Source organism: Globicephala melas, chromosome 1 (genome assembly GCF_963455315.2).
Source record: "Globicephala melas chromosome 1, mGloMel1.2, whole genome shotgun sequence".
Lineage (NCBI taxonomy): Eukaryota > Metazoa > Chordata > Mammalia > Artiodactyla > Delphinidae > Globicephala > Globicephala melas.
Window position 1 is genome coordinate 148,546,903 of NC_083314.1, and position 285,940 is coordinate 148,832,842.

Sequence of the window (285,940 nt, forward strand, 5' to 3'; positions counted from 1 at the left end):
AAGAGAATGGCCTATTCTTATTTGATTAATTTATTCCTCTGAAAAGTTTGATCAAAGCAATTACATCATAAAAGGTCTGTGAGCACATATAGCCTTTAATGAAACTACTACTACATAAATATGTGGATAAAAACCAGCCCCAGGCTTCCCTGGTGGCGCAGTGGTTGAGAGTCTGCCTGTCCATGCAGGGGACACAGGTTCGTGCCCCGGTCCGGAAAGATCCCACATGCCGCGGAGCAGCTGGACCCATGAGCCATGGCCACTGAGCCTGCGCATCTGGACCCTGTGCTCCGCAACGGACGAGGCCACAACAGTGAGAGGCCCGCATACTGCAAAAACAGAAAAACAGCCCCAAATTGATGTTTCAAATAGGATCCAGGTAGTTTAAATAAGAACTATCCCAGGACACCCAGCAGGTGGTAAATGTGGGTCTCCAGGAGCCCATCTTTGTATCTCCAAGAAGCCAAACGCTTTCCCTTCTGCAAAGCCGAAGTCAATTCCCCCTCGTCCAGGGACCTGCCCCCTGCCCCCCACTCTAACCCTCCCCTCCTGGAGAGGTTGCTCCCACCCCCCTCACTTCCCTGACACTGTCTCTTTAATGGCCTGTTTCAAAGTCAAATTTGGGCCTGCCCATCCCCAGCCCCACACCAGTTCTGAGGACCCCACCAGGGCCCAGGCTCAGTGAATGAATGAATGAGTGAATGACCATCGGACAGAGACGGGCTAGAATCAATCTCTTGCTCCCTGGATCCCGCAAGTATCTTTCTCACGTCCTTCAGCGTACTCAGTGATTACAGGTCTCCCTTTCTGCCTCCCGAGAAGTGGTAAGCATACCCAGGGCAGGGACTCGGTCTGCCTTGCCTCTTTATCCTCAGTACTGAGGATACAGCATCGGGGAACGGTGCCGAGAGACGCTTATTGAAAGAATGAATAATCAAGAGAACAAAGAACTTGCATCTAAACAAATTGCCTCAGAAATGTTCCTTTCTTGGCAGAGAGAGGGTTAACCTATAGGTGTGAGCCTACCCCTCCCTAGTCCAGCCCCTCTCCCCAGAAACCTAAATCAAATTAGAAGGGGGCCTAGGCCAGAGGGTAGAGCTGAGGCAGGGCCAAGCTGGGAGTCCCGGCAGGGCAGCGGGGACAGGACCAAATGACCAATGTGACTTAGGATGGATGCTGTGGTGGTGGTGGGGGGGGTGTCCCCAGCTCCGCCACCTGCTCCACAGCTCACAGCTCACCTTGGTGTGCTAGGTTCCTCCGAGGTCCGTATGGCCTGGCTGTGAAGGTCAGTATGGTAGGGAGGAAAACACACACAGAGAAGCCCTGGTTCCTTCCCTGATGTTGCTGTCCCCTCCCCATGCCCCCACCCCACGAAATAAGGCAATAATGATAAGGATGGCAGCTCTGGGGCGGTTGACATATGGAGCACAACGGTCAATGGGATGGGCAATGGGAATCGCCATGGGTGCTGCCGGGTGGCGCCTTGCCCATAATGGCTTCCATAAAGCCAGAAGGAGGTGTTGGATGTGGAGAGGAAAACAACCAAACTGTGCTCTCCTGCCCTCACCACCTGGCTTTCTTCCCCCCCCTGCAGTTGATGGAAGCAGCCCAGTGCAGCCAAAGAGAAGAGGCTCTCACCATTAACAGGGACCAGGTGATACTTCCCGAGACTCGCCCCCCACCAGGCCCTGAGCTGGTAGACACGTGCACACGCATTACTTCACCGATTTTCACAGCCAATCTTCAGAGACGGGATTAACTCCATGGAAAAGATGGGAAAATTGAGACCAGGGAGACACAAAGACGTAAAGCCATGTGCAACCAGTTGGTCTCAAATTTCAAGGCTGAGCAGACTTGAAACCTGGGACTTACCGACTCCACGCTCTCAAGCTGCCTCCCCCAAAGCACGGACATCCATTCCGGCTCCATCTCGGCCATGCACTTGTCCTGTTTCGTCGGGCAAGAGCTTCCTGCTGTGCCTGCTGCAGCACTACCCACCCTGCACGTGCCCCCTCTCTCTAAGACCACCCTGAACTGTGACGATATTTCTGCTACAGTTGAAATCAGGATAGCAGCATGGATTGAAATCTGCCTTCTGCTGGAAAGGGTTGCATGGGCCTGGGCCTCTCCTCCCGGACTGGGATCTTTGGGGAAACAGAGCCTGTATTCTACTCAGCAATATGCTCCTCTACACCACCCAGACACACAGCCTAGTTCAGAGTCTTGTGTGAAAGAGGGATGCAGAAAAGACGTATCTAGTAAAGTGTCACTTCTCCAGACCAGTTTCCTCACCAGATGATGGATAAGATGGACTAAATCAATATTTCAAAAAGGCCAGGGTATACGCCCAACACAACCCACCTGCCCCCATCATCTCTCTGACCTCATCTACATTCCAGCAACACTGACTTCGTTGTTCTTCCTTTAAGACAAGTCAGCCCTGCCTCACAGCCTTTGCACCTGCTGTTTGCTCCACCCGGAGGGGTCTTTCTCCAGATTTTCCCACGGCTTCCTCCTTCAGGTCTTCTCTTTAAAACACTATTTAAGGTTGTGCCACCTTCCTCCCTCAGCATTCTCTGACCCCCTTTTCTGCTTTCTTTTCCTCCATTGCGCTTAGCAGCATCTTACACTTTTAAGAAACGCTAGGCGGCTCAGCTAGCTACCTTAGAACTAGCAGGCCAGCTAAGTCTGGATCTCAAGTGTGTGGACCATTTGTATTGTATAAAATCTCTCTAGGTGTTTCTGATGCACAGGCAGAGTTAGGAACAGCTGTTTAAAAAAATAAAACACATACTGGAGCAAACTAAGGTCCTCCCCTCCCCAGCTGGGGCATGGTTTGAGTTGACCAAGCCTCAGCCTTAATTCTGGCCTTTATTCCACCCCTACCCTCCATTGAGCATCCATTCTCCCTCAGGCTACATGGAATTCTGCTGGTCTCTGATCACAGCATCCCTTTGGTATTTCTGTTCAGCTTTGCTCATGCTCTCTCCCCTCCTCTAACTCTCCCCTCCAGGGCTTTGAACTTACTCTTCAAGCTGCTGCTGATGCCACCTTCTCTTGGGCAGTCTGTCTGCCCCCTCCACCACCCCCACCCCTGCGAAGTCAGAGTCCCTAACGCCTTCCTCTGCGTTCAGAGGAGTGTGGACATATCTTTGGTAAAGGACTCATCACACTATCTTGTCATCAATTTTTCCGATGCGTGTCCTTCCCTGTAGACTGTGACTTTGAAGAAGGCAGCAGTGGAGCCCGATTCGTCGGCATTCCCAGTGCCCAGCACAGCACCCAGCGCATGGTGGGCGCTTCCTAAACACTGAGCGTGTGAGTAGATGCACTAGTGACTGCATGGCTGGTTAAGCGCATGTGTGCTTGGCAAAATCACAGGTTGTAGAGTTGTTATAATTTGTCTTCAAACCTGACCCACCGTTTTCCAGCTTCATCTCGGCACAGCTGACCGCAGATTGCTTCCAGCTCAAGTCTGCTCTTAAGACAGATCCTGACAGCAACCTCCCACCCTCCTGTCGGTGAGCCACCCAGCTTAGCTGGGAAGCCCTCCCTTCCTAGAGGGCCTTGCTCTGTTTCTAGGTGTATCCAAGCCTTCTGCCACAAAGGTTCCGGACATAGAAAGCCCTTGGGACATCTTGCGTTCATGGGAAGGAATTTCTCTTACCTCCCCCGAGTCAGGTGAAAGCACTCAGCCCTCCGCTCCACAGGATATAATGAGATTTATCCCTGGTGGTGCTCCAAGCAGAAAGGAAAGATGTCACACACACACACACACACACACACACACACACACACACACACACACACAAGCAACAGGACCGCTCTACACTTCGGCATGAACTATCAGAGATCGTTGGGTACAACCTCTTAACTTCAGATGGATGGAGACACCAGAGGGTTCAGGACACTTGCTAAGGTCACTGGGCCCTTGTGGACTCAACCCCTTTTAGTGGGAGGTTCTCATCCTACCAGCCTTCTGACCTCTCACCCCTTGCCTGCCAGGGAACGGCTGGACTTCCTCTCAACGAGAGGCCTGATTTACGTCCGCTGGGTCCAATTAGTGCCAAGCTCTCTCGGGCCGCCAAGTGCCCTGCCGGCCAGCAGCTGAAGCTGTCTGGCAGGACATATTTGGATGATGAAGTCGCGCTGTGTGCTACACTCAGCGCAGGAAAGAGCAGCTCGACTGGGATGACCACAAAAGGCTGCCAGGCTTGGGTCCTGCCCACAAGTTGGGCAACAAGTCTGTCTGGCAGGGGATGAGGGCAGTGCTTCCCAGGCAAGAGGGGCAAAGCTGGCCAAGGAGGGCGCATGCCAGGGCGGGATGCCCTCCCTGGGGCTTGGTGGGACCCAGCAAGTGTGGGTGGTGAGAGACCCTTGAGCTGGGAGCCTGGAGACCTGGACTCAGACTCAGCTCCTCCAGCAACCCCTTACTGGGTGACCCGGGCGCACTGTATCATCCTCTCCGCGCCTCAGCTCCTCCCTTACAAAGTGGGAAGAATTTCTTCACCTGCCTCAGGGAACACGTGAGGAACATAGAAGTTTCCTCATCCATAAAATGGGATAAGCATGGTACCTCCCTCCCAGAGCTGGAGTGAGGACTACTACATAGTGCCTGGCATGGATGTGGGCTAACTCGGCCAGGACCTACCCCCTCATATGATTAGTGTTACACTGGGGCCGCCGTTCCACCTCTCTGATACTTATTTTTCTAATATGCGTTCTTCGCCTGGGTTGGTGCCAAGATCATATTCAGAAACTGAGGCTCAGAAAATGGCCTGTGTCAGCTGGTACAACTAAGCATTGGTAGATTTGGGTCCTGAATTTCAATCTGTCGGACTGTGAGTCCACATTCCATCTCTAGTACCAATATCCACTCACCGCTCGCTGGCTTTCAGACCGTTTTGGTGGTGGGTGTGCAGCTCAGAGTGGGCCCGGAGAGGTGAGACATCCCAACAGACACAGCCCTGGGTGCCTCTGCCCCTGCCACCAGATCAGCCCTGCTGTGTCGAGGGGAGCACATCTGAAAAGCCCAACCTCCTAGGAGAAGAGACTAAGACAGAAAGCAAGGCAGGACCGGCCTGAGCCACCCGTGAGTGACATGCAGGCCCTGGCACAGTGATCGCGGGCTCCGGGCTCTGTCCTGGACCGCCCACACTGGGCCACTCTTGTGACAGCCTCCTTCTTCGGCTGTCCTAAGTCCTCCCTGCAGTACGCAGTGGAAGCTCAGACTGGGGGAAAGACACGTGAATTTTACTCTCAGTTCTGCCAGGGACTTTTATAAGACTTTGGGTAAGTGCTTTTAAATTTGGGGGTCTGAGCACCTTTCTGAAAAATGGCAGTACCACGCAAACCGATGGGCCTGTGGGTGCCTTTCTCACAATAGGATTTTTTGCTCTTGTAAACTTTTGGGTGGTGGGACGACTGAGTCCTTTGGGCTTTGCACTTCATTCTGTTTCTCCAACATCTCTTCTTTAAAAAAAAGCAAACGATCTCCCCTTCATCTATTAACGTCTCTGGGATATTCAGCTGGGGGATAAAGAATGCAAGGAAGATGGCTGTGGAGCCCAGAGAAGTCTGCAGCTCTTCATCTCCACTTGGAGGAGGACAGGCCAAGGCCCTCGCCAAGCCCTGTGAACACGAGAGCCGGAGACTCCCAGAGAAGTAAACACACTTAAGGGCAAGAGGGGAGCCAACGGAAGTCAATAAGCTCAGAGACACTAAAGAGGTTTCTGGATCTCTAGGCAGCGTATTAATTCATTTGGGGGAAATTATGGGTTGCTAGATCCCAATCTGGTCTAGATAAATTACAAGCTGCCCAAGAAATGCCTTCAATTTCTGTCCCAAACCTGTCGCCATCCCCGGCTATCCTCCTTCCTTCTGAGGAGCTCCAGGTCTCTTGATTTACGCTAATTCCACATCCCCACAGCCCGCACCCCAGTACTGAGCATGCAGAAGATGCTCAGTAGAAGCTCCACCCACGATCCTCAGCGCTTGCTGATCGGGGCTCTAAGAGGACTCGGCTAAGATGTGATGCCCAGGGGTCATTTCTGTTCCGAGTAGGTGGCAGGTGTCCACTTTGGCTAAACTCACATCCGTTGCAGCCCATGGATTCCAGGAAGGATGGTCAGCTCAGCTGTGATTCATCCCAGCCACAGAGCCTCTGGGTGTGACCTTAGATAAGTGATGGAATGTATGAACGTTTAGAGCACGGACTTCAAGACACCCTGATCCAATCAGCTTATAAACGAATACATGTCTGTTTATTAAGCAGCAGATGGTGTCTTTCTGATCTCCCAACTGCTGGGTGTGGGGAGCGCAGAAGAGCTGAGACAGAAGGAAAAGATATGTGAGAATAGAACGAACACTAGTTTACAAAAACGTTAACCACTGGATGGGGAAAAAAAGGTCAAAGACAGAAAGCAAATTTAACCCTTGGTGTTATCACAGAGAATGGTTACACTAATATTTCCTAATTCTATAGACATTTCCTCCTCTCCTGGACTCAAATTTCACATTCACCACAGCCTCATCAAACAGGCCTTGTCATGCCCATTTTTTAGATGAGGAAACTGAGGCAATGAGCAATGAGGTGGCTTGCTCCAACATCGTGTTAACAAAATCATTAGAAGTAAGTGCTATACTTTCGAATCATAGAAGGCCATCAGTTTGACCAGTTTTATTCCAGAGTGAGGATGATGTAAAAAGGATTCTAAAAGATTGATTATGAATGATCAAACTTCCTTCCAAAGTGTCTTCATAGGAGATTAAAAACCTTTGTCTTATAAAAGTAAAGCTATGGCAATTTTCCTCTGAAAGACCTTTCCTCTCTCTAATTTTACTTTCAATGCCTCAGTCCTTGGTTTCTATTCTTAATCCTCCTCTTTTCTTATTTTATACACTCTCTAAGCGGCCTTACTCGCATAACGACTTTCAGTGTATCTCTCAAGTGTCCATCTCTAGCATGGACTCTACTCCTAAGAGCCACGCCTGCATGTTCTACTGTGGGCATTTGGTCTGAGCATATCAACGGAACTCAAAACTAGACAGTTTTAAGAAAATTAAGCAGTTTCTCTTCCCAAGGTAATACTATTCTTCCCTTCATACTCAATCATGGAAGAAAGAAGGAAAGAAAGAAGGAAAGATGGGGGGTGGGGAGGGAAAAAGAGAAGGAAAGAGAGAGAAAGAACAAGAGAGGGAGAGGAGGAAGAAACAAAAGAAGATGTATAGAGCTGGAAGAGTCCTAAAAGGTTGTGTAGTGCAACTCTTCGTTCTAAAGATGAACAAACTGGCTAGACAGAATCAGATCTGGAGCTGGAAATCCTGCTTTCCTGACATCTAGCTGGGATCTTTGTAAGAGCAGTGACACAGAGCACTGAGAAATGACACTGGGAAGGCAGAGGGCCAGGGTGGAAAGCTGGGCCTTTGCTTCAGCTCTTCACAATGTGTGGCCATATATTTGTCTGTTTACACGTGTGATGTCTGTTTTTGTAGTGTCATCTCCATGAGACCAGAGACAAGGTCATGTTCACTACTGTATCCGTAGCATCCAAAACAGGGCCTGCACATAGGAGGCACTCACTAAATATTTGCACCATTCGTTGTAGCAGCAACACAGGAAGTACCAGGAATTAATTTAACCAAGAATACAATGGACCACTACGTAAAAGAGTATAACACTAACATAGGACATAGAAGATTATCTGTACAAGCAGAGACACATTACTGCTCTTAGACAGGCTGACTTAATATTAAAAACATATCTCTTCTCTGAAATCAATATAAACATTTAATACAAGGCCAATCAAAATTCCAGTTGATTTTTTGAGAACTCAATCTACTTACTCTAAAATGTACATGGAGGAATACAAATACATTTAACCTAGAAGCTTTAAATATTGAAAAAAGAAAAATGAAGAGAGAAGAACTCACCTTTCCAGGTACTGACATGATACAAAATCATGGTATTAATGCTTCACAGTACTGGCATAAGAACAGATGAACAGATACGCCATTGGTATAGAATAGAGAACTCAGAGGCACATCCCCTCACACACGCACATGTGTTGTGCTGGTTTGCCCTTCCAGATCCTTTTCCCACCTTTCTCTACTCTACTCTTGCTCTGAGAGGCTGGCTTCCCTGCATTGCATCAACGATACTCCCTTGCCCTGTGATTCCCAGATGAGTTTCGCCATTGAGAGGGGATATCATCACAGATCCATACGATCATTTCAATTGATATAGAAAATGCAATGTTATGGGAAATAGGAACAATATACAAAATAGAATTGTATTTTATACACTTGGAAAGTGCAGTCATAAACTGAAAAATTTTAAAGGCTATTTATAAGAGAATCAAAAATTATGAAGTACTTAGGGGAAAAGTTTACAAAAGATATGCAGGTTGTATACACTGAAAACCTCAAAAGCTTGCTGAGGGGAAGTTAAAGAAACACTAAAGAGAGATTAGCCATGCTTGTGGATCATAAGACAGTATTATTAAGGTGTGAATCTAGAGAATCATTGCAATCTCAGTCCAAATCTCAGCGAGCTTTTGTGCAAACATTGACAACCTGATTCTGAAGTTTGTATGAAAACACAAATGACTTAAGGTAGCCAAACAAACATGAATATGAAGAACAAAGACTGACACTGCCCAGTTTCATGACTAATTATAAATCTATAGTAATAAAGACAGTATGGCATTCCTATAAATATAGATATCTATATCAACAGAACAGAACAGAGTCCAAATATAGGCCCATGCATAAATAAACAATGATTTTTGATAAAGGTGCCAAGGCAATTCAATATAGAAAGGATGATGTTTTCAACAAGTGGTGCTGGAACAGTGGATATCCATTTCTAAAAAGAAGGAAAAAAAAAGAAAAAGAAGCCCTTGATCCTCACCTCACACTTCAAAAAAATTCAACTAAGTATGGATCACTGACCTAAGTGTAAAACCTAAAACTATAAAACTTCTAGAAGAAAACAAAGGAGAGAAAATCTTAATGACCATGGGTTAGGCCAAGATTTCTTAAATAAGACACTAAAAGCACAAAGTATAAAACAAAAAAATTGATAACTTGAATTTCTTCAAAATTTGCTCTTCAAAAGACACTATTAAGAAAACGAAAATACAAGCCATGTACTGAGAGAAAATATTTGCAAAACTGTTTCACAAAAGACTGGAAAGCAGAATATTTAAAGAACTAACACATCTCAGTAAAAAGCCAAACAGCCTGGTATAAATGAGCAAAACATTTCAACAAATGATTCACTAAAGAAGGTATAAGAATGTCAAATAAGCACAGGAAAAGATGCTTAACATCATTCGTCATTAAAGAGATGCAAATTGAAACCGCAGTGAGATACCACTTCATACCCACTAGCATGACTATAATTACCAAAATGGACAAGACCAAGTGTTCATGAGGAGGTAGAACAACTGGAACTCTCCTAACTCTACACGTGGCTAAGTGCCTGGCACAGAGAAAGTGCTCCAGTGTCATCAGTTAGTCACAGCAGCTAGTAGGACCAGCTATCATGAATATGAGCAATGCACAATGTTAAATGAAAACCACTTCCATTGGTCTCCATCCTCATGAAGCTTCTGTCTAAACCTACCCTTTCCCTGTATATGTGATATTCCTTGTAATTGACCCTCTTAAGAACTTGGCATTGTTTCATTCTTTTTTATGGCTGAGTAATATTCCACTGTATATATGTACCACATCTTCTTTATCCATCCGATAATGGACACTTAGGCTTCTTCCATTAGACACAGGAATTTTATAAATGAAGATCAGGAGAGTGGAAAGAAGCAAAACCTTTTCTAGAAGGAATGGAAGAGAGAAAATAAGACACAGGGTAACTTAGTCCCTGTCAATCTATAAATCGCTGTTATTAAGAAAATGGAGAAGACGTTCTGTGTGATCCCAAGTGTGGGTACCAGCAACTAGTGAGTAAAAGATGCAGGTAGGCAGGTGCAGGCTCAATACATAGAAGTTTCTAAATGTTAAGAGATGCTTAAAGGTAGAGTTGGCTATTTCAGAAGGCAGTCAGCTTCTTGTCACGAAATGTCACAAGCAATATCGAAATAAGATTAATGGAAAGGCTTTCAAACATAAAATGTGAGAAGTAGAGATTCCAGCCCAAATTCTGAATTGAGAAGAATGGAGGTTTGAATTTGGATGTGATGAGCTTGAGAGAAAAACAGGGCACTCAAGTAGAGGAGGGACCCTCTGTATCTGGAGATACAGATTGGAAAGTCATCATGAAAATGTCAGTAGCTGAAGGCAGAAAGTCAGCTGATTCCCCATCACTGAATTTGGTACGTTAAGGCCAAGCAAGCCGAAATAGTTTAGGAAGTGTTCAGGTGGGTGTCATCAGAGCCACTCCCAGCCTGTACCGTGCCTTGTGGAATCAAACAGAGATGCAGCCCCTTGCCCCTGGATTTCACTGCCCACTTACCTCCTCAGGAGAGTGCCCTTGTGCAAGGCACGACCTGCCCGAATGCTCGGTGCAGTGGCCCTGGGTGCCACCACGCCCTGGACGCTCATGACCTCTTGCATAAGGCATCCGTGTTGCAGATGACTTGTGCTCTTTCATAACTTCTTAGAAGAGCGTGAAAATGCTTATCGAGGGAGAGGAGATATGTTTGAGGCTTCTTTTTATCAATGTCATTAATAACGATCATAAAAGTAATATTCACGCCCTTTGCAGCACACAAAGTGCTTTCACATCCACCGTCTTGTGAGTTGAGCATTACTACTGCTCTTACCTCACAAATGAGGAAACTGAGGTCTGAGGGATTCGGCTAAGAGTTGTGAAGCTTTTTCTTATACAGCATATATCTTAAGGTTCTAAACTCTTAATTACCATATAAATGTATAAATCTAATTGCACAAATGACATTGGTCCTACAAGGACCCATATAAAAGGCAAAACCTGCAAAAGCACCCAGCATTCCCGGATTTAGTTGAACCACCGATAACCCCACTTAACCCACTTACACTTCACTCTGCTGAGTCCTTGTTGACAGTCTCAGTATTTCTCCATCCTATATCAGTCTGGGCCTCTCATTCTGATGAAGCCCAAATTTTGACCCATTCTGATGGCCTCTTGGCTCTCCTCCCATTAAGACACTCCCCACAAATGGTTCTACTGTTAACAACCGTCTCCTCTCACAGGTCCTGGGGACTCCCCTTCTGGATACTGTCTTGAAGGCAGCCCTCATCTTTTGATCTGTCCTGGTGCTGCAGAACTTTGCTTCAGGTTGCCTTTTCAGCTGTTAAGATGGGTTACATTGAGTCATCCATGGTCATTCCCAAGGTCTCCCTTATGAACAAAGGGAGATGGTCGTGTGGAATAGATATCCAGTCTATGGGCCAGAGCTCCGTCTGGACTGGTGGTCAGGGCTGGGGCTGGCCAGTGGCCCAGGTCAGGGCGCTGGTGCTTCTCTCTGAGAAAGTAGAAATAAGTATTTCAGAGCAGCTTTCTCAACTATTTACAACATTCACATACCTGCTGCCCGAGCTCCTGTAACAACAGATTGAACTGTCCTAACAAGGATGACCCCCCGCATCGTCTCTAGATCGCAAGCCTCTTGCTTTCTCTAGTACTTCTCAAGGGCGTCTCCACAGAGCTCCTCTCGCTCTGGGATCATAAACTCCTTTCTCTCTGCCGGATCCTTCACATCGGCATACAGACACTGTATGACCGTAATATTAAGTCTCTCCACTGACCCGTGTTCTCACACCACTCTATTTCTTTCCCACAGTAACCCGAGAAAGAGTTGCCTGAACTGGCCATGTCCACCTCCTCTCCTCCCTCTCTGTCCTCCGCCCAAATCTGCTCACTTTCCTCCAGTTTCACTACAAGCACCCCGGATGGAGTCACCGCCATCCTCACCCCGATTACTGCCCTAGTGCCCTTACTGGGCTCCTCGAAATCCTCACTTTCCAGCTCGCCAACCTCCACACCAAAGTCTGCACCAGCTTTTAAAAATGTAAATCAACTTGTGTTACTTTTCTTTAAAACCCTCCTATGGCTTCTCAGTAAAGCTGGAAGTCCATTCCTCACTTTGACCTTCAAACCCTTACTTCACCTGGCCCCTCCCATCTCCCCAATGCAATCTCTTAGAATTTCCCCCCTGTGCCCTAAGAGGCAGACTTTGCTGGAATTTTCTCTTGTTTCCTGAACACACCAAGGTGGTCCCTCCCTCCAGGCTTTGCCGAGGCTAGCCCCTCTGCTGGGAATGCTCTTCCCCCAGATCCTCTCCTGGCAGACTCTTTAGCATCCACCAGACCCTCTCTACCACTGGTCTGGGTTACCTCTTTATTATTTTTCTTCATGAACTAGAAAGTAAGGCCTGTGTGGACAGATCCCTGCCTATTTGTTCACCAATTCTTTAGCATCAATTCGACTCTCAAAACATATGTGCCACATTAACAAATGAGCGAGTCCTCTCACCCACTTTACCATCACTGCCACATGCCAGGCACTGAAGCAGTCACATGAGTTCTGTTCAGCTTGTGACACCCTCTGGGTTCAGACCTGGCTCCACCACTGACTGGCTGGGGGACTTTGGGCAAGTTTGGGGCCTCAGTTTCCTGATCTGTAAAGTGAGGTTAACGATAGTACCTCCCTCATCGATTTACTATGAACAGGTAAGAGGCAGCACATTTAAATAAAGTGATAGAACAGTGCTGAGCACACAGTAAATGCTCAATAAAAGTTAGTAATGGTTATAGCCTCGAAACAGCAACTCTGTAGGACAGGATTTCTCAATCTCAGTACGACTGGTATTTTAGGTACGACCATTCTTTGTTGTAGGAACCGTTCTGTGCGTCATAACAGCATCCCGGCCTCTGCCCACTGGGCCCTTAGGTGTTATGCCAGTAGCACATTCCCAATTATGATAACCAAAAATGTCTTGCCAAATGTTCCTGTGGGGGCGGGAAGGGCCAAGCCATTGGTTATAAGGCATATACTTTTACTCCTATTGACAGATATGAAATTGAAAGTTCAGAGTTTTAATAAGTTGCCCAAGATCTTAGGGCTACCAAGTGGGGAGCAAGGATTCAAACTCCCATCTTCCTGGCCCAACAGCACATGCTCTTCCCTCCAGCTCACTGTGCTAGAGGTCCGAGCCCCCCTTCCCTCAGCCTGCTCGGCTCACACACTCACAGATCCGTGCTAATTACACAGCCATGAAAAACGTTATATGTGGTTTGTTATTTTATATCCAGGAACATGGTCCACAGCCTTCATTACATAAAGCAGCTGTGTGTATACTTGGGGTCTAAATGTTATTTAGTGGTCAGCTCGATGGGGTATTTTGTTTCAAGCATCACATTTCTTTTTTCCCTTTCTGTACTTCTACTAACGCCTAAATGGAGGAACAGAGCCTCACACAGCTTGCGCTAAAGTGAAAGGCAAAAGTTCCCTAAATGACAAATGTCCCACTGTCCTAATTAGACTGGGAGAGACAGCCCAGGATGCGCCATGTGTGGTGTGAACGTGTCCCCCAGTGGTTGCGCGTGTGTGTTCCCAGGACGCACCCAGTCTGGCCCATACAACCTGCGCCACCTTCCCACTGGTGTCTTAAAGGAACCAAGTGGTTTAGTAGGAAGAACTAGACAACCCAGGCCTTCTAAGTATCAGCTGTGTAGTTTGAGTGTGCCGTGTGTCCCCTCTGAGACTCAGTTGCCTCATTTTTAAAATGGGGGTAAAGGGACTTCCCTGGTGGCGCAGTGGAGAAGACTCCGGGCTCCCAATGTAGGGGGCCCGGGTTTGATCCCTGGTCAGGGAACTAGATCCCACGTGCATGCCGCAACTAAGGAGCCTGCGAGCCGCAACTAAGGGGTCCGCCTGCTGCAACTAAGACTGGGCACAACCAACCAAACAAACAAATAAATAAAATGGGGGTAAAAATATATGTCCCACAGTGTTGCTGAGATCCTTTAGCTGAAGGGTCTGGCACCGAATTGGTCTAAGATAATCCCCAGTTCCCATTCCTCCTTCACTTGCCAACACCTGGCCCGTGCCACCTCGCCTCACTCCAGCCCATTCTTAATATCACCCCTCTTCTTCAGTCAGAATTTCCTAGGTCCTGACCCACCTCTACCCCTTGGCTTTCATCATTCCCCTTCACTGGATTGCAAGCAAGTCTCTTTCCACCTATTTAAATCCTACTTTCCCGCACAGCCAAATTCAAATCCCACTCCTCCCGGATTAATGCCCTTGTCCAGCTCTCACTGGCTTCTCCAGGACTTTTATGATACTGCATGACTCACCTGGCACTGAAATGCATTTTAACTAGTCACCTGAATATGGTTCAATAACTGCAAGTAGGCAGAGGTCAGGACTGTATTCCTTCAGGCCTAGACACTACAATACACATGGGGCCCCATAAGTATTTGTGAGTTGGCAGAGTCAATGCATGTCACTGTTCTATCACTGATGGCTGCACACATCAGGCTGTGAACACGCCTCATCTGGAAACGGATATGCCAGCCACCCTCCATTGGCACCATTTATGGAGAGCAAGCTAAGACGATTATATCCTCTGAAGGGCAAGATGAAGGGCTTTCTAAGGGTCATGCATGGCCCTTCTCGGTGCAGTCTTATTTCTGATCTTCCCCAATCGCTCTCATGTTCTAGCTCCCCCATCATTGTTTACAGAGCTCCCAGTAGGCCAAACACAACTCCCTGCCTTTGCACACACTGTTCCCACTGTCTGAAGCAACCTTCCTTTCCTCACACTCCCTGTCCAAGTCCTGCTCATCCCTAGAGACCAACTCAAACGTCACCTTCTTGGCAAAGACCTTTGCTGACCTTCTCTCTCCTAAGCCCCACTTTCTTCTCTCCTAAGGTTGCTGCTCTCCCCCACCCCCCATCTGTTTCCCAAAGCACCCTGTTTGTGGGTACCTCTGTCTCAGTCTCTGGGTGGCAAGCTCCCTGAGGACAGACTCCTGGGCTGATTCCTCTGTGTCCTCCTCTCCCATTGGGCTGGATCTAGTAGAACTTTCTGTTTTTAACAAATACCATCTTGTATGGCAAGCCTAATCCTCTGTTGTACTTCTATGATGGCGTGTGTGTTTCCCCACTCTTGTAAGGGAATGTCCTTTTAGGAATCATCTCAGCAGATGCCTTTTTTTCTGGTTCTCTCCATCACTCTAGACTGTGTTAAGCACTACTAACTTCTGCATGGTCCTAGAATCCTCTTCCCTTCTTTCCCACCCCCCAAGGACATCATGACCTTCAACCATCAAGGATTAACTTCTAACCCACTAAGACCGGGAGAGCGGCGGTGGGAGACAGAGCCTGGGCGCGGGTGGGAGGTCGGCACATCTGGGACAGGAGTGGAAGCTGGGAGTCAGGCCAGGCCAGGTCCACTGGAAAATACCAGTGTGGCCCACAGCCCAGGCTATGGCCGGTCGAGAAGGCAGCCTTCAGGCCCAGAACAAAGCTTCTCCTTTGGGGAGCCCCTCATCTCCCTGCCTGAGAGATGCCCTTCGGCAGAACCAGGGCTCCTGGATCTGCCCAAGAGGCAGACTTTGTTGGTTTAGTTCCACAACAAGGCTTCTGTTCCTGTCCCGGCTGTTACGGCCTACAGATTCCTGGTACCCGTCTGATTGAACAACTTAATTAAAATGCAGTAAAAGGAAAGTGGGCCGGATGTGATCCGGGAGAGAAGACAGGCATCTGAGTCCACCGCCTGCCTCCTGAGCCCTGTGCCCCTTCCCATCCTGCCTACAGGCCCCTGGGCAGGTGGAGGCCATGGAACTCTGGACTGTAGTGTTGAGGGCAGAAGACCTTAAGGGTATCTGCTCCCTGAGCTGTTCATCTGAAGACAGGGCAACTGAGGTCCAGCCAGGACAGCTGAACTACCAGAAGCCGCTCAGAAGCTGTTAGCAGCAGCACGGGGAATCTCTAGGACTTTAAGACTGCTCGTCAGGGGCTGCTCTCGATATAATACTAGGTGGGAGAAAAAATTCTTTGAAAACACGGAAACCCTTGTTCTTGGGGAGCACCCTCTCCAGGGGCCTCAAACATGTTTGTTCTTTTTTTGGGGTAACAACTTTATGGAAATATAATTCACATACCATACAATTCATCCATTTAAACTATACAATTTAATGTTTTTTTTAGTATAGTCACAGAGTTGTGCAACCATCACCACAATCAATTTTAGACTATTTTCATTATTACCCAAAAAAATGCAATCGCCTTTAGCCACGGTCCCCAATCTCTCCATGCCTCCTGGCCCTAAGCAACCACTGACCGCCTGTCTGCCTCTATACGTTTGCCTATTCTTGACGTTTCCTATAAATGGAATCATATTATATATGTCCTTTTGTAACTGGCTTCTTTTATTTAGCATAATCTTTTCAAGACTGAGCCATATTGTGGCATGTATCAGCACTTCATTATTTTTTATGGCCAAATAGTATTCCATCGTATGAATATACCACATTTTATATATCCATTCATCAGTTGCTGGACATTTGGGTTGGCTCTCCCCTTTAGCTATTCTGAATAGTGCTTCTATCAACATCTGTGTACAAGTTTTTGTGTGGATGGATGCTTTCAGTTCTCTTGGGTATTATGTACCCACGAGTGGAAAAACCTGTTTGTTCTTGCATCTCATTAACAATATCAGTAACCATACCGGTGGAGATTCTAAAGGATTATTGCACACGTTGACTCAGAAAAGTGGTGAGGACAGGAAGCTGGATGAAGCAAGAGAGGCACAGAGAGGTTAACTGTTTGGACACTGGTCACACAGCCATAGGAAAGGACCGTGGAGGAGGAAGTCATAGCTGGCACTTGTGAAAGTTAGTCGATGAAACATTTATAACTTCAGGAACAAAGGCCTGGAACATTTTAAAAATCATACACATAGTCACGTGCACCATCACTTTAATTATATGGATTCGTTTTTAATTTGATCAGGTCCTTTCTTACCCGCTGTCTCCCTTATGTTCTAGTTCCCCGTGAAGACCATTACACTCCCTCTCAGTGGAGTTAAATTCTCCTCCCACCTCCCAAGCTTTTCACCTCGTCCTCATCATGGGGAGTGGTGGCTCTGTAGGGAGTTTTGGAGCCTTGAGGAGTGGAGGCTCTTTAAAGGACTTCTCTTTGGTCACAGCTGCAGTTCTCAGAGCGCTGTGTGTTGGAAGCACGGAGCCGCACTGTCCTCTTGCACCATCTGGGCCCACTGGCCTGATCTGCATCTGTCACCAGAAGTGTGCATAGCAAAGAGTCGAGGTGGCGCGGACACCCAGCAGGTGGAACCAGATGAAACTGCGCACAGTCATTATTTCTGACCTGCAGAAATGGCAATCTCAGGGTCAGCCTGAAAGTCTCTGGTATCCTCTCCTTTCCTTCCGTGTTCCCCTCAAAGACCCAGGTTGCAGGCTCTGGAAGCCTTTCAGCCCCTGCAGCCCAGCTGGTCATCCTTGCCCAGCTTCTCCAGTGGCCATTCTCCAGTTGCTCCATCTGCTGCCTGAAGACTTGAATGGGAGGGTTGGGAGACCTGGGAGTCCGGGACCTCTCCACTGACCGCCCATCTCCCCACTGGTCTCTGCTTCCAGCTTGCCCCCTCCAATCCAGGGCTCCTAAAAGGCTCCAGCCACCCTCTACTTCAAATCTTGCAACGATTCCCCATCACCTAGTACCTATAAAGTACAAACACTCCAGCCAGTCTAGAAGACACAACTTCAGCTCCTGCTGCTGGGTTTCTGCTCCAGCCATGCCTACCTGCTAGCAGAACCCTGCAGGCACCCGCACCCTCTCACCTCTCCGCCCGGGCAGCTGCTCCTTTCCTCAGCTGCCCTGACTTATCCTTCAGGGTCACCCCTGGGAGTCTTCCCTGGGCCCCAGGGCTGTGTGAGGAGACTTCCCTCTCTGTTCCCATTTCTCTGTGCTTCCGTCTCTCCTGGCACTCATCGTCTATATTTGAATCACCTCTTTGCATGTCTGTCCCCGTCTACCTGCCTCTGTGGGCTGTGGGCTCTAACAATCCTACCTCGTTCATCCTTCAGTCTCTATCATCAGTATAGGAAGAGTCAGTGAACTCTTCGCAACACAAGTAAGCGGTGGTGCCCATGACTCAGTTTCCCCATTGGCTGGAAACGGTCCAGAAGCTTGGATCTTGCCTCTTGGTCTTCTGTAAGTTTCATTTGCCTCTCCAGAACAGAAGGAAGCTGGTTTTAAGGGCTCTTTCAATTCTTATGGTCTAAGGAACTGGGATATGAATCCTTGCCCTTCCAGGACCCCTCACCAGGATCCTGTGTGGTCCAAAGAAATAGATTATTTAAATGGTAAGTCTCAAGGAATTCTGAGGAAGATTATTTTGTTGTTTTGTTTCAACGCACCTAGTGTCTGCAGAACACCTACTAAACCGCATGCCGGCGTTGGGAACAGGGACTTGATAAAAATTTGTAAATGCCAGCTTCCCTGGGTTTCTTTTGAGTGCTGCCTTCCAGCCAGTCTGGGAGCGCTTGTCCACGCCTGCCTTTCTCCTCTCTCGCTGTTCACTCCTCCAGGACCTGTCTGGTCCATCTCCCCACATTTGTCGCTGCCGGGCCAGTCCGCATCCAACGCGCAGCCGGATTAAAGTTGGCCCTTCGGGCCTCGGCCCGGTCGCCCTCTGGCGGCCGCGCGCTGAAGCTGCGGCCCGCGGGGAGCTGGAGAGGGGAAGGGGAAGGTGAAGGGGGAGGAGGAGGCACGGGCAGGGGAGGAGAGGAAAAAGTTGCGCTGGGAAGTTTGGAAAGTTGGGAAGTGGCTGCTGCGGGCTTCGCCTCCCTCCGCCCGCGTGTGAGGGAGCGAGCTAGGGAGCAGGAGAGGAGCGAGCGAGCGCCTGCCATGCCCATCAGACCCCGCCTCGCCGCGCCCGGGCGCGGAGCTCTCCCCGACTCCCTGCGGCCCGGCCCGGCGCGGCCTCGGCCCCCCGCCCCCCGCCCCCCGCGCCGGGTCCTCCCCTCCCCCCGCCCCGGCGGCCCCAGCCCCCCGCTCGGCCCGGCTCCGCGCCGCTCTCCCGCCCTCCTCTCTCCCTCCTTCCCGGCCGCGGAGCAGCATGGCGGAGCCCGGGCAACGGCCGCGCGGCCGCCCGCCGCCCCTCTGAGCCCCGCTCGGGGGCCACCGGGCGCCCCAGACCCGACCCCCGACCCCGCCGCGCCCGCCGCCGCACTTGTCCCCCCGCGCGCCCCCTGGAGCGCCGCGCACCCCTGGGACCGTTGCGCGCCCCGGGTCCCCAGCATAACCCCGCGACCCCGCGCGACCGCCGTCCCGGTACTACCCCGAGAACCCCGCGCGCCCCTGGACCGCGACGCAGCTCCGGGACCTCCGCGCGCCTCGGCAACCCCGCGCGCTCTCACAACCCTGGGGCTCGGCCAACTCGGCTGCGCGTCCCGACCAAAGGGCCCCGCCCCAGAGGATCCCCCTCTTGCAACAGACGGAGCCCCGCCCCAGAGGGACCCCCCAGGTCCGGCAGGGACATCCAGCCACGCCCCAGAGGGCTCCCGGCATCCCGTGTCTGGAGCCCCGCGCTCCAGAGGAACCTCCGTGCCCAGCCGGGGGCTGCCCGCCCAGCTGAGGGGCGCCGCCCAGAAGGGTCCCCCGCGCCCCGCGGGCCCCGGCAGGATGCACGCCGCCCTGGCGGGGCCGTTGCTCGCCGCCCTCCTCGCCACCGCCCGCGCCCGCCCGCAGCCCCCGGACGCAGGACAGTGCCGGCCGCCCGGATCGGTGAGCGAGCGCCCGCCCGGCCACTCTCCCGGCCGGCCACTACAGCCCTGCGGGGACGATGGTTTGGGGGGTCCTACCTTCCGCACCCACCTCGGCCCACCCGCTCCACCTCCGCCCGCCGGGCGCAGCCTCGGGCGCCCTTCCCTGGCTTCTGCCGCCGGGGCTCCAGCTGCGTCCGGGGAGGCGAGTTGGGGCGCTCCTTCTCCAGCTCTTTCTCCAAACGCTGACGCTCTCGGGCTCTCCTCGACTTTCGGTCCTGCTTGGACCTTTCCTCTCTGTGCCCTTTTTGACTCCCCTCTTTCTTACTTTTAGCCTGTCCTTACCCTCTGGTTCCTCTCTTCTCATTTCTGACTGTTTCTACCATTCCTTGCCCTTCTCTTCTCTCCCCTTTCCTCTCGTTCTTACACGCTCAGACCCCTTGCAGGCTTCCCTCTCCCCCCTGGTCCCCACCCTTGACCTAAGGCAAACTTTCTCCCTCTCCAGCCCAGGCCCCAGCACCCACTCTCCCAAGTGCCCCGATTTCACAAAAAGGAGGAAGATTCCAGAGGAGAGGAAGGGAAGTGCCAGGACATGCTGGCCTAATGTTTCCTTGGGGGGTTGAGTAATTACTAATTCTCCTCATTTTTCTTCCAAACTCAGGAATCCCTTGATTGCCCTCAGTCTCTCTCCCTCAAAGTGTAAATTAACGCATGGAAAATAACTCTGAATTGGAGGCCAGGGACCAGGAAAAGTTTGTGTAGGGTCCTCACTGGCTGCGCTCTTAGTTGACCTTGGGCAAGGTGCACCTCCAGTGTCGTGACTTGCTCAGAAACAGGGAGCTCCGCGACAGGCAGGGTGCTCAGAGCTCGTCTCTCTCCAGTATGCTGGGATTTACAATTTTGGGTTGTCAGTAAAGTAAGGTACTGTTCCCTTTGCCCTCCCTGACAGATACTTCTCATTTGTGCTAGAATCAGGCAGAAGAATTTTATGAGTTGACCGAAAGCTTGCAGACGGTGGATGGCAGTGGACAGTCCAGGGGGTATTCTGGATTGAAAATGCCTGAGAGAAACGATAGTCCCTTTCTCATGCCCCTTAACCCCTGGACCTAAACTGGATCTGGAGAAATGAGCCATGTCCTCCTGCCCCTCCTTCACCTCTACACAGACACACACATCCCTCTTCAGAGCTTAGGTGATGGCAGAGAATTGGACTTGGAGACCAGGTACACCTTTGGAGGGGAGGAGCCCAGAAAGCATGTACATTTCTTGGGACTAATTCTGTGAAATCTTTCCCTCCCAAATCAGGGCCTTGAGACTTTATTTAGCCTGCAGGTTTTAAAGCACTTTCTCATCTGTGGTTTCAGCTGGTGGAGGAGAGTAGCTGACACCCCAGACCTGCCCTCCAAAAAGAAAATTGTATCCGCCCTGCTGAATGGGAAGTAGCTGTTTCAATAGGTGTGCTATTTTTAATAGGTGTTCTGCTTTCAGAGTGCTCTTGGCATGTATCTTCTAATGGTTGGATTTAAAAGTTATATGACTTCCTCCTTTCTTGCCAGAGCAGGACTCTTGGTCCCCCTCTTGCCACCCTCCCCATGAAACACCACCGGTGAAGGTTTGGCTTGGCCAAGCACGAATATTCTCAGGTGATGTGGCGGTCCTTGGCACTCACAGTGAGAGCCAGTCATAATGAGAGCTTCCTTCACTGCCTCCTCCCTCTGTGCCTGGCACTGTTCTTCGGGCTTATTTACGTAGATTGTGTCTTTTCATTCTCCCAACAATCCCTGGGGTGGCTGCTTTCAGCTCCCATTTTACAGATGGGGAAACTGAGTCTGTGGGAAGTGAAACAGTGTGCTTAAGATCGTACAGCTAAGATATGGGTCTTTCAGCTTCCAAAGCCCTTGCTTCTTCCCGTGGCCCCATGTAGCCCTCTGCCTTCCATCCCCAGCTCCACCTGCCCCCTCTGTTCTAACCTTGGCTTAATTCTGCTGCCTTCAGCCTCACTGCCTTCCTTTACCTGTCCCCCTGCAGCAGAGGGACCTGAACTCCTTCCTGTGGACTATTCGGCGCGACCCGCCGGCCTACCTGTTTGGCACCATCCACGTCCCCTACACCCGCGTCTGGGACTTCATCCCGGACAACTCCAAGGCGGCCTTCCAGGCCAGCGCCCGCGTCTACTTTGAGCTGGACTTGACAGACCCCTACACCATCTCGGCGCTGGCCAGCTGCCAGCTGCTGCCGCACGGGGAGAACCTGCAGGACGTGCTGCCCCGTGAGCTCTACTGGCGCCTGAAGCGCCACCTGGACTACGTGAAGCTGATGATGCCGTCGTGGATGACGCCCGCGCAGCGGGGCAAGGGGCTCTACGCTGACTATCTATTCAACGCCATCGCGGGCAACTGGGAGCGCAAGAGGCCGGTGTGGGTGATGCTCATGGTGAACTCGCTCACGGAGACCGACGTGCGCTCCCGGGGCGTGCCTGTGCTTGACCTCTACCTGGCCCAGCGGGCCGAGAAGATGAAGAAGAGCACCGGGGCCGTGGAGCGCGTGGAGGAGCAGTGTCATCCGCTCAATGGGCTCAACTTCTCCCAGGTAAGCGCGCAGCGCCCGCCCCAGAGCCCGGCAGCCCCCGTGCGCCTTGGTCCTCTTCTCTGATGGTGTTCCCTCGGCAGGCAGAACCCTGCCCTTCCCCGAAAGGGAGAGGGTCTTCGGGGCTGTGGGGCAGCTCTTGAGCTGCCTTTGTGGTGGTATGAGGGCAAACTGGCATGTGCTGGAATTGGGGGTAAGAGTTTGTGTGTTTTCTTCTATCTCAGTGGTGCTACCTGTTGGGGATACGCACTCCCCACGTGCTGTGCTCCCCCGAGCAGAAAGCATTTCCCTCGGAGCATCACAGTGATGAAAAACAAAAAGAAGGAGTTTCCAGTTTGGGCCTGACTTTCCCTGAGACCCTGGGGTCTCGAGAGCAGGAGGCTGTCTTGAGGCTGTTGTATGGGTGCATCCAGGCGGCTGTGTGTATGTACGGAGGACGAATAGAGGGAGACGGGCTCCTTGGGGTGGGGTTGGGGGCGGGGGGCAGGAGAAGTGCGACGGGCCTGGTCTCTAGTGACCCTGGCTTGCTGTTAAGCGCTGCCAGATTTCCCGGGGCCTCTGCAAAGCTCCAGGTGACCCTCGGACTGCCTCCCCTAGGCTGGGAGAAAGTCAGCAAGGATAGTTCTGGGGTTAATAATTTCAGAGAAATGTGTTCACTTCAAGGTTGACAGTTCTGATTTCTGAACCTCAGGTGTAGGGGCAGGGAGAAGGGCGGAGCTTAGGAGGTTTAAAGTCTCTGGCTGCCAGAGACCTGATCCAGCAAAATGTCATGAAAAGCCCCGTCTCCGTGGTCAGAGGTCACTCACAACTCACTGGCCCCAAACTCAACTCTGAGGGCCAGGGAACAATGGGTTCACATCTGCGCCTTGAGAACGGGCTGTCAGTCCCCGAGTCAGGGCTGGTGGCGCCTGCAGGGAGGCCGGGCCCATGCCCCAAGCGTGGTGTGGTCCCCAAGACATACTCCTCCCGTAAGGAGACAGCCCCGTACATTGGCCAGACTAGAAACTCTACCACTGGAACCAGACCTGCTTGGCTGCCCCTGAGATGTTGCCAGCTCTTCACCAGGGAAACAGGGGCAGAAACTGATCCCCCTTCGGAGATCTCTGGCTTTTGTTTTTCCAGGGGAAATGCAATATTGTCCCCGGGGAGGTAAGAAGCCAGATTGATTTGCCGGCCAAATGAAAGGCGGGTTTGTCGCTTCTCCTGCTGGCTCTCCCATAATTGTGGAGCCCTTACCCAGAGGGCCCCGGTGGCAGGAATATTGGGGCAGTTAGTCACGCCCCGCAGGGTTCTGACTACGCCTGACTCCTTCTCTGCGGGGAAAAATCCTGTGCATTCTCTGGCCCAGTGCTGATTCCTCTGAACGTACCGGCTTTCTCCCTCTGAAGTGACTTTTCCCTTGCCAGCCTCGGGAGCTGATATTATCTGCGTTGGGCTCCCCAGCGCTCGCCGCCCATCTCATTTTGGAGGCAGGTTTGTAGGAGGCCTCTCTGTTCAGAGCCCTCACGTCTGGCCTTGATATCTTTTTTAGGCTGGGGAGGTGGGGGGATCCACCGTCACTCTCAACACCCTCTTTGTACCAACCACAGAGGAATCCGACCAGAGGCGAAGGGAGCACACAGACCCTCTGGTTAAACAGCCCCTGGCTTTAATCTGTCTCTCTTAAAACAACAAAACTATCTTTCTTCGAGGTCTGGAAACACTGCTGTTCAACCAAAGGACGGCTTTGGTAGGTTGAAAACATTTGCAGGAAAGTGCGTGAGGTTATGTTTTAGGAAAAGTTCCTGAGAGCCATTCATCGGCCAGCGAGGAGCCCGCTGACAGTCTCCAAAGCCCACATTTGAAGATCAAACAGACTCAAACCTCTGGTTTCAAAAACGCACCCACCCATCACCAGCCCGGGCCCGCTCTTAAAATTGTTCTTGGGTCCAGCTCCTCGAGAGGGCTGTAGGAAGCAAGTCCTGAACAAAAGAAAACAGGACTCCTCTCGGTTCCCTAATCTGCACACCCTTCACCACCTGCCAGAGTGCCTGACCCCGCCAATTTGTCCTGTTATCATTTTGGAGCGAGGTGATGAAATCTCTCCTCCATCCCCGTGGGCAGCCGTGGGCTAACTGTGAAGGGAGGGATTCCAGAGCCTGGGCAGTTGGGGTTGTTAGGGATCCCCAACCCCAAAGTCAGAAATGCAACAGCCTTCTCAGTAAAATTGTATGCACGCATGCACAGTTTGATATGAACATCTGTGATGCATTATTGTACTGAAATATCTGTTAAGTGCATCAGATTTTTATTTTTTCTTTCCTCCCAGCATTACTGTTATTGCAAAATATTTGGGGAGGGGGGAGCAATGAGAGAGGAAGGACGGAAAGAAAGCCTTAAAAGAGAGCGCCTGTTTGTTAAGACTGGAATTTTAGTGTGTGTGTGTTTTTTTTTAATAAATTTATTTATTTTATTTATTTATTTTTGGCTGCGTTGGGTCTTTGTTGCTGTGCGCGGGCTTCCTCTAGTTGCGGCGAGCGGGGGCTACTCTTCGTTGCGGAGCACGGGCTTCTCATTGCGGTGGCTTCTCTTGTTGCAGAGCGTGGGCTCTAGGCGCGCAGGCTTCAGTAGTTGTGGCACACGGGCTCAGTAGTTGCAGCTCGCGGGCTCTAGAGCGCAGGCTCAGTAGTTGTGGCGCACGGGGCTAGTTGCTCCGTGGCATGTGGGATCCTCCCGGACCAGGGCTCGAACCCGTGTACCCTGCACTGGCAGGCAGACTCTGTAACCGCTGTGCCACCAGGGAAGCCCGATCTTAGTTTTAACTTTAGTATTTCTCAAAATTTTATATTTTCTTCTGGTCAGAAATACCACATTTTGCCTTGCTAAATGGAGAAAGAAAGCTACCTGGGCTAGAGGAATGACTGAAAAAGTTTCTTCCATCATCGCACGCTTGAAAGATCCAGCGTCTTGGCCGTGGTCTCTGATTTTAATATAAACTGAGGGTACTAGACCCAACATCACCATGAGTTTGCTCTGTGTCCTTGAGCAAGTCACGTCACATCTCTGGACCTTGTTTTTCCCACCTGTGAAATGAGACATCAGGATTAGGTCATCATTGAAGCCACTCCAGCCCTGACCTTCCATGGGACGATTATAATCAACGCAATGTGCCAGGCACCTTGCAGGAGGCTCCGCACGCTTTTTCATCTTGTTGGAGTCTCACAACCCTGGAACTTTCTAAGGTGGGCACTCAGAAAGGCTGGATGACTTGCCCAAGGTCACGTGGCTAGTATGGAACAGAGCCGGTCTGCCTGACAAGGAAGGATGCACTCCTCCTGCTGCCCCATGCGCATTCTCTAGACTTCCTCCATGTAGGTAGTTCGTGTCCTGCAATTCTTCCTTCAGTCCTTTCTTCTGTTTTCTTCTTTCCTTTAGAGCTTAAAGGCTTAAAATTTTTACTTCTTGGAGAATTTATACTTCTAGAGAAATTATTTCCTTTGGCTATGTGGCTGGAGCAGGGATGGTAAAGGCAGGTCTTCTGAAGATTTCCGTGATGTGTTATAGACAGCTCAGCATAGTGGGCTGAGAGATGGGAGACTAACTTCTAGGTTTCAGCCCCAGCTCTGGCTCTAAAACCGATGACTTGTATGTAACTCTGGTATTCTTAACTAGCAATCGAATTGGGCAGTAGTGACCAGCCTTTCACAGCTGAGCTGGTTTTGTGAGGACGTGAGAAGCTGCTACCTGTGGGAGGTTGTCTAGAGGGTAAAATGACTACCTAGGTATAAGGCTTGTGCTTGGGAAAGAGTCCGGGCGGCTTCAGGACAAGGAAAGGAGAAGGCTGCTTGGGAAGCGTCAGCTCTGCCCTGTTGGCACCTTCTGCCAGCAGCCCTGTCCACTGCCCATGCTTTGCTGAACAAAGTAAAGCTGGAGTAATAGGGCGTGGTGGCAGCCCCTGCCCTCGGGGGCCTGGGGATGCCTGAGCTTTGAGTCCAGATCTTGTGACAATCTCGGGACCTGCAGATTTCAGTCTGCTCTGCGGGCTGCCTCTGGGGACTGGTACCAGCTGCCACGAACACACTGGGCTGATTCGGAGACCTCCTTCTCCCTCTAGGGGGCCTCAGTCCCCCCCACTCAGTACCGTGGAGGCACTAGATGAGGAGACCTCTAAGTTATGTGGTTCTCTGAGGCAAAATAAGAAAACGGGACACTGCCATTCTGTACTTGGCTGGGATTTAGCTAACATGCCGATGCCATCCGTCCAATGTGCGTAGAGCCTGAACATTTGGGCGTGGCTGCCAAGGGCATCCGAAATGTTTGTAAAATTCTACAGCCCCCTCTCTAGGGAGTTAGAAACCCCAAAGTCATCGTTTATTGAGCTGTATCTCTGTACAGGGTGCCACATTAGACCTCGTAAGTACATCATCTCTAATCCTCACAGAGATACGACAAGGCAGAGTGTCATATCTCTTTTACAGACAATAAACTAAGGCTTAAAAAGGTTAAGTCATTTGGTTGTGATTATACAGCCAGGTGAGGCGGGCTCAGGATTCAAACTCAAGTGTCTGATGCCGGAGTGCATGTTTTTCAAGATTCCGAGAGCTGACGTAATTCTGTTTTTAAGAGTCAGATGGCATTATCTGGTGACGTGTGTGTGTATTGGAGTGGAGGGAGATCACCATATCTTTCTAAAAAATAAAATAAAATATTAAAAATGTATAGAAAGAGATCATTGAAAAGTGCTGGAACTGATTTTCTCCCTGGCTTAGAAATTGAATCTTATTCTAAACTAGGAGTTCCCAAAGGCATGCCCAGCTTTCCAAGGGACCGTTGTGAAGACGGCGCCCCTAACACAGGCTAGGCAGCACAGTTGAATAAATGGTGTCCTTGGTTATAGTCAGAGGTCCTATATCTATACCGCATATTATTGGGTGCTCAGTTAGTATTTAGAGAGAGAATGAATGAATGAATGGTCAGAAGCCATGATATGACGATCCCTGCTTCCCTTCCTTCCTTCCTTCATCCAGCACTATTGAATGAATGAATGAATGAATGAATGAATGAATGAGGAAAGATGACACAAGCCACAGTGAAGAGCCTCCTCCTTGAACGTTAATGGGTCCACACCATCCTACAAGGACACAAAATGTGGAAATCATGAAGTGGGTAGCTGGATACAAAGTAGGCTCTAGCCCTACCCCATCCCTACGTTGGCTGTGACTCTGGGCTTGTCCTGTCCCTCTCTGGGCCTAGGTTGCCCCTCTGTCCCACGATTTCCAGGCCTGACCCAGTTCTGACTTCTGCGGTTTTCATCTTCGGTCCTTGTATCTTGGAGGCCCCGGGCCACCCTGAGATCTCGAGCCTGAGTTCTCCACCGTTGGGAGGGGCTGGCAGGCTTGTCTGTGGTGGGCTGCTGCCGATACCTACTCATCCGGAAGCCTGCTGGTTCCGGTGGGTGACCTGCTGCCTCTTGTTGCCAGCTTGCAGGGCAGACAGAGCCCCAGCCCATCATGGCACAGTCTGGTGGATAGCTGCCCAGCCTTGGAGCCTGCCCGTCATCAGGACCCCTCTCCCTCACTGGCTCCCTCACTCTTTCAGCCAGAGTGCCTTAGTGTCACCCAGGACAATGCTGGGAGCAGAGACTGGGAAACAGCCTAGGGTTTTCCCCTGGAGAGTTCACTGCCAAGTCAGGGAGAGTGAGCATCATTAGTCCTTTCTTACAGCCGTGGAAACTGAGGCAGGGAGCGCCTGTGCATTAGTCTCCCCTGTGTCCTGTCTCCACATGTCACGCGGAGAGCCTGTTCTTACTTTCTCTTGCTGTTGTACATCTCCATCTTACAGAACCCACTCTCACTTCCCATCCTCCAAGAATGGCTATTGCTGGGTCCTACACCCCACCTGAGCCTCCATGGCAGCTACAGCAGCACCGACCTTTGGTCCCTCAAGTCCTCAGTACTCGTCCCTACTTCTGGCTTCCCATCAGATCTATGTGCCTTCCCCAGAGTGAAGGGGCCAGACACCTCCCCTAAGACCGTTGGGCACCCCTAAGGATGTCCAACCATGCTGAGCCCTCTTCTCCCCAGAAGACAGCCACAGAGCGAGAGCCCCTGGGTCAGTATTGGCTCCAAGCACAGGCTGGCCTAGTCTGCACGTGTAACTCCAGATCCTGGCCTGGGAGCAAGCTGCTTCTGGCCCCGCCTTCACGCTGCGCTTCTGGAAGCCTGCCACACCCACCGTGGCTCCCGCACCGAGCCCTGTGGTTAGGAGCTGTTCAGCAAATGTCTGTCACACGGTGTGGAAGTCACTTGGGGGACCCCTAGCACTGACCCCTAGGCGTGTGTACTCTCAGACTCTTCGTGTGCCCGGAGAGCTGTTTGCAAAGAGCTCCTGCCAGCACAGCAGGCTCTGTCCTTTTTTTTTTTTCTCCCCCTGACTTGGTTAACTCAGACTTTAGCATTTAATATATTATCCCAACATGGGGTGGGGGTGGGGGAACAAACTCAGGAGCAGACGCACAGGATGGCTTAGGTACCTCCATCAAAGGAGAGTGAGGCCATAAAGCCGGAGGTGACCAAGATGTCATGAAATATTCTAGTCTCAGAATCAGAAGGTCACACAGCATGACGTCTTCCTGATTTACAGAATCTCCGAATCCTGAGCCGGGACTTGGAGGCTCAGGGAATCTAAGAATGGGGAAATCTTAGAACATCAGGCTCAGAGGCATTTTTGGACTCGAAGAATCTTCACATCGTGAAATCCTAGCCCCTTAGCTTTGAAGACATTTTTTCAGCTCATACACACAGACTTCTAAAATCTTAGAGTTGGAAGGGACCAGTTCTCAAGAATTCCAAGAAGTCCCATCCACAAACACAGTGATCTGCGTCCCGCAGCAGCTCACCCACCAGCCGATCCCAGGCCAAAGAGAAAAGCCTGAGCGGCAAAGCCCTTTGAGACGGAGATAAAAATGGGAGCGTGCCCGTGCCTTTGTTAATAGTTCCCATTTGGACATCTCTCAAAGCCAGGAAGAGGTCGCCTGGTAATACAGCTTTCCGAGGGAGGAAACTGAAGAATGGGACAAGCCTGCTGCCTGCCAGCCGGGCTGCCGCGTTCTCTCCCCCTCGAGTTTGCTTCTAAATATTATCCACTTCACTCCCTTTTATCTCCCATCACTGGCTCTCTGTCCGCCCACTTAATCCACAGGCAGCCGGTGGCCCAGCCTTCAGTTCTGCTCAGGGGCTGCCAAGCCGTCTGGCTGAGCAGCTCCTCCAGCATCCGCAGGCTTTTCAATCTGCGCAGAATATCCGCTGGAACACAAAACGTTGCCCCAAGCCTGGAAATGCTGTTGCTTGTGCTGGGCCCTCTCCCTCTGCAGGAATTTCCTCCTTCCCTCTTCTACTCCTGATTCCTATGAGATATCCAAGGTTCAGCTCAATGCTGTACCTCCTCCAGGAAGTCTTCCCAGAATGCTCCTAAATCTCATCGGCTTGGGAAGACTTTGTGCAAGTCCCAGCCACATCTATGCTTTCCCTCCATGGAATTTTTTAGGGCATTTTATAATATTCTTTCGGCACTTACATATTTTACATTCTGTTATAATTATTACTGAGACAGTCTTTTCTTTCCTAATCAACCTGGCTTCAAAACCTAGCTCAAAATATGCTCACAATTGATTACAAAATGAGACTGGATGTGTTCCAGTTCTGAAGTTGGGGCCCTGTGGTGTATCCTGTGGTTGAGGCGTTGTCAGCTCTGGATGCTAACAGGGGGCTGCGTCTCGGCCTCTGTATCCACAGAAAGCCTCAGCCTGCCCACCTGAGACACGGAGACAGTTCAGTGCTGTCGCTGGTCCCTTTGGTGAGGACTTTGTAACATCCACAGGTCACTGTTGGATTTCTCCCTCTCCTTCCTGGAACACTTTGTTGTTTTCTCTTCCTCGTCTGTTCCTTGCAGACAAAGCCTTCTTTTGTTCTCCTCTTCTCTACCCAGAGTTCATGTGAGCTTCTCCAGGTTCACTCCATCCCCCACTTAATTTTCATTGAAAAATGTTTAATTTTATCCATTACCTGCTACTTTGCTTGGGGCTGCAGTGCTGCTGACCTGTTCTACTTCTCTCTCCCTTCCTCTCTCTGTCACACAATCCATGGTCAGGCCTCCAAGCATTTGCCTGTGCTGTTCCCTCTACCTGAGAGCCCTTCCCGGTTTTTATTGTCTGGCTATAAAGGTTCCTGAGGGCAGTCATTTGAAAAGCCTGGACTCTTCAAGCAAATGATCCTTGAAAGTCTGATCCAGACTTTCATCCATGGTCACCAGATTGGACTGAACCCTCTGGGCTGATACCACCTGATCATACGTAACTCAGCAGTTTGAGTTTAGGTGCAGTGATGTGACTGGTTTTGAGCATTGTGGGTTTTTTCCTTTTCTTTTCTGATTTTTTTGTTGAGGCTTAATTGACATCACATTATATTAGTGAGAGATTGAGAGAGAGCCAGCTCTGGTGAGGGGCACTAATCCTATCATGAGACCCCACCTTTATGACCTCTTATAAACCTAATTCCCTTGTCAAGTTTCCAACTCCAAATACTATCGTAATGGAGTTTGGGGCTTCAACATATGGATAGAGTGGCACAAACATTCAGTCCCTAACAGTGGGTGAGTTGTACCGGGGTCACTCTGAATGCTTGGCTACCTTGAAAAGAGCCAGAAGGTCGTCAGATTTGGCCCACACACGTCAGGGCCCTGGGGCCATTTCTGGGTAATGGCCTAGGTCCTGTGCAGTCTCTCTTCAGTGGCACCTGCTGCTAGCCTGTGTTCCTCCCTGACTAGGCAAAGGTAGTTTCCCTGGGGGAACCTATAGGCTTTAAGATTGGTCCCTGACCACCATCCACCTCCCCCGTCGTCGGCAGTGCATCTATTCCCCGGCCCTGGGTGCTGAGACCCTTTTATATCATCTTTTATTCTTGGGGTTCTCCCTTTTCTCCCCAGTGGGTCGGGAAGAGCAGGGGAAAGCACTCAGTTTTACTTCTCTTACCTTGTGAACCTATTTCTCTGCATAAAGCTTCCTCCTTCCCTCCCTCATTCAGAGGGACATCCTGGTCTGATTTAACCTTCAGAACCAAGAATTAGTCTATATTCACATAGCATAGCACAAGACTCAGCTCAGAAGTCCCTTAGGACTCGGGGCACTGGCCCAGGACGGGCCGGTGCTCCTTCAGGGCCCAGAATCATTGCACTCATTGGGAGTGCAGGTCACCTGAGGCTAGTTGGGGTAACCTTCCTGCACCTTAGTTTCCTGTCTATAAATTTCATCTGCTTGCTGTGAGGATTAACTGATTAAAAGTGCCAGACACACATAGTTATTATTGCGTCTTTAAATTAGCATCATCGTATAATTTTTCAAGAAATGCTTTTTAGCTCCCACTGTGTGCCAGGTGCGGGCATTTGTGCTGGAGATACGAAAGTGACCAAGAACCATGATGCTCTTCCCTGTGCTCCCTTCCAGGGTGGGGAGGGGAAGGAACAGAAGTGCCTCTACACTGTGGGGCGGGCGGTGGGGGGGAGGGGGTGTGTGGCCGTGGCAGGTAACGCGGTGTCCTGTGGGGGCACAGAAGACGCACACTTCCCAGGCCTGCCCACCTTCGCCCCAGCCCAGCTCGGAGCGCCGCTCGGTGCAGTCGGCGTTGCTCGAGCCGCCTCAATGGACGGGATGCCGAGAGCGAAAGTGCACATTTTCTAGAAGTGCTGCACGCGGCCCCTCCTGACCCTTGGCCAGCCCTGGCGACCAAACAGGCGGCGTCAGCGCCCGCGTCCCCTGGCCAGCCCTACCCGGGGAAGCCAAAGTGCAAAGATAAAAGGCCAGGCCTTTTCCACTTCCTCTTCTGTTTAAAGGGCTTACCTGCTTCCTCCCTCTGAAGGTTCTGTAGTGTCCTGACCAGTTTTATCTCCTGGGGACTTATGGTGGTTTGCAATTTAAGCCTCAGGCCCCATTTGAAACCCCTTTTTAGAAAGGAAGATTGGGCAGAGAACGCCTTTCAGATATCTCTCTGGCTCATCTTTTAGCCCTAGTTCACACGGTTTCCCTTCCTTGAACTGCTCTGCTTTGAGTTTGAGGAGAGACAAAAGCCTAATTGGCAATGATAATTTCAACCATTTGCATCGCGGTTTGCAGTTTCCACAGTCTTTCACATGCGGTACCGCTGGATAGCTCTTCCTCCTGGCCCCCCCAGGAGGACACCTAGAGGGGAGCTGGACCAGTTTCCTGTCTACCCCCCCACCAACCTCCCCTGTTTGGACCCCAGTGGCCCCCCTCCCTTTGGCTGTAGAGTCTGCTGGATTATGGGATATTTTTGAGCTCCAGACCCTCTACTGGGGCTGAGATGCAGCTTGAAGAGCTATGGATGGGCCATGGATGGGTGAACTGAGTCACTTTGGCACCTCAGTGACAATAATGCACTGTCACTGTGCTTGACCTTGACTGGAATGTTTAGTTGACCCAGCACTACCTAACCCCCATGCCAAGGCCTGCTGGTGGTCTTGCAGGTGAGTTTTATATTATTCTGCTTCCATCAGTATAGTTTTGTGGAGAGGGTTGTGAGAAAGGAATGCAGGATTCTTGATGGAGACCTTGCAGGTTGAACAGTACTAGGGCCCGTGGAGATGGGAGTGGAAAAGGCCTTGCCGAGAGGCAGGAGACTGTTAGGCAGAAGTGCTGGGATGGGAAATGCAGAAGGTTTGCAAAGAAAAGTCTTTCTACCCCTCGCTCCATTGACTGTACCCTCTCCTTTTCCTCTCCAGCTCCCAAGACAGCCATTGTTATTTAGTGCCTGTTATGTGCTAGGCCTCAGGTTTATCATAGTAAATTCCTAAAGTAATCCTGAAAGGTAAGTATTATTTCCCCCATTTTAGGAAATTGAAGCTAAGTGCTTTGTGCAAAATGACGGAGCCAGGATTTCTACTTAGATCTTTTCGATACTTTAAGAAAAAGACTGAACTGGAAGTGGAATGCCAGCTCCACCACTCGGGCTGGATGACTGAGGGTCTGTTTCCACATCTGAAAACCCGGGGCTCATAACAGCATTCACCTCCTGGTGTGTTGTGAGGAGTGAATGAGGTAATGCGTATCAACCGCATAGCTCACTGCCTGGCACACGCTCAGAGGTAATGAATGTTAATTGCGGTGGTTTAAGTCGTGGTCATTTTAATTATTGTTATTGGCCCATTTTCACACTGTGTCTCGAGGTGAAGCCCATCCCATAGAGAAAATGGTTCTTGATCCTTTCGTCTCTCACACACCAAGCATCACCCAGAGCAGGTTTGGGGGTCGGCCTGATGGGAACTGTGCCACCCAGCCACCCGGAGCGTGGTTATTTTTTTCTGACCGTCTGGCCATACTCGTTCTAGTGCAGCTTCCCTACAATCTCCCACTGCTCCCTGGAGTGCGGACACATCGAAAAGAGGGAAAAAGAGTTTAGGCTGGAGGCCCCCTGCTTCAGGCCCAGCTCTGCCATGGGTTAGACCCATGCATGACCTGGGGCGATTCCCTCTCTGAGGGTCCTTTTCCTCTATTGCATACAAGTAGGTGGGATGTTAATAGCAGTAACTCAGAGTGATGGGGAGAAGTGGGGATAAAGCCTGGCAAGGATTTGATTAGCCCTTAAGTGTGCCGTGCTGTTTGTGGTACTCAGTATGTGACGTTTTTTCCTCTTCCCTTTCTCCCAGAGAAATACCCTGCACATACTTAGTGAATTGAATTAGTTATTATAAAACTGTTCACCCATCCATTCCTTCCTTCAGTTGTTCACTGAGCACTACTGGGAACTCCATTGTGCCAGGCTTAGTTCCAGGTCATGAATCTGGGGCTGTTGAGGAAGGGAGGGTTTGAATAGACCCCAGAGAGAGGTGCTTCACAGCAGAGTGCCCAGAATGGGTCTGAGTCTTTTATATGCACTGCCCCACTGAATCCTCACCACAGTCTCTCAGGTACATACTATTATTCAACCCCATTTTACAGGTGAGGAAACTGAGGCACAGATAGGTTATTTCATTTACCTGAGGTCACAGAGCCATTGAGGGGAAGATCTAGAATTCAAACTCGGGACGTCTGGCTGCAGAGCCTGTGCTCTCACCCTCCCTGCATCTATGAAGAGGGACTGACATCTGACAATGGGGGGTGGGGGGAGAAAGGTAGGGTACTAGCTTGTGTTCTGGGACTGGAAGTATGAAAGACTGGGAGAGCCAGGGAGTTGATAGACTTCTGATGTTCCCCACTGAGAAAGGCTGACACTTTGGGAAGGAGAGAGTGAGGTGGCCTATTGGCCAGGACCTAAGGTGAGGAGGGGGTGTGAGGAGAGAGGTACAGGTTGAGAGCAGAAGCTGACCTTGGCAGGTGAAGGAAGGGCAGGGCAGGCTGAGGACCCAATAGAAGTGGAAGCTGTGAATCTGTAACTGCACCAGTCTGGATGGCTGGGACGCTTCTTCGTGTAACTCTCTAGGGTGGGTGCAGGAGTAAGGAAGTGTGACAGAGGGCCACTCCCATCCCCAAGCCCTAGGAGTCCCTGCTGGGTTGGGTAGCAGTTCCTGCCTGCCTGTCGTGGTTGAGCACTGACCCTCAGCCCCCGCCCCATGGTGGCTGGGGCTCTGCAGGCCCTGGGGTCCTCTGGAAGCCCTACAGATGCTACCAAGATGGATGAGACTGTATCCTTGCTGTCCAGGTAGTTTTCTTTGCTGGTGAGATGCTCATTGTATACAACAGACAGACCTCCCCTCCTTATGAGTACCTGGCTGTCCTGAGTATGCATACATCTACTCGTACTATACTTGGCAGTACAATGCCACCTGAGCTCGGTATCGAAGGACACACGGGTGTTCCCGGGGTTCAGGAGGAGCGCCAGGTATGGGAGCGGGGGCTGATGGTGGTATTGATTCAGACCGAGAGACCGTACTTACTCATGGTCGTGGAGAGTGCTTGCTGGAGGAATAGGAGACCAGGGAACTGGCCAGAGAGGCTCATGGGCCACACAGTGGAGGGCTTGTAAGCCATGTTAAGAAACGTGGGCTTGGGGCTTCCCTGGTGGCGCAGTGGTTGAGAGTCTGCCTGCCGATGCAGGGGACACGGGTTCGTGCCCCGGTCCGCGAAGATCCCACATGCCGCGGAGCGGCTGGGCCCGTGAGCCATGGCCGCTGAGCCTGCACGTCTGGAGCCTGTGCTCCGCAACGGGAGAGGACACAACAGTGAGAGGCCCGCGCACCGCAAAAACAAACAAAACAGAAGCATGGGCTTGATCCTGGGTGCACTGGGGGGCATTGTTCCCCACTCCTGTGTTCTGTAATTCACTCATTCGTCAAGCTGGAGCATCTATCGCACCCAAACTTGCTTGGAAGTTTTCAAGCCCCTTGGCTTGAGGAAGGAGCTGCCGTGTGAAGGTCTTTTCCCTCATCAGATCCAGGATGTTCCCACTGCTGGGCCAGAGGAGAAGGACGCTCAACTTCTGGAACAGGAAGGCGGGTGTGTTTTCTCTTAGAAACTGGTTCGTAAAAGTAGTCTGGCGGCTCAATGAGACCAGCCGTAGTTAAAGATCAGCCTTTTGTGAGGAGCCTGAGACCCGGATCGCCATTTGTAAAACAGCTACTGTGGGATAACATGGCCTTGCATTTCGTGTGGCCCATTTGATGTGGCCGATTTGGGGATTCCACCTGTTAGAAGTGGAAGTGGTATGAGGCAGGCCGTTCCGGAATGCCCACCAAGTGGAGGTGGGGGATGGGAGGACCTGCAGTTCGTAAATGGTCCGTAGATCATGAGAGCCCTGGATCAGGAGTCCGGCAGGATGAGCCTGGGCAGGTCCCTCACTGGCTGACCCCTCTCGACAGGTGGGAGTGCTTGGTAAACCATAAACGGCACCCTGCTGCTTCAAAGCCACTGTCTCAGCTGGCTCTGACCTCATTGGAAAAGAGCATTTTTTATTTTATTGTCTTTTATGTGTTTACATGTCTGTCTCCTCCATAGACTGAAGTTCTTTGAGGGCAGGAACCTCATCTAATGACTTGAGTTTGCCCAGGGCCTGGCTCCAAGTTCACACTCAGGGATTCTGGGAGTAGCTGTAAAATTACCAGCTGTATCTACACATTATGGCCTGAGTATCCAGGTGGAAAACAGAAAGTCCCCAACTACCCCCGCTTTGTTCCCAGATTTCCAGATGTTTGGTTCCAGGAGGTCAGACATCTAGGCAGCCTTCCGTGGGTCCCACTGTGGCACCTAGGTGTTCGGCGTTGGTGACTGTGCCCACTGAGCCCCTTCTCACCCCAGATGGGGCTGTGGTTTCCCACTGATCCTTCATTCCCACAGGGGCCCTAAGGGCTTCTCCTGGGATTGGAGACATCTTCCCAGCCCTCCCTCCAACCCCCTTCCTCACACTTCTGTGTTTTTTCCAGGACACGGATCAGAGCTTCTGTTTGCTGGTCATTCAGTGATTCTCACACAATATAAATGAAAACTGCTAAAACCGATAAATTCAAACCATGTGTGGGCACTGGGGAAGTGCAGAGACGTCAGAGGGCTGCAGTGTGAGGTGGCGGCAGCTCTGACGGCACCCAAGCTGATTTGTATATGAGAAAAGTAAATATCCCAAGTGGTAAACAGCCCCGGGTCTCTCATCATCGCTGGGATTCAAAGGCGTTTAATAGGAACACACGCTCTCCATCTCTTGTAAACAAAGTGAGATTCTCTCAGCATGCTGACCTAAATTCTGCATTTTCATCTTTTGGAAAGCCAGCCAGTCAGTCACTGTAGTTGGGAGACCGCAGGCAGTCTGGCCTGTTGGGTTGCGTCGTCTTCTTCCTGGCTTGGGCGGCTGGTCTAGCACTTTGGCTTTGCGGAGGGCTACCTTTTCATCTAGGCAGCCTTCCGTGTGTCCCACTTAGAGCAAACGGGTTGGGTGGCCATTCTCATCCTTGTCTCGTTGAGGAACACAAAGCCCAGAGACGTAAATCAACTTGCCCAAGATTACACATTAGGTCCGGCTGAGCCAGGACACCTCTTCTCTCCTCCCTGAGGACCCTCTAGCTCTCCATCCTTTCTCATGAATGGTAGTTCTGTTCTCCCTCACTCAGAATCCCAGCGACATCCTCATCAACTCCTCCCTTATTTCCTCTCCCTTCCTGGAGCCAGGCCTTCCTCTGGGTCCCTGCTTCCTCTGTTTTTTTTATTTTATTTTATGTTTTAATTCAGGCCGTTCTTGTGTTTAGGAAAGTGCCCCAGGGAAGGAACCAGACAGTCATGGGTTGGAGAATTCTGGCTTCTCCACCTGTCAACTGTGTGGCTTCCAACAAGTTCCTTCTCCGAGCCTTGCAGTTGTCAGTCTTCACGTCTGTAAAATGAGGATAAGAACACCTACCCTCTTAGATGGCTGTGAGGATTAAATGCAGCTCCCATGTGTGGAAGTGCCCAGCCTGCTCCGTCCCACTTTCCTTCAACTCTGGACTCTTCAAGTGGCCTCCTAATTGTTAGAAAGGGATGGATACTTAAAATTGCATACAACTAAGTACCACGTACACATACACAAGTTAATACATGTAAAACTGGTGAAGTCTGAATCACATGAGTGGATTGTGTCAATGTCATGTTCCTGGTTTTGATATTGAATTCCCGTTATGTGAGATGTCACTGTTGGGGGAAGTTGGGTGAAGGGTATTCTTTCTCGCAATTGCATGTAAATCTGTAATTATCTCAAAATAAAAAGTTTAATGAGGAAAATGGATTAACCTTCCCATCACACTCATTCTTCTGTGCCCACTGCAGGCCAGGTACTACTCCAGGTACTAGGCATGTGTCAGTGGACACGAAAGAAGAAAAATCCTCTTTCCCACCTCCTTCAGGTCTTTGCTCAAAGGTGGTCTCCCTGACACCCTACTTAGGATTGCACATCACTCCCTTGAACTTCCTGTCCTCCTTGCCTGCCCTTTTCCTTCATACACCTGTCCTCAGTTGGCATTCTGTGTATTTTATTTACTTATTTTGTTTATTGCCCTTTATTTACTCTCTCACTAGAATGCCAGCTCCATGAGAGTATTCTGTCTGTGTCCTCTGTATCCTTGGCACCTAGAACATGCCTGGCATGTAGTAGGCACTCAGCTAAAGTTTGTTGAATGGCTGAGAGGTGACAGATAAGAAACAAGTCAGGATGGGCTAAGTACTAAAGGCAAAGAAAGCAGAGAAGGGGAGGGTGAGATGGTGGAGGAAATGTCATTTTGATCATGTATTTTTCTGCAAATCTTGCAGGCCTCCCTGTCGTGTGAGGGGTAAAGTCCTGGCTTCTTAGGTTGTGATCTACTCATTAATTCACTCTTCTTTTTATTCATTTACCAGATGTTTCTTTGAGCCGTTACTATGTGCAGGGCCCTGTAGAGCAGGCAGAGAGGAGGCAGGAAAGGATCTTGCCCCCAGGAGATGGGTAGGAGAGATGGGACAGGAATGGAAACAGCACATGGCAAGGAAGAATGAAGCTGGTGTGAGACAAGTAAGAGTGCTGGGGGAGGGGTGCTGAGGAGGGAGGGCTCACTTGTGGGCAGGGTGCTTGGGGAAGGCTTCGTGGAGGAGGTGCTGATTCCTGGTCTGAAAAGTCTGGGAGGATCTCCAGGCCTTTTCTGGTCCAGCCCCAGCTCAGCGAACCAATTTCCTCTTACATGGCTCCCCTAGGGACCCGGCAACTCTACTCCTACTGCCCCCTGTAGCTGGTTCTGGATGCCCCGGCTCTGCTGATGCTGCGACCCCTGCCCGCCTCTCTCTTTCTCTCTGTCTTTCTAAATCCTGTTTCCTCTTCCAGATCCAGCCTGGCCTTTCCTGCAGGAAGGCTTCCTTGATTGCCCTAGTTCCCACGATCTGTTGTCTTTGAACATCTGTGCCATTTGTAGTCTGTATTGCACTGTTTGACCTCTTATGAGAGGAGCGACCAGCTTCACTGTGGGTGGGACTCGACCCTCCATCTGGGGCAGGAGCTGGCTACTAAGCTGAACTTAGGCTTAGGTACACAGTAGACCCTCAGCAGTGCTTGTGGCTGGAGGGACTCGAGAGCACTGGAAAAATGTCATTCATCTTCGAAGAGGGCAGCATTTGCTATTTTTGTCATTGACCTAAACTCTCCTTGTCTAGAACCACTGGAAGTCCAGTTAGGAGAGGAATGAAGTCTGCCTTTACAGTTTCTCTGAGTGTGTTGTTAGCAAACTAGTGCTATAAACAGAGCAGCCCCAGTGCTTAACAGACGCCAGGAATTTGTCTCTTTCCCGGCATCGTACTGGAGCCTGTGCTCAGTGAATTCTTACAAAAAGACATGAAAGTATCTTTCCAGCATTTACTGCTGTACATTCATTCACCTAACGGATGTGGTTTTTCAATAAATTTTTAAATTGTAGCTAGTTTCTGATGTACAGAATTATCGAGAAGATAGTACAGACAGTTCTCTTCCCCTGTTGCTGACATCTCACATTAGCATGGTGCATTTCTCACGATGAATGCACCAATGTTGATATGTTACTATTAACTAAAGTCTGTACTTCACTCGGATTTCCTTAGTTTTCCCCTCATGTCCTCTCTCTGTTCCAGCATCCCATATTACATTTACCTGTCATCTCTCCTTCCGTGACTCTTGGCTGTGACAGTTTCTCAGACTTTCCTTGTTTTTGGTGACCTTGACATTGAGTACTGATCAGATATTTGTCCCTCCATTGGGATTTGTTTTGATGTTTTTCTTATGATTAGACTGGGGTTAAGCTTTTGGGGGAGGAAGACCAGAGATAAAGGGCCATTTTCATCACGTCGTATCAAGGACACATACTGCCAACCTGATTTACCGCTGTTGGTATTAACCTTGATCACCTGGCTGAGGCACTGTGTCAGGTTTCTCCACTAAAAGTGACTCCTTTTCCCCCATCTTTCCATACTGTCCACTTCGGCAAGAAGTCACCACGAGCGGCCCATACCTAAGGCGTGGGGAGTTGTTTCCCTTCAACCAGTGTGTTTGGAATGCTTGCTCTGTGCTGGGCACTGTTACAGATGCTGAAAATACAGCTGTGAATGAGACAGAAAAGATTCTTTTCCTACATGGCACTTTCATCCAAGTGAGGGTTTAATAATAACTAAATCGTTTTAGAGCATGATAAGTTGTATAAAGAAAAAAAGACAATGGGCCAGAGAGGGACCTGGGTGCTAGGGGGTAAAGGAGGGGGAGGGACCTCTGCTTGTTTCCTTGGGTTTTCAGGCAAAGGTGCCTTTTGAGCTGAGTCTAGAGGGGTGAGGAGGGACCAGCCATGAGCACCTGGGAAGCAAGTTCCGGGCAGAAGGAGCAGCAGATGCCAAACACCGAGGCCTGTTTAAGGAGCAGAAAGGATGTCGTGATCAGAGCCCTGTGTGTGCTGGACGGTGTCAGGAGATGGACAAAAAGGAGGTGGGGTGAGATCTCGAGAGACCTGCACATCCCAGGAAGGCATTTGGGTTTTATTCCAACCGTGGAAGCCGTCGGTTCGAAGCAGGGGATACCGGATTTGCTTTCATGTATAAACGATGGCTTTGGGTGTGCTGTGCGGAATGGGCTCTCCTGGAGCTGAGAGCGGAGGAAGCTGGGATGCCGGCGTGAATGACGGTGGCTCGGACCTGGGGGGAACAGACGGAGGTAGGTTTGCCTCCGTTTTGGAGGTGGAGCTGACAAGGCATCTGATGAGTTGCTTGTGGAGAGATCAAGAACCTGGTGCATGCTCGCATTCCTTGGTCTCTGGTGGCACCATTAACTGAAGTTAGGGGAGGCTGAGGAGAATCACGTTAAGAAGGTAAAAGTGGGGCTTCCCTGGTGGCGCAGTGGTTGAGAGTCCGCCTGCCGATGCAGGGGACACGGGTTCGCGCCCCGGTCCGGGAAGATCCCACATGCCGCGGAGCGGCTGGGCCCGTGAGCCATGGCCACTGAGCCTGCAGGTCCGGACCCTGTGCTCCGCAATGGGAGAGGCCACAACAGTGAGAGGCCCGCGTACCGCAAAAAAAAAACAAAAAAAAGAAGGTAAAAGTGCAGACACTCAGGTGCATTAGAGCAGCTCCCTCAGAATCCCACTTGTCAGCAGCGCTGTCAGTAGCCCCTTTGGGTTGCACCACATACCTGGAGGGATCGGGACGGTGTTCTGTTTGCTGATTCAGTTGCCACCTTTCTCCTTGGCAGTCCACACTATTGAGGGCTGAGTGCCAAGGGCAGATGTCCCTGGAAGGCGATCCGGATGTGAAGAGTGGACCGGTTACTGAGGGGGCTGGCTGCCTGCCACACCCTGCTGGGCATGTGCCAGGCACTGAGCAGGACGCCTTCCTGCCTCTCCCCGTGCCCAGCCCATGGGAGGTTGTTTTTTTCCATCCCAGCTGCCACTAAGTAAGCATACGTTGGTTTGTGTTGAATTATGTCCACAGTAAAGTCAGTCAACAAGTACTGATTCAACACCAATTACTGTGTGGTGCCGTGGTCCCTGCCTCAGTGGAAATTTAAGACGTAAACGCGGTAAAGGGACCGAGTGTAGGTAGCATATTTGGTGAAAAGTATACCACCATCCATGTACAGGAGAGAAAGCACACGTCTCCAGGGATGCATGGAGGTATCAGGGAAGGCTCCCTGGAGGAGATGGAAACAGAGCTATACATTGGAAGGGCATTGAGGGGAATGGGCCATGTGGCCAGAGTTTCTGTTAGGGAATTGGAGGTAGAAAGGGCTGGAGAGGTAAATTTATGGCCCATCTACCAGCATGGTGTCAGAATAGGTGCTAAAAACTAAAAACTATCTGTTGGAGGGGTGAGTGATTGGAAAGTAGGTTGATACCACTGCCTGGAGGGCCTCTGACGTGAGGATGAAGGAGTCCATTGTCTCCTATGAGCCACGGGGAACCACTGTCTAAGAAAAGTGGAAGGAACCATATCCTGAAGAAAGACTTTTGAATTTCTAGCCAGTATTTAATTTTTTATAATAATAATGATACTGCTAATAATAACAATAATTTTTCTAACTACTTAATTAGCGTTATTTTTGCCAGAAAGGAACTGTTAGTTTCGTGCTTGGCCCCGTCTGTGTGTGATTAGAGCTTATTGACTGAGAGCAGGAGGGACTTTTTTATCTCGAGGTTTTGTTGTTTTCTTTCCTCGTTGGTCTCTGCTGAGAGTCCATCTCACTGCTGGCTCTTTAATCTGGTTGTGTTCCATGAGATACCACAAAAGCACAATCTTTGACAAGGTAAATACGCCAAATCCTTATTATAACATTTAATCACTTAGGGAGGTTTCGCTGTGGGGTGGGAGTGGAGGAGCGGTGGGAATGGAAAGAGAAGTCCAGATTGCTTTGATTAACTGCATTTTTCTTTCTGGGTGAATGGGAAGGCTTTGGTGGAAATCTCAGTCTTGGAGGCTGTTTCCAGGAAAGAGTGAGAAAAGTGATTGAGGACGTTCTGGAGTCCTGGTCAGTGGAAGGGATGGAACACCGATTGTGGTGGGCCTGCTGTTATTGGGAGGCAGGAAGAAGGTACCTGTCTTCCCATCAGGAGGTAGTGTCTGTGGTGAGGGCTGGGGGTTTGGGCTAGGCAGGCCTACCTGGCACAGGGTGGACCTCAACAAATTCTCATAGATTGGGTGAGCCTTTAACCACATGGTAGTTGATTGTTTGAAGGATTCGGACTGATGGGAGATCGCTTCCAACAAGACTAGCCTGGGCATCACGGAAGAGGTGGTGTTTGCTGCAGGCCTTTCCCCACTTGTAACTGCATTCAAGCCCGGCCAGCTTCCCATAGTTTCCTCATGTATCTCAAGGTTGTTTCTTTCCACTTTGTGGGTGAAGGAGCCACACTCAGAGGGCTAAGAGCTTCGTTCATACCACCAGGAGAGCAAGGGGGGGCCTCTTTATTCACCGGTCTGGCTTAGGGTCCAGGTGGTACGCTTACACACAGGGGTATCTCAGGGTGTGTGCATTGAATTAGTGAAGTCTTCTGGGAACATCCTGTGTTGGAGGGCTTCAGAAAGTAGGATGTGTAGCCACGATACAAACTCAGGCCTCCCATTTTCAAAGCCTGATTCCTTTTACCGTACTGCCCAATTTCATTAAGGCAGAGATGGTATGTTAGATTAGTGTTCAGAAATATTCACTCCCAGCCTCCCCTTTCTGCCAGCCTCCCGTGATGCAGGGTTTGGCCACGTGCCTTGCTTTGGCGTGTTGGGCAGAGTATGCGTCCTGCCTCCTTGACGTTGGGCTCTGTCACGTGACGTGCTTTGGCCGATGAGACGTTAGCAAACTCGAAGCCAGCAGAACCTTAAGGTGCTTGCTTAGTCGGGCTCACGCTCTCAGGTGCCTGCCACCACCATGAGAAGAGATTCCCCATGTGGCTGCTGGCCTCTCGACCTGGATCCCGCCATGAACATAGGAGACCTGAACCCGCCCGACAGTGAAGAGCCGAGCCCAGATGGACACACAGCTTTCCCTCAACCCAGATCAGCCCACCTCTAGCTGACCCACAGGGAAAAGAAGGGATCGTTGCTTTCAGCCACAGAGTCCTGGGGTGGTTTGTAACACAGCGGTAGCTGACAGGTAGAGATGAGAAGGGCATCCCAGGCAGGGGCTGGCCCAAAACATATGTAACGGAGGGAAAGAGGGAGTGAGGGGCAGAGATGAGCCTGGGAGTAGAGGTTCCAGCTAAATCTCAGGTCTTGAATTTCAGGGTAAGGAATTTGATCATTTTCCAGTAGGCAGTGGGAGACGTTGAAAGTTGTTGAGCTTAGAGGGATGAGATCCAAACCAGCTATAGAAGGTAAACTGGAACGTAAGTGCAGAATCGTTAAAACGGAGAGGGGAGGAGACAAAGGCCAGAGGACCTGTTGGAAAGCTGCTACTATTTGCTGTCCACTGTATCCCAGGGCCCAGCACTGTGCCTCTTATACAGTAGGTGCTTAATAAATATTTGGTGAATGAGTAAACGTGTAACAAAATTGTCCAGGGGTTTGGTAATGAAGACTTAGGCAACAGAAGTCTCTGATAACTCACTTATTTACCCATTTATTTTTTCACCTGTGTTTGTTGAGCCCTTGAAATAGATAAAGTACTTGAATCTGGGGCAGGGCTGCTCAGAGCCTGAGGAGGGACCCTTCCCATACCTTCTTGAAAAGGCCGACCAGGAGGTAGGGCTGGAACGGGACACAGCGGGGATGAATGTCATCTCTGCTGGCTTCACCTGGGACGAGGACAGTGTCCCTTGTCCTCTCTCTGATACCCATGGCTGGTTCTACAGGGGTTACTAGGTTTGGGAATATCAATTATATTTGACTTTCTCCTTTAGACCAGGCTATCCAATCTTTTCAGGCTTTGTGTCTGCACTTTCATTCACTCATCTGCTCTGGGCCAGCCCGAGGCTGGGTGGCAAGGAGGCTTTGAAGACTAAGAGGCAGTCCCTTGCTTAGAGGAACGCAGAGTTCAGTGGTTAAATCTCTAAAGTGTGACTTTCGGCAAAGCCTGGTCCTCTCCCTGTCTGTTTCCTCATCTGTAAAATGGCCACTGAGAGGCCTGGGTTCAAATCCCAAGTCTGTACCTTACTGGCTGTGTGGCCTTAAGCAAGTCGCTACTTGACTGAGGCTCTGAAAGGTGGCCTCGCTCCTTTCCTGCAAGATGGGAGGATCCTGTGGGATGGCACATGGGAGAGAGGCCGAGGTGAACTCTCAGAGAGCAGCGGCTTTTCAAAAAGTGCCTGAGGCTGGCTGAGATGAAGATACGCCCCCAATGCAGGGCTGCATCCTGCTTGTGTGAGCACACTCACCCCAGGAACCTTTATTTGCACGTGGCCCAGGTCAGGAGACATCAACCCTCACCCATGCATCCACTAGGGAAAGAAAAACAAACAAGCAGACAGAGCCCCCAGTCTTCAGTGAGAATAGCCTGGGCCAGGAACGGTACCAGAGCCTGTTTCTTGCGTTAAAGAGGAGCTAATTGTAGTGGCCTCCTGAAGTCTTGGGTTGAGAATGATTCTGAGGCTCCGTTGGACTTACTGGGACACAGCGCTTAAGGATGCTCCCAGGAGAAACTGCAGGTGGCACGTGTGCCAAGCGCTTGTGAGGGCTGACCTCTTTCTTCAGGCTGCAGGGTCACCCATAGTTTCTCATCCGTTCGACAAATTCTTACTGAGCCCCTGCTCTATGTGGGGGAGTGTCCTGGGTGCTGAGACCGCAGCTCAGAAACAGAACAACGTGCAGGACCCTTGTGCACATTACATTCTAGAGCGGACAGGCGGGGGCAAATGATAAATATCATAAGTAAATCTAATAGTAGGCTGGAAGGTAATGTGTGCTGAGAAAATAGGAATAAGACAGAGTAAAGAGGCTCTGATGTGCCCAGCACCCCATCCCCCAGAGACAGTCTTGTTTAATACCCGCAGAGCAGCATATGACCCCTAACCGTGGCTCATACGTGCTGAGTACTTGAGGTGATTCCAAGGGGTGTTGTTGTCTTGGAGTGTGTGTGTGTGTGTGTGTGTGTGTGTGTGTGTGCGTGCGTGCATGTGCACACCTGGGTTTGATCCTGTGTTCCTGACCCCGAGATGAATGAATTCGGATTAACCATTTTGGCATTAGCTGTACTTCCTTCAGCTGCTCAGACAACTAAGAATTATTGTCCCTTTGTGGCCACTCACGCCCAAAGTCCTGGCCTTCTGGCAGCTGGTTTGGGGGCTTGGGGACTGGGGTGGTGGAGGAAGCAAAACCACAGTTATTGTCATAGGAGCAGCCTGTGGTTTACCTTCTTGGGCTTGATTTACTGAGCTAATTAAAATTTAAAATAAATATTCATGAGGAAATATGCATACGGGTCATGAGCATGCAGTTATCACAAGGCAAGAATGTTATTTGTTTTGAATCAAATATTAATATGCTAATTTCAACAGTTCTTATCTCTGTGACAGCAGGTAGTGTAAGCGGCTCTACCAGGCAGTACGTTCTTGCCTAGTTCCAGTTACCATGGGAATCAGTCAGCCAGGGTGGTTCCCAGCACGGTCCCATCACCGCACTCTGCATTATAATCATCAGTACTGTTTGTCCTTGAAAACCACATCGTGCACTGTGAGATAACACACAGTGACACCTCATTTAGGCAACATCAGTTTTGTGGGCTCTTCCACCAAAAATGAATTATCTAGATAATTAAGTTTAGACAGATAATTATCTAGATAATAAAATCATAACCCCTAGGTCATGATGTTAGCCGACATGCCCGCTTTGGATGGGAAGCTTTTAAAAGTATGTTTGTCACACACAAGAGCAGGCTCTTCCATTGGTCCACCTTTTGCTTAGGGACTCAGGGTCATCCGTGGTGGCCTAGATGACGTGTGCTGGATGACCCTCAGTTGCTGTCATTTTCTACTTTCTGGGAGTCTTGCTGACCATTTCTCTGTCTCTTCCATTAGAGTCAGGCTGAAGGTTTTGACTTGCCTCCTGGAGCCAACATCCTTTGCAACTTTTTGGTTGCTTTTAATCTTTCATGGACTAGGAAGCCAGAGAACCAGATTTGTTAAAAGTGCGTCCAAAGCTAAACTAATTTCAGATGAAGATGAAGACGCTGAGGCATTCTTCTAGGAGTCAAGTGCTCGAATGTGGTGTGGGACCAATTTTGTTGTTTGAACATGTGTTCTGGACACAGGAAGTTACTAGATATGGGACGTATAGATGCAGGAAGTATTACTCTGTGTGTGTGTGTGTGTGTGTGTGTGTGTTTATCCACATGAACCATGGGGTGGGGTGGGACGGTTAATTCAGTTTCTGAAGGGCTTTCTTTTGACACAGGGATCCAATGTGTTCTTTATGGCCCTGCTTAATGGATAAAAGCTTCTAGGGGGCTCGTTTCAGCTCAGTAAAGGAAGAATTTGCTAATAGAGAAGTTCAGTCTTGGGACGCCTGCCTTGGGGGCTGTGAGTTCCTAGTGCTGGAACTGTTCTAATGAAGGCCAGGTAACTACACATCTAAGGACACGGTTGAGGGGATTTAAACATTGTCAAGTGATGGACCTGCTTTTTAAATTAAAAATTTTTTCAACTTATTAAAGTATAATCGATGTATACTGAACTGTATACATTTGAAAGGTCGACATGGTTGATTTTTAAAATCTGTGTTTAAGACTGGACAGGGCTGTGTTATCAAAATATAAGTATACACATCATGGCATCCTGCAATTCACCTGAGTGACTGTTGTGAACTAGATGTTTGTATCCTCCCAAAATTTGTATGTTGCATCCTAAACCCCCAATGTGATGGTATTTGGAGATGGGGCATTTGGGGGGCAATTAGGTTTGGATGAGGTCATGAAGATGGAGCCCTTGTGATGGGATTAGTGTCCTTTTAAGAAGAAACACCAGAGAGCTTGCTCTCTCTCTCTCTCTCTCTACCACATGAGGACACAGCCAGAAGGTGGCCGTCTGCAAGCCAGGTAGAGAGACCTCACTGGAACTCAGCCATACTGGACCTACTGGACTTCCAGCCTCCAGAACTGTGAGGAAACATATTTCTGTTGTTTGTACTCCCTAGTCTATGGTATTTGCTTTGGCAGCCCGAGCTGACTAAGAAGGCCACCCTCGTACCATTTGTGTCTGAATTACTGAGGTTTCTGCCACGAGTTTATCAGGCAGTCTGGGAAGCACCTCCTTCTGTCATTCACATTGACAACTGAGTGGCTCCTGGCTCCCAAGGTGAGACCTTCATCTTAAGCAGCTAGAAATGGGCGACATTGCCTTTGGTGTCAGATGACAGCCGGGCAAGACAAGAGCCCAGCTGTAAGGCCATAAATACCGACAAGTGTAGGCCACTGCCTTCCAGAAGGCATGTGCAGGGCTCTGGGCTGCTCGTGTCTGCGTTGGGGAGCAGCCACCTGGGTTCCCATGGCCTGGGTGGTGCTGCCAGATGTCACATGTGCAGCCCTGCCACCTCCCTACTATTTACGGCCAAGTCACTACATGGGACTCAGAGCCTAGGACCCTGTGCTGGCATTCAAAAGGATTTAATAGGCCTCTTTGTAAACAAAGCCAAACAGTTGTTTAAGCGACACGTAGAGCTCCGCGTGGCTGCGATGCAAAGTGCAGCTCGGGCTTTATTTGTTTGGGTTCTTCCCCCCTTTATAAACAGAGAGGAGTGTCTGCCTGCAAAATTGTCTTCCTGGCAGGATGGGAAGAGCTGAGAGAGGGGAATTCTTCCTTCCCTGCTCTGTTCCTCGTGACTCGGGGGCCACTTGTTTCCAAAAGCCATTTTTGAGAACCCCAGCTCTCAGTGACCTCAAGCCCTGAGCAGTTAGAAGTGCGAGGGACTCAGGCTGACCCAAGCCAACCCCAGATCACATCGTGGCAAGAAGGAAGGTGGGATCCCATTTTCCCATGGACTGAAGTAGGAAGAGGGTGTGAGGTCACATTTAGGTATCAGGTACCTTGTCAGAAGCCCTGCTGAAACAGACTCCCCCAGAAGTCCCTTTCTTGTCCCTTTCAAGTCCCTGCCTTGTCCCTTTCACTTCACATGGTATCTCAATTAGCCCAGCTTTGGGCCTGACCCCAGTTTGCTTCCAATTGGTTGAATTCCTAACCACAGACAGGGTTAGGAGTTGGATCTGGGTTGGGGAAGGGGCAGGACCAGGGTCAGCTGGGCAGCCATGCTCAGGACGCGGGAGGGAGAGCACAGGCAGATGTCAGCTCTCACCGAGGCTCTCCCTCCCTCTGCCCCAACATCCTCCACAGGCATTCACTAGACTTTCTGGTCTCAGAGGAGGTCTTTTGCAAGGATGGGGGATGCTTAATTGCAAGTCTGGCTCTGTAACCTGGTCGTGGACCCTGCCAGATATCCCATCCATCACTTTTTTTTTCTTTTTTTTGGCTGTGTTTGCGTCTTCGTTGCTGCTCACGGGCTTTCTCTAGTTGTGGCGAGCAGGGGCTGCTCTTTGTTGCGGTGTGAGGGCTTCTCATTGTGGTGGCTTCTCTTGTTCTGGAGCATGAGCTCTAGGCTGCGGGCTTCAGTAGTTGCAGCACGCGGGCTCAGGGGTTGTGGCTCCCAGGCTTAGTTGCTCCACAGCATGTGGGATCTTCCCGGGCCAGGGATCGAACCCGTGTCCCCTGCATTGGCAGGCGGATCCTTAACCACTGTGCCGCCAGGGAAGCCCCCCCGTCACCTTGGAATGCGGAGGCATAGCCCCCAAGTTCCCAGAAAAGTCAGACTTGTGCCCTCATTGGAACCCCTTTCATCATGCCCAACCCCCATCTGTCAGGGGCACCCACCCCCCCGACCCCCCCAGGGACTTTGGGTTGAAACCACAACCTGGCCTTGATGCTTGAGTTGAACCCACTTGATCAAGTCCTGGAAGAAAAATCAAAGGCTATAGAGGAAGAATCATGTGAGGTGCTTATAGTCCTGAATACAACTCCACACAAAAAGACTTGTTCTTTGAAGACTGAGTCAGATGGCTCGGTGCCCTGCATGGAGGGAAAAGCTCTAAAGAGTTAGGTAGAGCCTGGGATGAAGAGAGATGGTGTCTGCCTGTGGTCGGGGTCAGCAGCCCCCGTCCCGGCCCGGGCAGGGCTTCTGAGGTGCCCCGCCTGTTCTGTACCTGGTGGTTGTGTTGTCTTCCTTCCCAGCACTCCCATCGCCTCATCTGCAACGTGAAACGGGATAAAGTGACCAAGCCCAGGCTGGCCCCGAGTTCCCCAGCTGTGTAGAAGGTGCTGGTTGAAATCCGAAGGCTGTTCAATATTAAACAAACAAACAAGTGAAGGAATATTTATTGGAAGCAAAACTGCAAAGATAACTCAAATGTCAAGTCTTTAACCCCCAAGTACATCAGTATCCTTGGCTCAAACTCTGTTTCCCGGTCGGAAGACTGGGCCAGCATTTTGACAAAATCATTCGGGACAGGGATGCCGTTTGTTCAACAGGGGAAATACTGCAAAACATGATGGTCAACAGGCTATGGGTGGGAAGGGAGGGTCTTTGCTCAGTAAAAAGTTTGGAAACCATGTTTCCAGCGTTTCAGAGTTGCTAATGAAGTTTGTGTCCTTCTCTCAGCAACACTGTGGGTGATCTGTGCCTGGTGAAGGGTGATCTTCCAACCCTAAACTTGAAGAGTAGCCAAGATGCAGGTCTGGAAAGTGCTAAGCCCGCTCACTGGAAGCTCCAAGGTATCTTTGGCCCCCCTGCGCTTACTCAGGTAGTAATTCTGTGTGCAATGTAACCAGAACGCTCCCTTTCCATCTCTGTTAATTTCCAAATTGGCTCGTTAAATCTATACATTCCAGAGACTTAGTCCAACATTCCAGGGAACCTTTCCATGGACAATCAGAGCAGGAGTTCTTTTCAGCAGGGTTTGTTCAAGCGGAGGGAATGTGAAAAAAACCTCCAGAACAAATTACCTTCATCTTGCAAAGGGGACCTCAGATGGCAGCCTCACGGTTACCCCGGCCGTGTCTCTCCCTGACTCTGCCTCGTCCCTTTCACTTCACACGGTACCTCAATTAGCCCAGCTTTGGGCCTGGCCCCAGTTTGCTTCCAGTCTGTTGAACTCCTAACTGCAGACAAGACATTGTTAACTAGCAGTCCTGCCGGAGAGCGAGTGCAGTAAACTCCGGGGTATTCCTTTCTGTGTTGTTGTTGTGACACAAACATGTAAGTGTGTTTGAAACCTCAGAGCACAGCTGCTAGGGGAGGTGTCTGTTTTGCTGCCAGCTGGGTACATAATGTACCACACATGTGAGCAGGGCACTGGGGAAGTTTAGCTGGAATTAACAACCGCATAAGAACTGGAAGCAAATAAATAAATAACCCGTGTGTTCAAAGGCCGTTTTATCAACTCAGTTTATCTCCACTGCTAAATGCCAACTCTTTTTCTTGACCTACCTTTTCCATTCCTCTGACCTTCAGAATTCTTGCCACATTTGGGATTAACTGAAGCTGCTCTCACGGCTCTTCATGCCCTTGTTTAAAGGACCGACCTGCTCCTTTTCTCTGAAGTGCTTGGGTGGGGCGATGACTTTCCTTTTCCCCAAAGGGCAGCTCCAGAAGTGGGGAGTCAGGAGGGATGGGTTCTAGCCCCCAGCCTTCTGGTCTCTCTGTTTATCACCTGTCACCTGGGGGCAGAGGCAGTAGAGACCATCCAAGCCTCATCCAAATGTCACCTGCTGTCTGTCCGTGTCCTTAACAAATGTGCCCTGAACGGCCAGTGAATGCGTATTGCCAGGCTCCTGTCTGCGAGGTGGCCCCTTCTCTCAGGAGCCTGTTAATCCCTGTTTGGAGAGGGTCCGTCAGGTAAACGCATACGAATGTTTCAGTCAGTCTGTGCTCACTGCCCTGAGACGGACACAGCTAGCCCTAAGCAGTGGCAGGCATATAATCAGTATTTACTGAGTGAATGAATGGATACTGGAATTACGGAAATTCATTTCTAACTCAGAGGTAGAGCAGCAACCAGGCTTACCTCGTTTCACGGCCAAGGAGCAGGCCCACCTGCATGGTGTCTTTGTGTGGCATAGATGCGGACAGCCCTTCCTCTGCATGCATGGGGCCCTTGCTGAATGCATGGCTCATCCTGGCTGGGAACTTTTGGGCAGGGCTCAGACTGCACTAGTGTGTTCGGTGGCCCTGCTGGGTGGGATGGGATATGGGGAGAAACAGAGATAAAGAACGCACACTCTGAAGCTGGCGTGCTTAGGCTCCCGTACTAACGTCACCTCTTCATCTCCTCGTCTATCAAGTGGAGGAAGAATAGTACCTACTTCAAAGGGTTGCTGTGAGGCCTAAGTGAATCAATCTATGTAAACTGTTCAGAACCAGGTCTGGCACAGAGTAAGTACTAATTAAATATTAGCTCTTTTTCATGTTATTATTATTTTGGAGAGGGGGGAGTTGTCAGGACCTATAGGACAGCTCAGTTTCTAGAGGGGTGAAGGGTGGGAGGAGAGGGGCAGCTGCAGTTGGAAGTAGGTCGTTCAGAGGGCTGTGGTCAGTTAGAGTGGGTTTCTGAATCTGTGCCTCTCTGTAGCCCTCAGGTCTTATCTGGTGGGTGGGTTTCTACAGAAGTAGAGGCAGGAGGTCATAGGTGAAATCGGATGGCCAGCAGCTTCCTCCTGGTTCTGGTTCTAAGAACCTCCCCTCCCAACACACACACACACACACACACACACACACAAACTCCTACTGAATGGGTGGGAGTTTAGGAAACAGGCAAGATCAGGTAGGGCAGTCCAGAGCCTACTAGGGTTCAGGGGTTTATCTGAGCGCCTAGTAGGGAAACTGAGGCAAAAGCCTAGTAGATACAAGTTGCCCAGAGCTCCTGGCAGCCATAACCGAAGTCAGGTCTCTCACAGCCAGGCCACAAGCCCCTGCTACTGGCATCGCTGATCAGCCGACTCCAGCCTGGCGGGGCTTGGTCTGAGGACCACAGGAGCAGAGTCATCCACATCCCGAATAGGAGGGAGGTGTAGAGGGGCTTGATGAAGGCCTTGAGTTGAGATGGAGCCTGGGAGGACGGTCAGGACTTGGGTGACCAGAGCTGAGACATTCTGGGCAGAGGGGGAGAACAGAGTGAAGATGCAGGGGGGGTTGCTCCTGATGAGATGCAGGAATCTGAGCACACGTGTGGGCCTGGAACGTAGTGGAGGCTGTGCGTGGAGGGGAGAAGCCTGGGAGGAGACTCAGGAGCCAGGGCCGGGGCAGGGGAGCCTTGGAACCGAGCTGCTGATAAAAAGCCCTGGACACTTTGTGAGCACTGTCAGTGATCCGACGCGGCTAGAGTCTCTGGATGACCACATTGTAGACAATTGGGTCATAAGGAGAGGCTCAGGAGGGGTGGCAGAAGGAGCATGAGACGGGGGGAGGAGATTGCTTAACTGGACCCTTGCGGGGAATAGCCTGGACAGTACAGAGGCCTGGGTGGACACAGCAGGAGCAGTGAGGGAAGGAGAGATGGGAGAAACACTGCAAAGCAACAAGACCTGGGGCCTAGCGTCTGATGAGACACAGAAGACGTGCGTATGGGGCCGGTCCCCGTTTTGGAGGGGAGGCCAGCTGAGGGCAGAAGTGAGTTCCATTTCCATCTCATAGGACTCAAGGTGAGTGCGAAGGGCCCCAGTGGACAGGCCATCAGGCAGGGGCCCTAGGGAGTGGGGCCTGGGCTAGAGAGGAGAATTCAGGAGGCCTCAGGGCAGAGCTGAAGCCACGGGCGGGGAAGAGGTGAAGCACAGGGAGAAAGAGAGGAGACCAGTGACAGAAGTTGGGACAACAGCCATCGTCGGGGCCAAGAGGAGGGAGAGGAGGCGCAGCACCTCAGAGGATGCGTTCGTAGTGGCCAGAAGTACCATCAGAGGCAAACAGGAGAGCACAGCTTCCCCCTGTGCCCAGCCTGGAGGGCGTCTGCAGCTCAGCCCAGGCCGGCCCCTCTGCTGCAATCCTTGTCGCCAACACACACACACACACACACACACACACACGTGCTAGTGTGCACACACACATGCAAGCGCCTCAGTGCAACCACATGCCCTTCGTCAAGTGCCGGCTCAGGTATTCTCTCCTCTGGAAAACTCTCGGCAGCTCCCTGCCTCGAGCGCCGGTTCACTTCCTCCCTCCTCTGCATCCCTGCAGCCCCTCCCCCTCCTCTGCACGCACCTCTCAGATGAGATAGCAATTACCTGCTTTGTGGAGGGTCTCCCCACCAGACGTGAGCTTTGCAGACCTGTTCCCCCGGTGGTGCCCTGGATAGCACACAGGGCCACTGAACTGGTGTCAGCTGGTTGAGGAGAATTCCCATGAGAAGGGAGTTGGGGCCGGGACAGATACCTGGTTGTTCGGCCGTGGCCTTCAAGGCTGCAGCCTGGGTGGGAGGTGGGAGGAGAGGAAGTGTGATGGAGGGGACACCCCCCATGACACCAGCTGCCAGAACCACACCCTCCTCTCCAAGCTGCCCATCACTTTCTGTCCACCCGTACCTAGGCTGCGACCCTCACCCGACCTTCCTTCTAACTTGGTTTCTGCAATCTTTTGTAGCTGTGACCTGAATGTCTCCTATAACTGGTAGGTCCCGGAAAATACCTGTTTGAATAGATTGTAGCCATCTGTAAAATGAGGACTGTTGAAAGAGGAGAAACCGATCACTGCTCAGAGCTCCTTCCAATGGAACTCAGATTGTCCAAGCCTCTGCAGTCATTTGAACACCGAAAGGGAGGCTGAGCCATTTACTGGAAAGAGCAATGAAGTCAGGGTTACAGCTCTACTCAGCCACCGACCCCAGACTAAGTAAGGGAAGAAGAAATTCAGTTTTCTAAGTGTCTTCTGAAGCCAAGCATAAGGCTTGGCTCTTTCACAAACAGCATTTTCTTTCATTAATCCACAGAGCAACCTTGGGATACTGACTCATGTACTGATTCATCAGCTTCGTTTTCTTTAATAATATCAGGCAACTCACAGAGGTGAAGTAACTAGCTCAAGCCGGTAGGTTACAGGTTGCCTGATTGTGTGTTTCTTGTATGTCAATGAGACTGATTTTCTTGTAAGGGCAGAGCTGCGTTAGATATGTGGCCATCCCACAGCCCTGGAGGCCTCTGGAACTAGAAGAGGTTTGCTTTTGTCTGAAAAGAGGCAAGAGTGAGCCTTCTAGAGTGCGAAGGAGTGTCCTGTGTCCTGTGATTATGAGAGCAAAGGACCGTGTGACTTGAATACACAGTATTAGGCCAAACTCGGTCTCAGATGCCTGGAAACATTTGACATGATGTCATGAAAAGCTATGAAAGTGTCTCTCCAAAACTCCAAGAGAGGAATTAGGCTTTTGCACATACGTATGTATTCAATTTTCAGCTGTCCTGATTTCTCTCAAAGAGCCGCTGGTTCTTCCTTGGAACTGGTCCAGGCCCCTCTGTGCTTCATCTGCACTGGGAGAAGTCCTGCGTGCCCGCCTCCTTTTGTCCCAGTTTTTCCTGGGCTCTTAGGGCTGTCCTCTGTGGCGTTTTTCAATTACGCACGGTCAGGGACTAAGAAAACTAGAGCAAAGCAAATATTGCCCCAGCCCTGCGTGATAGCAGGGGATTGCTGAGTGGCCTGTGGATGGAGCAGGAACCTGGGGAAGGGAGTGAGGACCCGACAGAGTCCCTTTGCTGTCACTGCGGAATGAGAGGACACCCAGGCTGTCCCCCTCGGAGTTAACAGCAGAAAAGGCCCAGAAGACAAAGACTGGACCTGCCCTTGGGGAGGTCACGGTGTCCCCCAGGCAGAAGACAAGTCATGTGGGAGAGCAGTTATATAAATATATGAGTAGGGTCATTCTCTCACTCATCAGGGTCTCAGCAAATCCTGAGTGAGCACAGACCAGCGCCGACTGCAGGATCCCTGGGGATGGCTCCGCCCTCCGCACTGCGCATCCCGTCCTGGAGGGGCTCACCCGGTAGTGGGAGAGACAGACATGCACATGAGTCCCGGGGTGGGTGGTGGGTGCGGAGACAGAGTGTGCTCGAGGGCCTTGGGTGCCTGGAAGGAATCCTAGAGGAGGAGGAGTTTGACTTAAGGAGTAGAGGGGAAAGTGTCTTAGATACAGGGAACAGCAGCCAATGAGTGGGCGGGACCAGAGGCCTGGAGCTGACCGATGTACTCTGGTGTGGGGCGAGTGTAGGTGTGGCTGCCCTCTGCACCCCACCTAAGGGCCGCCTCGTGTCTTTGCCCGGGGTCTAAGTGGAGCCCAGCTGTCAGGACGGGCAGCAGAGACTATAAGGAGTGCTAGGTTTGGGGAGGCGGGAGTGAGCTGGGAGGCTTCCTGGAGGCGGAGGTAAACCTGGGGCTTCAGTGACGGGAAGCGTTTAGACAAGTAGGAAGGAAAGCAGGGCGGGCACCTGATAGGAGCATAGAACCAGGGCCAGATAGGAACATAGACATGGTGGGGCCTCAGACTGGGGAGGACCTCATGGTGGCATGTGGCACAGTGTCCGGCAGCTTCCAATGAGGCTGTAGCTGACTTCTCCGAGGGGCGGTGAGTACAGGGGAGAAATCCTGGGGTCAAGAGAAGGCTCCTGTCGTGCTGAGTGTCTGAGTAGGGTGACTGCTCCATGCCGCAGTTTGACCACCTGGAAAACAAGGATGCTGGGGAGGCCTCTGGCATCCTGTGATGACCTTGCCTTATGACCTTCAGCAAGACACGTCACTTCTGGGACTCAGCTGCCTGGTTTATCAAGTGAGGGGAATGGAGCCCTGCTGCTCTGTCACCTAGCTGAGCGTCTGGGAGGATGGTGCAGACGTGCCGGTGAAATCACTCCAGAGCAAAGGGTCAGGAGATGCTGGGACCTTTTCTGACCTGGTCCCACCGGCGACTGTCCATCTGCTTTCCTGCAGCCAGGCCCCACCTCCTCCCGTGATGTGCTTCCCCACCCTCTCCACCACTGGTCCCCTCGGGTTTGAGGACAGCACAGCCCACCAGCTCCGCCTCACATGTGGAGGGACTTCCTCAGGCCGCTCCCCAGAGCCTGCCCCCTGCAGACTCGTCCACGCACCTGGCAGTGAGAACGCAGGCGGGCCCACCTGGCATGGGAGATGCTCGCCCTGGGAGGATGGCGGCCAGTCTGCTCTGGGCCCAGGGTCCTGGCTCTGGCGAGCTGAGCTCACCGAGGTTTATTTATTTATCATTTGTTTGGGGTGAAATGGAAGAGAATCAAATCCAGTGGGCTGTTTTAGCAGCAGTCGGTGGAAAGAAAGCCATGTCTGTTTCTCCCTAAAGAATCCCCCGCATTGTGACCCTGGCCCCTCGGTTGGGTTTCGGCAGACAATGCCCTCCTTTCTCCCCGTGCCCGCCCGCCTGTCTGCCCTTGGTCCAGTGGGCCTGCCGCTGCCCGCTTGACTTGGCTGCTAGGAAGGAAGGGAAGGAGACGCCTGGGGCCCTGGCTGATCAGTCCAGCCCAGCCTAGCAGGCCCCGCACGTCTTCTGGGGCTGCCATGCCCCTGTGATCCCTCAGATCTTCTGTTTGGAGCCCTTGGCCATTGGTGTGTGTTGAGGGCATGCTCTGTGCCAGGAACTGTGCCCACAGAAGTGATGCCCTCCTCCCCGCTGGACTGAGGCCCGAGGTTTAGGTCTCAGGTGAGCCCCAGCACCCCTCTCGCCACTGCCATTTCACAGATGGGGAAACGGAGCCTCTAAGCGGGTAGACAACTTGCCAAGTTCCCACATCCAAGTGTTGGTGGCTAGATTGTGGGGGGTGTCTTTCTGCCACTCTGGGTGGATCAGCAGAGGCTGAGGGTGACCAAGGCAGCCTCTGCAGCTGACCTCAGTCGCCTTCCTGCCTGTCTGCAGCCTTCTTCTCTCGCTCCTCTTGTGACCTGGTGAAGCTTCTCATCACACACAGAATAGAACCAGACCTGGCCCCTACCTGATCTGCTCCCCGTCTGCCTCTCCAGCTTCACCAGATGCTCCTCCCTTGCTTTCCCCTCTCTGTCCTCACTCCGTGTTTGCTGTTTCTTCAGCTCCCCAAACTCATTTCTGTCTCAGGGCCTTTGCACTTGCAGCTCATCTGCCCGCAGCTCTCTCCGCTGGTGTTGACGTGGCTGGTCCTTGACATGTGAGGGGGCCACTGGGTTTAAATGGTCTCCCCCACCCACACTCCTTAACCGCTTACCTTCCTGTCCCTTCCCTTGTCTCATCTGTCCCTTCCTGGAATCGCACTGTTTATGTGTTTGCTTGTTGTACTTCTGTCGCTCCCACTATGATGTAAGCCCCATGCCTGGCCCATTCCAGGAGCTTTGGTAAATATATATATATATATATATATATATATATATATATATATATATATTTTAAAGATGTTTTTGATGTGGACCATTTTGAAAGTCTTTATTGAATTTGGTACAATGTTGCTTCTATTTTTATGTTTTGGTTTTTTGGCCCTGAGGCATGTGGGATCTTAGCTCCCTGACCAGGGATCAAACCCAAACCCCCTGCATTGGAAGGGGAAGTCTTAACCACTGGACCGCCAGGGAAGTCCCCAAGTATATGTTTTTTTTGAATGAATGAATGAAATCCAAAATGTTGTGTCTTGATTCGCAGGGGCTTTTTCTCAGAATATTTTACTGTTTCCTCTAGTACATTTCTGGGACCTTGGGGACACAGATCTGAAGAACCGTGGCTTAGAAAGATATAGTCATAGGGGAGACTGCTGGGGAGAGGCAGCAGGGTTGGGCAGAGAAGTTAGGTGACCAGTCTTCAGAGTCAAACGGACTGTGGGACTGTAGGCTCTCTGCCTCAGTTTCCTCATCTGTAAAATGGGACTGATGATAGTACTGCCCTCAAGGGCTGTTTTAAGGAGTAAATGGTTTAATACATAAAAAGCACTTAGACTAATGCCTGGCATTATTCTATTATAATATATTAGTATTAGTATTATCAACTATTACTGTTGTTGCTATTATTTATTAGCTGTTTTTACTGGCAGTAGTAGTAGTCGTAGTACAGTTATTATTTGAGCTCAGCTCTGACATTTACAACTCACGTATCCTTATATTAGTCACCTAACCTCCCTAAGCCTCAGTTTTCTCACTTATAAAGTAAGGTTAATGGTAGTCTAGTAGCCTCATAGATTTGTCATGAGGATGTAATGAAAAGATGCACATCAACTGCTTAGTCAAGTCATGGGAGCTGGACACTTAATGGCCAGAAGGAGGGAGACTCAGGGTGAGAGAGAGCGGGGAGGGGACTTGGCCGGAGGTGGGATGGGGCCAACAAGAGGGAGTGATTTAGAGGCAGAGAAACGGGGGGCACAAGTAACCAAGAAGAAGGAGAACATCATGAAATTTCGAGGGAGGAATACAGAGATTAAGGCGCCAGAAAAGAGGGAAGGGAGAGAGGCCGTCTTATTCTGTCACTTTGGGGCGCTCTTGGAACCTTTTGGAGGAGTAGGAATTTTGCATTCTTCTTCCCAAAAGACCAAGTGCTAAGAATTTGGGGTGAGGTCTTTGAGCTGGGCTTCCTCTCTGTCACGCTCCTGAAAATCCAAATATGGTTCCCTTTTTCAAATCCAAGGAGTAAAGAGAGAGAGTCAGGGATGGCTACATATTTGGGTTTTAAATCTGAAGGCTGTCCTCTACACCTGACTCCTGTCCCCTTGCCCTTTGGTCAGGGACATCAGGAGGTGAAAGGGTGATGTCCTGAGAGAAGTGAATTCACCACCTGGTACTCCAGGGACTGCAGGTTGCCTGGGGCAACAGCACTGGAAGCTTAATGTTGGACTCAACTCCTTTTACCTTTCACAATGCCATTTTGCTTACCGGCCTTTAGCTGGTCTATCTGCTCCCCCTGAGGGACGTGCCTGGTAGGCCGTCACCCAGGGAAGGCTTTTAGGATAACCTTTGCCCCAAGTCCTGAGTCCTTGTCACCACTACCCCAGAGCCCTCCCCCAGTGTTCATAGTCTTTGACCCAAGACTGTAGAGCCTGTGTTATCAGGATTTCAAAACTTTTGACCTCAAGATTCCAAGGCCCATGGCCCTCAAATTCCAGAATTTTGGTTGCCTCAGTTTTTAAAGCCTATGTCACTAAAGTCCCAGAGCCTTTCAGGTGCCTATCTGACTTCACATCCATACCTTCTGGTCTGCCCGGTCCCTGCCTTCCTGCCCCAGGCAGAATCCTGGACCAGGAATCAGGTCTGGTCCCGGGACTTCTGGTCAACTGGGCATAATCACCAACAAGCTGTTCACCTGGTCGAGCCTCGGTTTCCTCACCTATGAAATTCGGGTAACAAACAACCCAGAGGGTGCTTGTGAGGACTGGGGAGATAACGTGTTGGAAAGGAAAGTGCTTCGCAGATGTGAGCTATTGCTGTTTCAGTGCCTGTCAGCCCTGCTCAGTGTCAGCATCGTGACACTGGAAAATCCAGCTACGTGCCCTGCTTGTCTTGGCTTTCGTTTGCTCCGTGGGCCATGTCCACCCTTGCTGTTTACTGAGATTTTTAACTCAATCTACTCCCTGGCTCCTCCAGCCCTCTCTCCTGGTTTCACTGTTTCCTTGCTTTCCTGTGCATTTTCCAAGAGTGCCCAAGTCAGGATTAATCCCTCCCTGCTTTCTCCCCCTCCATTCATGCCTCTATCCTGGTCCTCTCCGCAGTTGCTCTGTATGCAAGTTACACCTCTGTGTGTTAACTATGTTGTTATGCCAATTACCTCCTGTCCCCTGTCACTCGCGGGTCTTTGGTGTCTAACAGCATTGACTGACCTCCGACCAGGCTGCTGGCCTTTCTGACTCTTAATTCCTCACTGTTAACGTGGGGAAAGGAACACATGCCTCATAGAGTTGCATTGATCAGCAATGAGCAGAATACTAGGCTTAAAGCATTTAAAGTAGCTGGCGCTTAGTAGGTACTCATAAATATTAGGAGAGATGGCAAAGTAAGGTGAGGAGAACATAAACTTTGAACCTGGGTTCAAACCACAGCTGTGCCCCTTGAGTGTTGTGTGACTTCAGGCAGCCTACTTAACTCTCCCAAGCCTCTACCTTCTCATCCTTACAATCCTTCAAACTGGCATAACAGGATTGCAGCAACATCTTGTGCTAATATTAGTAAAATGCACGGAAAAGAGCAGGCGCTCAGTAAATGGTGTCTTTTATGATTGTTTCTCTTTACCTCCTTAGGGAAGAAACCTAGTCTTTTTTTTTTTTTTTTGCACCCCCTTGGGCTGTTGTCTATAGCACAATGTGACCTCTGAAGTGAATCAAATTAGCAAAACTGATAACTCAGATGGAAGAGAAGACAAAGAGGAATGAAAGGGAAAATATAAAGCTTTGAGAGGATGGAGGAGGGAACATTTCCCAACTCATTTCCTAACCTTGTGAAGCCATTATTATGCTGATACCAACACCATACAAAGACGTTACAAGAAAACTATAGAGCAGACCTTCTTGTGTCATGAATGTGGACGGATGTAAAAATTCTCAACAAAAATATCAGCCAGTCAGATCCAGCCTATATAAAAAGGATAATACGTCATGACTAAGTGAGAGGTCATCCTGGGATTACAAGGCTGGTTTAATGTTCAAAAGTTAATCAGCGTAATTTACCACATCAGCAGACTAAACCAGAAACCCTGGTATGATCGTCTCAATAGACTGAGAAAAAGCCTTTATCAAACTTCAACACTGTTCATGATAAAAACTCTCAGTAAACTGGGATTAGAAGGGAGCTTTCTTGATCTAATAAAGGACATCTACAGAAAACCTACAACTAACATCAAACATGATGGTGAAAATTGAACACTTTTCCCTAAGATCAGGAACTAGTCAAATCACATATCTGAAAAAGGACTTGTATCCAGAATACGTAAAGAACTTTCAAAGCTCAGTAATAAGAAGACAAATATAATTTAATAATGAGCAAACTATTTGGATACTTGAGATACATGGATGGCAAATAAGCACGTTAAAAAAAATGCTTAACAGCTTTAGTCATTAGGAAAATGCTAATTAAAACTGCAGTGAGGTACTAATGCATGCTGATTAGAATGGCTACGATTAAAACGGACAATACCAAGTGTTGGCGAGTTGGCGAGTTTATGGAGCGACTGCAGCTCTCATATGTTGCTGCTGGGAAAGCAAAGTGGTACAACCACTCTGTGAAACAGTTTTGCAGTTTCTTATAAAGTTAAACACTTGCCACACCCGAAAATCCCACTGCTAAGTATTTATCCAAATGAAATCAAAATCTCTCTTCACACAGAAACTGTACACAAATGTTTATAGTGGCTTTATCTGAAATAACCCCAAGGTGGAAACAACCCAAATGTCCCTAAACTGAGGAATTGATACACAAGCGATGGTATGTCCACAAGATGGAATACTGCTCAGTAATGAAAAGAAGAGAACTCCTGAGGCAGACAACACAGATGAGCTCAAATGCGTTATGCTGAGTGACAGATGTCAGACTCAAAAGGCTGCAGACTGTGTGAGGCATTTCTATGACATTCTGGAAAGGGAAAAACCGGAGGGACAGAAAACAGCAGCAGCTGTCGGGGGTAGGCGTGGGGTGGGTTACTACAAAGGATGCAGGAGAATTCTTTGGAGTGTTGGAACTGTTTTCTATCTCAATTTGGGTGGTTACGTGACTGTATGGGTCTGTCAAAACACACACACTATACACGTAAAAGGGTGTATTTTACTGTATGTAAACCGTGTCTTAATGATGAAAAAAATAAAGCCCCAAGACCAGGTGAGTAAAGCTTTAAGGTCTCTAGAGGAGGCGAATGGCATGCAGATATCGTTGGACCTGGTAAATCCTGCCTTTCTCAGGTTTTTTCCCAAACCCTTTTTCTCTCAGACTACATCCCTGTTCAATCCAAGATCTCGCTCTGGAGTTCATCATCTCCCTGGAGCAGGGCAGCAGCCTCCTGGTTGCCCTCCCTGCCTTCCCGCCTTCCACCCCTGCACATGCTGCCCCAGGATCTAAAATGGAAACGCACACACAGCACCCCTCCTTTCAAAGGCTCCCCCTGGCCTGTGCTGTGAGGTCTGAATCCATCCCATAGCCCACAGGGCCCTCCCGCATCGGCTCCCTCCACCCCCGACTCCCCCAGCCCTTCCTAAGAGCCAGAACACTGAGCTACTTTGTATTTGCTGCCCGAGTCAGACTTGGGCCCCCCTCGGTGGCTCTGGGGGGCTCTTCCCTCTTCCAGGAATTCCAGCCCCCTCTTTTCTGTCTTCTCAACCTCCAAGGCCCCCTGAGACGCTCCCTCCTGAGGAGCCCTCCTGGGACAGAGCTGCACACCTCCTCCTCGGCGTTCTGTCAGTCCACTTATGCCATCTCTGACTGTGGGGGGCCACGGCCGTGCGCCGCTCTCGGCAGCCTTCAGGGGAGGCCATGCTGCCAGGGAGCGCAGAGCCCTGACGGCCTCCAGGTCTCCAGCGGCAGCGCCTTGGGGATCTGCCCCGTGAAGCTGAGTCTGCGCCCTTGCCAGGCGGCCCCAGTCAGCAGAGCACAGCGTTTGTGCTAGGACAGAGCATCTGCCTCTGACTTGGCTTCTGTTTCCCGGAGGACTTCTTGGTTATTCTTTTTTTCTTGGCTTTACTTCTTCCTCCACTGGCTCTTAATTCATGCATTTATTCATTCATTCCGCAGATACTTCTCGAGGCCCACCATCCACAGCTCAGTGCCAGGGCTGCTCCCTCCCCTCTACATCCAGCTGCATCTTCCTTATCTGCCTTTGCCTCACACCCCTCACAGTCGCACACAGCCATTGCAAGTCCTGTGGCCCTTCATTCCCAGCACATGCGTTCCTGGGTCTTGTGCTGCCATCTCTTGCACCCTAGGTAGCTTCCTAGGTGAGAAACACCTGCCCCCGGTGACGGCTCGCGACAGTGCATAGCATATGTTAGGCTGCAGAAATTATGAGTTGAGTGAGTGACTTTCTTGTGACCTGTCAGGGTTGATTAGAAGAGGTAATGTGTGTAAAGCGACAAGCATGCGGCCTGGCAGGCAGTAGGTGCGTGGTAAATGAGCGTGGTTAATTTTCAGTAAATTCCATTTGATGACATATCTCACAAATTGGAGCTGATGTTCCCTTCTATGGTATTCTGTGACTTTTTTTCCCCTGATGCATCACACGTAGAGCTGGGAAAGAAAGAGACGGTGAAAGCTGCATTGTGTTATGTCTCTCCTGAGACTCAGGACACAGATGTGCAAGCCTCATGGGTGGTAACACATGGGTCTGGATTCAGGAGACCTAAGTGCTAGCCGGGGGCCCTGCCAATAGCTTGATAATCGATCCTGTCCTTCTCTGGTCCTCAGTTTCACCATCTGTAGTAGAGAATCAGACTCTAGTTTCCACAGCCCTTCAGAACTAAGGTTCTGCAATAAGGCCCAGAACCGATAGAAATGAACTTGTATTTGCTTTTTGTTTTGAGATTATTTTTGCGTTTTCCACTTCTCACCTCCTTTCTCCAGGAAAGCTGAGAGTTCATCAGATTGACTTGTAATAGCAGAAGGCAGGTGCTCAATAAACACCTTATAACTTGACATTAATTACATTTTACAGTTTACCTGTGAAGGAACCCAGTTATCTTTCACGCACATTTGAAATTTCTTGCCAGAAGTGGGGGAAGAAAACTAACATGTATTAATCACCGGTTGTGTGCCAGGGTCCTAGTGTAGAGATTTTGTGTGCATGTCTGCATTGAACCTTACGAACCCTATTCTGGGGTAGCCAGAGTTATCCTCATGTTTTTGACTTGGAAACCAAGACTCAAAGAGAGGAAGAAACTTTCCCGAAGGCTTGGAACAACCAAATGATTGGATATTTGAAGCCACTGCTCCCTGGCTCCAAAGCTTGTGCTCCTCTTGCTTTTAGGTTAATTGCTTTTGCCTTCAGGATTTCAAAACAGAAAACAAAAACCCAATAAAATGTCTAAAATACTTAGAAACGACAAGTCAGTGAACGCTTGGGCATAGAAAGTAAGACGCGTGAGCTCTCAAGTTGGCCGCCTAGTTTAAATCCCACCTGTGCCCCTACTAGCCTTCCCGTCTTGGGCAAGTTCCTCAACCTCCTCTGCTTCCATCTCTTCATCTGTAAAATGGTTGTAACAGTAGTAACTACCTCCCAGGCTGTTATAAGTATTAAATAAGTTAATTTGCATAGAGATCTTGTAGTAGTGCCTGCCCGGCACCTCGTAAAGATGCAATAAGCGTTGGGAATTATTATCATTATTATTATCGTTGTCAGAGTTATTTCGATCCAAGCCTGGGATCCGGTGGATTTCTGCTGGCTCTTCTGCTCTGGAGCGCACTAGGTGGGTGGCAAGGGATGTCCTCCTGGAGAGTGTCGCCATAGCTGCTAGACTGCAGTCCAACCCATGCAACTCACAGAGAGGAACGACGTTAGCGCCTGAGCCCTGCTTGGCCTGGGAGACGAGAGTTTCCAGGAGTAGTGCTTGATGGTTGCTGGAGCAGGACCCTGAAAATGTATAAACACCCCAGCTGTGGAGACACTGCCTCCCCTGCTCCGGCCCCTTCACCCCAGCCCTGGCCCTGCTCTGTCTTAAGTGCTTAAGTGCTCTGGGCTGCCTAGCCCAGGAAATGCCCTGCTTATTCTCCAGGAGAGCAGGGGGCTTTGCTCAGCCGGAGGTGGAGAGCGTGACACGTGAGTGGCATAGCAGGAGCTCTTGGCATCCCCAGTGAATCGGGGAGCCTGAGGACAAAAGGGGCCAGAAGAAGTCATTTCAGACCAGTTCTCCAGCACAGGTGGGGCTAAGTCTGGTTGCATCACCTGCTCCCCCCATAGTGTTCCTTCATTCATTGGACCAACATTTCCTGAGCTCCTGTTTTGCACCAGGCCATACAGAGTTAATAAGTATTACTTTGACAATGGTATACTATTGACTAACGTTGAACACTTGTAATATTCCAGGCGCCGTTCTAAAAACTTCCTAATTGTGAATTCATTTAATCCTCACACTAAAACCCAGTGGGTGAATTCTAGGATTATCTCTATTTTGTGGATGAGGAAAACAGAGAGGTGAAATAACTCATCCAGGGTCACACAGATGGTGCGTGGCAGAGAAGGGACTCAAATCCAGGTAGCTGGGCTTCAGAGCTGACACGCCACCGGCCTCGCAGGACATGATGCCAGGCCTGTTCATCAGCCCTTTCTCATGCCTTCTTTCGGCCTCCCGACAGCCCTGAGAGGTAGGCAAGGATCACTGGCCTAGTTTATAAATTGGGGGACCAGAGTGAAATGACCTGCCCAGGTTCACGCATCTAGTTCATGGTCAGATTAAATTGGAACTGAGGTTTCCTGGCTCTCAAGGTGGTTTATCTTCTCCTGCACCAAGCTGCCTGTGTGTGTACCTGGGTGTTTGTGTGTGATCGCAGGTGTCTGCAGGTGTGTACATGAATGTGTGTGTGTGCTTGCAGGTACACGTTTCTCTGTGTGCATGGATGTGCATGCGTGCAGGTGTGTATGTGTGTTAGGAGGGGGTGGATGGCTGATGGAAACTGTGAAGGCATCTCACCTGAAGACCTCGGCATGCATCCTGGCTCTACCACCGGGGTTCTGGGACCGTACCGGGTCCCCTCCCCTCTCCCCTCTCCCTAGCCCCAGAGTTAGGGTGAGTGATGGGCAAGGAGGGTCTCAGAGGTTTTGCCCTTCCCTGGCACTCTCTGCTGCTGAGAGGCCATGGTAAGCAGGGAGGGGGTGGGCCCAGGGAGGCTGCACTGAGGAGGTGCCCCCAGATCAAAATGTTGGGGCCGAGACAGGCAGCCGGAGCAGGGAAGTGTGGGCAGAGAGTGTCATTCATGCGCCCAACTGCTCTCCTGGGCTGGAGTCCAGGAATAGCTGTGGTGAGAACTACATTTTTAAAGTGGGTCTTAATGTTTTTCACTGCTGGAAAATATGCCATTATGGGCATTTTTCTCCTCCAAATTCCTGGACCTCCATGCCCCCCAATCTCCCCTCCCACACTGCTCACTTTACTTCTCTCTGACGAAGCCCATGTATTTTTATTCCTGAGCGCCACCTCCGTCCCTTAACTGCGCACGGAAGAGCTGGCTCAGGTCTTGTTGCTGTCTGTGTTGGGGACATGTGACTGGGGCAGTGTGACTCGGCTCACCACTGGGCAGCAGCCGAGGGAGCCAGCCTGTGGCATAAGGGGACAGGGCACAGGAGCAGGGCGCAGGAGGCTTCCAGGGCTGCCACTGCTGCTCTCCAGTTCACTAGAGGAAACGTGCAGTGACTGTCACCCTGGGAGACCGCAGTGACACAGTGGTTGGCATGTGGCCTGTGCTTCAGATAGACACAGTCAGCCCCAGCTCAGTTCTTTCCAGGTGTGCAAAGCTGGGCAGACACCTGCATCTCTCTGGGACTCCATTTTCTTATGAATGATAAGTGAGATAATAATAGTAAGGAAAATAATAATGAGAACAGGAATGAGATGTTAATGAGATAATAGTAGCTGTCCACAGTAACCCCCAACATATCCCATCAGCCTACGTGTGCGACAAGGCAACTGGGATCCTGCTGCACTAGAGTCCTGTAGGGCGCCAGGGGCTGGCAAGCACCACTCGTTCCCCCTGGGAGCCAGGGGAGCTTCTCCAAGGCTGCTCCTTGAAGAGTCAGAGTTGACAGAACAGTGAAGAGGCCTCAGGACGTTGTAAACAAAGGAGCAGAGAGCACTGGCACAGTCACCTGGGGGAGTGCATGGTGCTCGGGGCCGGGGGAAGCCACATGTTGCTGGGATAAAGGGGGCATCAGGGATAGGTGGGAGAACAGGCTGGAAAATGAGGACCAGATTGTGATGGGCCTTCAATGACAGAGTTTTTCCTGGGACATCGAAGCCCTGCCAGATTTTTAAACGTTGCTTGGGTCTTAGAAGGACCACTCTCGGTGCAGTGTAGAAGATGGAGCAGAAAGGAGAGGCTGGAGGCAGGGAGGCCAGGGAGGAGGCTGTGGAAGAGTCCAGAAGAGGGATCCTGAAGGCCTGAGCTAGGCAGAGCTTGATACAGAAGGTGCTCTGAATAGAAGTTTAGATGAACGACTTGGAAAGGAGGAGACAGACTCTGTGTGACCTTGAGTAAGTCACTCACCCTGTGGGGGCTTCAATTTTTCCATCTGAAACAAAGACACTGAAAGAGTCTCCTGATTAATATCAGAGTTAGACTCCCAGCCTGGTTTCTCACTAGGTGAGTTACTTCACCTCTCAAAGCCACCGTGATTTTTATCCACAAACGGGCTTCACAGTACTACCTGTTTCAGTGGGTTGTTGAGCAGATTAAAAGAGAGAATCCAGACAGAACACAGCTCAGCGCCTGGCAGCTAGCAAACCTACACAACCGGCTGCTCTCATCGTTGTTGCTTATTGCTAACTTGTATTATTATTATCATCATCATCGTCATTTAGAATCTTCTCCTACCATTCCATGATGATGAAATGTTTAAATAGATCTTCCCTAAGTTAGATCACAATACCCATCTTTGCACCCTTGTCCACTGCGCTCTAAGCCGCTGCTGGAGTGTCTGCTCTTCGTTGTCATACTGGCTTTTATTGGGCTCGCAAAACTTATAAAACGTCTCTGCCTGCTCTTTCTATCCCATCTTCCCAAGCCAAACCGCATTCAAAGTGGAAATGATTAATTAACAGTAATCAGAGAATCTTGGGGGGCATTAGGCGTTCAAGGCTCTCACAGTATGATCTCAGGGGTCTTCGTCCTGGTTCTCTTCCTTAATGCTGGTACCCTGGGCACCGGGGCTGGGAAGCTCTTTCCTGCCTCCCAATAGTTCCCTAAGTGGTTTTCCCCCAACACCCCATGTCCATCTGCCTGTCTCTCTCCCTCTCTCTCTCTCTCTCTCTCTTTCTCCCACATGTGCACACACAGGCACAAAGGCGCACACTGTTACTCTTCTCTCTGTGTGGGATTCTGACTCCATCAATGTCAAGCTCTTAACCTACTTCTTCCGAGAAGCCTTCTCAGATCTCTGCTTCCAGAAGGAGTGACTCTCATCCTCGGCACCCTCACAGGGCACTGTTTGTCCACTACAAGTGCTCTCTGCAGCTGTGTGCGTCGCCTCCACCCAGCACGTCCCGAGCGCTGTGTGCTTCGTGCTTGACTCGAGTTGGATCCGGCCCAACTGCATTGTCTTACAGATAGGGACACAGGGTTCCACTGAAAGGAAGGTGGGAGACCCCGCCATTCCCTTTCCCCAGTCCCGGAAAGCAGTGGTGCCGGAAAGAAGACAGCCTGAACCCTGCGTCTTCATGCACGCCACCCCCATCCCACACCCGCCTGCCATGTACGTTTACCCAGGACTCAGGACAGAAGGGACCATGGTTTTCAGGGAAACAAGGGGAAGGGGGAAAAGTTTGCAGAAGACCATGTTCCAGGGAGGGGTAGAGCTGGGACTACGGTGGCCCAGAGGTTTTGTGACTCTGCAACCCTGAGTTCTCCCTCTTGGTGTCCCCTCTGCTCTCTCCCTCACCTGCCCTGCTCCCTCCACACCTGTAGCCAGAACCCCGTCACACGCACAACACCCCAAGGAGAGGAGGATCCTGGGAGTGGACCACATGTCCCTTTCTGTTGGTTTCTGGCCTCTTCCAGGCCTGAGTTCCCTTTGGCCTCACCTAACTGCCCTCCAGCCGTGCTCTGCAGACCCGCGCCCGAGGTTTGGTGGCGACGATATGTAATTTTGGCCCCATTTGCGGCTGGCAAAACATATAATGAGTGGTAGAACCGGAGAATGATGATACTCTTGGTGACCGCTGTGTGATTGGGGTGGGAGCTGGGGGTTTTCCTGTTTCCTGTTGGAATGAGGAAGTCACGACAGATGTGTGCCCCCACCAGCAGCCCTTCACCGAGTCTGGGGCACGTGCTTCCTCTCCCTGGCATCTGGGTTTGGGATGTTGCCCTCGGCCATCAACTGAAGACGGTGAGAGCACGGCTGAAGGACAGTTGGCACCAGCAGGGTAGGAGGCAGAGAGATCGACCTTGAGAGAAGGAACCTTGGCATAAACATTGAACCAGTCTCCATGACCCCTCCTCCCTTGTCGGGGACCTCTGGGCTTCCACTTGTTACAGGAAGCTTGTTTTTAAAATTCCTGCCCTTGTTAGAAAAAAGTGTTGGGACCTGCCTCTAACCCTCTGAGTCACCCTGGACAAATCCCTTCCCTTTCTGGGCCTCAGTTTCCTCATCTGTAATGATGATGATGGTGGTAATGAGGATGGTGGTGATGATGAAGATGATCCTTGTTTATTGATCAATATATTGTAAATGGTTTTCACGTATGTATTCCTTACAACATTCCAATGTGTTGAGTACCGTTATTACCCCCATTCTACAGATGAGAAAACTGAGGCATTGCATGATTAACTTGGCAAGATCACACAGCTCATAAATGAGAGGAGCAGAATACCTTTGACAACAAGGGTAGTGCAGTGGATTTTTTAAACTTCCTTCCAAGTCTAAAATGTAATGGCAATCTAACTTTAAAATTTTCTTATCTTTTTTCATGCCTTCTCTTTTGTCTATGTGCTGTCCCTCTGTCACTGGAGACACCCTTTCATACAAGTTCCACCCATTCTTTAAGACTCAGCTCTTCCATGAGCCTCCCCTGACTTCTCCAGACCTGGTAGAGCTCCTCGTCAGCATCTGGGTCCGTCATTGTCTGCCTGTCCTTCACCCTCACACCTGCCGTGTCCTCTGTTCTCCTTTCCACTCCAGCACATGTGAGCTCTTAGCTAGGAGGGAGGCAAGATTTTGCCCGTCTCTCTCTCTCCCCCTCCGCCCTGATTAGGGCTGGTGTTAGGGTAGACTATCGTTTGACCCACACTCTTCGTGCATCTATAAATGATGAAGCATCCAATTCATGATCTCAGCCCCAGGTAAGCCAATCTTCTCTCTGTGCCCCTTGGTCCACAAGAGCATCGCACCTCTGAGTTCAGCTGAGTCTGTTGCTGAGAATGACTCTTTTCTGACCTCCTCTGAGAGAGAGCGAGAGACCTTGTAATTCCCGAGGCCCTGCTGGGTGCTTTCCCATATGTTCTCCTGTTACTGCTCCTAACAGCCCTGCAAGGCAGCAGCTCTTAGCCCCATTTTTGCGTTTGAGGCTCAGAGAAGGGAAGTACTTTGTCAAGATTGCATAGCTAATAAGTGGCAGAGTGGAATTTGAGCGTGGGTCTGCCCGCCTCTAATGTCAATGTCTTTCCTTCTGTGGCTTTATGTCCCAAACCGAAAAATTACAAGATGTGCTGGGCCCTTTGGGATGCCTCTTCTGGACGTGAGAAATCGTTTAGGAGATACAGTTTAGATCCCTAGATGTTGGGATTTCTAGGCCATTGCAGTGACATAAGCAACTCGTGGGATATGACATTTGAAATGAGAACTAACCCAGAACACTCGGGTCCTTCAGTCCCCCTTGAGATGTAGCATTTGTCTCTGCAGTCATGTTCTGCGTCTCATTAAGCAGGTCCGCTGCTTTTGGAGTCTACTTAAATGTGCCGCCAGCCATAGATACCTACCCTGATTTTATTACCTACTTTGTACAGCGGGCCTCTCTTCACGTGAAGTTCACTCAGCGGTCAATTCCTGAGCCCCACCTTGTGTGGGGTTGGACCTGTCCCCCGCCCCCAGAAGCTCTATTCCAGCAAAGAGAAAGGAACAGCTCAGTGCAGTGTGGGGATGACAGGTCTGAAAGGACACACCGTGAGTTTAAAGTTTTGAGCTGGAATCTTCTGACTTCAAGTCCAACTCCATTATTTGACAGCTGTTTGACCTTAGGCAAGTCACTTAACTTCTCTGAGCTTTTGTTCCCTCTTCTGTAAAATATGGCTAAAGCTAGCACCTGCCCCACAAGGATGGAATAAGGATTAGATGAGATAAGGTACATACTGTACTCAGCAGAGCCGCAGGCAAAGAGAAGAGCCTCAATAAATAGCAGGTGTGATGATGATGATTGTGTGCTGTGCTTAGGGGCAGAGAGTAACTAACCGCTGGGGGATGGGGTGTCTGAGGAGGCCTCTTGCGGGAGGTGACACCAGAGCTGCCTCCTGAGGGATAGGTGGGGATTTGCCAGCTGGTGATGAAGAAGGGTGTTGGTAGTGGCCCCTCTCACTATGAGCTGTGTCCTCTGCTGCTTTTGGCTCAGACTCTGCCTTCTATTCCGAGAGAAGGGCAGTGGGCTTATCTGAGCGCCACCTCGAAGGTTCTTCAGGACACAGGCGTTGCCTCGTCGGGACTCTTATTGGAATTCCAGGCCACCAGATGCCTCCTCTTGCAGCTCCACTCTGAGCCCTGTGTCTGGCCCTGATCTTCCCCCGCCCCCAGCCACCTTGGAAATGTGGCCGATGACGAAACAGAGACTTGAGTCCCGTTTGTGGAAGCAGATCATGGGAATTTTCTGAATCTGGGCCCCCAGCCAGAAGGCATTTATAATCAGACATGGAGCAATCATTAGAGCAGAAACAATAAATTAAAACAGCACCGAGAGAACTTCCCAAAGCTGCTCCCGAGAGTGGAAATCCAAGGAGCAGAATGCTGGCAGGCCCGAGGCCCGCCTGCCCCACCGCGCTCAGGCTGTGTCCTCAGACATCTGCGAGTTAGCGGGCTGCCGCGGTGCTGCCTGAGGCATGGGCGCTGCAGGGACTGTGGGAGGGGCAGCAGAGGGGAGGGGTCTTCCCGTAAAGCACCTTAAGGGCCAGGCCCTGGAGAGGTGTGGGGTCAGCCTGGAGGGTGGTGGGAAGAACCAGAGATTTGGGAATCGGAAGACCTGCTGAGGGATCACAGTGAGTCCCTCCCTCTCTCTGAGACTCAATTTTCTTGTCTGTAAAATGGGAATAATATTATTCCCCATCTCACATGATGACAATGAAGATTAACGTGTTAAAGAGAGTCAGAAGCCTGGCACATAATAAGTGCTTCGTAATGTCAGTCCTCCCCCAGCTTCTTCCTTCCACCCTCTATCTGTGCCATCCGTACAGCAGTCGTTAGCCATCTGCGACTGTTTAAATTTTATTTAAACTCAACTGAATTTGAACATTTAGTTTCTCTGTTGTACCAGCTGATTTCAAGGGAGTGGTCACTGTAGTGGGCGGCACAGGTACAGAGCATCTCCGTCATTGCAGAAAGTTCTGTTGGACAGGGCTGCCCACGATCTGCTACCTGCAAGAAGTGAGGTCCAGCAGCCACTCACTGGACCGGGTCCTGGGGTTCCAAAGACGATGGAAACTCTGCCCCGGCCCTCAAGGAGCAGAGACGGGCAGACAGTGTGAGAAATGCCAAGAGGCTGGGCCAGAGGAAGGGCACCTAAGCAGGCCTCAAGGGGGTCAGAGAAGGTTCTCCGGAGAATGCCTGAGCTCGTAGTTGAAGGACGTAAGACAGAGAGTGACATTCTGGGTAGAGCGGCACAGGGGACAGCAGCACTTCCCCCCTGTGTCTTAGTCAGAACAGCCCCAGACCCACCAAGATTCAAGGAGCGGGGACGCGGACCCACTTGTTGATGGGAGGGATGATGAAGATTTTGGGGCCGCCCTCGATTGGCTGCGTTGACATCCCAGCATGTATCACCTGTTACTCTTACCTGTCCTGTGTCAATCATCAGAAGGCAGGCTTCCTGAGGGCTGAGACTTTTCTCTTTTTATCCCCAGCACTTAAAACAGTGCCTGGCACATGGGAGGGCTCAGAACAATGGATGAGTGAATAAATGAATGAATGAATGAATGAATGAATGAATAGTTATGTGCGGAACAAGCCACTTACCTTGTGTAGGTTTTGATTCCTTATTTGAAAAAACAAATTGCCTTGCCCTCTTTTGTGGAGTCCTAGAGTGTTCTAGAGCAGGGAGAACTTCAGAGGGCCTCCAGCTCAGCCCTTCTGAAGGCCAGACCCTTCTCTTCCCCCCACCAGTGGCCGCACCCCACCTGTTTTCTCCACCCGGACAGGTGTGCTGAGAATACCCATGGGGTGCGGTCTGGAGGAGCACCTGAGTCATCAGACGTGGTATCTGGTCCCAACTGTGCTCAAAACTTGCTGTGGGACCCTGGGTTGGTTCCTTTCCCTCTCTGGGCCTCAGTGCTCCCATCTGTAAAGTGAGGAACTTGGCCCCAGATCACATTCCAATCACCTCGGGCCCTGGAGGCAAGGGCTGTCAGGCGGGAGAAGGACTTGGGTGACTTGAAGCCTCAAGATGTTTTTTCTCAGGATAAGAGATACTGGGAGGGGGGACCAGGGGACAAAGGGACATTAGCCTCCATCCGTATGCCGCCAACTTTCAAGCAAAGATTTGTGTGTATCTCCTGTCACTCCGCTAGCTGGGAGGCTCCTCTGCGGGCAGAGTTGGGAGCAGGAGGGTGGGGCAAAGCAGAGCTGGTTAACCGCCTCTGAGACCAAGGCTCCCTTCCCTCGCGCGCTTGCAAACAGCCAGGGCCCTGTTCCATCTCAGGATTTGGGGCCGGAGCCGTGCTGGAGGCAGCGGGGAGCTAAGCGCTGATCTGGAGGGATCAGGTGCAGGTACCCAGAGAAAGCCCACCCCGCCAGGAAGGGGCCGCAGACTTTGCTCCTGCCTGTGCTGATCTCAGGGGCTCAGGCTTTGTCAGAGCCGACACTTCCCTCATAAATCACCGGCCTCCTGTTCTTTCTCTTCTTTGGCGTCTTCCGTCAGACGCCAAAAGGCATTCAGGAAGTGGGACCCTCAACCTCGGCTGACCGTGGCTTAGGATCCACCTTCTGGCAGGGAGGAGGGGAAGGTCGTGGTGTGATTTCCAGGACCTGGGAGGGCCTGGGGCTCACCCAACCTACACTCCACGCCTGAGTGCCCACCTGGCTGGGTGCTGGGGAATCAGAGACAGAGGAGGATGGGTCCCACTCAACACTGCAGTCTGATAGAGGCGGTGAGTATGTGAGAGGGGTGCAGGTGGGGGGAGTAGGGAGTGAGGTCTGCACAATAACAGCCATTTTCATAGGGGAGTCAGTGCAGTGAGATGGACTTTTGGCTCGAGGGAGCTGAAGGACAAGAAGCAATTAGATGAAAAGCAGCAGAAAGAGTATACAAGTAGAGGGAATAGCGTATGCCAAAGCCCAGAGGCAAAAGAGGAGTGCCAGGGAAGGCTCCCTGGAAGAGAAGGTACCCACTCGGAGTCTGAATAGGAGGCCTGGGGAGGAGGGCATTCCAACCAGAAGGATTAAAGTAGACAAGGGCACAGGTGTGTGAAATGCCACAGGTGTGTGTGCATGTGTGTGTGTGGAGGGGAGGAACAGAAGGGGCCAGCAGTTTGGAGTCGGCAAGCCAGTGGGGAAGGCAGTCCGGCAGGAACTGGCAGAGGTGAGTGCAGAGAGGCAGGCCTCACGGAGGGCCTGGCATGCCATGCTTGAGTTCTGTTCCACAGGTATACAATGGAATATCGCTCAGCCATAAAAAAGAATGAAATAATGCCATGTGCAGCAACACGGATGGACCTAGAGAGTGTCATACTGAGTGAAGTAAGTCAGACAGAGAAAGACAAATAGCGTATGATGTCACTTATATGTGGAATCTGAAAAAGGGGTACAAATGAACTTACCTACAAAACAGAAATAGTCACAGATGTAGAAAACAAACGTATGGTCACCAGGGGATGGGGGAGAGGGATAAATTGAGAGATTGGGATTGACATATACACGCTGTTATATATAAAATAGATAACTAATAAGGACCTACTGTATAGCACAGGGAACTCCACTCAATACTCTGTAATGGGCTATATGGGGAAAGAATCTAAAAAAGAGTGGATATATGTATATGTATAACGGATTCACTTTGCTGTACACCTGAAACTAACACAACATTGTCAATCAACTATAGTCCAATAAAACTTTTTTTAAAAAGACATGGAAATTTGTTGCAAAATTTTAAGCAACAGAGAGCTACAGACAGATGTGTATTTCCAATGGGCCCCTCTGGCTGGAGAAGAGCTGGACAAGGAGAGACTGGAGGTGAGGAGATAGGTGAGGTATAGTTGGTGTCGCCCAGGCCGAGTCCAGCCCCAGCTGTTCACAGCGCCCGGAGTGCCAGCACTAGAGCATCACTCCAGTGGCGTAACCCTGTCCAGCCCACTCATGAGCACCCCCTTGAGGCAGGCCCTGTGCTGGTCCCGGACATGCAAAGGTGAGGGCCGGCCCCCCGGAGTGCATCCAGCGAGAGGAGGGCAGCTTTATGGACCAGGAGGCAAGGGGTGGTCACAGGTGCCGTGACACTGGTGTTTCAGTTCAGGAAAGGGTATGATGAGGATATAGCACAGAGCAGGGGCACGGAAATAGCCAGAGATTCAGGAAACAGTGAGGGGACTAGAGAGAGGCGAGGGGACCTGGGACTCCCAATGTAAGGAGATTCATTGTGTCAGGGTCATGCACGTGCAAAGTCAGCACCTAAGAGCCAGGGCCTCTGTAAATTTTTGTGCTCTAGGTGCCTCATTTGCCTCACCCTAGTCCTGGCCCAACAGGGGAAAATTTGTGTCTAAACTAACATATAGGCTGAGACATAAAGGTTGAGTGGGAATTCAGTGAAGAGGAGGTTTTGCGGAAAGAGCATTCCCGGTCAGGGGGAACAGCATGTGCAAAGACCCTGAGGCAAGAGGCGCCTGTGCTCAGGTACCTGCCAGTCATCTGGTCTTCTAGCCAGAGGGTCAGAGAGTGAGGCTGAGAGGCAGCCAGGGCCTCATAACTTAGGTTAAAGCAGTTAGGGTTTTCCTGGGGAGACGGTGTCACAGGGGGATCAGCATGAACTTCCTGGGGTCGATGATGTTTGGGTGAGCAGAGAACCCAGGCAGATGAGAATGGGGGAAGTGAGAATTCCTGAGCAGAGTGAGGGCCTGAGGGACCGCTCAGCCACATTCATTAAACTGACTGAGCCAGTGCTGTGTGCTGGAAGCTCTTACTAAGCAATGGGCACCTGTCTTCAGATTGGCTTTTTGCTAGATGATTTGATTGGGAACTTTTCAGAATTTAAAGGATGAGGGGATCTAAACTTTAAGAGCCTTGCTGCCCACCCCCCCACCTGTCCTTTCTCCTCTACTCAGTTCAGCAACCATGTCTGTGTTGTTGGGGGTAGAAAAGCAGTCTTTTCCCAGACGCGTGGGCCTGGTAGTCACGGGGTATGGGACTTGGAGGTAGTGGAGGGTAGGAAAGGCAAAACTGTGAATGCCAGGCGTAACACACCTGATACAGCATCTCATTTTAACCCTCACCGTATTCATTAAAGGTAGCTGTTGTTATACCCATTTTACAGCTGGAAAAACTAAAGCTCAGAGAAATTTGCTAGCTTTCACCCAGGTCATATTACGGCAGAGGCAGGATTTGAACCCAGGCTGCCCTGATTTCAGGTCCCATAAGCCTTCCTTTGCATCACACTGCTGCTGGGGCCCATGTCTACACTTAGGAACCATGTGACCTCCTGCAAGCGACTTGTTCCCACCGAGTGTCAATTTTTTCACTGGTAACCTGAAGGGGCTGGCTCCATGAACTATTTCCACAGTTCTCAAACTTTACTGTGCCCATGAATCCCTGGGAATCTTGGTAAAATGCAGATTCTAATTCAGAAGGTCTGAGGTAGGGCCCAAGAGGCAGCCTTTCTGACAAGCTCCCAGGAGATGCTGATGCTTCTGGCCCTTGGAGTACCAAGCGCTGGACCGTCGCCAAGGGTCCACCAATCCACGAAAACTGATGCCTGCCGGGGAGAGGAGAGGACGCACTTCTCAAACCAAGATCACTCTTGCAATTCCTTTTCGTTCCATTCAGCTTCCGGGCAGAGATCAGGGCAAGGAGAATGTCTCCTCCTTTATAGAAGAAGAACCAGAGGCTCAGAGAAGGCACCGGCCTTGCCTGCCCCTGGCGATGCCTGGTCAGTGCTCTGCCCCATACTCCGCAGCTCTCTTTCAGGGGGCTTCTCCCTTTGGCGGCCTTTTCTTCTAGGCCCCTCCCAACGTGGACGACCCCACATTTCCCCTAATGGGTAGGGCCCTCCCGACAAGGAAGCAGCATCCTAAGTGCCTGCTGGGTCTTCAGCCTGCTCCTCCCCTGCCGCCTGCTGGGCCTGAAAAGGGCATGGGCTCTCGGAAGGGAGGGGCTCAAGAGGAGGGGTCGGCTTCCTCCCGGGAGGCTGTTCTCATGCCAGCCGGGCACAGCCTTGCTCACGCTTCCTGCCTTGGCTTTGGGCTTGTTGACTTGGAAGGTAGAAGGCACCGGAAGAGTGGATGTTTGCGAATGGATTTTCAGGCCTCGTATTTACCCATATCGTCAGGGAAACAGGGCTGCGGGACTGAGTCACCCCGAGCGGAAGGCTGCCCTTGACACCTCTGGTGGTCTGAGCCCACCCAGCCCTCGGGACCACTGTTCACGGGCGCCAGGCCTCTGACAAGGCCAGCTCTGCCTCTGCCCCCACCAGAGCCTGTGCTGGTCCCCTTCCAGGAATGCCCTCTCACCTTCTTGCTGTTCTCAACCTTTGTCCTTCGGGGCCCTCCAGCGCCCTTCCAGGGGGCTTCCCCCCCCACCTCCATCTTTCTTTTCTGCGAGCTCAGCCTGCGTCGCACAGTCCAGCACTTGCCTGCCATTGTACCTTGCGTATATATGGGCTGCGTGGACTTGCTTGTGGTTGCATCTTGGTTTCCATCCACGGCCTGAACCTAGGAACTCGTATTCATACTGCTTCTGTGTCTCTCAGCTGAGCACACCATCAGCGCTTAGAAAAGGCTGTTAGGATGGGCGCTCTGAAGCGCAGCGGGTAGCGGGGTGGGGGTGGGGCTGAGAGGTCTGCACCAGCAGGCGGTGGTGCTGCACGTCCCCTTGGCCTGCTTCCTCTATAAGGATGTTTGGAAGCTGTGACCCACCCTTCACCCTCCCGCACTCCCCAGTACCCCTGTACACAAGGTCATGGGGTAGCAATGGCAAACCTGAAAGGGACCTGCCACCCCTCTGCGAGGGCAGCCGGCAGCTTCTTGCGCAGTGGCAGGATCCGAGGCGGTGTGTGCGGTGTGCCGGGGGCGGGGAGGTCACAGAAGGACAGGCTGGCCTCGGGCTGCAGGGACCAGCAGTCCTGCCAAGCGGGAACACCCTGGCAGATCAAGCAGGGTCCAGGCACAAGCACTCGGCACCGGGAGCCAGAGCCCCTGGGAGCCTTTGCTCTTCTCCAGAGGTGGGCACACCTCTTCCTGCTTCCTGCAGCCAACGTGCCGTGCCTTGGCCAGGGCAGGGTCGCAGAGAAGGAGAGCGCGGGCACTCTCGGCACCGGGCGGCTGGGTGGCCTCAGATGCTACTTCCCCATTGTCCTCGGGGCCTGGTGCCTTTTCCTCTGGGATATGGTGCGGTGAGCCTTCCTCTTCAGTCTGCGCCTAGGGTAATACTTGCCTCATAACTTGACCTAAGAATTCGACAAAACAATGCCAGCAGTTCAGCATGTGCTTGGCATGTAGTAAATGCTCGAAGAAACATCAAGGCCACCTCCTGCACCCCCAGAAAAGACTTGACTGCATAGAACAAACTGTGGGGCTCTGAGACTTCCTGTGCCCTCTGAGATCTAATCTAAACCAAACCAGGCCATGAGGCTCCAGCCTCGTCTGCACTGTGGACAATGGTGGTAGCTATGTCTCTGGGCTGTGTTCAGTGAGGATTCAGTGAAAGCACTCAAATAAGATAGAACTTAGGAAGCTATTAGCTCTCAGTGAACGTTAGTTGCTGCTACTGCTGTTACAGTGCAGGTATTTTCCCCATTCACTCGGAGATCGATGCTTGAATCTCATGAAGTGAAATATTGACCAGCATTATTCCCAATATAAAATACTAAAATTCTTCTTTCAAACCCCTGTACTTTCTCATTCCTTTTTCAATTTAATCCCCTGATGCTTTTTCAATACTTCTTAGTTTAAAGAGGAAAAATCCCTCTGTGAAGTGCTGATATGTCTTTGAAGTCTGTTTCAGTACTGTTCTCATGGAATGTGTGAGGAGACCAGAGGATGGGACAGCGATGTTTGGAGGGAAAGTAAGAAGGAACTGGAGGTGGGACCAATAAAAAGTGGAATCAAGAGAGGTTTCTGTTCTATTTTATGATGTAGAGAGGCTGACATTTCTGGACTGGGTTTCAAAAAAGGCTAGGTCAGTTTGCTGGAAATATGAAGGCAATGTTTCAGTTACTTTCTGGGCTGGATGACTTCTCAGGAATCAAAGGCGTCTGGGGTCACAACCTGACACTTGACCCTGGCCCCAAGTTGAGCCCGAGTCCTGCCTCTGGTCTCAGGCAGAGGCTTGCCCTTTTCACCACTGAAGGTTCTTACTCACTAAAGGACCGTGAATAACAACGGGTGGGGATCGCTCCCCGCACCCTTCCCACCGCCAGGCAGGCGAGCAGCAGTCCGCTGCCACGACTCAGAAGAAACTTCTTTCATTGAAAGCAGAACAGCGGGAGGAGGTTTTGAATTTACGTGTTCTGTACTTGGTTGCTTCCCCTCCTCTTGCTGGAAAAGTGCAGGTAAAATGACTGCTTCGAAGGCACCATTTGTCCGGGGTTGCACTAGCACCCACCCCAGCTGGGAGTCAAGGAGGAGAAGGTGGGAACCGGCCAGAGGATGGAAGGGCCGGGGGCATCTGTCCCGGTTGATGGGATCATCTTGTATCATTAGCACGGCTCCTCCTGTTCTCTGAGAAAGCTGCAGACCACGTTCCGGGGCGGGAGTCCATGTTCTGAACATGGGGTGTCAGCTGGGGTGAAGAAGCTCCTAGCTCACAAAGCACCGCTCTGTCGTCTCCTGCTTTGATACTGGATCCTGGTCACTGGGGAGCAAGTAAGCAGGGCCAGTGTCGTTGGGACCCCTTTCACCTGTGAGAACCTAGACGGAGCTCTGGTGCAGGTGAGGCCACCCATGCATTCGGTAGCACAGTGATGACTTCACCGCAGGTCCTCGGGCCACAGTCTGTGCAGCTGCCCCTCTGCGTGGGTGTCTGAGGACTGAGTAAAATTCAGGAACATTCTAGACCATAAATCCCAGGCACCGCTTGCAGTAGTCAGGGTTCTCCAGAGAAACGGAACCCTATTGGTTCCGTTTCTCTGGAGAAACACATATACAGATGTATGTCTGTAGGCAGAAAGAGAGAGAGATTTTTTTTGACGGGATTGGAGGTGCACATCCAGAATCTGCATGTGGGTCTGCAGCCTGCAGGGAAGAGCTGCAGTTTGAGTCCAGAGGCAGTCTGCTGGCAGAAATCCTTCTTCCAGGGAGGTTAGGGTTTTTCTGTTAAGGCCTTCAGCTGATTGGATGAGCAGCCCCCCCACCCCCAGCCTTATCGAGGGTAATCTGCTTCATTCAAAGTCCGCGATTTAAATGTTAATCTCATCTAAAAAGTACCTTCACAGAAATATATAAAAATAATGTTTGACCAAATATCTGAGTATCCAGCCAAAATTTAACACATAAAATTAACCGTCACACCACTTCACATCTGAAGAATCAGTGACAATGAAAAACTCCTTTCTCAGCCATCCTGTCACACCATCCTCTGACAGCCTTGTGGAATAGTCCGATGGCTGGGATTCATTGATTCATCCTGTAAACACGCTGCATTGAAGTGCGACTTTGCACCAGGCACTAGGTTAGGTACAACAAGTCACCTCTAATCCTTTCCCTCCTGAGAATCCAGTGGTGAAGACACACATTGAATATATAGTTACCCAAATCCATCATTGTTTAATTTCCAGGTGGTGAGTCCCGTAGAGGAGAAGTAGGACAGGGTGTGTGGGACAGCTGAGATAGGACCTGGCCCAGGGTCAGGACTGGAGGGGGCTCCTCTGAGGAGGGGACTTCAAGGTTCAAGCTGAGACCTGAAGGATGGGTGGGGCCCATGGTGGAGGAGAAGGTTTCAGGCCAAGGAGCCATGTGTGTGAAGCCCATGAGGTGGGAAAGTGTTTGGAACATTGGAGACCCAGAGGGAAGCTGGTGGTGTGCACAGGTTGTGCACTGTGCAAGGGAGGGAGGTCCTGTTTGAGGCTGCAGAGGAAGGCAGAGGCTGGACCTTGAGCTTCCTAGCCCCTTTCAGGATCTCCACCTTTAGCCAAAGGGCACTAGGGAGCCCCTGAAAGGCTTGAAGCAAGGGGGTCACATGAGCAGATGAGTCCTTTTGAGAAAGTGACCGTCAGTGGACTGCAGAGAAGAGACTGAAGGGAGGTCAGAGTGGATGTGGGGAGACCTCAGGAGGTGATTCTAGACTTCCAGGGGGGAGACCATAGTGACTTAAGCCAAAGAAGTACCATGTGGATGGACAGAAGAGGATGGATTTGAGGAACATCTAGGAGGTAGAATCCACGAAACGTCATGTTTGTGTGGATCTGGGAGGTGAAGAGCAGGGAGCAATCAAAGATGCCTGCAATTATCCCCACTTTATAAATAGGGGACTGAGGGTCAGGGACCAGCGATTCGCCCGAGCTTCCCGACCAGTACTGTGCGAAGCCGTACAGCCCAGGCCTGTTGCGCTCCACGCCTGGCACATTTCTGGCTGGGTTTCTTCCGTGCAGCTGCGTTCTTTCTGGTGCTAATAAAGCCAAGGCTTAGGTTCCGTTTTGTGATCCATCTTGTTCATTCCAAGTCCTTGATCACAGGCTTCAGCCCTAACCGTGGGATTAAGCCCTGGCCCCGGCCATGGACTGAGCAATTCCCACCTGGCCCCAGACCAGACCCTGACCCTGGCCACCCACTCAATCCCCGTCTTGGCCTCTGGTGGAGTCCCGCCCAAGGCCTCTTGATTCTGTCATCCTCCAGACGGATAGCAAGCAGCTGCTCTGTACCTGGAACTAGGCTGGGCACACACACCAGCCCCAGCCCTGTAGCCAGGGAGCCAGAAGAGAGAGTGTAGATGCTAATCACCTCGCTGGCTAAACAGAGAGCTGGAGACTGCAGCAGCACAGATAGCAGATAGGGCGTGGCTTTGCCCTGGGTCTGAACCCAGCTCTATTAGCTGTGTGGCTTTGGGCAGCTTACCTTACCTCTCTGAACACATTTCCTCACTGTCAACTGGGGATCCCAGGCCCTACTTTTCTAATTGAGGTGTGTATTAGAGATATTGTTTGTATAGAATCTAGCATATATTAGGTACTCAGTAAATGACAAGTCCTTTATCTTCTTTTACAGTCATTTCTTGAGCAGCTACTATGTCTATAGATATGATATCCTTTACTAGATGCTGGGGATACAGAGGTGACAGCCAGCATCTCCTGGCATTGCATCAGCATTTCCAGCACACTCCCTTGTACATAGTAGGGCTTTGCAAATGAAGGTCAGGGAACCAAAGAGCGGTTCACAGACAGTTGGCTTCACTGAGCCCCGTACTGTCAGGTTGTCAGAAGCCTCTTTGCAACATCCAACATACATCATCCAATCACTTTTAACATCAAGTGGACACATCCAACATATAACATCCAGTCAGTTTTAAAATGGAGTGAGGGACATCCATGGTGGTCCAGCGGTTAAGACTCCGCGCTCCCAATGCAGGGGTCCCAGGTTCGATCCCTGATCAGGGAACTAGACCCCACGTGCCGCAACTAAAAGATCCCGCATGCCACAGTGAACATCCCACATACCACAACTAAAGACCCAGTGCAGCCAAATGGAGCAGACACAGCACCATATGGGTGGGTGGGGAGAAAGCCCCCATCACAGAGACTCAGTCTGGGACACCAAGAGGGAGACAGTGACTCTGTTTTCTCTCTTGTGATGAATGCTGTGTGACAGGAGAGGCTAGTGTCTTAAACCTCTGGCACCTTTGACCTTAGATTTTTCTGGGGATTAGGTCTGGGGGCAGGAAATCTGGAGACCTAGGGTCGGGTTGCTGTGTGGCGCTGGGGACATTGCTTCCCCTCTGAACCTCACTGCCTTCACTGTACAAGAAAGACAGTAACACTGCCTTGCCTGCCTCCAAGGAAGGCTGAGCTCTTACTATGCCAGGTACTGGGTATGCATGACCTCACCTAGTCCTCAGGAAAACCCTATAAATACAGGAACCATGATTATTCCCATTTTACTGTAAAAATACCAGAGTCTCACACATGACTAGAAAGTAGCAGACCAGGGTCTCAAAGGTATTTGAGCTTTCTGTGAAAGGGCTGTTCAGGAGGCTGAGGCCTATCTGTTCTTAGCTCCCTTTCCATCTCCCATTACCTAAAGAAGCATTCTTCCTCCAGACATTGCTTGTGCTCTTCACCACACCCAGGAGCCTTCTTAGCACCTCTCCACCCATTTAAATTCTCCCAGTCTTCTTGGCCCAGCACTGGCACCACCTCCTCCGGGAAGCCCTCCTTGATATCCCACTTCTGTGCTCCCCCAGTTCTTGAGAGTCAGTTACACGTGGTGACACGTGCTGTGCACTAGGTGTACCATGTTGGAAGGACTGATTACAAGAGCTGACTGAAGAAGCGACCCAGCTTGGGCACAGGGGCCAACACGGAGATGTGAATGGCATCCTCCCTAGAATTTTTGCCCTGTGCAAAGGCTCTTAGGAACTGTCCAGTCCGGTCCTCTCATCTTACAGGTGGGGAATGTGAAGCCCAGAGAGAGGCACTGATTTCCCCGAGGTCACCTGGCAGGTAACAGCAGAGCCTGGCTAGCAGCTGAGCTGCTTTCCCCACTTCCCCGGAAGGGTCTTTAGGAAGCTCCTCTCTGCCTCCTGCTCCTTCCCCGAGACAGGACTACAGCCTCAGGCAGCCTCAGGAAAGACTTTGCCGTGTGGCTCGCCATAGATTGTCTATGGCAGAGAGATGTTCTGGTCTCCTTGGAGAAATTGCCATGGGGACGGCATGCCGTTCACTCGCTACCCAGGCAGCCACGTACTCCTTCAGTCACCCTTCCATCTCTCATTTATCATATTTACTTCATTTTTCACTAGTTCATTTATTCACCCACTTATTCATGGACCCACTTATTCACTCACTGACCCATTCATTCATTTAACAAGCAAACATGGAGCCGTAAATCTATGCTCACAGGGAGACTGATAATCAAATTGATATAAAAACTGTAACCAAACACAAAATGATTGTTTTAGACAGCGGGCAGCCTGGAGGTTGTGACTGGCTCAGGGAGAGGGGGCTCCGAGGAGACACCCCCCCCCCGCAGCAGAGGACATCCAGGTGGCCCCCGATTGGTGAGCAGGAGATCTGCAGGTGAGAGAGGAGGAAGGACTGTCCCTTAGCTCCTGACGAGGAGCCACTTAGATCTTGAGCTGCCCAAACCCCTCTGTCCTGGGCAGCCTGGGCACAAGGAACTCGAGCTCCTGGATCTGCTCACCTTTGGCCCCGACTCTGTGGCCGAGGTCACCGGTTTTCGCCAGGGTGTGGAGATGCAGGAGGTGGTGAGTCTGATTGGGTGTGAAGAGCTTGATCTTCTCTCTCTTCGGCCCCTCTCGGTTATGGCCCATCTTCCAGATGATTATCTGGGGTGCATACTTCCACGTGGCCTCTCCTACCACTGGAAAGGAAGAAGGAGAGAGGAAGGGGGTGTTAGTAAAGTCAACAGCGGTGTCTTCATCTGGGAGGATAGCAGTCAAAGCCGCTAAGCTTGGAATCAGACAAACCCGGATTCAAATTCTGCTCACCTACTACCTTGGATGGGTTCCTCTGAGCCCATTTCCTTCTCTGTAAATGTAATAGCATCTAACTTGCAGGACTGATGGCAGTATTTATATGCCCATTCTGAATCACCATGGGTTCTCACAATATCGTGGCTAATGTCTTATGATGCATCCACTTGCTACATAATTGTGTGTTACTTTGCCTGAAAGGTGCTGCAGATCCAGATAAAGAAAGTATTCACAGCCCAGCCATTGGGAGAGACCCCCAAACCTGTGCTTTCCATGCAGGCTGGTAGAGCCGGGGTCTGAAGTCCACAGAAGGCTCTAGAGAGAAGGTGACATGCTGACTGGGACTTGAAAGCTGAGTTAAGTAGGAGGTTTTTATGAGTCCAAGCAGCACCTCTGACTACTAGATTACTTTATTCTGACTCAGTTCTTCTAACTGCAGAATGGGAATAATAATAACTATCATGAGAACAAAGCAGGACAATGCATGTTAACAGCCTTCGTAGTGAGAAAGAGCTACTCTCCACACACACACACGCACACACACACACACATACACACACACACACATACCCACACACACACACATACACACACACACATACATACACACACATACATACACACACATACACACACGTACACACACATACACACACACACGCACACACACACAGATACACATACACACACATATGCACACATACATACACACACATACACACACATACACACACATACACACACACGCACACACACATAAACCCAAACCAAATCTACTCATCCTGACCCTAAAGTTCTTCCCCACAGCACACACGTACATGCCAACACACGTGTCACAGATCGTAACAGGAATTCAGGAGAATTTGCCTGGGAAAGGCCAGGAGGGAGGCAGTAACACTGGTTTCTCACCCATGAGGGAATGGATTCTCATTGTGGCAGGAAAGATAGACTCAGAGGAACGTCTTGGACATGCACACCTAGCATCTCGGGCTCACCGTCTGAGCTCTACGGAGTCCAGCACCAGGGCCGCTGCCTCCTGGAAGCCCTCCCTGACCTCCCCCAGCCCCTACTTGGAGATCCTAGATGAAAGCTGAGGCTCCAGCCTCCTGCCTCACCCAGGCTGCCCCGCCCTGGCTGGGCTGTTTCAGGGCCCTTGCTCCTTTCCAGTGAATGGGCTGCACCTGGGGAGCTCTTGGCCCTGGATCGTCTCCTGTGTGGCCGGTGTGCTCATCGTGGGATCAGGCCCAGGGCCTGTGCAACTCTCTCTTCTCACCTTCTTGTCCTACAGTCTTCCAGGGGAGTTTTGGGGTTGGTCCCCTGTGGGCTAGACATAGTCTGTGACACCTGAGCTGTGGCTTCTGGATGCGACCCCGACTCTGCTCTGCAGAAGCTGTGGGGTAATCTTGGTCAAACGACTTAGCCTCTTAGAGCTGGTGTCGTCATCTGTAAAACAGTTTTAGTGCAAACATTAAACTCTGTAAAGTGCTTCAGCCAGTGCCTGCGACACAGGAGGAGCTTTCAAGATGGGACTGATTGTCACTGCTGGGACGGGGCAGAGGAGAGGATTGAAGAGAGAGAATGGATAGGAGAAAAGAGAAGAAAATAGGGAAGTGGGTTTGACTAGGGGAAGAGATGGGGACAGATGGAAGGGCATTAAAGGTGGGGATAAAAAGCCCCCCAACCTGCCCCCTTTCTCCTTCTGGCCCTGAGTCCTGGCTCTTCTCCAGCCATGAGGAATTTCTTGCCGTTTGTGCAAAGTTTTCTTTCACTTCATTCCCTCAGCCGGTGCTCCTCACCCCATATGAGATGTCATTTTCCCCTGAACTTTGACCTTCCAGGCTCTCTACAGTGCCCCCTCCTCCTGAAAGCCCTCCTTGACTGACGCTGCCCCTGAGCCCCTCCACCCTGCATGCCTCTCCCAGCGCCCTGAGCTGCTTCCCTTTTCACAGCACTCATCACACGGCCGGTCTGTTTGCTTAGCTGTCCCCCCACCGGACAGACCATGCGCCCCTTGAGGCCAGGGACCTGTGACTCAGGGCTCCAAACAGTAGTGTGAAGGCTCAGTGAATGTTCCAGTGTTGAATGGCCGGTTGAGTGGACGGCTGTGAGGGGAGACAGGGGAGGCTGCTTTAAGGGCCTGGCCTCCGCGGTCTTGTCTCCCTGCCGCTCCCCCCAGGTCCGCAGCCCCTCTGCTAGGGAGGGCGGGAGCAAGCCCAGGGTTTGTGCTGGGGATGCTTTCCCCATGCTCATTTTCCTCAGGGCCGGCTGTGGCCTCCCCAGCAACCCCGGGGCCTTGCAGACCTGCAGAAACGGCTCTCCCCTCCCACCCTGCCCCCCACCAAAACAAACACGGTCATTGCCAAAGAGCCACAGGGGCTTGCAATGAAAAACAGGTGTCTCCCAGAGACCTGTCAGCCATGGCTGTGCAGCAGCTCGGGGTCACCGCCGTGAGGGCAGGGGAGGGGTGGGGGCACTGCAGGCCCCCCCCCAGAGTGTTCAGCTCCCAGGGCCCATCACGGGGCACAGCAGCCACCTCATGCCCTGGTCCCAGGAGACGGTGACTGCCAAGTCTGCCCCCTCCCAAACCAGCGGAGCCAGGGAACTCTGGTCCCGGCTAGGAGAGCCCTGAGAGACAAAGTCCTGGCCCTGGTTCCCTCCGCGCTGTCTCAATGTCAGCTCCACTCCGGGAGTGAGAGTGCAGGTGTCCTGATCACCTGGCCTGAATCCCCGCTTAGCTTCTTCCAAGCTGTGTAAGCCCAGGGACCTTATTTTTCCTCTTGGAGACTTCCTTGACTCACCTGTAAAATGGGTCTGTAACGATTCTCTCAGTGGGTCATGGAATGGGACAGGGAGAGGCGGCTTGTATGTGCGTGTGTGCAAGTGACCCAGGGCAGGGCCTGGACTGGAGTATGATACACGTTGATTAAAAGGAAGCCCTGTGCCTCTGGCTCCAAGTCCATCCCTACGGGACTGTCTGAACTTGGGAGGGGCATTTGCAACTTTCTGGGGCCTTTAAGAAGAGTCTGTAGCCTTCACGCACTTCCCTGACCTCGGGAGGCCCGGCTCTAGGGAGTCGCTCCTAGTCTCCGGCACAGGTCACCTGGCTTCTGGCACCTCCCAACTTTTGTGTGTGATGTTCCTCTGCCTGGGACACTTTCCCATGTCTCACTCCGTTCGGTCCCAAGACGTGCTTACTGAGCAGCTGCTCTGCACCGGGTGGTGTTCTGATGACTCGAGTACACGGCCGCACAGGCCCTGTCTGCCCCAGGCACCCCTGTTCTGGCCAAATCTGCCTCGTGGTTTATGTCACTGTATTGGGGGCATTGTTTGCAAGTCTGTTCTCCCCATGACTGAGCTCGTGGGGGTGGGGGCAAGGACCATGTCGAATCAGGTCTATGCCCTCAGCACGGGGCACAGCGGGCCACATCTGCCTGGCTCACCACAGACCCCCCCAGCATCCAGCCGAGGGCTTGGTAGGCTCAGGCCCAGCCAGTGCCTGGAGGTTCCCGGCAGGCTCGGCTCCCCGACGGCCCTTGCTGGAGGGGTAACTTCATCTCCATCCTCCCTCCAAGGGTCCCACTGAGTCGGCCTCCTCATCAGCACCAACACAGGAGCTCTTTCTCTCCGTGGAGGGGTTCAGGCCAGACACCCTGGCAGGTTTGGCAGTGGAAGGAGAGAGGCCGGGTAGGTGCCGGAGGGGTTGTCGATATTTGTATTGGAAGCCGGCACCGTGCATACCAGCGCTCACCCCTGATTTCAATTATCCAATTGCACACTGCTGCTAAAATTGCCCCTGGGCAAACAAGCTGGCTCCGGGCCCCTTCCTTCATTAATTCCAACCGTCCATCACACTGCGCCCAGCGCCCTCGCCGTCCCCGAGGAAGCCAGCTCCCCTCCCGCCGCCAGCTCAGCGGAGTCTGTCCAGGTCACCAGGACAAGAGCCCGAGAGAAGCAGCTGAGGGCAGGAAATGCCCTAAGAAAAACCTTTGTGATTGTGAGAGGTCTTGGATCAGATCCCTCCCCTACCCGATCCTCTGGTGTCGGCCTCACGCCTGCATTCTTGAGGCTAGTTCTGGTCTTCGGAGGCCTGGGCCAGGAGTCATTTTGCCAAGGTGACTGTGAAGGAAGGCATTTGTGATTGCTGGCCAGCCTTCAGGCACACGGGCCGGGGTCGGGGCTCACAACCTCACCTGCCAGGTGCTGGAAGTTTTCCCAAAGGTGGGTGACTTCCCCCCATTTCCGGTTATCCAAGCCCTGCTGTAGGGTGTGTTGGAAACACTGGAAATATTCGAAGAATCTAGAAGCCTGGAGACAGTCAGGAGTTCTATCACTTTCCAGAGGCAGGAGGCCACGTGGGGCTGTGGAGGTGACGCAGGATATAGAGACAGGCAGGCTGGGTTCCAGCCTGGCGCTGCCATTCACACACTCGCCGAACTTGGGCACACTGATGGACCGTGCCTCAGCTTCCTTGTCTCTAAAACGGCAGCACAGATGATGGGATGATTAAGAGAGAACATTGGCCTGTGCAGGCACACAGTAGGTTCTTTCCCCTCCTCTCCCTGTGTTCCTTTGCTTTGCTTGTGTACTGCTCTTCTCCAGATGTTTTCAACCAGAAAGGACATATGTGCTCTGCTCCTGAAGCCAGGTGATGGGGCAGTGTGATGGAGGAGAGGAAGGGGAGAGGGAAGTGGGAACTCTGTGCTGCACCACTTGCTTTGATAAGGGTTCACATCCATGGGGTGCTGGCCACCCTGTGTGTTCCTACCTGGGTCTGTGCTGGGGCCTCAAGGGACAAAAAGCAGCCCCTTTGAATTTCATCTGTTAAAGTCAGGTGGGGAAGGGGCACACCTGGTCAGAGGACGACGGGCATAGTAACGCCGGGTAAGCCACCAGCTGGATCTGCTAGAACCAAAGGGATCTCATCGGGCGTCTCTCCTACCATTAACAGTGTCACTTGGGTCACTCCCAAGCCATGGGATATTCCCATGGGATAACCACTGGAAACGTTTTTGACTTATCCCAGCCAAATCCTGTTTCCAGCCCACAGGGCAGTTTGGAGCAAAGGCTGTGCCCTCCCCAGCGCTTGTGTGTACTGAGGAGAGAGGGGGTCCGTGTCTAGAGGAGGCAGTGGGAGTGAAACGGGGGAGCCACAGGGACCCGGAAGAGCCTAGAGTCAGCACAGAGGAAAGATGCTTGGGGAAGACTAAGTTGCTTTCCCCAGATACCTGCAGGGCTGTCCTGCAGCAGAGGGGAAAGACCGGGTCACCGAAGCCGGAGCTGGGCCTGGTGGGGAGGCAGAATGGAAGCAAGGAAGAACTTCTTACGGCCAAGCTGCCCAGCCCCTCAGGGCGTTGGTCAGCAGCCTCCCACAGAGGGTGCCCTGGTGGGCATGGGTCGCCTGGCCTGTTAGGAGGGTTGGGGGTTCTGGGATTAGCAGTGCTGCCTGGTCAGCCTGTGCTTTTGGCTTTGTGGCCTCCAACGGGTCATTTCCCAGCCGTGAGCCTCCATCCTCTGCCTGCCCCATGGTGGGGGGTAACGGTCAGCGGCCTGAAGTGCGCCCTGGCCAGCCCCAGGACGTGGCAGGCCTGGGAAGAGGGAGTTCAGGGCCCAGCACCCAGAGGGGCTGCCTGGGATCCCCTACCGCCACCTGAAGTGACCAGGACAAAGCCCAGTGTCCCTTCTCCCCAGCCTTGAGCTGCCCCGTCAGCCCTCCCAGCGTATGGTAAATACCTTCCCAATGAGTTGGAACTCGACTGCTCCAGGAAATGTTGTTACAAATTGTTTTTCCACCAGAACACATACTAGATTTTCCATGCCACCTCCAGCACGTTTTCGGGAAATCCCAGGTGGTGGTGATGGGGGCTGAGACCCTCCAGAGAGGCCAAGGCCCGGGCAAACCAAAAGACGGCTGGGTTTTATTTAATCATAAGTGCATATACGTCTCAACCTTTGAATACTGGAAAGGGGAATGAAAAAAAAAAAAGAAAAGAAAAGCCCGGCAAACCAAAAAAAACACACACATCGCTTTACTTTGCAGTGTAATTACTCTGAATTCAGTTAAACCAACTTACTCTAGCTAACTAGATTAGTTTACATCTTGTGGTAGAAAAAGAAATACAAATTACTTAGATTGCAATAAACCATGTTTTTCTAACTAAGTAGATTAGTTTATATCTTGTGGCAAGAAACAAGAAGGAGAGAGGCTCAGAAATGCTGGTTGCTCCCTCCTGCCCACTCGCTCATCCAGGGAAGTGTGTTTTCTGTGTGAACTGTACCCTCAGCCCCCTCCTCCAAGAGATGTAAAGAATCGAGACTGGGGAAAAAGAGAATTCAAACCACCTCCAGCCCAACTGCCTTGACGAGGAGGCCAGAGCGCTCTGGGTTTGCACAAGCCACACAAGTTCCATTCATTTCCGTGGACAATTTGCTTGCTAACTGCCTACTCTGTGCAGGGCAGGGACTTGGGCACTGAGTGGGGCAGGCCAGCTCCACAGGCCTGAGACCCTCCCACCGCCCCCTGCTTGTTTAAATGCTCTGCTGTCACTGCTTTGAAATTCTTCATAGTTTATGAATGAGGGGCCCTACATGTTCATTTTGCACTGGACGCTGCACATTGGGCAGCCAGTCCTGGAGGAGAGACAAGGGATAGAGTAGGCGTGGGTCTGCCCTCTGGGAGCGTGTGGCCTTCTAGGGGACATACGGCACTCACAGGAAATCCTGATCTCTTCCTGGGGCAGGGTCCATGTTGGACCCAAGACCAGGGCTTTGCCCACGTGTGGCTGGTGTTTGCCCATAGAGACGTGACGGTGCATTGTCCCGTGTGACTCCAGAGGATTCTTTGTCCTTTTTTCCACCTAGGAATAAACAACGCTTGTCCGCCAGTGTCTGTATCTTTCTATCCTAAAATGGCCCGGAGATGTAAATGGTAACGGGTACATTAATTTCTGAGGAGACTTATGTCGGTGGGCGTCCCTCCCAGGCCTGTCCAGAGGGGGTCACCTGGGGTCACTCCAATGGAGAAGATTCATCTTAACCATCAGAATGCTGCCCACGGATTACACCTCACTAAGGTGTCCCTTGATGTACATTATCTCATTAAGTTGTCACGATGAGCTTATAAGGCTCCATGTTAGAAGCCATATGGAGACAACTTTAGGGTAGTGGCATTTTGTTAGACAGCTGCATCTTCTCTTGTGCAGAGCCCTAGCTGGTGGGCGCTCCACTCCAGGAAGCTGCAGAGGGCCCGGCCGCCTCTGATGCTCCGCCAGCACGAGGCACCGCCTTGAATCACGGAGGCTCAACACTCCTGCCGCCAGAGTTCCAGATCCTCTGGGCAAGGAGAAGGGCAGCGCGTGGAATTAGACCCGTCAGTGCTGTCACGTCCCATCAGCCTCAGCTAGGAACCTCAGCCACACCTCACTGCAAGGGATCCTGGGAAATGGGCGGTCATGTGCCCAGCTAAAAATTAGGAGCTGTATTACTATTGAAAAAAATGAAAGAGTAGGTATTAGGGGTGAAGGAGCAGTCTATGCCATAGGAGGTGGGTATTTTTATCTCCGTTTGATGGATGAGGTCACAGGCTCAGAGAGAGGAATGACTCTGCCCAGGTCGTGCAGCCCGCAGGCCTGGGCGTTTTCGGTGTGCCACACGACTTTCCTGCTCCCGGAGTTTGGGCTTCAGGAAGGAGGCTCCTGGGCTCGGGCGGGGAAGGTACGTCCACCCGTGTGCACTCCATGCAAGGCGGTGACTGAGGGTTCCTAACTCATCCTTGTACTCTCTGAGTGACAGGATACTCTGTGCTTCCCATGGCCATTCTAGAACAACGTTGTTCTTAATAGCTACTATGGGTTCTGCAAATACTGACCAGACAGTCCTGGACAGAGCTGGGGGCACTGAGAGTAGGAGTCCAGTCCCAGGCTGGGGAGACAGGAGAGGCCTTCTGAGGAGGTCACGCTTTTGGGGAATCAGTCTTAAGAGGATGAATTGGAGGTATGTCCTAACCCTTTAACTTGTCAACCTCAGTTTCCTCATCTGTAAAATGGGGCTGGTAAGAGTACCCACCTCACATATGAAAGTGAGGATTAGAACAAATATCCATTCCCATTTAATAGATGTCAGTTATTACTCAGCATACCCAGCAGAAGGAATGGCTGGAGCAAAGGCAGAGTGGTGACAAACGCACAGGCCCCGTCCCCTCAGGAGGCCAGACTGGAAGATGGGGCGTGGGAGGCAGCAGGAGAGGAAGCAGAGGGGTTAGGAAGACCTTCCTCACATCCAGCCCCTCTCTGCTGGCCTCGGCTGTGCCCCTGGCCTTGCACAGTAAGTTCCCTACATATGAACGAGTTCTGTTCCGAGAGCACGTTCGTAAGTCCAATTTGTTCATAAGTCCAACAAAGTTAGCCTAGGTACCCAACACAATCGGCTATGTAGTACTGTACTATAATAGGTTTATAAGACTTTTCACACAAATAATACATAAAAAATAAAGAAAACATTTTTAATCTTACAGTACAGTACCTTGAAAAGTACAGTAGTGCAGTACAACATCTGGCATACAGGGACTGGCACTGAGTGAACAGGCAAGGAGAGTTACTGACTGGAGGAGGGAGAGGAGGTGGGAGATGGCAGAGCTGAAGGATCGTCAGCGATAGGACACGGAGGGCGAGCTGCAATGTCACTCACGCCCGACGCTGATGGCACAGGTTCTGGTTCCTTGCTGGAACCAGATGCACATTCACATCTTTGAAAGTTCGAAACTTGAAGGTTTGTAGGTAGGGGACTTACTGTAAAGTGAGTCTGCTCCTCACATCCGGAAGCTGCAGTTCAGGATGAAGCCAGCCGAGGGATGACCTCCTTTCAGAGTAGGCACAGCAAAGGGCGGCAAGGGGCAGTGTTCCAGGATGCAGGGACTGCTCTGCCCAAGCCTGTCTCAGAAGGGGCAGTTGACGGCAGTTGGAGGGAAGGCCAGAGAGGCTCAGAGGAGAGAAGGCTGCAGACAGGATGAACCAGGGTGGAAGAGGTGGGAAGAAACTAGAAATGGAACACAGGGAGGGCCTAGAGCCCAAGAACAGGAGCCAGGACACTCTGAGCACCCCTTAGACCATCCTCAAGATGGAAGCAACCGACTGTGGGAGTAGGGGGTATGAGCCCCACTTACAGATGAGGAAGCTGAGGCCCAGAGAACTTTGTATCTTGCATGAGTCCACCCAATCAGTGATCTGATTCCAAAGGTTTTTTTTTTTTCTTTTTCTGCTCTAAAAAAAAAAATCATCCTAGTATGTATATATTATTACAGAGTATGTAGTGTTCATAAAAGGCATAAACAAAAAATTATAAAATTCTACCATCTGGTGGGTTAACTGCTGTTATTAACATTTGATGAGTATCCTTCCAGACTTCTCCCCATGCCCATCTACGTCTCTGTGTATGTGCATGTAGATGAATACTTATTTATAAAAATGGGATCATTACTAGACATACTGTTCAGAAACCTCTTTTATCCAGTTCATCGTATATCATGAACATCTTTCTACTCCAGTCAGAATATATCCATGAGACCGTTTTAGTGGCCACAGAACACATTTAGGTCATTCCCAAGCTTCCACAGTCACCCAGGAGAGAACACTTATCCAGGTGACTTTTCAATGAGAAAGGAAAATAAATCCAGAAAATTTGGAGTGAGAGAAGAGGCAAAAGCTCTCACCAGTCCCTTTCCTTTTCCTGCACACACCCAGCTACCTTTCACCCCGACCTGACCTGCCGGGTGTGTTCTAAGGCATGTGTCTCCAGTGAATCCTGCAATCACTTAACTTTATTGCTGGAAGGACTCCTTAAGCTCATTGCTTTCAATCAGTTATTACACAGAAGGCAAACGTGTTCAAACAAAACGTGCGTTTTTTTCCTACTAACTTGCTTTCTGTGATAAGGACTCCCTCCTCTGCTTTTCTCATGGTCTCTGGGGGCCTGGGATCCGCCTCCTTCAGGTGGATAAGGAGTGAGAACAAACACGAATGCACCGGGCACCAGCTGCTCCCGCCCTGACACGGTGTAACGGCCCAAAAGTCAGATGAACCAGGTTCAAATCCCTTCCCTCCATATTTCCAGGGCAACTTCCAGCCCTGATTCGTGTCCGGGCCTCAGTTTCCTCACCCTTCATTAAGTGGGAAGCTGAAGTGTGGTTGGTGGGCATATGGCAACAAGTAGAATGGTGCCCAACAGATAATTTTTGAAATTACGTACATGTTTCTACCAGAGAATTTTCTCTAAGAGGAGTGGGGCCACTTGTTCTTGGTTACATGTCCCCTTTATTCAGTGGCTGAGGACAGCTTAGAAATCAGAATCCGGTGACCATAGATAGATTCCCTTGTAAAAAGCTGTGTTAGTGGCCCAGCCCGACTCATGAACAAATCCCCCCTCATGAAAGAAAGTGTTTCCCCTAAGCATGAACGCGTATTTGCCAAGGCAGCCTGGGCCCTGCAGCATCAGCTGCTGGAGGTCACGGCGCCCCTGCCTGAAGAGCCACACTTTTGTGCCTGGAACATGCGTGTTATTGGAGCCAGACTCCGGCCACCTTCTCCCCACACCAGCACTGGCCGGTGCTCGAGTGGGCTACCTGTCCTGTGCAGGCTGGAGACTTGCAAGCCTGTTCCAGGGGCTGAAACGAAGCAGGCACTGTGTGTTGCGTTCCCAGGGCAGTCGTGCCTGTTGCCAGAGGGGGACCGACAGCGCAAGGGATTGGCACTGGCAGCCGCCTCGCGGCGTGCTGCAAGCTCCTGGCTGCCCTCGAGAGCCAGGTCAAGAGACGTGTTTTCTTTGCTGCATTATTAAGCTGTCTTTTGCTTTTGAGTTTCCAGGACCTGTCATAATACAGGCCGTCTTAGCCAAGGTTCTGGGCCCCTGTTCCTTTGAACTGCAAGGGCAGCTGTGGAGAAATCCCGCTTTCCCTGCAGCCAGGCTGCTACCAAGCGGGGTTGCAGCAGAGCAGGTCCAGACTTGGGGAATCGGTCCTGTCCCCACAGGGAGGTTTGATGGAGCCCTGTCACACTCAAACCCCATCAGGGGAGAGCAGAGTTGAGAGCTGGGGAAGAAGGGCAGCTCGAGACCGTGATCAGATAGGTATTAGCGCACCATGGCCAAGGGCGTGGAGCTTGGTGTTAGGTGGCCTGTGCCGAATCCAGCTCTACCACGTACTCGCTGTTGACTTTTAGCAAGTTCCTTCACCTTGCTGAGCGTAAGCTTCCTCATCTGTGAGATGGGGGAAATGATAGTATCCACCTCATAGGGTCGTTTTCAGAATGAACTGAGTTATGAGTTTCTTTGATGCAAAGCACTGAACTCAGTGCCTGGGACATGGCGAGCACCACCCAGATGTTCCTTCCATGGGATCTTAGTGTCACAGGCGGGGCCTTGGGGGTAGGAAGCATTCAGAGCTGGGAGTCAGGACCCCTGGCTTCTGATCCCAGCTCTGCTACAGTCCCTGATGTGACCTCGGGCAAGTGTGGGCCACTCTCTGAACTGTCGTCGTTAACTCTTTTCTGGCCACAGAAAATTGAGAGATGGCCGTAGTGCCATGAAGACCTCTAAGCCCGGGAGTAACTGGGAGTGCCTGGATCTAAGAGTGGCAGGTGCAGGGGGTGGGAACTGGCAGGATTCCAGGTAGGACTGGATGGCCAGTAGGTAGGCCTTCCCCAGAAATAAAGCCCTTCCTTGCACCCCTCTCTTAACCCCTGAAACTGGCTCAGTGTTGGAGCAATGGGAGGTACGCCTCCCAAACATGGCTGTCTGATGCTCTCACGCACCCATGGCAGAGAGAGCCACAGAGGCGGGGGAACCGCGTAGATGCAGGGTGCTGATTCATTTCTGCTGCCTGGGACAGGGAGGTAGGGGTAGTGGCACTACTCCCCGGAGAACTCCGACCAGAAACAGGCTCAAAGAGGCAGACTGAGCTAGGGGGATGCGCAGACATCTTCGTGTTTCAGACTTCTAGCTGACGCCCCCTCCCCTGTCCCCAGCTACCAAGGCCCTGGCCAAGCCTGCTCCTCTGGGAAGCTGGTTCTCATTGCTCCTCCCACCATCATGTTCCCCCAAGACTTGGACCCTTTGAGAAAACAAGGAGTGGAGTTTAAACTTAGCAAGGATTTACTGAGAACCTCACCCTCTCCAGGCGTGAGCTGGGCACTCCTACACACCTCGTCTCACCTAATTTGATCTTTCGAGCTCCCTTGCTCCATGCATCTCTGCCTGGCACTCACGATTTCTCTCTAGATCCACGGTTATTTGAGCCCTGTCCCCTCCCCTCCCCGTTGACTGTGAGCTGCTTGAGGACAGGCTCAGCCCCTGGTCCCCCTTGTGCCCTCCAAGCCCAAGGCTCTGGCTTCAGCATGTTGACTGATTTCTGTTGAATTAAATTATGTTGAGTTAAATCCGATTAATCTGAAAGGAGGCTTACTAAATTTAATTTATGTGATTTGCAGAGTTAAGAGTCAGCTCTGCTGGAAGAGGGGAGGGAGGAAATTAAATTTTGAAAGCACAGTGTATAATATATGGAGAGCAATGCTTACTCAAGTGGAAGATTGGCACTAACAGTGGGACTTCTGGCACGAGGCAGGAGTGATGGGGAGGGGGGGAGCATTCTGTCGGAGGGAAGAGCAAGGATGCATGTTGGGAGAGAATCGTCCACTGGGGTGTGCGTGGACATGGCTTCTGGGACCCTTCTCCCTCTGTGCCAGGCTGTCCTGGAGGAGAGAGGTGATGACACATCCTAGGCACTTGGTTGGGGGACTTTTTGTGCAGCAGCTGTTTCCTGCTCCACTGCTGTGACCACAGTAACAAGGCCTCCTGCAGGGGGTGGAGATTTGCTCCATAAGAGTTTTCCCGGAATGGGAAAGGACTCGACATAGAGGTGTCTTCACCTACAGACTGAAGTCTAAACTCCTCTGCCTCATGTCCCCAGACATGGACCCTGCCAACCACTGCACCCTCATTTCCTCCTGCCCCCTCCCCTCCCCCACACCCTGTGCTTCCCCCATCCCAGCCTTGGGTCACCTTGTTCCCATCTCTTTTAATGGCTTCTCTCACCCTGACCCATTACCACATCCATCCTCCCCATCCTTCAAGGTCAGACTCAGATACTTCCTCCTCCAGGAAGCCTTCCCTCATTTCCCCACTGCAAACATCCACCTCCCTTCAGTGCTCTGTTGCAACTTGTTCTGCGTGTCTTGTGCTGTTTTATGCTTAAATTAGGTTTAGGGGGGATTGAGCCCATCTCTCTCCTTCCCCAGAGTGAGCTCCTTGAGGGAGCTCTGATTCACGGGTTCATCACAGCAGGCCTGGCCCAGAGGGTGTGCACAGTGAGTGTGAGTGAAGGAGAGCAACCTGAGGAGGCGGGCCCACCCTGTAGCCTGGCCGCTGCAGCCTCTGGTGCAGCAGGGGTTAATTGGGGTACATGTGACCAATAAATATTTACTGGGTGTTAAGTTTTTAGCCTAATGCAGGATTTAGCAGCCATTCTCATTTATGGTAATGGGAGGCATGTACTACCATGGGGGATTTGGGGAGGGAACTCCCTCCACCTGCCTTCAGACGAGTTTCAGAGCCCCACCCTGCACCAGGCTCAACTGCGCAGATCAGGAAGCCCCAGAAACCTCCTGGAGGTGGAGCTTCGGCTTCTAGTTATTTTCTTGGGCTCTCATGTACGGACTCTACCCCAGGCAGCTCCCGGTCCCTCCCCCCCTCCCTCTTCACCAAATCCTCACTCCATCACTGTGCCTGCTTCTGTGCTGGGCCTGGGGACAAACGTGAACAGACTCAGTTCCTCCCCACCAAGCAGTCCCCTCACTTTTCATTTCTACCCTGAGAAATGATTCCCAGCCCTTTTTCTTGCCCAGCACTTCCCAGCTAGTCATCAAGGCCGTGGGGCTCAACTGGGGAGGAGGAGAGCCCATCCAGATCTCTGTGGAAGGGCAGGGCACAGGGGTGTGCAGAAGCCCCAGACGTAGGGGTGCGGAATCCCCCAGGTAATTTGATGCACACTCTCAGAGGGCAGCCTTCCGCAGACGTCACAAGGCTAGAAGCTGAGACGGACAAATAAGTAGACAACACTGCCCACGGAGGAAGTGGGTGCTGCAGGTGCTGTGACCAGAGGAAGCCCAGGGGCTGCGGGAAATTGAAGGGGCCCCTCACTCAGCCTGGGAAGGCTTCTGCAAGAAGGCGATCTTGAGCTGCATTGTGAAACCAAACAGAGAAGAGGGAACTGACATTTTAGACAGAGGGATTGATATATACCAAGGCCCAGAGACACAGAAACAAATCTGGCACGTTGAGAGACCAGGATGAATCTGTGGCTAGACTGGTGCTATCCAGTATGGTAACCACTTGCAGCACGTGGCTGTGGAAATTTAAGTTCATTAAAACTAGACAACATTAAAATTCAGTCTTTAAGTCACAACAGCTACATTTCAAGTGCTCAACAACCAGGTGTGGCTAGTGGTGCCTATGTATTAAAGAATTTCCATCATCAGGGGAAGTTGGATTGTCCAGCACTGGCCCTAGTGTAGAGTAGCCAGGGGTCCACAGCAAAGAGCCTGCAGGGTCACTGGGGTCAGACTTGAGCGAGGAGCCTCGAGTGATCTGTGAAAGACTCCGGGCTCCTTCTTAGGGGGAGGGAGGGTGTCAGCTCTTCCCTGGACCTCCGTGCACTGGAATACAGAGGCTGCTCCTTCATTCCACAACCTTTTATGAAGTCTTATTCTGTGTCCTGTATCCCTGGTTTACAAGAGTGGCATATACCTAGGAACCCGGCCTCTGGAGAAGGATCAGATGCTTCCTCAGTGATGGCAAGGCTAGGGGATCGCCAGGGCCTGTAAGAAAGCAGCAAGTTCCACACCTGTCCCTCACACCACCCCTGCCGAGAACCTCTTGGTAGAGGCCGGTCAGGGCCAACACCAGAAAATGCAGCTTGTGGGAGTCTTGGTCGAAGTTCACGGCAGTTCATGAACAACAAACACCAGGGCAGCTGTGGGGAGCTGGCCGAGTGTGAGGTGTGCTGGGGGATTGGGAGTGGGTGGAAGTGATCAGGAGCAGGAGGCCTAGCATGGGACAGTAGCTGCCTGTTCCTGGGGTGCCCTATGCCTCCTTGCCCCACAGATCATCTTCCATGCTCACCTTCAGGGTCACCTCCTCCAAGAAGCCTTCCCTGATTGGTTAAAGAGCCCCAACTGCCCCTCTCCTGGATTTGCACATTGCACTTGTCTCACAGACTGCTGACATGTCCGTCTCCTTAACTCAACCTTAGGTGCTTTTTTTTTTTTTTTTTTTGCGGTACGTGGGCCTCTCACTGTTGTGACCTCTCCCGTTGCGGAGCGCAGGCTCAGCAGCCATGGCTCACGGGCCCAGCCGCTCTGCGGCATGTGGGATCTTCCCGGACCGGGGCACGAACCCGCGTCCCCTGCATCGGCAGGTGGACTCTCAACCACTGCGCCACCAGGGAAGCCCTAACCTTGGGTGCTTTGAGGACCCAGACCTGCCTTAACTGTGCTCCTTTCCTGGCCCAGCCATGCTTCTTCCCCATGAATCTGCCCCTACTACTACTGTCTACATCAGAATTACCTGTTTGTGTCCACCATTAGACTATGAACTCCTTGAGCACCGGGCCTGTCTGTCTAGTTCAGCTCCCTAGTTGCCTGAATGAATGAGTGAAAGCAGGAGGATGGATGTGGTTCTGTGGCAGCCCTGCCCGGAGGCAGAGGACTTCTGGGCAGGCAGAACCAGGAAGGAGCCTGGGCAGGCAGGTGGAGCTGAGAGGAGGCCAGCCAGGCTCGCAGCCCCCTCTCCCTGCTGCTGAGCCCCGCTGGTCCCACCTGAGCGGCCTCCCCTGAGAGGGGGCACCCCATCTGCTTCCCGGGCTCCAGGTTTCCTCTGTGAGATGGGCCCTCTCTTCCCCTGCTGTTGGAGTGCTGCGGAGAAGATAATGGCAGATCCCTTTATTTCTTGGGCTGGCCTCTAGGTAGAAAGGCTTGTTCAAAGTGCCACTTGGTGACTCTCGCAAATTGTTCCTGACAGCCCCGTGGAAGGCCAGGCCATCTGCCTTGCCCTGTCTCAGGGCGGAAGGGGCTGGGAGGAGAGATATTAGGTTTCCACTTCAGTCAATACTTTGATGTTCAAAGCTGTTTAATATTCATTAAACCAGTCCTTCAGTTGTAATTGCAGTCATTACCCTCCCTTTTATGATTGTCTGTAAATGTTATGGGACAGACGGGCACAGCTATCCTAATGACAGAGGGTTTTGATGATGGATAAAAGGTTGAATAGAGTCCCTTCAAATCTGTCTCCTTACTCTTCAGTGCCCACTCCCACCCCTTTCTGCTTTCTTTAACTCTTAAAAGATGGTGTTTGGGATGAGAGAGCAGGAAGCTCCAGTAGAGTCACAGTTTGTTAATTTTACAGAGGCAAAAACGTTGTCCTGTGGTCTCAGACTGAACCTGAACTCCCACACACACCTGGGCTCAGCCCGAGGTCAGGCACTGAACCCTGACCAGCCACAGTCTCAGCCTTGACCCTGGCCATAGTCTGCACTCCTAGAACCAGGAGAAGAAAACTAGGTTTTCAATCCCTAGAGAGTGAACACAGACTGTTAGAACAGGTTTGGACCTTAGAGACCACAGTGATTTTGCTCTGCAAGGTGTGGAGACCACCTTTGGGGAAATACACAGGCTTTGGAATCAGACTTGCATTCAAGTGCAGGCCCTGCCGCTTTCTAGCTGCAATGATTTGCCTAGTTACTGAACTTCTCCAGGGTTCAGGTTCTTCATCTATTAAGAATAAGGAGTTATTGGGACTTCTTGGCGGTCCAGTGGTTAAGACTGAGCTCCCACTGCAGGGGACGTGGGTTCGATCCCTGGTCGGGGAACTAAGATCCCACATGCCATGAGACGCGGCCAAAAAATAATAAAAGACAAAAAGAATCAGGCGTTACAATACTTACTAGTAGAGCCATTGTGAAGATCCCATTAACTAACAGGTGTGCAGTGCCTGGCAAAGAGTACGTGCTTAGCTAGTGCCGCCAATTCACAGGGTGAGACTAGCCCCTTAACTCCCGAGAGAGCAGGCTGGCCCTCTGCTAAGAACCCTAAGCTTGCTTGGAGATGGGGGCATTATGGGCTGTCTGGGTCCCTTTTGCCTGACTCTCCAGGCTTAGGTTCCGACAGTGCCCTCATACACCCTCTTTTGAGTCCCCCAGTGTCACAGGTTGAGGTCGCCAGGAAGCAGACTCTGAGACAGTTTCGTGTGCCTAGTGTTTATTAAGGAGGCCCTTGGGATCAACCTTTGTCTAGGAAAGGGGATGGGGAGGAAGCAACTTGGGCAGAGGAGATGCAGGTCTGAATGCCTTCCCATGGGGAAGCCTGGATCTGAAATAGCAGCCTGGGTCTTCATCCACGTGCCTCGACCCATCACTGGACGTGGTGCTCCTAGAACAGCAGGACCTCGAATGAGGTGCCTCTTTGGCTGAGGCAAGCCCTGAAGGGGCTGCCAGTTGAATGCTGCAGCTGTCACAGACAGCATTGTCCAACGGCAATGCCGGCAGCTGGGCAAAAAGGCCTTCCCTGGAGTGGGGTCTGGGCGCTGCATCACCCTCGTCCTCCACGACCAGGACTGATGATTATCCCCAAGTGCTTCCCTTAGAATACTCTATCTACCCAGCACGTAGACACACACGTACACACACACAGGACCACCATCACACAAACACATCAGACTTGTCAAAATCCTTTCTGTCGGGGCTTCCCTGGTGGCACAGTGGTTGAGAGTCCGCCTGCCGATGCAGGGGACACGGGTTCGTGCCCCGGTCCGGGAAGATCCCACATGCCGCGGAGCGGCTGGGCCCGTGAGCCATGGCCGCTGAGCCTGCGCGTCCGGAGCCTGTGCTCCGCGACGGGAGGGGCCGCAACAGTGAGAGGCCCGCGTACCGCAAAAAAAAAAAAAAAAAAAAAATCCTTTCTGTCTTCAAAATGCCCTAATAGTACCTCCTCTAGAAAGCCTTCCTCGGTTTCTCTCCTTCCCCCCACCTATTGGAACAAGTTGCATCTGTCACTGCTCCTGAGGTTCATGGAGAGAATGCCAGGAAGGTGGATTTCCCTTTACCAGATAGCAGAGCATTTTGTCACTGGCCTCGTGTGTAATGGAGTGGGCCTCGGCAGTGTCCAAGTGACCTCGGCAGTACTCCCTGCCCCGCTGGTCTGTGATTCCTCCAGGTTCCGCTCTGGGTGACCTGCTTCTCCAGGCGTGCGTGAGCCTTACAGAGCAGGGCCTGAGCCTTCTCCGTTTCTGTGGGAGGTCACTTCATTTGCTGAGATCCAAGTGCGTGCCGCACTCTGGTTGGCAAAGCAGAAGAAGATTCAGCCCTGTGAGCGTAGGAACTCTGGCCTAGAGTGCAGGTCAGATGGAAACAGGACCGTAGCTCAGTGGGGCAAGTCCAACAACAGAGAGAAGAGCAAGTTGAGCCCCTTGGGGCCCATCTCAGGGGCTCACCCGCAGCTGGTTCAGCGTGTGCTTGAGTGAGTGGAGGGTCAGGACCTCTGTCTTCAGCAGCAAAGGGGTAGACGTGCATGGTGAAGACTTGCTGAATGAATGAGTGAATAAGTGAGTGAGTGAGTGAATGGACAAGCAATTCAAGAACTAAAGCAACCAAGTAGATTCCCAACCCCGTATCCAAAACCCACATTTGTTTCAAAAGTCCATAGTTTTTGGATTTTAGAGGGCATAAGAAGGTGCATATCCATCTATCAGTTAACACCCCGTTGGGGCCCGCATCAGCACCCGTGATCAAACACGTTAATAGCTGTGCAGCAAAACATGAACATTCGTGGAAAATGGGACAGGTCAAGACTCTGTAGCCTCATGTGGGTTCACGTAGCCTCATGTGGGTTCAGGCCCAGTTGCCAAAGACCTGTGGCGATTCAGAGCTTCTTGGATTCCAAAGCTGCCAATAAGGGAGTGAGGGCTGTATTACCGGCAAGGTTCTTCCCGGCTTCAGAAATGTCCTCCTGAACATGCAGGGCACCAACCTCACCGCTGCCTGCACTGCCCCATGCCTCGCTGGCTGCGCTCAGACCCTGGGCTGGGCCCCAGTTCCTTGTGTCTTTCCTCTCTCTGAGTGTTTTTCCTTCCCTACCTCCAGGGCAAATCTCTGCCATCCTGAGGGCAGAGAAATGGGAGTCTCAGACCAGGTCTAATCACATATCATGAGCACTCTAATGGCACCTGCTAAGTGGGAGGGCGGTGGCTTTTATCAGGGGGTGAGCCAGAGCAGCCTGGGCTCAGGGGTGGGGGACAGCTGTGCCTGCTTTTCCAGCCATGTCAGGGCTCAGGGCTTCAGCACTATCGTAGGCCCCAGTTGACGAATGACCTCGTCCACAGCCCTCACCAGTGGACCTGACCAGGGTAGGAGACTGCATGATTTTACACATGGATTCTTCTCTTCCTTCTTTTACTTATTTGCTTATTCAACAAAAATGTCTGAGCGTGTACTATGTGCCCACACGACTGGGTATTGCTGTGACTGTTCAGTGAATTGGGGCAGTATAGATACTGAAGGAAAACCCTTTTAGGAGAAAGGTAAATTTCAGTTATTTTTTTCTTATATCAGGTCAACATCTCACACTTTTGTTTGTATAGGATACTGTGGTTTGCAAGTGTTACTTTAATCCTTACCAACAAGCCTGTGAAGGAGGTGAGGGCAGGGTTATACTTAGGAAGCAAAGTAGCGAATGTAGCATCTGAGATGCGGTGGGCCACCTCATCTAAAAGACAAAGCGCTATTTCTTCCTCAGATGCAAATTGACATTTATGAAAACTTACGTCAAAAACCTTCCATCTCGCCAGCCTCCCTCCAGGGACTTCCACCTGTGGAAAAGTCTATTCTCTGGGCACACTTCTGAGCTTCCCTGCTTCCTGGCCCGTGAACTCCTTATCCATCAAAGGCCATTCTGCGTCCCTCTATGGGGTTGTAAGAAGCTGCACTGTGGTCCACGAGGCCCCAAATGCTCAGCTGCCCCCAGCGCTCTTTTCCTCTCTGATGGTCTCCTCTTGCGGCTGCAGGCTCTACCCGGCCTCACTGGCTTCCTTGCTGTTTCTTGAATACGTGGACTCAGTCTTGCCTTGGGGCCTTTGCTCAAAAGCACTGCCTTCAGAAAGTGGTGCGGCCAACTCCCTCATCTCGTACCTGCCTTTATTCAAATGTCATCATCTCAGTGACCACACTATGGAAAACTGTAGCCCCGGTGCTGTAACCTTGCTGTTCTTCCTCCACTTTTCCCTTTTTCTGTAGGGCTTTCTCCTTCTAACATGTTATATGATTTACTTTTGTCTTTTGTTTACCGTCTCACCCCCTGACACACAACAGACTGTAAGATCCAGGAGAACAGGGATTTGGGTCTGTTGTACATTGAATATCCCAGTACCTGGAATAGAGCTCAGTAGGGACTCAGTAAACATTTGTTGAATTACTGTATGATACCTCTTCTGATATCTCAGAAGCTTTATTTAGTGCCTTCCTTCTCTGTGTTTTTAATGCTGTGTGTGTGTGTGTGTGTGTGTGTGTGTGTGTGTCTTAAATTTTCTTTTCAATCTTGCTAACTAGCTCTAGGCTGGGAGCTCTGGGAGCAGAATTAAATATCTCAGCTTATTTAAAAATCCTGACCCGTGGGGGAGTGTAAGGAAAGAAAACCAGTATTGAGGGTCTACTGCGTGCAGTACTCTCACTGCACTCTCTTTAACCTTCACAACGAATCTTTTCAGTTAGTTGCCATGATCCCTATTTTCCAGATGAGGAAACTGATACCTAGGAAGGTTGAATTTCTTGCCCAAGAAGAGGCAGTAGCAGGACCGAAACCCAGATCAGTCTGAACCTAGAGCTGCATTCCCGGGCTGAGAGGTGGAGGCTCCTCAGAGAGCGCAAGCTCAGCCCGTGGGCAGAATGCAGACAAGCCCACCTGATTTCTGTGGACCCACAGGCTGGCCTCTGTGCCCACTCCCGCTACAGCATCTGTGGGAAGCGAGTCCTGGCATCTGAGGACTTGCTTCCATCCACCCCATCTCTCTGCCAGGGTTCCTGCTTGCATTCCTGTGGGCAGTGTAGGCAATGTAGACCGTGGCATTAGGGACCAGTCTGGAAAGGGCCGTGTCCAGGGTCACACACAGAGGGAGCCCTGGCCTGCCCATTGGCCCAGAGTGAGCTGCGCCGCCTGGCTGAACCCAGAGTTTCTTTGTTAGCCTCGAGTCCCCAGCCCTGCCTCCCCTTAACCCACCCTCCTGTCTGTAACCCCAGAGCCCCGACACCCCGTCCTCTCTTCCCTCTGGGCCCCGGGCCAAGCCTCCACCGACTTCCCTCTGCCAGCCTGTGAATGTCCCTTTGTGCGCAGCCCTGACACGAGGTCCTTCCTGGGGAGGTGTAATTTTAATATATGAAGGGCAGTCGTTTCATTTCATAAAGATAGCTTATTTGGAGGGGCCAGCAGCAGCCCGGGAGAGATCGCACTTGACAGATGCAGGGACGGCCTGCGGTTTGGGGGCTGGAGATCACGACGTGCAGCCTAGTGCCGGGCGCTGTGCCCCAAACGCCGTCTCCGGAATGAGTCCTGCCGCCTGGGGCTGAGGCACCAGGTAACTTCTCTCCCTCCACTGGTGTGGCAAGACCCAGTGATGGGGAATATGGGCAGACCCTGGAGAAAGGCAAACACAGTACGAGGGGGCAGGGCTGGAAAGTGGGGGGGGGGAGCACGGGTTCTCCTCCAGCTCCATCCTTGCCCTCTCCCCAGCCGTGGGACCTGTGGAAGTCTCTGCCCTCTGGGTCCCCATCAGCAGAGAGGATCACCCGAGGGCTTTCTGACACTGTCATTGCAAGAGACTTTGACGCCAGCCTCCCAGAGGGGAATTGTGAAAATAAATGAGGAGAGAACTCCGCCTCCTGCCAGCTTGAGCCCTGCAGGCAAGCCAGGGTGATGGCTGGGGTGACAAAGTCTGGAGAAGGTCGGTTCCAGGACAGGTCTGGTTTGCTGCCAAGCAAAACACCTGGGCCTTGGGGGAGCGAGACATGGAGGCAGCCCTACCAGCTCCTCTCCTCAAGGAGCCTTTCTCTAACTGTGGCCGAGGGGCCGGTGGGGTCCAGGGCCAGGCAGTCCCAGGGCATGCGCTGTCAGGCAGCAAGGTTGTTGAACTTGGAAGTGCGTGTGCTTCCCTCAGCTCGACAGAGCAACCGACAGCTCCCTGCAGCGCCTGCGTGGAGTGGCGGGGTACAGGTGGGGCTTTATGGTAACTCCAGTAAGAAGCAGGTGTTGGGCTGGGCCTCCAGGCTGGGGTGGGGTGAGCGGACCGCACGAGGCCATCCGCTCTCCCGGGCTCATCCTCTGTGTCCAGGTGCAGGACTCAAGCTGTGATGAGGATTATCCGTTGAAACTCAAGTCTCCCTCTTGGGAATTCCCTGGAGAGTGTCAGATCGCCAGCCTTGGCATGGGGCAGGGGCTACAGGAGCTGATTTTGTCTGAGGGCTCTCTGAGTGTCTGCCAGCCTCTTTAAGGTGCATTTTTAGATGCCTCCTAAGACAGGAAGAACCTGAACTAGACCAGGCTGCTGGAAGATTAGGCAGGAGGTCAGGAGCCTCATTCCTATACGTCCATGGACCCAGCCCTTTGCCCTGAGGTCTTCCTACCTGGTGTTCTGCTTCTTTGCGGTCATGTCTGGTCATCACCCTGAGCTTAAGAGTCTCATGTGAACCACGGCTGTGCCCTTGGCACACGTCAAAGGGTGCGGTCAAGGCAGTGCCCCCGGTTCTTTGCTGAATGAGTGACATGCTGTGCTCACTTCCACACCCACATACCTTATTCCTGTCTTATTTCTCCCACTGGCGATGTCCTCCTTCACAACCGGAACTCTCACATACCGCTGCTGGGTTCAAATTGACACAACCACTTTGAAGAACTGGCAGGATCTACCAAAGGCGAGCTAAGTGTCCCCTTCAGCCTGGGGTGTCCACTCCTCAGAACGAAAAACTTACGTATATTCACCGAAAGATCATACAGGAATGTTGTTAACACCTCTGTTCTTAATAGCTAAACCCAAATGCCCATCAGTAGTAGAGTAGATTCTCACAATGGATATGATACAGGGATGAGAGCAAATGAACCATGGTTACATGCAATAATATGAATAAATCACAAACAGAGTATTGCGGTTTTTGGGGTTTTTTTAAAGAAGCTTAGTACAAAAGAATACACGCTCTACAGTGACATTCATATAAAATTTAAAAACAGGAAAAATTAATCAATGGCTTTAGAAGTTAGGATAGTGGTTATGCTTGGGGAAACTTGCTTTTGGGGGACTAATGTTTTGTTTCTTGATCTTGGTACTGGTTTAATGTCATCATCCAGCTGTAACTTATGATTTCTGCATATTTCTTATGTATGTTCTATGTCAATACAATGTTTTAAAAGTGATAGATTTAAGAGAGAAACCACAAATAATAAACACACGGTATCTGAGTCTGCCCTTACCCTGAAACTGGGCTGGGTTCCTGACGTATGGTCGATTCCGTGCTCACTGGCCTGCAGTCTTCCATGGTGGCTTTGTGTCACTGTATTGTGTAACTTGTGTAAGCTGTACGTGCCTTGAAGACCATGGAGAAGCCCTGTCTTCACCCGTTGTACATTCTGACCTGACGTCCAACTGTTCCACCTGCGTTTCTTTGTTTGCGAGCTTTTTCTGCCACTAGAGTCTGCTTTGCTACGTGCTGCTGCAGGCTGGGGGTGCCAGGGGAAGAGGCCCCCCAGGAATGCCCTCACACAGTGACTGAGGGGGATTGGCCAGTGAGTACTCCCGCCCCCTGGCCCCAAGAGTAAGATAACTTGGGGGTTCACGTTCTCCACGGGCTCCCTGAGTACCCAGTGGGACTAAAGTGCTTCATAATGGACCCTCTATTGGCTCTTCCCTTCCGCTACCTCAATTCTTCACTTTTCTGCCAGCATTCCTGGTTTCGTGTCCCAAATTAACTCCTTGAGTCCTTCTCTCAGGGTCTGTTTTGGGGGAACCCAAAGTAAGGCAGACTCTAGACCTCCATCTATGCCATTCACATTGTCTCCTCCTAGCAGGTACCAAGGAATATCTGTTGACCAACTAGAAAGACACACTTCTGTTTCTAATTCTCTACATCTTCCCTTCCCTTCCCACATAAGCTCCTTCTGTGTGCCCATAGTGCTTCTTGTCTGCAGGGGCAGGATTGGTCACGTGTCTCGTGCAAAGCCAGCATGACACAGAACTTCAAATATTCCTAGTGCCAGGTACCCCCCCATCCCTGCCCCAGAGCCTAATTCCTAAACGAGGAGGTACCTACATCCCACAGGCACTGTGCTGTGTTGGTAGTGCCTCAGTGTCCCAGCATCTGTCCCCTGACAGAGGGAGCAGCCCCATTAGCCGCTCTTGTCAATTATGTCAGATGCTCCGCTACAATAGTAATAGCCGCTAACACGCATGCGGCGCTTCATGGCTCAGGAAGAAGCACTTCCCACTTGGTTCTCAATCTTTCCAGCAGCCCCAAGAGCCCACATTACAGATGCTAAAATTCAGACTCAGGGATAAGATGTGACCAACCCAAGAACACACAGCTAGCAGACAGTAGGGCTGGATCTGGAACTGACGTCTCTGTCCCCAGAGTCATTTTGCTCAGTAATACACATCTGGGCCAATGGCCTGTAAAGTTTGCACAAGGCTGTCACACTTGCAGCAGATATGGACAGGCAGTGTCACTGTTATCATCATTGTTTGTCAGCCCTCCATTCCTTGAGGCAGGAATTATCATTGTTCCCATTTTCCAGATGGGAACACTGAGGCCCAAAGAAGGAACGTGTCACACACAGTGGCTCACACTGAGGAAGTGGTGGAGCTGGAATTCAAACTCTAGACCCGGGAGTCCTGCCTTCTCTGCTGGAGACATGACAGAGACCCTTGTTGTCCTGCTCCTCTGAGTCCTCACCAGCCCCGGTAGTCTTAGACACCTGTCGGGTGCTCAGAAAATACCTGTCGCTGGCCACTCCCTCTGGCCGGCCCGTGTAGAAGCACTTGTCCTGTGTAAAGCCAGGAGCTGGGACGAGGAGTACAAGTTTTCTTAGGTATTTGAAACTTGTATATACAATCAACCGAATCAAATCGTGAAGCAGAAAATAATAAAGTCAATAACTTTATCCCCTCCTCTTGGTAACCCCGGGGAGATGAGACACGTCCACCAGCTGAGGAGCTGGCCAGCCAGACGCCATTCCGCATGGGCTCCGTAGGATTCTCCACCGCTGACCTCGCAGTGGCTCGTGCAAGGTGCCCAGAACCCCCGGCACCTTTTATGTGGTTCCGCAGTGAGCGTAAATCAATCCTCAGCAGCTTACCTCTTCTCCCCTTCCTATTCCTCCGGGTGGCCTCATAAACTTTTAAAAGCTTTGCGTGTCAGACAGCACTTCCCAGGGCCCTAAAGCTGGAGATGCGGCTCGTCCCTGCTGTTTCAGTGCACTGGCCTTCCAGGAGCCACCGAGACAGCCGCGTTCCCGTCACGGCTTCTATTTCCTCCAGATTATGTGATATCTCTTCCAGCTGTTACCACCTCCTGGCCATGCAGTCACACTGATAGATCCGGTGGTCATTTTTCAGCCTTTATCTTACTCAGCCTATCAGCACACCCTCCTTCCTGAAACACTTCCTTCTCTTACTTTCCAGCAAATCACCCTCTCTTAGTTCTCCTCCTTCCTCACTTTCTCATTGCCTTTGCTGCTTCTGCCTCCTCTCCCTGACCTCTGAATTTTGCTGGGTCCCAGGACCCAATCCTCAGCCCTCTTCTCTTCTATCTCTGCATGTCCCTGTTCTCATGTCGGTACAGAGAAGGTCTACCTTTATATCTTCAGCCTGAATTCTCCCTTCATCTGTACTCCCCGGACTCAGATGTCCAACTATCTGATTAAATCTCCACTTGGATGGCAAACACACATCTCAGACCCAACAGCTTTAAAACCAAACAGTGTGTTCTCCCTGTCACTACATTCCGGGCCTGATTCTCATCCAGGCTTCTCAGCTTAGCAGGGGGCAGCTCCCTTCTGCCAGGTGTTCAGGCTTAGAGTCATCCTTGAATGCTCCCTTTCTTTCACAGCCTACATCCGATCAACTGGCAGATTCTGTTGTCTCCATGTTCTAAATATGTCTGGGATCCCACTGCTTCCCACCGCCTCTCTGTCCTAGACCCACAGCCGAACCACCAAGCCCGGTTGCACATAATAAGTAGCATCCTAACTGGTCCCCTCCTGTTGCCCGTCTCCCACCCCAGAGTCTACGCTTCACACAGCAGCTGGAGCAATCCTTTGAAAACTTAAGTCTGATACATTCACACTTCTTTGTTCCGTATTCTCTGCTGGCTCCCAATTTTACTCCAAGTAAAAAGTCCAAATCCTTAGTGTGGCCTGAAAGCTTCTGCCTAATCTGGCCCCAGCTACCCCAATGACCTTATCTCCAACCCTCCTCACTCCAGCCACACTGGTCCCTGCTCTTCCTTGAACACACAAAGCATATTCCTACCTTAGGACCTTTGCACTTGTCATGGCCTCTGCCCTGAGCCCTTTCTCCCCAGGTAGTCATATGTCTTATACCCTACCCAAGCCTCTGCTCAAATGTCACGCCCTCAGAGAAGCCCTCCCTACCTACATAGTGGCCCCCATTACTTTCCATCTCTACACGCTGCTGTATTGCTCGTAGCACCTTTTACCACCTGACATATACATATGTGTGTTTATCACCTGTTCCACCACTAAACTGTAAGCTGCATGAGAGCTGGGACTTGGTTTTGCTCATTGCTCTGTGACCAGTGCCCCAGCATGGTCCCTGCCACATTTTTCCAGCTAATACTCTTACAGCATCACCATGAGCACTAAGCACTATTCTGAATACTTTACTTGTAAAAATAACTCACTTAGTCCTCACGACAATCCTGTGGACCAGGTGCGCTTATTATCTGCATTTTGCAGTTGAAGAAACTGAGGCAGAGATTAAGAGACTTGCCCAAGGTCATACAGAGCCAGGATTGGGATCCAGCGATGACTCTTAACCACTAAACCCTATGCCTCTTCACAGTAGCGGCTCCAAAAATATCTGTTGGATGAAAGAAATCCAGCCACCGAGTGTCTGCTGTGCACCAGACTCTAAGAATACCGAGGACAGCCTTGTAAGCATCCCTAATGCAGCAGCCCACTTCCCGGACCTAAGTACACCGAGATTCCTCACTAGACTGTGGTCGGTTTAAAGCTACCTACACCCACCTTGTTCTTCTCCAGGGCCCATGGTGGGGCCCCAGTGAATAATTATTAAATGAATCTGTGCGTGGAGAAGAGAACATGTAAATTTGCTTGGGGGATTCTCAAAGCTTCCTAGAGGAGGTCCCTGTGGCTGAACATTTGAGGAGGCGTTTGGCAGACCAGAGACCTGGAGCAACAGACCCTTGGACCCGTGGGCCCACCTGTTGGCGCTCAGTCACCCGTGGGCACCTGGGCTCCCCAGCAGTGGGAGCCTGAAGGAATGCTCTCTTACCACCCGGTCGCACTGTAGAGCAATGACCCTCAGGATGGGCCCCAGGGCCCCAGGCATCTCCCAGGAGAGCAGGCTGCCAGCGGCCTGGTAACAGAAAGGAAGCCAGTGTGGCTTGAGCACTGTGACCACCTCTGCCAGCAGCCTGTCACCGCAGCCACTCCTACTGGAACTGCCACCTCCATCACCTGCACCAGCCACAGCACACCCCCACCCCCACTGCTACTGACACTTCCTTCCAGGACTTTCATTGCTCCAGCCCTTGTTTATTACCCTCACTGCTGTTCTATTTGTCACAACCACTGCTGCTGGTACCACCCCGACTTCTGATGCTGTAACCCAACTCCAGTACAATTACTTCTGCCATTCTACCCCCAGCTGCTAATATTATTATCACTACTACTCATAGTTATTGTTGTTCCTAACAGCTAACGCACGTAGGATAGCGTGCAGTTCATAAACAGAGTGACATCATGTTTGCTCTGACAGTCACAGCAGGGTGGTGAGGTACGCAGTGTGTCTTGTACTGATGAGGGAAAGGAGACTCAGACAGAGACGTCGAGCAGCTCAGATGATGCCGTCCAGGTCATAAAAAAACTCAGAGAGCAAAGCGAGCGAATAACTGAATTTACGGAGGGCTTCCTCCAGATCAGATACTGTGCTAGGTACATTCACAAATTTTAACCCATCTAATCTACGTGATGACTTTAAGATGAAATTATCGTCTCCCCTATTTCTAACACAGGGAAGCTTAGGCCCAGAGAGTGTAAAGGTCATGCCCGAGGTTGCCCAGCTGGTCAGAGGCAGGGCACATGCCTCAGGGCTCAGGGAAGGTGTGTTGATGCTGAATTGCCCTGGTCCAGGATTCTGGAGACCTTGATAGCAATCCTCCCACTGAATCCTTGGTCACCGATTCTCATCAGCTGTGGACCTTTGACCTAGTAGCTCAGCCTCTTTGGGTCTTATTTTGACTGCCTCCTGATAACACCTGCCTTACCTTCTGCACTGTTTGTTATGAGAGAACTAACAGTAGACCAGGTCACCTTCAAGGTCCCATCTACCCCTGGCATTCTAAGATTCAGGTACCCGTGCTGATGTGACTTGAGTCACACATTCCTCATCCTTCATTCTTCCCAAAAGCTTGGGAGGTGAGGATATTGCCTGTTCCCAGTTAACAGATAAGGAAAACTGAGGCTTAGGGAAGTGACACGAAATGACCAAGGATACTCAGCTCCTGCGGGTGAGGGCTGGGGTTCAAACCAGGGCCCCTGGCTTCACATTCCAGGCAGCTCCCACCGATACCCCGACTCCGACACCAAAGAGTATCGTGGGTCTTGGAAGGATTACCATCACCCAATCAGTCGTCATCCTACGTGGCCTCCTGGGTTCTCGCTGTGTGCCAGGTGCTGTGTTAGGCCTGCATCTTCAGTGGTGAAGGAGAGACGTGGTCTCCACCTGGGAGAAGACACGGGTTAGTGGAAGAGACAGACATGACACAAACTCCTCCAGAGAATGAAATGGTATCAGGAGTGCTTAGCACAGCCAGGAAGCACAGGGGGCTGCACGGTGTTACCATAGGGACCAAACCTGGGCTGACACTAACCACTGTGACCATAAACCCCACATTTCAGTGGCTTCACAGCCCCAGTGTAGGTATTCGCAGTGATTCGAGGGAAAAGTCAGGGGACCCAGGTGGACAGAGGCTCTACTCTGGGTGGGGACACCCAGGCAGCATTTGTGGGAAGGGAGGATGGGATGACACAGGGGAAGGTTTTAGGGCCAGGCCTGCAAGTGGCCCACGTTCCATTGGCCAGTGCCAGCCACGTGGCCCCGCCTACCTGCAGGGGAGGCTGGAATGGCAGTCTAGCTGGTGCCCAGCAGAGAGGGCATGATATGGTGGGCAGGTGGCCAGTTGGAGGCAGTCGAGTGCAACTTCCCTAAAGAAGTGGCGTTTCAGAGGCGTCCAGGGGACCAGGCTCAGCCTCTCTCCATGAGGCAGCACCCAGCCCAGGTGGGAGAGCAGCCTGAGCCCCGCTCTCCCGCCGGCGCCCCAGGGGGCGCAGCGCCTGCAGACAAGAGCTGCGCCTTCAAGCCCAAAGCCAGGGCTTCCCTGCTAGCAGAAAGGCCCCTCACTCTATTTTCAGCCTATCTGAGGGAATCCTGTGGGGCTGTCTCTGGAGAGAACCCAGATGATCCTCTCTGAGGGTTTTAAAGCTCCTTTGCTGCTAGAAGCTGCCTTTCAGACCCGTCAGGCTAAAGATTTTAACCTGAGATTTAAAAGGACCAGAGATCAAAAGCAGATGCTCCTGGAAGACACTTCAGCCTGCCTAGCCGTCTGGGGACACGGCTACGGAGGAGAAGACGATTCATCACGGACGATGCAAGCCCCTGTTCAATAATAAACAGATGTATTATGGGGAGAAAAGAAAGGGATGGGTGTCAGCCCCTTGATTCATTTGTCTCCCTCTCAAAATCACCTCCATCCCGGGCTCCGGAGGGCAGGCGCGGGCGCTTTGAAGCGGAGACATCATGTCAGGGAAATGGAAACATTTCACGTTGTAAATCCTTGGGCTTGTCAGAGAAATCCTAATGAGAGAGGAAGCTGCCAGGGTGGGGCGGCGGGGAGCACCCTGGGCTGGTTTGGGGGGAGGAGCCTAAAGGCAGTTCTGGGAGACAGGAAGCTGGCCCCCTCCCCCTCCAGACTGACCCTTTCTGGACCGCTCTCCGGCGTCCATCTGCGGTGATAACATTCGGCACTTTGCGACCTTGGCAAGATTCACATGCTTTGCTCAGGTTAAGGCTGTTTCATTGGCTTTATCACGTAATCACCCCCTGGGGCTTTCCCACCTTTCACTTAATGGTGAAGAATCTGAAAATATTTTGACAAGTCATAGATTTAGGTATGATTACCTCCCAAGACAGGATATCTCTAGTTCTCTATTTAGGGGAAACTGAGTCATGACTCCCAAACCCCACTCCACTCAAAGCTGCAGGTAAAGCCTTTAGCCATAGTAAGTACACCCTCACAGCCTCACAGGCAGAGAGAGCTAGTAAAATGTTCAGGGTTAAGAGCTGGGGGCTCTGGCTCAGTCCTGTGTATGGAATCTCAGTTGTAGCACTTACGGCTGTGTGACCTGGGGTAAGCCACTTAACCTTTCTGAGCCTCAGTTTCTGTGTTGCAAGATGGAAATAGTAGTAATAGGAACTGCTGCTCACCCGTGATTGTTGGGAGGAGTGAGTTAATACATGTAATGTACTTGACCCGTTCAGTAAAGAGTTCCTGTGATTCCAGACCTGCCTCCAAGGTAGGTCCACACTAAGGTACAGGTTATTAGTCCACTTTACATTGGAAGAAACTGAAGCTTAGAGAGGGAAAGGCTTATCCAAGTTCACATAGGGAGCTAGAAGCCAGCCCTCCTGAGCCCTCACTCCGTGCTTTCTTCACCCTACCCTACTTCCACCTCCATGTTCTCGAAACTTTGACCAGGTATGACGATAATGGTGTGGAGATGGAGAAGGCTGGAGACAAGAGGCAGGGGACCAGTTAGAAGCCCATTAGGGATGAAGAGAACTAGACCACGGCAGTGGCCTTCGGGATGTAGAGGAGAAAAATAACTTGGATAGCTCTTTAGAAGGTGATATCCCCACTAGACCAGTTCTGGCTAATTCACCATAGTTGGCCCCCAGCCCCTAGCACATGGCCTGACAGCGAGTAAGCATATAGTACATTTTTTCTCCTGTAATCATTGAAGGAATGGAGGAATGAGTGAATGGATGAATGAATGAATGATTAAAAGCAACAGAAGGAGGACTCACAGATGACTTCCAGGTGTCTGGCTTGGCACATTCACTGAAATAGGGAGCACAAGGAAAAGAGCAAACTTCAGACAGTGATTTATAATAGAATCAGATAACTTCCTTTGCATGCAAGGTCCAGAGGCTATAAATTCAATCTGTCCAATCAAGTGGACTTTCACTAACACCAGTAGGTGTCCAGCGTGAGGAGAGGTGGAGAGGTACCGGAAGCAAACCTGCCTGCCCCGAGGGAGCCTGCAGTCCAGTGGGATGGCCAAGACTTCCCGGGTAAACTTCATCCAGGGTGCAGAACAGTGCACCTGCCTGTGTGGCTGGCAGAGAGCAAGCAGAGCTGAGAGGATGGGAGCTCTCTGGGGGATTGGCTGGTCATGGAGGGCTCTCTGGAGGAGGGGGGCTTGAACCGATAGGTTAGATGAAGAATTGGGTTTGGGAGATGATGGAAGCACCTAAGGGCAAAGGCTTGGATCTGAGTGCGAAGGAACTAGTAGTTTGCCTCCATCTAGGCATCTCCGACATCCAGTAGAGCAGTTGGCACTGGGCAGGCAACAGTGATCTTTGGAAGTTTCTTTATCTCACTTCTTATATTCTTGACCAGTAGCTACAACACAATGATTCTTTTTGGCCGTATGCGTGAAGGTTGAAGGCATTCCAGACCCATAAATATTATTTCCAAAACCAACTGATGCATGAAACTAGACTTTGATTAAATATTACAACCAGCAATTGGTAATGGAGCATGAGACTGTCATTTATCAGCAAGAAATGTGGACGTAATAATTCATTAAGCCGCTTTGAGCGCTCTCTGAGCTGAGCACTCAGGACAGAGGGGGTCTGGAGAGGTTATGCTTTGTTTTGCTGTTTTGGGGACTCATTTCTAAACTGCTCCTGAAAGCCATTACTCCCCAGGCTGCTGCCCTCCGAGTGTCTCAGCCGCTGAGCCCCTTGGAAGGCCTCTGTTTATCACATGGACTCCTTGCCTTCCCCTTCAAGCTGGTGGGGGACGGGGAGGGAGGGCCAGGGTGCACGTGGACGCTTCCCCTGCATCGTTATATGGCTGCCCGCTCCCCCAGTCAGAGGACCTGCACATGGTGGGGGACTGATCGTCCATTCGTTTAATATCGCTTGATAGTTACCAAGTGGCCAACACTGTGACAGGTGCTGGGGATACCGTGGGGAACAAAACAGACACAACCCTTGCCTTCAGCGAGTCCACAGCCCGAAATGAGGGAACTGAAAGTAAGTAGACAGTACACAGTGATCCAAACTGTAAGAGTGGAGGCACCAAGGAGGCACCTAGCCTGGCCTGGAAGTCAGGGAGGGCTTCCTGGAGGAGGCGGGAGCTAAGCTGAGGCCCAAAAGATGTGTAGGAATTGGTTAAGTGAGGACAGGAAGGAGTGCTTTAGGTGTAGGGAACAGCATATGCAAAGTTGTGGAGGGGAGAGAAAGCGTGGCACGTTTGAATCACGGAAATAACTGTGAGCTGAATGAGGCTTGGAGTATGAAGCAGGAGGCAGCAGGAGCTGAGGCTGGAGAGGTGAGCTGGAGCTACTTCCATGAAGTCCTTGAACCTTATCCTCTTTGGGGCTTTTGAGTGGCCTGGAGAGTAAGGGTGACCCTGGCTGCTGTGTGGATAATGGACGGTAGGGCTGAGAGTGGACATCATCAGAGGGACTAGGGTGAACAAGATGCCTTTCACACCATGCTTGGGGACCACCAGCAGGTGTGTGGGCTGCAGGAGGTCAGAGTCGAGATAGCTAGGTTTTGCTGCTACAACGAGCAACCCTGAAGCTCCGAGTGGCTTCACACCACAAAGGCTTCTTTCTCACCGTACTACATGACTGTCACACGTCAGCTGGGGGCCTCAGAGCAGCCGCTCTGTGGAATGTGGAGAGAGAATGAGAACAGGCAGATTTCACTTGGTTTTCAAGCTGCCATCCACAAGTGACACACACCACTTCCATTCGCATTTCATTGGCCAAAGCAATGGCCGCTTCTGTTTTCAAAGAGGGTAGGAAAGTACCACCCACTCTGGGAAGGCTGGAGGACCAGACAATTTATGGCTGGCCCTACGACCAGCACCTGAGGCTGGAGGCTCTGCGGCTTTCCCACTATATAACTGTCACAAACACTGGTCCTCTGTTTCTAGAATTTATTTCCATGTAGCTCGTCACATTTCATGCTCCCATCGGTCCTGCGAGACACGCACAGTCATCCCCTCCAAGCCCCCAGGCTCAGCTCCCTGAAATCCCCACGGAGAGAGAATTAACGGTTCAGGAACTTCAGAGCTTCTGGGACAGTTGGGGTGGGCATGGACATCCCTCATGCTTCATGCATATTTTTTACTTTCATTAAAATGAGCAATAAAAGCAACTTGCTAAATAAAGAGAAAGCCGACGGCATTTGCACATCTAAGTGAGACACTGGGGAGACTGAACAGTGGGTTTTCATTTGCATCCCTCTGTCAGAGACGTTTGAGCATTCGGCCTCCCTGTAGTTGGAACAAAATGATTGTTAAAGTGTTTTGCTTCGGTGCAGATACACATATGCCCCGGGGCATTTTATTTATTCTGGGTCTGGCTGACCAACCAGATGTCCTAATTTTGTTATACAGCCAAGGGCTTCAGGCTCCTGGTCCCTCCAGGATCTCAGAGGAGCAGCCCCAAGACACCTCCCTCTTAGGCCATGATTTCTCTCGTCTCTGTCCTCTCTCAGCCTTCCTTTGCTACTTCCTACCTGCTAGCTATGTCTCTCTTATTGCCCACAGGTCTCAGTATCGGTGGAATTAAAGTTCCCAAGGTGACTGAACACGAACATGAACAAGTCTAAAGTACTCGTATTTTGAACTAGAGAACTAAAGCAGTGTGAGAGCAGGGGCTCTAGGAGAAGCCTGGCTTGGGATTAAATCCGTTGCCTTGGATAAGAGAGTTGACATCCCTGAACCTCCATGTCCCCATCTGCAACGTGGGGGATGGAAGCAGAGAGCTCATAGGGATGCTGTGAAGGGTGAGGGAGACAAGCACAGAGAGCACCGGCTCTGTCTCAGGAAGTGAGCGCTGCTAGAGTTGGAGTCACCCTCTATACATTTGTCAGGCGCACGCACCCTTGGGGAAAGAGGCCAGGTTACTAAGCGACGTGCCCAAGGCTGTACTGTTGGCTCCTGGTGGGGCAGGACCTGCCGGGCGCTCTGAGAAGGAGAGCTTCCTCCCTGAGACTCTCCTCTCCACCCCTGGGTCCCTGACCCCCTCAAGGGACCCCTCACCCGTCTCCTTCCTGATATCCACCTCGGCTTTGGCTCCCCAGCTGCCTTTTTATTCACTCCCACCTTCCTCACTCCTCAAAAGAAAAAGTTCCCCACTACTACCCACTGACTGGTTTCCTCAAGTTTTAGAGATCTGTGCAACCCTGCTCTCCTGCCCTGCACAGTATTTCAGCGTTCACAGAGCTCGTCCTGGTGAAGCCAGCGCTGGGGCCCGGGGCCTGGGGGCTGTGGCGGGCCCCTGTCTGCTTCTCCTGGCGTAGGTGCTCTGCGTTACACACAAAGTGACTCTCATGCGTGCAGGCTCCCCACGTGCACATCAGGGTCAACAGACTGTTCCGTCTGAACCATACACCAGACGAATGTGCATGTTAAAAGCTTGGTTCCTTCTTCTGGGTTCCTCTGAGGAGGGTAGACCACCAGAAGCAGCTGGCAACAGAGACCAGCCCCCCCAGATTTTTCAGGGGTCCCGAGCCAGGGCGCAAAGACAGGGTGAGGAGGCAGACTCGGGGAGCAGAACCCCAGGAGATGCGACGGCAGAAGCGCTGAGATCCTCTTGGCAGGCACTCAGGCACACACGTGCGGTCCCCACAGCGACGTCCCCGAGCAGTGGCAGCCGCAGGGGGTGCAAGGCGGGACATGCTTCTGCCTTTGGAACCCTGTGTTTGCTGGTGTTTACACAGGGAGTGGAATTAATTGAATGCCGCAGGGCCTCCTCGGTTGCTGAAAATAAACCCAGCCAGGCCCCCAGCAGTGCGCTGCCTGCCTGCGTCTGTCAGATTTCTCCTGGCTTCGCAGGCACACACGGCGGGATTAGTACTGCTGCCACTCTCCCCACAGACACCGTGTCAGAACCAGATGTGTGCAGACGCATGGGCACATCCAGACGGCCAGAGGCACACAGAAACGAGCCAATTCACGCGAGGGAGCATCGCCCCACCGAGACGCACACGGTTAAACATACACGGACCCATGGGTGCTCACGGACACTCGGCGAAGCAAGCGCAGCCCGGCACTTACGTTCAGATGAACCTGGCACGTGTGCGCCTCCGGACCCATGGCTCATGGTCACACACCCACACTCGTGGGGACACGCACGCACATGGCTTCCGAATCAGAAAGCCTCAGTCTGCTCCTGGATCTACCTCTTGCTGGAGGCGTGACCTGAGGTTTTTGTTTTGTTTTTTTTTTTTTTGCGGTACGCGGGCGTCTCACTGCTGTGGCCTCTCCCATTGCGGAGCACAGGCTCCGGACACGCAGGCCCAGCGGCCATGGCTTATGGGCCCAGCCGCTCCGTGGCATGTGAGATCCTCCTGGACCGGGGCACGAACCCGTGTCCCCTGCATCGGCAGGCGGACTCTCAACCACTGTGCCACCAGGGAAGCCCCTGAGGTTTGTTTTTTTAACCTGTTTGTGCCTCTGTTTCCTCAGCTGTCAAGTGGGATTACAACAGTACCAATCTCATGGTGTCATTGTGAGGATAAAGATGAGAAAATAAACAGAAGCTCTTAGCAGAGCTCTTGGTGCTCACTAAGCCCACTACGAACACGAGCGGAAAGGAGTCTCTCTCAACATCCTCCCCGTCGTGGGCGCACATGGAAACGTGTGCACGTATATATTCAGACACACAAAGACACAAATGGACCAAGTGACACGTGGGAACACAGAGAGGCCACAGATGCATCCCCTGGGGATCCCAAATAAACCTACCTGGGCCTGACCCGAGCTCACACGTTCTCTCTTCCCACCGCCACCAGCCCAGCCCAAGCTGATGGCAGCACATGACCACGCCATGCAGAGCTGAGGCCAACCAAAGGCCTCCTTAGCTGAAGAGCCACATGCGGCGGGTGTGGTTTCTAGCTGCTAAAACACTGACTCTTCCGTGGCTCCCCAGGACCTTCAGGCCATGATCCAATCTCCCCTCCAGAGACTGAAATTCACGGGCATCCACGTTCTGCCTCTGCCTCTCTCCCTGCATCACACCCCCGCACTGCTCCGAGGGAGCTCCCAATAAGCGGTGCCGCTTTAAACAGCTGAGAAACAAAAGGAAATGATGGAAGACGGGGGCCAAATAGCATCTTGATGCTGGGAAAGTTCAGGTTGAAGCTCACAGCTTATTGTGAGAGGCAAAGAGGCCTCCTCACTGGGTCCCAGAATGGGGCAGAATGGGTCCCATACAGTTCCAGACAGTGCTGGAGGGGGCCAGGTGCCCCACGTGAAGGGCATGGAGAGCAGAGGACCTGTGCACAGGCTATTTCCCCGTAACCCCTCTTCCCTGTGCACCGCCCCTGCTCCGTCCCTCCCTGGCCCCAATTCTGACCTTGCATCAGTGTCCTAGGCTGTGTAACAATACACCACAGCTGAGTGACGCAACCCAGCACCGATTCCCTCACAATGTCTGTGTGAGTACAAGCGTACCTTGGAGATATTTCAGATTTGATTCCAGAACGCCCCTCACAATAAAGCAACTATTGCAATAAAGCGAGTCACACGCATTTTTTGGTTGCCCAGTGCCTTTAAAAGTCAAGTTTACACTACACTGTATTATGTGTGCAATAGCATTCTGTCTGAAAAGAAACAATGTACATACCTTAATTAAAAAAGACTTTTTTGCTAAAAATGCTAACCATCATCTGAGCCTTCAGCAAGTCGTAATCCTTTTGCTGGTGGAGGTCTTGCCTCCGTGTTGATGCTGCTGACTGATCAGGGTGGCGGTTGCTGAACGTTGGACTGGCAGTGGCAGTTTCTTAAAATAAAACAGTTATGAAGTTTGCTGCGTCGATTGAGTCTTCCTTTTTGTGAACTATTTCTCTGCAGCTTGCAATGTGTTTGACAGCATTTTACCCACAGGAGAACTTCTTTCAAAATTGGAGTCAGTCCTCTTGGAAGCTGCCACTGCTCTATTGACTAAGTTTATGTAATGTTCTAAATAATCCTTTGTTGATATTTCAATAATCTTCACCACATCTTCACCAGGAGTAGATTCCATCTCCAGAAGCCACTTTCTCTGCTCATCCCTAAGAAGCAACTCCTCATCTGTTAAAGTTTCATCACGAGATTGCAGCAATTCAGTCACATCTTCAGGCTCCACTTCCAACTCTAGTTCTCTTGCTATTTATACCACATCTGCAGTTCCTTCCTCCACTGAAGTCTTGAACCCCTCAAAGTCATCTGTGAGGATTAGAATCAACTTCTTCCAAACTCCTGTTAATGTTGGCATTTTGACCCCTTCCCATGAATCATGAATGTTCTTAATGGCATCTAGAAGAATGAATCCTTTCCAGAAGGTTTCGAATTTACTTTGCTCAGATCCATCAGAGGAATCACTATCTGTGGCAGCTACAGCCATATGAAATACATTTCTTAAAAAAATAAGACTTGAAAGTCAAAATGACTCTTTGATCCACGGCTGCAGAATGGATGTCGTGTTAGCAGACGTGAAAACAACGTTAATCTCATTGTACATCTCCATCAGAGCTCTTGGATGACCAGGTGCATTGTCAATGAGTAGTAATATTTTGAAAAGAATCTTTTTTTTTTCTGAGCAGTAGGTCTCAACAGTGGGCTTAATATATTCAGCAAACCATGTTGTAAACAGATGTGCTGTCATCCAGGCTTTGTTGTTCCATTTACAGAGCACAGGCAGAGTAGATTTAATTTTCAATTCTTGAGGACCCTAGGATTTTCAGAATGGTAAATGAGCATTGGCTTCAGCTTAAAATCACCAGCTGCATTAGCCCCTAACAAGAGAGTCAGCCTGTCCTTTGAAGCTTTGGAGCCAGGCATTGACTTCTCCTCTCTAGCTATGAAAGTCCTAGATGGCAGCTTCTTCCAATAGAAGGCTGTTTCATCTGCATTGAGAATCTGTTGTTTAGTGTAGCCACTTTCATTAATTATCTCAGCTGAGTCTTCTGGGTAACTTGCTGCAGCTTCTACCTCTACACTTGCTGCTTCCCCTTGCACTTCTATGTTATGGAGACAGCTTCCTTCCTTAAACCTCATAAACCAATCTCTGCTAGCTTCAGACTTTTCTTCTGCAGCTTCCTTACCTCTCTCAGCCTTCACAGAATTGAAGAGTTAGGGCCTTGCTCTGGATCAGGCTTTGGCTTAAGGGAATGTGGTAGGAGATTTGATCTTCAATCCAGACTACTAAAACTTTCTCCACATCAGCAATGAGGCAGTTTTGCTCTCTTATCATTTGTGTGTTCACTGGAGCAGCACTTTTAATTTCCTTCAAGAACTTTTCCTTTGCACTCACAACTTGGCTGACTGTTTGGCACAAGACACCTTGATTCTGACCTGTCTTGGCTTTTGACATACCTTCCTGGTTAAGCTTAATAATTTCTAGCTTTGGATTTAAAGTGAGAGACATGTGACTATGTCTGTCCCTTGAACATTGTTGGAGTATCAATCGGCCTAATTTCAGTGTGATGGTGTCTCAGGGAATAAGGCGGCCCGAGGAGAAGGAGATGGATGGGGGAACAACCAGTCAGTGCAGCAGTCAAAATACACACGACATGTATGGATTAAGTTCGCCGTCCTATATGGGTACAGCTGGTGGTGCCCCAAAACACTTACGAGAGTAACATCAAAGGTCACTGATCACAGATCACCATAACAAATATATTTGCAAGAATTACCAAAATGTGACACACACACACCTAATGAGCAAAGGTGTTGGGGAAATGGTGCCGGTAGATTTGCTCCACGCCAGGTTGCCACAAACCTTCAGTGTGTAAAAAAATGCAATATCTGCGAAACATAGTAAGGTGAAGTGCAGTAAAACGAGGTATGCCTGTATTATTTCCCGATTTAAAAATAAAAACAACAACTTTCACCCAAATGGAATCTCTTGAGGGATTGATGGGTGGGTTAATCTATTCATTTCTTTATTCACATCTTGAAGGAACCTTCTTTTCTCTAGAGGCTGAGGGGAGGGAAAGATGTGAGACAGTTGGACATGGAACAGACACCAGTACCTGAAATGGGAGGTTAAAAGTGCGAGAGGGGAGTCCAGCCTGGAGCTGGGGGGTGCTTCCCTGTGGCTCTCCATCTACAATATCAGCCCCACCCCATCAACCTTCTGGACTGTGGGGCTGGTCTCCCACTCCCATGCCTGGCCCTTGTTGGGCTCCCTAAGAAGTTATAGTGTTTGGATTGGCCATCTCTCTTTAAATCTAATTACAAGATATGAATTTATTATGGAAATAGAAGGGTACAGATTCTATAAAATCATTCTGAAATAATTATTACCATTTTGATGTACTGCTTTCCTATCCCTTTCCAATGGGTATATATTTATATATATGTGTGTATTTTTTAATAAGATCTCTTTTTTCAATACTTATCACAATTTGTAGCGTGTATTTGTCTCCCTTCCTCCCGACTGTAATCTTTTCAATATTTTCCCATTTTTATTGTGAAATAATTGACATACTTCACCAGATAAGGTTTTTTTCCCCAAGTTAACTTAAAAATTTTTATTGCAATATAACTGACATGCAACATTTAGTTATTAGTTTCAGGTGTACAACATAATGATTTGTTACTTGTATATTTTGGGAAATGACCATCACAGTAAATCTAATTAATACCCATTACCACCATAGTTACACCTTTTGTGGGCTCGTGCTCATGGCAGTCATGACATCACATGGTTCTGAGTTAAGGGTCATTTTATTTGCGTTTTTCCAGCAGCCCTAAGATCTCAGGGTTGTTCTCCCTGCTTGAGGCTTAGAGAGGGCGGCTGGCTTGTTCAGGGTTACACAGCTATGAAGTGTCAAAATGGGGCGTGTCTAATGCAGACTCTTCTCTTCATGACTCTTACTACAGGGTCAGTGAATGGATGAGCTCAGTTCCTGCAGCCCTGTCGGGCTGGAGAGAACGCCGCTTCCTTTGGACGCTCCATGTGTCTTGTGGGAGAGCATGTCCATCTGGCTTGGATTCGATTTGTGACCTTTCCTTTCAACATGTTATATATATATATATATATAGAGAGAGAGAGAGAGTGTTATGAGATACAGAACATGGTAGAAGGTTCGGTGGGAAACACAAACATGACTAGATGTGAAGGCATGTAGAGGCCGAGACTGTGGCCAGAGTCACTGCTAGTCTGTGACTGGGTGCACATCTCAGCCGCAGGTCGGGATCAGAACATTCAGGGGGCTTGGGACCTTGAGGAGGTATGGTGACCTCCCGAGGGACAGAATCAGTCACACTGTGCTCCTTAGCTGAAGAGAAAGCTTGGTGGCATCTAAGCTGTAAGCGTTAGGCTTCATGGGCAGTGTATTCAGGGCCCTGTATGTGTGTGTGAGTGTGTGTGTGAGTGTGTGTGCGTGTGTGTGTGTGTGTGTGACAGAGAGAGAGCGAGAGAGAGGGAGTGGTGAAGAGCGCTCACTGCCCTCATCATAGTAGGAAGATGTCGGGAGTTCCTGAACTCAGAAAGAGATCTCGGTGGAGTGCTAACAGGCTTTTAACAACTTGGAGCGGAGACTGTTTCCTATCTGGGAGGAGCTGATCTCCTTTTAACACCTAAGGCTCAGCCCACCCTAGAGACATTCCAAACCTCTCCATCTGAGCCCTGAGCCCTCAGCACTGACCTCCCCTTAGTGCAGAAAGTCACTGTGAACAACTGTGTGAGGAGCTCCCGGGGTCAGTGAGTGAGGACAAGAATAACCGCTTTCCTTTCTGGACCTCAGCCTTCTCAGCTCTGAAAGGGAAAGTGAGTAGGATTGAACTATTTTCTCTAGCTTTCTTTGCAGCTCTGGTTTTCAATTACTCCAACTAACACTTGCTGTGGATAGCAAGTGTTAAGTGTTGCAAAGATCTCCTATTATAGGGTTTATATCTATCCTTTTATTTTTTCTGCAGCGCTGTGTTTACCCTATAGGGGTTATGAGGTGTAAGGGACAGAACTTGTACTCCCATTTTATGGTTGGGAAAACTGAGGTTCTGCATTAGGCCCAGCAGCTCCTTGAACAGCAGCTGGGCTTGGTGCCCGGCCGCCTGACTGTCCTGGCCCTCTGTACTCTGCCAGGCTACCTGGGTACCCATCTCAAGCATCAAGAAGTCAAAACTCCAGCTGAGAGAATTTGTGGTTTTGTCTCAATCCAGCCGAGCATTAAGCCTATGAGGGTTCTCGTTCAAGTGCACACTGATTGGCAAATGGCCTAGTCCCCGGTCCACCTCATTATCTGCTGGTAAATTCCTTTGTCTTGTAAAGGCCAGTTCACAGGTCCTCTTCCTCTGACCTCTTTTGCCCAGTGAGTTGCTGAATTGCTCACTCATTATCCATTTTGCCCGTTGGGAACTTGCCCCCCTCCCTGCACCCCCTGCCCCACACTAGACAAGGGCTCTGTCTTGGCAAGTTTCCAGTTTCACAAGTTGTGAACTCTGTCGTGACCTCTGCTAGGCAGGCAGTCTTCTTTCTCGAAGACAAGGTCACAGCCTGTCCATAGCCTGTTCTGAGACATGTGACAGCACGTTCTCCCATCACACTTGCCCCAGCATAGCATCCTCTCATAGCCCATGTGCTTCTGTAGAAACTCAGGCTTTTATCTTAAAAAGGGAAAGACGCAAAGACAAACCTTAGCGGCAGAATGGCTCCCAAGCACAGTGCCAAGGTTCTGCCCTTTGCATCCATCCCTGCAGGGTCTGACCTAGTGAAATCGTGTGCCAGGGAACGTTCGAGTCCCAGGGCCTGGCACACAGTAGGGTTTGGTGTGGCGCTCTCAGGAGCCACTGGGCCATGGAGGCCTTGCACTGTTTAAAATGTGTTCAGATCTTCTCACAGTTTTCCACTGGGAGTGGGAAAGCAGTCTCATGGTCTAGACAGGAAAATCTGGTGGTGTAGACACATCTGGAAGACGATGCTGTGTTTTGAATCACAATGACATACCGCTTCCCTCACGGTCCCGGCCCTGTGCGCTTGCTCCTACAGCAGGGTCCCCTCTCCCCCTGGCCACGTGCCCGCTGCTTCCCCTGCTGCTTTGGGTTGTAAAGGGTGTGTGTTTGGAGCTCTTTAGACAGTGAGCCAGAAATGGAAGAGCGGCACATGAAGACTGTGTCTGGCATCAGCGTCGCAGACATTTGGGAAAGCTTCCTTCGTGGAGTTTGGACAAGCCACACGCCACCCTCTTCCCCGTCCCAGGTCCTGGGCTCAGACATGAGTAGCGTCGTGGTCTGGCAGGCATAGAAGCCCTGAGGCCCCCCGACCCTTCACACACCTCCCTTGACCTTCCTTCCTCCAGTCCTCAGGCTTCTCAAGGATTTCTGTTCCCTGAGGGAGCCAGATTCTCCCCAAGCTTCATCTTACTTTGAGGTCAGGAAAGTAACTTCTAAGAATCGGTTCACATGAGACTTCTGTGCCGTCTTCCTGGGCCCTTCAAAGCTACGCTAAAACTCCTCCACTCTTCGCTGAGCTTTTATAGCGCGGCTGCCCTTGAGCAAGTTGTCTGACCTTCCAGAGCCTCACTTTCTTCTTGTGTAAATGGCACTATGTCCTGCCCACCTCATGGAGTCATTGGGAAACCAGTGGAGGTAAGAATGCAAATGCCTGTGGTTACCCGTGACGTCGGAGAGCAGACAGAGTGGGCGACCTGGCATCTGTGCAGCCCATCCCAGCCCTGGAGAGGCACGCTGGGGACGGTCCCAGAGCCAGTGTGGCCTTCTGAGAGCAGTCCTCAAGGCTGGGGGTGGGGGGTGGGGGCCTGCTCAGCACGTGGGGACCACAGGTGTGGACTGAGAGCTTCACACTCACCCTCTCAGAGACTTGGCACTGATGCTCCTTGCTAATCATGAGAGCGAGTGCCCGTAGGGCGCAGGTGCCAGGCTCTGTCTTGGTACTTTAAAATATATCAGCATATTTAACCTCATAAAAACCCCATAAGGTAGGCAGCAATATTATCCGCAATTTACAAATGAAATGGAAACACCGAGAGAGGTCAAGTAACTTGCTAACCACCAGCTGGTATGTGAACCTCGGCAGCCTGGCCGCTGAGGCCGATACTAACACCAGGCCAAATGCTTTCCAAGAATATTCTTAGCAGACACCTCAGTCCTTCTGCGACTCTCCCCTGGCTTGTCCCGTAGCCTAGCCCCTCCTTCAGCCCCCCTTCCGTTCTCTCACCCCAGCCACACTGACCACCCCCCCCCCCCTGCTCAGCTGCCCCCGGAGCGCACACGGGGAGGAGAAGCATGTGCCTGGGCCAGGAGCCGGGACCCTTGGCTGACTTCCCCGCTCCTGGTGGGGCCTTGGACCTGCCATTGATCTCCTTATCCATCCATTCGTCCCTCCATTCCTTATTCTTTCCAAATCTCCCTAGGGTGACAGGGAGGCTGGCAGCCGGTGGGGTCTATGAGGTCAGCAGCGCGGTCGTCCGAAGCTACAGGAGCCTGAGTCATCCCAGGAGAGCAGACGCAGGCCTAGCTGGACTGGAGCCAGCTAGTACGTGGCAAAATAGACAGGAGCCAGCGGAGACAGCGTCCCCCCGAGAGGACGGGAACGGCACTGCTGTGACCCCTGTGTGCCGCTCTCTCCTCCCTGTGGTGGCCGCAGCGCCCGTGCATCACAGGTATAACATGCCCAGAACGTGGAGATGCCTTGCCTCCCAGAACCCACGGTCCAGCGGGTCTTGAGGAGACACCGGTTCCCCCAGAGGCAGACATGGTCGATTCATCTCCCAAGCATCCCTGAGGGCACAGCAGTGCACGAGGCACCGGCACCTGTCGGCCCCCTGGGTGCCCGCCCCCCCACCTCAGAGAAGCCCTGACCCCTGCAGAGGTCATTTCGCCTTTGTTTGTACCAGCATCCAGGATTGCTGGTACCGAGAGCTGACTTCCAGGGGCCAGGAGGGAATGGATGAACGAGGTAAAGAAAGAGCCTGGAATGCAGGTCCGAGGAGCAGGCCCCTGGGGCAGGCTCTACTGTGACCCCGCTCGGGCCCATGGGGGCCACCGCCTTCTCCAGGCCTCACTTTCCCCGTCTGTGAAGCAGCAGCAAGGGTGCAGCACCCGCCCCCAGTGACATGTCTTCCCACCTGCCCTGCCCACCCCGCCTCCCACTGTCGGCGCAGCTTTGACATGTCTTCCCACCTGCCCTGCCCACCCCCCCTCCCACTGTCGGAGCAGCTTGTGTGAGGCTTGCGGGAAGCAGCCCGCCTAGGGTGAGAGGACCTCACCTGGGGGCCCGCGAGTTCATCCTGGACACGAGTCATTCTGTGAGCCACGTCAGTTTCTGCGTGTGTTAGCTGGGGCACGGCGAGGGGCAGTGGGCGGGATGGCGGTTCCTTCCTTTCCTGTTAAACAACAGTGTAATTTTCTTGGAAGTGAATGTATTTCCGTGCTGACCCCAAGCCATCTTGCCTCTGATCGGATTTCAAACCTGATCCAGGTTTGGTCCTGGTTAGAGCAGGGAGAGCGAGTGGGGGTTGCAGTGGGGGGGGGAGGTCCCTCTGATCGGCAGGTGTGCAGGGGCTTCCTGGGTCCTTCAAGTTTCACCCCCACCCCATCCCCCTGCTCCTGCCCACCTCTCTAGCTTCAGCCCTGGTAACTTCGGCTCCTTACCACTGGTGAGCCCTTGGGTGAGCAACTGTGCCTCAGTTTCCTCAACTGTAAAACGGAAATAATAGTGCCTACCTCATAGAATGGTTTATGAGGATTAAAAGAGTTAACACATGCAAGGCACTTAGAATCCTGTCTGGCATGTAGAAAACAATATGCAGAATATCCGACTGTAGCTATCATTACTACCATGATTATGCTTATCGTGTGCTGTGCGCTCTAACCCCAAGGAACATCCCCCTGCTGTCCTGACACTTTGCGAACTTCACGCTGTTCTCTCTGCCTAAACGCCCTTCCTTTTCTGATCTGCCTAGAAAACCCCTACTCACCCTTCAGGATTCAGCTCAAGCTGGTCCGTCCTCTCCAACACCCTTAGTGGATCCGTTGACCATGTCCTGATTGTGCTGCCTGCTGCACCTGGATCGCACTGGGTGTATATCGTATGGGCTGGTACTTGACCTCCTCACCTGCCTGTTTCCAGAGTGATTCACCTACGTCTGTGTCTCTAACATAAGCACGGGCCCTGGGGCACGGGATGTGAGCAATGTTCGTTTCTTTCCTTAAGTGTGTGCTGGAAGACGGGAGGGGACGTGTGCACAAGTGATTCTAACGCATGGTGACGAAGGGCACAGTGAGGGACGGACAGAGCTGGGGACTCACCAGAGGGTTCATCCTGACTGAGGCTGGAGAGGGCAGAAGTGGGAAACTGAGAGGATGACCTGAGGTTGTGGTGGTCTCTCAGCTATTTACGAAAGTGCTTTAAAAGTGTAAATTCTTCTGTAGATACTAGTATAGACTTTTCATCCGTGTGCCGGTTACACCTGCTCAAATTTCTGTGTGGTTCTGTCTTAGTCAGTTCGGGCTGCTACAACAGACTACCGCAGACGGTGGGGGGCTTTTAACCAAGAGAAATGCATTTCTCACAATTCTGGAAGTTGGAAGTCCAAGATCAAGGCCCCGGCAGATTCAGTGTCTGGTGAGGACCGGCTCCCTGGTTCAGAGACTGCTGTCATCTCAGTGTGTCCTCACTTGGTGGAAGGGGTGAGGGAGCTCTCTGGGTACCAGTCCTATTCCTGAAGCCTCTGCCTAATGACCTAATCAACTCCAAAGGCCCCACCTCCAAACACCATCACACTGGGGATTAGATTTTAACATAGGAATCTGGGGGAGGGTCCTAAACATTCAGTCCATGCAGTGTCTGTCTCCGGATTGGACCCTGACTCATATGCTGGGGCCCCGTTTCTCGTTGGTCTGATGGGTCAGGCCCACACCCTGCCCCCCTTCCCTAGAACAGCCACTGACGGGGGCCCAGCCCCGGTTGCCTCCGTGGCCTCCAAGTACTCTTTGGGTTGCCTTGATTTCTCAAACCATATGTGACTGGGAGGGAGTGCGTGCCATGTGTTTCTGATTCAGCTCCCCTGTGCTCAGAGGCAGTGTGATCTGGAGAGATATCTGATGGGCTTGGAGCCTCCGAAATATGTTCTTCAAGCCTTCTTTTCCTGCTCTCTCCCTGCCTTCTCCCTTGACAAAGAGGAAGCGGCCGTGGCCAAGAATGGTTCAACTCTACAGCCCCAAGACTTGGCAAAACGGCCCCGGCTGGATCTCTGAGCCTAGGAGGCTGTGGGCATCCAGGATGGAGACCAGGGTGACACCAGGGCAGCGTCACTTTCTCTTGGAGACACGGTGAACACGCCTGTCTTGGCTGACTGTCCTGGTGGTTATGACAGGTTCACTCTCCAGAGCATGGTGGGTCTGTGGCTCAAAATCAGAAAACATTTTGATGTTTTGGGGCTTTTTTATAAATTTATTTATTTATTTATTTACTTGTGGCCGCGTTGGGTCTTCACTGCTGTGCGCGGGCTTTCTCTAGCTGTGCCCAGTCGGGGCTACTCTTCGTTGCAGTGCAAGGGCTGTTCATTGCGGTGGCTTCTCTTGTTGTGGAGCATGGGCTCTAGGCGCGCAGGTTTCAGTGGTTGCAGCACGCGGGCTCAGTAGTTGTGGCGCATGGGCTTCGTTGCTCCGCGGCATGTGGGATCTTCCCGGACCAGGGCTCGAACCCGTGTCCCCTGCATTGGCAGGCGGATTCTTAACCACTGCCCCACCAGGGAAGTCCCCTTGATGTGTTTTATGTTTGACAGATCTTGAGAGTTTTCCTTTTCTTTCTCCTGCTGATCATAGCAATATCTGCCTATTTATGTAGTAAACGTTAATTGAGAAGCAGCTAAATTCTGGGCAATGGAGATAAAACAGCTCTTGTCCTCAAGGGGGAGAAATGGATGTTTCAAGAGACAGTTCCACGATGTGGAGTTCTTTTGGGGGAGGCACAGGTAGAGGATGAACCTAGCTCATTTGGGGGTAATAGAGAAGGAAGGAAGAGGAAGGGGGACCAATCAGAAATCTTCCCAGAGGCATGGAACCTTTCCCTGACCACTGTGTGATGCTCACGGGCAGAGTCCAGAGCAAGACCCCAGAGACTGGGAAGGATTAGGACGGGTCACCTGGTTACCAGCAAATGAGAATGGGCATTTGGCTTTTTCCAAAAGTGACCGAGAACTTCTGCCAAGCTGGGGAAGGTGAAGCCCCGCAGTTCTAAATCCCCATCTCTTTCCAGGCCGACTGCAGCTGAGCAGAGTGAGGTCCCCCAGTTTGGGTCATGCTTTCGAGTTTACAAAGCAGTGTCCCACCCATGATCTCAGTGGGTTCCTCTTCCCTCTGTCCTTCATTCAGAAGCATTTCCTTAGCACCACCCCCGTGTCCAGTGCTGTTAGACTCTGGAACAGTGACGGGCAAGGTCAACACATCTTGGCTTCATAAAGCATCTAGTTCAGGAATTCACATTATTTTAAACTAAACAGTGATACTGTCCCTCTAGGTACCAAATGCCAACAGTGCCTGGGGACAGCTGAGTTTCTCCACATTGATGTTTTCTGAGAACTAGTTTCCTTTTCCCCATTTCCCATTAGGAAGGAATTTAAGAGAAAGGAGCAAGGAGATGGTGTTTTCTTGGTGAGCCAGTTCACCTCCAGTCGCCTTCTGATAAAAGCATTTCCTCTCTCTGCCTTTGAGGTACTGAAGGAAGTCAGACTCCATTTAAGGCCTCCAGAATTGGAGCCTCCCAAGCCTTTTGTCCCTAATAAAGCATCAGCTTTCAATGGTTCATCTCCAAAAGTTTTGTTATTGATTCCAGCCACGCTTTGCAACGCTCTTGTTTGCTCGTATTTAAAAACAGAACATTTCATGTTGGCTTTTTTTTTTAAGCCCAATTTCTTGTTGTTTCCCACATATTTCCAGTGAATGAGGGGATTAGAGAGTGCATTGGGGGTTTTTTTGTTTTTTTTCATGAAGCACAAAAGTTAAACATCCTGTTCTGACTGTAGAGACATTTTCAGGTTTCTGGAATCCATTAAAACCCAAAATGTTACAGGAAAGTTATTCTGGAGCCGGCAAGAGCACAATTTTACACTTCTGATATCCACTGGGCACGTTCGCCTGTCCTTGGAAGAGATTACCGTTTTCTTTCTTCACTCCCTCCATCCTTACCTCTTCCTTACAGAAAAATGGAAGGAAGCCAGTGTCTGTCATGCTAAGTGCTTTACAAACATTACCTTATTTAATCCTCCCAACAGCCCCTTCTGAGCTCAGACAAGCTGATGAACTTGACCCTGGTTGCCCAGCCAGGAAAGGCCAGACACAGCCTTCATTTTGCTGTGCCTTTATCTTGTTGCTCCCTCACTCCCACCAGTGACTGCTAGTTTTACACCCTGATGCCACACCATTTTTTTTTCCATTTTGTAGAAAAGGATGTTGGTATGAGCCAGAAAAGGACTGGCATTTTCTCCTTCCCTCTCGGCTAAAGACTACGTTTTCTCATTTGTAAGCGGATGTGCCACTGCACACGTTACAGCCAAGAATGATTTCAGAGCATCTGGGCTCACGATCCAGGGCAGCTCTGTGAACGCAGTTGTCGTTACACACTTTCCTTCCTTGAGCAGGAGACAGGCAGGTGGCTCCGAAGTCTGACTGTAGAGCCGAGTGTAGGGAAACCTCTTACCGGCTAGTGAGGGGCTGATTGGCTACGACAGGGCCTGAGAGTGAGGGTCTAGCTGGCTGCAGCCCTGCAGTCAGATCTGGGCCTTTGAAATCCACTAATAGCCCATTTCTGGACGTCGAGGCCCCTGGGGCCTTTCAGCCTGCCTTCATTTGGGCACTTGTTAGAAAGTCAGGGAATAACAGGCTTGGATGGGAAGGGTGGGGTGGAGAGGGGTCCACTGAATCGCATCACAGGCACAGCCAAGTTCTAAAGCACAGGAGGAATACAGCCAAGGGGCCTCCTCTGGCTTATCCTTCACCCTCAACCCAGCACATGCCTTGGGAATTTTCCAGGACTCTCCTGGACTAGGAAGGGTTTGGGAGGTCTGTGCTGGTGATAGTGGGATTGGCTGTCCCGTCTGGGCCGCTCACTGGTTCAGAAGTCTCATGGAAACTGAACCAGCATCCCTATCCCAGACCAGGAGCCCTCATCTCCGGGAAGCAGGCAGGATGGGCCCCCCTTTGCCTCAAAGTACCCCAGAAGGAAGTAAGGTATAGGGACACAGTCAAGACTCCCAGAGGCAAATTGTGTCTCTTGAGCCTTCTCTGCTCTCCTAGGAATTAAAGCTCCCTTTTGGGACTCACACAGAAATTCGTTCTCTTTGCTCTCGACAGTCTCAGCCAGCCCTGAGCTGAGCTTACTGGCCTGTGTCTGCCTCCCTCAGACTGACTTCAGAGGGACAAAGCACTTCAGATGCTGAAGTTAGAACTGGGTCTGCACAGTCCTGCCAGTTCCCTGATGGTTCCTGTGTCAAGGCTGATCTCCTGCCGGACTAGAAGCTCCCAAGCACGCGGGCAGGGCTCACCTTCCTGCTTGCGCGCAGGGCCCCAGTGCAGGGCCAATGTGAATGAGTTCCCTGACCTGTGATGAGGATTAACAATCATCATAGTGGTAATAACTCATGCACTGTGCCAGGCCTTTTATGTCCAGACCTCATTTGACTTTTAGTCCTTACACCGTCCTTAGCATCTGCCGTTACAGACGAGGAGACTGAAGGAGTGAAGAGACCTGCATAGGTAGCCGTCAGTAAGTGGAAAGTCGAGATTTGAGCCCCAGGCCTGGCGGCTTCCTAACCCGCTGTGTGCAGAGTAATGTCCTTCTACCTCCCAGGAGCGTCTGCCTCTCTCACTAGTTTGCGTGTTTATCTCAGAGCAGTGGTCTGGCCAGAATTATCACCACCATGCGAAGGAAGTGACAGGGGCCCAGGATGCTGGAGGGCCGTTAGAAACCAACTGGTGCAAACTCGTTCCTTTACTAGTGAGAAAATAAGGCTCAGAGCGGGGGTGGGGACCAGAGCTGGAACTGACTTCTCTTCTAAAGTTCCAGCCATGTTTCCTGAACTCTGGGACACTGCCCACGCCATAAAGTTTTATTCTTTCCCATAAAGGTGAACCATCAAACGTCCAACGAAATTCCATTTAATCATTAAACCTTCGGTGAAACTTTGTTGTGAGCGTTAGTAAATAAAGAGTCCATCGGCAGGCCGTGAGCGCCAGTGATCGAGTGGACTTCAGTCCCTATAAACCTAAACTTCGGAGAGAGAGGCCCTCAGGTTACTTCACAGAAGGAGAGGTAGTGAGCAAAGGAGGTCTGGCAGTGGTGGGAAGCCCACCAGCGAGGAGGAGGCCGGGCCTCCTTTTTCCCCCTCCTGGCTTCCTGGTCCCCACTGCAGGCCAAGGGGATGACCTCTCCGAGAGGATGCCTGGGACAGAGTGTGCTGCTGAGGGCAGGCTGGGACCCCACAGAGGAGTGTTTCTCAGGAGAGCCGCTTCTGGGGAAGGGACTGGATTGCTAGGCCTTGTGCCCAGGACGCCCTACAACCTCCTCTCCCTCAGCAGTCAGGCCTTCCTGCAGACACAGCCTGCTTCCCCCAACCCGCCCCCCACACCGTGATCTGAGAACATCCAGGCCAAGGCCAGGAGTCTGGCCCCAGGCAATATGCATGGGGCATGGGGGTGGGGTTCGGGAGTGGCTGTTGGACAGGAAAGGGGAGGCCTGGAAGCTTCTGAGGTACCTGCACCTCACTTATCTGCCCAGCTTGTGGAGAGGGAGGAGAGGGAGGCCCTCTGGGCAGACGGCATGGCCAGATGCCTCTACAGCGACACGCCCCGCTCTGGCAAAGGCCATCTGGGACAAGTCTGTGACACCCTCTGCCCAGAGTGGGCAGACTTGCCACTCTGGGGGCAAGGTACCAAGTGGGAAGGGCAGTTCCCCTTGACCCTTCAGCTCCATGTGCTGTGTCACCCCAGGCACATCTCTGTCCCTCTCTGAGCCTCAGCTTCTTTATTTGCAAAGTGGAGACAGTGCTGCCTACCTGCTAGGGCCATCACGTGGGTCCATGAGGTGACGCAGGGTGCCTGGCTCAGGACGCGGGCTCCTGCTGCTACTGCTATTGGCCAGACGATGCCAGGTCTTAGTGCCGCCTTGGCCTCCTGAGTCAAGAGCTATGTTTGATACAAAACAGAAGCATCACTTCTGATCTCTGGGAACAGTTCCTGGCTCTTCCCCTTGGTGTCGTTTCCGTAACGAACACCCGGCACAGGACTCTCGTGAGGGTCAAAGAGAATGGACGGAAGGGGGTTTTGCTACACGGTGGAGCGTGTAACTCATGGCTCATGTCCTCACTCAGGCCACTTACAGGCATTTGTCCAGCCTGCTCTGTGCCGTGTTCTCCATGGGTCCTGGACACACCCAAGGCACAGCCCGTGCCCTGGAAGACTCACCGTCTAGACCCTTCAGGACACAGAATGGTCATTGTGACGATAGTGTCTCCTGCTGGGCCTGAGGGGGGCTGTGGGCTGACAGCATCCTTGACCCTGGAGCGGATGCTGCAGGGTGAGCGGGAGCCCGACCGTGGGCAGTGGGGCGGGCACTCCGGGCAGGGGAGCTGCATGCTTACAGTGCCGGGAGACGTGAAAGGTATTTAGGGGAGTTGCCGGCACACGCAGGAGGGCGGTGTTCACATGCGTCTCAGGCTGGGCGGATGAGACCTGAAGGAGAAGGGCAGAGTCTCCCAATCGAGCAGAGCCCTTGGACTTTCTCCTGCAGGCACTGAGGGGCTGGCGAGCAGAGGCTCTTGAGCGGGGTGGGAGCTCTTCTCGGGAAAGGCGAATGGGCCTTCAGAGCGTAGCCTGACAGTGGGAGTGGGGAGGAAGGCCTGCGAGTTAATTGGGAGGGAGAGTCTAGGGCTCCCAGCCAGGGGCAGAGTGACACGGGCCTGGACAGGACAGTGGCAACAGGACAGCAGAGGAGAGACCAACCCCACACAGCACTTCTGAAAAAAATAAACCCTCAGAACCTGCTGGTGAGCTGGCTGCAGACCAGGAAGGGAGGGAAGAGGTGAAGGTGATGCCTCGGTTCCTACCTTTTTGCAAATTCTTTACTCAGTGGGAAATGTGAAAACCCAGGCAGGGCTAGAGTGGGAGTGTTGGGTGGGGTGAGGTCAGGAGATGGAGGTGCTGGAGGTCAGTGACTCACACGAACAGCTGCTCAGGGCCAGGCGCTAAGTCAGGCACCCCGCCACCCCTGCCGTGCACACACGCAGGCATCTCACTTGACCTTTAGAGTCACCCCGGGTGGCAGATGTTATCATCCCCAACCTGCAGATGAGGAAACTGAGGCTGCAAGAGGTCGAGGACTTGCTAAAGGACACACAGCTGCGCGTGGGAAAGCTAAGATTGCAGCACAGGTCCGGCTCCTCACTGCCTTCGTGAGGCGCCCCCGTCAGTGCCTCCAGTCCTGCCCCCTCTCAGCTGGCAAGTGGTCCTCGGGCAGCAGGGCCTCTCCCCACCGCTGTGTCTCGGTCTGGGTCGCCTCACCACGTCACCAGGAGATGCTGCCGTGTGGATTTTGAATGAGGCTCCTCGGAAGAAAAACAATCCAGGGAGGCACCATCTGTTCCTAAGAAATAAACAGAGACTGCTTCAGAGCACTCTGGGAAAAAGCCACAGATACAACAGGGAGAAAAGTTTGAGAAAGTCATGTCATTTCCCTTAGTGTAGACCAGGGCTTCTCAGCTTCAGCACTGCTGGGGTTTTAGGCTGAACCATTCTTTGTCGTGAGCGCTGTCCTGTGCACTGTAGGATGTTGTACGGCATCCCTGGCCTCTGCCCACCTGATGCCGGTAGCGCTCCCTCCCCCATTATGACAACCAAGGATGCCCCCAGACGTTGCTGAACGTCTCCTGGGGGTTGGAGGCAGGTTGAGAAGCTCGGCTGAAGATAATCGAAGAATTTAAACCCGGAAGGGATTACTGGGGTCACCTAGGTCAGACCAGCTGTAGCACGGGAGGGTTGAAAGAGCTACTCACCAAGGCTAGCATCCCCTACGAGACGCTCGGTTTACTAAAAAGATGCTGGGACCCAGGGGAGAGAAGGAGGGAGGGTGCCTGCTGTCACTCAGGAGTCCGGAACTCATGAGTCCTCCACGTCATTCGTCACAAGGATGCAGCGGCTGGAACCATTTCCCTCACAGACTCAAGTGCCTGACTAGTGTATCGGGCATTCTTCCAGGTGCCCAGCCCTGTGCCAGATGCCGGGAGGCGCTGGTTAAGAGACAGGAGGAGACGGGGCTGCTCCAGTAGGTTCAGCTCAGCGTGGGTCACAGGCTGGCTGCACGCAGCTGGGTGAGGCTGTGCAGCTGTGCGGGCCTGGCGGGGCCTCGGGTCGCTGTGGAAAAGAATTCTTGGAGAAAGGAGACTTAGGCTGAGCCTTTGGGAAGAGGCAGGAGGGTTCAAGGAGAGGGAAAGGGCAAGAACGAAGGAGTGGAGGCAGCAGTTTGCGTCGGCTCAGATCCCCTAGCATTTAGCTCTCCAGGAGAGTGGGAGCCGCAGGGCAGCAAGGACCAGGGCCTCGTGCAGCATCACAGCCCCGGCACCTGAGCCGGGACGTACAGGCACTCACGGGGACGCCGTCTGACCAGGTGGATTCACATCTTCATCCCAGTACCTCCCCAGCTGGGCCATGCCTCCCTGAGCTGCATTTCCACCTGTCAACAGGCGCCCCAGGGATGTGTGGGGCTGAGTGAGCTCAGGGGCCCCTGAGAGTTTGGTTAACCACGAAGAGTTGCCCGGCATGAGAAATGATCGTTATCATACCACGTAGGATGCGATCAGCCCTGAGACAGGGGTGCCAGGACTGGAAAGCGCTGAGGACTTCACCTCCCGGGGGGGCAGCTGGGAGAAACCTTGTCCCACTCGGGCAGGTGGGCATGGTGGGGAACTGATCCCTGCTTCTCCACCTACGTGGACCGCTCTTCTAGGCCTGCCTGGGCGCTGCCCGTGTGCCTGCTGGTGCACGCAGAAGCCTCCGTGACCCCAGGGCCAGGCCAGAAAGGGGCCGCTGCGGGAAGACTTCTGAATTCCATGGCCAGAGATTTACAAGTCAAAACCAAGGCAGGTAATGCCCGGGGGCCCGGGAGCCTATTCTCAGACACAGTTGTTGGGAGGAGGTACTATAAATGGAGGGTAGGGGGCAGACCGGACTGCGGGCTGATTCTGGATGCAGGGCCTGGGGCCCGACTAGAGCTCGCATGGGCCAGCTGGGCTGGATGGGCCCCTGGTCACCACATCCATGTCCCCGCCAGGTGTGGCCGGCTCTAGGTAACCACCAGAACCACAGGGCTGGCAGTCGGGGGGGGGGGGGGCATACGGAGGTGGGAGGGGCAGGCCAGATGGGGAAGAGAGGGCAGGAGGAGGAGAAAGAAAGGAAGGGTGGGAAGCAACAGGGTCAGGCCCAAAAAGCCTGGTCTGCTGGAATGATGGACTGGGCAGCCTCGTGTCTGAGAAAACGGTGAACTCCCAGCAGGAGCCCCACGGCTCGTCACCGAGCTTTGGTTGGTTGTAAAGACCACCTCCCGACAGGCTCGAGGAGCGGTGTGTGTTGGCGGTGAGGGGGACAGCACATGTATGTGGACGGAGGTCCGGGGGTGGGGTATTTGTGGCTGCATTTGGTTTGGGGAGCAGGCAGGGCCACCGCGGTCCCCATGCCCAGTCAGGAGCTCCCCGCTGTGCCCCGTCACCCCTCCAGTCCCCCCCAGGCCACCAGCCTGAGGCCCTTCTCCAGGGTATCTGCAGGCTCAGCCCCTCCAGGAAGGCAAAGGCAAGCCCTTCTTTCCTGGCAGGCTTCTGGAAGGGCTCGGCACTCACTGCCCACCAGGGCAGGATGAAGCAGAGTGAAGAGCCCAGGGGCTTCAGGGCCGGGGTTGTCCGTTTGAACCTGACTCTGCACTTCCGAGCTGTGTGAACTTCAGAAGTCGCTTCCCCCTGCTCAGGCTCACCCTCACCGACTGTCGCTGGGGAGGAGAAATCCTGATTTCCCAGCTGTTAGAGTGTTAAATGAGAACCAAAGTGCTTGGGGCGGTGCCTAACGCACAGACACCGATAGCAGCAGTTGCCTTTGACTGAACATCACCTACGGGGCAAACATGATACTGAGAGAAGGAAAGGATGTTCCCCACGGCCAGGGAGCCGACCCTCTAGAGGTGGGGACAGGATCCCAGGGAGAGTTCTCTCGTGCCCTCACCTCCTTTATGCATTCTTGGAGACCTTCTCTTTGCACAGCCTGTGCCGGACCCTGGGATGCTGACGTGGATCAGCCCTGATGCCCCAGGAGATCACCTGAGGAGACAGACAGGTGAACGATCAGGCCCCAGGCAGAGTGGTCAGGAGGGACCTGGAGGGATGCCCAGGGTAGGTACTGAGGAAGGATCTGTAGCCCTGTGCCTGGAAGGACAGGTAGGAGGGTGCCAGGCGGGTACACACAGTAGGGCGGGGCTGAAGCTACAACTGTGGTCTGGCCTCGAGCTCAGCATAAGGCCCAGGCCTGATAGAAGGAGAGCCCACTTGAGGAAAATCCTTGCCTTGCACCACGACTTAGATGCAGAAGGTGCCTTTATGACGTTCAAGTCCAAAGCACAAAGGATGCCAAAGGAAGACACGGTGGTCGTCGCCCCGCAAGTTGCTGGAACTTTGCCAGAATTGTCCAAAACTCTATTCAGGTGCCGTCTCCCAGCCTTGGAGGAGCTCTGAGTGACAGCCCCTCCTGCACATCAACAGCGAGAGCCTCCAGGACTTTTGACTTTTCCTTCTCCTTTCCAGGCTCACAGCTCCCCGCCCACCTCTGTCCCCGCCCGCAGGGCCCAGGCCTCATCATTTATCAAGATGAAATCCATCAAAGTCTCTGGGAGGGAGGAGCGTACAAAGAGTTTGTGGGGTAATAAATCTCGTTTACCGTCGGTGGTGAGCAAGGAATTCATCCCAGACCGTGCTCTTGAAAACAGAGAGTGCAGACAGGACAGTGCAGCCCGGGCATGGTGGTGGGTGTGCTGGAGCAGGGACACGGCTCAGAGCCCTGGACATCACAGCTGGGTGCCGTGCTGTGTGGGGCAGCACTGGCCATCAGTGGCAGAGCTGGGCCTAGAACCGAGGATGGAATCTCAGCTGGCTCTAACCTGCCTTCCCAAGGTCGATGAAGACAGCTGTCTAAGCCCCAAATCAAATATGAGAACTGAGGGCACTCAGCCCCTTAGTCCGTTCATCATTCACACATTCATTCATCTTTACTTCCCTCTCTTCTGCACCCGTCACTAACATTTACTGTGTACCTACTGTGTGCCAAGCACGGAGCCTGCGGCAGGGCAGCAGAGGGTGGCCCTGGGGTCCATGGGGAAGGAAAGACCTCAGCGCAGGGGCAAGGAGCATTCCTCAGTGTGTGGAGGGGGCATGAGCAGAAGGGGACAGGGGTCCTGTCCGTTCTTCTCTGTCCCCCCAGCAGACGATGCCACAGCCTGTGTTTACAGTGGAAGGAGAAACTGTGCTGCCTTGGTAACCCTCACCGACGCTGGTCAGCCTCTAAGGGAACCTTGTTTGTCTGTGTCAAGCCACACGCTCAGAAAGTGGCTTGTCCATTCTCCAGGGAAAGTGGCTTCTCTTCTCCCATCTCTCCTCCTCATGATAGTTTAGTGAAAACAGCATGGGCAGGAGTCTGGGGAGCTGTCCGTCAAGTGAATAAATAAAGCATACTCTATCCCTGTGACGGAGCAGTACGTGGCGGTTAGAATGAATGACCTACTGTGTCAACACGGGTAAATCTCACTTACATAATATCGGGTTAAAAAGGCAAATCAGAGCACAACATGTGCAGTCTCCTACCACTTATGCAAATCTAAAAACAGAACAACATTCCACATTGTTTATGCACACATATGCATGTAATAAGAGAATAAAAAGACAGACAAAAGGGATACACCCCAACCTCAGAAGTGTTTACCTCTGGCGGGGGGAAGAGAGGTGAATGGGATCAAGGAGAGGAGACCAGAATGAGGCCAGAGAGAGAAGATAGCAGTAATGAAAGCATGAAGATCTCTGCAAGCCATCTGAGAGGCTGGGCTTGTCCTGCAGACGTGGGAGCCTTTGCAGGGTTTAGGCAGGGAGAGATGTGATCGTCCTGGTGGTTCAGAAGTCCCCTCTGGGTGCACCTGGAGAAAAAATTGCAGGGAAGGAAGCAGGAAGCAGGGAGTCTAGGTAGGAGGTGGTTACAGTTACCCAAGCAGGAAGGGCTTGGACTTGGGCAGGGCCTGTGACAATTGAGAAGAAACAAACTTTCAGAGCTATTTAGAACTTAATAAATATTGGAAGGGTGGGTGGATGGATGGATGGACCAATAGATGGATGGACAGATGGTAAGGTTTGGAAGGAGAGAAGAAGAATATCTCATATTAAATAACATGGTCTGCAAGCAGGCCCTGAGCCAGGCTCCCCAAGATCCTTTTAGACTCTTCCTTGCACAACTTAGAGGTCAGACACTGTAGGAAATCCCACCAGAGTTTTCCCAACCCACAGGCTCCAAGTCTAATGCCCACCCTCCACCCTCCTGTAGGGACCTGCTGGGCCCAGAGTATGTGAAGAAGGAGATGCTGGGCAGTGGGAGGCAGGGCTATCCAAACACAGATGCTGCCGAAGGTGGGACCCAATATGTACCAGCAAATATGGATTCTGCCCCTTGCCCAAACCGGGCCACTGCCAGACAATGCCAGGGCGCATTGGTGGGTCTGGGCCCTAGGCTGCAGGCCGAGGAATGTGGACTCTGCGGGAATCTGTTTGCTCATCCCCCGGAGCTTGACATCCCCGGCTCGACCACCCCCGGTGAGCGGCCCTCGGCCCCAGCACCAAGCAAGCCCCCGTTCAAGGTATTTGCACAGGGGCCGCTCTGCTTAGCCTCTATTCATTAGAAAAGGCTTTTCTCTGTTTGGTGTGTTTCCAGGGTGTGCGGGGGGCTTTCCCACCCAGCCCCCCCCCCTTACCTGCCCCACCCGGTACTGGCTGCCTGTGCGAAGCCATGGAAGTAAAACGCTTAAACATCAAAGAGAGTGACAAGTCAGCCAGGCCCTCAGAGAGGTATCAGTCCCCTCATCCCCATTTTAAAGATGACCAATACACTTTGAGCCACTCAGCTTTGGGGCAGGTGTTGTGCTTGTTAAGAGCCTTTGAGTCCAAGACACTTGGGAAAGTGACGTTGGACAAATTACTTAACTTTAACACCATCACCTCCCATCCCATCTCCTCATCAACAGACTGGAGATAACAATAGTACCTCCTCCTGTGAGATTAAGTGAAGTAATTTATAATAACTGTCCAGAACATAGCTGGCGCTCGATAAGCAGAAAGGGATTGCTTCAGGGGAAGCTAAGGGCAGTCACAGTGTGCTTGGAGAGTTTGTTGGGCCTGCCGACAGCTTAAGTTCCCGGAGAGTCTGGCCAGACTTGTCCGGCAGTGGTGGCCCTGGTGAGCTACAGGGACAGTGCTGATTCCTAGTGCTGTGGGCCCCCAGGGGCCCCATTTCCAGCTCTCTCCAGCTCACACCATTCCGAGGGGATCGTGAAAATGAATCCCATGGTGGGTTGGGAGGTGGGGGGAGACCGCAACTCAACTCTGTTCATAGGCAGTTAGACCGCACTGGCCTGGAATTCCTGGTCTCCAGCAGCACAAAGGCGGCCTTCCAGTTCCAAGGAGTGGGGCTCGCTGGGGCAGAGAGCCCCTCAGGCCTCCTCAAGCAGCTCTGCCCTGTCCCCCGCCTCCCGTTTGACTCGGGCCACAGTCTGGGTCCAGCTGTAGTTCCAGAGCCCCCGAGGTTTCTGGGGAGCCCAGCCATGCCAGGGACCACCATCGTGGCTTGTGGGTGTTTGGATTCAGGGTTATTTTTTTGGACCGTTTCCGCCTTTCTGTTTAGCTTTCCTAGCTCAGCCCTTAGCAGAGAGCTCTGAAATGGGTCTTGACAGCTTCCCGTGCTTTGGCTTGGGCCGGCTCCGGTCTCTCCTTTGTCATTTCAAGGACCTACTGTGTTAATCACACTGATTAAGAGCACAGATTCCGGAGCCGCCTGGCCCGGCTTCCCATCCCACCTCCAGTACATATTAGCTGAGTTATCTTGGGATAGTCACTTGATCTCTCTGAGCCTCAGCTGCCTCATCAGTAAAATGGTGATAATAACAGCCCCTGCCTCGAAGGGTCAACGAGAGGAGTCGGGAAAGCAGTGCTTGTGGAGTAATTTGCTCACATCTAGTACTTAGTCAGCCAGCGTCTGTGAGATGCACACACACATGCTCCTCTCGTTTAATTCTCTCCGTGTCCCTGTGGAGTTGGAAGTATCGCTCCCATTATGGTTGAGTGTCATCACCTAAGGTCACTCACCTGGCAAGTAACAGAGAAGGACTTGACCAGAAGCCTCTGACTCTAGAAAACTGTTTGATATTTCTCCAGCGTAAGTGTCACTCAAAAGAAGACCTACATTTCTTGCTGAGCATAACGTCAAAAAGCATCTTTTCTCTCTCTCTGTCTTCCCCTCCCTGCCTGCCTCCCACCACCCCAGATCTATGACTCTAAACTCTGAGCAGACTGTGAGTGAAGGATTTGAGTACAAGTCATTTTTTTGAGATTGGACCAGGGGGTGGGGAAGTGAGCTTGTCAGAGGGAGCCTAATAGGCTGGGACACCCTGGGAATGGCATAGGACACACGTCTCACAATTATTCACCCACGATGCAGGGGAGCTGAGGTATCGCTACCTGGTTCTTGTCCATCCTGTCTGGTCCAGAGGGCAGCATTCATTCCCCTAGCACGGGCCGGCTCAGAGGGAGGGGGATCTGGTGGTCAGAGAAGGCTTCAGGCAAAGAAACACAGGGGCTCTATGTTGGAAGTTGGCCAGGAGAGTTTAAGGGTCAGGGGATGTGATGAGCCGTGGGTAGTGTCTACCATGGAAATGTCCTGGACGTCTGCCACTGCACACATGATTCTGGACTGTAGTCGTCCATTTCCCTCTCTCCCGCCAGCTCCTTAGGGCAGACTCTCATTTGTCACAGCGCAGGGCTTGGGTACTGGATGAATCTAGATTCTTGGCCTCGTACTCTCTCAAGGCAGGGCTCTCTCTCCCTTTGGGATCATTCGGCCAACCTGCCATGTGATGTTTGGTCCTTTCTTCAACTTCCAGCAGCAGCTTTCATACCACCTTGCCAGCAAACTCAGCACTGCCGGGGAAGCCTGCTCCATCGTGAGACAGCTTAGACTGCGAGAGAGTCCTTCATCACTGTCATTTGTGTCCACTGACTCTGTGTCCGGGCCTTTGTCCTTTGCCCCAGCCCAGGGGCCTGGGCCAGCCCTGGGGAGAAGCCTGCAGCATCCTCTGAGGACTTGCAATGGCAGAAGATCCCCTGAGAAGCCGCGCCTCCTTTGCCATGGCCCAATGACACAATCGAGTGTGTCCAGCTGCCTCCCTGCTGAGGGTGGGAACTAGATTTTCTTCTGTATAAACAAGTAGCTCAGAGACCCAAGGCCGGGAATTTGATCTGAAGCGAACGCCTTGGTTTTGCAATTCTCCTGTGAGTCTGTGGGCCAGCGTCGGCCGGGTCTGCAGCACTTTCTGGAAGGGACAGGCCTGTGAAACCCCACATTGTGCCAAATGTCCCATCAAGGGATTCTGCTTTCTGCTGCGGGGGCGGACACTGAGCGAGAGGGTGGTTGTGTAAGCCCGGGTGCGGACCACAACTGTAGCAAAGGCAAAAGCAACGGGCGGGGGCAAGTTTGCCTTCAGGGGCCATGCGTGCCCTGTCCTTCCTCCCTCCCCCCAGCTCCCAGGGCAGCCTCATCCATCCCCTCACCCAGCAAACCAGCCTCACGGGCTCACACATGGTTCAACAAAGCAGCAAAGACCCACAAAGCCCCCGCTGCCCGTCAGGCCTGCTGCCAGGTGTTGGAGACACCAAGGCAAAGAGGCAACGGCTGTCATCTCAGAACTCGCGTTCCAGCTACTTGGGGCGTCAGGAGGTGCCTCCTTGTCAGTAGGGAAGAATCAGAACCATGAGTCAGAAGACTTGGGTTCAGATCTCATCTTGGTAAATCTTGGGTAAACCACTCTTAGTCAGCTTGGGCTGCCCTAGCAGATATCACAGACTGCGGGCTGCCACGACAGACGTCTATTTTCCGTGATTTTCCGAGATCCCTGAGTGCTGGCCGGGCTGGCCTCCTCCGAGGCCTCTCTCCTTGGGCTGGCGGGCGGCTGCCCTGCTGCTGTCTCTGTACATGGCCGTCCCTCTGTGCATGCATGCGTGCTGCGTGCATGCATGTGTGCTGCCTCTCTGTGTGTCCTGATCTCCTCTTCTTACTAGGACACCAGTCAGATTGAATTAGGGCTCACCCGAAAGACCTCATTGTAACTTAACTACTCCTTTAAAGCCCTGTCTCCGAATACAGGCACATTCTGAGGTACTGGGATCAGAGCTTCAGCACGAAGTCGGGGGGACACAAGTCAGCCCATAACATCCACCCAGTCGCTCTGCTCCTCCAATTTCCCACCTGTAACCCAGGTCTAAAACTGCTCTAGAGCTCAGACTAGGCAACCTGTGACCACCACATACAGGTGTGAAGGTTGCTCATTGTGGACCCAAAGGGGCAAAGGCAGCTGGGGCTTTTCAGGAAGCTGTGGCCATAGGGGAGATGTTTGGGGACGTGTGATTGATTATCTGGGAAGACAGACAAACTCTCCCTTTCCTTTTGTCCCCGGGGCACAGGGTCAAGAAAAGCCAGGAGCCAGGACTGTGGGTCAGGCTGTGACTGTGCGTTTACCATCATTCTCTGCCGCAGAGGGAGTGTGGGCCGCCGGGAAACCATGCTGGGGGTGACGGGTCAGGTGGCCTGGGCTCACCCTCCCTGGCCCTGCAGGCCGCTGTGCATTCAGGGAATATTGGTGGGCCCTCCGTTTCCTCATTTGTATCATGAGCAAGGAGAGAATTTGACCTAGAAGATTTCTCAGTTGTGTAAGCCTGGGTGCTGACCACAGCTGTAACAAAGGCAAAACCACGGGCTAGGGGCCAAGTCTGCTTCCAGAGACCAGGCTTGGCTGACAGTTCTCTGATCTTACGTCTAGGACTCTATATTCTTGGATCCCCTGTGGGCCTGTGACCAGAGCGCTGTTCTGCCCCACTTGAAACAGCCTGAGTCCTGACCCTGGTCACAGCCTGGCCGTGAGGAGTGCAGATAGCGTCCCATTAATAGGAATCACACCTAAAATTGGGGGTAATATGTGGATCCCCTTCTCAGCACTCCATCTCCCATTAAGGGGCTGATTTATTTAACACTTCGAGTCGGGCCCTCATCAGAGAAAAGATAGCCCCACACCTCTGTCTCTCTCCATTGTATTTCTGTGGCCCTTGGGCTAGGGACCTAGGGCGGCGGGAGGCCGTCTTCCCCATCTTGCTTCCTGTGGGTGCAGCAGAGGCAAGGGGTGTGGTGGGAAGCACAGCCTTGAGGGATACATCGCTCACAAGAGTTTGTCCCGAGCTCCAGGGCCCTCAGGTAGCTGAAATTTATGGCATCAGCCCCGTCCTGTGTCATTAATAAAGGAAAATTAGCCCTCTCTGGGTGAGGACGTATTTCACTGGCGTCTGAGGGCTGTAATGAGGCTCTGTCAAAGCCCCAATGTACCATATGAATTTTATATGCCCTGTTTCCTACACGTTCTGAACAGCTCAGCCGATTTATAAGGTAATGATTTTTCCATCCATAATTTCTTTCGTATGATTTTTGTAATGTGGACATTTCCCCCTCCTGGCAGGGCTGTGCACAGCCTAGTTGAGCGGATTAAGGCGGGGCAAGGAGGGAGAAGTCTCTTCTGAAACCCAGATCAGTGCAGGAACTACCCAGCGCTGCAGCAAGCATGAGGGAGTCCTGAGCTCTGTCCTGCATCAGTTGCTAACTCCCGGCAGCCACCTTAGGCAGTGATTTCCCCCCTCTGGGCTTTAGTTTCCCCATCTTTCCAGCGAGAGGGCACTATTTAGGTCAGTCTCCATAATAACGTCAAGAACGAGTGCATTCCCTGCAGCCCCACACTTATTTCACACGTAACTGTCCCACGTCAGGCACTGCACTGGGCGTTGCAGACACTAGGATAAATTAAATACAGGCCTCCCTCCAAGAGGAGCTCTATGAAAGGAGTTGTATGTTTTGAGGACACGGAGTTGACTGATCCTTTCTGTGGGAACCAGGGAAGACTTCACGGGGGAGGCGTTTGCAGAGAGCAGCATGAAGGGGAAGCATTTTGCCTGGCCAGAAAGGACCCATTACAGGCGTTGTCAGTTGAGGTGATGTCCCCTTGGTAGTGGGCCCAGCTTCGCTGAGTGCAGGCCACCTCCAGGGTCCCCTGCGACACTCCAGAGAAGGGGCTGGCTCTAGGAAAAGCCCTTTTCTGTCTCCCGTCCCAAGGCCAACGCCTCCTCTCCAGATTCTCCGGTGGGGAGGGGTTTGGAGCAGAAACACCTGGGAGAAGCCCCTGCACACCCATAAATCTGCCCGTCTCCATCCTTTGATGTGGATGCTCCTATCTCCCGAGGATCACTGCCCGGGAGGTAGCTATTGAACTGACGATCAGAGGGCACCCAGCCCTCATTTTTGAGTGAGTGTGTGTGCTTTAACCTAACCTAGCCTGCATTATGTTAAGCCAGAATGTCTTACAGGATGGGACTCATTCCCGGTCTAGGTGGGTGTTACAGCCCTCTCTGATCACCCATTGTCATTGTACCAGCTCAACAGTGGTCTGAACTGTGAAAAACCCAGTGAGTTTCCCCGATGCTTAGTCTATAGGACCTAATGAGCCCCTGCAGGGAGTTTTTTCTTTCGTTCCCTGAAGTGACCAGATGTGCTGGCATCCCTGAGACCCAGCGTCCGTATTTCATGCACCTCACTCACCATCTTACTCAACCTCCCAGGCACCTCAAAGGTAGGGGCAGCTCTCAGTCCCTTCAACAGGTAAGGAAACCAAGCCCAGAACGGTTGCAGCCCCTGCTGTGGCCATGCAACAAATTGCAGAAATAGGATCAGAACGCAGGCTTTCTGATTCCCGGGTGGGCATACATCATTTCTACCAGGTTGCTCCATCTCACGGTCCAGGTGCGAGCGGAGCCCATTTCACAGATGAGCTGGACTGGACGGGTGGTTGGGTGAGCGTCAGCAAACCCAGGGGAGCACAGGATCGAAATGATGATGGAGCGGCTCTTGGCATCCATCTTTCCCGCTTCTCAGAAGTCGGTACCTTTCCCTTGGAAAAAAAGCCACTTCAACTTTCCTGTACTAAAGTTTTCTAATTAACTGGAGGGGGAGGCATGCTGAATGTATTAACCACATCTTAGCTATATATTGGGTCTTTTTTTTTTCACTCCTGAATTGAGAGGCTTAGGAGTCTTTGCACAGCAGCTGTTAAAGTATCGCCATAAAGCCAGACATGGGAGGTTCCTATGCCTGGCCATGCACCCAGACCCCCGGTGCAAATGCAGAAGGACAGATGTGCTCCCTCCACCCCGTGACATGCCGGGCATGCAGGTCAGTGCCAGAGAAAGGAAACCCACTGTGTGAGTCTGGGAGGAAGCTCCGTTCATTTGGCAAAAGCGTCTACTAGGCACCTACTGTGCGCTGGGCATTGCTCTGGGGATCTCAAGTTGACGACAGCGTGCTTATTTCCCCAAAGAGGCCCACAGTTTAATGGGGAATAAACACATTAAAAGGAAATTACTCAGATTATAAAAATATATTTCTCACTAGAAAAAAAATAACAGTTTCTCAGCAGTCACACTGCCTCGGGCCATATACTTATATGTTTATATACTTTATATCCAAACCCCCTAAAGACAGATTTCAAACACCCACTGTACCCCTGGGAAAGGATATTATTATTAATATTATTACCATTAATAGCAAGCTTTGGAGTCAGACGCCCATGGTCCATATCCCAATTCCACCATTTACTAGCTGGGTGACCATGGGCAAATTACTTTACCTCTCTGTGCCTCAGTCTCTCAATATGAAAGAAGAGAATAATAGTGCCCCTCTCACAGATTGTTTAGCAGAAATCATGCCTGTAAAGCTCTTAACCCAGTGCCAAACACTTACTTAGAGCAAAATAATTGCCCACTATTATCCTAATATTAAGGAAGAGGAGGTCAAATATATCAAGGTATTGTTAGACCAGAGACCTAGCTTCTAACCGAGGTCCTAGACCATTATCAGTTACTAGCACACTAATGGACTCAGCCCTTTCCCTGACCTGCAGCAGCCCTGGTGGGAAGGGGAGCTTCGCGTTTGGGAGGAAGGGTCAGGGCAGAGATGTTGGAACACCGTGGGATACATCTGTTCGTAAGCACGCACCTGGTCAGTGTCTGGAGATTGATGGATGGGGACAAAGATGCTGAGCGGATGCCTGTGCAGGATGGAACCCTGACCCATGTGTCTACCCATCTTGGGAGGTGTCACCTGTTGGTGACTGGTGAAAGGATCTGCTGCCCTGGGGGTAGAGATCCGACCAGGTGTGCCTCTGTCTTCCTCAAGGAGCTGAAATTCCTGCATTCTAGGGTCCCGTCAGTCTGTGACTCATGGAGCAACCTGAGAGCCTTTGATTCTGAGTGTCTGAGTCAAGGGGTCTAAGCTTGTCCCTGGGCCTTTGCTCGTGCTGCTTTCCCGCCTGCAAGTCCTTTATCCCGGAATCCTGTCTGTTGGAATCTTATTTCTGTGGGCCTTGTAGGAACAGATGTCCCAGAATCCAGCGCCCCCTCCTGGGTGCTCACGTGGTATTATGCTTTTGCCTCCACTGACTTCATTCTGCTGTCCCCTCAGAGCAGAGCTGCTGCCCATCTCTTGCGTTGGCTTGGAGGTGAGGACATACCTCGCTGGGCTCCTGGCTTCTAGGCACTTGGCACAGGGCCAGGCCGCCTCAATGTTTGTTGACCTGATACGGATTTGAGTTGGAGGGTTGAGTGGTGTCTGGGCAGTGGGAGGAACACATCACAATGACATGAGCAGAGGACACACAAGATGGACTTCTCCACCTCCTGGCTGGGCTACCAGCCAGCCCTAGGCTGGCCCCAAGTCATATGGACCTTGTCTAAGAAGGTGGCCCCCAAGAGCCCCCTTCCGGCACCACTGCTGGGCATGGACTCACACGACTCCTGTGAGCTCTGTGAGAAAGAGGCCCATTCAAGGGCGGCCTATAAGACCTCTTAGCTCGCACTCAGAGGCTTCCATCACCCTTAAAAGTGTGGTCAGCACGGTGTTATTGCACGGCGGCTGCAGGGATGTGACATGATTTACTTGCGTAATTAACCGGTTGCTGCCCCCAAACTCTAAGCAAACACTGTGCACTTGGCTAAAATTACCGGCTTCCGAGCTCCCGCTTTTCCTTGTGGGGTTCCAAGGCATTCCAGGAGTCAGGGCTCGCGTCGACCTCTATTGGGCCTTTCTTCCACGGTTATGGGCCTGGGGCCAGGAGCCCATCTAGAGGGATTCGACAACCCTGCCGTTCCATTTCCAGAAAGACCCATTCTGAGTGTGGGTCCTGGGAGGGAGGTGAATGACCTGGAGTTTGGGTCCCTCTGCTTCTCAGGTCCACACACCTCTCGTCCGTCTTCCCCTGTGAGGGTGTCTAATTGTCGGCAGCCTTGACTCTGTTGATAATTTCTTCTTTCTGAAGCAGTTTCTACTTGAATTTCAGGCTGCCCCTGTCTCCGCCTCCTGCCAGACTGGCTCTCCTTCCCAGCGGCCTGGCTTCTTCTCACGGTCTGACCTCTGCACATCGAGGGCCCTGGGTGGGGCTCATCCTCAAACCTCTTCTCCATCTACTCGATTCTGAAGTCATCTCCCCAATGTCTATCTCCGTCCTAGACGTCCCTCCTCCACCCCAGAGCCTGTGTTCAGCTGTGTCCTGATGCCTCCATCTGGCTGTTGGCAGGCGCCCCCAAATTAGCCACAACACCAAACCCACACACCCACCTGCTCCCATCTTCTCCGTCTCAGGAAATGGAGCCTCCCTTCCTTCCAGTGGGTGCTCTGGCCCAAACAACTGACGTCATCCTCAACTCCCCCTTTCCCCTCACGTCTCATGTCCAGCTGGTCAACACATTCCATTGGCTCTACCTCCATGGTGGGTGGGCCCAGAGCACCCACCGCTGGTTTTCTCCCCTCGACCTCCCTGGGGCTGAACCCACCCCAGCCCCAGCCCCATTGTGAGGTAGCCCCCCTGCCGGGCTCCCTGCTTCTGCCCTTGTCTCCTTGCGTTTTGTTCTGCACACAGCAGTCAGCCAGCTTCTAAAATACATGTCAATTCTCCCCGCCCCTGACTTAAGGCCCTCCAGGGCCTCCCCCTTGCTCTGAGGAAGGGCCAAGGTCCTCAGGATGGCCTGAGGTCCTACCTAGAATCACCCCACGTTTCCGTGCTTAGCGCACCTAACGCCTCTCCTCCCCACCTCTTTCACTGCACTTCAGCCACACTGGCCTCCTTGCTGTACCTCAGACGGGCCAGTGGTGCTCTGTCCTCATATTGGAGACTCCCTCGGTCTAGAATGTTCTTCAGATATTCCCCATGGCTGCTCTCGCACCCCCTTCAGACCTCTGCTGAACGTCCCCTTCTCAGGGAAGACTTGCATGACCACACTCACTCAAGTAGCCCCCACGCGCCCTCCGAGCCCCGCTTCCCCTGCCTCGTGCTCTCCCCGTGCTTACCACCACCCACCGTCCAAGGTATTTACTTGTTTGTTAATTCCTGCCTCTTCCACTAGAACACAATTTCAGCTGTTGGAGAGTGTTTTGTTCACTGCCATATCCCCGGGCTCTAAAACAGTTTCTGAATGGAGCAGACACCTTCCTATGAATGAATCACCTGGCTAACCATTTAGTAAGGGTTGGAGAGGAGAAAATGAAGCTCAGAGAAGTAAACTCCTTGCCCGGGTTCGAACAGCCAGCACACAGCCATGGCAGGAGCTAAATCCAGCCCTGGCTGCCCATGTCCCGTCATGGAACACACCTTCTCTTTCCTGGAGTTTGGGCTTCCACACCACGTCACCTGGAAGCTTTCTGCAGTGGCTGGTGCCGAGGGAGAGGAAGAGATGGTGTCTGTAGGACCAGTCCCCTCTGGGAGGTCCCAGCCCCCATGGGGGACCAAGCAGAGTGAGAAAGCAAGGCAGGAGGTTGAGCAATGCTCTGGGGAGGGCGGTCAACTCTTGGAGGCAGACTGGGGGTGTGTGACCTCATGCCCAGAGGCAGAACTTCCCAACAGGTGAGCCCTCTGGGTGCTGCTGCAAGGTCTGGGGTGACCAGAGCTCCCACCTTTTATCCCAGTGTGCCCCATATTGTCATTTTCTACAAGACATGGGAAAAATCTTGGTGCCCAATGTCAACACAGCTGTACTGTACCAGGCACTTTCTACAAGTTTTTGTTTAAATTTTCACAACAGCTGCTTTGTTATCAAGATAGCAAGGCAGAGGAGACGGTGGGGCAGGTCCTGCAGGGTCTGTCCGGGAAGGCCAGCTCAGCTCGAGTCCCTGCCTCTGCCCAGCCCTCCCCAAGTTGAGGTGGTCACCTCAGCCTTGCATCACCCGGTCCCTCTCTCCACACTCTGCCCTCTGGGCTGTGGACTCCTCCAGGCAGGGCTCTGCCTAGCAAGTCCAGCTCCCCTCCACCCCTATGTCACACCCCTCAGACAGCCTGGCAGGTGATAGGCAGCCAGTGACACTGAGTGAGGGAGGGAAGGAAGGAGTGCACAAAGCTATGAGGGGTTGTGTCACTTGTGCAAAGTTACAAACCAGGCAGATGACAGATCAGGGTTCAGACTGGCCTGGGCACCCCTGCGGTGTCCGGGCAAACAGGGCGTCTTACTCTGTGGCTGCAGCCTCTGTATGTGGGGCAAGCAAGGGGCTGGGCCTGCCTTGGGAGATGAGATGGGCAATGCAGACCGCTGTGGGATTCCAGCAAAAGAGTCCCAAAAGCCCACATGTCTAACCCCATGTGGTTGTTCTACTATCACGTGGGTCCAGCAGCCCAGGGTGCAGGAGGTCCAGGAGGGCTTCCTGGATGTGGGGAGATGGGGTTGGAGGTGATCCTCAGCCCCAGAGCTGGAGGAAGGTCCCCTTCCTTACACTAGAGCAATGAGTTTTTTCTCTGCTTCCTAATCCCGGAGAAATGTCATCAAACCCCAAGCTGATTCCTCCTCCCTGGGCCCTGATTCAGGCAGAAGCTCAAGGCTGCCAACAGGGAGTTTGGAGCTCGTAACTCAACTGCGGGCAGGGCCTGGGGGGCCTGATTCCAATTAAAGATGTCAAATGTATTTATGGATTATGCAATCAACAGGTATGCAGCAGCTGCGATAGCCGACAGGGCCACCCTGGAGATAGGCCTGTAATTAATTAATCCCAGTAGGTCTGCCAAATTCTGTTTCAAACATGAGCGCTCTGGGGAATGCTGGGGACCAGGTCTGGGGCCGGCTTTAGACCCTGTCCTGTTTCCAGGAGGGCCAAGGAGCTGGGCCATAGGGTCTGTATGAGCAAAGAAGGTTGGGCTCGGGGGATCTGGATTTGAATCATGGCTCTTACCACTTCCAGCCTGGCTGATGTGACCTTGAACACATTACTGAAATGCTCAGAGCCTCTGAGTCTGCACTTCTGAAAATGGAGAGGATATGCTGAGGACTAATTGAGACAATGTCCGTGAAAGGGCTCAGGGCACAGTGGATGCCCACGGTGAATGACAGGACGGCCCTGGAATAGGCCCACCTAACCTCCTCATTCCCAGCATGAGAGCATCCATATGTAAAAGGATAAAGCAACCCCTCCCTATAAGGATAAACTGCTAGGGGAAGCACACACCCATCCTGAAATATCTCTGAGCCTCACTTTGCTCACCTGTGAAATGGACTTGCCAACCCAGCCCTCTGGTCACTTTCTGCCCCTTTGAGCTCTGAGGAGCTGACAGAGGCTCCTTCATTCAGTAAACTTGATCTCTGGCCAGGCTCAAGCTGCAACCCAAGGGCCCAGAACTGAATCTGAGGAGGTAACCCCCCTGCCTGGAACTCACAGTCCACAGTGGGAAAGCCCACACCAGCCGAGATTTACAGGAAGGGTGATGGCAGTGACAGAAACAAGCTTGGCCACGGATGGAGGGCCAGACACCACACTCCACACTGCCCACCTGTCGGCTCATCATCCTCGCCTTATTCCACCAGGTAGACAGGGTCTCTGCTCCACAGCTGTGCAGAGTCCAGGAGAGGTTCAGTAGTGCTACAGATGCTAAGCACACGGCCCTTCACCTGTGCTCAGTAAGTAGTCAAGTTCCGGGCAGTCGGAGTCGTGGAGTGGGGGGGAACTGCCGGCCTCCCCGAGTCACCCAGCGCTTCACGCAGGAGCTGAGCCTGTTCCCGAGCTGTCGAGCTGTCGGGTTTGAATGTCCTTAGCTCTTTCTTTCTCTCCCCTTCCCCTCAGAGGTGTGATTTGCATTCCACGAAGTTCCCTCTGGCTGCAGGTTGGAGGCAACATGGGTTGCAGGGACCCAGTGAGGAAGTCTGGCAGCAGACAGGAGCAGCTTTGGCACCCAGAGACATCTAAGAGGCCAGCCTAGGGCTTCCCAGGTGGCGCAGTGGTTGAGAGTCCGCCTGCCGATGCAGGGGACACGGGTTCGTGCCCCGGTCCGGGAAGATCCCACATGCCGCGGAGCGGCTGGGCCCGTGAGCCGTGGCCGCTGAGCCTGCGTCCGCAATGGGAGAGGCCACAACAGTGAGAGGCCCGTGTACCGCAAAAAAAAAAAAAAAAAAGAGGCCAGCTTAGACCGACTAGGAAACTGGTTAGATGAGTGAGTGTGTGTGCACATGTGTATGTGTGTGTGAGTGAGTGCATGAGTGTGTGCATATCAGTGCTCTGGTGTGTGAATGCAAGTGTGTGTGTGTGTGTGTGTGTGTGTGTGTGTGTGTGTGTGTGTGTGTGTGTGAGAGAGAGAGAGAGTGTATGTAGGGGGATAGGATTAAAGGAGAAGCCAGGTTCCTGGCACATGAAGTGGAGGATGGTCCAAGTAGGGAGGTGCCCCGTGTCCCCTGCCACCCCTGCACTTGGTCCCTGCTGTGCCTGTCAGAGCCCTGCACTTTATGCAGTGGGCTTTTCTTTCAAAATAGACTCTGGTGGGGTTGAGGCCTCTCGGTAACACCTACTACGTTGTGTGGCATGTCCTGTCACCAGAGCATTTCACATCCGTGATCTCGTACCAGCCTGTGAGCCCAGCCCATTCCGAGGGCCTGAAGCCCGGGGTGGCCCCCTCAAGATAGAGAGAGAAGCAGGACTGACAGGTGGCCTCCATGCCTGGCCAGTGCCCCCACCCCATGAAGCTCTCCGAGGGTATCAGGGGCCGCCAGAGACCTGCCCCGGGCAGCAGGCCGCGTGCCCTACCCGCTGGAGCCCCCGGTTTGCTCTCCTGCCTGCTCCCCTTTTGGAAGCACTTGGGGGTCAGTCTTGACTCTCTGATTGAGTCCCTCATTCCTCCGTCTCTTTCCCCCCACATTCAGTCAAGGTCCCAACGTGCTGAGCCTGTTGCATGGCCCTCCTTTAGTCCTTTGTCCCTCTGGGCCTCTGTTCCCATCTGTCGGTTGTGGGGTCGCACCAGCAGATAGTCAAGTCCCTTCCGGTGCTGCTGGTTTGTGTGTTACACTGTGTCTCTTTAAAAGTGCTACCAAGGGATTTAATCTTCTCCAGGGGATGACTTGGGGGCGAATATCTAACCCTATGAGCTGTAAGTGACCCGAGAAAGAATTTTTTAACACCCTCGAGTTACTGAGCAGCAAACAGAGGTGAATGAAGTGCCCGAGGACACCCAGTAAGCTGCAGGCACTGGGAGCCCCAGAGCACCAGCAGGAACCCAGAAATGATCTGTGGCTCACTCCTTAGGCGTGCAGACTGCTGACCCCCATTCAGGGATACTGGATGATCCCCTCAGAGGCCTCAGCCTTCCCCACACAAGTCCCATCACCCAAGCAGGACAGTTTACATTCTTTCTTGCTAAGACGCCTCCAGGTCCCTGGGTGAATGCCTTCTAGAAAGGAAAACCAGTGTCCCTGGTAGGGTGGGAAGGGAGGACAAGGACAGTTGCAAACAAATTGCACCCTCCTCTCCTCTCTCATTCTGCTTCTCCTGCTGCTGCTTTCTTTGAAGCTGATTGTTTTCCTGAAACTCAATTCCAAGTTGTGAATTAGCCCTAAGTTAAGCAAAGGCAAGGGCCCCGGTGCCCTCTCTGGCCTGCTCGGAGCCAATATCCTACCTTGAGCTGGTTGAGAATGTGACCTTCTCCCTTAGACTGCGTGGGTGCCAGTCCCGGATACACTCCCTCCCTCTGCGCCTTGAGCTCGGTATTGAACCTCTCTGGGCTTCAGATTACTCAAGGGATGATGAGCCTGGTAGGGTCGCTGAGTAGTAAGTGCGGACACCATGGGAAGGGCCTGGAAGGGGCTCATAATGAGCAATGTGCTTCCTGCTTCCCTGCTCCTTTGCCCACCTTGTGAGACTTGAGCACTGTTGCCCTCTGGGATGCTTTTCAACTCATCACTCTTAGAGCTTCCAGGGGGACTCTCGACCCATGGAGGGAGAGTTCCCCAGAAGCCCGATTAGCCCCTCTCCAGGACTTGCAGAGACCTGACAGTACAGGCGATACAGTAAGACTGGAGGTGGGTCCGAGGCTCTTGGCTTGGACTCAGTCTTGGGGAGTCTCTTGGAGACCCGGGGAGGAAGACCGAGTGACATGGGCAGAGAAGGGGAGGTGGCAAGTGGAGACTGTCAGGAAGGATGACTGTGAGGAGGGAGGATGTGGTCCCTTTAAGAAATTTTAAATGGGCCTGGCCACCCTTGAATCCCAAATATCTTTCAGGGCCTGGAGCCCATTCTTAGCAAGATGTCTTAATGTGGGAAAACCGCAAATCCGCCCCCTCTTGGTGCAGAGGTTATCACATTTCCTGCTAAGGTCCTGCTGAGCCTGGCCCTGGACTCCCAGAGCCCAGCAGGGGACAGAGATGGATCCCACCAGTGACTTTTCTCTCCTAATTCCAACCCTGGCCTTGTGAGCCCCAGGCCTCTTCCCTATGGTGTGAACTGTCACAGGGCTTCTGTCTGGATGACAGAAGGGACAGCAAATTACAGTTCCATTGAATTGAACACTCCATCTACCAGGCAGTTGCTCTATGCCGGGCTTCGGGGACCCAGAGGTGATTAAGGAGTGTCCCTGCCCTTAGGTTGTTCACAGTTCAGAATAATCGCCAACATTTATTGGATACCTGTAATACTGTATGTCAGGCACTCTGCCGAATAAGGACACTGTGCATTGCCCCATTTAATTCCATATAGACTGTTGTGTCCCCGCTGTACACAAGAAGAAACTGAGGCTCTGAGAAGTTGAATAACTTGTCCAAAGTCATACAACTAAGAAGGCTGAGGAACAAGGTCACAACCTGGCTACAGCGTGTCCCCCACAATCCACTGGAAGGGATCAACGTCTTCCCTTCAATATGCACAGCACATCCCCACAGCCTTGGGGAAATGGATAAACCTGTGGATTAACTACAGCCGTTGAGGAAACTAAGACTCTAAAATGGGAAGTAACTTACCCAAGGTCATCCAGCAATGAAATGACAGCCCTGTGGTGTGAGCCCATTTTGGACTGTACCCCACAGGCCTGCAAGCCCTGTACTCACCCAGCCTCAAGACGGAAGAAAGAGCCAGGAGGCATGACAGAGACATCAGTGGTTTAATAGAAGGGGGATCTTACATGACTGAAGCAAGGTTCTGGAGTGACAGCCCACCCTGTGCAGCAGACAGCAAGCAGGACACAGCAGCAGTCTTCCCTGGCAGGGGAGGGAGGTTGGGGGAGGAGAGGGAGGTTACCAGTTACAGAGGGAATTGACATCACAGTGGCTCATTGGTTACCAGGGAAACCAGCAGAGGGGCATATCCCTCATCGCCCCTTTGATAAACTATCATAGTGGAGATATTCCTGATCTAATAATTAGAACAGTCACTAGCTGGGGCCAGGGCAAGTATATAGGCATTTACTGATTAGGCTCTGTGATTAACAGGGAAGGTCAGTCATGTGAGTAAGGGTGCAGGTGAAGCAGAGACTGGCTGAGCAGGGGCTGTACAGAGAGCAAGAGAACAGCCATCTTAGGTGGCCTGATCATACAACCCAGGTCTAAGACTACTTGCATGTTGAGTTATTTTCTTCGTATTTTCCCTGGGTATTATAATTAACATCTTAATTTATAACAAGCTAGTTCGGATTAATATCAACTTAAATTACGGTAGTATTAGAAACTTTGTTCTATATAGCTTCTTTCCCTCTCCTTTGTGCTGTTACTATCTTACACATTTTATCCTTAGGCATTATAAAGCTCATCTACACAGGTTTATAATCATTGTTTTATGCAGTTGCCTTTTAAATCAGACAGTAAGGAAAAAGTTACAAAAAATAATGTATGCTACCTTTTATATTTACCTATAAAGTTACCTACCATTCCTCTGTTCCTTCACGTGGATTAAAGTTACTGTCTAGTGTCCTTTCATTTCAGGCTGAAGGACTCCCTTTAGTATTTCTTGTAGGGCAGGTCTGCTGGCAACAAATTCTCTTCGTTTTTGTTTATCTTATTGTAAATGTCTTAACTTCTCCTTTATTCTTGAAGGATAGTTTTGCTGGATATAGAATTCTTCATTGACATCTGTTGCCTTTTAGGACTTTGAATACATCATCCAACTTTGTGATTTCTGATGAGAAGTCAGCTATTAATTTTATTCAGATATATAATGAGTCATTTCTCTCTTGCTGCTTTCAAGATTCTCTGTCTTTGGCTTTAAACAATTTGGTTATGATATGTCTAGTGTGAATCTTTTTGAATTTATACTACTTGGAGTTCACTGAGCTTCTTAGATGTATAGATTAATGTTTTTCATTAAATTTGGGAAGTTGTCAACTATCATTTCTTCGATATTCTCGCTGCCCCTTTCTCTGTCCCCTCTCCTTCGGGGACTCTCCCATTAAGTCTATGTTGGTACCTTGATGGTGTTCCACATGCCTCTGTTCACTTTAAATTCTTTTTTCTTTCTGTTCCTCAGGCTGAATAATCTCAATTGACGTATCTTCAGGGTTGCAGATTCTTTTTTCTGCCTGCTCAAATTTACTGTTGAGTCCCTCTAGTGAACTTTTCATTTCATTTATTGTGCTTTTCAACTATACAGTGTGCGAATGTCTATTTGTTTCTTTTTTAAAAATAATTTCTCTTTATTGATAGTTTATATTTGGTGAGACATCATTCCCATACTTTCCTTTAGTTCTTTAGACATGATTTCTTTAATTCTTTAGACATATTTAAAACAGCTAATTTAAAGTCTTTGTCTAGTAAGTACAACTACTGCACTTCCTCAGGGTTACTTTCTATTGATCGCTTTTTTCCCTGTTTATGGGCCATACTTTCTTGTTTCCATGTGTGCCTTATCATTTTTTGTTGAAAACTGTGCATTTAAAATAATATAAGGTGACAACTCTGGAAATCAGATTCTCCCCCCTCCTCAGGGTATGTTTTTCCTGTCTGTTGTTATTACTGTTTCCCTGGTGGCTTTTCTGAGACAATTATATAATATAAAATATAAATATTTTTTGTCATGTGTAGTCAACTGAAGTCTTTGCTCAAGTTAGCTTTAATGGTCAGCCAATAAGCTCTTGTTTGTCCCAACAGTTATCATTGTCTCAGGGTGCTTTGATGTTAAACAATTGCCTCTGATTGTTTTTAACAAACATCCCTGGGGGAAAGTGTCCCTAGGGGTGCTCCAAGTTAGGTCAAACACAGACAGCCTTGAGAGTGGGGCCTTGCAAAGGAATTGCCAGGCAGGTCATAGAGTGGCAGTTCTCTAGATAGGAGGTTTGTAAAGGAGCTCCCTTGATACCGTTTTGTACCCTCCAGTGGCTGTCAAGCTGCTAATTTTCATTGTGATTGCAGGTGTTGATTTTCAAGGTTACCACCAAGGGAGTGTAGGGGATGGGAACAGGGAAAGTTAAAAGGCCAGAAAATTTGCTATTCTTACCAAAATTAAGCTGTTTTTCTTGAATAAATGCTCCTTGGATTGCTGCAAGCCTTTGGCTAATTTCCAGAGTTCTGTAAACACTGATTCTGTTCATTTTTTTTTTTCCAGTATTTTTGTTGCTTTTGTGGAATGGAGAATTTTGAGGAGTCCTTACTCCACCACATGGCTCACTGATGTCCAACTCCTTGCATGTTTGCCTGGACGAAGGATCCATGAGCATGAGGGGAGAGTTGGGTGTAGGAGAACACAGAAGGCCATATCCTGAAGGTCTACCTGGTGCCAAAAGGCATGTTTATAATGAGGGTCATAGGAGTCCTCAGAAAGGTATGATTGAGCTAGACTGAGCTCCTCTCAGGAGGAGCTGAGATCCTGGGTTGCTATGACTGCCAAGAGGGAATCACCCATCCCAGCATCTTCTGTCACCTGACAGCCTCTTCTGCCAGTGCTCACTGACTGGCCAGATCTTTGGCTGGGGTCTTGGTTATCTGAACTCAACCAAATGCCACTGCTCCACCTCCATAATTTCAGCCTCTCTCCTAGGCTGTACCTTTTGACTTGCTCAGCCAGGTAGGACCTGAGACTTTACCTTAAAACCTAGCATCATCTTCTCACCTGTGATGTGTCCTCTTCCCTGCTGACCTGGGATCACGGTATGGTAAGTCTGACTGGACCCAAGTCCTGGGGTTCCCAGTCTCTGCTCCCACCTCCAGCCCCTTCTGTAAGAGTCTGACTCCTTCAACCCAGGACAGGCGGACACCAGTGATCCTAAAACGTGAGCTCCAGAGGACAGGAGGTTTTGACCATATCCCAGGGCCTCAAACAGCACCTGGAGCATACTAGGTGTTCAATAAATATTGGTAATTGAATGAATGAAGCTTCTAAAATGCAGAGAGAGGACAGGTGACGACAGATTGAAAGAAGAGGCCTGGCACAAGGAGAAAGAACCACAGAACCACATGTCTTGAGCACCTCAGAGTGCCAGGCGCATCCCACATTCTGCTCACTTCATCCCCACCGCAGCCCTGTGGGTGGGAAGAACACACAGAGGCCAAAGGGAAGGAACCAACTTGCCCAGGTCCCCTAACCAGTTAGGTGACAGCTGAGGATTTGAACCCTGGTCCATGCAGTGCCGGGACCAGGTCCTTACCATCCTCCACAGCTTTGACTATCCGTGTGCGGAATGTTCTCAGGCCCAGCTAATCCACTCTCCTCACTTTATAGAGAGGCGAGCGGCCACCCCAGCCGCCGAGCGGCCATTCTTGGCACTCAGAAGTTGCCCAGAGCACACACCCTGTGAGCGAGCATCTCCAGCCAGCGCCCTGGGGGCTGACAAACGTCTCCAAGAACCCAGAGGTGTGCACACACGCCTGCAAACACACAAAGCCGGTCAGGCTGCGCCCGCCGTGGCAAAGGAGCCCCAGGCTCCTCTGAGTGTATTTTAAATCCATTCTGACTCCCCAGAAAGTCTGTTTTTGTTATTCACGCTGACCTTTTAAACTCCACACAGTCCTGCATTTTTCCCGAGGCCTCGGTAGGACCTATTAATAATTCCGCTCTCCCACCGAGGCTCTGCAGCAGCCGGCTCTCTTACGTGCAGTAGAAGCCAATACCCCCACTGCTCACCCTCCTCTCCAGAGATTAGAGGGGAAAGCAAGGCGCCCCCCCACCCCCAGCCCTGGAGAGAGGAGACCATGCTCGCGGCCGCCGCCTATGCTCTTCAAAGGTGAGGACAGGTGATCTGGCGGCGGCCAGGGACAGGATAGGGGCACTGGACGGTGGGGGCATGTGGCTGAGGTGGGGCCCCTGCCTCCGGCTGCTTTCTCCTCTCTCTGAGCAAACATCTCTGCAAATAAATCTCCTCTTTCTTCCTTTCTCTCTCTCTGCTGGGTTACTGCTTCAGTTTCATTAAAGACTCTGGAAACATTCTTCAGGCTCGGCCGAGATATATAATACGGAGAACAGAGATTTGCTTCAGAACCCACACGCTATTAAAAATATTAGTGTCCCCCAGAGAGTCTCTCTTAAAGATTCCTTCTCCCTCTCTGCTTCCCTCTCCCCTGGTGCACAGTGCCAACAATAATGCAGGCGGGCTGGTCTGATTTCCTTGAAAGAAAATAAAGACGAGATAACAGGCCTTAGAGAACCCTGTCTTTGTGCCTGACTAATGTCCATCACCCTATACGTCTAGCTAGAGCTTTGTACTTGTCAAAGCCCCTTTCACCACCATTATCTTGTCTGATCCTCAAGAAAGTGCAAAGCGGGGTCATGTCCTTTTTGTTAGGCGGGGAAACTGAGGCCCTGGAGGAAGGAGGCGATTTGGCTTTGAGGCAGATCTGGGATTCGAACCCAGCACCTTCTGATTGCCAGCCTGGAGGGTTTTCTCATCCAAGAGAGTGTGTTCAGCCGCTTCATTTATCAGTAGTAAAGCAAATGCCTGGTGTGTGTGAACGCCTGAGCTCCCTGTTCCCTGCTGTCCACCAAGAGTGTCGTATTTGATGTCATTGAAGAGATCTATCTTTTCATTTGTTCCTCTAAGATGCGTTGAGGGCATGCTCTGGTCCAGGCCCATCCCTGGGGCTGGGAACAAGGTCGGGGTGAATGACGGAGGCACACGGCTGCCTTCAGGAGGTCCGGTCCGGGGAGAGGGCTGGCCCGGGGTGAGCCAGTGAGACCCCGGAAAGACCAGTCCTCCTGAGCGCACAGGAGGACTTCTGACCAGGCAGGGAAAGGCCTCAGGCCTGATGCTCAGCTGGGATTTCTAAGGATGGTCATAAGTTAAGCAGAAGGCATAGAAGAGAAAAGCAGGTTCACAGGCCAGAGGCCAGAGAGGGCCTGAGGTTTCAAAAGAGCAGCAGATCATAACCGTGGGGTGAGCAGCGGCGAGACACGAGAAGGGAGAGGCCGGGGTCCCTGACGCTGGGTGACAACTTGACTTTGTCCTAAGAAAGATGGGGTACAGCAAATGACTTTTTGTTGTCAGTGTGTTTTAGGAGTGTCTTAAGTGTCATATAGGGTTTCATTCATAGAATATTCATGGACTGTACCATCAGTGTTTGTGTTCTGATTAGGATCTTAGAACTGATGGAGAATGAAGTGAAGCAGATAGGGATGAGGGAGGGAGGACCCAAGAGGTGGCCTGAACGGGGGAGCAGAGGCCGAGAGGAGGGGTGGGTTGAAGAGTTGGAAGGTGGACTTGGGGATCCAGTGGGGGTTGGTGACCAGGCTGACCCCCAGACCAGGGCATCTGTTCCTGCAGGTAGATTTGGATTGTGAGCCCCGTGTGACAGCTAAGGGCTCTGAGGCACAGAGGAGCGATACACCAACATCCCCCTATGAGTTGGGGCAGGATCTGAGCTGCAGACCCCAGTCCCTGGAACCGCAGCCCCTGAGTTCCTCCCACTCCCCTCCCAGCCTGCCCAAGCTGGGCCTCTCTCCCAGGGAGGGCGTGAGTGATGCCTAGAGCTCCCGCTGGAACCGGACGCTTCTCCTCGAGGCCAAATAGGGCTCTATGGACAGCCTCGAGGTCTGAGAAGCCAGCACATTCCTCGTGTCTTGCCCCCCCCCCCCCGGGATATTTAAAATTAGCTTCTTATAAGAATTTGGAAAGTCAAGGCCACGTCAGTCCTGATGTCTGAGCATAAGGGTCATTACAGCTGAGGAAGCCGGGGCCTGGAGAGAGAACGACTGGCTCAAGGTGACCCAGAGAGGCCCTGTGCTGGGTCACAGCCCGACTGACCCTGCTGGGACTCCACCTCCTTAAGCCCCAGCACGCCACCTGTCTTGATGAAGCCTTGAAGTGGCACCTTTGGAGTGACTGTCCGAGGTAGTGATGACCCCAGCTTGAGTAAATCACTTATTTAAATCCCTCCTATTGGACTTCCCTGGTGGCGCAGTGGTTAAGAATCTGCCTGCCAATGCAGGGGACACGGGTTCAAGCTCTGGTCTGGGAAGATCTCACATGCCGCAGAGCAACTAAGCCTGTGCTCCACAACTACTGAGCCTGCGCTCTAGAGCCCATGAGCCACAACTACTGAACCCGCGAACCACAACCACTGAAGCCCTCGCGCCTAGAGCCCGTGCTCCGCAACAAGAGAAGCCACCGCAGTGAGAAGCCCGTGCACCGCAACAAAGAGTAGCCCCCGCTCGCCGCAACTAGCGAAAGCCCACATGCAGCAGCGAAGACCCAACGCGGCCAAAAATAAATTAATTAACTAATTTTAAAATAAATAAATTCCTCCTATTATAAAAGGAGGGGACCAGTCTGTGGGCCAAAGTGCTGATGGCTATCCCCCTGCTGGGGCCTCAGCTCCCATTCTGAACTATGATAAGTGGCTGTTGGGATGATTTTTCCCTAACAGGCCCCTTCTCCATCTGCCCTTTGTCTCCTCTGGGCTGCGAGAGGCCTTGACCTCCCCACCACAGGACAAGTCAGGTGCCTCAGGAATCTGAGGAGAGGGAAATGCTTCTTTCAGGCTCCGGACCCCCTGGGAATGCCATCAGCCACCTCCACCCCCTCTGCTTCTTGTTCAGGCAACTTAAGGGCCGTGCACGCAGAGCACAGAGGCCAAGGGACTTGCCAAGGGCCACATAGACAGAGGAGGTGACGTGGGCATCTGAACCCAGAGGTCTGGCTGTGGAGCACAGACAGAGGCTCCAAAAATGCCTGCCGATTGGAGAAACCAAGCAGGTTTCCCTGATCCGTTCATGGTTTCCGAGTCCCGAGATGGTAGGTTGAAGAATCCACTGGCTGCCTCTCCCATCACACGCCTTCCAGTTCTCAGAGGTCAGAGGCTGACTCTGGGGAGCCTCCTGGGAGGATAAAGGGGGACGAGAAGCCTGGGCAGCCCCACCCTCTCCCTCCCCACCCTGTAGTCACACACCCATCCTGCCAGGTCTTGCGTGGAGCTTGGACCCGTGAGTGAGACGATGAGGCCCCAAGGTTTTCCCAGCTTTGCCCAGGGACTCCCAGCGTATGAGGTCACGCCAGAGACATAACTCAGCGACCCTGCCCAAACACTTCCTGGTGGCTTCCTGAGCACCTTCTACTAGAAGGTCCTCCTAGAAGCATCCCGTCATCCAGGACAGTGTCGCTCAACTCTTTGTATTTTGAACACCATGCCTCCTTCTAACTCAACACGAACATCTCAGACCCTCTTTTATTTACTCAAGCTAAATATATATTTTGAAATAAATGACATTTGTAAACTACATTCTATATCATGAGCTAAATACATTTTATATTAAATTATATATCATGAGTTCAACCACAACCAAAAGCAATTGTAAAATTAAGAATGTCTTTTCATCTAGAAAGACAAGTACTTTTCCGTCAACCACAGTTAAGTCAGCTGGGCTCAGCTCCAGCTGCCCTTCTGCCGTGTCCTGTGCGTGATGGATGAAGCCCACCGGAGGCCGCTTGAAGCCAGGTGGACTGCTTAACACTCTAAGTACATGCGACCTTCCACCCAACCCCCAGCAAGAGCCCGACACCACCCCCCCCCGACCCCACTGAGAATCCCAGCTGGTGGGTTACCAGGTCTTTGCTGAACTCTGCCACCCACCGGGCACCAAGCGTACGCTGAGGGGCACACAGACCTAATCTCTGTTCTCTGGGAGCCTCAGACCTCTCCCCATGGAACAGACGAGAAAACCAAGGCCCAGTGCCACACAGGAAGTCAGTGGTGGAGGCAGAACATGAACTAGCCTCCTGTCTCCCAGCCCAAGGCCCCGCCCACCACTGCAGCCTCAGACCGAGGGCTTCCCTTGAAGGGGTGGAGATACATGCTGGGAACTCAGCAGCTTCTTCCCACTTAGTGCCCCCAGAGGGTTCCCTGAGCCCATGGGGAGTCCTCTCATAGGGGCTGAGGGGCTGGGCGCTTCCTGGGAGGATAGACAGAGCTCCCAGAAATGAGAGCCCTTCTATACACCTGCTTTGTACCAGGCTGGGTGTTCCTGGCCTTGCAGATCTCAGCGTCCAGTCCCAGAGATCCAAGAATTCTTCAGTGGAAACTCGTAAAGAATAGATGAGATGCTCAATCCATATGGGGCCAGCCAGCCAGAGGAGTGGCAGGAGGATTTTCCAGGCAAAGGGCATAGCTTAAGCAAAAGTGTGGAGGTGTGAAAGAGAATGGTGTCTTGGGGACTCATGAGCAGTTAGTTGACTCTTCAGAACCATAATGCGGGTGAGTGGGAGGTGAATCTAAAGCAGGAAGTGTCAGGTGTGTGGGTAAGGGGGCAGTGGGGAGCCACGGTGGGCTTTGGAGCGAGGCAGTGTGGTCAGACCTGTCCTGTGGGAAGGTCACTCCAGTGACTGGGCTGGGGATGAACTATGGCTTTCCTTCTCTGAGCCTCACTTTCTGCATTTCCAAGACAGCTATTTTGGGAATTCATGAGAACCCAGATTTGGAAGTGCTTTGGAAATGACCAGTGGGGTCAGCCTTTATTCCTTCTCATTTGTTTTGAAACGAAGACATCTAGTCCTACTCCGCCCATAGCCCACTCTGTAACCTTGTAAAAGTTACCCCCTTTCTCTGAGCCCGAGACCCCCAGAGGAAAAATTGGGCTGGCCATCCATCTTCCTCACGGGGCCTTATTCCGAGGTGAGGACACGGCAAGTCCAGGGCCGGTGCTGGCCGGGCTGGCCTCCTCCCATGGGCAGCCGTGTGTGTGTGTGTGTGTGTGTGTGTGTGTGTGTGTGTGTGTGTGTGTGTGTGTGTGTGTGGTGGCGGGGCGGGGGGGCGGTGCTCTGTGGCTCTGTGTGGTGTGAGCTGAGCTCCCAGGCCTTTTACAGACTGTTTACGATGTGCCGGTGTGGTAACTGCCCATGATTAGCCACTCCACAGGCAGCTCCAGGGCCTGGGGATGATGGATCAGAGTGGAAGGGAAGAAACTACTAAAGGTCCAGGAGCCTCGAATGCCGCCTGCAGGAATTCACCCTGTCCCTTGCACCTGCGCTGTCCCTCTTAGTTTCAGGGACCTCTCTGCTACACAGCCCTTCACCTTCGTCCTTGCTTCCAGCAATTTGGAGGAGGGAGTGAATAGGGCCTGGGCTCTGGACGTGAGTTTAAGTGCCACTTCCCCCACCTATTGGTGAGCTGTATGCCTGGGCGCATCACTGCACTTCTTTGGTCCTCAGTTTCATTATCTGTGAAATGGGGAGGCAACCCTGTCCACCCATAGGATCCAGGGATGACCAACAAGATCATGGGCTGGAGAACACACACCCCACAAAGTGGGTGGTCAGTAGGTGCTCACCAGAATCCAGGACTGAATTTGCGGAACGTTGAGCAGGAGCTGATAACCCTCATGGCTGGAGGATCCCCCACCAGCCCTGCCTCTGCGGCACTGGCGGGATTTGGACCTAACAGATCTGTGTTGCCTAAGGAGGCCTCCTGCCTGGGCAGGTGGACAGGAAGACTGAGGGAAGAGGACCAAGAATGACCGGGCCTGGAGCCCCTTCTCTCCCAGTTACAGCAAACCCTGTGGGGCGGCCCCCTTGCTCTCGGTCCTTGACCCACACCCGGTCGTGCACGTCGGGTCCCACGCCGGCTGATTCCCTGTGTGCCGCTGACCCTCACGGTGAGACAGTTTAACAGCCTCCACTTCACAGGTGAGGAAAGCCAGGTGCAAGAAGGACGAGAGAGTTGCCAACATCCCTCCCAGGGCCCGGGGCAGGGACCAGGCCCTCAGGACAGGACTTGCCTACCCAAGGGGGCAGCCTAGGGAGCTGCCCACGTGAATTGACACCAGCCATCCTCCCAAGAGGGATCAACGTTATATTTCAGTCAGCTCTGGGCAGCCCTCCTTGGGGCGGTGGGAGGGGGGGGTGGCGAATCTTGGTGCCCCTCTGATCTCACCCTTTACGTGGCTTCCCAGCAGAAGGAGTTCTGAACAGGAACTCAGCGGCTTCGGTTCTGGACGTCCATCCCACCCTGTGAAAACCCAGAGGGCTGGACAGAAGGAAGATCTTCACAGGCCTCTGCAGCTTTGATGCTGCTCCAGCCGGGCTAAAGGGCTCTCCCACCACCCTGTTCTCAGGCTGCAGCAAGGCCTCCCTCTCTCCTCCCAGACCAGCAGTGCCCCTGCTCCCTCTGTACCAGCAAACACACACTTCCGTTCTCAAGAACCAAGCACGTCCACCGGAGACCCATCCTCCCTGAAGCCCTAGGCCTTAGTGAGCCCCCTGTCACAAGAGGAATGCAAGCAGAGGCTGGTGCTCCGGGTCAGGGAGATCAGAAGGGGCCACCAAGGCCTCTCCCTACCCTGCAAAGCCTCCAGCCCCAAGCGGTGACTGGGCATGACCCTTCTGGGGCAGCTAGGCCTCCATTCCCGCTTGGAAGTGAAGTCAGAAGATGAGAGTTTCAGTGCCTTCGTCCAAGAATGTGCTGACACTGCACCAACTTGGCCAGCTTTCCACCGCCTGCTTCTTCCATGCAGCTACGCGTCCAGGACTTCTGCTTGCCCGCCTGCAGCAAGCTGGCAGAGAGCAGGCCCCAGGGAGAACCCTGTACCCCAGGAGATGCAAGAACAGCATGAGACCGATACAGTGATGGCTCTGCCAGGCCAGCCCCGGCTCTCACTTCACTCCTGAAAACCTTCCCAGCGTTGTGTCCCCTCAGTCACTGTTCCCTCAGGATGGAGGACTCCGCCCATAGGATGAGGGGCTTCAGGGCAGAAGACACCCTGGAGATACTCAGGGAGGGCCAAGTGTCCCAGCCCCAGGATCTGATGTCACAGGTGTCCCCAGACCCTGTGCCCCAGGACCGTCTCTGCTGATATGCTGACAGCACAGCACGTGGTGACCTTATCGGCGTTGCTCATCCACAACCAGACCCACCCTGGTCCCTCACATGGCCCTAACGGCAGCATAGGGAAATGAGGCTGGGACCCACACCGGGGAAGCCAGGGCCCCAGGGGACCAACTCTAGGACCTAAGGGTGTAGCCCAGGGTGGCGCGCTCTCTGTCTGACGTGCTTGAAGGGGCCACAGGCTTCTCCTGCAAGACCACCTGGGTCAGGGGTAAACAGTGCCCACTAGCGTGTTCTTACTGGTTTCCTGACCCTCGGCGCCAGAACAAAACCGTCAAGGCATCTCGGGGACGGGTAATGCTGCGATAATGATCACAAGCGTGTCTGCTTTTTAAGGTCTGTGTGCCTCGGGTTCCTCACCTTAAAACGCTGATAATAATAGCACCCATCTCATAAGGTCATTAAGGGAATTAAAAGAATTAAACGCAAAGTGTAGTCTGTACATTATCTCTAACTTTCACAGCAACCCTGCAAGAAAGATGTCCTCTGCTTGCATTCCCCTTGTGACGGGGGGCTCACTAAGGCCTAGGGCTTCAGGGAGGATGGGTCTCCTGTGGACGTGCTTGGTTCTTGAGAACGAAAGTGTGTGTTTGCTGGTACAGAGGGAGCAGGGGCACTGCTGGTCTGGGAGGGGAGATGAGGAAACAGATGAGGAAACGCCTTGGCAGGGCCAGCCCAAGATCACTGAGTGAGTAGGAGTCTGTCTGTGCATCCTGTCCCGACATCCTGCCTGTGATGAGGAAGCTCGGTGGGGTGTGTACCGGAAGGGGGCTATTCGAGCCCAAGAGAGCTGACTTGGGATCTGCCCTTCACGCCACAACCTGAACACCTAAGCAGCGACCTCGTTTGGGAGATCAGAGATGCCCAGAGCAGAGAGAGAGAGAGATTTCTCCCCAGGGCAAGCCCACAGGTGTGTGGGAGGAGGAGAAGCCACAACAATGCATAGTAGGCCTAGGGTCAGGCCTAGGGTCAGGCAGGATCTTCCCCGAGGGGTGTGTGTGTGTGACTGTGTGTGTTTGTGACCATGTGTGTGAGACTGTGTGTATGAGTGTGACCATGTGTGTGTGTATAAGTGTGTGTGACTGTGTGTCTGTGTGTGACTGTGTGTCTGTGTGTGTGTGTGACTGTGTGTGTGTGTGTGTGTGTGTGTGTGTGTGAGACTCTGTTTCTGTGTGCCTGGGGACCTGTGTCCATCTAGGTGTGTGTCTACGGGAGACTTTACACAGGATCTTGTGGTGTGCTTTGGAGTATGGACGTGAGTGGGAGCGTGCACGTGTGTGTCTGTGTGCGCGTGCGTCTCCGTGTGAAAGTCTGAGAGAGAGAGAGAGAGAGCATGTTGCCCAGCGCTGGGGTTGGCAGTGAGGTTAATTACGTTTTCTGGCTGGCTGAGAGTTAATCAGCAGCGCCTCATTGTTCCCACCCCTGTAGAATATTTTCTTCCTCAGATGTCTGCATCTGCTTTTGGGTGGGATGCTGACAGCCTGGAGGGTGTACAGAGAGGGTGCCCGGGGTCGGGGGGTCTGCAGTCCGTGCTGGCCCGGAGGGGACAAGCTCTCAAGGCCAGGCATCCATCTGGAGGAGGCTGACCACACAGGGGGTGGTTACCACCCCAAATCTCAGCAGCCTTTCCAAGGTCACAGAGCATAGACTGGTTCTGGGGGCTGGTAGGCTGCACTGAGATGGGCGGGCAGGGTCCAGTTCAGCGTGAAAAGCACTTTCTAGAAGTTGCGGTGGTCTGGGGTGGGTTGCAGCTGCTCAGGAGCCCTCACTCTTGCGCAGAGGCATGGCACACCGCCACGGCCCCCCCAGCCCCTTGCTGGCCGGGCAGCAGCACCGCCAGGACCTCCAGGCCTGGGAGACAGGCGGGCTCCTTCCCGTCCCGAGAGCTGGAGCCATGCATGGTTCCTGCTCCCAAAGCCGAGTCCTGTGCAGGATCGGGCTCCCCCGGGTCACCCACGACGACTCCCAAGAGCCCTGGGTCAAAACTTCCCCCACTCCCTGTGTGACCTCGGCAAGTTGTTCAACCTCCCTGAGCCTAGTTTTGTTATTTTTCAAGCTGAAATAGTCATCATTACAGAACTGGGGAGAGGATTCACTGAGATTTTATACGCGCGTGTACAAAGTTCTCAGTGTGTGATACACGGCGTCAGTTGACTTGCTGTTATTCCCACGCTGGGAGGGAGGGAGGGCAGGAAGTGAGACCGACAGGGGAGGATGGTCAGGAAGCGAGGTGGGGCCCACGCTGCCGGCCTTGCCAAGAGCCTCCTTCCCTGCACGGGCTCTCTCCCGGTGCCCTGGTGAGCTTGGAGTGGGCCAGGCCCTCATGGGCCGGCAAGGAAGCAGAAGGAACCACCGGCACATCCTAAGGTCTGTCCAAACATGTGCTCCTGTGCCGTATGACCTTGGACAGGCCCCCACCCCTCTCTGAGCTTTGTCCGTCAAGTGAACAGCTGGATGCGGTGGTATATAAGCCCCATCTTCCCTTCTCCTCGGCACCAGCACCCTGCTGCTGAAGGCATAGAGATTTGGGGCACTGGACTTGCACAGGAGTCCCCAGGAATGGTCACTGGCATTAAAATGCCACCAGGTTCATTCATTCATTCATGAGCCGGACATTTACTGAGCACATTTTCTGTACTGGGGCTGGAGAGCTATTAGTGACCAAAACAAATAGCCCAGCCCTCATGGAGCATCTTACCTTCTAGTGGGAGGCATGTGATAAGTGAGTGACTAACGTCATGTGTTCAAAGGTGGCGAGTGGAGAAAATGGTAGCGCGTGGGGGGGGGCGGTGACCTCTTTAAGTCGGGAGTGGCGTGGACCTCACAGAGAAAGTGAGGCCTGATGGAGAAGGCGTCAGCCCCAGGTGTTCCCTCCTGGGTGCTCCCAGGCCCCTTGGCTCCCTTCTATAAGAATCTGCCCCAGCGTCTCCCAGCTGCTTCCTGGAGGACAGCAACTAGTCCAGTTCCATCCATCCTTCCTCAGAACCCAAGCAAGGGCTCAGCCCGCATAGGTGCTCAGAACCCTGTATCTACAGGATTGATCCACCCAGGTCCGGAGGAGCAGCCTTGAACCTGGAGTCTGGGAGGCTTATGGCCCTTGTTTCCCCAAGTGGGAAATCCTTCCTGGCACCACCCACACTCAGAGGGAAGGTCAGCCCAGCCAGCCCCAGACCCTGCACAGACATAGCCGGGGGCGACAGACCCTGCCGTGTTCCTCGCCCTGGGCCGCGTCCACACCAGGCCCAGAATTCCATCTGCTGCCGGATTCCAGGGCTGGAAATAATGAGGCAGATTGTCCCTCACTGCTGATTGACTTTCAAGTTGCTCTGCTAAACTGGGTGCAGTTGACGTTTTAGCAAGTCTCCCAGGGACTTCAGGCAGCTTCGGTTTCAGCCTTGTGAAGAACTGTTAAGATCCAATCAAAATAAATAAAATCAGATCCAGGAAGGCGATGTGTTTGTGCCTGCAGACAAAACACGCAGGATATTCATGCCGGAGATTAGCACCCCGCTTTTCGCGGGGATTCCTTACACCAGACTGGCACGGACCCATGATCTCACTGGCATGTGCTCTTAGAGGCTTGGGGCCGTCATGAGCCTCCCACCCCTGTGAGGCTGGAGAGGAAAGTACAGGCCAGTGTGAGCACAGACAGTGTGACTGAGGGTCCCAGACACGGGTTGCAGCAGGGGAGACTCCAGCCCCGCGCTCCTGCAGGGTGTTTACTGGCCCGCCATGTGCCTAGCCCTGCAGCAGCGTGAAGGACATGGGGGAAACACGGGCCCCAGGAACACATGGTAACTACAGAATCAGAAATACCGAATCGTGAGATGGAGATGCCAAAGCCAAGGTCGTAGGGCATCAGAACCACAGTAGGACAAGTAAGGCGTGTGAAATCGCAGCTCCAAGAATCACCAAGCAGGAGAGCCCGGAGAAGCTCTTTCCAAATGCTCTCAGCCCACCCCTTGCTGTTCTCGACACGCTGGTGAAGCAAATAACGGCCAAGGCAAGGTTGAAGAGAGAAGCGCTCTCCCCTCTCCCCTCTCCCCGCTGAGGAGGCTGCTTCCAGCTCCACCAAGCACCCCTTCACTGGTTCTCCTTGGCCTCAACGACATCCTCTGTTTGGTGCTTCAGATGGAATTTTTGATGCAACCCCGGGAGAAAAATCAAAGATATTTTGATTTTTTAGTTCCTGCACATTGCCAAGAGCCACCTCCCCACTGCTAAGGTTCAGAGGAACGGGCAGGGAAGCCATCAGCCAGGCTTTTCTGCAGGTGGACGTGTGCCCCGAGAGCATCGGACAGGCCCTCCTGTTCAGGGTGGAGAAGCAGGTCCCCAGCAGGGGAGGGAGTCAGCGGGGTCACTCGGGGGAGCCGGTCAGAGGTGGGTTGGGAAGCCAGGCCTCCCCAGGGCCCCCGGCTGCCCGGCCCTTCCCAGGGCCACATTCTTTCTTAACTGGTTGGCACCCTGTGCCCACTCACCAAGCTTCACCCCGTCTAAGCCAGGGGTCAGGTGGGGCCTCCGTCTGCCCTGCCGGTGCCAGGCCCGGTGAGCTGTCCTTCCCAGCTGGGCTGCCGCCTGCACTCAGTGTGCTGAAAGGGGCCCTTGTGTGGCAGCCATGCCTCCTGGCCACAGCGCACAGCCCCGTTCTCTTACCTCATAAACAGCTAATTTGTTACATATTTTCTGACGCTGTAAATGGGAGAACAAAGACCTTTTCTCTCATATTTTTGTTCAATTATGTTTGTGGGGGAACCTGATCCCCTTCAAAGGGGGGCCGGGGAGCTGGGGGGAAGCTTCCCAGGCTTACTGACCTCCCAGGCCTGCTCCTGGGCCGCGGGCTGCTAGGGCCTGGGTGCGGCCAAAGGGGAGGACGGCGAGGGGCCCCCTTTGTGTCCCCTGAAGGGACTGAGCCCTCATCTCCAGAACAGATGCCAGTCTCAGAAGCAGTTCAGCTCCTCCAGCGGAAGGGAAAGCCTCCAGGAGACAGACGTTAGGACTGTAGAAGAGAGCCCTTTCCACGGTCCATATCGGCGCCCTGCGATGGCCTGGCCTGTGGGCGGGAGATGAGCCGCTGCCACTACACCGACAAGCCCTCTGCCTGGACCTGCGGCACATCCCCAGGGAGACACTCCCTGGAGGGAGTGGACTTTGAAAAGAAACCCCGCAACTGAGAAGCCCGGGGCTGCACGATTTCTGAGGCCCCTCCAAACCCCAAGGCTCTGGTCCACATTTGGGCTTTTGCCCAGCTCTGGCTCCACGTCTCCATTCTCTGCCTGCCCCATCTCTTTTGCAAAAACGCACTTACTGGTTTTGAACACTAGCTCTCCCTGATTCAGGAGCCAGGAGGCAGGGAAGACGTGGCCTCTGGAGGCTGCTCCTGGCTGGCTTTCCAACAGCTGGCACCCCAGCCTCTCCTTCCTTCCTTCCCTTTCGTGGGTGGCTGCGAGTCCAGGTCCCAGATTAGGTGCTGAGGATGTGAGGATGATCAGAGAAGACATGGTCCTCACCCTCATCATGTCTCCACAGCAGCAGGCGGGAGACTGGCACGTGGCTAAAATGGCCAGACTGTCTTGATTCATCCACCGCTTACTGGCTGTGTGACCTCAGGCAAGTCACTTAGCAACTCTGTGCCTCCTTTGCCTCATCTGTAAAATGTGATAAAAATGGTAACTACTTCCGAGGGTTGTTGGGGACGTAAATGAAATCATATTTGTAAAGAGCTTTGTACAGTGTCTGGTATTGAACAAGTGGCTAATCAGTGGTAGTTAAAATTATTATTAGGAGAAGCAGACATTAAGCAAATGATTATATATGTCAATATATGAAGCAGACTGTTATGCGTATGCTGAAGAAAGAGTACAGGGCGCAGCAGAGACTTGAATGGGGGCCCCTGGACTGATCTGGGCATGAGGGAAGACATTTTCAGGACGTGACGCTTGAACCACTCTCTGAAAGATAAGTAGGAGTTAATGGGGCAAAAAAGAGAGGGACGACAGGAATAGCACACCCGGCAGAGGGACCAGCCTGTGCAAAGGCCCTGAAGGGGGAACAAAAGAACACATTCAAATAAAACCTGTCAAGGCAGCATATGGAAAACACAGAGCGGGGAGGGCAGGAAGCCAGGTGAGTCCGAGGAGGCAGGCAGGACCACCATGCAGAGCTGGGAGGCTTGTTGAAGGAGTCAGAGGTTATGCCTAGAGCAGAGCAGAGCCAAGGAGGATTTGAGCCTGGGAGAGCTGTGACCTCATTTATGGTTATCAAAGATCACGCCCACACACAGCATCCCCTTTCCCCGTTAGGCCCAGAACCAGTGGGCACGCGTCAGGTCAGGGATGCTCAACGTACCGGGTACGGCCCGGATCCTGAGCCTCAAGGTCCGAGATCGTCCTCTGCAGTGCCCTCCAACAGCAAGCGGAAATAAAAGCAACAGGAAGAGAGTGCAGGGGGGTGAGGGTGCAGCCCCCAAAATGGCAAGGGCCAGATCCCAGAGGACCTTGGTGGACCAGCATTAAGACTGAACCGTGGAGAATGATTGACAGGGCGCCTTGGTGTCAGGAAGGAGTAGAACTAAATCACATGTATTTGAGTCTTCCTGGAGTCCTGCACAGTGCCTGGCATAGAGGGGACTTCTGTTACACGTGTGAACGTAAGTCAGGTTAGGACGCTTACTGACGTGCACAGTGCGCAGGGCGGTCCATACACCTGTCCTGAATCTGTCGATCATCTATCAATCTCTGTCTCCATCTGATCTCTCCCTTGCACACACACGTGCACACGTACATTCTTACACAGCCCACGGTCTCTTAGAGCCCCAGACACCACAAGGCAGAAAGAAACTCTGGCCTATCGCTGCCCTTCTCAACTGCAGAAGCACACAGAAGGAGAAGACAAAGACTGGAGCTGAAGGGAGGCCTTCTTAGAGGAGGTGAGCTTCTAGGCGGGGCAGGAAGGGTGTGGGTGTGGACAAGTGGCGGCCAGCAAGAACCCCTGCCCCTGGTCTGTCAGGGCCCTGGTGGCAGGTCCAGGCCAGGCGGTGGAATATGCCAGCATGGACCTGAGGCCCCAAGAGAAGGTTGCAGGCAGGGAGCTATGAGGCAGAGCCCTCCTCCTCTGCCCGTGGTAGATCGGCCCTTTACCTAGCAGTGTTGGCAGGCGTTCTCTGTTCCCATCGGCTCACACTCGGCCTGCCCTCCCAGGTCAGACCTGCGCAGAAGGAGGCCTTGGACAGCCCCGAGTGTTTCCCGTCTGCAGGGTAAGCAGATCTCTGCTCATCCAGAATATGTCTGACTTCTCTGTATTCTTTACCCAAGACCCAAGGCTCAGATTTCAACTTCACATTCTTTTGCCTCCGGTCTAAAAACATTTTCCTTTTCTGTGGCGGGGGGAAGGAAGGGATAAGGGGGCATAAGAGACCCAAAGTGCTCAAGTAAAGCCTCATTCCTGTCTTAGTCTGCATCCCCCTGCTTGCTGTGTGGCCTTGGGCACCTTCCTGCCCTCTCTGGGCCACAGCATCCTCTCTAGACAATGAGATCCCATGCAGGATCTAAAGACCCTCCCTCAACCGACATTCCCTTGGCAGAGCCAGAGTCTCCAACGCTCCCGTCCTGCTGCCAAGAATTGCCCCCTGTGACTAAACAGGCAAAAAGCCGGAGCGGTTGGGACTGTATTGTAGTTCTGTCCGTGAGGCCAAGTTCTATGCAGCTTTGCCTTTGATGTACTCTAGCAAGAGTGTCCATTCCCTGGGCCCTCCAGGCTGCAGGTCCCGTGCCAGTCCCAGGCTTTTCCTCTTGCCATTCAGGGCCGGCTCCTCCTCTGTCCAGCTGCTCCCCCAAGTGGGGCTCGAGGCTTCCTGGAGTGGAAGAAGAGAGAGTGAGGACCCAGCCCCAAAATTCAGGGCAGGGGAGATGGGCCAGTGGTGGGCAAGGGGAGAGACTCAGAGTCCTGAGTTGTAGGCTTCCAGCACAACCAAGCCAGAAAGGAGTTGGAATTCTAGCCCGCTTTCACTTCCTCCATGCATCCCCAAAGCCCCCCAGGCCCAGGTGGGGCCCCCTCACCTCCCCCAGCCCCAAGAGGGCTAAGACTGTCTCCTGCCTGTAACCTGTGCTCCTCTGATGCTTTCTCAGTGAAGGAGCCAGAGGGCAGCTTCGAAATCGAAAGTCTGACTGGTCGCTCCCTTCTGTGTAACTTCCATGGCTTCCCATAGTCCTGATAAAGCCTGAGCTCCGGATCTCACCCCAGCTCCCTGCTGCCATCCCAGCTCACGCCCTTCACCAGCCACACACGCTGCGCTTGGACCAGGGGGTCCTCGGCGCTTCCCCGAACTGGCCAGCTCCACCCAGCCTTTACGTGGGCTTTGACACTGCCTGGAATTCCTCTTCTTTCTCTTCTGAGTGGTAGACGTGTGCTCCCACAAGGTATCACTGCAGAGCACCTCCTCCAGGAGTCCCGTGTGCGGCCCTCCCCTGGCTGGCTGAGCCCCGCTTCCGCTGGGCTCCCACCGCCCTGTGTCCGTCCCTGTGCCCAGCTTCACAAGTGATGTTAGCATCTGGTTGCAAGCCTTCCTTGGGTGCCTCCTGCCGCGCTCCACCCTACCCTTGACCTTGAGCTCCTTGAGTTTAGAAGTGGTGCTGATGTGGCTGCATGGCCCCAGCACCCAGCACTGGGCCTGGCACAAATCTGTATTCATCACTGAGGGGTGAATGGGAATAATCCACATACACTGGCTCCTGCCCCCTTCAGAGCTGCCCCACTGCCGCTTAGGGAACAGAAGCTTCTTAAAATTCCCTGAGGAAGGACAGGAACGTTTTCCAAGGTTTTTAGAGTGCTAGCTCCCTAGGCGGGGCGGACAAGTACAATTCTCCCCACTTGACAGATAGGTGAACGGAGGCCTGGAGAGGAGCCCATGTTCCCGTGGCAGCACATCACCAGAATGGGAACCTCACACAGCCTGCATGTAGCAGGACCCAGAGTTGAGTCAGGGTCAGAGCCCTGCCCCTTCTGCTGCTCTATGTGGTTGGTCTCCGAGGCACTCGTAGCCTGTGACTTAGCGGAGAAACAATTTCACTCATCGGCACGGAGTGCTCACGGAGCCGGCGCCCCCGACCTCCCACCCCAGGCCACCTGGAACTGCCCACCCCAAATCCGTTGTCCCTAGCTGCTGCCCAGGCCCCAGGCAGAACAGAGGTCCCCTCCCTGCTAGGGCTTGGGAGGCTCCCCCCCAACTCCTTGCAAATTGGTAATTGCTGTGTGGTCAGACCAGAAGGAATTAGACAAGCCCTCTAGGAATTTCATACTGATTTTGCAAATGAAAATGGAGACTTGCCTTTTGAAGTCTAGGCAGCTGTGTCAGCAGGCAGGTCTGAGACAGCAGGAAAAAAAAAAAAAAATCCTGCCAACCAATGCATGCAGCCGCTTCACAATAATGATGATGATAATGGTAACCATGGGCACCGCCAACTGATTGCCTGCCGAGTAGACCGTTGTCCCTCTGAGAGTCTCAGTCTGCTCATCTGTGGTTCCCCAGCTATTTCCGCCTCCACAGGTGACCGGCCCACTGTCAGAACATCCAGCAGAGAAGGGCTGGGTGGAGCATGGAGCCCTCCCCCTGAGACCGAAGGCCCTTCGCCACCAGGTCCCCTCTGGGCCTAACTCCTGACACGCCCTTAAACACATCATGCACTTCCGAGCCCTTCTGCCTTGAACACGCTTTTCTCTCAACCCCACTCATCCTGCACAGTCCAGCTTAAAGCCTGATTCCTTCACCAACTCCCAGGCTGCATCACAAACCCCCTCTGCGACCCCAAAGACCCCTGGTTTTCCCTTTTATCATTAACTTACCCCTGGGTTTTATAATTACCTGTTTCTCTCTTCAACTCATCCACCACCTTGAAGTTCCTCAAAGCTTTATAACTGGAAATAGGCCAGCCTAGATGATTCTGTGGGACTTTCTGATACATTTTGGTTTTTTCCTCTATTCACGGTGTATATTCAACTTAGGAGATCAGAAGTGATTATTGGGGAGCAAAAGAAAAATTCATGACAGATAGTTGACCCCAGGGTCAGGGAGGGCTTGGCACACTAAGGCTGGGGCCACGTAGCCCTAACAGTGGGGGAGCATGTGATGTCACCTACTTCTCTGAGCCTTGGTTTCCCTGTCTGTAAAATGGGGTCAGTAATGTTGGCCTCACAGGGCTGTTATAAAGAATAAATGAGAGGGCTTCCCTGGTGGCACAGTGGTTGAGAATCTGCCTGCTGATGCAGGGGACGCGGGTTCGTGCCCCAGTCCGGGAAGATCCCACGTGCCGCGGGGCGGCTGGGCCCGTGAGCCATGGCCGCTGAGCCTGCGCGTCCGGAGCCTGTGCTCCGCAACGGGAGAGGCCACAGCAGTGAGAGGCCCGCGTACCGCCAAAAAAAAAAAAGAAAAGAATAAGTGAGCTTCCATGTGCCAAGTGCCTAGAACCGTAGACAGTTTAAATTATGACATGGTGGAGTGTCACCGTCCCAAAATGTTGGGCTCATAGAACATGACAAGCAGAGCTGAGAAGTACTCCCACATCCTCGTGTCTCAGAGGGGGAACCTGTGACCGGAACGTGGGCCCACAACTGGTCTGGAGTCAGAGCCCGCGGCACAAGAATCTAGGTCTCCAGCCTCCCTGGGTCTTACCTGTGCCTAAAACTGAAGAGCAAGGGACCCTTTTGCCGTCCAACAGGGCAGACCCCATACAAAGTCCCTTTCTGGAGACCCCAAGCCTCTGGGCCTGTCCCCACCCCCAGCCCAGCCCCTGCCTCAGCCCGGCTGTTAGCCTCCCTACCCAGCAGAATGCTAATCTCCTCCTGTGGGTGGCTCCGGATTTATGAGCCTTTCCTGGCATGACTTGAAGGACAGAAGAGGAATGCTGGGATCTTTAAGGGTGGTCTTTGGGTGGAGAAACTAGGCATCCAGAGAAAAGAAGGAAAGAAAGCTAGCGTGAGTCAGCCTGCGCTGCCCGCCCAGGAAAGCACGGAAGGCCAGCCAGCCCACACTGCACGGCAGCTGGAGGATGTGGCCGCATCGCCGACGTCCAACTGGTAGGCGTCCACGGAGCAGGCAGCGTCTGCGCTAGGAGCCAAGTCCAAGTTCTTGGGTTGTGGCTGGGGTTGGGGACAGGGTAAGGGGAGGGGAGGAGGGGCGTGCTCAGAGATTCCCCTTTAGGAGGAAGACAGCTGCCTTCTCATCTTCAGTCTCATCTCCTTGCTTCACGCCTCTCTCCCCGGATCCCGTGTCAACATAGCTACTGCAGCCACCTCTGCTCAGCCTCTCTGGGACTTTCCATCCCCCCTGGGGGAAGCCAGAGGCCTTTGAGGCCCACAGGCCCCACGGGACGTGCTCCCCACCAGCCCCGCCCTACCTTTCTGACTGCGTCCTGGAAATCCCCCTTGCCTTTCCAGATCGACCCTCTGTTCCCCCAGCTCTGAGCCCTGCAGTGATACAACGTCACCTTGCCTCCCTTATCCTGATTTCAGTGGGAAGCTGCAGGGGATGAACAGGCAGGAGGGCAAGGAAGCTGGGATATTTCTTGCCCCCCACCCACGCCCTCCTCCCTGCTGGCCACCATGGTCCAGGCCGTGGAGCGGTAGCTGTGGTCCCCTCTGACGGCCGTGGCTCTGGCTGGGTTCAGGTCCCTGACCCCCCCACCCTTTCCCTTTAAGGCTTAGGGGCAGGAAAGCTTCCCACTGCCACGCTCCACCGTGCCCTGTCCACACCTCTGTGAATATTCCCATCATTCAGTGTGCTTCAATCACCCTTTCAGTTGAACTTACCTCGTTGGAGCTCACTGCACTGGCAGTGCACCATCTGTTTGCTGCTGGGTCTCTGCCTGAGACAGATCTCATCGACTAGTTCCCCTTAGCTCACTCCTCCCCAACCACGCTGGCCTCTTTCCTGCTCCTCACACCCATCAGGCTCGCTTCTGCCTCAGGGCCTTTGCACTTGCTGTTCCTTCTGCCCAGAACATCCTTCCTTCTCTCAGATATTCACATGACCACCTCCCGCATCTCCTTCAGATCTCTTCTCGAATGTCACTCCTCATTGTGCCTTTCCCGGGCATCTTATATAAAATGTCAACCCCCAACACACACACAGACACTTCCTATGTCCCTTGCCTTATTTTCTCCTTAACAGCCATCACTTTCTAACATATTTTACTGGTTATTTTTGTTTATTGTCAGCTTCCTCCTACTGGAATGAAAGCTCCATTAGGACAAGGATCTTTATTTGCTGTGTTTACTGCTGTCCCTTCAGGGAGTAGAAGAGTATCTGGTACAGACGTGGTCAATAAGTATTTATTCAATGAATGTGTGAGTTGGTCCTTTTCGCAGGTGGGAAAACCAAGGCCCAGGGAAGGAAAATGGCTTGCCCGGGGCTTTGTGGTGGAGATTCAGTTGGAGATGGGAGCTCTGGTCCTACCTGCCAGCACAGAGCCAGTCCCCGGCTCCAGGAAACCTTGTGTTTATTTGGTGGCCTGCTACTCAGTGGTGCAGTGTCCGGAGACAGGATTCTGGGCCGGGGGCGGGGGGACTCAACATACTGAGAAGGAAGCGGGGAAGTCGTCAGCACTGCTTTGGTGCTGTCAATGGAACAAGGAGAATGGATGAATAAATAAACCTCAGCCAGAGCCTGGCAGGCTCTAACCTTTGAGGAAATCTCCCCCAGACTGGAGAAACCTTCCTGTGAAGCAGAGCTGCCGTTCACCCCAGCCCACCTCGGGAATGACAGACACGTGGCCCAGGGTCCAGGGGGGCTCAGCTGCCACCTCTGTGCCCTGGAGGTATTGGGTCCCAGCAGGGAGCTGCTCAGGATGGGGTCCTGGGATGAGTGGTCCAGCTTTTCACCCATCCATCCATTCCCTCATTCTACAAGTATTTCTCAAGCACCTACTGTGTAAGTATCAGGCACTGTGCCCTCTGCTGGAGAAACAGCCGCGAAGAAAGGCAGTTTGCCTGCCCTTGGAGGGTCCACCATCAAGCAGGAAGAACGAGCATTAGATAGCAATGAAGCAGGGTGAGCGCAACGGTCCAGGAAGTGACAGTGCTCTGGGGGACCTGCCCGGCCCATGGTCCAGGGAAGTCCTCCTGAGAAGGGAACCTCTGCAGAAAGGGGAGTGGGAGCTGGTGGGTGGAAGAGGGTTCCAGGCAGAAGGGGGAGCAAGGGAGGTGGTCCTGAGGCTGGGAGGATGAGTTCGGCACGAGCCTGGAGCCGAACGATGAGGCAAAGAGAAGAAACAGCGCAGGAGGCCATGTTCCAGGTGGGGTTCCTTGGCCAGGTGACCTCTTTCCTCTCCTCATATGTCAGCTCTAGGCAGGCCCCATGACTGAGGTCCTAGCACCCCTCCTCCTTCCCTGCTGACCACTCAGAATTTGGGCTTCACACACTGGCCCCTACTTGTCTGTTTGTCTGTTCTTCCTACCAGTGGCTGGGTGGAGGCAGCTTGGTGGGCCAGGCCCAGGGGCAGCAGAAAGAACCCAGCACCTGTCAGCTGGACCTGAGTTTGAATTCCAGCTCCAGTTCTTCAGTGTGAGACCTTGTGCAAGTACTTTCACCATCCTCAAGACCTCAGGTTCTTCATATGTCATGTGGGAATAACAGTCCATTCTCTGAAAGGTGTGGGATGGTTTCTCAACATCCCTACTGTGGCCCATGGAACCTGGCATGCCAGTGAACTCTGGCCTCATCTCCTATCACTCTCCTTATTTACTCGGCTCCAGCCGCCCTGACCTCTGCTCCCCTTTGCGTATGCGCAGGGCCTTTGCACCTGCTGTTGCTCCTTGTCTCATCACCTCCGCCCTCCTTTTCTGCTTCTTTTTTTCTTTGTAACATACTGTATTTGTTAGGGTTCTCCAAAGAAACAGAACGAATAGCTTGTGTAGATAGATAGACAGACAGACGTATACATATATAGGTACAGATTGATTTATTTTGAGGAACTGGCTCATGCATTGTGGAGGCTGGCAAGTCCAAAATCTACAGGGTGAGGTGGCAGGCTGGCAATCCAGGGAAGAAGTGCTGACGCTGCTCTTCAAGTCCAAAGTCACTCTGCTGGCAGATTCCCTTCATCAGGGAGGTTGGTCTTATCTATTAAGGGCTTCACCTTATTGGATAAGAACCACCTCATCCAATTATTATACAGCATAATCTGCTTGACTCAAAGCCTTCTGATTTAAATGTGAATCTTATCTAAAAACTATCTTCACAGGAACATCTAGAATGTTTGACCAAGTATCTGGGTACCATGGCCTAGTCAGGTCGGCAAAATTAACCATCACAAGTCCACCCCTTGTCAAGTTGGCGTTCATACTGTATCTCCTTAAATCACATTTAATCTCCAAGTAGATAATAACAAGGTCACACTTATGCCTAACAATTACAAGTCTGCCTGCAACCAAAACGCGCTAGTGCCTTCCCCAAAAGAGGAGGCAAAGTCTTTGGGCGGTATTTATTTACTTTTCTCCTTGAGGTACCATAACTTAAATGCAATACTTAAGAGTACTTGAGTTAACAATACTTAAGCACTGTGATATAAAGTCAGTATGTCTTATGTTACCTGATAGGAGAGAAGAAAAGGAAAAGAAGAGACAGGAGAAAACAAAGATTTTATACACAAACACACACACATTCTTAACAAATTAAGGAAGAAATACTCCAGACAAGGAGAGTCCTTGTTTCTGTAACTGGTCACGTGGTCGGAGCTGGTATTTATAACTACCTTCTTCTATTACCCCCATCACTACCTATTCCCTTTGCCTTCTGCAAGCTCCTCAGCTAGTTGTGGTTCTTTACCTGGTGGGATGACCCAAACCTTCATTCCTGAAGGGTCTGGGCCATTAGGCTGCCTACACTGGGTCGTTGTAGTTTCCCACTGACGTTAGTTACCCACAGGGCCTGGTAATACTGAGACGCCCTAAGGGATATCGTACGCCGCAGACACGCTCTCCCTCACCTCCAATTCCCCCTTGGTCGTCAGGACCAGGCCCCCAGCCAGCCCAGTAACTCCCAGCTTTGCCTGTCGGTTTAGAGACATGAGGACCCCAAAGTGACAGAGGGCAGTCTGAACTTCCAGTTCAGTGGAATTCCTGTTGTGTCTTTCACGTACTAAATATTAACATTTTACTAATTATGTCATTAATTCTCTGTTTCCTCCCCAGCAGATAAGCTCAATGAGAGCGGGATCTGGGTCTGCTTTGTCCCTGACTAAATCCCCTGACCTAGAACAGTGCGTGGCCCATGCCAGGTGCTCAGTAAGCACCACCGAGTGGGTTGGGGCCTTTGCTGTGACTTCCCTATAGTTCGGGGTGGGTGAGAAGTGACAGCCTGAGAGCCAGGCCTGTCTCAAACATCCTTCCTGACTAAGCGGGTCCGGCCTTCTCCTCACGATGACGCTGCTGGGCCGACAAGTGAACACAGGCCTCGGTGTTCACCCTTCCAGCCCATCCAGGACTGTTTACTAGACGGATCTGGAACAATAAACCCGTACCCACCCTCCTGGCGCCTGCCTCCCTCCATCCAAGGCCCGTGTTTGAAGATGTGTTTAAATTCCAGGCCTACACTCAGCAGACGCTGCGGGCCTGCGAGTACCGGTGAGGGGGGGTGTCACCAGGATGTCACCGGGCCTCCACACACGGCCGTCCAGGGGAAGTGAGGTAGCTCTCGCCTTCACCCCGTGTTTGTTATTTCATGTCAAAGCCTTATCATAAACATTATCCTAGAGTGGGCCACCGAGGCTACGGGCGAGGAGGGTTTGTTATTCTGAAGTGGCCGGGAGCAGAAGGCACTGAAGCCTGGGAGTATGAGCAGGGCCAGGCTTGTGGATTCAGGGTGAATGACAGGGAAACAGGAATCAGAGCAAGGCACTTATTCGCGCCCGTGCACTGGGCTTTGAAGGCCCCACTTGCCAACCATCCTCTACTATAAAGGCCCGTTGGCATATCTGCCTCTAAAAGGTGCTCCGTGTGGATGGAAACCAAGTCCAATTAATCCAACAACCCCAGATGCCTGCAGAGAATCAACAGAAAGTAAATGTTTGTTGAATGAATGAATGAGTGTCACTTCCCTACGTCTGTTGGAAGCACCAAGAATGCACATGAAGAAGCACATATTACTTTGAAGTCCTGGTCACGGGAACCTGGTTGGAGCTAGACAAAAGTAATTTCATAGCCCAGCTCTGTCCTTTACAAGTCATGTGGTCTTGGGTCCCCTTCCCCTCTGCTTCTTTGTTTTCCCATCTGTGAATAGGGACACCTGCCTGCTGGCTCTCTCCCAAGGAGAGCAGAGGGAAGCCCCGAGGGCAGTGGTGAACTAAGAGGATAGGTTCCAGGGCTGGATGGCCCAGGTTTGAATGCACATCCACCCCTCTCCAGCCTTGTCACCTTCAGTGGTTTACTTAATATCTCTTTGCTGCAACTGCCCCCTCCCACCACCCCAATCTATGAAATGGAGCTAATACTAGCCCTACCTTAGAGTTGCTGTAAAGATAAATTAATATGGGCTTAGAGAGTTTCTGACGCATAGTAAGTGCTCAATAAACATAGCGACCCTAGTAATCAATGGATGAGGACTGCTTCACAAATTGCAGAGGATGGATACGAGGCAGGAGGTGGAGGGGGAAGGTCATGGGATTCAGGGTCAGCATCCTTCCCTCTCATAGTTCTTGAATGTCTGCTATGCAGCAGAGACCAGAGAGGCAGGCTACCCGCCCTCACCAATCTCTCAGTCTAGACAGGCAGGGAACAGGGAATTACCTGAAATGGACATCTCAGTGGGATAAGTGCCACAACCAAGGGAAGATCCGGGGTCTGTGATGGGGGTTGAGGGGAGTCTGGAGGGACGGGCTGGGTTTCAGTCCAGGCTCCACCACACCCCGGCTGTGCCGCACTAGAGGTGCTTCTTGAATAATCTGATCTCAGTGTTCTACCTCTAAGCATGTTAATAATAAATTCTCCTTAGCTGTTTTCTGGCTATTTCACAAGGCTCCTGAAAGAAAATGGGTAGGCAAGGTGTGGGGGATGAACGTGGACTGTGCCAGTGGACCTCGGGAAATCCAGCCCCAGACATGGTCCAGAGCACAGCCAAAGGTCCTAGGCTGGGGGTCCGGGAACAGGGAGCCCGCTCTGCCCGCAGCTCGCCGTGTGGCCTTGGGGCAAGCTTCATCCTGCCTGTTCCGGACCCCTGTCTTTTCTCCTCTTCCATGTGAAGAGGGCATATGAAGAGATGAGTGCTTCTCAAACGAGGCTCCAGGGCACCTGTGGGGTCCCACAGAGAAGCGCTGGGAGCCTGTCACGGGGGTGGCATTGAGCCGGGGGGACTTCAGGTAGACAGCCTGCCTCCTTTACCTCAATGAGGGCAATTCCCGTTTCTATCTGCTATACATTTTGATTTCCAAGTAAGTTTCCTCTGGAAAACAATAACCACAGAAAAGGACTTCATGGCTACAAAAGGTTTGAAAAACTGCTGGGCCCTTCTAGCTCCACAGAGAAGGTTTAGGTCTAACTCTTTTCTTCCAAGCATCTATTCCACGCTCACTACATGCCAGGACTGTTCTGAGCGCCCTGCAGGCTGAGACGTGCTTCATTCACTAGAACACCTCCCAGCTCCACGAGGGCCACACGACTGCAGAAGTGACTCCATGTGTCTAAGAGGGTCCGGGGGGCCATTCCCCACCCCCCAGCCGGGGCTTCTGGGCGCCCGAGCCGATGACCTCAGCACAGGCCAGGTGGAGCCAGCGCTGAGAAGCAGCAGGGCAGGTATGTGCAGCACAGGGTGTGGACACAGGAAGTCTGTGTGTCCCAGCCCCCAGAGGAGGAGCGCGCTCCAGCCCGCCTGGACGCTTTCATCCCAGGCATCTGCTATGCAGGAGGAAGTGCCTTTTGCCTTAGCAATGTCCACGGCAACAAGGCCGCTGCCTGCTGCGATCCATCCCCAGCCACCCTGCTGCCATCGACACCCTGTGCCAGGTGGCTGCAGATTGGATTTCAGGGGTGGTGGCTAGAACCTGGAAGCCTGGAGAAGGCCCAGAGTCGGGGTGGTGGGGTCTGACCTCATCTCCAGCCAGCTCATTATGGGAAGCAGGCTGGGCTGCCAGAGCTCAGTGCAATCCAGCTCTCCTGCCCGACCAGAAACAAAAGTAGAAGGGGATGGGTGGAGGCGATCTCACAAGCACAAGCTTGGCCCAGTCGCCCAAGACAGTATTTTAAGCCAGACTTTGTGTACCTATTGCCTGAGCTTTTTTGTTCAGATTATGTGCTCTGGAACCACGTGGCTAATGCCACTTGGAGGAAACTTCTGCCACGTGGTGGCAGCGTGCCCCAAGTGCAGACAGAATGCCAGAGTTCTAGGGGCTAGTGTGAAGGGCTTACTGAGCAACGTTGAACTGTGAATTGACCACAGCAGGTGTCAAAGCGTTAAAGGAAGGATGGTGACACCCTCTACCAGGCACAGTGCTGAGTTCTGCCAATGCAAAAATAAATAGGATGCAATTCCTGTCTTCAAGCGGCTCATCGCCTAAGGGCGGAGACAGGTAGCTAAACTGCAGTTACAATCTATTGTTCACGCCCTGCTGGAGGGAAGCAGGGTGGGTAGCTCATCTCTCACCACAGCTGTGCTGTGAAGCATTTCCTCACATGTCTGGGCCCAGCTGCAGGCAGGCAGGCAGGCTCAGTGGGCTCAGCTGGGCTCACTTGCTTGTCTGGGAGCCGGCTGGCTGTCTGCCGGACTGGGACAGCCTTGGTGGGAGAACGGAAGCAACTGGGCTCTGCCGTGCATGCCTCTCGCCCTCCCTCCAGCAGGCCAGCCTGGGCTACTCTCAAGGCAATGTGGTTGCGTAAAAGACAGCAGCACGTGTGTAACGCTGCCCCCATTTGGCTCTGGAGGATTGTAATGCTGGCCTCCATTTGTAATGCAGCAAGTCCAGAGTCAGAATGTGAAGGAGCTACAGAGTTCCATGGCCAAGGGTATGTATATAGGGAGGAGTTAAGGTCTGGGGCCATTACTATATCACTCTGCCACACAGGGAGACAGTGGGAGCTCTGGGGAGGGGCCTCACCCAGCCCCCAGGTGGTCAGAGAAGCTTCATGGAGGAGACATCTGAGCGGACCCTGGAAGGCCAAGTCTCGATTTGCAAGTGGAAAGCGGAGGTGGGAGGTTTCTCGTGCACAGGGAACAGCATGTACAAAGCACAGAGACAGAAGACTGCTGAGTAGTTTAGCATTTGGAGACACAGGGGCTGGAAACGAGGTCACTGACCACAGCAGCGGCCAGGCCGCTGCCTTGCAGGCCCCAGTGAAGAGCTAGGCTTTTATCCCCTGGGCAGGAGGCATCCATGAAAGTTTTGAGCAAAAAAAAGAAAGTCCATCAGCTTTGTGTTTTTAAAGGATAGCTGTGGCAGAAGAATATGGGATAGGTGGGAAGGGGCGGGGAGTCTGCAGAGAGGAGCATGGGTTGCAGTGGACCCAATGAGAGAGGCTTGGGCCTGAACTGGTGCGGGCGGACTAAGGCTGGGGGTGTGTTGTCCAAGACAGTGTGCAGACAGGATGAACAGGGCCTGAGGACTGCCAGGGAGGCTGGAGCTGGGAAAACAACGAGGACAGGTGGCCCGAGACCACCTCCTGGCGTTTTGCACAAGAATTGCAACCATTTTTCCCTCTATCTGTGCTAAACAACCGACTGACTGGTCAAGCTCCTCCCTTTTGTTGGCCAAAGGAGTCTGGGATGCACAGCTGTGTGAAGCTGGCTCTAGTCCCAGCCGTGCAGAATTGGCCACTTCCCCTCCCCTCCTGGGCTTCAGTTTCCCCATCTAAAATGGGACATTTTAGATCATCTCTCAGGGCCTTGTGCCTTGGGCAGGGCACGTTCCATGAGAGGCACCGTCCTCAAATGCTAGAAGCAATTGGACCGCTAAAGAGTTCCCAGGGAGCCTGTTAAAAATACACATCCTGGGCTCCACCTCAGAGACTCCAGTTCTGGAATCTCTGCGATTTTTGTGTAGCACTCCAAGCGATCCTGATGCCTGGCAGGTCTGGCTGGGCACAGCTGTGTCCCCAGGGCCTGGCACGGTGGCCCAGAGCACAGAGGGGCTGGAGGAAACGCGTGCTGAATGGCAGCACGGATCTGACTTGGGGGCTCAGCTCCTAAGGCCTTTGCCTGGTGTGAGGATGACTTCTGGAGGACGTGGCATTTGGGTTGAGCCTTGACATCTAATGGGCTTTCTGGTTTTTTGTTCATTTGTTTGTTTTGCTTTGTTTGGGGGTGCTCTTGATTCCAAAATGAGTCTGTGCTCCTTCCAGAACTCATCTAGGCACTGGAGAAGAAAGGAGTCAAAAGAAAAACTCGCCCATCATTCCAAAACCTGGACACAGCTAGGTTCTCTTTGCCACATTATTAGATAAGACACTGATGCCCAGAGCTGTACTGGGGACCTGTGAGGGCAAAGGGCTGGAGATGAGAGCAGGGTGCACGTGGCGAGAGCCCAGTGAGTGAAGGCTGGGAGACATGGAACATTCGGGTGGTACCAGCTGGTGTCAGGCCCCTCCCATCTTTTCACACACCCCGTTTCAGGCCTGTTGCCCCAAAGTCCAGCGGGAGGAGGGCCAGTCCTGGAGGGGTCAGGGGCCTCAGCCAGGGTCCCTGAGCACAGCCCTGACGCCTCTCCTCCCTCTGCGCAGGTGCTGTTTGCCCTGAACCAGACCCTGCTGCAGCACGAGAGTGTGCGGGCCGGGAGCTTGCAGGCACCCTACACCACCGAGGACCTCATCAAGCACTACAACTGTGGGGACCTCAACGCCGTCATCTTCAACCACGACACATCCCAGGTGAGGCTCCCCTCCCCCAGCCTGGGCAGGCTCCGGGACACCAGCTCCCAAGGCCAGGCCCACAGGAAGGCATTTATTAGACACCTACTGTGTGCCAGGCGCAGGCAGTCTTTTCTCCAGCCACGGTAAGCAGGAGCTTGGGCACCCCCGTTTTATAGATGGGGGAAACTGAGGCTCAAGGAGGGGAAGAGACTTGCCCAAGGCCACACCACTTATTAGTTGTTATCAAGTTGTCAAGAGCAGTGCTTGAGCCTGGTGTGTGCGACCCTGGGGCCTAGACCCTGGAAGCTTTGCCTGTAAGAACAGGGAGGCCTCGTTGAGGTTTAGTCCAGCATCTGGGGAGATTAAAGCCCAGGAAAGGGAAAGCTCACAGGTGCTCAGAGCTTGGGCTTGAGTCCAGTCCAGGGCTCTCTGCCTCGATTCTAGTCCCAGAGGAAAGATTACCCCAGGCTGGGCAGACAGTGAGTGGGAGCCCAGGAGCTGAGCATGGCTCCACCAGGCCTCCCGTTGCCCTCGGGATAAATTCCAGGGTACTTGGTAGGTAGTCGCGGCCCCCTCTCCATGTCCTACCCTCCATGGACCTCATCACAGCCCAGGTCCCCGGCCACGAAGGCCTCATTTTGCTGACCTCTGCCGCTTGCAGCACTTCCCCCATGCACGTGGCCCTTTCCCACAGCTCCGCCTTTGTTCAGGCTCCTCCCTCCCAGTTTCCTCCCACTCGGGCCGGGCCGTGGTCCAGTGTCGTCTCACCTGCGGAACCGCCCTGACACCCTGGGTGGGGTTAGATTTTCTCCCGGGCACCTCTAGGCCCCCTGTGCTTTCTGTTTCTGATGCTTGATTATTCATTCATTCGAGAGGCAGCTGAATTAGTCAGAACAGGCCACCTCCCCGCTCAGGACACTGAAAGGCTCCCAATTTTTCTCAGGATAAAGCCAGAGTCTCTGTGATGGCCTGCGTGGTCCCGTGGTCTTTCCCCAGTCTCCACCCCACGTCCTCTGCCTCCCCCGTTGCCCACCACATGCCACTCCAGCTGCGCAGGCCTCCCTGCTGACCCATGAGCCCACCCACACACTTCGCCTTTGCACTGGCTGTTCCCTCTGCCAGGAAGGCCTTTCCCCAGGTATTACCGTGGCTCAGCCCGTCTCTGCCTTCAAGACATAATGCAAGTATCATCGTCTCAGTGAGGCGGGCCCCGATCGGGTCTAGAATTGCAACCTGACGTCCCTCCCCCCCCGCAACCTGTCCCCTTTATGAAGCTCCACTTTTCCTCATGGCCTTTATCATCTTCTCACACACTTATATATCTTGATTCATTGATCAGTCATTATTTATTGTCTGTCCTTTCCCATTACAGCATAAACTCCCTGAGGGCAGGGTTTTGAGTCTGTTTTATTCACTGATAATTGGCTAGAGCAGCGCCTGGCACAGAGCACGACTCAGTAGATATTGGATGAATGAAGGAACTAGTGTGTAAATGCCAGGCACAGTGCTATGGAAAGGGATATGGCAGGGCGCCAGAGAGAGCTGCCCTCATGGGGCTGAGGGTCTCATAGGAAGAAAGGAGAGATTCAACAAGCAACTGCACCGAAGCATGGTCCTTGCTACGAGGGGAAGTAGAGGATGCCCTTGGAGCCTGTGGCAGGAGCAGGAATTTAGGTGGGCTTGGGGTAGGGGTGGGGAAGGGCTGGAGAGAGAAGGAAAGATTCCTGAAATAAGAGAGGTCAGAGAAGAACCTGAATTGGCCACAGACAGGAGGCAGAAGAACATTCCAGCAGAGGAAACCACGCAGACGAGCGGAGGCAAGAGACAGCAGGAGGAGGGCTGAGAGTTTGGGCTGGAGGCATAGCCAGGGACACCGCTAGACCCCAAGCTCCTCGAGAGCAAGGGTGTGCTGTCCACTCTCGTCGTGCTGCCCAGTGCAGGGCGTGGCACAGAGCGAGTATCAGTGAGCGATGCTGCACGGGCAAATGCAGGCGTGTGCTGTGCTCGGTGCAGAGCAGAGAGTGAGGGAGAGGAAGGGTGCGGAGGCCCTGCACAGAAGGCTGGGATTCTGGGTGCCCTGACTCTCTCTGGTAGAGGAGAGAGGGAGGAGAACCCTGGCAGCACGAGGCTCACAGGCGTTTCACCAGCCATCCACCCACCCTGTGACAGAGCCTAGCACTGCATCCTCCGCTGGGCAGAGGCTGGTGAGCCCTGAGCAGCCAGGGAGCTGTGTGCCTGAGGGGTACCCGGTCACCACTCAGGATGGCTTGGCCATGAAATGGCCAGGCTGGGGAGAGTGGTGTGCCGGACAGGGCCCTGGCCACAGAGAGTAGGACACTAAACTGAGAGAGGGAAGAAGGGGGTGACCCCGGGGGATGACAAGTTCAGATTTTCTTTGCGCGGTGTCCAGAACCACTGGCGTGTCTCTGACAGGTGATCTACGTCGGGGGTCTCCCGGCAGTGCCTGTACTTGAAGTAGAGCAGAGGGCACGGGTAGATTGGCCCACCCAGGTTAGAATAGCAGCCTAGGGGTGCACAGGCAGAGTCTAGCCCTCAAGGGAGGGACTAGGCAGCCCCGCCCCCAGACACAGACAAGCCTAGTGTCAGGGCAGCAAGGCTAAATGCAGTGCCCGCGTGCTAACAGAGAAGGGGTCTGCGGCTGGAGGTCTTGATGTCACAGGGGCTGGAGGGGGCAGTCACCGCCTGCAGCCGGGGAGGGCTTCAGGTGAAGGTGGTATTGGACCAGGCTTGAGAGTAGAGTCTGGCCAGGTGTGGACAAAGCCAGGGGCTGGCAGGCAGAGCGAGCTGCGTGGCAGGGGCACAGGAAAGTGGGAGGTCCTGAGGAATGATCTGCAAAGCAGACGGCAGACCATATGGGGGTGAGAATGTTCACTGAGGGGCCGAAACCCTGGGGTGTTTAAGCCAGACAGGGACGTGGTCAGAAAGATGCCTCTGGCTGCAGTGCCGAGGCTGCTGGAGCGGCCTCTGGAGGCCGGGGCTGGACAGATGCAGGGCCCAGGATGATCATACTGGCGGACAGGGGCCAGGCACACCTCACCCTCGGTCGGCTTCACCTCATCCCCCCTCCGTCACACCTTCAGAAATGGCTGAGTCCCTGGCCTCCTGCAGCTCTCCGGTCACTAGCACTGTCGGTGCCCCCAAATCAGCAGGGTGATCCAACGGCCCCTCCCCTGGGAAGACTCCTCTGAGCCCCCAGCCTGTGTTAGGTGTAGAATAGAAATGCATATATTTATTGTCCACACTCGGACACTATTGAGAGGAAAAGGTCAAATGTAATTGAGTCAGAATAATTAATAGCCATGCAGCAATCTACCATAGCCGTGAACCTGGATTGTCTTCAACAAACCGAGACACGTTGTCACCCTGTTAGCGGCCTCCTCCAGGCTCCCACATCCCTCACTGCCCTCGAAAACATGTGTGCCCCAGTGTCCTGATCCCCACTGGTGTGAGCCTCGTCCAGGGCAGCAGACCCTGGGTTATCTGTGGGCCTCCTAGCGGGACACAGGGCTGGACCCACGGAAGTTCTCAGAAGGTGTCTGTTGGATGGACAGGATAAAGAGAAGGGGTGAGGACATTGAGGTTGTGACATCAGCAGACCTGAGCCCTTGACCGCTAGACCTGACCCAGTCCTAGTTGGGGGTCAGGGGAGCCTCACAGCCCCACTCCAGCTCTGCCTGGCCCATCTTCTCATCACTCCATCTTGGACCTATCACTTTAGGGTCCTGGGGACTTAACGTATCCTCTTTAAAATGTTATCATACATCCTGCACTTGAACTTGTTGCAAGAGATTTAAGACTCCCAACAAGTCTAATCACATCATTAATTTGCTTCCATCCAGCCAGGCCTCATCCTTGGCATGGAGCCAGGACCCATCAGCATGAAACATGCAGAGAATGTCAGCCAGCTGCAGGGCAGCCCACGGAACCCAGTGGCTAGCCCAGCTTCTTTGTGGCTTTGACATGGAACTTTCTAGTTCTGTTTTTTTTTTCAAGCTCCCTACATATTGAATGGAGATTCATCACCCACAAATGCACACTCATGGTCAGGGGACTGAGGAGGGCGGGCTGGACACATCCCAGGGAGAAGGCCTCTGCCTGGACCCTCGGAAGAGGGGAAGGGAAGCAGAATGCTGCCTTCAGGCTCTCTGATGGTTCTGAAGGCCGCCTCTCTGTCATCTCCATCTCTATCCCCTGTCCAAGGCCACCCTTCACTGTAGCCCCTGCCGTCAGAGGGGAAAGATGACGCAGGCAGCCCCATCCTCCAGGCTCGTTGTACAAAGCTGACGTTTCATCAAGACTTCCTTTGTGCCACGCGCTGTGCTAAGCGCTTTCCAAAACTGACCTTGTTTAATTCCTATAACAATATATATAGCCCCTATATGACCAATTGGGAAACTGAGTCTCAGAGGGGCCAAGTAACCTGTGAGTTAGAGGCCACCCAGCTGGTAAGTGGCAAAAGGAGGATTCCAACCCGAGCTGACTCAGCTGTTCAGGACTCACATTCACAACCTCCAGAGCTGCTGCCTGCGGGCCACCCATTCATCCGTGCGTCCACTCATTGAACAAATGTTTATCTGTCAGTGCAGCATCGTCCCACGTTCCTTCCACACCCAAGGAACGGAGAGAAGCCTGCGAGGGCCAGGTTTCCAGATATAACCCTTCTGAGTCACAGCCTCTCTTGTGCTCCTCCCCCACTCAGAAGCCTGCAGTGTTTCCTATGGTGGCGTCAAGTCCACGTGTGGCCTGTTTTATCAGGGCTGCCAAGCATCCCCTCCATGTTTAGGGGAGGGAGTAAGAACTCTATTCCTTCCTCTATATATCCATTTGCCAAACAGTCCCCAAGCATCAACTCTGTGCTGGCCCTGATTGGGCATTGGCAGAGCTGCTGCATACAGCTATCTAGGTTGTGCACTGCTCAAGTTTAGGGCATACCAGTCATATCAATGTCTTGCTCCTCCCAGAACAGCATATCAGGCATTTCTGGCAGAGAAGCCCCTCTAACTCAGGGAATACCCTGGTCCTTGGCCAACAGATAGCAGAGGCAGGTGTCCCAGCCTCCCCAGAGTCCCTCTGGGTTCAGCCTCCATTGATGCCTCCATTCTCCTCAGAAGGAGGGCTGACAACTCGTCAGTGGCTCTGGAATCCATGTGGCTGGGCTGAAACCTGCAGGACATTAGTCTCCTCGTGCTGGACTCACCATCTGGCCAGTTCAGAAGTCAGCTAGGCCTTGTGTCCTGTGCTTTGGGCCTGGGTTGGTGAAGACAGAGTGATGAAGGGGGCACCCCTTGTGAGCAAGGGCTTGGAGGTTAGAATCACACCGGTGGATTGTGGGGAAAGAGCAGGTATTCTTACTCATGGCCTCAGGGTCCTCCGTGGTCCATGGCTTCCTCTCCCACCCCACCCACATGCTAAAGGCCACAGCACTGGAGCAGGTTAGAGAGGCAACGTGTCGGGAACAGAAGAACAGGAAGAGGCGATGTGGTGAGGAGGGACGGCACATCTTTATGTTCAAGGCTCCAGAAACCTGTGCTGGGCACCTACTTTGTGCCAGGCAGCAGGGGCCCAGGAGTGACAGAGGTGCTGTCCCTGTACTCAGGGAGCTCTCTGCCTCGTTCAAAGACACGTCAGAAATGCTGGCCCCAGGCCATGCAGCTGAGTGTGGACATGGGGCCGAGAGCTGGGAAATATGGATAGCTCCAAGCCAGGTTGTTGAACAAACCCTTGTTATGGAAGGAAGCCTTGGTCCTGGAGTTGAAATTTTCAAGAAGGGATGGAGGGTTTGGGTTACGTCCTGAGCAGCGGTGGAGCTGGGGATGCAGAGATAGTGGTGGCAACAGAAAGTGGCCAACCAGGGCTGATACACTGGGAGAATCAAAGGTTATGACCCCTCCTCTGACCTCTGTAGGGTGGGGTGGGCTGAAAGGTGTCCACGACAACACCCATCATCTCATGCAATCCCCCTCAACACCATCAGCCCCAACTTATAAATGAGGAAACCTGGACTCAGAAAAGTTAAGTAACTTGGCCAAAGTCACACAGCATCAGAACAGGGCCTGAAGCCCAGGTCAGCCTTTTCGCTACACCAGGCAGATCCTCCACACCTGCTTGCTGAACCAGATTCCCTGTACGTGCCAGTGACAGGGTCAGTGCTACAGTGAGAGCCTCCCAGGACCTCTGTGTCCGGAAGCCGAGGTTCAACAAGGCAGAGACGCGGGAGTGATACGTGTGTGAGGGTGGCGTCCAAGGGCTCCAGCCTGGCTCTGCCATTTACTTAGCTGTGTGGCTGTCCACCTATCTCTGGATCTTTTGCTCTTCTTTCTTTATTTGTGAAACTGGGATAACAACAGTCATCTCAAAGCATCTGGGAACTGATGAAAAGCATCAGTTACCTGAATAAAGGTAAGTTACCCAGCCCCACACTGGGCTGTGTGTGTTTATTGAAAGCCACTCTGCTCCAGGAAGAACTGAAGGCAGCAGTCTCTGTCTTGCCTTTACAGCTACCCAACTTTATCAACACCACCCTTCCGCCGCACGAGCAGGTCACGGCCCAGGAGATCGACAGCTACTTCCGCCAGGAGCTCATCTACAAGAGGAATGAGCGGATGGGGAAGAGGGTCATGACTCTTCTGCAGGAGAACGAAGACAAGATCTGCTTCTTTGCCTTCGGAGCAGGTTTGGACCGGAGTGGGGAAGGGATTGTTTGCCAGATCCTTAAGGGCTGGGAGGGTTGCTGGACCCTCTTCTGACCTCTGCTTCATAAAGGGAAAAGTTGAGGCCCCGAATGAGCAGGGAAAGCCACACAGTGTTCAGCAGAGCTGGAATCCAACACGGGTCCCCTGCTTCTGGTCAAGGCTTCTTCTGTGACAGTCCCCATGGACAAGGGCGGTGACCACTGCCAAAACCAGGATAACTTCTGTGGCTCCTTCATGCCCCAGGAGGCCATGCTGAGAGCCCAGACCTGAAGCCAGCTCCCAGTGTCCAGCCCAGGCTTGGGCCCACCCCTCAGAGCCAAGGCCAAGTCAGTGAGGGCCACGTGGCCCAGTGGGGAGAAGGCGGCTCTGGCATCCCACAGCCCTGGCTGTAAATCCCAGCCCAACCCCCTCCAGACTGCATGGCTTCGGAGGGGACCTTCTCAAGGGCTCAAGTCCCTCTTCTATGAATGGGCAGTGATAACAATAATTATGTGATGAATTGAAAAGACCTACCTTGTAGAATAGTTGCAAAGATTACTACCACATAGCTGGAACTCAAAATGGCAGCCACAACGATCGGCATCATTATGATGATGACAGTTAATACCAATTTTATCCCCACCATATGGACCATGACCTTGATGCTCCTTCTGGGGCTCTGGAAAGTCCAGACACGCAGGTACAGGTACAGGACTTGCTCAGCGTCTCTCTCCCTGTTCCTCTCCTGCTTCTTCTCCCTCACTCTGTCTTCCTTTCTCCATGGCTGTCTCTCCTGATGACAGTGCTGTCCACCTTGGGACCAAGATACTGCATTTGCCTCCTTTATTTATCAGCTCTTGCTCCGGTGCTACAAGGACAAACGTATTTCTTGCTCACACTGCTTGCAATTTGGGCTGAACGAATTCCCCTTGAGGTGGCTGGCGGGCGTCACACTCGTGGGCGTTGTGCTCCCTGGCGCTGTCCTCTCTCTCCCCTCCCTTCCCTGCCCCGCTACCCACACGCTGCCTGCCTGCGTCAGGCAGAGTTGGATCAAGCCGAGCAACCTGTCTAACGCAGAAGGGCCTGTGTGGACATCCTGATTCATAACAGGGCGTGTCCACTGCTGGAGGTCTGCCTCACCCACCCCCCACTGTTCAACCCCAGATACTTCAAGGGCAAGATCCAGGGTTTGTGTGTGTCTGCAGCTGTCTTCCCTCCCCATTGGCCCTCAGCACGGCAGAGGCGTGTGGGAGGGCCTCAGAAACGCGGGACCTCTGGGACAGCCTCTATAAGACCATACCTGCAGCTGGACGGAGACGTCTGGGCTAACGCTGCAGCTGTGCCATGGCCTGATGTGGCCTCTTCCCTCCCCTCTGGCAGCCTCAGTTCACTCATCTGAGCAGAAAGACCCAGGACTCACTTGGGCCATCTGTGATTCTAGGAGCTCTTCAAACAGATTTCTGAGAAGAGTGGGGTTCCTGTGGCGGTGGGAGGGGCTGCCTGAAGGAGCCAGTAGAAGCAGGACTTCGACAGCAGGACACCTGCTGGGGACCTGGCTTGAGTCAGAACAGATCTGGGGACCATGCAGGGAAGCCAGTGCTCCCCAACACGCACTCTCCCTCACTCACCATCCCAGCAGGCTCCCCAGCCCTCCCTCCTATGGGCATCTGGGCAGTGTATCCTGTGCTAAACCGGCCCACAGCTGACCACAAAAGGGGCACCACTGGGAACTCAACTAGCCCTCAGGCTCCTCCCCTAATGTGAGCCCCTAGAGAGCCCGGGCACTGAGAGAGGCCGGTAAGGGATCCAGCATTCTGCATGCTCTACCTGCCCCACCTGCTGCAGGGCTCAGGACCAGTCACTCAGGGGCTGGGGGTAGCTAATACCTGCTTCTTCCTGTGGGTGTGGAAACAGGAGAGCCTAGAGACGAAAATCACAATGGCCCAGGCAACCACTGACACTGAAACCCCAAGTGCACTGCAGCACAAATGTCCACTCAGGCACCAGGCCAGCACGCAGGCTCCCTACCACCTCCACTTTCTTCCCCATCTCTGAAATCCAGCTGATTCCTGGTCAGTTTTGTTTTGTTTTTTTCTGGGGTTTTTTTTTACGTCTTTATTGGAGTATAATTACTTTACAATGTTGTGTTACTTTCTGCTGTATAACAAAGTGAATCAGCTATATGTATACATATATCCCCATATCCCCTCCCTCTTGCGTCTCCCACCCTCCCTATCCCACCCCTCTAGGTGGTCACAAAGCACCGAGCTGATCTCCCTGTGCTATGCGGCTGCTTCCCACTAGCTATCTATTTTACGTTTGGTAGTGTATATATGTCCATGCCACTCTGTCACTTTGTCACAGCTTACCCTTCCCCCTCCCCATATCCTCAAGTTCATTCTCTAGTAGGTCTGTGTCTTTATTCCTGTCTTACCCCCAGGTACTTCATGACATTTTTTTTTCTTAAATTCCATATATATGTGTCAGCATATGGTATTTGTTTTTCTCTTTCTGACTTACTTCACTCTGTATGACAGACTCTAGGTCCATCCACCTCATTAAAAATAGCTCAATTTCGTTTCTTTTTATGGCTGAGTAATATTCCATTGTATATATGTGCCACATCTTCTTTATCCATTCATCCGATGATGGACACTTAGGTTGTTTCCATCTCCGGGCTATTGTAAATAGAGCTGCAATGAATATTTTGGTACATGACTCTTTTTGAATTATGATTTTCTCAGGGTATATGCCCAGTAGTGGGATTGCTGGGTTATATGGTAGTGCTCTTTGTAGATTTTTAAGGAACCTCCTTACTGTTCTCCATAGTGGCTGTACCAATTCACATTCCCACCAGCAGTGCAAGAGTGTTCCCTTTTCTCCACACCCTCTCCAGCATTTACTGTTTCTAGATTTTTTGATGATGGCCATTCTGACTGGTGTGAGATGATATCTCATTGTAGTTTTGATTTGCATTTCTCTAATGATTAATGATGTTGAGCATTCTTTCATGTGTTTGTTGGCCATCTGTATATCTTCTTTAGAGAAATGTCTATTTAGGTCTTCTGCCCATTTTTGGATTGGGTTGTTTGTTTTCTTGTTATTGAGCTGCATGAGCTGCTTGCAAATTTTGGAGATTAATCCTTTGTCAGTTGCTTTGTTTGCAAATATTTTCTCCCATTCTGAGGGTTGCCTTTTCGTCTTGTTTATGGTTTCCTTTACTGTGCAAAAGCTTTTAAGTTTCATTAAGTCCCACTTGTTTATTTTTGTTTTTATTTCCATTTCTCTAGGAGGTGGGTCAAAAAGGATCTTGCTGTGATTTATATCATAGAGTGTTCTGCCTATGTTTTCCTCTAAGAGTTTGATAGTGTCTGGCCTTACATTTAGGTCTTTAACCATTTTGAGTTTATTTTTGTGTATGGTATTAGGGAGTGTTCTAATTTCATTCTTTTACATGTAGCTGTCCAATTTTCCCAGCACCACTTATTGAAGAGGCTGTCTTTTCTCCTTTGTATATTCTTGCCTCCTTTATCAAAAATAAGGTGACCATATGTGCGTGGGTTTATCTCTGGGCTTTCTATCCTGTTCCATTGATCCATATTTCTGTTTTTTGCCAGTACCATATTGTCTTCATTACTGCAGCTTTGTAATACAGTCTGAAGTCCAGGAACCTGATTCCTCCAGCTCCGTTTTTCTTTCTCAAGATTGCTTTGGCTATTCGGGGTCTTTTGTGTTTCCATACAAATTGTGAAATTTTTTGTTCTAGTTCTGTGAAAAATGCCAGTGGTCGTTTGATAGGGATTGCATTGAATCTGTAGATTGCATTGGGTAGTAGAGTCATTTTCACAATATTGATTCTTCCAATCCAATAACATGGTATATCTCTCCATCTGTTTGTATTGTCTTTAATTTCTTTCATCAGTGTCTTATAGTTTTCCATATACAGGTCTTTTTTCTCTTTAGGTAGGTTTATTCCTAGGTATTTTATTCTTTTTGTTGTAATGGTAAATGGGAGTGTTTCCTTAATTTCTCTTTCAGATTTTTCATCATTGGTCTATAGGAATGCAAGAGATTTCTGTGCATTAATTTTGTATCCTTCTACATTACCAAATGCACTGATTAGCTCTAGTAGTTTTCTGGTAGCACCTTCAGGATTCTCTATGTATAGTATCATGTCATCTGCAAACAGTGACTGCTTTACTTCTTCTTTTCTGATTTGGATTCCTTTTTTTCTTTTTCTTCTCTAATTGCTGTGGCTAAAACTTCCAAAACTATGTTGAATAATCATGGTGAGAGTGGGCAACCTTGTCTTGTTCCTGATCTTAAAGGAAATGGTTTCAGTTTTCACCATTGAGAATGATGTTTCCTGTGGGTTTGTCATATATGGCCTTTATTATGTTGAGGTAGGTTCCCTCTATGCCTACTTTATGGACAGTTTTTATCATAAATGGGTGTTGAGTTTTGTCAAAAGCTTTCTCTGCATCTATTGAGATGATCATATGGTTTTTCTCCTTCAATTTGTTAATATGGTTTATCACATTGATTGATTTGCATATATTGAAGAATCCTTGCATTCCTGGGATAAACCCCACTTGATCATGGTGTATGATCCTTTTAATGTGCTGTTGGATTCTGTTTGCTAGCAGTTTTTTGAGAATTTTTGCATCTATGTTCATCAGTGATATTGGCCTGTAATTTTCTTTTTTTGTGACATCTTCATCTGGTTTTAGTATCAGAGCGATGGTGGCCTCGTGGAATGAGTTTGGGAGTGTTCCTCTCTCTGCTATATTTTAGAAGAAGGATAGGTGTTAGCTCTTCTCTAAATGTTTGATAGAATTTGCCTATGAAGCTATCTAGTCCTGGGCTTTTGTTTGTTGGAAGATTTTTTATTTTTTTTTGCGGTACGCGGGCCTCTCACTGTTGTGGCCTCTCCCGTTGTGGAGCACAGGCTCCAGACGCACAGGCTCAGCAGCCATGACTCACAGGCCTAGCCACTCCACGACATGTGGGATCTTCCCAGACCGGGACATGAACCCGTGTCCCCTGCATCGGCAGGCAGACTCTCAACCACTGCGCCACCAGGGAAGCCCCTATTGGAAGATTTTTAATCACAGTTTCAATTTCAGTGCTTGTGATTGGTCTGTTTATATTTTCTATTTCTTTCTGGTTCAATCTCAGAAGGTTGTGCTTTTCTAAGAATTGGTCCATTACTTCCAGGTTGTCCATTTTATGGAATAGAGTTGCTTGTAGTAATCTCTCATGATCCTTTGTATTTCTGCAGTGTCAGTTGTTACTTCTCCTTTTTCATTTCTATTTCTGTTGTTTTGAGTCTTCTCCCTTTTTTTCCTGCTGAGTCTGGCTAATGGTTTATGATTTTTTTTGTCTTCTCAGAGAACCAGCTTTTAGTTTTATTTATCTTTGCTATTGTTTCCTTCATTTCTTTTTCATTTATTTCTGATTTGATCTTTATGATGTCTTTCCTTCTTCTAACTTTGTGGGGTTTTTTTGTTTTTTTTTCTCTAATTGCTTTAGTTATAAGGTTAGGTTGTTTTTTTGAGATTTTTCTTGTTTCTTAAGGTGGGATTATATTGCTATAAACTTCCCTCTTGGAACTGCTTTTGCTGCATCCCATAGGTGTTGGGTCATCGTGTTTTCATTGTCATTTGTTTCTAGGTATGTTTTGGTTTCCTCTTTGATTTCTTCAGTGATCTCTTGGTTGTTTAGTAGCATATTATTTAGCCTCCTTGTGTTTGTATTTTTTACAGTTTTTTTTCCTGTAATTGATATCTAGTCTCATAGCATTGTGGTTGGAAAAGATACCTTATATGATTTCAATTTTCTTAAATTTACCAAGGCTTGATTTGTGACCCAAAGTATGATCTATCCTGGAGAATGTTCCATGAGCACTTGAGAAGAAAGTGTATTCTGTTGTTTTTGGATGGAATGTCCTATAAATATCAATTAAGTCCATCTTGTTTAATGTGTCATTTAAATCTTGTGTTTCCTTATTTATTTTCATTTTGCATTATCTGTCCATTGGTGAAAGTGGGGTGTTAAATTCCCCTACTATTATTGTGCTACTGTCAATTTCCCCTTTTATGACTGTTAATGTTTGCCTTACGTATTGAGGTGCTCCTGTGTTGGGTGCATAATTATTTACAATTGTTATATCTTCTTCTTGGATTGATCCCTTGATCATTATGTAGTGTCCTTCTTTGTCTCTTGTAATAGTCTTTATGTTAAAGTCTATTTTGTCTGATATGAGAATTGCTACTCCAGCTTTCTTTTGATTTCCATTTGCATGGAATATCTTTTTCCAACCCCTCGCTTTCAGGCTGTATGTGTCCCTAGGTCTGAAGTGGGTCTCTTGTAGACAGCATATATACGAGTCTTGTTTCTATATCCATTCAGCCAGTCTATGTCTTTTGGTTAGAGCTTTAATCCATTTACATTTAAGGTAATTATTGATATGTATGTTCCTATTACCATTTTCTTAATTGTTTTGGGTTTGTTTTTGTAGGTCTTTTCCTTCTCTTGTGTTTCCCCCTAGAGAAGTTCCTTTAGCATTTGTTGTAAAGCTGGTTTGGTGGTGCTGAATTCTCTTATCTTTTGCCTGTCTGTAAAGGTTTTAATTTTTTCGTCAAATCTGAATGAGAGGGCTTCCCAGGTGGCACAGTGATTGAGAGTCCACCTGCCGATGCAGGGGTTGTGGGTTCGTGCCCCGGTCCGGGGAGATCCCGTGTGCCGCGGAGCAGCTGGGCCCATGGGCCATGGCTGCTGGACCTGCGCGTCCGGAGCCTGTGCTCCGTGGCGGGAGAGGCCGCGGCAGTGAGAGGCCCATGTACCGCCAAAAAAAAAAAAAAATCTGAATGAGATCCTTGCTGAGTAGAGTAATCTTGGTTGTAGGTTTTTCCCTTTCATCACTTTAAATATGTCCTGCCACTCCCTTCTGGCTTGCAGAGTTTCTGCTGAAAGATCAGCTGTTATCCTCACAGGGGTTCCCTTGTATGTTATTGGTTGCTTTTCCCTTGCTGCTTCCAATATTTTTTCTTTGTATTTAATTTTTGATCGTTTGATTAATATGTGTCTTGGCGTGTTTCTCCTTGGATTTATCCTGTATGGGACTCTCTGCACTTCTTGGACTTGATTGACTATTTCCTTTCCCATGTGAGGGAAGTTTTCAACTATAATCTCTTCAAATATTTTCTCAGACCCTTTCTTTTTCTATTCTGCTTCTGGGAACCCTATAATTCAATGTTGGTGTGTTTAATGTTGTCCCAGAGGTCTCTGAGACTGTCCTCAATTCTTTTCATTCTTTTTTCTTTATTCTGCTCAGCAGTAGTTACTTCCACTATTTTATTTTCCAGGTCACTTATCCGTTCTTCTGCCTCAGTTATTCTGCTATTGATTCCTTCTAGAGAATTTTTAATTTCATTTATTATGTTGTTCATAATTGTTTGTTTACTCTTTAGTTCTTCTAAGGCCTTGTTAAATGTTTCTTGTGTTTTCTCTGTTCTATTTCCAAGATTTTGGATCATCTTTACTATCATTACTCTGAATTCTTTTTCAGGTACACTGCTTATTTCCTCCTCATTTGTTTGGTCTGGTGGGTTTTTACTTTGCTCCTTCATCTGCTGCGTATTTCTCTGTCTTCTCATTTTCCTTAACTTACTGTGTTTGGGGTCTCCTTTTCACAGGCTGCAGGTTCATAGTTCCTGTTGTTTTTGGTGTCTGCCCCCAGTGGGTGAGGTTGGTTCAGTGGCTTGTGTAGGCTTCCTGGTGGGGGGAGACTGGTGCCTGTGTTCTGGTGGGTGGGGCTGGATCTTGTCTTTCTGGTGGGCAGGGTCACGTCCGGTGGTGTGTTTTGGAGTGTCTGTGAACTTATTATGATTTTAGGCAGCCTCTCTGCTAATGGGTGGGGTTGTGTCCCTGTCTTACTAGTTGTTTGGCATGGGGTGTCCAGCACTGGTGGTTAGCTGGACGTTGGATGGAGCTGGGTCTTAGCGTTGAGACAGAGATCTCTGGGAGAGCTCTCGCAGATTGATATTACGTGGGGCCGGGAGGTCTCTGGTGGTCCAATGTCCTGAACTCGGCTCTCCCACCTCAGAGGCTCAGGTCTGACACCAGGCTGGAGCACCAAGACCCTGTCAGCCACACGGCGTCCTGGAGCTCAGAACTCCGAAATGGATTTCACTGGGCTGAAATCAAGATGTTGGCAGGATCATGTTCGTTCTGGAGGTTCTGCCGAATCAACTAGCCCTGAAAATGGATGGCGCTGGAGCGTGGGGCCCAGACCCGCCATCACTGGCAGTCGGAGAGCACGGGCCTGGTCAGTTTTTTTGACAGACCACCAAAAAGACCTCACCGCTGTCTACTCTGTCCATCCCCACTGCCACTGTCCTGGTCCAAAGCCTCCATCAGCTCCAGCCTCCTGGTCCTCTCCCCACTTCCAGGCTGCTCCCCATGGTGGAGCCAGTGCAGGGTGCTGGCTCTGTCTCCTGCCAGCGTCCTGAGCTCCAGGAAGGCAGGCTTCACTTCATCATGCCTGTGTTTTTCAGTCATGTGTAATATGTTTTGAGCTCAGTGAAGGTATGAAAGAATGAATGAGTGAAGGAAGGAACAGATGAATGAATGTTGACCGGATCCTCCAATCCTGGTCTCCTGGCCTGGAGAGCTTAGAACAGCCCAGCAGTAAAGTGAGGGCAATGGGAGCCCCACCTTGGCTCTTAGAGACCGTCTGTCCTATGGCAACAGGCCCGGGGCTGTGGGCACATCCTGCCGGCAGATGCCACTTCTGGCTCAGCAGCACCTGCAGCAAATGGCCTGCTCGGTGCTGCACGTCTACGCTCGACCTGAGCATTTCAAAGCCGGACTCAGCCTTCAAGCTCGAGCCTGCCCACCTCATCATAGCCACGGGCAGACTGAGTTCCACAGACGCCAGGACGTGGGTGAAGCTCATGGCGAGATGGGGACAGAGCCGGGACTGGTTCCCAGGGCCCAGAGCCGTGGTCAGGGGCTCTGTTCTCACGTGCGGTCAGGGAGCCAGCTGAGAGGACCTGTAACAGTGTGTCAGCATGGGACACGTCCACACACAACTCGTGGTGACAGAAGTCCACGCCTGCCTCGCTGTGTCCTTATGGCCACATAGCTCCTGAGTCCCACATCCAAAGGCAGGCTGAGGACGTACGTGCAGGGACAGGCCCAGCACTCTTCGGCAGCATGCGACCTACAGACGCACAGGCTCCATGGCACACGTTCCCGTCTGGGTGCCTTTTCCAACTCAGGCCTTCCCAGACCTTCGAGCACTGGGGACCTGAGTCAGCCTGACTCGTTGCCCATCCCCTGTCCGGCCCTCAAAGAAGGCACTGTGGGAGGGAGGGAGGGAGGGTCTTTGCCCCTGGAAATACACCTCGCCATCCCCCAGAGGGTGTCTGTTCGTGCAACAGTCTCTCAGATCCAGTTTCATGAATGTCTCTAGGAAATAGCTTAGGACGGAAATATGATTATAAGACTCCCAGCCACCCACAGCCTGGCCTTGCCCATCCTGTCATTCTATAGCCTGGGGTTCTGCCATTTTACAACAGACCGGCCTGAGACCAGCCTCAGGCTCACTAGGGTGAGGGAGAGAAAGAGCCTCCACCTGCCTAGCCACCCCCCGTGCCCATCCAGATCCTTCCCCAGCCCACCCCTGCTCCAGAACCCCTTCCTGAGAGTCCACAAGCACAGACTGGGATTCCCAGTGCTGCAGGCCGACTGGCCCCTCCTCTGCTCTGCTCTACAGGGAGATTTGATCCAAAGGGTCAGAGCTTTGCAGTCAGGATGCCTGGGCATAAAGCCGGGTTCCATCACTGTTAATTAAGAGAGCTTGGGAAAGCCATTTCACCTCCAAGGACCTCAGTCTCTCATCTGTAAAATGGGGATCATACACCTGCCTCATCAGACTGTGCTAGGTGTACTTTAGGTAATAGCGTTACACTCTCTACTGTGGTGGAGGGATCCTTATCACAGAGACCCTCCTGTGGGCCAGCCACCATTCCAGGCTCTTAGATTACATTACCTCTGATCTTCACAATAAGCCCACGAGAAGGGGGTTATTATACTCATTTTGCAGATGAAAACTAAGGCCCAGAGCAGATGAATGGCTTCCTCAAGGCCTTGCAGGCAGACCTTCAACTTGAATCCTGGCCTCTTGGGTCCTGGTCCTGGCCATTTCCCCCCGTACATGGTGCCCTTGCTGTATACTTCCAGAATGGTTGACGATTTTGCAGGAGAGTGTCTTTTTAGCTGGTACATCCCACAGAAGAGTACTCTCCTTAGCGTTTGGGCTGTTTCTGTATTCAGGAGCTGTTTGACCTCTTCTGGAAGTTCTTCAGCAGGTTCCAGGGCAGTTGGGGTGTGGACATGTGTGACAACTCTGAGCAGGCCTGGGTGACAGCTGGGGACCCAGATGGAAGCCCCACCTCCTCGGGAGGTGACTGTGGCCGGTGTGCAAACCTGGGTGTTCTGGAAGGAGCCAGGCCACTGCCATGGAGGGGTGCACCAGCCCAGGGTTAGGGGAGGGCTGATTCCAGACTGCCAGGCCCATGCAGTTTGACAAGCTGAGCCTACGTGTCCTCAGAGATCTTAAGTGTGTCCTCGGATTTCCTCTGGCCCACAAATAACTGAGAAAAATACGTACAAGATGGTGAATTTTTTTATTAATGAAGTGTATTAAATTTACAGGCTTATATTCTGAAATGATCTTCCTTCTACTGTGTTTGAAGTTAAATATCTTTCTCTTTAAAAAGAAAATAGTGGTGAAATGAGACAAACAGGGCTTTCAGAGCCCTTACTTGGCAAAATTAAAAGTTGGTAACTGTATTGTTTCTCCCACCCACCCACCTTATAGGAGAGAATCGAGCAAGCCTAAAACATGCTGAAAAGCATACAATAGGAGGGATGAGGCCAATGATACAGGAGAGAAATTGGGGGAAATGACTAGCCCAAGTTTCCAAGAAAGCAGGAAAGCTGGGGGCCAGAGCTCAGGTAGAGGATATGGCCTTGGATAGAAAAGGGCACCTCCTCACCTATAGCTGGAGAAGGGAGAAGGCTGGCAGGAAGGTAATTTGGTGGTGGAAAGGTGACCTATTGGCTTCTAATCAGTGCTCCACTCTGTAGAGGTTGAAGTCATGTGCAGAGAAAGAGGGGCCTGGGAGCTGGTTCTTGGTTTGAAGACAGGAGAACATTTGATGTAAATGTAAGAGAGATTGGCCACAAGAACTGACATTGACAGGAAGTTAAATGAATTTCATATCATGAGCCAACTGTGATTGATTGGTATGGTGACCTGGAGTGCGGTATAAAGGACGACAAGACCATATTGAAGCTCAGCAGGGAAGAGGTCTGATTGATTAGTGATGTCTGCTGTGGACCTGGATTAGGCCACATTCCTGCCCCATATCTGCTCTGATTGCTGGGAACATAGACCACACTGATTGGCAATTGAGGGCCTGTGAACCTGCAGCGGTCCCAAATCCCAGCTTGTAAGATTTTCTACAGCAACGCTGGACATCTAGGGTGTGAAGGCAGATGCATCTACACTCCAGGCCCTTTTCCTGATTTCATCCTAGAACCCACTGCTCAGTAAGCATCCCACTGATTGTGAACTACTCCAGGGCAGGCCCATATCTCCGCAGAACTGCCAACACCCAGGAGATGTTCTATAAAGACGTACTAGACCAAATCACCCAGAAACAAGTTCCCTCCATTCAGTCACATGGTATCTCTTGGGCTCCAGGCCTCTGGGGTGGAGGGAGAGGGGCTCTCAGTCCCAGGCACTAGAAGAAAATGACAGTTTTGTCCCTAGCTCTAGGGAACTGGGGCTTTCTCAGGTTGTGTTCACTTGTTCAGCCATCCTGAGATCTGGAACAGAAGGCATAATGCGGGAGCTGGCTGAGCTGGGCTGGAGACACGAGCCAGACTCAAGGGTAGACCAGTTAGCCTGCAGGGCCCATCCATTCTGAACTCTGAGAGCCACTGGTATGTTCTGTAACCCCAGCGTGCTACAGCCTGAATATAATTCTAACTTCTGACCTTACAAAGTCCTCTGACCCTAACAGCCTGTTGTTCTAAGACTGTGTGGTTCTGATATCCCAGCCTTCCATCATCATGGAATTCTAACCCTCCAGCAGAGTTTGCTTCAGTCTCTCTTGGGTTCCTTGGGAGGAGTACGGAGCTAAGAGCCTGCTAGGACCTGGACCTCCACATAGGACTGCTGCCACCCGTCCCCCACACCACCCACCCGCAGTAAGCAGAAGTCCAAGCAGAAAACAGGATTTGACAAGTTAAAAGCCAGGCTGTGTGAGCATCGGAGACAGAGGTGCTGTAGCTGTTACCCCGAGCACCTGCACATCCAGCACCCCCAGCCTCCAGGCTGTGCCAGCCCCTCTTGAGCCCCAGCTGAAGTGCCACAGCAGGCCCATAATCAGGAACAGGCCTGTGAGGCTGGGACACAGGAGTCGACTCATGGTGAAGACCCGGACTTGAGAGAAGGGCGAGATAGAAGCCCGACACATGGAACACCAGTAACGTTTAAAAATGAATAACAACAGCGATTGCTCCTTGGAGAGTGGGCACCATCCTGCTTGAAGAACACCCATATCCGTCAGCTTACGTGGCTTTCACGTCCTCATTGCCTCCCGGAGGGAGACAGGATTGTATTATTATTCCATTTGGCAGATGGGTAAGTCAAGGTGGAGATGAGAAGAGAGAGAATCTTAGAACTGGAGTGGAACAATGGTCAATACTGATGAGGCCATTCTTTCTGATGCCCGTCTCCCTAAAAAGCCATCCAGCTGCTACTGGGGCCCTCTGTTCTCCTGAGAATGACCTTCCCCTCTCCTGACTGGGCCTTCTGGGACCTCTTCTCTGGGATCCCACAGTCCCACAGGATTTCCCTATCACAGCTCTGCTCATGCTAAGCACATATGTCATCTCCTAGTCTAGGAAGGGGAGGGTAGGTCAGAGAAGACTTCCTGGAGGAGGTGAGAATTGATTGGTTGACATTTCCCTGATGCATGTCCAGCTGCCTTCCAGTTCCTCTCCTCATCCCCACAGTCCTCAGGGCAAGACCCCAGCCACCTCCTTCCCCCGCTGGTTCTCTACTCAGGGGCCTCAGGAACAAAAACTCCTCAGAGCTCATGGCTGAGCACAGAAGAGCAACCACAGCCCATGTAGGGCCCTGGTAACCTTAGAAACGAGGGACCCAGCAAACAGCACACGCCCAGCCACTTTCTCTCCTCCCGGCCAAATGCCCATGGCCTGCCATTCTCCCCACTTTGGAACATGAGGCCACAGCATCCAGAAGTGTTTCAGAGTTTTCCGACGGTGTTTCAAAGGGCCCGGCCGCCCCACCATGTACACATCTGGCAGCTGGCATGCCTGCTCCAGGCTGAGATCCTTGGCCAGTGTCACCCTTCCTGTTTCAGCCCAGAGCATCCAGCCAGCCAGAGGAACGTCCCATCTGCTAGCTTGTCCCTAACTGGAGCCAGCCCTGCCCTCTGGACCAGGCTGGACCTCTGTGAGCTAGGGCACCTGGAATGTCAGCTAAGGGCTCAGCACTCTTGCTGGGCATGTGGGGAAAGCAGGGGGAGGAGAGAGTGTCCTAGGTGGAGGGCATGGGCTTCAGAGCCTGACTGCCTGCGTGAGGACCTCAGCGCCTGTCCTCGTAGGAAGGAGCCTGGGCAGACCAGGTACTTGGCTTCTCTCGGCCCTCAGGGTCCCTCTAAGAGGAGCCTGGTGTCAGTGGGCAGCACACGTGCAGCTCGGGCCTGGTACACGTGAGCTCTTGCGCTGTCAGTATTATTTCAGAGCCCACGGTCCTCCAAGAACAGGACTCCCACCCAGGGGAGAGCAGGGCTGTCCAGGGGATGAGGCAGAAGTGCTCGGTGGCCTCTGAGGACCCAGCTGGGACCCTGCAGGGAGACCCCCACAGCCGGTCTCAGCTCCAAGACACAGTGAGGCTCAGGACGTTGGGCCCCGTCCCTGCCTGCATGGGTGGCCAACAGGGTGCTCTCCTGGGGTGCTGGGTGCTGACATTCTGGGAAAGGAGCCTCTGGGTGTTATAAAGAGTGGTAACCATGACTGCAGCCAGCCCTGCACTGGGCGCTGCCCCCTGCAGTTCACAGAACCCATCACTGGCTCCGTCTCCAGGGCTCTCCCCACAGTGCCTCATGCTGACCTCAAATCACTCTGCACAGTCACTGCCTGAGTCTAGCGTGGTGTCAGACCCCAGGAGGGAAAGGCCCCACGTCTAACCTTTCTCAGAGTCCCCAGGGCTTGGCACGTGCCTGACATGTAGGAGGTCCCAGTGAAGGCTTGTGGAGAAGGCTCTGAGGCTTCAGGCCTGTACCCCTCCAGGGTACAGGTTCCTCAAAACCCCCAGGGCTTATGTCCTCACTGTGGGACAAGGGCAGGGCCCAAGGAGGAGGCTGACCCCTAGTCTGTGTCCTGTCCCTTCCTCTTCAGCCCCGTAGCCCCGGCATCCCTCCCTCACGGCATAGCTCACACTGCCCTGTAATTGTTTGCGTGTCTGTCTCGCCTCCACCCTGTGATGTCCTCCAGGGTGGGGACCATGTGTCTCAGCTCCTGGCACAAAACTGGGTACAGGGGAGACATCATCTCAGTCCTTGCTGAACTGAAAAGGCCCCAGTCCAGCCCTCCCTGGCCGGCAGAGCAGGAGAAAGAAAGCTTGGCTCTGCCAGTTTCCCAGACAGACCCTCCTTGGGAGTTCGAAGCCCCGAGGTACCCCCAATTCTCCATCCACCTGTCCATCTGTCTAGCTCTCCCGTCACACTTCCTCGGGTAAACAAACACCGCTGTTGCTTGATACCCGGCGGCTGAACCTGGCAGCTAGAGTAACACTTGATAGTTCCCCTTGCATTAATTTCAGACGGAACGTAAATATGGGCTTGGACTCCCTCTTCCAGGAAGAGAAAACTGGAAACCCATTGGACTCACTGGAGAGAAAACGTGTGCTGGCCAAGGGGAGCCCGTGTTACTTTGGAGCTTTTGTGGGAACATCTGGTCCTCCCCTCCTCCCCTCCACTAAGCCCCCCAGTACTGTCTTGAAATTGCCCTGTTAACTGGCATGCTCTTCGAGCTGGATACTCACACGCTTTCCTCTCTGATCTGGTGAAACCTGGAGGGGACACACGTTTCTGACGATTTGCTGCCCCCAGAACGTGAGCTCAGGATCACTCGCAGCTGCCAGTACTTCAGAGCAGATGTACCAGCCACGCAGCCAACTAGGACATCTCTGGATGGAAGCCCAAGCTTTGCCTTTTACCGGCTGTGTGACCTTCAGCAAGTCCCGTCCTCTCACTGAGCTCCAGTTCCCTCATCTGTCAACTGGCAGTACCTGGAAATGCTTTTGTGAAGATGAAATGAAATAATATTTGAAAAGCATCTTGTGCCCAGGAGACTCACTGAGGAGGAGTTTGCCTTCAGGTCCTCACATGATGGAATCACAGAGGTGGGAGGACCCATGAGACCTTTGTAGGGAAACTGGGACAGAGAGGGGAAGGAGACTGCCTGAGGTCACACAGCTGGTTGGCTGTGGAGCCAGGTTTTCTGTCCTAACCTCAGGACAGGATTCTTAGCTCTGTCCTACCCCGCCTTTCATGTCGGAGGGTAAATGGGGGCTGTTGGGCTATGCCCAGCCGATGAGCCTTGTGCCCTAGCACAGGCCTGCTTGCGCCTGGAAGAAGGGGAGCCTTTGTCTCTGCACTACAACATCATGGGGCTCCGCCCACTCAGATCAGGACACCTTCCCTGCCTGTATATGATGTCCCTTAAGAGGCACTCTGGCTTGCGTAGTCAGGGGACACAGTCACCAAACCAGCCTTACAATTTGTCAAACCTATAATCCTCCTCCAGGCGCTTGCTCCTCCCCTTGCCTGTTTCCCAACTCCACCCCCTCCAATCTATCTGCTTGAATCCACCCTTTCTGGGCCCCTCTTCCAGGAAGCCTTCCTTGGTGTCTTTGGTGTATAGATCTCTCCTCCGTGCCCTTTGTTTTTTGTTTTTGGGGTTTTTTAGCGGTACGCGGGCCTCTCACTGTTGTGGCCTCTCCCGTTGCGGAGCACAGGCTCCGGACGCGCAGGCTCAGCGGCCACGGCTCACGGGCCCAGCTGCTCTGCGGCATGTGGGATCTTCTCGGACCGGGGCACGAACCCGTGTCCCCTGCATCAGCAGGCAGACTCTCAACCACTGCGCCACCAGGGAAGCCCCCCTGCCCTTTGTTTTTGTTTCTGGGTTCTCTTTCTCCTCTCTCCTCTTTCTCCCTCCTCTCCTTCCCTCTCTATCTCTGTCTCCTTGTATCTCTTTCTCTCTGTCCCGACATCTCTCCTTTTCCTTTTCTCCTTACTGTTGCCTCTGTGTCTCTGTCTGTTGCAGCCTGTCTCCCAGCCTCTGTCACCTCCTCTCTTCTTTCTTCTCTCTGTCTCCCTGTGTTCTGGAGCTCTCTTCCCCTCCCTGTCTGTCTCTGAGCGTCTCTTCTTTCTCTGCCTCTCTCCGTGTGTCCCTCTCTCCCACTCTGTGGCTCTGTGTGCCCCGCCCCCACTGTCCTCCCTCTCTTCCCTCCTCTCCTGGTCCACACGGCCTCGGCAGATGAAATGGGATGTTCCTTCCTGAAGACAGCTGGCCAGAGAGCAGCCGTCAATGCTGGAAGGAGCTGCTGAACAGTGGCCAGGAGATGCCGGGAGCCTGGGCGAGCCATGTAGGCTAAGCTGTGACAGCGAGGGGCCCCTTTGGAAACTTTCCACACCTTCCCTGCAGGTTCCAGGATGGATGTGGTGCCTTTTTCGGGATTTGTGGCCTTGGAGGCAAGCCCAAGCCCTGTCTGCCAGCCCCTGGGGACAACATGCACTGGGCTCTGACCGCGGGGCTGCTCTGACAGCCAAGCTCCTGGGATTGGTGGGATCTGCAGGAGGATCACCAAGGGGCTGGGCCACAGCTGTGAGCGGAAGGGATCCTCAAGCTCAGATCTCCTGGGGATAAGACGAGATCATGGAAAGGACAGGGAGTAACAGATTCTGTCATTCATTCATTCAACAAACATTCATGAAGCTACCACCCTGTGCCAGCCTTGATCTTAGCCCTGGGGACAAAGCTGGATCAGGCGTGGCCCCCGCCCTCGAAAAGCTGTTGGTCTCCCCTCAAGTGGCTTGTTGGGGACACATTCTGACAGAGGCAGCTCCAGGGTGTGGGGAGCTCATTCCAGCCATGGTGAAGAGGGTGAACCGGAGAGAGCAAGGAGGCTGCTGTCTGCAGTGATTCAGGCAGAAGGTGATGGTGACCTGGGCCAGGGTCAAGCATGGTTAGGAGGTAAAGTCCAGGGTATTCTGGTGACCGAATGGATGAGGATGAGGAGAGGGAAGGAGGAGTGAAGACGCGCCCATCTGACTTGGATGGTGGAACTCAGCTGAGACACATCCAGGAGGGGAGGGGGAGGCTCTGGAGGATGTTGGGTGGAGATGCCCAGGAGGCTGCTGGACAAATGCGTCTGGGCTGGGGCAGCAGGTCCAGAGTGGTAACTGAAGCCATATGAATGGAGGCATTCACATTCCACGGATTGTGAGAAGAGTGAGAAGAAAAGAAGGCTGTGGAAAGGGTTTCCAGGGACACCCACATTCATCGGGCAAGGGAAAGGGGAACCTACGAGGAGGACAGAGAGGGAGCCGAGAGGAGTACGAAGCAAACAGGACAGAACGGTGTCGTGGGGTCCTGAGGAAAACAAGCCCCAAAGAGGGCAAAGAGGGGGTCGCGATGGGAACCTGGTCTTGGGAGTGAGGGCTTGCTCTGGACAGTCCTGGGGCAGGAACCCCGTGGGAGGGGCCTCCTGCAGGAGCTGCCCCTGGCAGGTGGCGGACACCTCCCCACCCTGGAAGGAAAGAGGTGAAGGCCAGTGTGGCTTAGAGAAGGAGGGGATAGGAATTTGGAAAAATCATTGCTGATTGCTTCTCATTTCTCCAAGTATCTGAAGTCTTCTGTTTAGGGTCTTAAAATACACAGTAAGGGGCCTGGAACCACTGAGGTTGAGGGAACGGGCAGGGTGCAGACCAGACGCTGAAACGTTGCCAGGCAGTGCTCAGGGTCCGGCCAGCATCCTGTAAGGCTTGGGCTCCTCCGAATGCCCCCTCTGCCAGCTCCAGGAATGCTCCTTTTAGAACGGCCGCACGGCCATCAGTAAACATTCGTGCTACTCCGGTATAGCCTGAGGTGGCCTGTTTTCCCTACGGCTCTTGAAATCTGCGCGGACCACTGCTGGGCCTGGAGGCCCCTGTCTTTAAATGGGTCTCCATGGAGGCAGGGAAGGAATTGCTTTGCTGCCAGGAGTGCATTCCAAGAGCTGTGGGCAGGGAGTTCCTGCAGCCTGTGCGCTGGAGGCCACCACGCCCAGTTCCAGCCTGATCAGTTCGGGGGGCAGGCAAGAGTGGGGTCGACTCCGTGGCCACAGCCAGGGATGGCTCAGCCCCTCACTCAAGTGTGCATGCTGGGCTTTTCCAAAGGACGTTCACTCCTCCTGCCTCGTTGGGACCTTACAGCCTCCCCAGGGAGGCAGCCACAGGGATCCAGGCCCATCTGACACACAGGGAAACTGAGGCTGGCAGCAGGGCAGCTGATTGCTCAGGATCACGTACGGGAGACTCAGAGCCTTGGCAGAAGCCTAGGTCTTCTGTCCTCTACAGCCAGCACTGGGTCAGGGCCAGAGCTGCGAGGGCGTTGTCCGTATGTCTTCTGCAGCTGGCTCCCCAGGTGAGCCTCACTGACCTCACTGTCTCTGCACATGCTGTTCCCCCGCCCCACCCTGTGCCACCCCACTCTCATCCTCACCTAGTTAACTCTGATCCCATCCCTCAGCTAGGGATGCCTCCTCCAGGGAGTCCACCCTGCCCCCAGGTTAGATTAGCGGCCTCCTGTGCACGCTCACCACCTTGTGTGCTTCCCTCGGCATAGTACTTACCCTGCATCAAAAGACCTTGATTCTCAAGACCGTGAGTGCCTAGAACAAGCCCCTACCTGTTCATCACCATCCAGCACTGGATATGCACTCAATCAGTGTTCGTCAGATAAATGCAATAAATAGGTAGAGAAAAGGAGGGAGAGGAGGAGGGAGGGAGGGAGGGAGGGAGAGTACAATTTCATAAGGGTCTCTGGAGTCAAACTAATGCCTTCCCCATGAATGTGAGAGCGAGGGGAGCCCATGGTGCAGCCCAATCCCTCCCTGTACACAGAGACACCAAGAGCATACAGGCTCTTGGTGGGTTTGCCCAAGGTCTCAGAGCGAGTGTGGTGGGTTCTAGTCCAAGTCTCCCATTCCCAGACCTGTGATTTTTTTTTTTTGCAGTGATCCACAGGTGGGATTTCAGGGACTGTGGCAGGCCACCGAGAGAGAGACTGTTGGGTGGGGGACTTGTTGGGGAGTCTTGAAACCAGCCCAGAGGTGTGCAGGGCTGGGCGGCAGTGGGCTGTGGGGTTCACCCCCCTGTTCCAGCCACTGTGCACTCCCAGCCTCACTTCCCCTGCGCCGGAGCCTCTCCAATCCCCAAAAGCTCGTCCACCTCCCTGGGGTTGTCAACATGCTGACCTTCCAGCTTCCCACCTGTCACCACCCGTCACAGGCAATTAGAATAATAGTGCAGGAATTTCCCCCCAGGTTCTGGGATGAATGGTGAGCAGGAGGGGAGTGAACTGCCTGTGGAAGTGGGGCTTCGGGGGAAGGACACGGGCTGGGAGGGCGCAGGGGCCACCACCACTCTGCCTGCATTGAACGAGTGGGGAGACAGGCCCAGCGAGGAGGAGGGGCTTGCCCGGGGCTGACTCCCAACAGCGACTGGCCTCCCCTAACCGGAGCCTGGGAGAGCCTCCACCGTGTTCTCAGACCTCGAGCCTGCATCCAGCCAGAGGGCGTGCCTGGTCTCATCTGGGGCTGTGGACCAAATGATTCATTTCTATATTCTCAGTGTCTAGCCCAGGGCTGGCCGCAGAGCAAACGCATCATAAATGTCTGTTGAATGAATGGTTAAGGGTGGAGAGTGAGATGGAGACCAGCCCCGTCCGCGCCCCACACAGGGTTCTATTACTCCTTCCCCAGAATCTTACACCTCATTGTGTCCTCAGGGCCCGGCCCAGGGCCTGGGTCAAGTGTGTGATCCATAAATGTTGGATAGATGGTGAGCAAATGAATCTTTGAAGTCTTAGATCCAGCCAACACATCCTGAGCACGTGTGGGGCAGTAGCCATGCGGTCTCTGCCCCATGGAGCCTGGTGAGGAGATAGACCTGCCCACACAGAACCCCATTCCCATGCTAAGGCAGGGCGCCTCAAGTTGCGGGTGGAACTGACAAGGATGAGCCATAGACCTCAGAGCTGGACCTTGTCTGACTACTGGAGGTTGTCCCTGCCTGGACAGTCCAGGGCTGGGGTCAGTTTGATGGTGTGGGGCACAGTGATGCAACAGTAAATAAACACTGTGAGCCTTTGCTGCATGCCAGCCACTGTCTCCGGAGTCCTCACAACAGCCCTAGAGACTGCTAATACAGGCATTCCCACTTTACAGATGGGGAAACTGAGGCACAGCGTGGTACAACCAATGAGCAGCAGAGCCAGGATTTGGACCCAGGCAGGGTGGCACCAGCCCATCTTCCAGCTACACCATACTGCCTTTCAGGGAGGCCTGCCCTTGACTTTGGTGTAGGTCGTTGGCCTGAGGCTGTCCCCAGTTGCTGATGACCTGCTACGTGGCTGAGCCCACTTTGTCTCTTGTGTTCCAGGTCACTTTCTGGGGAACAACACAGTCATCGACGTCCTTCGGCAGGCAGGGCTGGAGGTGGAGCACACGCCCGCAGGACAGACCATCCATAGGTAAGCAGCTGGGACATCTGGGGGCGTGGGACTTGCTGGCCCACTGATGCTGGTCCACGGGCCCTGCTGACCACGTGCTGTGTGGCAGGCTGCACCCCGCCTTCCCGCTTAGGCCTGCGGGGCAGAGTCTTGAAGGAGCCTCTGGTGAGATGGGGCCTCCTAGCGACTGGCCTTCGCCAGGCACCCAAGAGTGGGGGCTAGGCTGGAGGTGGGGAGACCAGGAAGGAGCTTGGTGTGCAGTAGTGGCAGGAGGTCAGGGCGGTGGGAAAGCAGTGAAGGTGGGAGTGGGAGGAGCGTTAAGTTTTGAGAGATGCTCAAGATTTAGAGACTGGCGATCGGTGGGGTGCAAGGACTCTGTAGGACTCCCGGGTTGCTGCCTAGAGGACCTGGTGGATGCCCAGGCCCTGAGTCGAGATGGGGCCACGTTTAGGACGAGCCCTGGCCAGGCCTCTTCCCTGTGTCCCAGCCCTGCCCACACCTGGTCCTCACCTTCCTCTGGCCACGCCTCCTCACTGCTGCCTCCTGGTAGCAATTCCCTCACCTGACTGTCTTGCCAGGGCACACTCGCTCCGCCCAAAGAGCCACAGACTGCATACAGTGGCCATCCTCGCTTCCTGTGCGGGCTTTCTGTCCCCCTCAGGCGGGCAGAGGCCAGCTGGGTTCACCCGTGGTCCACAGTGCCAGCACCAGGCCGGGCACGGAGAGGTGTTGGCACGTGCTGGGCAGCCCTAGAAGACAGCAACAGGATCCTGAAACCCGGGGCTTCCATGCAACGTGTGCACCAGCCTGTGCAGGAACCTTCCTCACAGGGATGGCCAGAGTGGGATTTCGGCCCCTGTCCATGACGTTATAAAATCCAGCGTCCAAAAGAAGCTTGAATAATCCTAGCTAATGTTTATTGACCATTCACTGTGTGTTGGGCTCTAAGCGCTTTTAACACGTTAAATCCTCACAACAACCCCGTGAGGCAGGAACTATGAGTAGCCCCACCTTAAAATTGAGGAACCTGAGGCCCAGGGAGGCGAAGCCACTTGGAGAAGGACACACAGCTCATGTTAATGGCAGTCTAGCTCTAGGGCCTTCCTAAGGTCCTCACCACAACCTGTACTGCCTCAAGGGCTGGGGGCGAGGCTCAGGGGTGGGAGCGCTCAGGAATGATTGCAGCCTTACTATTCACTCTGCAAAGATGAGGCCTGGGGCCTTGAGCCTCTGGTCTCCCAGCTCCAGGCTGATGCCCTCCCCCGTCTCTATGACACTTCTGGAGGAACTTAAACGCTCTCACCTCGGACTCTTCCCTCTTCTCATCTCCTGAGTCAGCCTGACCAGACCGCCCTTCCTGACCACTGAAGCCCAGCACAGATCAGTTTGTACTGGGCCAAGGGTAGGCGTCAGTTGGAGGGATGAGGGACCCAAGGTAGCCTCGGGGACAAGGCCTTCCTCAAGCTCCTCCTCACAGCCCCAAGGACCTCCACCTCAAAGCCCATTGTGTGGGTCCGGACAGCGCGGGGGGGCGGGCAGGCCGGCGGGGCTGCCTCCGCTCCTATTCATCTCAGAGCCCAGGGATTAGAACAGGTATCCCCCCACTCCCCGCAGGCCCCGCTCTCAGCCTGAGTCTCTGAGTGCAGGCTGAAGTCCTGTGGGTGGGGTGAGGGGGGCGGGGATGCCGAGGAGGCCCCAACAATAAAAGCCATCAGCAGCCACAGGTGCTTCCTGGATCCGTCTTTTTGTCTGCCTGTTTTGAATTATCTCCCCAGCAGCTGCGGCATCTCCTGGACCCTGAGAATCTGGGGTTGCCGTGGGGGCTGGAGGACGACAGGCTGAGCTGATGGCCTTCTGTCCTTCAAGGAGAGAGAAGCCCCTCACCCCATCGTGTACGCGGGAGCGGAGTTGGGGGACAGCCTCCCTTGGGTGCCGGCTTGCCTTTACAATTCTCGGGACCAGGACCAACTTCCCCCAGGGTCAGATGTCCCCAGAAGGAATTCCGTTTGGACCACAGAGAGGGAAGAATAAAAGGGAGAGGAGCAGAGGGTGTTCCCAGGCTGAGGGGTGTCTGCACACCCCCGTGTGGCATGTGGAGTCCACGCCACACACTTAATCGCACGTCAGTGCCTGCTGCAGACAGCTCTGTTTGCTCGAGGGTGACATTAAAGAGAGGCCGGTTCTGTGCCAGGCACTATGTTAAGACCTCGTCTCTTTCATCCTCGTGACGACCCTATGAAGTGAGGAGTATTAGCTCCATTTATAGCCAGCTGTTTCTTGGACACTTGTGTCCCTGCCCTTAGTCACATAGCCTGGAAGGTGCAGAGCCAGGATGTGAACCCGTGTCCATCTGCCTCCACCTTGAGTTCTACGCTGCTCAACAGTCCTGCCTCCCCTGGAAAGCTGCTCAGGAGGCCAGCGTTGAGTGCGTGAGTGGACGCTTGGACGAATGGCACAGCAATAATGTTACTATATCATATTTACGCCAGTTAATTACTGAAATGTTTCAGCTGCTATTTGCCAGCCACCGTTCTGAGTGCTTTGCCTGTGTTAACTCACAAAATCATCGTGATGCCGCTAGGAAGTACCAGCTGTAATGTCCCCATTTTCCAGAGCAGGAGACTGAGGCACAACACAGGGAAGCTGGGTAACTCGCCTCAGGTCCCTCAGCCAGAGCTTGTTGAATGAACGAGGCCCTGACCAAGATCAGATATGCTCCCAGAAACCTGCCCAGGGCTCACCCCCTCACTCCTGCTAGTCTGGGCTCACGTCACCAACAGGGACCAGACTGTCCTCCCTGCCAAAAACGCCCCCTCCCCCCACGGCCCACGCTCTCCCTCCTGCCCCTGCTTTATTGTTCTCCTCAGCAGTTATCACCATCTGACATCCGGCCCATCTTACTCTCTGTCTCCCGCTTCGGAATGTAAGCGCTAAGAGGACAGGGGCTTTGTCTATTTTGATCGCTACTAATACCCATTACCTAAAAAGTTCCTGGTGCCAGGTAGATGCTGCAAAAATATCTACTGAATCAATAAATGAAAGGACGAACCAAAGCTCTATCTCGCAACACCAGGAGACGCTTTTCCTGGGTGACCCTCAGCCGGGCACCCTGGCATCTTCTCCTGCCGTGACAACTTTCCCACTGAATTGCGTGCCCCGTCGCACCTGAATGACACGCCCCAACACGCGTGCCTCACGTGCGGTCGCCCCTTTCCAGCCCTGTTGCCCGGAGCCCGGCACCTCCACCCGAGGGGACCTCGGCGAGCCCCGCCCAGGCGACCCCAGCTGCTGCCATCCCTGCGGTCCCCTCGGCAGCCCCCACTGCCCCGCCTGAGGAGGAGGACCCAGCCCTGTCCCCGCACCTCCTGCTACCCGACAGCCTCAGCCAGCTGGAGGAGTTCGGGCGACAGAAGAAATGGCACAAGAGACAGAACAAACCCCAGCGGCCGCGGCAGTTCAATGACCTCTGGGTCCGCATCGAGGACAGGTGAGCTGGGAGGGGCAGGTCTACCGGGAGCTGGGCCTCTCTCTGGTCAGCCTACCTGAGACCCACCCAGGGCCGGACACACTCTGTTATCCGCGTGCCTGGCTCTAAGGAAGCGTGGAGGTGGGTACTCGATCGGAAACTGGCTTGTCCCCATTCACAGAGGGTCCTTCTGTTCATGCTTCGGGGTTTGTAGAGCACGCTTACACCTGACTTTTCAGTTTTCTCCATTTGAAGGTGAAGGAATAGAAGCTTCCTTCAGGTGCAGTAGACAAAAGTCTGCTTTGCCCTTAGCTTTCTTGGATGCGTGATGGGTGCAAAGCAGACCCCGTTTGTCCCATGGGCCAGAAGGTGAAGGCAGGAGGAAATGGAACAGGCCGGCCAGAAAGCTGTGAGCTCTCTGGGCCTGGACGGCCTGAGCAGCCGACCCGCTGGCAGGGAGGCTGCAAGAGGTATCCTGCGTGCAAGAGGGACGTGGCAGATGATGGCGTGGGCTCTGTCTTGGGAGGGGCTGGGGGGTTTGTGATAAAACCTTGCTGGAGACGGGCAGGTGCAGAAATCATCCTACTGTACTGCTACCTGTCTGTCCTCTGCCTGTGTGTCTGCCTGCACCACTCCCTTGGCCTGTCTGTCACCAAAGCCCCTGCTGTGACCCAGATGCCGTCTTCCAACCTCCACCTGCAGGCTCAGCACAGAGCGGTCTCCCTTGATTCCACTTCTGGGCAGAAATCTCCACATCTGGTGAACAGCATCGCCAGAGCACCCAGGGAGTGACCGTCAGGGAAGGACAGAGTCCTGCCCACTGCAGTAGCCCTGCCCTGGACATTGTGATCCAGCACTGGGCCTTCGGAGACTCAGAGTCTCCACGTGGACCCTAAAAATCATCATCTGGGATTTCCTCAGCATCCCCAGAAAGAATCACCTTGGGTACTTGTTAAATAATACCCCAGGCCCCCCCACAGACCTCGTGTATTGGAATGTGTGGCACAGGGGCTGGGGAAAGCCACGTGCTGAACGTGCACTGGAGTCTTCCGAGCAGCTTGGGGAAATGCGGACCCAGCTCTGCATTTATAGATGGTGAACCAAGGCCCGGGATCGGGGCTTGTCCAGGGTCGTACAGGAACCCCCTTCATGACCTTCCCTCAGCCAGGTCTCTGAGTCATAGACAAAAAGTTGACAGAGTGCAACCCACTGTCTTAAAGTGCAGGGTGTGCGCTGTCTTAAAAAGACTTCCAGCAAGTGAAGTAAGAGTCCATTCCTCCTTCGGGCCTGTGTTGGCTTCAAAGCGCCTAACTTGGGTTCCCAGGACACGTGCTTCTGCAGAGGCCCCAGCGGCCCAGCCTGCCCGAGGTGGAGGCGCTGCTGTGGCTATACTGGCCTCGACACAGTTGGCTCGTGTGGCCGGCGTGGGCTGCTTCTTTCCCACCGGGAGTGAGGGCACAGAGTTACCAAGAGCCACTTCTCAGCCCTGGGGAGGCTCGCAGGCTGCCAGGGAGGCACTGGCAGCCCATAAAGAACTGCAATCAGACGGTTCCCCCAGGGCCCCGATCAACCCGCCGGGCAACCGGACCCGGCCAGCAGTGGGCCCAGCCCACAGGGTGACAGGAGGCTGGGCTGCCAGCTCCAGCCACGGACCCCCAACCCCTAACCGCGTCTGAAAGGTAAATTTCGGCAAATGACTCCACACGGTTTCCTTGTCACAACACGTCTCTCTGAAACACAGAACCTGGTTTCAGGAGAAGAAAACAGCTTTTCTTTGGCAAGAGGGAACCCCTTTTCAGTCCCAACAGGTAAATTGTGGCTGGATAACTTTCTTCCGTCTGGTTGGGCTGGAGAAGGAAATTTCCACCAACCGGCAGCCTATTTGTTGAAAGTTTCTCTGCGTCGCAGGGAAGCCGGCCCTGAGGTCCCAGAGGGGCCCAGGTGCAGGGCACAGCTTCCGTCACTCCTGGGTCTCAGCCCACCCATCCTCCTAGCATTCCCAAGTTTCCGCTTCTCCGAGAGGGAGCAGAGGCGAGCTCTCTGGAGGGAGACCTGGGGCCCATTTGTAGCCTTTCTGACAATACTGTTTTCCTTGGAGCTTTAATTCCATTCAGAGTTTTCTCATTTGCTTCCCCCTCAGTCCCACCGGATGCATCCCCTGCTCTCCATCCCCTCTCCCAGCTCATCTTGCACCTGTGATCCTACGGCGGGGCCCTAACGGGTCTCTGGCTCCTAGCCGTGTCCCAGCACATTACCCTCCCCAGCCTGAGATTCCCAGTGCTTTCCCTCGCCCCGCCCCACCAGGTAAACTTCCTGCTGCTCAGCCTGGATGCAGAGCCTTTGCCTCCTTCCCGCCTCACCTGCTGGCCCTCCTCCTGCGGGATACCTGGGCCCCGTCCTGGCCAAGCTGTGTGCTGCCCTGCAGTGGCCCACCCCCACCTTTGTCCTTGCTTCTCTCTCTGCGGGGGTGGATGTGAGTGGACACTTGCTGAGCTCCTGCTGTGCCAGCCACTGACATCCCTCACATCCCCCAGCCCTTTCAAGAGTCCAGGAAGTAGGCTTTGCTTGACCAAGGAGGAAACTGAGGCTCAGTGAGGTCAGGTAACTTGCCCAAGACCTTGTAGCAAGTCAAGTATGGAGTCAGAACCTACAGAATCAGGGCTGTCTGATGCGAGGGTCACATTCGTCCAGCACCACGCAGACGCCCCTGCTGCCCTCGCCTGGCAAGCGTCTCCTCCCTTCTCCCCATCCTCCCCCACAGCGTGTTCCCTGTGCCCCTCTCCCCTGCATCCCATAGCCTCCCCCCGCCGACCGTGGGTATCCCGTGGGTGCCCCTGTCCTGGCACAGGTCCACAGATGGCAGTCGCTTGCTTGTGTTTCTAGGCCGGAGGCCCTGGGGACCAGAGCTGGGGTGGACTTCTCTGGGTCACCGGAGGCCTCGCTGAGGGTTTGTCGACTGCATGCATGAGTGAGAGAAGAGGGGGAGTGAGTGGGGAGAGGGCCGAAATGCCACCTGGAGCAGGCTGGCCTTGCCTCGCCCCTCATTACTCCAGATGTAAACACAGCGAAGGAAGTTTAGAGAAGCAGCAGCCCGTGGCAGGATGATTTATGGGGACCTGTGAAAGGGGCCCAGCATGTGTCCGCAGATGGCTATGCAGCAGCGGCAGAATGGTCTCAGGGAACCCCCACATCTGAGAGCCAGGAGCAGGCAGCCGGGCTGTGGCCAGGGGGCACGCCAGGGAGGAGACCATTGCCACGCTGTGTGCAGGGCACTGCCCCATTCCGTCAGATCTGTGACAATCCTTGGTTTGTACTTTTGCACAGCTAGGGCCTTGACTGGCCTCTGGGGGTCCTGCCAGCTCTGTTGTTCCCCCAGTCCCCCAGTGGGTTGGATAAACAAGGGAGCAGAGCACTGGGCCATCGGGAAGGACAGTCATGAGGGGGCAGGTGCAGGGAAGAGAGCGTTTCCCGGGCTCCGGGCATGGCTGGAAGCCAGGTGCAGAGGTGGGCGTCTGTATGTGGGGGCTGCAGAGCCCTGTAGATGCCACCATGCAGGGACGGGGGCTCAGGACGCACGTGCACAGGGGGTCATTGTCCTCCTGGGCCTTGGTTTCTCCAGAGGTTTGAGCAGATGGCCTGAGCCCCCGCAGAAGGGAAGAGAACCGTTTCCCCTCCCCCTGGGCCCCTGGGAGGGCTCTGCCCGCCTCCCGCTGACCTACCATCCTGCCCTGAGTTTCTCCAGCTCACCTTTCCCCCAGCACAGCCAGGCTTTCTCCTGGTACCATACAGGGTGCTCAGCATCTCTGCATGAGGCCAGGACCTCGTCTGATTAGAGGACGATGCCCCCAGGAGAAATGGGGAACAGGGTCACTCAGTGGATAAAAGCACAGAGGAGTTCAGGCAGAATCCCCGGCCCCTCCTCGTACTCGCTCGGAGGCTTAGAATAAAAAGATGGTGCTTGTAAGGCGGTGAGCTGGCCTCAGACCACCGGTGACACTCAGTAACAGCTGTCCCCAGTGTTGGTGGCTGACTCTGAGTCTGGTCTAGGATGCCACACGCCCCATCTCCCAGCAGGAAGCGGCTCCTGGGCCTTCAGTGCATATGAGGCTTGAATGAGCCCCTGGGTGAGCACATCATTAAACAGAAGCGAGTTGGCTACATGCCGGGTGCCCAGCCCGTGTCCAGTGCTGGTGGGGATAGAGCAGCAGGAGTCGTGGGTCATGGCTGGACAGGGACGGCTCCCTGCTGTGGTGCAGCCGAAAGAGCCCTGGAGTCACGGCCACTCTGCCTCTGCCTGGCCAGGAAGCCAGCCAGCGGGGGCTGGAGGGCTGGGGGCCCTGAGAGTCGAAGTGACCCAGTGAGGGGAGAGTGAAGGCATTCCCAGCAGAGAAGACCAGGTGGCCAAAGGCCTGGAGGCTGGCGTGGGCCTTAGATATCAGGACAGGGAGCTGTGGGCAAGCCGGTCACTTTAGATCTCTGCCTGCGTCTGACCGGTCTGCCCAGACAGTTCCAGCTGGGTCATATCGGGAGCTCCACCCCGGCCAGCAGGGCCACCCGTCAGCCAGGCCCTCATGCCCCCAACTCCATCTCCACTTTGTCTCCTCGGACTCCGCTGAGGAGCCCACCACCTTTGTATCGCAAGAAAGCCACAGCTCCAGGACTCCCCAGCCCCAGCCCTGATGGCTCCTAGAGACCCCCTAGTGCCAGGATTGGGGCCGTACTCCAGGAAGCCCTACAGATGAGCCTTGGGGCAGCCAGCTGACACGTCTCAGGCACCAGCCCTGCTTTCCTGGGCTTTATACCTGGGCTTCTGCCTAAGATCTCACTTCTGGCTTCTGCTGCTAGAAAACATTTTCAAGTCCGAGGGTCTGATGCTGTTCCTTCGTTGTACACACGGGGAAACTGAGGCCTAGAGGGCAGGACCTGCCCAAAGTCACGCAACAGACGGGGACGTCGGGCTTCCGCCTTCCACCCGGGCAGAGGGCCCCTTCCCACCAAGGGGCCCTGTCGGCTCCAAGCGCACTCGGCCCCTGGTGCCAGCCGTCTGCGGAGCCTGGGAACACTCAGTGTTTGGTTTGGCTTCGAGGCCACTTTGCCATGAGACGCTGTTCCCCAGCGAGGGCCTGGGGGGGGGGGGCGCTGGGATCCGGACTGGGCTTTGTGAGCAGAGTGGGCCCAAGAGGTGGGGGCATTTGGGGGGACTTTCTGTCCACACCCCACTAACCTCACCCCGTTTTCCTGGGACTCCTTCCAAGCAATAATTCCCCCACTCGGGCTCCAAGGGGGAGTTTGCATCTTTGGTTTTCAAAGTGTGAAAGCAAATGCCTTTGGGCGCCTTGTGAGACATGGTTTTCATGATTCCTACTTGGTCCTGCTTCTGACGGCGGGGGCTGCTGGGCCCCTCTCTGGGCACCCCAAGTGGCAGCTCAGCCTCCTCTCCTGAGCCAGCCTTCCTGGCCTCCCAGCTGCTCGGGCTGGAAAGATGGGGTCAGCAGCTGGGAGGAACCCTTCATTAGAAAAGAAGGGGAGGGAAGGGACTGTGGTAGTGATCCTGCTGGGCGTGGGCACAATACCCTCCAGGGACTGAGGCCACTGGGGGCCTCCTCTCTGACCCGGGCAAGCCTCCACCCACGGGTGTGCGAGGTCTCGGCAGGAAGAACCATGCTTCACTCCCGTGCTCTCCGTCTGCGCAGTTAGGGATGGTACCACAGCCCAGCTGGGGCCGGGGAGGCAGACAGCCTGGTGCACGTCCTCAGGCTCAGTTTCCCCATCTTGAAAATGGGAATAATGATAAGATGACACGTGTCTGCCGGCACACAGGAAGTGCTCCATAAATGGAGGATGCTTTTAGTGGGAGAGACAAGCACACACATAATAATAGTGCTAAAAATAGCCAACACCATACAGCACTTCCGGCGCGCCTGGCAATGTTCTGCACCTTACATATGAAACCCATTCAAACCTCGTGCGCATAAGTAGGTGTCAATGACACAGTGTGATCAGTGAGAAATGCGCAAGGCTTCATGGGAGACTCAACTCTCCCAGGTGGCCTTAGGGGCAGGAGGACAAATCAAAGAGGCCTCCAGGTGAGGAGACTGTTGAATCAGGCCTTCAAAGGTGAGTCAGGAAATGGCAGCAGGACATTAGGTGTGACTGGGGATGGTGGTGTGTGCTGGGAGAGGCCAGAAAGGTGAGGTCAGCCCGCAGCAGGCCACATGAGAGGTCTCGGGTGCTCTGAAGGCCAGCGTGGGGTGGGAGGTACAACGGGCCGGATTTGGGGGAGTCATAAGGGGCGTTCGAAGCTGCCTGGTCTGCCCCCTCCCTTCCGGTGCTTCCCACACAATCTCTGTTCAGGAACACCTTCCTGCCACCCGTGGTGTGTGACAAGCATTTGCTCCCTCCTCTCCTGATTAGTTCTCTGGGGATTTCTATAGACAGAGGAACACACACACCACAACTGTAGAGTCCAGGGTGAGAAGGACTCACACAAGGTTGTGTGGGTTCCTGTGGCCACAGCGTGACCAGGACTAGAGGAGAGGGGGAGGGACAGGGCAGGGAGTGACAAGCCCCTCCTTGTCTGAGGGCACACGGACACGGATGCCAGAGCAGGTGTCCCAGACCCGTGCAGGCAGGGATGTGCTTGTGACCCCCGGGCTGCCCTGCCCACCACCCCCCGAGGCTGAACCAGGCTGTGTGAGAGGGTCCGGCCGGGACAGAGGTGGGGCTGGGCTGCAGTGGTGATGATTACAGAGCTCACCGTGGTGATACGGCCAGTTTCCGGGCCTCATGCCCAGCATGTGGAAACGTGGCCAGTGTGGGACCGGGGAGGGGGGGAATCCCAGCTGACCTGGGGAGTGAACAGCCCATCAGGGAGGGAGGGTAAGCACTGCAGAGCAGGCAGTGTCCCACATGGAGGAGGCTGCCCACTCTGCAGATGCTCAGGGAGAGGCAAGCTTCCTGCCCCGCCATCAACTGCTGGTGAGCACCCACTGGGTGCCCGGTTCAGATCCTGTCCCTGCCGTGTGTCCTGGAGCAAGTTACTTACCCTCTTTGTGCCTTGGTTTCTTCACAAGTAAAATGGGATAATAGTCTTACCTGCCTCGTAGTGTTGTCGTGAGGATTAGATGTTAATGGGTCCTACGTGCCGGGCGCAGACGCCGCCGGGAGCGCCCTCAGCCATGTGCAAGCTGGACTCGCGGCCTTCACAGCTGACTGCAGTGTCACCTCTTCCTGGAGGCCATCCAGGCTCCACACTGGGTTGGGGCCCCTCTGTGCGCCCCCTGCCCCTGGCCTTCCCCTCCCATCTTTGACCCTCTGGGGTGATGGGCTTTGTCGGGTCCTCCCCCTGCATCTCCCTCTGCCTCCTGCCCCCCGGGGCTGCACAGGGCAGGCATGAGCCCATCGCTTCTGGGGCCCAGCCCTTTCCTTCAGCCCAGAGCCTTCTCCCCCTTGGTCTCTCTTTGTTATGCCTCCGTCATTGTCAGCTCTCTTCCCCAGTCCCTGTCCTGCCCTCTGCCCCTCTCTTTGTTCATCATTTCCTATCTCTCTGTCCAGGACCTGAGCCAGTAACCTGGTCCTGGCCCCCGCCCTCCCCTCGACTTCCCGATGCCACCAAGTGCTGGCCTTGACCCGCCAATTCCTTCTGCACTTCATCTCTTTTTATTTCTCTGTCTCAGTACTTCCCTCTCTTTCACGTAGGCTTCCTTGAGCCAAGAACCTCACCCATGACCTCCAAATTGGCTTCTATTTTTATAAGTTCATGAGGGACCACCTTCACTGACACTCCCTGTGATTAGGCAGAGCGAGGCCACCAGGGCGCCTGCCCCCAGAGGCGCCTGCCCCCCGAGGCGCCACCCCACCCCCTCTGTGACCTGGCCCAGGGAGCCTCGCTGAGCTTCCATTTTCTCATCCGGTGAAAGGGGCTAGTGCGGCGCATTGAACGTTTGTTTTGAGGACGAGAGATGCTACTTATAAAGTGCGGATTCCCAGTGGGCTCTCAGTAAACGATAGCGTGATAATGAGGGTGAGAAGGGGCGGTTGTTTGTGTGTTTCGTTTTGTTTTCTGTTTATTTCAGACTGGGGAGGGGAGGGCAGCAGGAGGCCAGGGGCACCTGCATACAGAGGTGAGAGGGCTGCCTGCTGCAGCGTGACCCCAGATGGATCTCCTCTGAAACACTTCACTTCTCTCTGCCTGGGACCCAGTGCTCTTGAGTGGTCACCCTTGAGGTCGACTGTGTGGCTCTGGGCTGCTCACTTTCCCTGTCTGAGCCCTTTGTTTCCTTCTCCATTTTATGCGGAAAAAACCAGATTCAATAAAAAGTTGGATCTGACCCCTAAGACCACAGCCCAGGACAAGGCTGCTGAGAGGCTGTTCCACGTTCCACGTATTTTTCTCCCTCCAGCACCACCGCCTCACCACCACCACTGCCCTTCCAGACCACGCACAGCTCTGGAACAGCCAAGCCCCCCTTCCAGCTCTCCGACCCGCGCCAGCAGCAGGAAGAGCCGGGGCTGGCCAGCAGCTCGGCGCCCAGCCGCTCACAGCCCGCCCTGGGCCTCCTCCCCGCCATCGCTGCCAGCATCACAGCCCCCTTCCTGCTGCACACCCTCGGGCTCTCCTGACCTCAGCCGCCCACCTCCCTGCCGGGTGCAGAGAAAGAAGCCAGAGAAACCGTTGGGAGGGTCTGCGGCCACACCCACGGCCCCTGCCACCACCTCCAGGGGTGCCGGACACCTCATGGGTAGTCCAGACGGGATCTGTTAGAACACTAGAGCTTTATTGTACCCGAGTTACATCTTCTTTTTTGTAGAAGGATCTTAATTTCCCATAGTGCTATGGGGCTGTTTTGTAAAATATGTGTCCATATTAAAAAAGGAAAATGTATTTATTCTACTGATAAAACTATTTTTATGTGGCCAATGTTAATAACACTTTAACTAGCCCCATCGCCAACCCAGGAGGTGAACCCACGTTGCCAGGGCGTCTGCCACCTCATGGGGACCGTGGCTTTGAACGGGCTTGCTTCTGGGTCAGCAGAAGCCTCCAGCGTCCGGGTTTGGCTTCTCCCACTGTAGGGACCTCAGAGGGAGGGGCAGGCAGACAGGCTTAGCTTTTGTGAAGCTGGATTTGGGAGCCAGAGATGTGAACGCTATCGGTCCTTCCTTCCCCTGGATGCATCCTAGGGCTGGGAAGGTACTTTAGGAAAGAGAATGCTGCTATTTTGAACACCCCGAGTGTCTGTGAACTGGCCCTCCAGACCTCTTGGTATGTGTTCCAGCCAAAGCTCTTGGATGGGGGAAGGGATGTTGGTGCTGAAGGAAGTGGTCCCACAGCGCCACGTGACAGATGGTTAAACTCGCCAAAGAGAGTAAGGTTGTTGCCCCAGGTCACAAAGCAAGTGGGAGATCCGGGCCATGAGTCCAGACCTCCCTGTTCTGGTATCGTTAATCCAGCTTGGCTTACAGGAGAGGCTGTTGAAGTCACGGCCAAGTGGGGTGAGCTGAACCGAAGGGCAGGAGTGGGCACTGAAGAGCAGTTTCAGAGACAGGGCCTCTAGGAGTCCCACGGTAATGATACTTGTAATGAGAGCTGCCATTTGTCCGGAGCCTGCAGTGTGGCAGGCATTTTGCACTTCCACTTTATCACAGATCCTCACGCCAGTTCTGTGAGATACAATTGGCCCCGTTCCACAGGTGAGGAAACTGAACCCCCATAAGAGACAAAGAGACTTGTTCAACGTCACCCAGCCCGGACGTGGCCCTAGATCAGTGTGATTCAAAAGCAATGCTTGTCTCCTAGACCATAGTCTGTTGTGGTCTCTTTGCACAGGGAATCTCCAAGGGAGGCAGGTCTCACCCAAATGGGCCAGCTCACGCTTCTTACTCCAGCCCAAGAGACCACTTGGCTACAGTGATCATGTTGGTCCCTCTAGCCAACGGGCTCTGGCAACGGGCTCTCCCACGTGTCCCATGTCCCAACTTGTCTTATCTTGAAGCCGATGAGAGGCTTTCTTGCCAAATCAGAGAGGCTGAAGGATAGCTGTGATGGGCCTGGTAAGGCAGAGCAGCCAAAGGGGGGCAAGCAGGCCAGGGAGACTCAGAGAAACTGACCAGCTCCTCTGTCCTCAAGGTGGTGGCTGAGAAGCCACAGGACCCAAGTTGGTTGCCTCCCAGCCCTGAACCCTCACTGGGCTGGCAGCTCATCAGTTACAGAGTCCTGGAACCCAAGAGCAGAAAGGGCCCCTTGTTTGACAAATAATAACAGTGAGAGTAAAAATAAGGCCCAGAGAGGTGAGGCATTTCCCCAAGGCTGCACAGCTGAGCAGGTCTGCTGACTCCCAGCTCAGTGCTCCCCGGCGTGATTGCGCCATGGGCTTCCCTGGCAGGCCTGGTAGTGTCTGATTAGAATCAGGGCCATTGTGCCCAGCTTGGCAGCGGTCTCCCTTCTGAGACAGTAGAATTCTGGGCAGCTCGTTGGATGGTCAGAAGTCCCACAGGCATCTTGGCAGGCAGCTGAATTCTTTTTAGCTCTGACCCAGATGGATGTGTTTGAACTTGAGATCTGGCAGGAGCCCTGAGCTCTGCTTCAGAGGGTCCAGCCAGCCCCATGGGTACCACACTGTAAACTGAACTTGACCCCAGCCAAGGCTGGAGTCCGTTTATCCTTGGCAGAAATGTGACTTCCTATTTCCGAGCAGGAAGGGGCTTAGCTGACTTACAAAGCAGACTCAGAAGGCCTGCTGGACATCAAATACATCGTGCAGAGTGCTATTTGGATGAGATAAGTGTAAAGGAATTAGAAACACACAGGCCAGATTCCCCACTGTTCGGGGCAGAGGGTGGCATGAGACGTATTGAGATGGAGCTTGAGGTTAATTAAAGATGAAGCATTTGGTAAACAGTCCATGCATCTGACCGCATGCCCAGATCTGTACCAGGCACGGGGCCAAAGAGGTAAATTAATGTAGTGTGTGATTATCAAACACACACAGTGCCAGGCTCTGTGTTGGGGCCAAATACAGCCACCTTCCTTGGCCTAGAGGAACTCATCAAGATGCAACAAGCAGCCCAATCCCAGGTTCTTAGAAGGAACTTTAAAGGTCATTCTGTCCAGGTCCATGATCACAGGCAGAGCCCCCAGATCCCTCCTCTGGGCAGGTTGGGAGATCTCAAACGCTCCCTCCACCAAGCACTCGAGTGTTTAAAGAAAACCACGTGGGCAGCCGGTGGATGGGCCAATTGATCAGGTAGACATGTGCTGATGGGACAGCCAGAGCCGGTGTGAGTTAGACAGACATCTGCAGCCTAAGTTCACTGGTCCCTGAGGACCAGCCGCTGGCCAGGGTTTGAAATGAACTGAACTTGCTGACGTATGTTGCAGAAGACCCGAGGCACATGTACAAAAATCTGCATGGCTGGGGCCCTTGAATTCTCTCTTCCTGGGCCCGGGAACCATCATCCCAGCCACAGCCACTCATGTGCTCTGGATGATCTATCCACCACTGCTGACATTTTTTCCAGCACATTCTGTGTGCCTCGCCTCATAAAATGCCCCTGTTGCTCTGAGAGCATCGTGTCCATGTCTTAAGACTTTTACATTTGACCTTGAGGCAGGCAGAGAAGATCAGGGACTGAGAGCCAGCATGTGAGTGGTGGCCCTGGGTCCCGTCTCTCAGGATGGCTGACGAAATGACCAAGGGGTTTTCTGGGTCAGCTCAGAATGGCCCTGTCTCCTAATCTCCCTCTGGGCTGTTCTGAGCACCAGCAGCCCGGTGAAGGCAGGGACAGTAAAGGTGTATAAGTCAAGCTGCAGGGAGCTGCAGAGGGCCAAGGGCCCCCCAGCTCTGACAGTCAGAGATCTAGAGTCTATGAAGCATGGAAGCTTGTGCCGACTGGCAAGTTTGCCTTTGCACAGAAAAACCATGACCGGATTTTCCTCACACTAAATGCTCTGTCACCCAATTCCTGGCCTCAGCTGGATTTGGGCTAGCCTAGGGACTCAGGATCCTTGTCCCACCTGCCCAGTCTCCATCCTGGGGCCATGATCACAAGGGGTCCCAAAGAAAGGTCCTCCACCAAAGGGAAAGTATAGGAAAATGCCACGAAGGACAAGAGAGGTTCTACCTGGGAATTGCAGTTTTGCTGGTACTCTGTGTGGCAGAGAACAGAACTGGGGCTGGTGACGTGTTCCTCAGCCTGGCTTTCTACACCCTCCACAATCAGACCCTGCTGACCATGCCAGCCTCGCTTCTCATCTCTCCCACCCTGTGCCTGGCCAGACTGAAGCATATTTGTCATTTCCAGAATAGACAGGATGTTTCACACATGCTGCTTCCTAGGCCTGGAAATGCCCTTCTATTACCCTTAATTGCTCGTACTTTGAAGATCAACTCAGATAGTACCTCCTACAGGAAGCCTTCTGCGTTGAGACCGTCTATGCCTCTGTTCTCCTATCATACCGTGAGCTCCTTTATGGCAAGGATCATGTGAATTCATCTTTGTGTCCTCATCAGACATAAAGATGGCACTCAAGAGATGTGTAGAGAGGGACGGAGGAAGAAAGGAATGAAAGAAAGAAAGAAGAAGAGAGGCAGACCTTAACTCTGCTAGTGGAATAGTCTTCGCAAAGGCAAAGCTGTCGGAAGACGGCAGGTGCCCCTAGAAGTGTTGAGTTTCCCGTCAGGAGCAGCGTATGAACAGGGGCAGTAGGCACACTGGCTGGAGATGTGGTAGGAGAGCTGAAGTCTTGGCAAGGGAGTGGGGTACGGTCCCTCCCGGCTCTTGAATGCTCAGGTTCTTTGAACATTGTTATGTTTCCAAAAATTCATCTAAGCAGCCAAAAAAATCACCCGGCCTGGCTGTCTAAGCCAGTACGTTCCAGAAATCAGTCCAGCCTCACCTCCCCGCCCCCCCACCCGCTTTCTTCAACAGCCCAGCCGGGCCTGACGAGAATTGGCAGGCTCGCCTGCTGCCCTGGGGCAGGGGGACTTCTAGGCAGTGGGGGAGGGCTGGACCGGAACCTAAGCCCCTGTTCCCAGCCCAGAGCTCCTTCCCTCCCTGCCCCCCATCCCCGACCTTGGGGGAGAGAAAAGGGGGATATGAGAACTGACTGAGCCCTGCCTGGCCCTTTGCCAGGGGCATCAGCACACCCTCAGCTCTTCCTACTCTGTCTCCACACGTGGGCTCTTCCTTGCCAGAGATATTCGAGATACTCCTTCACTTTGCTGAGTGACCTGGGGCAAGTCCCTGCCCCTCTCTGAGCCTCTATCTCTTCATCTGTCAAGCAGAGACTTTGTTGCCTGCTTGGACTGTTCTAGGGGTCTGGGGGAGCACCGGGGCTCCACAGTCTTGAGGCTCCGCTAAGGTGTGGTGCCGCCCCTCCCCAGGCCCAGTGCTCGGCTGTCCTCCCAGGACCCGTGGGCCGCCACGGGATAGGGAGCGTGTGGCAGGCAAGGGAGGTAAAGAGTAGCACGCCTCAAAGGGCCTCTGCATCCCAAGTCCCATTGCGAGGAAAGTGGGCTTTCAACAAGACCCAAGTCAAAGAAGTTTCCAGCGGGGCTCTCAAACATCTTGGGCCCCCATTGGGCCCCCACTGATTCTTGGCCAGATGATGTCCTAGGCCAGAGCAGGGGAAGCCAGAGCCCCTGCCCCATTCCTGGGCCTCAAAGAGACTGCAGGACATCCTGGCCTGACTCTCACTGTGTGACACAAGCTTCAAATCTTAATGTATTGGAAACGTATTCGTGCTGTCGTCCTTTCAATCACCTCTTCCCCTCACCTCTGTGAATTTTCATGAAGAGTTCTTTAAGAATATAATAGAAGACAAAGAAAGATACTATTAATGTTATTTTGCCAAAAATATTTTTGTAGCATAATATATTAATAAAAGACATGATGACTTTAACGTGATGGTGTCTCTGCGTGCCGATGTCTCCCCTCCTACTGCCGGGGAACGTGTGGGAAATTGCCTTTACTGGGAGGGCCAGGACCTGAGGCGGTGACGCAGAGGAACTGGCACGGGCCCGTTTTCCACGCAAAAACACAGGCAGGTTCTGGGAGGGTAGTTTGGGCAGGGGTCCAGTGACTCAAGAGGCTCCATGCCAAGTGGGGTCTGGAGTGCCCTCTCCAGCCATGTTCACCTGAGCAACCAACCTAGAACCTAGCTTCACCCTCGGGGCCCCCTCTCTCTCTCAATCCTCACCCATCAACACCTACTGATTTGGCTTCATTAATCCCTCCACCTCTCTCCACACTGCTCCAGGTCTCCTCACCCTCCCCTGCCACCTACAGCTGTGTCCCTTCTGCCCACTCTCTCCCCTGCAGCTAAAGTGAGCTCTGTAAACCACAGCAATGACCACGAACCTCCCTGGCTTTTTAAAACTCATCCATGTCTCCTCACTGTTCCCAGGACAAAGGTCAAGGTCACACCAGGTGCTCTGAGACCAGGCCCTGCCCATGTCCCCAGCACGAAATTCCCATCTTACCCATTCTTCTCCCGGTTTTCAACACTCCAGGGTTGCTGGTTACCTCGGTGTTTCCTGAACTCGTCCTTCTTGTCCCCATCTTCTGCCTTTGCACACACTGTTCCCCCAGCGCCCCTTGTCTTTCTGCATCTCTACCCCTCGCTCATCACTTGTACACACCCTGCACGACCCAGCTCCAGTGGTATCTGCTCCGCGAAGCTTCCCTGACTCCTCAAGCCAAGTTAGCCCCTCCTCCCCTCCGTCACCACAGCACCCCATCCGCTGTGTACCTGGGTTGTACGGAAATGGCCTTCGTGTGCCTGTCCTTCGCCTTGGCTTCCAGGGGCCAGCACCGTGGTTGGTCATCTCTGTATTGTCAAAGCACAGGATCTGACATCTAGTGGGTGCTCGTGGAAGAAAGGCACAGTCAATGAAGAGGGAAAGGAAGAAGAATGGGAGGGAAGACTTCAGGTAAAATATAGATGAGCTTTTATATCATATCAGACATCACACTTCAAGTATTAGCTGGCTGGGATCTGCACAAGGGGTCCGTGCTGCAGGGTCCACCGGGGAAGAAAACATAGCCCCTGGGACTTGGTGGGGGAAGGGGGGCAGGTTACTGAGAGGTTTGGAGTGGGCGAGGTCTCTAGTTCTGAAACCCTGGAGGCTTCATCAGAGGCAATTCATTGGCCGTGGTTAATGAGTCCTTGCTGGCTCCTACAAGAGTAATGCGGGGGCTTCACTGGTGTCACAGTGGTTGAGAATCTGCCTGCTAATGTAGGGGACACAGGTTCAAGCCCTGTTCTGGGCAGATCCCACATGCCGCGGAGCAACTAGGCCCATGAGCCACAACTACTGAGCCTGCGCGTCTGGAGCCTGTGCTCCGCAACAAGAGAGGCCGCGATAGTGAGAGGCCTGCGCACCGCGATGAAGAGAGGCCCCCACTTGCCGCAACTAGAGAAAGCCCTCGCACAGAAACAAAGACCCAACACAGCCAAAACTAAATAAATAAATTTTAAAAAATAAAAATAATAAAATAAAATAAAAAAAGAGTAACGTGGACTGCACGTGGGTGCCATCCCCACCAGGTAAAGATGATGACGCAACTGGAAGCTAGCGTTGGTTGAGCATCTATTATGCATCAGACAACATTCTACACATTTGTGTCTTAAATTATTTTATTCTCACAACTATTCTTCCTTAACTCTATTTTACAGATGAAGTAACTGAGACACAGAGAGGTTAAGTAACTAGTACACAATCACACAGCTTGGAAATGCTGGAGCCAGGATTGGAACCCAAGTGGTTAAGCTCCAGGACTATTCTCTTAACCTGTACTCAACCATGCTGCACTGTCATGTGTGGACTGCAGCCTGTGAGGTGGGCAAGGAGGCCTCTGCATCCCCATTTCACAGGCCAGGTGGGTAAGGTTAGGTCCCATCTGAGGCCCAATGCGATGAGCCTCTTCCATGTCCCGGAGCCGTCCCAGACCTCTGTCCCACCCAGCAGCTCTGGAAGAGGCTCCAGAGAAGAAGTCTCCTGCTTCCCACCCACCGTGATGGTCTTTAGCGTTGACATCAATAGTGTGACGATCCCTGCTGTGGCCTGTGACCCCTGCCTGGCTCTGAGGCCTCTGGCAAGCTCTGCCCCTCTCCGGACCTGTCTCCTTCTTTGCATGAAAGGAAGTGGAGTCAATTGTAGTCACTAAAATTCCTTGAGAAAGAGCAACCTCCCTCTTCGTTTGGAGGGCTGCCTCCTGGGCGCCTGAGGTAGGAAGGAAAATCACCACCCTCTCCCACGTCAAAGGAGGTGGAGGGAAGATCGTCTGTATGACCAGGGGGAGGAATTTTGTCATTTTGCTTCTGAAAGGGAGGGCAAGAGAAAGAAGGAATCAAGAGAAGGAAGGAAGGGAAGGGAGGAGCTGGGAAGATAGAGAAACTAAGGGAGGTGGGAACTGCGCCTCCTGGGTGGGGAGAGAACCTGCAGATAATAGTCATTTCCTGGCTGCAGTGAGAACCCTAACTCCATCTTCTCTGCTGACCCCCAGGACATTCTCCGTTGCTTGTGAAGACTGGGGATGGGGGGGGCATGGAAGGGGCTGATTTTCACTGCCAAGTTGACAGGGAGTGAAGCGGAAGTGGCAAGGTCAACGACAGGGAGCTGGAGGCCAAGAAGACCACCTGAGTGTGAGCCCCAGGGAATCCACCGACTCTAGGAGGGCTTGGACTCCAGCCACAGAGCTGGTGTCCAGGACCATCTTAACAAGGGGTGTTGGAGCCAGAATGTCCCGGCCATGTCTGGGTTGCAAGTGGACAGAAATCACAAGCTTAGACCTGCCAGCCTTGGACACCCATGAGCTGAGAGTTTGGGGAGCTCCAGGGCTCCCTGCGCTGTCGAGGACCTCCCCCGCCCCCACGCCCCCCACCTCCACCTCATCATTACCTTCCAGGGCTGCCGCAGTGGAGGAAACACCCTGGCCTGCATGATTCCTGGATGGATAGGCCTGGGAGGGGCGAGGGAGCTGGGGGCCTCCAACTGCAGCTCGCTGCAGCCAGGAGGCCAGGCAAGTGGGCCAACCCCTGTTACACGGCATCATAAAAAGGAATTATTTTCAGAAAATATTCATAAAACCCTGTCTTATGTCAGTTCTGGGCTTGCAAAACAGATCCTGTGCTTTCTCCATTTGTATTTTCCATTTCTTCCTCCCTGATCAGCCACAAAAAAAGAAAATTTCCAACCTGAAGACACAAGTCCCCAGACAAAGATTGGAGACTCACAGGCTCCCCAGACGATCCCTCCCCGGTTATCTCCTCTTCCCTGAGACTCGGGAAGCATGGAAAGGGGGCTGAGCAGGATGGTAATGGGGACGGGACCGAGGAATGCAGGAGGAGACAGGTGAACAAGAAAGAAAGCAGTACAGAAAGATGGAGAGAGGATCCAGAAGGAGTGAGGGATCAAAAGGGAGAGACAGACCGTGCTGGGGAGAGATGAAGAGGAGAATGAAAGAGTAGTCAGGAGGGGCTTGGGTGGAGAGAAAGAAAAACACAGATGAGAGAGGGCCCAGGGGGAGGGACAGGACCCCCTGGAGTCAGGACACAGCAGGGTCTCGGCCAGAGTGAGACGGCCCCAGAGTGGGTTCCCAGCACAGGCTGCTGATCGGACCTCTAGGGGCACACCTGGGGGAAAGCAGTCTCCCCCTCCCAGGGAAACTTGAGAACACGAATTGCCTACTTGGCTAACCCGTATTCACTAGAGCAGTCCCTTACCCTTTATCCTCCAACAAAGGTTCTCCAGGCTCAGCCCAAGTCACGGGCTGGTTGTCAGGGGTCCTGGGGCCTGGGCCTGGCTTTGCCCCCGAGTAGTCCTGTGCCTCTCTCAGCCTCATTTGCTTCATCACTATAATGGGGATTATAAAAATAGCCCTGGCACAGGTTGCAATAAGGTTGTAATGAGATAGTGGATGTAAAAATGCATTGGAAACCAAGGCCCGACACACATTAGAGGTTATCTCTGCCCCTGCAGACAGCAGAGACCAGCAGCCAGGTGGAGGGCTGGGAAGCAGCCCCCGCAGGGGAAAGCAAGCATTTCAGCCCCAGAGGGCGGGTTCCAGGCACAGCCAATGGCGATTGCCTGCCCAAGTGGTGAGCAGGGACAGGCCTGGGCCACGTCGCTGCACACACTTAGAAGCTTGTTCTTTATCAGGAAGGCAATGGGGGCCACTGAGGTTAGCTGTGTGGCCCTGAGCACGTCACCTAAGTTCTCTGTTCCCCTGGCATTATGGTATTTGGTGGATCTGTGATTTTTGCAAATCACCCTGGCTGTCCTGTGGAGACTTAAGGGTGCGTGTGCCCTGGGTTAGGGCAGGAAGGGGGAGGTCGGTGGAGGGGCAAGTCTGGCCCTCGGGAGTTTATTTTCACCCCGAGACTGATCCTGACCCTGAGCTCTCAGATGTGGAGTGGGAGACGTGCCCACTGTCACAGGGATCGGTGGCCTCAGGGGCCCAACTGAGGAGACCTAACTGCCTTCGGACCTGGAGGATGCAGGGAAGGTTGCAGCAGGAGACTGGGCTCCGGTGAGGCCTGGGGTCGGGTGTGAGGGGCTGCAACCTGCAAGGCACTGGGACTTTGCCCTGTGGGCAGCAGAAGCCATGGGAAGCTTTAAGACAAAGTGCCTCGATGTGGTGTAAAAGCCTGATGGCCTGGGCCTGATCGCTTCCTCCCACTGAGTCTCAGTGTTCCCATCAGCAAACTGGGAGAAGAAAACCCCAGCCCCACAGAGTTCCCATGAGGACTTCAGATAAAGTGTCTGTGCTCGTAGAACCTAAGTGCTCTGAGTGCTTTGTGGTGGTGGTGAATGAGGATGATGAAGGTGATGAAGGAGGAGGTTATTTACTGAGCCCCGCCTACCCCCAGGCTATGCCAGGTGCCAGCGACACAATGACACATGAAGTCTCGTGGGCCCAGGGACTTTCCTCTAACAACGACTGGCTGCGGAGCTCTCCTTCCCCACCCTCTCTGGAGCAGCCCACCTGAGCCAGACCCAAAGGCACAGAACCGGGAGCCTCCGAGGCCAACCTCAGCAGGGATGGGACCTGGGTGGTGCTGGTTGCTGAAGGCTCTCCTGCCATCTGGCAGCTGCCACCAGGGGGCAGTGCTACTCGGGCTGGGACCTCCGGCTCTGAACAGGTGACCTGGAGAAGCCAGGCTTCCATTTGGGAGCTGGAGAGGACCTTTGGGCTTGGGAACAGATAAGGGGACCACCGAGGGCAGACTCGCCCAAGTCCTGCTGGCACACTGAAGGCGGAAGCAGACGCTCGGTTTCCAGACTCCCATGTGCCCTTCTGGCCTCGGCACACTGTGGCTCACCTGGATATAGGGCAATGGGCCAGGGTCTGGTTCACCTCAGCCTCCAAAACCTTCCCCCCTACAAACTTGAATCCGCAGGGGGCCAGGCCCTATGCTCAGAACTGGGCATGTGTAGATTTGTTCAAAAATATTCGTTCACCCAATGAAGAATTATTGAACGTCTACACCATGCTGTGCACTGAGCTCCCAACGAGAGAGCTGGTCCACCTGCTCTCCGAGAGCCTACAGCTTAGGGGAGGTGGGTGGGAGGAGGACCAGTACAACGGTGATGGTTACCCTGAGGGCAGGGGCCATCCTCAGGACTTACAGTGGATCTGGAAGCACAAGGGCCTCCTCCTTCCATTCCTCCTTTCCCCTCTCCTTCCCTATTAATCCTACTTCCCAGTTCACCCAGCCAATCTCTCCAGCCATATCAAAGGAATGAGCCCAGACTCTTGCATCTTCCCATACAGAGAGAAGTGCTAAATTCATTAACTGGAGATGTCTGGTTTTTCCTTAATTAACAGTAATCTTTTGATGTTCTGACGACCTGGTTTTTGTTGCAAAAACTCCTATTATATCCTGGCTCCCCACTTACCTTTTCAGAACAGCCCCTCAGAGCTGAGAGGCTGTCTCTGGGCTTAAGTCCTCAGTTTGCTGAATAAAACGTAATTCTCAACTTTTAGGTTGTGCATTTTTTTCCAGTCGACAGGTGAGAGCTTTTGACTACTGCATCATGTCTGCTAGTGTTCTTACACCCAACATTAACAGAACAAGTTACGTAATATTTTATTATCAACTATTTTCCTTTTATTTCTCTTTTTCCTTACAATTAGGGCATTAAATTAAACTTAAAAATCATATGTGTAGGTGTGTTATATTATCCAGATATTTCATTTCAGTATAGAAGGAGCATTATAAAGTACTTGTAATAAAAGGGGACATTGGTTGAGAACCCCTGTTCTACGTGTGTCTTTCAAATCTGAGAAGTGAAAAATCCTATGATGTTGGACCAGTCCCTAGCATCTGGAGCTAATGACCTTTTATCCTATTTTCTACGCTCGCCTTTTCTGCATGATTTGCCAAGAGATTAGCACCTTTCGAAGAATAGGGAGGTAGTGTGATAAATGGCAAAGAGCAACAGGCCTGGGCTGAAGACTCTTCTGCTACTAACTGGTTATCTTGCCTTGGGCATGTGACTTAACCCTCAGTCTTATTTGCCTCATCTGGGAAATGGGGATAAAGATAACTTACTTCATTGCTTGGGATGGTGATTAACTGAGACAACAGATCAGAAGCGCTTCATATGTAAAGTCAACATCAATGAAGGTTATCGTGGTTGTTGGAAGAGGAAAGAAGCAGGTGCCCTGAATTTTCACAATCCTTCACTCAGGAAGCCCAAGCGGTGTAAATGGGAGATTATGTTTAACTCAAGCCCAAATTGGGTTCCAGGCCTGTCTTGCCACTGACTTCATAAATAACACCAGGCCAATGGCATCCTGTTTCTGAGGTTCAGTTTCCCCACTTGAGGAAGGCAGGAATTAGAGCAGATGAGCTTTAGAGAGCCTTCTAGCTTTGAAAGGCTGGAACGTCAGGATCTTCCTCCACCCTCCAACCTCTCCGCTCAGCTCTTGGGCTTTGAAACCACCCCCCTCTAAAAAGTTGGTTTGCATCAAATGCTAAAGTCCACCAACTCGCTCCTGCCTTTAGCAGCTCCCAGTCCAGCCGCCTGACTGGCTTTTAAAGGGGCATTGGACCTCTTCTGGGCTTGGTGAGAAGCCCCGGCTCCACGTTAGAAGGATTCAAACCACATTCCAGCAGAGTCCATCTTTAAACAGGTCCAAAGGCACACCCAGCAGACATGGTTGGTTGTGGCGTGGAGAACAGACTCAGGGGGTGTTTGGAGCGGGAGGCGAGGAGAGCCATGGGGGTGTGGGAGGGGGACTGGACCGGTAAGAGGGAACCACTCAGGAGGACTTTTCCCCAAGAGGTGGATCTGAACCCCCGGTGGCTGGCTGTGTAAATGACAAGGAAGGAGAGCACAGAGAGGCGTGCTAGAGGGGGCGCCTGGGGCCCAGCAAAGGATGTGCGCCAGGAGGTAGTCTTAGGGGACGTAGAACTGAGGGGAGTAAGGGGTCTGGAGCGCGCTGTGGAAATCCCTGCTGTGGATTTTGGATTTAATCAGTGACTGTCACTACAAGTCTTTTATTTGAGAAGATGGAAAAAACCTTGTATCTTTGGGATACTGAGGCTCTTGAGGAATGCGGGGGGTGCAGCTGGGCCAGGGAATTCAGGAGGCACGGAGCGCTGAGCCAGCTCTCACAACGGGCCCCGGCCCGTCTGCCAGAGCAGGATAGAGAAACAAACACAGTCCAGCCGATCCCGATCAGGCGTGAAGTCCCTGCCGGAGGACCCCAGAATGACCATGCTTAGCCTTAGCACTCTCGGGGGCCGCCTGCTGGTGGGCACACAGGGTGCCAGCTCAGACCCGCGGCAGAAGTGTCTCCAGGAGACAATCGTCCAGCATCCCTCCAAGCACTCCTGGTCCCATGCTTCCCAGGGACTCAGGCCAAGCAGGAGAGGTGCTTCGCCTGCTGTGGTTATGCTCCTTGAGGCCGCTCCCTCCTCACAGACAGCTTGCCCAGCCCACTGCTCTGGCTCCAGCACAACACTTCCCTTTCAGCTTTTGAATTTCAAAGCAAACCTGAGGCTGACTGCAAACAGATGGATGGGGTCATAAAAATCCCCCAAGCAGGGAGCAAAGAGGCTCACGGTTATAAAAGAAAAGCTAAAAAAAAAATTTTTTTTAATTAAAAAAAAAGAGAAGCTAGAGAGGCTCCTTTGGAAGAATTGTACCAGCACCCATGCTGGGTTCCTGCCTGCCTGAGCCCCTGCTCGCTCCTTGCCACAAACAGACCAAACACGTCTCCTTCCCCTCACCCATACAAATCCTACTGATTTCAAGGCTCAGACCAGCCCCAGAGGTTCCAGGCAGCCTTCTTTGACTTCCTCTCCCAGACCTGACACCTCCCCACCCACCCAGCCACCAGACTGCTCTGCCTTTGAGCTCCTGGGGTACTGACATCCTCCATCCCTTCACGGGGGTCTACCACATACATCTTGGCATGGCTGACGGCTTTCCTACATATCTAATCTCTCAAAATAGATTCTAGACTTAATATCAAAAAACCCCTTCCCCTTTTGTGACTAATCCAGTGTTGGACACAAGGTTGATGCTGAGTCAATACCAACTAGATGCTTTTCATGAAAATGCAACTTTATGTAACTTCAGCAGTAGTAGACAGGAAATGGGTGTTGTCAATATTACCTCTAAGCAGCTGCCGTGGGGATCTGTTACCATGCAACACAGGAAGTGTCATTCTACTGAGCAGTGAGGGATACATTTCCAGGGTGCACTCCAGGCAGGAAGTGTCCTCCCTCAGAGGGATGCCCTGTTATATGCACAGAGCGAAGGAGAGCTCTTGGCAGAGGGAACAAAGAGACAGGATTAAGAGCAAGGAGGTTAGGGAGGTAAAATGAGTGGTAGAACACATGCAGGCTTTGGAATCGAATAGGCCTGGGATGAAATCCCAGCTCTGCTGTTTACAAGCTATTTGACCCCGTGCAAGGGACCCAACCTCTCGATCGTAATATGTATCCTGCAGGCTTGTTATGAGATGTAAATGAGATAAGGATGCTCAAGATATGCTAAGTGATTTTATCAAAGAGAGCCCTCCAGGCCAGGCAGATGGCGGGAGGGAGCCACCTCTGCATTAGCAAGAGCGGACACCCAGTCTGGGTTGGAGGAAGTGAGGACTCCTCAGAAATGCACAGATATTTGCTCCTACTTATTGAGGGCTTGCTATGTGTCACCTGACAGACAAAGAACAATTCAATCTTCACAACATCCTGGAGACTAAAGACCATTGTCCCTGCTTTACAGATGAGGAAACCAAGGTTCCAAGAAGTTAGATGATTTGCCCATGGTCACCTAGCCAATGTCAGACTCCAGAGCCCACACACTTAACCACTCTTAGAGCATTTGCGACCGAGAAACTATAAAGTATAATACAATGTTACCTGGAAATTTTCCTGGTGTCCACGGAATCATAGCTGAGGCCCCAAAGCTAAAGACAATGTGTCCCAATTCAGAGGAAGGAAGCCAGACCACCCCTGCAGGGCTTGCTGAGGGATAGAAAACTGGTCCAGCACCCATACACCACCCCTCCCCAACCAACACCTACGCGTAGGACCGAGGCCAGAGGCCTCTCGGGGTGGGGATGGGGCTGTGGAGGCAATGAGGAGTGGCCTCTCAGAGCAGGAGCCACAGGGGAGCTGGAAGATGCCAGCAGGGGAGGCTTGGCCCACATCAGGGAGGAGCTCGGCAGCTCTGAAGAAATCCACACGTATGTCTCCAACCAGAGAAAGAGCCAGCAATTGGACAGCTGCTACACAGAGGACACTGGTGTCTCTCTTCCTTTCATCTCGCCTCCCTGCCCAGCCTTGCAGGAGCCATTGCTGCCTCCAGCGAGGGAAGGAGCCTCCACCGTGAATTTGATGGGAAATTTGGATTGCTTTCAACCAGGTGTGAGCGTTTAATACGTGAAAAGGAGACTCTTCTAATACCTGATAGTGACAGGAAAGCTATAGGATGGGTCTGCACAAGAGGTCATCCAGGGAGGAGGAGGGAACGCTGAGGCGGTTGAGGGGAGTGGCTGGGGAAAAATATTAAATCCGTTTCCTTTTTGTAGCCCACTGGGTCCAACCAGATCAGTCAGAGGTTACATTAGGATACCATGCCGGTGGAGTCAGCCACACGAGAAGCCTCAGGCAGGACAAGGCAAAAAAGAATCCAAAGCAGACCATCACGGGGTTCTGCCCTCGGCTGCCCTGGTAAGTATTCTTACCAGGTCACTTGTAAGGGAGTATGGAAGACCCATCGCAAAAGTCACTCATGTGGTACTTCAGAACCATTAAATCCAATTATGATCGTGTTAACGACATAGGAAGCTGTGTATAATTTTCATTCCAAGGGATGGCTCAAACACTCCCAAAATGAAAGTCCAAGTTAAAAAAAAAAAAGCCTGTGGATTTTGTTGTGTGGACAGTCTGAACTGGGTAGACCATTAGAGTCCAGACTCTGGAGTCCAGAGAGAACCAAGCCATCATCTAGCAGGCGCGGTAAAACATTTAGTCAAAGGACTCTCTATATGAAACCCTTGAAAAAGACTTCTCTTTGTCTTAAAGGGAGACCTTGATTTAAAAACCTGGCACTCAAGCTCATGTCCCACACGGAAGAGCCCTGTATCAACCGTCCATTGACACTCACTCCCTTAGGCCCTCGTTCTCATGGAGTTCCCGGGCAGGGTGCTGGGTACCATTCTCTCATCCACATGGCCAATGGCCCTGAGAAGTCGGTGCTACCCGCCCCGTTGCATAGCCAAGGCCACTGTGGTTTGGAAAGATGAGGGATCTTTCCTGGGGCCTCAGAGCTAGGAAGTAGCTGCAAAAATGAGAATGAAGGCCCATAAGACTCTAATCTGTGCTTTTTCAACTACCCTAAGCCAGAGGCTGCCCCAGCCCCAGCCCCTGCTTTTTGGAGCCCAGAACTCTGCCCTGCCCAGCTCTACACACTCTTGGCCCCCAGCCCAACTCCATCTCTCAGACCAGCCTCCGGGATTGCTGGGGGTATCTTCCTTCTCCCGTGACCCATCACTGTACACTGCTTGCCCTCTCACAACTCATGTCAGGCAGCATTATGGAACCCCATTTATAGGCAGCTGGATATATTTCAATGGCTCCCTGTGTCCGGGGCCTCCCCTCTGTCCACACTCACTCCCTTGGTGACCTCGGCCAGTCCCAAGGCTTTAAATACTCTGTGATGAGTCCCAAAGCCACACACCAGCCCAGCCTCTGCACTGACATCAAGCTGCTCCCAGGACCTCCACACCTGGATGTCAGAAGGCTTCTCCAAGTCACCATATTCAAAAGCAAACCTGTGATTTCTGCCCCCAAAATCTGCTCTCCCCCAGCATCCCCCCTCAGTAAATGGTACCGCCACTCACCTGGTCCCTCAGAGGAGACACTGTGGAGTCCATCGTGATGGCTCTTCCCCTCATCTCCCATATCTTTGCCATCCTGTCACTCCAGACTATGTACAGAATCAGAATATATACAGAGACAGGCCCCTCCCACCCCCCTGAGCTGAGCCACCCTCATCTCTCCAGCCTCACAGCTGGCTTCCCTGTTGTTCCCAGCCTGACTCTACGCTCCACATGTGAGTTAGGTTGTGGCAGTCCCCTGCTCAGAATCTGCAGTGCTTTCCCACCAGATTTAGAATGAAATCCCCATTTTGACCGCAGCCTACCGGGCCCTCCCTGACCCGGGTGCCTCTCTGATGTCATTCCTGACCCTCCTTTCCTTGCTTACTCTATACCAGCCTCATTGGTCTCCTTATCAGTCCTGGAACATCCCAGCATCTTTCAATTGTTAGGATTTGTTCTGCCCAGAAGTCTCTTTCCCCAGGTCTTTGCTGACTTCCTATCGCTCCTTTCATGTCTCTGTCTGAATGTCACCTTGGAGAGAAGGTCATCCATGCAAAATATTGCCCCAGGACTCTCTCTGTCCCTTATCCTATATTGGTTTTCTTCATATCATATTCACTCCCAGACCTTACGTGACAGATTTCTTCCCGTGCCTGAGGTCTCCACTCAGCAGCGCCGGGAGGCCTAGAACGTCAGTCCCCCATGTCTCACGCCTTCTCTGCACGTTCTCAGCTCCGCCTCCACTGTCCGGCTCAGAGCTCACTCTCAAAAAATGTTTATGGTGTCAACGTTGAAAACTCTGTTTGTGGTAAAACTAGGGTTACCTTTTTAAAGAGATGTGTATAATTACAGGCAATTTGGAGGCCTGGCCCCCAGGCCCTAATTCAGGGACTGACGCATTGGCCAGCTGTCAGATGTATGCTCAGTGTCAGTGCTCGGCCAGACCCCGAGGACTCACAGATAAATAATACATGCTCCTCAGGATATGACTGGACTCAGAAGCGAAGAATTTTCTTTCTGGCCCCACGTGAGTGGACCTCCAGTTAACAGCAGGGTTTCTTGATCATGGGCTACCACCTCATGCACAATTAAAGGCCTAGTTCCAGGTTACAGTGACAGAAACAGTAATAACAGCCATGGAAACTAGCCCTGATTGAGCCCATGTATAGGCTCAGCCCTGTGCTGAGTGCTGGTGACGCTGTGGGTGGTGAATCAAGCGCAGGCCCTGCCCTCAAGGGGTTCACACTCTGGTGAAGCATAAATAACTATGTTGAGGGTGGTGATGTACAGGTGGAAAAACTGAGGCCCAGAGAGGGAAACGTCGTGCAAATTAATGATGTCGCCAGAGAGCAGGGGGTAGAGGAATGAGAGGCAGCTGAGGGGCGTGGGGCCCCCATTCACAGCACCAGGCTCTGTGCTCCATTTGGAGCCTCGTTTTCATCTCCCCACAACCCTAAAGAGGAGGCGTGATTATCCTCCTTTTACAGATGGGAAAACTGAGTTCCTGAAGACAAAAACTTGGGCTCCTTCCAGGAATGCTGGAACTTGCCTCATATGAGGGCCAAGGGAGAGTCAAAGTAAGAAGAGAAAGCAGGGATTTCCCTGATGGTCCAGTGGTTAAGACTTCATCTTCCAGTGCAGGGGTATGGGTTCAATCCCTGGTCAGAGAGTTAAGATCCCACATGCCTTATGACCAAAAAAACCCCCAAACAAACAGAAAACAAAAACAATGTAAAACAGAAGCAATATTGTAACAAATTCAATAAAGACTTTCAAATGGTCCACATCAAAAAAAAAATCTTTAAAAAGACAAAAAGAAGAGAAAGTAGACCGAGCCCCCCGGGAGAGGTAAGAGAGGTGGGGGGAGGGGCAGCAGGCAGGAAAAGCAGACTTGCCCTACATCAGCCATTCAGCCTGAGTCTGACTGAGGGAAGGGAGAGCATGGTGCATTGGCCTCCTCATCCAGACTCTCAAGGGCCCAGGACTGGCTTACATCTGTGTCCTGCACAGGCTGGGAACACAAAGCTTAAGGGGGCCCGCAAACCTTGGGAAGGCTACTAGCAGAAAGAAACCCTCGGGGCTTCCAGAGCATCCCAGAGGGAGCCCACCCAGCGTGTGGAAGCAGAGTGTGTGTGTATGGGAATGAAATCATGGAAGGTTTCCTGGAAGAGGCACTGTAGAAGCTATATCATGAAGAATAAGAATTCCTGAAAGACAAAGATACACAGCTGAACAGACAGGAGCTTAGAAACTCAGGCAGCCTCATCAGGATACCCACCACTCCACCTGCACTTCTGTCAGCTCCTGGTCCTTGGACAATCGTCTCATTCTGCTACCACTTCCTTTATTGTTTTTTTCCTGCTCCCATGGCCTTCACTCACAAGGGGAGATCTTTGCCTCCTACTTCTCTGAGGCCTTTGGTTTGAAATTCTTCAACCTTCCGCCCTGCTCCAACCCAGCCTAGATACGCCAAACTGACTTCCACATCGTCAGCCCCAGTCTCAACTAATGGGGGATCAATCTTCCATTTCCAAGCTGGTCCCTCCTCTTGAACACTCTCCCGTCATATTCTTCAGGGCCTTGATCCATCAGGCTCCCCCTCTCCTCCATCCTCAGCCTCTCCCTCTTCTTTGGCTCCTTCCTTCAGTGTAAAATCAGGCTCAAATGCCTTCTACCCTAGCACATCACTCAAGCCATCAAGGGAATAACAAATACAACAACTTGACCCTAAGATTGAAAACATTGACATACATCTTCTTATGGGTTTTCCAAAGAGCATCTGTGCTTTCCAAATCAATTCTAATTTCATTACAATTTACTCTATGGGGTAAATAGTAAAATCACTACTTGTATATTTTAATAAAATCCATCCTCTGGGCTACCTTTGAAAGACACCATTAACATTAGGAGGCAGACCCATGGAGGGGAGGTGTTCTCAGTGAATGAGCACATGCAGTGGCCTGGATTCAGGCACTCCCTCCCCGTCGACCCCGGTTCACACAGCCATGTATTCATCCAGTGGATTCAACCTTCACCAAAGACTCATGTTTTGTTGAAAATTGCTTCAAGTATTTTGCAAAATAATATGTTTTCATGAATGTCATCATACATTGAGCAAAAACACAACCAAAACTAAATAAATAAAAAAATTAAAATGGCCAAATCATTAATACTTACGTTTTCATACAACTCAAGGGTAAAAATTCAAGTTAACTTAATTCATTAAACCAGTTGTTTGTCTTTAGGCTCATTAAAAGTGCTGTTAGATGGTGTCTTTCAAGGAAGGCACCTTGCCAGCTTGGATGCCTCTTGTGATCACAAATGAGATTCTGCCATTTGTATACTGTATACACTCAGCAAGTTCTCTTCTAGTTTGTTGACTTTATCTTCCAAGTATATTCTACGGCTGGCCGTAAAAGAAGTATTGAAAAAATTTGTATTTGCCTCTTTGATTTAGATATAATTTTAGATGTTAGAATTTAATTTTAAAATTATGTGAGTTATGCCATCCTCACCCCCACTAAATTGTGAGCTCCAGAAAATTGAGACAGTATCTGATTCACTTCTGGAACCCATGTCTGCACTTAGCACAGGATCTGGTCCTGTATCGGTTAGTAATTGCAACAATAATACTATAAACAAGCTGTCCAAAACTTAGTGGTTTAAAATAGCAGGCATTTGTTCCCCTGCTAATGAGACTGCAGGTCAACTCCAACTTGGCAGTTTAGTCCGGATTTAGGTGGGTAGATCTGCTCAGGCTGAAGGTCATCTGGGTGAGCTCCAGGCTGCAGGTTGGGTTCAGGTCTGGTCCATGTGTGGCAGGATGAAGGTACAGTGGTTTTCTACAGCTGTTCTTCTAGTGGCAATCACCAGAAATCAACTTCCTTTAAGTCTGTTGCCTGCATCACATTCACCAACTTTCCATCGGCCAAATCAAGTCACATACCATGCCCAGTGTCAATGAAAGGAGGAAGTCCCCTCACTGCATAAGTACATGGCATAAAGAAGAATTAACACCGATCCCCCTCATCTTGCCAAAAATTGAAGAGGAGGGAATACTTCGAAACTCATTCTGTGAGGCCAGCTTTACTCTGATACCAAAGCCAGACAAAGACACTGAAAAAAAAAATATTGACCGATATCCCTGATGAATGTTGATGCAAAAATCCTCAAGAAAAAACAAAACAAAACAAAAACTAGCAAACAGATTTCAACAGCACATTGAAAGGATTATGTGGCTTGACCAACTGGGATGTATTCCTGGAATGCAAGGATGGCTTAACATATGAAAAGTAATCAACGTAATATACCACATTAACAGAATGTGGTAAAAAATCCACATCACTTTGATTGATGCAGAAAAACATTTAACAAAATGCAACACCCTTTTGTGATAAAACACTCAACATATGGAAAACCCTAAAAACTCAACCAAAAAAAAACCTGTTAGAACTAATAAACAAATTCAGTAAAGTTGTAGGATACAAAATCAATATACAAAAGTCAGTTGTATTTCTATACAGTAACTACCATATGATCCAGCAGTTCCACTTCTGGGTAAGGACTCAAAAGAATTGAAAGCAGCAGCTCAAACAGATATTTGTACATCATTCACAATAGCCAAAAGGTGGTAGCATCCCAAGTGTTCATCAATGGATGAAGGGATAAACAAATGTGGTACATATATACAATGGAATATTACTCAGCCTTAAAAAGAAAGGAAATCCTGACATGTGGAACATCATGGAAGAACCTTGAGAACAATATGGTAAGTGAAATAAATCAGTCACAAAAGGACAAATATTATATGATTCTATATTATAAGTTACCTAGTGTAGTCAAGTTCTTAGAGACAAAGTAGAATGATGGTTTCTAAGGGCTGGGGAAGAGGGGTTGGGGAGTCATTATTTAATGACCACAGAGTTTCAATTTTGCAAGATGAAAAGAGCTCTGGAGCTGGGGAGTGGCGATGGCTACATAACAATGTGAATGTACTTAATGCCACTGAACTGGACACTTAAAAATGGTTAAGATGGTAAATTTTATGTTATGTATATTTAACCAAAATAAAAATAAATAAAATAGATAAAATTTTAAAGTGTACATCAAAAAGCATGGATGCATAATCCTATTACAAGGGAATGAAGAATTGGGTCCAATAGCTTAATCCATCCCAATGCCCAGTTAATATTGACTAAGTGAAAGAATGTGTGGAGTTCCTGCTCTACCTGTCCCCGGCTGTGTGGTCTCATACTTATGGTTTAACCTCTCTTAGACTCAGCACCCACATCTATAAAATGGAGGAAATAAGGCTTTCCAGAATTTTAGTGACTAACCCAAAGTCATAGAGCAAGCCAGTGCCAGAGACAAGAACTGAAAGCAGACCTCTGTCTACTCAATCAAAGTGACAGAAGCACTAGTGGAAAGAACACTGGACTTGAGATCAGACAGACCTGAGGAAAAGTCCCACGTCTGCCACTGGCTTGCGTGACCTTGGCCAAGTCCCTTCCCTTCTCTGTACTTCAGGTTTTTCCTCTATATAATAAGGAAGTTGGGCCAGACCAGTGTTAAGCTCCAATTTCTCCTGACCTCTAAACTCATTCACCCATTCAAAAAATATTTAACTTGCCACATGCAGGGCGCTGGGTTAGATCCTGGGGGTAGGGCAAGGATTTTCAGCACAGCCTCCTAACTTGACTCCTAGTTTATGGTAAAAGTTGAAGCTCTCAGATGAAATCTCCCTGAACTTCCAAATACCATACCTACATACCCACCTACCCCGTCCTCTGGGTATACCCCTTGCTCCACCTGAGGCTCTGCCCCACCTGCATTCAAGCCATTCCTGCTACTGGACTTCAGAGCCTCTCCCCTCCCACCTTCACAGAAATTCATGTGATCAATTTCTTTTCTCTCAATAGTTCCTTCTCAACCAGATCATGGGCATCAATATTCAGGCATGTTTAAGTCTTTTGTACCTTAAAAATAAAATCCTGTCCTTGACCCAATATCCCCTTCCAGCTGCCAACTCATTTCTCTTCTGCCCTTCTGTTGCAGTCAGATTTCTTGGCTACAAGTGACAGAAGCCAGCCCTTGGCTGGTTTAAACAAAAATGGAACTGATTAAGTGGGTATTGAGACACGTGTCCACAAAAAGACTAGTACACAAATGTTCACAGCAGCCTTATTGATAACAGTCAAAACTGGACACAACGTCAATAGTCACCAACAGGTGAGTGCATGAACAGGTGAGTGTGGTATGTTAATGAGTAGAATACTAGTCAGCGACAAAAAGGAATGAACTACTGGTAAACATACGCCAACATGCACAAATATTAACAAGCATTAATCTGAAGAAAAAAAGCCAGACACAGAATACTGATTGAATTTGTGTACAATTCTAAAACAGGTAAAACTAATCTATAGATATAGAAATGTCTCTGGGACCAGGGGTGGGGGGAAACAAGACCACGGAGGGGCACAAGGAAATTTTGGGGGGTGATGCAAGTGTTCTAAATCTTGATTAGAGTAGTGGATACACTGGCATATACATTTTTTAAAACCCATTGAACTGTATTTCAAGCTCATTTTTAGTACATAAACTACCATACCTAAAGTTGACTTTAAAAGTTACAGAAATATAGCTAGATGATATAGATAGATAGATAGATAGATAGATAGATAGATAGATAGATAGATAGACGATAGACAGGCAGGTAGATATTTGGTTTGTTTAGAGAATTGCCAGGAGGATAGAGAGACCAGCTTGGGTCTGCTTCTATAACCACCATCACCACCATGACCCTTTCTTTTGGTGCCACAGTGAGCCCCACTCACACCACTCTCACCAACAAGCCCTGCTGGTCCACTAGCCAAGGAGTTCTTCCTTTCATGACCACCGCTGCTCTCAGAAAACATTCCTCTGTGTCCTTCCTCTTGTGCTTCACTAACTCCTGATTCCAAGTGATGCTTCTGGTTGGCAAGCCCTGTCCTTTGCTCATCCCAGCTCAAGGCCAGCTGGGAAGACAAGTATCTGGCACCTTCCTCATATCCAGTGGGAGGCAGGCTCTGCTTCTCAGCAAGATTCATAGGTAGGGAGCTCCCCACAGGGCAATGAGGTGGTTACTGGACAACCAAAAGAAATGACAATTGTCGATGCCTACAGCTCCCACAAACTTCTCCAGAGTGGTTTCCACCTCCCAGCTCCGCCCTCCACTGCAATCTGGCTTATGTGGCCCCCATCACCCTCCCAAACATGGATTACTAAGGTCACCAGTAGCCTCCCCGTCACTTAGTCTAACAGACATGTCCCTTGTTGGCCACTCTTTCCTTCTCAACAAGCATCAGTGTCACCTGACTTTCCTTCTACTCTTCCTGCTTTGTTTGCTTTGCAAGATCACCCCTCTCTACCCAACCTTTAAGTGCTGTAGCTCCTCAAGACTCAGTCTAAAGGCCTCTTCTCTCCTCCATTCTGCCTCTTCGTTGGTGACCATATTTATCTCTCTGGCCCAGCTTCAGACCTGTTTGACATCCGCACGTGGATGTCTCTAAGGCAATAAGGCACACCTGTCTCTTCAACTCTAAACCAACTGAGAGAAAGACATAGGCATCATGTCGGTGAAGATAAAAATGGCAGCTTTAGCGCTAGTGAATCCAGATGGGAAATGCTGCTTGAATACATAACCACAACTCTGCTTCCTAAAACTTACCCTGACTCTGGCCCTTGGGGTGACGCACCCAGGGGGGAATTTGGATCAGCTGAGCAAACGCAATTCTGCAGAATCACATCTTTACACTGAGACACAATAACGGGAGCAAAGAGGGTCTGACTTCCAGATAACCTCTAGAGGCAGGCGGGACCCTGTCCCCATGTGCTGTCCACGCGAAACAGGGAGCAGAGCAGAACACAGCCATCCCCAGGTGGAGCCCGGCGAGAAAGAGGTGGCAGGGTCACACCTGGTCGTTGTCATCTCTTTAACAGATCAGTCACTATCTACTTCCTTATGAGGGAGGAAGCAGAAGAGGAGGGAGGTTTTCTTCCTGACTCTTGCAGAAGGTTGGGGGCTCCATGGTGTAGGAACACCGGGGAGAGAGGTCGGTTGTCCCCACAAATGTGTCCAGAATCAAACTCATGATCTTCTTCCTCAATCTCAGTTATCTTCCAAGATCCTCTCTCTCAGCGATGGTGCAGACAGCCCTCCAGACGTCCATGCCAGGAGTCAGCAGTAGGGTCATCTTACTCACTGACCATGTTTCGCCCCCTTTACCCCTCAGTATTTTGGGCTTATCCATTCCCCTCCATTGCCACAGTCGCTGTTTAGCTGAAGCAACTCATTCGGTTGCTTCATCGCCTCCCATCCAGTTTCCCCGTATCTAGTCAAACCCTTCAATCTGTCTCCATGCTTAAACCAGAGTGGTCTCCAAAAGCAACTCTGAGCATGTCACCCTGCATGATACCCTCCAGCCCCTTTCCACGCCCTTAAGATAAAGACCAAAACCTCTGGTGTGAATAAGGTGCTGTAAGGACTGGACCCATCCTCCCTGCAGCCTCTTCTCCTCCCTCTCCTTCTCTGGTTTGGCCAAGATCTCCTTTCATGTCCTCAGATACGCCCCATCTCTTCTCACCACCAGCTCTGCACACGTCATTGTCCCCGTCCGGATGTCCCCCTTTCTCTCCCCTCTTCTTCATTCTTGGCTGCCTTCAAATCTCACCTCAAGTACATTCCACTGGGCAATCACCTCTCACAATCCTTCTCTTCCTCCAAAACCAGGTCACCTCCTTAATCAAAGGCCTTCATAGGTCCTCGTTCCTATCTTCAGGGCCCATCTAGACACTGCCACTAGTCACTTATGTATGGGTTGATTAATGTTGGTCACTCTCACTTTTCCTATGCAACGTGACCCTGGGGATGAGCCTCCCGGTCCACCATTTTATCCCCATCATCTACCACATCAACAGGCAGAGGGTGGGCCTTGGTTAATGCTTGTTGAGTGAACGAATGAATGTGCTGTCTGCCTGTCTCGTCTCTTCTGGACCAAGAACCTGCTGGAGTATCTCTGTCCCCTTTCCCTTTGTCTCTTTTGTTCTCTACTGGTTCTTGTCTCTCTGCCTCTGTTCGTCTATGTCTCTCTCTATTTCTCTCTCTCTTCCTCCCCCACCCTCCTTCAATCCAGTCCACTATTTCTCTTTCTTTGCTTCTCTCCCTTCCCTCCTTCTTCCCAGAGTACTAACAGCTTTGCCAAAAATTCCTCCGCCCAAAACTTTTGCAGCCACAGCGCCACCTAGAGTCCATCTGTGAGATGGGCCAAGCCTAGAGCAGTTGACCACGGGTCCAGCCCAGCCCAGCTCTGCCATGGCCAACTCTACCCGGTGTTCCGGGCACATTTGGGGTTCTCACACCTCATTTTTCTGGCTGTGAGACCATACCATTCATCCAACCCCCTAAGTGCCTAGTGGAGACTTTAAGAGAGAAAACTACAACCCCACTTCCACCAATGGACAGATCATCCAAAATGAAAATAAATAAGGAAAGACAAGCTTTAAATGACACATTAAGCAAGATGGACTTAATTGATATTTATAGGACATTCCATCCAAAAACAACAGAATACACTTTCTTCCCAAGTGCTCATGGAACATTCTCCAGGATAGATCATATCTTGGGTCACAAATCAAGCCTTGGTAAATTTAAGAAAATTGAAATTGTATCAAGTATCTTTCCTGACCACAAAGCTATGAGACTAGATATCAATTACAGGAAAAAATCTGTAAAAAATACAAACACATAGAGGCTAAACAATATACTACTAAATAACCAAGAGATCACTGAATAAATCAAAGAGGAAGTCAAAAAATACCTAGAAACAAGTGACAATGAAAACACGACGACCCAAAACCTATGGGATGCAGCAAAAGCAATTCTAAGAGGGAAGTTTATAGCAACACAATCCTACCTCAAGAAAAAAGAAACATCTCAAATAAACAACCTAACCTTACACGTAAAGCAACTAGAGAAAGAAGAAGAAGAACAACAACAAAAAAACCCCCCAAAATTAGCAGAAAGAAAGAAATCATAAAGATCAGATCAGAAATAAATGAAAAAGAAATGAAGGAAACAACAGCAAAGATCAATAAAACTAGAAGCTCGTTCTTTGAGAAGATAAACAAAACTGATAAACCATTAGCCAGACTCATCAAGAGAAAAAGAGAGAAGACTCAACTCAATAGAATTAGAAATGAAAAAGAAATAACAACTGACACTGCAGAAATACAAAGGATCATGACTGATTACTACAAGCAACTCTATGCCAATAAAATGGACAACCTGGAAGAAAGGGACCAATTCTTAGAAAAGCAAAACCTTCCGAGACTGAACCGGGAAGAAATAGAAAATATAAACAGACCAATCACAATTGAAACTCTGATTAAAAATCTTCCAGCAAACAAAAGCCCAGGACCAGATGGCTTCACAGGTGAATTCTATCAAATATTTAGAGAAGAGCTAACACCTATCCTTCTCCAACTCTTCCAAAATATAGCAGAGGGAGGAACACTCCCAAACTCATTCTACGAGACCACCACCACCCCGATACCAAAACCAGACAAAGATGTCGCACACACACAAAAAACTACAGGCCAATATCACTGATGAACATAGATGCAAAAATCCTCAACAAAATACTAGCAAACAGAATCCAACAGCACATTAACAGGATCATACACCATGATCAAGTGGGGTTTATCCCAGGAATGCAAGGATTCTTCAATATATGCAAATCAATCAATGTGATAAACCATATTAACAAATTGAAGGAGAAAAACCATATGATCATCTCAATAGATGCAGAGAAAGCTTTTGACAAAATTCAACACCCATTTATGATAAAAGAAAAACCCTCCAGAAAGCAGGCATAGAGGGAACTTACCTCAACATAATAAAGGCAATATATGACAAACTCACAGCAAACATCATTCTTAATGGTGAAAAACTGAAACCTTTTCCTCTAAGCTCAGGAACAAGACAAGGTTGTCCACTCTCACCACAATTATTCAACATAGTTTTGGAAGTTTTAGCCGCAGCAATCAGAGGAAAAAAAATAAAAGGAATCAAAATTGGAAAAGAAGAAGTAAAGCTGTCACTGTTTGCAGATGACATGATACTATACATAGAGAATCCTAAAGACTGTATGAAAGACTAAAGACTGTATCCTAAAGACTCTACTAGAGCTAATCAATGAATTTGGTAAAGTAGCAGGATACAAAGTTAATGCACAGAAATTTCTTGCATTCCTATACATTAATGATGAAAAATCTGAAAGAGAAAGAGAAATTAAGGAAACACTCCCATTTACATTTGCAGCAAAAAGAATAAAATACCTAGAAATAAACCTACCTAAGGAGACAAAAGACCTGTATGCAGAAAACTATAAGACACAGATGAAAGAAATTAAAGATGATACAAACAGACAGAGAGATATAGCATGTTCTTGGATTGGAAGAATCAACATTGTGAAAATGACTATACTACCCAAAGCAATCTACAGATTCAGTGCAATCCCTATCAAACGACCAATGGCATTTTTCACAGAACTAGAACAAAAAATTTCACAATTTGTATGGAAATACAAAAGACCCTGAATAGCCAAAACAATCTTAAGAAAGAAAAACAGAGACGAAGGACTCAGGCTCCTGGAGTTCAGACTATACTACAAAGCTACAGTAATCAAGACAGTATGGTACTGGCACAAAAACAGAAATATAGATCAATGGAACAGGATAGAAAGCCCAGAGATAAACCCACGCATATATGGTCACCTTATTTTGATAAAGGAGGCAAGAATATACAATCGAGAAAAGACAGCCTCTTCAATAAGTGGTGCTGGGAAAACCGGACAGCTACATGTAACAGAATGAAATTAAAACACTCCCTAACACCACACACAAAAATAAACTCAAAATAGATTAAAGACCTAAATGTAAGTCCAGACACTGTAAAACTCTCAGAGGAAAACATAGGCAGAACACTCTATGACATAAATCACACCAAGATCCTTTTTGACTCACCTCCTAGAGAAATGGAAATAAAAACAAAAATAAATGAATGGGACCTAATGAAACTTAAAAGCTTTTGCACAGCAAAGGAAACCATAAAAAAGACCAAAGACAACCCTCAGAATGGGAGAAAATATTTGCAAATGAAGCAACTGACAAAGGATTAATCTCCAAAATTTACAAGCAGCTCATGCAGCTCAATATCAAAAAAAACAGGGCTTCTCTGGTGGCGCAGTGATTGAGAGTCTGCCTGCCGATTCAGGAGACACGGGTTCGTGGCCCCGTCTGGGAAGATCCCACATGCCGCAGAGCAGTTAGGCCCGTGAGCAATGGCCACTGAGCCTGAACGTCCGGAGCCTGTGCTCTGCAACGGGAGAGGCCACAACAGTGAGAGGCCCACGTACTGCAAAAAACAAAAAAAAAACAGCCCAATCCAAAAATGGGCAGAAGACCTAAATAGACATTTCTCCAAAGAAGATATACAGATTGCCAACAAACACATGAAAGAATGCTCAACATCACTAATCATTAGAGAAACGCAAATCAAAACTACAATGAGGTATCACCTCACACCAGTCAGAATGACCATCATCAAAAAATCTACAAACAATAAATACTGGAGAGGGTGTGGAGAAAAGGGAACCTTCCTGCACTGTTGGTGGGAATGTAAATTGATACAGCCACTATGCAGAACAGTATGGAGGTTCCTTAAAAAACTAAAAATGAACTACTATACGACCCAGCAATCCCACTACTGGACATATACCCTGAGAAAACCATAAGTCAAAAAGAGTTATGTACCACAATGTTCATTGCAGCTCTATTTACAATAGCCAGGACATGGAAACAACCTAAGTGTCCATTGACAGATGAATGGATAAAGAAGACGTGGCACATATATACAATGGAATGTTACTCAGCCATAAAAAGAAATGAAATTGAGTTATTTGTAGTGAGGTGGATGGACCTAGAGTCTGTCACACAGAGTGAAGTAAGTCAGAAAGAGAAAAACAAATACCATATGCTAACACATATATATGGAATCTAAAAAGATGGTTCTGAAGAACCTAGGGGCAGGACAGGAATAAAGATGCAGACGTAGAGAATGGACTTGAGGACACGGTGAGGGGGAAGGGTTAGCTGGGCTGAAGTGAGAGAGTGGCATGGACATAAATACACTACCAAATGTAAAATAGATAGCTAGTGGGAAGCAGTCACAGAGCACAGGGAGGTCAGCTCAGAGCTTTGTGACCACCTAGAAGGGTGGGTTAGGGAGGGTGGGAGGGAGATGTAAGAGCGAGGAGTAATGGTGGTATATGTTTATGTATAGCTGATTCACTTTGTTACAAAGCAGAAACTAACACACCATCGTAAAACAATTATACTCCAATAAAGATGTTAAAAAAATAAAATAAAAAAGATAGAAAACTACAGCATATGGGAAGGTAGTAGATGCAGTTCAGAGTTGTATCTTCCCCTAACCTTTGATCTGTCTTTCCCTTCCCCTCTCCAGCTGTATTCCTCTCTGCTCGACATTATCTTTAATTTCAATTGTTATTAAAATGCAGCAAATAGTTCATCAGCAGCAACATTATTTAGGTGCCCCTGCAGGGTTCCTCTACCAGAGGGACTTGTAGGGCTACTGGGGAAACGATGTGAATGGAAGCAAGTCTTTCACTTATACTCAGCTGCCATTTCTCCTTCTCTAAAAACACAGGCTTTCTTCTGGAAGTTTGGACCAAGTCCTTTAAAAAGTATTCCAATAATCCCATCATGTGTACAGAGTTTCATATACAAAGATTCTTTGTGCATCATTGTGCATAAAGGCAAATAGGTAGAAACAACCTACCCCCCCAACGAGAGAAAACTGGCTAAGTAAATTGTGGTACATCCTCGTGTCTGAACAGTATGCATCACTAAAAAGAATGCAAATCAGTGCTTTCTCATAACGTGAGGACATACTTCTAAGCCATTTGAGGACATACTTCTAAGCCATTTGGGGGTAAAGAAACAGATTACGACATGTGTAGGAAGTATTATCTCAACTATATAAAATATATACATGGGGAAAGATTATGAGAGGAGACTGAAATATTCCTAGAGGTTGTTCTGGGAGATCCTTTTTTTCCCCTTTTCTTTATTTCCTAAAATCTAAAGAGCTTGGTTTATTATTTATTTATTTAGTATTTGGAATAAACCCCCTAATTTACCAGAATAATCTTAGAGAAAAGAAAAATGGGAAAAAAGAGTAAATCTGGATAAAAATGATTCTCTGAATAGTCCGTAAGAGTCCTCGTCAGAGACTGGGGAGTCTCTGAAATATTTCCTCTCAACAGCCAGTGTTCTGAGGTCTCTAAGGTCTACCAGATTCAAGGTCAAGAAACCTGGGTCAGTCTGCCCTCTGCCATGGGCTCAGCCAGCATCATCTGGGTGCTTAGCAATATGGTTGGATCTTAGCAACAGGGATCATATCTCAGACACGGTGCCTGCTGCAGAGCACCACGGTCTGTTGAGGGGAGCAAGGCAGACACAGGAGACTATCGTGGGGAAGCTGTTACCCCGGGATAAATTCCAATTGGATCGAAGATTTAAATGTAAAAACTAAAAGTACTATAAGAGGCATAGAAGGAGAATGATTTTATAGTCTCAGAACAGGGATGAACTTTCTAAATATGATAAAACTGAGAAACCACTAATGAAGAAAATTGATAAATTTGACTTTACGAAAATATAAATTTTATTCATGACCAAAACACTCAATAGAAATATCAATAGGATTTTTTTGAACTATACAAACCCTAAAGTTCATTTGGAAAAGTAAACATGCAAAACTATTCATAATGTAATATTAAAGGGCAAATAATCAACTGGGGGAAATACTTTCAACTTGTATCACAGGCAAAAGTAAATTTCCTTTAAAATATAAGCTCAGAAAATCAATTATAGAGATCAACACCCCACCCCACCCTCCAAAACAAGCAAAGGATAAACCAAATAATTCCTAGGAAAGGAAATATTCCGTAAATTTCTTTTAAACATGTGAAAAAATATTCATGATCATAATTAAATTAATGCACATTGAGACTTCCCTAAGATTTTTTTTCACCTATCAGACTGGTCATGATCAAAAAGTTTGATAATATACTCTGTTGACAAAGATATATGGAAGCCAACAGCCCACATTGCTAGGGTCAGGTGGGGGGCAGGGAATGTTAACTGGTTCAGCTCCCTTAGTTGGCAGTTTGGAAACATCAAAGTAATCTGCACCTACCCTGTGTCCCAGCAACTCCACCTCTAGGGTTTATTCTGCAGATGCAATTATACACAAGCATGTGTGCACAGAAATTGTTCATTGTAGCATCACTTATAATAGTAAAGATTTAGAAACAAAGTAAACGTTAATCAATAGGAGATGGTTAAACACATTGAGGTATATTCATCAATGTTATTCTCTGGCATGGAAAAGAATAAGAATGTTCTCTAGGAGATACTATGGAATGATCTGCAAGATACATTGTTAGGTGAAAAAGATGATGTACGGAAAGAACACAGTGTTGAGCTTTTGTGTGTTGAAAAGGAACGGAGGAAGACCATGGATACACATTCATTTAAAAATGCATAAAATATCTCTGGAAAGGGGAATAAGAAATTGGTGACAATAGGTTCTCTAGGCAGGGGTGGCTGGGTGGGTGCAGACAGGTGGCATGGAACTTTTCCCTGTGTACCCTTTTGTAACTTCTGAAGCTGGAGTCATGGGAATGCATTACATTTTTAAAATCTATATATCATTCTGTGTCAGAATATTCAATTATTTGGGGAAAACGCTAGCACTAGCCATTTAGTAACATCTTATAAAGCAAATACCCCCAATTCCTTTGGTGGGGAACGTCTAAGTAGCTTGAAGTAGATATCTGGTCATGTCAGTTGTCACAAGTATTATGGTGAGTGCTGTGTTTCTGTAGATTTTATTGTCCTTTTTTTAAAAAACAAAAAGATAGAAAAAATGATTAATATTTCTTTGCGTTGTATGAGTTAGACTTCATTGTGCTTGTGTGCGTGCATATTCTCATTCAATAATAGTTGGCTAGATAGTCTAAGCTAAAAACGGAGAGGTCCAGACGTGATACTCGCAGGACCAGTGGTAACGATTATCCGGGCTGGCTTAGACAGAGCTCAAGCTGAACTAATGGTGGATGTCCTCCACAGGCTACTTATGCTAAATGACCCAGTCTCTGGCAAACATGCTGATTGCTGTTCAGTTGTTGCTTTCTGATATGATTGTCTTTGCGGCACTTAGGACCAGACCTCATTGTTGTGAATAAGGCTAGGAAGTGGACATTCCTACTGCCAGTCATCCAGGCAGCCATTGAATCTGATACTGGCCTCCGATACTCATCAGGCCTTTTGATGTTTGGTCCAAAATTCTAACGAAGACGTCTCAGTGGATTCCTGGTTAGGGACAGGTATTGGCAGGGTGTGAGCCGACCTCTCCCCTGCAGAGACAGACTAGGAGGTGGGCAGGGAATGCTTTGAAAGTGATCTTAGAATGGATATAGACCTTAGGGCTCTGATTGAAGCCACAGTTAGTAGAGATTACGCTATGTTATTCTTCACTGAATGCCCCTCCATTATCTCTGAGTCTTCAATCAAAAGTTGCAGACAATCTCTGATTTTCTTGAGAAATTAAGAGAAGGTTAAGACAGTATGATAAAGGAAAGAGCATGTCTATCACTTCCCAGAGCCAAGAGCACATCCTAACAGAGCGCTGTGGGTCTGAAGCATGATTGCCTCTGGTCCCCATGTGGCGGCATCGCATGAGACCCAAACAGAAGAGCTGGGGCCACAGAAGAACCAAGACTACATCTGTCCACGTTGTGGCCACATTCAGGTCTCTAACACTACCCTCCACTAAAAAGAATCAGTATATTTTAGAGAACAGGTGGTTCTATGTCCTGAAGAAAAAAGGAAAAGTACGGATGGATATGGGGCTCCCTGCTTTTGCCAGAAAACAGGATTGTTTCTGGTTAAAGGCTATCAGTGTAGTATTAAAAAGATAAGGGGCCAGCTTCAAGAGCCTTCCACTGGCAACGTTGTGATCAACCGATCTTCAGAAAGAAGGGAGGCAAGAAGAGGAAGAAATACAGTTTATTAGAACAAGGTAAGTTAATGAAAGGCTGTGAATTCATGACACTTTAAAAAGTCAGTATAAAGTATACAAAAAGGTGGCTGTCATTAAAATGTGAATGTAATGAGTTCTATTCATTTCTATCATTTCAATAAGTTGGAGAATATTTACATATGGACATTTTATTTTTCTAGTAAATATATGTCTTTATAAAGCTTTGTCATGTATCTGTTTCTAGCTACATGAACAGGAAAGAAAAATCACAGGGAGCCATGAATAAGTCAAGAAACCACGGAAAAGGCAGGAACTGTGTTGAGAACCCAAACAACTAGCCTCACTAACAATCAGATAGAAGACACCTCGAGGTGAGCCAGCCCCACTGGCCCGTGGACCTGAGAACAGAACAGAGGGCGCGTTCTGCCAGGCGTCCCACGGTGAAGGATTAGCTAAGAGTTTTATAGAGAAGAAAAAACATGCAGGCCCGATCCTTCACCTCCTGTGAAACCTCTATTTGACCCCACTAATTATAAGATAATAAAAAGTATCTAGAAGTCTTAAATAACATTCATGGATCAGATCCACATGTCACAATGACAGGACACGGGGTTATGTAATGCTAACCAAGTAAGAGTTGAAATGTATAAAGGAGGAGAGACACCGGGTTACAAGAAAACTGAAGACGGTGTGAAAGATCCCAATGTACAGATTCTCCTGATATACCAAGAGAAGATTCAAAAGAAAAAAAAGGAGCCCAGTCTGTTGACCAGCAGCTCTTGTTCAAAGCCTTTGGAAGAAGCAACCACTCTCCATGCCCAGTCAAGAACCAAAATGGCTGGAAACCCAGATCCTCGTCTGAGTCAGTATTACTTTTCTTTTCTATTTGGAAAGTTACTGCAACCCTAGCTAGGTGTCAAAATAAAATATTTAAGAAACTAGGAAGGTATAAAGTATAGAAATCAGGAAGAAATAAGTTAAGCCATGGAACAGATGCTTTTAGGATGAGCATAAATGCCAACATAGTCACAAGTTTTAATAATTCTGTTTTGTGTATGTTTTATCTGTTTGTTTCATGAGCTTGGAGGACTCAAAAATATATTACAAAATTTGTAATTGCACTTTATGCAAAGCAATGTGTTTAGTTAAGTTTATAACATGTTTAAATATTTAAGAAAACCTTGTTTTAGCATCTTATTATTAGGTGTTTAATAATATATATGTATTTTAATTTTAATACCAGTAGTGGTGGGACTTTCTCTGCAAGCCCAGACAGCCCCTGGTCATTGTTTCAGTTCTCTAATACTGTGTACAAATTATCCCAAAGCTTAGTGGTTTAAATCAATAATCATTTGATTATATCTTTTGATTTCAGGTGTCAGAAATTTAGGCAGGGCGATTCCTCTGTTCCACAGAGTGTCAACTGGGATCACGCACTAGTTTTCCACTAGAGACTGGGCTGGGATGGAGGATCCAAGACACATCCACTCAGATGCCTAGTGTCTTGGCGGGGGGATGGCTAGAGAGCTGGACGTAGCTGGGCCCCATCCATAAAGTCTCAGGATCATTCTGCGTGATCTCTCCTATAGGGTAGTCAGACTTATTACATGGCAGGTCAAGGCTCCTAGAGACCAAAGTAGAAGCTGTCTGTTCTTTTGAAAACAGGCTTAGCACTGCAATAGTATCACTTGTGCCATACTCCATTGGCCAAGCAGTCACAGGCCACACCACATTTAAGGAGAGGAGATACAGACTCCATTTCTTTAAAGAAGCAGGACCAAAGAGCTTGCAGCCATTTTGAATCTGCCTCCATCATTAAATATCCAGGAGATTGTGAAACAGGTGAGTGAGCTCAGAGAATCGCATGTAGCTTGATAGAGAAGGACGGTAGTGTAAGTTGATGATCATGATGATGATGGTGATGGTTAACCCTGAGTATTTACTGAGCGCTCCCTATGCCAGGCAACTTTATAAGCTCTTTTTATATTGTTTGTTTTTTCGATTATTGAATCTTTGCAGCAACCCCATGAAGAAGGTTCTATTATTACCCCCAGTTTATAGATTTACAGGTTGGGTAACTTGATCCAGATCGTTCCATGCATAGCAGTGAGGGTAAGATTCTAATCCAGGGCTACAGTCTGTACACGAAAGAGCCAAAAGAGAGGGAAGCCTACAGAGGTCAACAGGTGTAGATGACAAGGAGACTTTTAAGCCCCAGAGTAGCTGGCCGATGTTCTGAGGGCTATGCGAGGGCTCTCAGCTGGGCTGTGCCCACGTTTGTGTGCGGAGGGTAAAACAGGAGACAGTGAAGGCCAGGAGACCATTGAGGAGACTCGCACGCTATTCTAGGCGTGAAATAACGAGGCCTGAGCGAGGGCTGAGACCTAGGGGAATGGGTGCGGAGGAAGAGGATTAGGGAGTAATTCAGAATCTGGTGGCCTTTGGGTGTGAGGGAGAGAGTGGAGACAGGACCAGCCTCAGGGGCTAGAGTCTCCACAATCACAGGCAGAGCCCGTGGCAGACACTGTCAGGGAGATGGTGATAGACCCTTCCCTTGGACATTCCCCTGTTGGCGGGGCAGCAGGACCTTATGCTGGGCTCTCATATACCTTTATGGGCCTTGGGGAGAGTTGGGAGTGGGTGGGAGAGAGGGGAAGCAGCAGGGGAGGCCCCTTTACTGAGGGGCTTTGGAACGGGGGTTGGGGCATTCCCCCCGAGTGGTGGCCCACGGGAGCCTGGCTGCCCAGGCCCAGCCAAGACAGCCTAAGGATGGAGCTGGATTCTGGGTTGTCAGGCCTAGGAGAAGACCTGTTTTCTTGATCAACTCGGAGGCACTGAAGCAAAGAATGAGATTGGAGTGAGCAGGAAGTGCGTGCATGGAGGAGGTGTTTTCTAGAACAGCCAGCCTTCTTCCCACCACCTGGCCTTGCTCATCCACAGACCCCATGTGACCTGCATTCTTTTTTTTTTTTTTGCGGTACGCGGGCCTCTCACTGTCGTGGCCTCCCCCGTTGCGGAGCACAGGCTCCGGACGCGCAGGCTCAGCGGCCATGGCTCACGGGCCCAGCCGCTCCGCGGCATGTGGGATCTTCCCGGACCGGGGCACGAACCCGTGTCCCCCGCATCGGCAGGCGGACCCCCAACCACTGCGCCACCAGGGAAGCCCCGACCTCCATTCTTAAAATGACCGCTGTGGTCATTCAAGGCCCAACTCCAAAGCGGTGTGACACAGTGATGAAAAGCAAAGTCTTCGAAATCAGATAGACCCAGGTCCAAATCTTAGCTCCAGAATTCACTAGCTATGTGAATCTGGGTAAACCACTTAACCTCTCTGAACCTTGGTTTGCTCATATATTAACCTCATAAAATTACTGTGAGGATTCTGTGTGATAAAGTGCATCACATACTTAGCACAGTGTCTAGTGCATAGTAATTACTTAACAATTAGTAGCAAGAAAAACAAAGAAAAATTCCCACCTCTGCTTTCACTCTTCCCTAGCCCATACTGGCTTCTCCCATCTTTGTATCCAACCATGGAATGACATCCCCTGTTACTTATGTTTCTTGGACTGACTCAGCATCTCTGAGCTCCTCGTCAAAGGAGAGTTAAGCAGCTCATAGTCTGGGACTGAGGCGTACACTCCCCTGTTCTCTCCATGGGCACAGGCTTGTACTGGTTGGGTGCCCGTAGGAACACAATAAAGACTGATTGGGCTAAATGGTCAATTTGTGACTTTGCTTTGAACAGGCCTTAGATGATTACCTTTTACGAGGCTTACACTTTAGACTTAAGATGTAAAACAGAAGCTCAGGCTAAGAGGCAAATAATGGGATATTTTATGTGCTGCTCTGGGGCAAAAGTCCACAGCTTTATTGCAGTGGCTATAAAAGAACTTGATTGGAAAAGCCTTGATTGAGAAACCCACAGTGGAAAGAACACTGGGTCAGGAGACAGGAAAGCCAGGCTTCCCACCCTGTCCCGCACCATCAAGCCAGGTGCCTGCCCTCTCTGACCTCATGTGCAAAACCAGGGCCCCCTGAAGACCCTCCCAGCCCTAACCCTATGTGGTTCCTGAGTCTGCAAGTCTAGGATGTTCTCTTCCCGGTATTCCGTGATTCTAAAATCTTAAGGTTTTCCAATTCTAAAATTCTAATACCCTACAATGCTATGATACCAAAATTCTGAAGTTTTCGATTGTACTCTCTTAAGATTCTATAATAAAGTATGGTGGTTCACAGCACGGGCCTGGAGTCCTAAGACCTAGGGTTCAAATTTCAACCGCCTGCTTAACAGAGGGCAATTCTGGACAAATTGCTTAACCAGTTTTCTCACCTATATAATGGAGATGAAACTGATGATGTAGAGAGGATGAAAAGAAACCACCTCTACAAAGCACTCACAGTAGTTCCTGGCACAGAGAAAATTCTCTGGTAGTCATTATTACTAGTCTAACGTTCCATGCACACAATGTCTCAAGAATCTAAAATTCCCCGATCTTAAGAGCATACTTTCTTGTGATTCTAAGAACCTGTGACTCTTTGGACTGGTACTCCTCCATCCCATTCTAGAAGCAGAGCTGTCAGCATAGCCGTGGCCACCAGATGGCGGGCTCGGGTTATGGGTCCCTCCCTAACTCAGTTACGGATCCAGCCCTCAAGTCTTCTCTGGGGCTCTCATGAAGTTCCTTTCTCTGATGGGAACAGAGTAAAGGAAGCAGGAGGGGAAACTGCAATTACTATGTTTTTCTTATCAATCGAAAGATCAACAATGCAAGAATTAAAGGGGAGCCGAGCAGGGAGGTGCTTTTATTGTCAAATGAGCTTAACATGATGCCATATAAAAACTTAACTGCTTGGCCTCAAAAGGTAACTGGAGCCAAGGAGCCATATCCCAGGGCGTCAGCACATTACGAGCTTCTCACGAAGGTTACGCACCGCCTGCCCCGCTTTCTGGGAGCCATGTGGTCCTCCGTGGCCCCAGCTCAGACACCCATTCACCTGGGAGGGCAGGAATTATCATCACCACGTTTACAGATGAGAAAGCCGAAAGGGGTCAAGGATCAGCCTCAGATTCTTCCGTGGTGAGGCCAGGATTCAAATAGAGAACCTTCTAGAGTGTACTGTGTCCACGAGCTGAGACAGGCACGGGGGTGTGTGTGGGGGGGGGGGTGTGCGCGGGGTGACACAAGTGGATGCGGACATCTCCCTACCTCACGTACAGGTTAGAGCTGCCACCCCCGCACCCCGTGCCTGCCTGTGAGATTCTGTGCTGGGCACCTGCCCTGCACTACCTCTAATGTGATCCTTTCAACAACCCTTGGAAGGAGACGTTTACAAATGCCGGGCCCGAGTGCTCAGACAGGTGAAGGGACCTGCCCAAATTATACAGAGATACGAGCCAGGAATCAACCCGAGGTCTCCCCAGGCCAAACTGCCTGCTCTCTCCTCCACCGCAGGCGCTGCCAGAGACTACGGGCCCTGGGCGACCTAGGGTGAGGCCCTCCGGGTCTGGCTCACAGGCATCTCCTCGCGGCCGGGGGGCTGTTGCGACAGCGAGGACGAGGCCTGAGCGGCCCGGAGGCAGCCCCGGGTTCGGGGAGGCCAGCCAGGGGCTGCCGGGTGCCCTGGGCGGCACGGCGGCCAATATTGACTTTGGTAAACACCATTTTGCACGGAGCGCGGGGCGAGGGCGGGGGCGCGCTGACCCGGGGGGCGGAGGCAGCGGCTCCGCATTTAGACGAGGCCATTAGCGGCGATCGATGGCCGCGCCGCGCGCTCCGGCCGCTGGGCGCTCCCAAATGAAGGTTAAGTTTGCTCTGCGCCCCAGCGCGGCCGGCCATGGGCCCGCATAATGGCCCCGGCCCAGCCAGCCCCGCGCGCCCAGGTTAAGCGGAGGCCGAGGGGCCGCACCGGCGGGCGGGGGAGGAGCGCGGCGAGGCGGGCAGACCGGCGCCGGAGGGCTGTTGGGGGTCTTTGGACCCCAAGGTGCCCTGGTCTGGGTCCATGTCCCCTGCCGGGCTCCCGTGCGCTCCGGGCCGGGTGGTGTGATGCGTGCGGTGCCGGGGCCTTTCCTTCCCGGACCCCGCTGGCATGGTTGGTCCGCTGGCGCGGGTGCCAGAGTGCCTGGCTGTGCACCTCACCCCCGCCCCCGCCGCCGTACGCCCAAGCCGGCCAGTCTGGGGAGAAGGAGACGGTGCAGTTCCGGTTCTGCCATCGCCTAGTCTCCTGGGGCAAGTCCTTTCCCTCTCTCAGCCTCAGACTCATCCCAGAAACAGGTGGGACGGGGGGAGCCTGTTCCCGGACCCGCAGGGACGTGTTCACACAGTGTTTGTGCAGAGCTAGGCCGAGTGAGGACACAGGTGGGCTGTGTGCATGGACACGGGTGTGGCTGTGCCCCCAGTATGACTATGACGCGGGCCCAGATGCCGCAGCAGCAGGTCTGAGTGCTCGTTGCTGGGAATCTGCTGGGCCCTTCGACGGCTCTGCACTGGGGGCAGCAGCCTCACACCTCACACCACCCTCAGCAGACCAGCACCTCCTGGCTGTTTCATCTGTCAACTCGACCTGTGAGCGTGAGGGCACTTGTCATAGCTCATATCTAATGAATGCCTGGAAGTGCCCAGCGCTGCAGTGAAATCACCTTCAATCCTCACATCTGTTCTTTTCTCTGCTTTTTAAAAATGAAGAAGCCGAGGCACAGAGAGCGGAAGCAACTTGCCCTTGGCTGCCGTGTGCGGGCTTTTCTCTAGTTGCGGTGAGCAGGGGCTACTCTTCGTTGTGGTGCATGGGCTTCTCATTCCGGTGGCTTCTCTCGTTGTGGAGCATGGGCTCTAGGCATGTGGGCTTCAGTAGCTGTGGCTCGCGGGCTCTAGAGTACAGGCTCAGTAGCTGTGGAGCACGGGCTTAGTTGCTCCGCAGCATGTGGGATCTTCCCGGACCAGGGCTCGAACCCCTGTCCCCTGCACTGGCAGGCGGATTCTTAACCACTGTACCGCCAGGGAAGTCCCCCTCCCCACCCCCAGTCTTGATCAGTCCTGATTAGGCACAGTTTAAGAGGCCCGGTTCTTCCCCTGCTGCCTCTGTCCCGGTAAATGAGTGAGCACAGAGGAAAGGGGCTTGGCCCTGAGCCCTGTGGATTTATCCTGGCAAGGCCATGCCCCACAGAGGGCCCACCACACCCTCTCAGAGCTCTGGGTGCTGAGAGCCCACCATCAATGCCCCCTCACCTACTGTGCCATCTCATCCTCCCATCAGGGCTCAGAGAAGCAGGGTGACTTGCCCAGGTCACAACACTGAGTCAGAGGGTCTAGACTCCGGCTTCCTGACTCCCTGCCCAGGGCTCTGTCCAGTGCACCTGCCCTGGACACAGCCAGGCCTGCCTTACCAACCAGCATCTTTTGAGGCAACAACTTCAGAGGGCTTGTTCTGGTCCCCAGCTCTGCCATTCATCACCTGGCTGTGTGACCCTAGGGGAACAATTCCCCCTCTCTGAGCCTCAGTTTGTCCAATTGTAAAATAATGATGATAAGTCAAGTGCCTGAGATAAAGAATAAAGGCACACTGTTGGCAGCGCTCACCTCTCTGGGAGGCCAGGGTCTCCAGCCATCACTGCCACTAACCTTTTATGAACAAACATGTGACATTCTCTGTCCTGAAGTGACCCTGGAGATGTCTGGGCTGCTCCCCCAAGGTGAGCGCCGGGAGTCATGAAGGAGCAGGGAGAGGAAGGTGAGGCTTTTCAGTGGTTGTCTCCTCATGTGCTGTGGAGCAGGAAATGGAGCCCCCTTGAGCCTGAGCCCCCAAATCTTCCTCTGCCACAGCCTCAGAATCATTCTGCTCTCTCCAAAGCCTTCTGCCAATGAGCCCTCAACATCCCCAATCTCTCTTCCACCAGAACCAAGGAAGGTAGGAGTTTGGAATCTTAGACTGAGTCCGAAGGTCATGAGTCCAATCCCTTGAGTAATTTAAAGCCCAGAGAGGTACAGGATCTTGCCTGAGGTCACACAGTAAGCCAGGATTGAGGCCTGAGCTCATCTACTCCCTGAGATATAAAGAGTCAGTCACAGATGCAATGCTGTTCTCAGATGGGTTCTGGCACCTCCCAGCTGGCATCAGCCTCAGCGTGTACCCACAGCCACCACCCCCAAACCATACCAGCTCCTGGGCACCCTCGTAGCAGATGCTGCTGACTGAGGGCCTGGGCCAGACTGAGCACCACAGGCAGGACAGAGATGAACCACACGTGGGCCCTGCCCTGGAGGAGCTCACCACCTAATGGGGGAGAGAAAATGTCCAAAAAGGAAAGGGGACTCCACTAAAGAAATATTTATTGTTCTAGGCACCGGGAACAGACAGTGGTGAGCGGAACATGCATGATCCTGCCCCTGTGGGAAAGCAGCATCCTTTGTCATCTAATATGTAATTACAGATGGCAAAGTGCTATGAAGGGAAAGCTCAGCGACAGCGAGTGCAGCTAACCGGCTGACCTATCCTGGGGGTCAGGGAAGCTTTCCTGAGAAGGTAACTGGCAGAAACAGAGGAATTAACTAGACTGGGTCTGGCCTGCGGTGGGGAGTGGCATTCCTAGCAGTGGAATCTGTGCATGGGAAGGCTCTTGGGTAGGAGGCAGCCTGTAACATTCTAATGGCTAGGAAGAGTCCACTGTGGGTGGCATGATGCTACTACAGCAAAAGGCAAACCTGGAGAAGTCGTAAGCCTGAGATCACCCAGGTCCCTGGGAGCCGCGAAGGAGCTGGAATCTTACCCAAAAAGCATTAGCAAGCCATGGATGTAAGCAGCAGAACGGACTCTGTTTTCAGAAGATCCCGTTGGCGACAGTGTTCAGTGAGAGTAGAGCGGGGAGCCCAGTGAGGGGGCTGATGGTACAATCCAGGTGCAGATGACAGCTCAGATGCTGCGGAGAGGTGCGCGTGGGCGGCGTGGATGGAGGGCGAGTTGCCAGGCCCTGGTCATGGTCCTGCTGGGGAGGTGAGGGAGCAGGAAGTGTCAGGCTCTGTCCTGAGGATGTGGCATGAGGCACAGAGATGGGAGCCCTGGCACGGGCGTTCTGTCTGGGGCCTGTTTGTGTTTCAAGTCCCTTTAAGACCTGGAAGTGACGAGATCAAGTAGGCAGTAGGGCGTGTGGTTCTTAGCTGAGAGAAGAGAGACATGTCATTGGCAAAGAGAGAGCTGAAGTCAAGGGCATGGTGAGGTCGTGTAGGGAAAGAGGAAGGAGTGGAGTGAGAAGCAGGATAAAGGTAAAGGCCTGGGAGATGAGGACAAGCCAGCAAAAGACCCAAGAGAAAGCAGCCAGAGCAACAGCGCGTGGCCCCGAGAGGGGACGGGCATTAACTCTCCGGGCCTTTGCACAAACGCCTCTCTGTCTGAAATCCATCCTCTTCTAACCAGCCCATGCCTACTTTTTCAAAGCACAGCCCATGTCCAATGTCCTCCAGGAAGCCCTCCTAACCCCTCCTCCCCGGAGCCAGACGAGGTTCTCAGGCTTCCCAGAGCCCCCCCCCGGGGAAGGAGCGAGGTGGTGGAGAGAGCAAACCTTTGATCTGGACAAGCTGCTCTCCGAAAGCCTCGGTCTTCTCAGCTAGCGAATGGAGTAACTGCCCTGCAGGGATTCTATTTCTCCTGAAGATCAAATGATAGAACGCATATAAAACCTACACCTCATCATAAGCCCCAATACATAGAAGCTACACGTCTCTGAGCTCTTATCATGTTGCACTGACATCGCTTTTGTCTGTTTCTCCTGCCCAGCCCATGAGCTCCTTTACCTGACAGGGTTTTATCTATCTCAGCATCCCAAGTGCCTGGCACAGAACTGGCATATTTCATGCTCATTGAAATCAGAGTGAAGGGGCGCTTGTTGGGGGCAGGAGTGTGCAGGGTAGACTTCCTGCAGGAAGAGGGGCTGGAGCCAGGTCCAGTGGGTTCCAGAGTGCCCCCTCCCCCAGCAGTACAGTGGGAGGACCAGGAGGAAGGGAGGGGGGAGACAGTACACCAGGAGGGGGAAACAGCTTGAACATGTTTTTCCCAGCCGAGGGGGCTGGGGATGACTTCTCAGCTGAATTTCGACCTCTGAGCCACATATTCTCTCTGAACTTCAGGCAGCCCCAGCCCTGTCACTCCCCATCCGAGCTGGGTGAAAAGTGAAACTCAAGCCCTGCCTCTGAGCTGTCCCCAGTGAGCCCCAGGCCCACACCGCCCAGGCCTGGCCTCCGTGCCCCGTGCCTGCCTGGGACAAGCAGAGCTGGTGGCCGCCTCCAGCCTGAGGTCCCTGGCGGCTTCTCTTCCAGCCTGGGCGGGGGGGCAGAGCTTGGACTCCAGAGCTGGGCAGGAATGCTGCTCCCCGCCAACGTGCAGGGAAGTCTGAGGAATTTGGGAAGTTTTCCACTCTCTGGGCCTCACTTTATCTGCAAAATTGGGGGCCTACCAGGTAGGTCATTGTAAGAATTAAATTCTCACGTACGTAAAGTACACAGCTCATAGAAGGTGCTTAACAAATGTCAGCTTCCTTCCCTGACCCCAGACTGTGGCCCAGGGGAAGGAAAAGCATGCACTGGTCGCACCCCTATGTGCCGGATGTCAGCCACATCCTCGGCCCCTCACACACAGAGACTCAAACCTTAGCGCAGCACGGCAGATTTTTACTCCCATTTTACTTACGAGGAAACCATGGCTTAGAAGGAACCTTTCCAAGAACAAGTGGCACAGCTCATAGGTAGCAGAGCCAGGGTTCAAATGAAGGGCCACCTGACCCTCGGGTTCACGGCGGCAGGTTCCAGCGGGAACATAGCCCAGTTCCAGGAGTAAGGAAATCAGGCTCTACTCCTTCTACCAGCAAAACCCGTGGCCTCTGGCGGGCCTGACCACTCACTGAGGCTTCTCCCTGAAAGTCTGGAGGGCTCAGTGACTCACTAGCCAAACCCAGAACTCATTCCTGAGCTTCTAGCCAGGGCCTGGCACCAGAAGGTTTGTTGAGTGACTATATGAATGAATTCCCGTCTCTTTTGAAAACACCCATCTATTAGGGTGTTAGATAGTGAGATAAGTAGGTAAAAGTAAACAGGAAGACTGAGGGAAGTAATTGTGAAGGATTAGGTCACTTATTAATATAAAGTATTTCTCTCGATCATCTTTTATCCATCTTCCTTCCTTCTTTCCCTATACAAACATCTATTGGGCGCCTACCATGGACAGATACAAGGAGGATAATATTGAACATCTATTTAGCACTACTATGTGACTAGCACCATCGTAAGCATTTGACATGATTTTCTGACTTAACATAACCCTGAGAAGTAGAAACTATTATTATTATTATTCCAATTTGACAGATCAGGAAACAGAGACAGAGAAATTAAATACCTTAGTCAAAGTAAATTAGAAAGAGGTAGAGCCCATATTTGTATCCAGGTACCCAAATTTTGAGCCAAGAGGGAACATGTTTTCTGCCCTAAGGAACTCACTGGATGATTGAATAATGGGTGTGCATGGTCTGAATAAGACAGAGGACTGAGATGGAGTATGTAGCATGGGGCTTGGCAAAGAGGAAGTTCTTTCTAAAGGTATTATGAGCACTAATTTTATTGTTTAAGTATAGGAAGATAGGAAGATAGTAATTTTGTTATTAGTACTTCCTCTCTTTTCCTTGGTGTCTAATGAGCTAAAAAAAAGAAGAAAGAAAGAAACAGGGGTGGGGAGGAAAGGAAAAAGTCCTTTAGAGGTAACCAAAGAGCCCACATTTGACTAAGGAGGAAAGTGAGACCCAGAAAGGGGTAGGAATCCCCTCCCCCGAGTCCACCAAAGAGAGAAGCATCAGTGTTGGTGTATGTCTAACACCAGCTGCCAGACGGGATAAAGTCTGATTTGTAGCCTTTGCCAGTTTCTGTGGAGTAAAGACTCACCATGGCCAGCTTCAAGCTACCAAACGAGGTCGCAGAAGAGCGGAGCTGGACAGAGATACTTACGAGCAGCTCCAGCACGCAGCCGGCTAGAGCCCAGGTGCCGACAGCCTGGAGACCTTTAGCTGTTCTGTGCCCCAGAGGCACAGAAAGGAAGAAAGGTGGGACAAATGCGGAACACTGGAGACCTCTGAGATTAAAAAGGGCCTTTCTTCTCTACACGCTCAGGTCATCACGGTTCTTTTCAAGCACAGCAGGTCTTGGGCGTCAGCCTACCTATCCTTCTCCAGAGCCCAAGTTGCTGATTCTGCGTACTATCCCATGACTTGTTCAGACTTGGTGGGGCACGGGAACCTCCTGGACGATCAGTAAGACACTGCAGTGTGAGTACTGCTTCCTTTGCATTCCTGAGGGACTGAGGGACGATGACGACCACGGCCGTGGCTGGCCTCGACTCCTCCATCAGTCCGGACAGGGAGACCAGGTGGGCACTGCATTTATTCATTTATTTATCTAGCATTGGGTCCTTTTCACAGCTTGTTTCCTTGTCCCTGTGGCCTGGTCTCCCAGTGCTCCCAGCTGACCACGGACTGAGACCTGGACTCAAGCAGAGGCAGAACTGGCCATCTCTGCAGAGCCGCTCCACATCAGAGTGCCCTACATTCCACGATTAGCTCTTCCTCTAGCTTAAGTCTTTTATTAAAATTGTCCTACTGTTAGTGATGGTAGCAAAAAACAACAGCTTCATTTATTCTAATATCTTTGAACTGATTCTTTATTTTATTTTATTTTTCTTATTTATTTACTTTTGGCTGTGTTGGGTCTTCGTTTCTGTGCGTGGACTTTCTCCAGCTGCGGCGAGCGGGGGCCACTCTTCATCGCGGTGCACGGGCCTCTCACTGTCACGGCTTCTCCCGTTGCGGAGCACAGGCTCCAGACGCGCAGGCTCAGTAGTTGTGGCTCACGGGCTTAGTTGCTCCGCTGCATGTGGGATCTTCCCAGACCAGGGCTCGAACTCGTGTCCCCTGCATTGGCAGGCAGATTCTTAACCACTGCGCCACCAATTCGGAAGCCCCAAACTGATTCTTAATGTTAGCTCAGTGCTATCCCAAACAAACAAAAGAAATAGTTAAGCCTCTGCTCTGTGTCCAGAATGTAATAATGTGTATTATATTTAACCTTCCAAGCAAAGTGACCAGAAAAGTTACTTGTCTCCATATTTACTAATGAATAAAGTTCTGCTTAGAAGGGTGACATAAGGTGGCTGAAGCCACATGGCTAGCAGGTGACTGAGCCAGGATTGGAACCCAGGTGTGTTTGTGTCCAATATTCTATAATATTTAATTCCTCATCTTGATTAGGGAAAAAAAATCAAGATAATTCTGAGAGAGTGGACATAGGATGGGCATACTAATTTCCTATTGCTATGTAATAAATCGTCACAGGTTTAGCAACTTAAAGCAACACTCATTCATTATCTCATAGTCTATAGACCAGAAATCCAGGTGGGCTCATCTGGGTCCTCTGAGTAGGGTCTCACAAGGCCGAAATCAAGGTGTCAGCCAGTGAGGGTCTTATGGGGAGGCTCTGGAAGAATGCACTTCCAAGTCCATTCAGGTTGTTGGCAAAATCCAGTTCCTTGCGGCTACAGCCAGAGGCCCCTGTGTCCTTGCTGTCTGCTCCCTAAGGTAAATACATGTTCATTTTCATGTGGTCTCCCCCATCTCCTAAGCCAGCAACAGCGAGGCGAGTCCTTCTCTTGCTTCCAACACCTCTGGCTTCCCCTTCTATCCCCAGCTGGAGAAAAGCCGTTGTCTTTAAGGTTCATGTGATTACAGTGGGGCCACCTAGCTGATCCAGGATAACGTCCCTATCTTAAAGTCACCTGGACCATAAAACACAGTGTAATCACAGGAGTGATGCCTCATCATGTTCACAAGTTCCAGAATTAGGACAGGACATCTCTGGGAAGTTGTTTTAGAAATTCTGCCCACCACCATGGGTAGGCTTTGTAGAGTGAAGGTCCTAAGGGGATGCTCTAGGAAGTTAGGACTAGGATGGAGAGGGGTTTCCTCTGGAGGCCTTGAACACCCATAAAGCACCTTGGGGGAATTGGATGGTCAAATGGAATGGACCTAGGCAAGGAAGCTGTGTTTATGGGATGGGGGGGGCAGGGGGAGACAGAAAGGAGGGAGGCAGGAAGAAATGCTAGCAAAAGAATAAATAGTCTTACATCTGTAGAGAAGTTCAAATTGGCTCTGCTCCCTTGTGTTGGCTCCCAAAAGACACCCCGTAAATATGTGTGGAAGTGAATAGACTGTGCTGCTCCGTTCACGTGGAATGGGTTGGGTTGAGTGTCATTGGATAGACTGGGACTAGAGCTGAGTTGGAATGAGTTGGATGGGATCATACAGGTTGAGGTGGAAATAAGTAGCTTGTTTAGATTTAGAGATCTGGTGTAGGCTGGGTTGGAATGGGTTGCATGGAGTGTATATGGGCTGAGGTAGAAAGAGGTGAGCAGGTGATAGCTTGGTTGGGGCTGGGTTCAGCTGGGCTGCATTGATCAGGGTCAGACTGGATTGAACAGGCTTGGATGAGTTGGAATGGTTTGGGGATGGATTGGTTTGGGGCAAGTTAGACTGACTTGAGGATTCGTTAAGTTGGGGATTGATTAGTGTTTAGTTGCAGAGACAGAACCCACTCTGGATAGCTTAAGCTGATATAAATGTATGAATGGGTATTTAATGGCTTAACGGTAATAGTTGGAGAGCTGAAGAAGCAGATCCTAGGCTGCATCCTCAGGACCAACTCCCAAAGCTGTGCTGCAAAACTGGACCACCAAGGCAGCTGCTTCTTTTGCAACCATCAGGAAGCCATCTGCCAAATCGGAGAGACACCTGTCAAGCTTCTGGCTCCAGAAACATGCTCCTCTGTATGTCTACACCAGCTAAATACACAGCTCAGTATGAAAGCACGACAGGTTCTGTCTTCAGGGGAAAAAGTGTGATGAGGAATTTCTTTGGCTAGATAACATGAGAGTAGAAAAAAATGTCCATAATTGATGAAGCTGGGTGATGGGGACGTAAAGGTACACTATACGTTCTCTCTAGTTTTACATATGTTTTTTGAAAATATTGTTGCAAATATTGGTGGATATCTCATGCCCTGCCTTTCTGTCCATTTGATCTACTTCAGAACGTATTGCCTTGCATGAGTGCACGGCACCTGCTGCCTACATCACATCCAAAACTCTAACTGTAGAGCAGCCTGGAAAATGTAGCTTTTAGGTTTTATAGTCTCTGAAGGATAAAAAAGGCACAGTCGAAGGAGAGAGGAATAGAGGGTGAATGAGATACTCCACACTCTCTACTACCACTGAGCTAAATGGAGAGCAGGTGGAATAAGTTGGGATGGAAAATGTTGACCTGGTTGGAATGGGTTGGACTGGCTTGGATTGGAAGGTTTGGGATGTGTGCGGCTGAGCGGAACTGAGCTGGGCTGGGCTGTGTTGGCAGAGTTAGTTTTGGGATGGGTGATTTGGGCGGGGAGCCGCTGTGGGGTTGACGCTTGGACGCTGGTGTCAAGATCCTTGCATCCAATGGAGCTAGGAAAGGAGGACTTGGAGGATGACTGTGTTGCTGAGATTGACACCTCTGTAAGTGTTCCCTCACTGGGCTTCCTCTCCACCACCTGGGACCAGGCTTGTCCCCCCTTCACCCAAGTCAGCCCTCTCCCAGGCTTAGGGTATGTCCAGTGTTCAGTTCAACCTCCCCTGCCCTCCTTAAAATGAAACCCATTTGAGCAAGAGGCTTGAGAAATAAGTTTCAAGCAGAGAAACTTGCAGGATGTGTTGTCTTGGGGCAAAACCCAACCCAAAGTCAGCATATCAGAGCCATATGGTTTCCTCCCTACATTTCTGGTGGGAGGAGTTGCGGATTTCACGGAATTTGGGACCATTTCTAGAGTCCCAGAGGTGCCCTGTTCACTGAGTCAAGGAAAACGGGTGCTGGCAAGCACACACGTTTACACACCCAGAGTCATGCACGTGAGTATGGGCTTTCCAGTCTGCAATACATGTTCAGTGTCTATACCTTCTCTCAGAATTGCCCTGTGAAGCAGGAGTCATTACGTAATATCCCAAGTGGAGACAGTCGTGCTCAGAGAGCCTTAAGCAGCCTGGCCAAAGACACACAGCAGAGCCATGATTCGTGTGCTTGTGTTTACAAGAATATTGTCTACCTCCTTGACTAGACTCTGGCTTCCACAAGGTTTGCAATTTTGCCCATCTCGCTCATAGTTGTAGCCCCAACATCTAGAACAGTCCTGGCACATAGTAGGTGTTCAATATACATTTACTCAATATACACATATATTTATTAAATAAATGAAGAAAGAAACTCAAGCCTCAGAAACCCATGTTCTTTCCACAGTGATACAAACACACACTCACACACTCGGGCGTGCACAAACATTGCCTTTGTGACACATCTTTGAAGTCTTATCCCATCTCTGCTCGCTGAGGTTGCCTGGATCAGGTCACGGATTCACGTACTTCCTGACCCACTGGCTCAGTGTCAAGGGAAGAGAGGCCTCTGGATTCAGACCTCCAAACGTGCCCCCACGTGGTCCTGGCATGAGAGGTTCATGACACGTGTCACCCCCCCTCACCACCAGCCTTCACTTAGACTCTCTTTGGGATATAGAGCAGAGGGGACACCAGGCAGTTCCATTCGGCTGTTGGCCTTGCCCTTTCAAGAGAGGACAGGATAGGGGTCCCAGACTATGTCTCAGCTCAGGTAGACCAGCCTGCAAGTCTGCCCACTCACCCAGTGCTCAGAACTGGGATGCCTCCTGTTTGTACAGACCACCCTGGGATGTACGGATCCTTGTCCCCATTTTGTACACGAAGAAACTGAGGCTCCCAGAGAGGAAGTAACTGAACTTTCCAAGGTCACTGACTAGAGAGTGCAAAGCCTAGATCAGAATTGAGGTCTGTGTCACTCTGAGATTCACCAGCATTCGTGACAGTAACCCTCTGGCCACCCGAGGGGCGACAGCTTTCCTTCATCCTGGGCTCTGTGAAGGGCAGGGGCCGTGTCCCCTCTTCCCCGCGTCCTGCCTCTGCGCTCAGCCTGGATCAGCACAGGGTGAGGGGTGGGGGGGACATTTCTCGCCACCTCCGACTGATATTGATGGACCAAGTGACTATTGTAAATGCTACAGTGTTGTGTAATCAGTAGGAAAATGTGACTCCGTCCCCAGAGATGCCAATGGCATTTTGGAGAAAATCCCGTCCTTGATTTTCTGGGCCTGTTCAGTTGAAATGTCTGGGTGAGAGGGACAGGCTGGGGGCTCTGATACGTGGGCCTAGACAGGTCGCTTGCTGCCCCAGCCCCTGCCTAGGAGAGGAGGGGCTGGAAGCATGTGCACAGGCGGTGCACAGGCAGAGGTGTGTGTGTGGTACCGGGCGTGAGTGTACACGGGCGCAGGAGGGCACAGGTGCCAGGGCTCTCGAGTCACACTGTGGGCTCAGATCTCACCTCTGTCCCTTACTCGGTCTCTCCGTCCTCATTTCCTCTACTTCGTTTCAAAATTAGGATGAGAAAAGTGCCCAGCTCATGAGTCTGTCCAGGGATTAAGTGAGAAGATGCAGGAAAGCAGCTGGCACCTAGCACTGAGTCTGGCCCATGGCTGATGCGCAATAAATATTTGTGGAGTGAATGAATGAATGCATGAGTAAACAAATGAAAAGTGCATGAATGCATGGAGGAAGGAGCATGGCACATCAGAAAGAGGAGAGCGTTTGGAGTCAGGAGACCCAAGTTGGAGCCATGCCTATCATTTACTAGCTGGGCGACCTTGGGCAAGTCACCTAACCTCTCTGAGCCTCAGTTAATAATAGCAATAATCCCTGCCTCTCTGGTCGTTGTGAGGATTAAACGAAAGTGCAGGGTGGAACTGCTCTGTCAACGGCAGGGCACTGTGCAAATGTTAGTTCTAATTATTCTCCACAATTATGACTGCTCCGCGGGAGGCCTGTGTGTGAGTGAGCGCAGGGGAAGGCTGTGGTGAGGGTGGGCCTGTAACCAGGCTGTGTGTGCATGTGGATTGCGTGTGGATGTGTTTGGAGAACTGGGGCCATTAGAAAAACCATCAGCCCTCTAAGTTGTTCTTTCTTTTGCTAAACTCAACCTGCCAGGCTGACATCGGAAGCAGGAATTAGTGGGAAGTCTGGGGGGACAGGATTAGTGGCTGAACTTTCTATTCCTGGAGACCCTCTTTTCTCAGGAGGTCAAAGCAATTTCCATATATTATCCTGCTGGCAGCTTGGGAAGGTCAGGGAAACGGCAAACACATGACGCTCATTCCTCAGATGGAGAAACCAAGGCAGGAAGGGCGGCCTCTGAGGCCACTCCTGCCTGGCCCCTGTTGGAAGCACCATCTGAAGGACCCTGCAGCCAGACCAGCTGGAAATGGCTCATTCATTTGCGAGCTTATTACAGTCCCCCTACCCCCTATTCCCAGGGCTGGGCTGTGTGTGTTTCAGGGGAAGGATTGGAGCAGGACCCCAAGTCCCTGCCATACTACACATAATCATCGGAGGGTCTCAATCTGTCTCAGCTGTTGCCCTAACTCCCCTCTACTAGTCCTTCAGGTTCAGTCCACCCCTTCCAGGAAGCCTACCTGACTGTCTCATCTGGCAGATGGAGAAGTGATTCTTCTTTGAGCCATTGGAGTGACAGGACTGGGGAAAGGGGCTTAGAGGCTGAGCCACACTGCACCTCAAACTGCACTACATCTGCGCAGCCACTCCCAGGCACCTGTACCCCCAGCTAGCTCAGGAAGCCCCACCTTCCCCACACTGGTTCCTGCCCCAGAGCCCCAGACTCAGTGCAGAGGGGGAGGGGTTACAGCTCCACCGTCCTTTCTGTTCTTATCACCCTGCCTCAAATATGTCTCCTGCCCTCAGCCTTTCGACTGTGTCACCACCAGATGCCCTTGGCACCCCGCCCCCCTGCAAGCCTCTCGGGTCTTACTTCTGTAGAGCAGGCGCCCTACTTGCCACCTCCTCCTGTGCTCATTTCCCCACCAAGACCCGGCTCTCATTCCCCCGGCCTCCTCGCCCTCCATGTGTCTGGGGCAAGGTCTAGATCTTTCCTTGTGTGGCTCCAGGGAAGTGGCTTCTGTCTCAGGGCCCGTGTGTCCCCACTTGTAAGGAGGAGGAGGAGGCCTCCCAGAACCCACCTAAGGCTCTGGACAAGGTCAGTGGATTGCAGGTCTGTGGGCAGCAGGCAACCAGCACTGCTGCTCAAGTCCCAGCAGTGTCCAGACCCCTGAGGTGCCAGGCTCACCGTCCACCACGGGAGGGGCACAATCCTCCACCCCTCCCCCCTCCCAGCTGGGGTACTCACAGCGGCTGCCATCTTCCCTGACGCAAGCACCTGCTGTGCAAGTACCAGCCGCTGGGCTCCATGCTCTGCAAGTCCTGCCCAGTCTCATTAATCCACCCCTCCCCCAACAATCCTGAAGGGCGCCATCATCCTAGTGTACAGGTTCAGAAGCGAAACCCAGAGAGGTTGTGGTTTGCCTGCGATCTCACAGCCGGTACAAGACCAAAATTCCAACCCCAGTCTGTCTGACTCCAAAGCCCCTTTCCTTAGCCTCTGAGAGAACAAGGACGCCAGCACTGGAGCGAGGTGCAATGCGGGGCGGGAAAGCAGATGCAGTCTGGGTGCTGGCTCCACTCCTCGCCAGTGAGTGGCCGTGGGCCTATCTTGGCTGCCCCATTTGTATACTGGGAATAATGATTTTTGCCCTGCCGACCTCACTGGACTCAAGAACAGAGGCGGAAACTTTGGTAGTGTCCAAACGCTAGGACCGAGTGCGCGCCGTGCTTTACAGTTTACAAAGTATACAGTATACAAAGCGCATCCCTGTGTCACCTCCTGTCACCCTTTCCGCAGCTAACCAACCCTCTCCAACACAATCGCCAACTGAGGCAGAGGAGTCAGACGCAAGACGCCAGGAGCCGGGCCAGGAGCCGGCTGCGCCTCCGGCCACGAGCGCAAGGGGGCGCCATGGGCTCACTGCGAGTCCGGGCGGCGGGACCCTCAGTGCTCTTCGCGTTCTGCACTCGGGCTCGCAGCTCCCAGGCTTCGCAGAGCGCCGGGAGGTGCCTGAGCTCCAGGGGCGTCCGGGACGGGTGGAGGAGCGTTGCGCAGAGTCTGAACTTGAGATTTGAAGTCCGGAAAACCAGCTGCCTCTCCCCGCTGTGTGACCTCTAATGAGACGTTCTACCTCTCTGGGCTTCATGTATAAGTATAGAAGTATAATTCCCTTCCCCTACGCCACTCCAACCCAGCCCGCCAAAGGCTCCTGAAACCACAAGACGAGATCGCTGACTCAGCCCAGCAGTACAAACTGTAAAGCCTCATTCACACATGAGAAATTCGCGCCTTTCTCCTTCCCCTTGGACTCCGCATCTTAAGCCCTCAGAGGAAGCACGCAGGGTCCCCACATTCCCATTTTACGGACGCGCAAACGAAGGCTCAGAGTGGTCGCTCTTTCGGGGGTCTTGTGGCTCATTCGGGCAGAAATGGACTGGTCTCCCGACGCCAGCACCAGATTGTCCCTTTCTGGTCCAGCGGCCTCAGCTCCAGGCAGGCACTCCCTGGGAGCACTGACCGCTGTGGACCGGGTACGAGCCTTGTGCAGAGATAGGGGATGCTCAAGATGAGGCTGAGGCTCTCGAAGCTGAAGCGCGC

General features: G+C 51.9%; 1 protein-coding gene across 1 annotated transcript; it reads left to right on the forward strand.

Annotated features, from left to right (window-relative positions):
• Positions 1-19,652: 19,652 nt before the first annotated feature.
• TRABD2B (TraB domain containing 2B) lies at positions 19,653-235,686 on the forward strand. The gene is made up of 7 exons (XM_030870075.2): positions 19,653-19,756; positions 21,763-22,323; positions 191,574-191,720; positions 198,221-198,395; positions 219,208-219,298; positions 222,495-222,764; positions 231,146-235,686. Exons 1-7 carry the CDS (start codon positions 19,655-19,657, stop codon positions 231,363-231,365), a joined length of 1,566 nt encoding a protein of 521 aa, XP_030725935.2. The 5' UTR covers positions 19,653-19,654; the 3' UTR covers positions 231,366-235,686.
• The last annotated feature ends 50,254 nt before the right edge of the window (positions 235,687-285,940 follow it).

Excerpts from the sequence above, each read along its gene's own strand:
- TRABD2B (XM_030870075.2), top strand. The coding sequence starts at position 19,655 with ATGCACGCCGCCCTGGCGGGGCCGTTGCTCGCCGCCCTCCTCGCCACC. Across the intron at positions 22,324-191,573 it reads ATGGGCTCAACTTCTCCCAG|GTGCTGTTTGCCCTGAACCA; the intron begins GTAAGCGCGCAG and ends CCCTCTGCGCAG. Across the intron at positions 219,299-222,494 it reads GCAGGACAGACCATCCATAG|CCCTGTTGCCCGGAGCCCGG; the intron begins GTAAGCAGCTGG and ends GCCCCTTTCCAG.